A 288,358-nucleotide genomic window follows, 5' to 3' on the forward strand; every position below is an offset into this window, starting at 1 on the left:
ATAGATAGATAGATAGAGAGATAGATAGATAGATAGATAGATGGATAGATAGATAGATAGATAGAAAGATAGATAGATAGAAAGATAGAAAGATAGATAGATGATGTGTTTTGAATGTTTCAGTTGCTCTTTTTCCACACAAGATAAATAGAAAGCCTGAGGGTCCACAGAAGTCCAATCTATTTTCCCTGCTCCTACACACTGACTCATCCATCCACACTCAGCTAACCCTCCTTTATCTTTCTCTGACTCTCTCTCTGTGGTTGATGGCACAGTGGAAGACGGTGACCCCCACAGTCCAACAGAAACCACTCAACCGGAGACCAGGAGACTGTATCTAATCCCAGCATTGGGTTTGTTATAATAATGTAATCTGGGGACATTTTTCACGTGCCTGCTTAATAAATAAAAGCAGGATTCAAATCCAGTCTCCTGAGTGAGAGTCCAGAGTTTGACTCTTTAAATGAAAACGTTGCTGCACGATGCAAAGACCTCTGACAGAGAACCATCGCAGAGATTGAAAAGAACAACTAAAAAAATCACCTATAATAAAACATTAGTGCACTCGGCACTATGGTGGCGGCGGGACAGTGGAGCTTCTCGTCACTTCTGGAATAAGCATTAAAAAAGCTTCTTGTCAGTTCTCTCTCAGGGCAAAGCAAAAATGATGTATAACTAGAGCGCATATCTCGGCCAAGGACCATAAGTCCCCTTATGAAGCCTCATTTAGATTCAGTATAAATATCAGTCCCCTAAACATGCCTAATTATTTCATTAAGGTTGATGAATCATTTTTTGAAAAACAACAATGTAGTTTTCTTGGGGAGGTGATACATTTCCTACCTGTTTTCAGACATGAACATGGAAGCCTGTAAATAATAACAAGATAAAAAATCAAATGGTTTAAAAAAATGTAAATAATAAATACAGGCCATAGCGCGAGAACTCAATGACTCGGATAGGAAACAGTGGGTGTCAATGACAGGGCCTTCATTCAACAAAATACAATAGTTCCTGTTAGTATAGTAGCCCCACTGTCCTGTCCGGTGGCCAAATGGCAGAGTGCAGACTGACCTACAGTATGGCTCCTCTCTCTCTCTCTCTCTTTTGGTAGGGGGGGGGCTGACACACTTATTCACACAGAGCACAAGAGTGTGCTCAGACCATGAGTGAGGAGAAGTATTCATCGAGGGAAAACACTGAATTTGGGAAACCACTTGGCCAAAGTTTGACAGGAGAGGAGAGGGAAAAACGTTCAAACAAGCCCCCCCCCCCTCCCCCCCACACACACAGACATACACATGCTCACACACAGAGATTTGAGGCTGCACCATCCCACCCCATGTCAGTTTCCTGTTAACGGCTACAGCAGTACTGCCTTCGAGCTGTGCAACCCAACCCTATCTTGTGAACTGCAGGCTCAGACACGGCAAAACTTGTGAGTGTGTGTGTCTGTGTGTCTGTTTGCCCCAGGGGGCATGAGGAATGAATTCACTTCGATGGAATGTACAGCTGAGTCTTGGTGTTGTTACATGAAGACACCTACTCTGTCTTTTATTTTTTAAATAAAGCAATATTTCTCCTTCTTTTTTTCTATATCCTCAAAATTCAGCTCGATAGCCCGTCTTCCAGCATATTTGAAAAATAGTAAAGGGGGCACCGGCTGGAGGAGGTGTAGCCTTGCAGCTACTGTCTGATGTAATAGGCAAGACATGACCAAAAACAGGTTGACCACAGCTCACAGGAGCGGAGCTAATATCTGGACCAATCAGCAAGTAGATATAGTCCCACCCAATGTATCATGCTATGAATTCAAGAGTAACATTGTCTCAATTAAGTTTCTATTGATCTCATAATGTTTAGTGATGCTGACTATACGTTGCGGCAGCACCAAGCAATCAACGATCCTGTGCCTTAATTAATGTGGATTAACGGCTTATTTCTCAATCACTGACGAGTTTGCACATGATTGTTACACCAGAGGCTCAGCTAGAAATCGCAGATGAAGAATGTCTCTTGTTTTACATAGAAAACTAAATCTATGACTCAGCAATTACTAAGGACTAATGGGACATTTGTACAGAGTGTGCGGAACATTCTGTTGCCCGCGAGGTGAAGATGCCATTACCAAAATCTACTAAGAGAAGTTAACCAGGAAATCTGAGTGGTCACAAAGGTGGACTCCCATCTCGGAGCCCGTCGGATATTGACGGCTTCCATTTGCTGTACACTGTTCACAGTCTGACTGGTTCCTCCAATCACACGAGTCGAAGACAAAACAACAGCAACATTTTGGCTCATTTCTATTAACAGCTATCTGCATATGAATAAAGATGAACACAAAATCCATGTTGTGTTCCGTCCTCTGTTGCTCTCCACAGACACTCAGGCGACCAAAGGCTGCTCACACTTGATCGGTCAAACTAGAAACTGAAACCAGAAGACTTCCGCACTCGAAATCCTGTCCCTCGTGAACAGATTCTGTGTATTCACATGTTGAGTCTGTTTATTGAGATTCGCCTCAATGCTGCATAGCCCTTGTTGAAACTGATGTGATTGTAAAGAACAATGAGGAGACAAGGCTCCTTTATATTGAACAGCAGTTTCCACAGAACCCAGATGTGACGATAACAGTTTGACGGATGAATTCTTCTTAGGAACCAACAAACGACATGAGAACGCAACCAAACCTCTTGTGTTTGGCAGGTAAAACAAAACTCCTCTGATGCAGATGCAGGCTCAAGCAAACAATTCTGTTTCTCACACTAGAATCAAATGTATTGATATGTTGAATGTCTAGAACTTTAGTGCGTGTGGCAACAAAAGGAAATTCTGAGTGTGAATACAAACCTGACAAATCTCTGCTATTTATTCACTTAAACTGTGATTTGTATCTGCTGTCCTCTCCTCATGCATGTACTGTGCTGTCTCTGCAGCTGTTACATTCTTCAGAGAACATATCCATCCTGTCCTGGCTTGAATTCTGGCTCTATACCGCCCACACTTCTCTGAAAATAGACAAATAACCCGTGGGGAGCTTGACACATTTGGAGCTGTGCACCTTGAGAAACTGAAGAAGAATTGCCTTTATTACGTCAAATACCGACACCGAAACCCGAAGAAAGGATGATTAGACGAAGGCTGAGCTGATGAGACACGCTTGAAGTGAAATGTCAAGACCAAAACAATCCTGATTTTAAGCACGCAGGACTTGGATTTTGTGCGTGCGAGCCTCGAGGCCAGACGCGTGAATCACAAAACATGCTCCAAAAGTCCTGAGTGGAAGAAGCTGTGACAAAACCTTCCTCTGATCCTGTGAATTTGAATTGTTTGTTTGTCTTGGATATGCAAATTTGATATGTATGACAGAGAGTTGTCTTTATGCCAAACTTTCAAACGAGGAAGTCACATTTCACATGAGCAGAGAGCATTTCCTAAATCCAGTAACACCAGATTCCAGAAATTAAATGAACAATTCTCTCACGTTGAAATTCACGATCATTTACGGCCGGTCCACACTCGTGAATAATTTGCAAAAGGAACATTTTAGTACTAAACAGCTAAAAGAGAGATTTTTATAAACATCTTCAAAAGTGCAGATTTTCAGAAACTCTGTTTTCTGTGCACCTGTGTGGTGTTGACCCCTGTTGGTTTGGGATTTAGCAACAACAATGGTGGCTGTATACTGGTTTCTCCACGTTTGGTTAGCACTGCCAGGTCCAATTACAAGCTTGCAACTCAACTCTACATCACTGCACCATATAATTGCCCAAGAGTGAAATTTGGCTTTAGTCTCTGTTATGTAACAGATGTGCACTTCATCGCCACCTACTGGCCCGGCATGCATGTTTGAGCGTTTGTAGTGGTTTTTGTGTTTTGTCTGTTTGGAGATATTTTGTAAAACGTTTTTTTATTGTAAAAAAAAAAAAGATTTCTTCTTATTGAGGCACCATATTCCTGAACCTTGTACTTTTGGCGGTCTTACAATTCGAGCCCAATGTGATGTGGCAGTTGAAGAAAGCTGATCCGTATTAAAGTATTGTGTTACAAACCGAACACAATATTATATAAGATATCATGGGGCATGTTAGTGCTGGTACATGATACCCACAAATCACAGTGTAATTACACACTGTACAGAGGGAGAGATGCGAGGGACAAGTGCAGACAGCACCATTTAAATGCTGGTTTAAGTGTGTTGTTGTCATGGTGACTAAGCTGGTAGCGTACCTCTGAAATTCAGTTTCATGTAAAATGCCGTTGCTTTTGTTCCCGTCTCTTTATCCTTAACCTCCCCTCATCAGTGCGTCGGTCTCTCACTTCATCCTCCGCCTTGTATCCGTCTCACAAAAAAAAAAGCACAGTGAAAAGCAGCCGCTAACCAGCTTCCTCCTCTTTGTGTGTCTCTTTTCATTTCTCTCCCAGCTGTTCCCTCATCCATGTTACCACGTTAGACAGTTTGACAGCAGACATTGTGCCTCGAGATGTAGTGGGGGGGGGGAGGACTTTGTGCCACGGGGGGGTTTACAATCTGTCTTTCCCCACATTTCGGAGGAAAATGTTTCTTTGTTTACCCGGGTGTTGGGAGATGCCGAGGTAAATGGTTTTATGTGATCTGTCTAATCTGAGAGAGAAAGCCTCGGTGGAGGAGAAGCGTGGGAGCTTTGGAGTACTTTGATTTCGATGACCTTCCCTTTTAATGCAGTCTGGCTCTGCTGCAAGTCTACGCAGGTATAAAACACACACAGACAGACAGGAACACACAAACACTCCAGGTGAAAGGATCAGGACTATGTTCTAACAACGTTGAGCTTCTTTTTCTATGATTATTTGCTTGTTATTTCAAATGAATGCTGAATTTTTGCTTAAGCAGTTCAGAGCTATCTTTTTTTCCCCATTGATTTCCATATGAAATTCCATTCTGAAGACCTGCTTTATATATATGTAATCTATCAAAGTGAACATTAAGTCTGCACACAGTTTTGTCAAAGAAGATGTTTCATCCATCCATCCATTATCTGTACCTATTTTCTTTTGGGAGGGTTGAGGGGGGGGCTGACATGGGGTGAGATGTGATGTACACCCTGGACAGGTCATCAGTGTATCACAAGGCCAACTGAGAACCAAACTCCACACAGATAGACCCAGGCCAATCTGGGATTTTAACCGGGAACCCTCTTGTTGTGAGGCCTCAGTGCTTTTCAGTTTTTGTGCGTTTTATTTGGAGCATGTTGTATAATTTGGCCATCATTTCCATCTGAGAAACACAAGGGTGATAACAGGTGGTAGAAGATTTAACCAGATTATCTAAACCACTCTATTAAGAAGTAAAACAAAAGTGAGTTTATGGCAGGTTAGAGTTTAACCAGGAAGTAAATCTGTAACCTGTGATTTTTGCAGTATTAGTAATAATTTTTATTCATTTTTCTTTTTCTTTACCAGATACATGGCTGCATCCAGATGTGTCGAGCGTAGCCGGGCGGCAGGTCCCCATCTTATCCAAAAGCTTCCAAATGTTTGCGCTCGCTGACCCATCAGATACCTTTTTGGCAAATCAGATCAGATAGAAATTATTTTCAAACTGAACAATCCTCTGTTCTTGAGCCAATAACTGATTTTCAAACTAAACAGAAATGACAGAAAACAAACCAACGACTGCCGGGGAACAGTCGGCAGGACGAAACAATAGCATGCATTTAGATATAGTGAGTTGTAAAGAGACCAGAATGTGCCAACATAACAGATAGACTAACCTTTCACAAGAGTTGTTGGATGTGTGGGAAGACGGTGTGAGTTGACTTCTGCGTTATGGCTCATAGAAAGGTCTGATGACTCAGGTAAGCTGGGGGGGGGGGGGGGTAGTGCTTCAGAGACCGATGGAAAACATGAGATAAATTTAAGTATAGGAAACAAATGAACCAGAGAAGAGGCTGAGGAGGGTGAGGAGGAGGGGGGGGGGGGGGGGGCAGCGAGGGGAGCAGAGAGACTGACGGATGAACACAAAACGAGCCTGTGTTTTTTTTTTCTCTTACACAACAACGGACATGAAGGTGCAGACTGATTACATGGCACTATACAAGCCACTGAGGCTGGGCTAATTGTGTAAAGCGTGTGGGTGCATGTGTGTGTGTGTTTGTGTGTGCATGTATGTGTGCAAGTGTGAATGTGTGCGTGTTTGTTAGTGTACTGGGGTCTCTGCAGCCTTTGCGTGTGGGATTTATCTTTGCCCAGCAGGCAGTGTGGTACCATATGGTCCACAGAGCAGATATTCCTAAAACAACACACACACACACACACGCAGACACGACCAGACACAAAGACATGTAGGCTCACACGTTAGGACAGACGTGATGGGAGAGGAAGACGAGGACGAGGACGAGAGAGACAGACATTAGTGAGCAGGACAAACATCCTGGATAGCTGCGATCCACAGATCACACGCCAGATAATAATTATACAACACTGTGCATGTGATGAATTATATGAGCTTTCAAATATGCTAAACGTCTTAAAGGGCTTAAATAACCTGATAGGGGGGAAATGAAAACAAAAGAGGGGACGAGGGAGGTGACAAAACGGTGACAACGCTTCAGCCTTTCTCTCCATTCTCCAGACAGGAAGTTCCAAAAGATGACAAGACGCCCCCTAACTCCCCCATTAAGCAGCAGGCCCTCGGAGGAGGAGGGGGCGGGGGGGGGGGGGGGGGGGGGGGGGGTCCTGATGGCTGGAGGTCCATTAAGCCCCTCAGAGCCCATATGGTCTGGAGGCTTACACACCCGCCGAAGACATGCGAGCCCAGAGGCGGGATGCACGGACAGGAAGAAGAAACAGGGACGGGGAGACCGGGGGGGCATGAACATTCAGAGATGAGCACTCATGTGTGACATGCTCGAAGGAAAGACGTAATTTCCATGAGTTTGGATAACCGTTTATCTGGCTCCAAGGCTAAAGGGTTGTTTTATTTGGTGAGGAAACTTTACAGAATGAGTGACAGGGTGGAATTTGGGTTAGTGTGTGTGTGTGTGTGTGTGTGTGTGTGTGTGTGTGTGTGTGTGTGTGTGTGTTAGTGTGACAGGGTAAATAAATCAAGAGCAGTAATGACTGTGTGTCATATGATCCGCCTGCACGGTGACACTAATGGCATTAGCCTGAATGAGAGACCTGCAGCGTGGCCTCCTCTCGTCCCTCATGACCCAGTGTTGCCTCCCCTCCCTCCCTACCTCCCTCTCTCCCCCTCTTCTCTTCTCCTTCCTCTCATCCGTCAGCTCCACCTCGTCTCCGACACTTTCACCTCTCAAGTACAACTGCGTTCATTTACCCCCCCCCCCCCCCCCCCCCTTGTTTATGGATTGGTTTAAGATTGTTTTGGACAGACTGCTGCTGCAGTTATTAGACCTATACCCACGTTCGTAATCGGATGACATCTCATTACGGACGACAAGTCGAGGCACTCAGTGATAAACAACCCAGATATCAATAAGTATCACCACGATTGGAGGCAACTTACAGGTCCAAAATGAAAGAGGATCAGGGGAGGTGTAATATATTAATGATGACATGTGCCATTTTTGCCATTTCCTCTGCCAAGGAGGTTAGGTTTTTATTGTTTGTTTGTCTGACTGTAAGCAGTGTGTGTGTGTGTGTGTGGGGGGGGGGGGGGGGCATGACCCGAGGAAGAACCCACATTTTGGAACAAATCCAGATGATCAGGCAGATCCAGGAACTATTTTCACTTCCTTTGACATGCGAGATGGGGTGCTAGCAGTGGGGCTATTTCCTTGCACGGCAATTTCTGGAGTGTTATCAACAAGAGCCCGTCTGAGAAATAGCAGATGGATTTATGCCTTTTTGCAGAAATGTTTATGTTTCTAGTCTTTCTGTCACGTTAAGGTAATCGGCTTTTGGAAACAGCATCATTGCAAATTGCACAATCTGGGCAGGTCCAATGAAAGTCCATGAAAATCTTCTAAAGTAAATAGACTGAGAGAAGTAAATAAAGAGAGGAATGGATGGGCCCTGGAGGAGAGAGCGTCAAAGGAGAAGAGTGAAGGGAAAAGGAAAAGAGAAGCACAAGGACCGACACTGAGTCACACAGCAGGACAGGAAGTCTTATATGGAGACACCCTTCCTTCCTGTCAGCACACTGATCACCAACACTAGACACCATTCAGTCGCACATCACATGGCACATGTGACAAGTATTACGGCAGACAGCACCATTCCTTGTACTTTTTGCAGTTTATCTGGAGTGGTGCTCCAGTCTGAGTGTTGCCTGTAGTAACTTATTTTAGTAAGTGTTGAAGACTCCTGCATTTAGCCAAGTATGCACTCTTTCTAAGGCAACTTGGAGTTTTTCCCTCCTCCTGCATTTGATATAAGTCCCTGTGATGATAAGGAAAAATGATGGGTTTTTATTTTTATCTACCCAAGTGGAGTTTTTCTTTTGGTAAGAGCCTACGGGCAGCAGGGTTATAGAAGAAACACTGAAAACTACACTACACTGAAAACGCAGCAGGCAGACAGTGAATTCAAGAACACCCATTTATCAGCAAAATTACTTTGCAGCCGAGCACGGGTCGCCGGCGGCAGAAAGGAGCAGTGAGCTCCAGATTTATATGCGGCTCCCACCTGTTAACATGCTCTTCGGTTATATTATTGTGCCCGTAGCCCCGGCAAACTATTTGCACATGAGCACAAACAGACCGCAGATATGATTTTAACACCTTTCAGAGAAGTGAGCAGGACTGGATGCAATCTTCAGGCAGATACTGGCTGTGGTAGATCACACCACTGAGCGTGTGATCTGTTCGTAATGGAGGACAACACACACACACACACACACACACACACACACACACACGCCTTCCATTACTCAAACACTGTATCCAATCTAGCTTGAGACTTCTGCACTGAGTGACTTGAATTGACCTTGAGACTTATGCCACGTTCACATCATATCTCTCATTTCACGCCACTATCACTCCATCTAAACCTTAGACTTCTTATTATTCCAGTGATCAAAAGATGGCGGCAATGCAATGGTGGGAATCGAGGAACGCAAGAGCAAAAGGAAATGACTGCTGGACTAACGTCGGTTTGAAAACCTTTATAAAAAGAAATCTTACAAATGTTTCAGGAGAAAAAAAACATATTTAGCGTATTTGATGGGCTTCAAGAATCCAAATACATGTTAGCGTGTTAAGTGTGACCATACCACATCCTCCCACAAATTATCATAGTAATCCATCAAGTAGCTATAATAATCCTTCTACTTAACAAACAAATGTCAGGGAAGAATAACTTCCAACATCAACATCAATGAAAATATGTATGAACATTAAAATAATTCAGAGATAGCTAAACATAATTAAGACTTTGTATGTAATATTTTTTGCATATTTACGAGGAGCTGAAGGTGGCATACATCCTCAACCAGGAGAACACTGGGTTCCAGGAGGAGAAGACTAAAAAGAACCATCTCCAAGAAGAGTTGGAGGATCTCAAAGCTTATCATCACATTGTCTGCAAAAGTCACACAACCAACCAGTAGAAGGTTAACACCAAGCTCCAGGAGGAGATGAAGAAGAAGAACGTTCGCCAAAAAGAGCTGGATAAGCTCAAAACTTTTCATCACAAGGTCTGCCAAAGTCATACAACCAACCAGGAGAAGGTTAACACCAAGCTCCAGGAGGAGAAGAAGAAGAAGAACGATTTCCGAGAAGAGCTGGAGAAGCTTCCAAAGATATAAACCTTTTGATTCCAGAACTGGGCTCACTGAGGAAGAGGTTCTCTCCAATGTTCTCCCTGATCCCAACAGGCTTGAAATTGCTTGTGCTCGGCCCCGTGAGTTATACAACGTAGCCCTAGTTTGTGTAGGCGGTAAAAACTACGATAAATGGTGTTCGATGGGCCAGGCATTCACATTCTGCGTTTCAATATATTTGGCCAATCAGATGAAGCCCTGCTACTCTAGATGATAAATTAAAGAAATTCACTTCATTAACAGGTTTTTCTGTCAATTATTTATTGTTAAAGGATAGAGAAAACAGATTATTTGAAAAACAGAGATATGACGGAGCCTCAAATCCCGCTCTGCCTCCTCCACTGTGGAAATTTCAAGGGATCTCGTTTGTCCCGGGTCAGATTCATCATTATGATAAACGTGTGCATGTCTATCTATAGTTTCGAGTCCGATACCATTATTATGAGGACATTTTGGTTGTTCGTCACAAATTCAAAGGACCGTTTGAAGGTTAAGAATTGGTTTTAAGGTTAGGGTTAGATTTAGTTTTAGGTTAAGACCCGAACTAACTCATTTACCTGCTTTGTCCTGTCCGCAAAAACTAAAACCTGAGAACCCGTCCTATGTGGACTTGTGGTGCAGATGCCAATGTTGATACTGGGGAGTAAAAAAATCCAACAACAATATATTGGCAAATATATATATGAACATTAAAATAATTCAGAGATAGCTAAACATAATTAAGACCTTGTATGTAATATTTTTTGTATATTTAAGACTTTTCCAACCAGCAGTGAGTGACGAAAAAGCCCTGGTACAAGTACCTCAAAGTAAAAATGTGGAATATGGCCAAAATGGCCACTAAATGCAAAATAGCAGGCTTCCTGTTGCGTTTTTCCAATTGCACCTAGACTTTTTTTTTTTTTATAATCCTTACAATTCCAATAGGGCCTCCCACTGTCAGTGCTCGGGCCCTAATAACAGGTGGCACAATTTCCACATCATGATGTCATCGTGGAAATATTCTCCAAGCTCCGAGGAAAACAATGTGGAGCAAGGTTTGCAAGGTCATTGATTAAACAGCAAATTTTTAATATACGATAATACATTCATGTTGTTGTTATTAACAAGAGAGACGGTTGTTTCTGCTGGCTGCTTTTGCGTTACTGAACGCCTCATGGCCCCTCCAAGGTTTTTTTGGTGAGTCCCACCGGGCCTGAAAACACGGCTTGTTTTTTGTTTTACAAGCAAAATTCACATTTGGGAAATCAAAAATAATAAATGTTCAAATGTTCATCAATCCAAAGAATTTATTCCTGCAAAGCAACAGCACTGTTAACCGTGGTGTTGCAGGATCCAGAGTGCAGCAATGTGGGTCAGTAGACTGGAGATTCCCAGTGTCACAGGAGACTTCCTCTTCCAAAGCTCCACACAGGATATGAGCAATTTCCTCAGAGCCCAGCGACTCCAAAATTCACAGAGATCTATTCAGTGCGGAGGGTCATATCTAGGGCATCTATAGCATTATTTGAGATAAAACATGCAATATAATGACACTTTCATCTCTCTTGCATTTGGCAACAATGAACGAGTGTATGAACAGGTGAGATTGCGCACGTACGTCCAATCAGCACCAAAATATGATAAATGGTTCCAACGAAAGCGAAAGAAACGTGAGAGTGAATCATGTGGTAATAACCTGGAGTTCTGCGATTAACAAAGATTCAGCAGAAGAGGTATGACTCGTGTCACGCTCACTTCCTGCCGCAGCGTGTTGTTGTGTGAGACAGATACTGTGGCTCTCTGGGTGGAGCTGCTGTGGGATTCCACAGTGTGACCAGTCAGCTGGGCCGTGAACGTTTATCTCTACTCATTTCTTGTCACAACCATATTTGGGAAATGTTTCCTCCGCTAATAGTTGTGTTGAAAGTGAATTAAAAGTCATCAAATTGAAACACTGAATATATTCAGATTAAAAACAATTTTTTCCTAAAGATTCCGAAAGATTACTTTTAAGGAAGAGTTTGTGCACAGTATGCTGATGTTGTTATTTGCATGACTCAAAATGAGAAACAAGTGCGTCACAAATTCTGGTGAAATAATATTTAATCATCTTTTTCTTCAGACTGTAAAGTAGTTTGTTTCACAAAACCGTAAACTGCAGTTTAATCCCCTGAATAAGCTAATTTCTGCGAGGTGAGTTAAATGTCAAATATTATTAAAATACAACCCGCTAGGTCTGAGCTCATTTGTTGGTTTTGGTAATTTAATGATTCTGAGATATTTATGAACATGACATTTTGGCACCATCTGGACAATTCATATTATATGTTTGAGTGAAATGTGGGGGATGTCCTCATTCAAGTTGTTGTCAGACATGAACTGAGAGGCAGCAGGCAGGACGTGACGTATACTGCTGCAGGAATCACATGTTTTTGTTTATAAAACCAGTATTTGCTTTACTTGCCAAAAGCTCTCCAATATCATGGTCTTCCCAAGTTAAGTACTTTTTTATTTATTTCACTTTTAAGTCCATTGGGTGTTAGAAAAGTCATGAACACACCCACTTCCTCGCAGTGAATTCTTCAGCTGTTTTCTCACATGGTCTAACTGGGACATTTTATGGACATTTTATGGGACATGGGAATGGTGGGGGGGGAAAGCAAATAGATGGGGATGAGCAAGTAACACAGTATATCCTCAAAATTTATAATATCTATATCCTATAAATAAGGCAGTATGAACTTGTTCAGGTCTCCTTTTTGTAATCGCTCTCTCCCACGTGCTTCTGGTTCTACTCCCTGGCTGCTCAGGTTATAAAAGATGTTGTGTAAACCTGCCTCAGAGGAGAGTTTTGATGCTGAATCTGGACCCATAACTGGGGGAAGGGAGGAGGTGGATGGAGAGATGAGGAGGAAGAGGAGTTAATAAAAAAATAAATATATAAACCCACATATAGATAGTAGCGTGATGGATATCTAAAAAGCAATGCTCATCCTACCAAGGAAAACAAACACCGTCCACTGAAAAGTCTCACAAAAGACCCAACAATCTAAATAGGCAGGAAGCAATGATGAGAACAGGCAAAAACTGAACTGAGAAGATGAGAGGCAAAATATGATGGAATGAGGGGGAAAAAAAAGAAATTGCAGATGGGGGAGGAAGGTCACAGATGTCACGGCATGTTAGTCAGAATAACGAAGTTGCCGTGGTGACAAGAGGGCTACACTAGGGTGGTGGGAAGAAGTCACATGACCCAGTAATCAAGCCCTGGAGGAGGATGCCACGAACCCTGTTCGCTCAACCACAGATGCACATAATGGGGGGATGGAGAAGGAAAGGAGGCCAGGAGGATGAAACTGTAAGTTGCTATTATGATAAAGTTAGACTCTGATCCAACGAGTACCAGACATTGCCTTAGAAGGTTTTAAAGCATAAAAAGACGGGTAAAGAAAGTTTATATGGGGAGCGGAGGCCGATTTCTTTCACCAGAAGTTATAGCTTCACGCTGTGCTGATGTAAAAACTTCCTGTGCAGCTGAAGTCTCACAAATTCCTGTCAGGAGCCACTTAAACCGGCCTTAAACTTAGCCTACTTTGAATTTAAAGTGCACGACTAAATCAAAGTAAAAATATGCAAATCAGTTCCAATATTTGTGGGTTAAAAGCTACACCAGAATAATTCTGCATACGGATAGGTTGTGTCACTTAGTATGATTTACAACCTAGAACACACCATACTGTACCTTTATGGCAATTTTGGCAATTGATATTTGATAGAATCAGATATTTCCCACTGAGTCTAAAATTATAAATGTACTAGTGAAAACACTTTTCTGAATGTGTGCATGTACAAAAATGAAAACGTGAAATCTATACAAAACGGTATACAGAGAATTGGCAGTGAAGTTTGTTCCTCTTAGTGCCTAGAAAGTAGCTATTCTGAGAGGTGATGTTACAGCTAGCGACACTACACCTACCTCACTGGGTGGGGCTGCTTTCTTGGAACCAGTTCCCACATTTTACTTGCAAGACACTTCTTGAGTTTTTGTGGCATCCTTCTCTACCTTTTGAGAGTCGCAGCAGGGGACTGGAGCCGAGCTGACAAGAGGAAGGGCACATCCAAGTCGCCAGCGTATCGCAAGGAGAGACAACGTTACAAACAACACTATGGACATGTACCGACAATCCCTCATATCTGCTGGTGGTTGGCATCATAAATAGTGCGGTAGACCTTCAAACATAGAGATATCCGTCATCTTGTCCGATGTTCTAAAAAGACTAGTTCCAGTATTAGTAAGTAAAAGCAGACATCTAAAAATGAGCAAGAGCTCCCGTTCCAGTGCTGACTGAGCCCTGAGACGTCCCTGTGGTGTATCTAGTAGCAGTGGTTAAAGGGTGTGGGTATTATTACATTGAAAAAGAAAATCTCTAAGAATTATCACAACCAATAGTTTTAAACTTCTGCGGTTTCACCCAAACATAAAAAAACAAACACAGTAAATAACACAAATAGCACAGTCAGGTCCAAATGATGCTGTTTTCAACATAAATATGACCCACTGCTTCCATACTAAACATCTGATCCAGGGCCTGTGATGCAACAGCAACACAAACAAACTATGAGGAAATATTCAAGGCCTTTCATTTCTTAAAGGTCCTCAGGCAGAGAAGCCGGCCTGTTATTCAAGTGAGAAGCCACACCCAAGCCTCAGGACACTCAAGCTACAGTCGACGAGTGACTGACACAATGCCTGACTCACTCAGGCCAAAGGTAACACTGGGCTATCAGAGAAGTGACTGATAACAACCTATAAACCAGGGAATCTATCCTTAATGCTCAATTATATATTTAATCATAACGACGGAAAGATCAGATTTCAATCCTTTTCAGGGTTACACACAAATCATGACCTGATTTTTCGCCCATTCATAATTAAAACACTGATTGTAAACTCGGCTCAATTACAAATCAGGTCCTTAAGCAATACTTGTCCTCAGTGACACAAGTGAACAAAAGCTATTAATCCACACAGGGGACGCTACGAGTTACTGGTCCTGTCTGACTGGCTTCTCTGGCCTACTTTCCCTTTCAGATCGAGCTCTTGTGAGAACTGAGGAACTGTGCTATGATTATCTAAAGATGGGTATAAAGAGCTGTTTGACTGTGTGCCCGGCGGGATCCATCTTGTGACACAGTGGGGCGGTGTCTGGAGGCCTGTTTAGACAAACCCTGCACTCTTTCTTTTATCTCTCACTCTTCTTCAACCTGTGTGTCTGCTGTAGCGTTCCCCTCTATCGGAGTTGTGATAGGCAAAGACAAAATAAGGAAAAGCATAAAAGGGACATCGGGAAAAGTAATTTCCAATTTCCAGGCTAAAGACATGTCCAGACACTACAGTTGAAGGAATGACAGGAATGACAGGAATTCTGGGGCTTTCCCGTCCAGGCTCAGTGAGCTCCAAGCGAGGAGGCCACTCCCTGATCTACTGCGAGAGCTGAATGAAGGAGCTAATGGATAATCAGGCATGACGCCTCTCACTCTCATCTGGCCTTTGTTGTGTTTACTCAGGCTAAATCCAACTTCTGTGCTTTGGTTGAAGTTTAGCATGAATTGCTATGGACTCGCCTGCTGTCCACACTACTCAAAACATTACTGGCCCTGTTTTAGTTTGAAAACCCCGGGTCAGCGTTTTTAGTCAGGATGGGAATAAACTGAGATGTTTTGAAACGATGAAGTAGAAGTAGGAATCGGTCACGGCGTGGCCTTCACTGATTCGTCAGGCTCCTATCACATGACCTCTTCCAAGGAACAACCAGCATTAGCCTAGGCTACCAGTGTAGAACGAACATGATTAATCAATTACAAGCGTTGCTGACCCCGTTGTCTTTGCTAACAGTTAAATGCACTTACATTCAACGTTTTACAATGATTAACTTCTTACATGTGTAAAAGACTTCCTACATTTCATGCGCTCACGTTTGTAGCCTCGCTCTTCCTGCATCTCAGAACTAAATGCTTCCTGTGTCCACTGCCCAGAGTGTGGTCACATGATATGCCTTTTCAGCAATCTACTGGATAGCACATCTAAAGGTGCAGTACGGTCAAAGAATACGACATTGCCACATGTGTGAGTTGCTATCTGGGTCATGAGGAAAAAGTGACAGCTCTAACGGAGCTCAGTGCCTCTGTGGAGCATCGGGGAGGTGAGCGACGACTCCGCTGCTTGTGTCTGGACAAAGTCTCTGTGTTGGAATGCTGCAGGAATCTCAACTCCAGTGTGTTTAAATATGCACAGTGTACATTCGCAGTGTGTGTCTGTGTGTGTGTGTTCATGTGTGAGTGAAAGAGAGAAAAAACAAAGCTCATTCAGCCTTTGAGGGGGAAAGCAAACAAGGAGCGAACGGGTACTCCTGTGTTGTTATGGTAATTCTGGGCACAAAAGGAAATAACAGTGACACTCAGTGACTAACAATGCTGCCGCATGTAAACCGGCCAAAAGGACAGTCCCATGCATTCCTGGTTAAATTAAGAGTGACAAGTGGCGTAAGATGTCAAAAATAAACACGTGGAGAATTGCTGAATTGACTCCGGAGAGGATCCTGCCTTCCACAGATACAGTACATAAGAGGCACATCTGCCAAGAAAGAAAAGAGGCAAAACCACACTTCTGAACAGAACAGAGACTCAAAAATAGCACGATGACGTTGGGAGAGAAGAGAAGCCTGTAATTCAGCGAGGAGCCTATATAGTGATTAAGTCCCATGTAAAAGAAGAAAAAAATGCAAACACACACCACCCACTCTGTCGCAACACTTCCTGCCAGAGAAACCGACTCCAGTAGCGAAAGAACACACAGATCTTGCATCTGTGCAGCGAGCAGCACATTTAACCCCAATCTTAATCATTAAGAAACCGATATCTAGTTTACTGTCACCAAAGAAATTCAATTATTCATGTGAAAACTGTCAAATCTGCCTCGACAATTCTCGGATCATCTCTGGAAGAAGGAAAAATCGCACTTCCTGTCATGAGCCAGTAAACTGTACGTTTGTGGCGACCGAGAGGGAGATCATCAAACAGACTGACACCCTCCTCTCTTACAGTCACTATTCCAGCCGTGTCTGAACTCACAAAGGTCACGAGGCCACCCTGAGCAGCCATACCACATCCCAACCCCCCTTAACCATGGCAACCACATCACATGACCATCTCCCATGACCAGCAACCAGGGACAGGCTGGGCCATGTGCAGAACCTGAGCAACGCTGACTCCCTCTTGACTGCATCTAAAATAAAAGCGCTTTTAAGAAAATAATAATAATAATAATGACATCAAAACATCTATTGACACTTAATAAATAAGAGACTGCAACCAATTAGACTGACAACCAACCCGCAGTCAACACCGGTGCTGAGCTGTGCACAAAAAAAGGCAGGAAGTGAAACTTTCACCTTCTCACTTTTCGTAAGAGAAAGATAAAAAGAAACAGGAACTCGACGGGCCCCTTTCCCTCCAAAGGGCAAATTCTTCTGCTATCAGATGTTTATACCACAGCAAGAGATTGAAGCCGCGCAGCAACAGAAGATGGGGGGTGTACATTTACAGTATCTGGGGCATAGCTGTAATAAATTCTCCCTCTCATCCACTATCACTTTAACGCTATTATGTTCAGGCAGAGTTCAACTCCAGTTCTGTTTGCGTCTAATTGTACGATCTGAGTTAAGGCTGTCTGTATTAGAGGAGGCACGTTATTGGCTATGGCTTCATATAGATGGTATAGATTTGAAACAGCCACGGCTTGTGTTGGATGTAAAGGAGATCTGACTCCTGCTGTCAACAGTCACACAAACACAACGCACTTCTGAGAGGAACACTGAAACCCAATATTAAGCTGTAAACCTGTCACTACTGCTTTTAGGGAGGTAGATAAATACAAAATATGCACGTGTACTTTCTACACAAACACACACACAGAGAAACTGTACTTAAGCAAAACCAGGGCTTGGCAAAGATTCAATATTATGGTTTATCATATATTACTGCTCACTAGGAACAGTATTGTTATTTTGCAAAAAGATTTATGTATCTAAATTAATGATTTTAATTGTAAAACACAGCTCATTGCAATATATATTAATGTGATTTGGCATTAGCATTACATTCGCTTCATTGTTATGTTTATTAATATCACAATATTGACTTCAACTATTTTGCCCAGCTCTGACATGCACACCTGTTTGATCGCACCTGTTGGATGTAATATTCACACTTCCCCCCCCTTCACACAACCATGTACCCTGGCCTCCCCATGCCCCGCAGTCACATGGTGACCGCAAAGCCAAAGAATACATACGACACCGATGCTTACACTGGCAAACAGGCTCCGACACCGGGGCCAGCACAGGCCCACGTAAGGGGTTCGATCCCGCACCGGACAGTGACAGGAAGACACACGAAGCCCAGACTCGGTAACACAACGCACAAACGGTGCAGCTTGAAGACCAGCACACATCTACTCCAAAAAAAAATTAGACTGGGCTCTTGTGTGAAGCTTGTCTTGTGTTTGTTTACTCTCTTCTCCCCCCTGAAGCCATTCTGTGGTCGTCCAGCCAGCCGGGGGCAAGGTAATCCCCCTAGGTAAACACAGGCAGAAGCAGGGGCCTGCTCAGTCATACCAGCCTCTCCGCATCACACTGCTACACCCACGTCCACCCTCACTGAACCCAGGCTGAAACACTGCTACACCCACACAGTTAAAAAGAGATGTTTCTCCGGAGCAGCACTACATGGCCTTGTCTATTAATGCATGTGAGGACGAGTGAGTGAAGGTGCTGTCATCTTGATCCTATTTGCGCTGGTGGATACCGTTAAGGTTCATCAAAAGGAGATGACAAATCTCATCAGGTAGGATACAATTATCTAAACATGGATTCCTGCTGTAACACAGCGTCTAATATTCCAAAGATAGCCATGCTTATAGTATCAGTGTCGCATTGACTGACAGTTCCTCATCTTTTTTTTCTTCAAACTAGATAAAACCATAAATAAACATTGGTCTGTTTTATTTTGAGTTTGTGATTTTGCACATACACAGCAGCGGTCTAAGCGCTAACCAGATGGAAAGTTTTGAGTTTGAGAAAAATAAACTATGACCAGGCAGCAGTAGAAAATATGATTGTTTTTGGGGAACTGGCAAAATTGCTTTCATGATTTATGCAATACAGCTTCCCTGAGGGCGCCCGGTACATTTTTTCATGGTAAAGCTCAACACACGCATTGAATTTCACTATTGTACTCATATGTCCCACTGACCTGCGGGCTACTACACATCCTCAACAACTCATGTATAATTTTAGGGGTAAGACTGGTTGCAGCAAATTACGCACACAAAAAAACATTTACTTTTTTAAAGTACTGCATTGTTTTGGGGCATTTAAAGTAATCCCGCTATTTGTGTGTATCCAAACATACAAAGCTGGTGTTTTACCAAATGACACACTCTTGTCCAAATTGCCCATGACAACATTGTTTGGGCTCAGCAAACTGGCAATTAGCCATTGTGATAAAAAGCAGAAAACAGGTGGATGTTGACAAAAGAGAGAAAAGACAGCCTGGTTTCTTTAAAAAAAATGCAATTTGTATTAAAATTCTTGTTTTCAAAACAGACAGCCCACTGTTAAAAGGCTGGTCTGAAATTAAACTTACAATCAGGTTAGATTTGTCAACGGTACATCATCACATTTCCTGTTAAAAACAACAAAATAAAGAGAACAAACAGATTTCCTTTGATTGAAGTGGTCTGGCAGCGTCTGATGTTGTCACCACCTCTAGGGGGGTTCCAGTACCTGTTCGTTTCAAGATATAGGTTTGGCCAGACCAAGCAGAAATTGCAAAATGAACACCGCAGACTTCAAAAAGGCAAAACGTAAAAACATACAGAAAACCGCCATTCCATTAACAAAGAGCCTATTGTGTTTTTCTTTTTTCAGCCTCCACCCTTATGAGATTATCCAGAACAGTTCACTAGTTTGTGGGTTGCCACGTTGGAACAGTTCTTTTGGTGAAACATGAAGGTTGGCACTAAATCTGAACAGCTGATTTGTTTTGGAAAGGCACTCGACACGAGGGCGAGCGGGTCGCCATCCCTGTGTCACTTCAGTTAAAAAGGTCCTCTCGCACACTTGAAGAGGAGATGAAGGGAAAAAAGAAGAAAAGTGGCACACATCACGTTTACTCCACCAGCAGATAAATTCGTCCATTTCTTTTGACTTTGGAGAAAAATAGGATTTTAAGCGTTGCGGAGCGTTGCTTCGAAGCGGGTTAGGCAGAGACGTCACCTTTATCTTTAGCATCCCCCGGACTGTGCAGTCTTTTTAACAAAATATACTCTCTCTCTCTTTCTCTCTGTGTCTTCGTCTTATACAGAAATATCCATTTATGAGTCTCTAAGTGTTGCCCTCCATTTCTTTTCCATTGGGGTTTAGTTCCAGTCGGGAGTACAGTTGGGAGCTGGTGAGGGAGGAGGGTGTCACTGCTGAAACTCTGGGTCTGACACTGTGTTGACATCGACGGCGGACACTGATCGTGCAGCAAAAGATACTCCAACCCAGCAGAATTCCTGAAGAGTGGACCCCTCCCTCCCTCCGTCTCAGTTGCTCCCCCTCCCTCCTCCTCGTCCCCCCTGCAGCATTCCTGCCTTCATTTTCCTCCAAGGCCGGGGTGAGACACGAAGAAGAGCTCCACAGTACACACTTGCTGCAACACACTGCCACAAAGAAGAGAGAGGGAGAGAGAGAAACACAAAAAAATCATGAATGAGCTACAGCGACCTCTGAGTAAACATGGAGGAAAAACGTTGGCTAATTCTGGGCTTGGCTCCACCTTAAAAAAAAAAAACTAAGTTGCTGATTTATGACTGTAGGCCGTACAAGAAACACTGGAATCTCCCCCAAATCCTGTCATCCCCATTTCAGTGAGCAACTGTCATATGGTGCACATACTCAACCAGGAAACTTGGTAAACCCAATAAAGTCAAGTCATGGCTCGTCCATCCAGTTCTGCAAAATGACACATGCCCACTCGGGTCTGCTCATCAAAACAACAGACTGCAAGTGTCCTGGCTTTTGGGTGAGCAGGGAGAAATACAGCTCATCAGCCCAAAGTGACCATAGACTAAAAGACTAAAGGGGAAGCATCACCGTTGACCCAGTTGAGCAAACTTCCGGTGTGGTGCTGTTGACTTCCCTGGACTCAATATGGACATGTGCTAATAAAGAAGTTCAATAATAACAACTGTTTATGTGGTGTCACCTAGTAAATCGACATGGCGGTGCACATGCGGGGGTGTCTCTACTTACCATTGCAAACTGAAAAACCGAGCAAAGAATAAAACTGGAAGCCGTCCTCGTTGGTTTTTTCTTAAAGAATGACACAGGACGAGCAGCACTGGTCATCGCCATTCGGAGTGGAGGCATAGTTCATCTGTCGGACAATCTCCGCGAACAGTTCGTCCACGGAGCTTTTGTTTTTGGCTGAAGTTTCTATGAACGGGCAGTTCCACTCGTCCGCCAGCGCCTTCCCCTCGCCGGACGACACCTCCCTCTCCCCCTCCAGGTCCACTTTGTTCCCCACCAGGATCATCGGCACCCGCTCGTACCGCTTCACCCGGATGATCTGGTCCCGCATCGGCTTGATGTCCTGGAAGCTCTGCTGGTTCACCAGGCTGTAGACCAGGATGAAGCCCTGGCCGTTCTTGATGTACAGGTCCCGCATGGAGGCGAACTGCTCGGTCCCCGCCGTGTCCAGGATCTCCAGCACGGACGGGGACGAGTCCACCTCGATCTCCTTCCTGTAGAAGTCCTCTATCGTGGGGTCGTACTTCTCGATGAAGGAGCCCGTCACGAACTGGACGGTCAGCGCGGATTTCCCGACCCCACCGGATCCGAGCACCACTACTTTGTACTCTCTCATGGTTCCCCCCCTCTCCGACCCCAGAGAGCCGCCGACACTCCTGCTTCCTCTCCGCTAGCCGCCCTGCTGGCTTCTCCGCCCGCTCGCCGTCGCGTCTCCGCCGGCAGTTTTCTCCGGGCTCCCGGTCGGTGGGTGCGGGGCGTGGCCGTCAACTACTGCCGCTCGGTGGGTAGATACGGTGTCGGACCCGCGCTCAGCATCTGTATTGTGACATGATGGGCTCCGGACGTCGGACCCAGCCGGTTCTTCAACAAGCTTCCCCCGTTTTCGTTCAAGTAGCCACCGAGAGCCCGTTGCTCTCTTTGGTGGAGTCAAGCCGGGCGGAGCCGAGACGCCCCTTTTCCTGTGTGCGCTTTCAAAATAAAACTTCAATAGCGCTAATACACCTTGAACAGTAACCTAACTGCGCTTTTGACTCGTTTTCAATCAAACACTTACAAAAATACTAATTTTAATGCTGAAATCATGCATAAATATTACATTAATGATACTTTTTAATGTCGCATGTGTTTTATTTTGAAAAGAACCTATTCGAATCCTGTGCACTTCGTGGTAACGACAGGCAACTTGCTACTGAGCTCTTCCTGCCCACAGCACGCAGTCTACGTCCCACGTCACGAGCTCGCTCTCCGGAGTTAAAGGTGCAGTGCGGCTGTTATCGCACAGTCAGCTCCTCAGCTGCCCTCAGAACCCACGCAGTCCCGCCACACCTTAGTTTCGACATCGATGATCCTCGGGCTCACTACAGCTTGAGTCACTCTCACGTAACTTACTGGAAAGGCCTCAGTCTGCTGCAGCCTGTGCCGTCAGCCCATTGCCCAACTCCCCTCAATGCAACCCGGGTCTTCCTTCAACTCCAGTCAACTTTTAGCGGCTTCCTCTCATAAGTTTCCAGTGTTTTCAAAGGATTTCCAAAAAGTCGAGGTGTATTAAAAGTGATAAACCTGTGTATTTCCACCCCCTGGGATTCAACAAACGATGAGTAATCCTCTTTAATTATGATGACACAGGACTTTTACAAAAACATTCGTCACAGATAAAAGACACTCAAGTGGAAATGAGAAAAACAAACATCAAAGAATGAATCAAAGAATAAAAACAGCAGAATCTAAGCTTGACCACCCATTAGAGCAATACAAACTAGAATTAGGTCAAATCTTGGACTGCAGAAAAAATGTATTAAGCTTTGATTCAAAGGAAGCTACATACTTTAGCGTAACGTATTTCCTCCGGGCATTGTGTTCCAGACCCTCGATTTGGACGATTTGGCCCGAACGTCACACAACACACTTGCTCTTTGTAAGAAACGATTTCACAGTTCACTAGAGACTATAAAAATATCACAGAAAGTCATGGTATCTACTACTTCTTCGTCATTGTTTTTATGGAGTTTGGCTAACAACCTTTGGGTGCATTACCGCATTACCCTTCTGAACTGGAGTGAGGAACACTTGTGTGATTATAAGTTACTTCAGAACAAAAACAAACATGGAGGAGGACCAGCGTTGTGTGTCTGTTTTGCTGGGAGAAAAACAAAATCTATGGATCAAATCCTGGGTGTTTTTAGTCACAGCTGTACAACTAAGCAGCGTCCGGTTGATGACGCCTGTGGTCAGCTCGCTCTCACGCGCTCTCAGGGATCTGGGAGGCTCCGTCTTAATCGTAAACCCCAAACACTTGTTTTACATTTATTTGGCCATATAATCGGCACCGAATGACCTCCAGTCCGAACGCCGCCACCATTCTTGGAAGGGGCAAATTGGATCTAAAATCGCCCCAATTATCCTCTGGTGTGAAGCAGCCTTTAGAATTCAGCCGAGAATCTGGAACAGTTAAATGGTCAGGGGATCTCAGAGTGCGAGCAGGGTTGTATGGGGATAAAAGATCTGTGATTTAATGAGGAGTCAATTCTAAAACGTCCTGGAAGCCAGTGTAAAGAGGCTGAAAGAGGAGTGATATGTTCCAACATGTTCACTCTGATTAAAAACCTGGCAGCTCCTGTACTGTCTGAAGCCGTTCTACAGATTTTCTATTCAGGCAAGTAAAAAAAGGCTGTCGCAGTAATCAAGACGTGTTGAAGTAAAAGTATGAAATATAGTTTATAATAAATAGTAATAATAAACATAACCAATATTGACACTTATAAGTTTAATTATAAAGCAGTTACAAAGTGTTTCAAATAAAGGACAAATACATACAATTCGTGATTGACAAAAAGTGAATGTCATTTATAATCAACGACAAAAAATTATATAATTAAAAATCTTACATCAAACACAGCAGATAATAAAATGCAACATCTTTTAAAAGTAATGTCAAAACAAAAGGACAAAAGAAAAATAAGTAAGAGCAAAAAAACAATCAAGAAAAAGCCATTCAGTAAACGTATGTTGTGAGATACACAATATGACACAATATGACACAACAAAGAGGAAGTGACTCACTTCACTGTTCCTGTGAGGCCCGACCGCACATGACACATTATTCACCTTTTGTCGAAACGCACCGAGTGCTTAATTTGTTTTTCTCGATGCGACTCACTATCAGATAAATCTTCATTTCCTTCTTCACTGACTTGTGCCACTGAGCAACCTTCCACCGATTTCTGAACCACGCTCACCAGGAAGTAAAGCTGTTTGTTCTCTCAGCTGTTTCTCAGACTTACTCACAATCTGGAAGTTATGCATGACTCATGACTTGTGTTGAAATCTTTAATCCGTGTGGCAACAGCATGTGATAAGCCTGCAATAAAATTGATTACTGAAGTCATCACATTTCTTTGTTTGTGTGGGTGTGCACGGGTTCACCAGTTTGTCATATTGTGAGCTGTGAAATAACCACTGTTTCCAATCAATGCCCATGGGCAGAGCGCGGTGATGACTAAACCACGGTCGTGACCTCGTCACCTCGAGGGACGGCTGGGAAAACTCTGCCGGATCAATACGGTTTTAATTCATCTACAAATCACCACCAGCGATTCAGCTGATACACTCGTGCAGTGCAATGAATGAAAAAGCAGATCTGTGACTCAGTATCACTCTGATGGTTGAAGATGAAAGGATATGTAATAGTGATGATCCACAAAGACAAGATTTTCATACACCGACACAGAGATGGAGGCACATGTAAATGCAAAACCCTGTGAAAGTACCACCACTTCTTACGTATGAAGAGTGAGAACTATTCATTATAAAGCTAGACGTGCCCTCAGTACAGAACAAACCTCCACCGAGGCCCAACAGTCCCTTTATAAGACAATATGATTCCCTGGGAAATCAGTAAAAATGTCCAAAAACATCATTGTTAAAGAAAAGAATGAAAAGAATCCTGTTTGTGCCCATTTTCCGGATCCGCTCCAACATTCAATGGGCTCTTTCTTGGCCCATGTCCCATCCTTTCACCGCGTTTAGTGGAAAATCTGTTCAGTAGTTTTTGCACAATCCTGCCGACAAACAAACAAACAAACACATTCAACACACTAATTGATAACAGTTCTCTCAACATGCCGGATTTTTATCATCAAGATCCATGGATTTTTATAACCCGGGAAATCAGTGACAATGTAAGAAACAAAAAAAACAATCTTGAAATGTTAAAGAAAAATATTAAACATCCTGGATCTGCCTCCGAATGTTATTAAACAAATAAACAGACAGGGATGAAATCATAACCCCCTTAGCGGAGGTTCTAAAGAAATAGATACAACATCATAGTAAACACATTACTTCAAAGTAACACTTACTTTCTTTTTAAAAGGTACAAACCATTTGAGCTCTAGTTTCACAATAAATTCACTCTTTGATATTGGGTTACAGTTAGTTCATACTCACATTGCTTTGTGGCCTAAGGCAGATATCAGATATCATAGCAGTATTATCCCTCTAGCTGCAGAGTGGCTTTATCCTGCATTAATCTACCTTCAATAATAAATACAAATAATCCCATTTGTATCCCATATTTTGATATAAACGTAAAAACAAGGTTGTGTTTTGTTGGGGTAGAGATATCTAAAATCCGCAACAAACACAAACACACACACACACACACCCACACACGCACACACACACACACACACACACACACACACACACACACACACACACACACACACACACACACATACACACCTTTGAAATCAAAATTCCAGCCCTGGGTGACATTCAGTGAAATATGTGGATTGGCCCATCATGTGGTTGTTCTCTTCCAGAGCCCTGAAGTCAGCCCCTCCTAACATCCCATTAACAAACAACAAGCCACAGCTCTATACAAAGACAATCAGCCCCCCCCCCCCATGGGGGGTGAGGGGTAACATGACCTAAAAGCCTTGTGATGTGGATTGTCACATCTGTGAGAGCGATCACCTCTGATGTAAGGACAAGGCTGTGCTGTCACGGCAGATTTTATTTTCACACACACTCGATAATTAGATAGAAATGGTCATTTAATCAGCCGAATGGTATGTACCCATTTTGCTAAGTTCTAGCTTTTTGTAAACACAGAAAAACGACTTTATATGTAGGACTCACTACTGTAAATCCTAATATATATATATATATATATATATATTAGGATTTATATATATATATATATATATATATATATATATATATATATTAGGATTTACAGGTATATATATATATATATACCCTCATGGACATTGAAATAGCTGATTGGCTCACTTGTTACTGTCCCTCGACTGCAGCTCAGCAACGTGTGAAATCCAAAGATAACTTTCAGACTGTTAACCTTTTCAAATGTTCCTTTGGAAATTGCAAACTGGAATATTTAATGCAACCAGCTGAAGTCTCATGTCATGTTTTCACAAAATGAGGACAAAGGATTTTGGCCTCTCTACTTATTAGGCAGTAGGGAGAGGAAGAATGATCACAGCAACACTGGAAGCTTTGTGGATGAAATCTCTCAATGGACATGTGCGTAAGTCTTTTAGAATTAAACACCTATTTTAAACTTAACCCTACAAATGTCTGAGATAATTGTTCACAACATTTTTCAAAACTTTTCCTACCGGTCCACCAGTAAAATGTTTGAATATGTAGCAAACAGTGAGCCTTCACCTGCAAATAGAGAGGAAGATCTGCATTCATTGGGATGTGTGTTTCTGGCCAATAAGCTAATGCTAGTCGAATCAGCATTTTCCTTTTAGCTCTGTGTTTGGTCTCCATACATCTGAGGGGAACTCTCTGGTTATTTAGTTTCTAAATGATGAGCTACGTTTATCATTTAGAAACTAACTCTGATCTTCTGGGTTATGGTTATCTGATTAGTGACATCTACACACCCACACACACCCACACACACCCAAACACACACAAACACAGACAGACAGACAAGCACACACACACACACAAAGTCATTTGACCCACTGTCGATGTAAAATATTGATTCTGGCAGCCGAGAGCGTTCAATTCTAATCAGTTGTTTCAAATGAAAAGGAAAAAATGTCTCTATTCTGCTTTGTTTGCTTTGACTGAAACTTTTCTCAATCCTCAGATCTCAGCTCTCCTCCTTGTCACAGCTCCTTATAACCTCCACCAAGGGGCCTCGGCTCATTGCACTTCACCTTATTCCACTCCCATCTCATATCGTCCCCAGCACGCTCTAATTGAAATCGCTTGAAATAGCCCGAGGACCGTCCCCGTGTGATCCATTCAGTAACAGCTGAAGATCTTCAACAACACCATCTGATGTACGGCGACGGGTCCTAAACCCTCACTCCCGCCCCGGTGAGAGTGACAGTAGACTAATTAAAACGTCTGAGTGACTTGAGCTAATTAATGAGGCCTCTCCGATGTATTTTCTCCTACTGGGACTCTGAGGCCTTTCACACAACAAGGATCAGGCAGATATTTCAAAGAGGACGGACTCGTGGCCAAATGATATATGTTGTGTTTAAAGCCTCCTGACTTTGACTTAATTGCTCTGTTTTCATAGGTTTTATTTTTAACTCGTCCTCTGTGGCCATGTGAGTGTTTTGACTGATGAATTATTCAGATGGGGGGGTGGGATGCCCATTCATCTTTCCAGTAGCATCAGAAGACCGGGTGGATCAAATAGTTTCCATGGCCTTTCTGTGATTATGATCAACAGCTGCGAAGCAACACTTGTAACAGCTATGTGTTTATTATCAAGTGTTACTCATTACACATAATAACACATTTATATATATATGCTGTGGACAGTAATAACATCTGGATCCCCTCCTGGTTTATCTCTAGCTGATAACCCATCACAGTGCCTCAGGGTCACCTGAGGTGTTCGACATGTTGTTTTGGTTCTGAGGTTGTGTGATGCGTTTTTTAAAGTTAATTCTTGACCATTTAAATGCTACATTTGCAGACATTTTTAACAGCTTGACAGTCAACAAATGTATTTGAAATGTTTCAGAAGTCCGATACAGTAAATGAAACATTAATTTGGTTGGGTATATAGCTCATAAAATATATAATTTCATTCTTAAACATTTTACAAATGAAGTTTGGGCAAATTTGATTATTTTGTGCACACAATTAAACAAAGTTGAGAATTGGAATGTGATGAGTGTCCTGAACCAACACAATAACTAAATATTATCCCTCTTTAGATCCAAAAGGAGACAGAAAAATATCAGAGGAGAGTTGTAGAATAGATTAGTGGTTCCCAAACCGGGGTTGAGAACTTTCAAAATCAAATTTCATCATACAAGGAATTTGCTCTGAGTAAAACACATGAAGAAAGACTCAGATCTGCCTCTCCTTTCTGCAATGAGGCCATTTGTCCAGTAGAGGGCAGCAGACTTGCATGTAATCCATGAGTTGAGCTGTTTTTCTCAGCTCAGGTGGGACTTGACACTGAGGCTGTGAAATGTGCAGCGTGTGTGTCATTTTCCACATGAAGGAGAAATGCACGGAAGCTCACATATGAATTCACCACTAATAGGATTTTTGATTGGGTTTTGATTTGTATCAGAACGTGCTTTGGGGATAAATTTGTATTATAGCGAGCTGCACAACTCGGAATGTGACACAAACGTAACGCACAGAATTAGCAAGAGGAGGATTTGTCTGCTGAGATGACATCGCAGGGGAAAGACAAAAAGCCATTGTGTGCACCAACAAAGCTGGAACAGTGTGGAGACTAACCGATGGAGTCATTGACAGTGACATGCAACTTCTCAACTGAACCAATTAGAAAATGAATTTTAAAAAGAGAGAACAAGAGCACACATGATGTGTAGGACAAGACGGAGAGCAGAACACAGAAGGAAACAGCAAATAGAACGAATCGGGGGGGACGGAGAGAGAGAACAGACACTGGGCCTTTCATCCAGCCCACAATGCCAGCCTTTCATGTGTGGAATTTGGCCGTCATTAATAATACATACAGTCCCATCCAGTTCAATACAGTTGGCTGCTGGGGGGGGGGGGGGGGGGGGGGGGGGGTCAAAGTTGAGGGGTTGAGAGTCACAGCGGCCATCATCATCACAGAGTCTGACATTCTCACTTCCTCACTGAAGCTGACAGCGGGGAGGAAGTTCACCGTGAGGAGAGGAGAGGGGGCTGAAAGCCAGTGTGTTCTTTTCACGACCTGGTGCGCCAAGGTCGCGTCTGGAGGCCGCAGCAGTTTCTCGCGAAGACCTCGGGCAGATGTGAACGCAGTTGTCATGAGCAGACGACATTCTGAGGATGCGTTAACGTGCAGGGCTCGGCGCTGTGGCCACAGGGAGGAAAAGAGAAAACAATGGAGTCCCAGCAGCAACGTAATTACTGATAACGGAACAATTCATCCATTCAAAAAAAGCAATTCTCCTCCACATGCTCACACACACACACACACACACGCACACACACACACACACACACACACACACATAGTGAATAGGGATTGGAATTAGAAAGGCTCAGGGTCCACTTTCATTCAAGACTTCAAATAGACACAATTAAAGGTACAATAGTTAGTTTCGGCTGATAGGAGTTTCCCACTCAAAACGATAAGAAAAGACCTAGTTTGAAAACGTAGTGAAGCAGCGTGGGATCATGGGAGTCGTTGTCTTCACTACTATTTCCAACGAAAATCGACGCGGTGTGACTCAAGAGGCAGAACCTGTTCACGGATGAGTTAATCGTTTTTTACACATTGAAGTAAATGGTGTTTGCCCTGAAACAAAAGGATAAGACACAATAAAAACACAAACACAATAGAAATGAAAAGTCACATGACCCTGAATCAAATTTGGGGATTTCTCTGGGTTTGATCATTGTTGGAATAATTTTGCATTGTATAAGTACACAACTCAACAAAATATATAACATAGATCAAGTTGTTTTAAAGCATTTTAATAAAGAATTGTTACATTATTAATTAAATCATCTCATCTCATATGCAGTCATTCTGAGTTCCTGGTGAGATCGGCAGCAGAGGGACAGTTAGTCCTTGTTCATGGCTAATTTAAAGAAAGGTCACGAAAGAACTTGTTATAAAACTGAAGTGTGCGACCATGTTCTGACACAGTGACCCCCTGTAGTCATGCCATCGCTCTCGGGTTGCTCGGCAACCAGCTGTTTCCTCATGTTTCCATCCCTCTTGCTAATCGTATCTCAATGGGAGTCACTTCAATTATTTCATCTGTAATTAACTTTGTATTTTACGGCCACAAGTTAGCCACCAAATAATTTGACAGTCCTAACGAAAGCACTGTTTTAAAGCTTCTTCAGTGTCTTTTAATCATATCTCATATTGTTCAGTAGCACATAGAGTCTGCTCTGTTGTCATGGGAATGGATCTCTTGATATGACAGGTAAAACACTGTTAAGATTTTTCCCAACTGCACTTTTAGAACTTCGCATCCAAGTAAAAATCTTCCCTAAATCAGTTGGAGCTTGTAAATCAAGTTTTAAAAATACTTTAAAAAAAAACACATTAACAGTCATGAAGTACAGCAACTGGTGCACAGTTGTGTTTCATTTCCCCTCAACTTGTATCCCTTTGAAGATGTTTTATTAAGATTTATTTTGCACATATTATATGTTACATGTGGTACATTCACCTACAAAGCTTTTATAGGTGTTTTTTGTGTGATGAACCAAGGAGGAGCTACTTCAGTTGGAGCTAACAGGGATCAGAATTAAGCATACAGTCTGTGTGTAGGAATATAAGGGAGAGGATAACCGTCGCCATTAGAGCATGTGAGGACTTGAGTGTTTAGAACTGCAGGTGTAGTGTCAGGTGGGGTATGGCCTCTCCTTTGGCTGCTGACATATCACATGTTGACCTACATGTTCATTTCTATAGGAGGATTTATTGCTGTGCAAGTGTTTCTCTGACCTAAATGTTTCGAATGTCGTACACCTGAACCAGTATGCAAGGGTTAAAGGTCAATGACACATTAAAACCAACTGCATTTTCTGGATATATCATTGATCAGATTGTTTGCATAGTTTTTTTTACAGCTAAATGGAATCCAGCCATCATTAATCATGCATTACTTAAATGTTGTAACTGCGGCCTGCAAAGATGTTTTCTATAACGATATGGAAAGAGTAACATGTGATTTATGGAGTTTGGAGAAACATTGATCAAAAGAGATGAGAGGTTAATCACATGGTAAAAAATTTGATTCTTCATATTATCTCAGTTCATAGGAGCACAATTTAAACCTGAATTTCCAAATGAATCCCCTTTTGCACAGCATCTTATGAAAGAAAAGAGAAGGGAAAGAAACAGCCTCCGGTGGTCAGAAACAGAGGCGAGCTATGGAAGACAGGCCAAAATTGACTCTTTGAAGTGCAGCCTCTGTGGCTCGGAGCGCAGCCATCCAGCCCCCCCGCTGGATCAATATTCATTGTTGGGTTCATGTAGCGTGAGATCGGCGATGCTAGAAGCTTCAGGTACCCGTCAGGCCTCCTCCACCCGGACAGGAGGGCTCATTCACGGCCAAGATCAGCTCAGCCAGCCATGCTGATGGCCACTCAATCATGACCACAGTCACTTGGCTAAGTTTAGCAGGGAATCCAGGACAAGTGGATCCGCTTACAGGCGTGCACAGACACACACAGACACAGACACACACACACACACACGCACATACACACACACAGACACACACAGAGGGTTTTTTTTACCAAGAGGGGAATCACAAAGAGAGAAAACAAAGGTGGGTAAAAACAGTTCAAGCATTATCCAGTGACAGTTGTCTGACAGTTTTCTCTCTTAACGGTTACGCTTCACTTCACTCACAATCATTTTCCTCTTTAATGAATCCTCGGCTCTTTTCAAAAAGCGCATCACTTCCACTTTATTTCCACCACATCCCCATTTCACTTCCCTCTGTGAGACAGCCCGGTGAGACGCAACCTCATCCAGAGGGACACACTGCACACCTGCGCCAGGTCAGTGAGTGTGCATGTGTTGAGTGCTGAGTGTGTGTCTGCAAGTGTGTTGCCATTTTTCACGTTGTGCCTCAACCCAGTCCATAAATCACTGGTAGACGTTACGGTGGCCGTTACTCTCTCACACTGGTATCACATACAGTTTACGCAGACATCTATAAACACACACAAACACACACACGCACCTTGACAAACACATACACACTCTGAAGTGCGAGGATTAATAGGGTGAGGCAACCAAGCAGCACGGGATAATAGAATCTGAACAACAAGGCTGAAGGGGGGGGGGGAGAAAAGAGGAAGGGAGGAATATGAAGGGGAGGTTGTCTGGTGGAGGTCAGGAGCAGGATCTATGGACAGGAGGGGAAAGGTGAGAGGTCAAATCGGCGACACAATGTAAGTGTTGGATGTGAAAAAAAAAAACGTAATGTGGTCGGGAGTGATTTTGTGGCTTTTTCTCCTTCCTAGATTTGTGTGTAGGTGGTTGTGCAGCAGCTTCACATGTTTTCTCAGCTGTTTTCTTGACAATGCACTCCACTGCACTCCCGTCTCTTTTGGGATAATAAAGAAGTGTGTGTGCGGTGTGTGATTGGACGTGTGTGTGGGCTTGATTTGTGAACGCTATTATTTGAATGTGTCAGTAGATTTCAAAGATGAACGAAAAAGAAAATGTCTCGTTAGACATAGAAAATAACGTGTCTCAATCATTTTCTTTCTGTACCAGGAGGATGAAAAAGTTTGATCTTAATGAAGACACATTAGGCTCATATTCAGCTTGATCATTTTAAGTTGTATTATCACATGAAAAGGTTTATATGCTCTGTACTGTCCATTGCTGCAGCTCCTCCTTTCAGCCTCTGCCTGAAACACTTGGTTTTACCTCCTGTCTCTCATAGAGGAAGTTATATTGTTGACAAAGCAGCTGTAACTGCGGTGGATCATTAACAGTGAAGTCATAATGTACATAAGCGGAGTAACTGTATGCATGTGCAGGAATCTACCACTACACACACACACACACACACACACACACACACACACACACACACACACACACAAAAGAGGGGGGAAGCGACAAGATAATGCAGACAATGAATTAAAAATAACTTTGAAGGGATTTACTTTGAAGAAGCTAAATGACAAATACAAAAGGCAGAGTTAAATATTAATTTGAACCATGTGCCGGCTTTAAAAGAGATCTGCTATCACTGTTTAAAAAAAAAATCATAATTGCTGCTTCTTTTAATTAGATTGTAAAACAATTTCTTTGTTAACGTTTTTTTTTCCCAGCAGTTGATTCCTCCTTGACGAAGCAAAGCATTTATCATAATATTTTAGACCCTGGAGAATTACCTTTTTCCAACCCATGGTGTAGATACAGGCCATTGACACCAAAAGGCGAGGGTATAATTGTTAGTTTTTGTTGAATGGAATTTATAAAATCTGTTCAATGATCGATCTGAAACTGAGTTAAACTAGGAAATCAGCCACTGGTTAAATGGTGAATCATCTGTATTGCCCCACAAACAATATGATCACAGTTCGATCATTTCAGCCCAATAACATTTGGAAAGAGCACAGGAGCCATTGTAAATAATGATTTCATCTCAACTTATAAAGAGTGAATCCAGCCGGCGGTTCCATTCAAGCCAGACCGAAACGTAACACAAAGTGTGCGGAGATCTCTTAATCCCTTCCAGAAACACAGGTCTGTGTGTGTCCACATGCAGATCGAGACCTGTCTGACACCAAACTAAGAACCACTGAAGAAGAATGTGATGAGCCTAACTCGGTTTCTCAAAGCTTTGCCGCAAAGTCTATCCTCACTCTGTGCAACGCACTGTGAATATGGAGCAATGGATGTAATCTGCTGGCACAAACATTTTGGTCTTAAGAGATTCATCTTGTTCCCTGCAGCACAATGACAGGTTGCCTGCTAATAAAAGCATTGGACTCCTCAGTGGAGTGCACAGCTCATCACCCTTTACTGTAGCCTCACAACAGAGAAGCTGCAGGGGGAGTGTTCGGAACTATCTTCTTAAAACATCTTCTTTTATTAGTCACTGCTGTCTTCACTGCACAGTCTTCCTATTCGGCCCTTTGTATTAATTTAATCTGTTGTTAATGTGCTTCTTGGCTTCATAAATTACCTTTGGCTTTAAATATGTGCAACAATGAAGTCCGGACTTTGAGGGGCTGTATGTGAGAATACAAATGTCGGTTGCTCTTGACATTTTCCGGAACTTTTTCAACCAGAAGCCCAGTGAAAACATCTTGAAAATGTAAAACTGAACTTATGTGAGTATGTAGCGGGACAATGTCTGTATAATTCACAGTGGACGAGGGGGTGTGTTGGGGACGTTTCTAACACAGAATAGACAAAAAAGCTAAATACATGTTATAAACTGAAGAACAGAGCAGCAGGACATATACAGACCCCTGTGAAGTTATTGATGGGATTGTCCTCCCCTATAATAAGTCCTTGTTTGTAACCTTTACTTCACAACACCTCTGCATTTTACTATTTTTACCTGTTTCCACCTTTTTTCCTCCCTCATCCTTCACCCTTAGGATGACATACTGCTCGACCTCCATGTATTGACCTTTTATATTTAGCTCTTCATTTTTTCCTACACAGCCCTTCTGTCTTTTGTCTTTCTGCAGAAGACTTTTCTCTTTCTGGGCCCACAGCACATTCGGTATCGCCCTAGTTCTGCGCCTCTTGTTCTAACACCTCGCCTTATCTCGTCTCCTCCCTATCCTTCCTCACTCCGAGCAGCGGGCCCCCTTTTATTTAACCTCGGCTAGCTTCAGAGCTACACTTCCTGTCTCATAACCGTTATCAGACAGGTCTGAGAAAAAAGCTGATCTGAGAAGCCCCCTTGTCGCACGGCCTTGTGGATCCGTCTCAACACTGCATCCTGTGATAGTTGACAAAGGAGAAACGTCAGCTTTATCTTCTACCGCGTGCATTTACAGCGTATCTCATGAAATCTATAGGATATTAAAACAACTTGAGATTTTGGACGAACCGAGCCAAACCAATTTTAAGGGCCTCAGATAATCCTCCAGGTTAAACCACCTGAAGAGATCCTTGTGACCCTGTTGAGTGAAATCAAAGTGGAACGTCAGCCTGGGAGCCGATCCTTCATGTTGATCTATGGCGGCACCAAGCAGCAGCAGAAAATCAACACAAAGCCGTGAGGGAGTGGCTGCAGAAATATTGATCATAAACTTTATGACACACACACGCACGCTCTCTCTCTCTCTCACTCACCTTATCCCTCTAATCCGTGTATTATATACCAGTCTAATAACACTGTTACTGGCAGCAGTCCAAGCCTGGAGCATAACGTCAAACTTCCTATAGAATTCAAAATAACGTTGTTTGATGTTATGGTTACAGTGTCAGTCATTTAACAGACAACAAACTGTGTCCTTGGCCTTATTTAACTTGTCCATAAAAGTGTTAGACGAGCATTTACGCTGGAGCAGACATGGACGTCTGACAACATGATGGACGTGAAGTGGTTTCACGGTGTCGGAGAAGACGAGCACCAGAGGCGACGCCGAGCGTATCGAGCCGAAGACTCATTTCAAAAAGCTCTCAGTGTCAAAGCGGCGTCACCGCAGGACACCGGTGCTTCTGACGGCACATCATTCATTCTGTGCGGCTGTTAATATAAACATATCTTTTATCTTTTTATCTTCCTGCGGACGGTGGCCACAGAATGGATTGTTCTGTTGTCATGGGTACAACAGATCAAAATGGACAGTCACTGTTTGATCGTTGGATTCAACTTTTTTCTCAGAATATGTTTTTCAGACTCATATTCCTTCATTTTTCTTTACTTGGGTTTTTCCTTTTTCATAGACATTCATTTGTTTTATAAATTTCTGGTTGCTGCTCTGGTGTTCATTAATGTTAAACCTTTTATTTTGTAAGTTTTGTTCTAAAAGGTACTATTACAAAGTCTATACTCGAGTAAAAGTAAAGTCTTACCATACTGTACATATATACCTGATAAGAAAAACATGTATAAAAAGTTAAACTGTACTTAAATATTACTGCACATGTGATTCTGTTTAAAAAGATACAGGACATGATATCTAAATTCCACTGTGCCGATATGACGACTCTTTTTCATCTTGAGAAATTTTGAGAGAAGTATATTGCAGGTTATTAAACAATATTCACGGACAGACTATACAACAACAATTTAAATGGGTTTTAAATGATGAGGTGGATACATGAGCTTTGTGAGCGTATATACAGTGAGATACTAAATCCGGTTTGGATTCCTTTTCAAATCCTCCTGCTGACAGACGGACTCTACCTGACACACGCAAGCACAAACACATACGATTAAAACCTATAGACTCAGATTGTGAACACTAGGGAGACAGGATTGAGACTGATTATGGATAAATAGTTTACAATAAGACGTCTGTCATCCCACCATCACGCACGGGTGGTCAAGTTCAAGAGTATTAATGGATGAAGTTGTATCTGAGCGCACAGTAAATCTCATCTGTGATGTGTACCTGCATAGATACACACATACTCTGGTGAGCAGCTTTGCATTCTGGGCCGGCATCCACAGCCCGAATCAGTTCACAAGTATTTTGCCTGTCAGTGATGCTTGAACTCTCCTTACCTCACCAGCAGAATTTGGTCCGAGTCCAGCTCCTCTCTCACAGGCTTCTAATTAATGGGAAATCTATATTTCCTTAAATTAAAAGTCTTCACACTAACGTTTAATGTACTGTCAGTACAGTCAGTACTGTCGGATATTACCATATATGTGCGATGATGCAGCATGAGCACTCTGGTTCTGGGCTGGGTGGTAGGTTGATGCCTGATCTGAGCGAGTAAACACATGTTAATACACTATCAAAGCATTGCACTGATGCAGCGCCGCAGCCGAGAGACGGGGAACAATAATATTTCCCTCAAATGTTTACTCAACCCCTGGAGATGGAAACTGGTTGCGTGACTTTATCTTGAAGAACTACCGTAAAGGTATCTGGAGGCTCTGCTGAAAGCCTCAGCACTGCAAAAAACAACATGCACATGCACAAGTGTAATTTATTCCGATGTCAGTCTTATGCAATACAGGAGCATTGATGTTCAGGTTAGTGCATGATAACATAATGACACATTGCACGACACAAAAATTGTATAGCAACAATTGTGGAATTTATATACAGTGCATGGGAGTTTATTTTCTCTCATTTTGGTGTCACATGGTGCCGATTGACTCCAGTGGAATTTGAAACCACATCAGTGCCAACTGTTTGTATCAGGGGCTTCTCACCACTGGCATGTTGATTACGTTTGGTTTCTGTGTGGTTCGCGGTACTTTTTGGCTCAGATCGCGTTGCCCCTGTGATAGATGAGCTCCTTCCAGCCCTGACGGTAAATCTCAGAGAACAAAGCTCAGTATTTGAGCCTAGCTGCCCTGATTGTGATTAAACTGCTGGCCCCCTCCCCTCCTCTGAACAGACGCACAAACAAACTTTGTCTTCGTGTCTCGCACTCGACTCTTCCATCTCTTCTCCTCCGAATTCTTATTCAGATACTCCCCTGGTCGAAGGGGAATACAGGGAAGAAAGGCTTTCTCTCTGCATTTAGAACAGAGAGGTGTGAGAGAAAAGAGGTGAAAGGTGGCTGAGGAGTGAGGGAGGAGACGCTGGCAAGCATCCCAACCTTTCTGCAAGTCAAGATTCGACACTGAGGCTCAAAAGCCCTGACGCAGCCTAGAGATATGGCCCTGGCTGAATCCTATCACGTGTACACAGAGCACAGAGGATCTGTATCCCACAAATAGAAACAGAAATACATGTGTATTAACATGCCTGTGTCGCATATGCATGTCCCAGTGGCTGCGTTTGACAACCAGTGACCAACCAACAGAAGCCAAAGCAGTCACCTCGTGGAATAAGGTCTCCTTTGCCTCCGGGCTCTTCAACACACAGATATACACACACACATGTCGAAGCCAGCTCTGCTCTGTGCACGTTCAAGCCAGGAAATCAAAAGCCGTTTGTATTCACAGGCCGTGTTTGGAGGAAGAGGGTCGGCCAGTTTCCTGCGCCCACAACACAGCTCAGCCTAGAGGCCCTGGCAACAGCCTCGCACCCCCTGTCCGCATCAATAAGGCCACGCCATTGTGACGGACACAAAAGCTGTCTTAGGATAAGCCAGAAATAAAAGGTGCCACTTTTTATTCCTCCCTCGTCCCCTCACTTCCTCCTGGCAGTGTTGGAAAAGAAAGTTAACGGTAGCACACACTCAAGAGAGAGAGAGAGAGAGAGAGAGAGAGAGAGAGAGAGAGAAAGAGGAGGAGCCGCAAATTGCCAAATCTCAAATGTTGCCAACAGTGTTCGTTCACTCACAACAGTCCACACAAGTCTTAAAGAGTTACCCAACCTTTTAAAAGAATTATCCTCCTCACATTGTCGGGCATGTTTTTAAATATAAAAAGGATTTATTGACAAAGATACACACGTGGCCCCAGATTTCCTGTACAGGTGTTTCACTTCCTTTCTCGTGACAGTCGATGACCACATTTCAGATTTACAAACGTATTAGTAGAGACGTCAAACATCTATGGAGTCCAGGGTAAAATATATATATTTATATATATATATATATAGAGAGAGAGAAAGCTCCACAGTGATTTCTCCAGAATCACTACAACAGGTACAAAACAACGGTTATCTACCAAAGCCCAAACACAGTGCAGAATTCACTTTGAGGTATCTTATACGAAAAACAATCTTCAATATTGATGGAGTCACATAGCAGGTGAGTGCGTGCGTGTGTGTGTGTGTGTGTGTGTGTGTGTGTGTATTTGTGTTTAATCGAATAATCCCTGTGCCGTAACAAACAGTTCGTTAAAACCTGCCACTGATTGTATTTAACACTGAACTCATGCACTAAAGGTTCTGGGTTTAATGACTTGAACAAAAAAACTGTTGACAACACAAACTCGTCTGGAACGTCACGACATTCTGTACAGTACACTTAAAAAAACAAAAAAACATTCATCATAGTATCATATACACAAAAAATACTGTATGTATTTTCTTTTGTTGTTCTGTAGGGAACATGTTGACAAGGAGGGGGGGGGGGGGGGGGACTGTGGTACTAGAGACAACGGGGACCCTTGACCTCAGAGCTGTCAAAATGAAAAACTGGTCGACCACGTTCCTGGCCGAGTCAGTAATAGATGGAGAACGAAATGAGGAGTGATAGGTCGTCCTCTGAGCAGAGAGTCCCCGGTCATAGTGCATTACAACGTCTGCATGGCACGTCCATGCAGCAATCTCAGCTTCAGTGCATTTACTTTTACAAGCCGTCCAAGGTACACCTCCTTAACCACAAATTACCACTTGCTTAATAGCTATTGATTAAGCATCAGTTCAGTGGCTGGAGAAGGTTCTATCCATTCTCACTTTCTGGACAAATTGATTGCGTGGGGCATTACTGCCTGTATAGGAACCTGTGGCCCCTTCCTGCCCGATCATAATGTTCATTCTGTGAACACAAAGCATCAGAACGAGGAGTAATGGCTCTAACAGCTTGAGTACAATACGTGTACGGGACCACACAGTACTAAAGGTTATCAACACTGACAGGCTGCAAACAAGTGACTGTTATCACAAGGTTAAATTAACTCTTTATCCTACAGTTCTATAAACCATAGGCCGATAAATTCTACAGACAGCCTTCAGTCCGGGACAGTGCAATTATTTATTTAATACTGAGTCCGTCCGGTTCTCTTAAGCTAATAGAGATCCACACCCGGGGCCAGACACTCAGCGGTGCCCAATCACAGCCTCCGATCCCCGTTCTCCACATACTCGGCCAGGCTGTTGAGTGCCGTCTCCTCGCTCTTGGACTGAAGCACAGTGTCCCCCTTCCTCGAGGTCTTCTTTGTGGCCCGCGACAGCTTCCTCCTGAAGGTGTCCCCAGCCAGGAAGTAAAGAATAGGATCCACGCAGCTATTTAAGCTGGCCAGCCCCCGCGTCACCTGGTAGGTGGCGTAGACGCGGTTATTAAAGTCGCACATGTCGGGGCCCTGGAAGTACAGCCTGGCCCTCATGTTGAGGTTCTTCATCACGTGGAAAGGCATGTAGGAGACGGCGAAGACCGCCAGCACGATGATGACCAGGTGGATGGACTTCCGCCGCAGGGGCGCGTTGTTCATGTCGTTGCAGATCAGCGCTTTGACGATCATGCCATAGCAACAAAAGATGATAATGAAAGGGATGCAGAACCCGAACACCGTCAAAGTCATGCTGTAGATGAAATAACCTGGAAGCTCATCCTCGCTGGTGGTGTCATAGCAAGTGGTTGCGTTACGCTTCAAGCCCGTCCTGGAGTAATACAGGATGGGGGAGATGGCAATAATGACCACCACCCACACCAGCATGCTGGTGATAACCGCGCTTTTCTTCTTCAGTCGACCCAGAGACTTGAGCGGGTGCACCACGCCGGTGTACCTGTGGACGCTGATGCAGGTCAGAAACAGAATACTCCCGTAAAGGTTCACGTGGAATATGAAGCGCTGCAGGCGGCACAGGACGTCCCCGAATATCCAGTCCGTCTTGTTGAAATAGTAGAAGATGAGGAAGGGCAGGGAGAGGACGTAGCAGAAGTCAGCCAGGGCCAGGTTGAACATGTAGACCGAGATGCTGCTCCAGGGTCTCATGTGGCACACGAACATCCAGATGGCCAAGCTGTTGCCCACCAGCCCCGTGATGAAGACCATGATGTAAACCGTGGGCAGGTAGTAGAACTGAAAGCCGGTCTTGGTGAGGGAACATCCTCTCGTGTGGTTGTGGAGATCCGTGACATTGAGCAGGGAGGTTAAGTTCAGGTCCGTGGTCATGGTGTCAGGGGCAAAGGCGGGTCTTTGTACTGCAGGGGAAGGACAGATGAGGACACATACATGTTATTATCTTGCATTTTGGTGTTTTCATGTTTAAATCATGAACACAGAATATCAGATCAGATCGGTGTGGCAGCTCGGTTTCGATTTAAATAGCGTTTGCATGCCAGAGCAGTGGTGCGCATGAGGAGGCGGCGTTCACTGCTCCAAAGTTAATGTCGCTTAACGCACAATCCAATTCACACGCAAACACACACACACCCACACGCACGCACACCCACATTTCAACACTCACCGCTGAGACAGATTTTTATTCCACATTCCTGTAGCCTTCACAGTTGGAAAGGATTTCAGTCAGCAGGCGGATGGGGCGTTACGCGCGGCGGTCAGGTGTCTTCATTCACCTCCTCGAACACTGTTGGAAAATTGTTGGTAAGTTGCGATATGTCCTTCGGCTTTTACGCGGACTCTGGAAGGGAGAGGTCTGGCGTCGGCTCGTCACGAGAGAGGCGACGGTTTCCCAGAGCAGCGGCAGCGGAGAGGGACGCAACAGAGACAGCTGCAGGCTCTGGCACGAAAAGCAGGAATTGTGAGCAGGCTGCGTAAAGCGAGAGGAGGCTCGTTGCGTTATGGAGAGGGGAGGTGCGCGCCACACACACATACTGACTCAAACACACACACACACACACACACGCACACTGACTGGGCTGCTTCCTTTTCTCCAAACGCGCTCTTTCTGATCCTCCCTCCTCCCATTGGCGCCTTGACAGATCTGACCTGCCACAGCACGGGAGGGATATGACTGTTGAAATGTGAATAATCGCCTCATTATCAAGAATAAAGATGACTTTAAAAGTTATGTCAGACATGTCTTTATCTATGGCAACATTTAAGATTTAGTTTGTGTAGATTTGTGGTAATATTATGCGTAAAATTTACAGAATTAAATTCATTTTTTTTTGTTTGCGCTTTAATTTGCCACCAAATCACAACACACATTACCTCAAGGCACTTTAAGGGTTGAGACTTGACAATATTATGGAGAGAGACACAACAGCACTGAACGTTGGAGATCCTCCGGACTTTCTCAAGAGTTTCTCCATCCAGCCCCCTGGTAACACTTCCAGTGAGGGGGTGTGTTGAGGACATTTCTGGCACAGGACAGTTGCAAAAAAATGAAAAAAGAGAAAACAGATATCTCAGGATGAAAACTGTGCCATACACGCCAAAGGAGATGTCACGGGAGCTTTTGGTGATAAGGTCTGACAGCGGTGTGAATGTGACGTCAGCAATAACACGTGATCTATGCAGTGGCATTATTATGTTTCATGGAACTTCTGCATGCTGCACCACACATGTTCTGTGTTGTTGAGTCCCAGCAGAGAATCTCCTGCTGAGTCCTGAACCAATTCTGTGGACGTCCTCCGGAGTTCATGTCTGACAACAGCTAATGTGAAGAGAGTGGATAGCATTGCTGCTGCCTTTATTTGGAAATGAGAACTTTTAGGCCCCAGAATACAGCGAGAACTACAGTTTCATATACCTCTGCTAAAGCCCAACAGCCCCCCCGATGAAGCCACATTTAAATTCAACCGATCTGGATTTTTAATATGGATCATCTGGACCAAATTGCTAAAGCTCATGAATCTCATTCCTCTGAACATGCCGGATTTTTGTCATCGAGATCCCTTCTCTTAAAAATCGAAAGTGAGTGAAATGTGCCATTTTCACTCAATGTTAAAGAAAGTGATAATAGAATCCTGGATCCGCCCCCTGCTCCACATCTGCACCAATATAGTATGTTTTTTCCTCTGAACCATACTGCATCCAAGTATTGAGATAATCTGTACTGTAGTTTTTGTGTAATCCTCCAACCTACAAAGTAAAAACAAGGTAAAAACAAGTTTGTGCTTTGCATAAATTGGCTTATCCTAAAAAGCTGAGGCCGACGGCCTGATGTGAGACAGCAGCCAAGGACAAAGGCAGGGACACAAGACACGAGAGAGGATGGTGGAGAATAGTGAAGGGAGCAGGCCGCGGAGTGAGAGAGCCAAAGGTTAAATGAATTATGCTGTGATGCCGAAGAACTTAAAGATGGTGGGAGCGGAGCGAGCCAGAGCTGCAGCAATAATCTAATGGATGTCTTTAATGAGAGAGAGAGTAAATGTCCAACATGAACTTGTACCGTGGTCCATCAGAGGATATTAGTGGATTGAGATTTTTGTCCTTATAAAATGTGACAGGGAAGCAACATAGGAACAACGTATGAAAATATAGTTTATATTTTCCACAAAGTCACATAGTCCCCTCTCTAACTGGGACAGTGTTTAATACAGCTTTGAATTCCAATATACTGTAACTGTTATTTTTAAGAACATTTCTCCTGAGATCAACATGTTGTAAACTCTACAGAACTTCTACCTAAATGAGGATTAGATAAAAAAGATCTGATAAACCCTTTCTGATTAAATACAAATCGGTAAAGAACACAGTGTCTCCTTGACATGGTGATACCGCTAACCAGACGTTTCCAGGAGAAGCCTTCTCTCTCTCCCTGTACCTGGCTGTGTTGTGGGCGTGCCAGACCAGCGGCGAGGCGGTGTCATGTGTCATCGTGATGTCACAAGGGAGCGGCTGGGTCGGCCTGGCTGTTGACACAGTGTATCAGGAGCCTCAGAAGGATTCTTACATCAGCTCCTGGCTCCACCAGCAGAGCTGTTAAGTCTATATCACAAATCCAAGGTCAACTGCAATTGTACCTCCGATAGATGAACGCATCATTTCACCTGATTATAATAGAAATTAATAGTATTACAGTAATGGAAAAATATTAAATTGAAGACATTTTTTCAGCCAACAAGTCCCATAGAAAACTGCACTTTTGCATGTGAATGAGCGATTGACCAAAAATAGTGTTTGAAGCACATTTTGTCACAAATGTGCTTCTCCCACATTCATTTGTACAACAATAACCAAGTTGTGCCGATTGAGAGTCTTGTGCCGACTGAAACCTCTCTAATTTGGCTCCACTTCTCTTTATTAGTGTGATGTTTGGCACGTATAATGTTCAGATGCTGTGCTAAGGATTGACTAGAGGTTTTGGACTACAATACATCACTTCATTTGAGATATTCACTCTTATAGTTGCAAATGAAATCTTTTGTGTTCCATCTATTTACTAACATCTATACGAATACTTACCTCCACCTCTGCCGATATCTCAGAAGTAATACCTTTGTATATTCGTATGGACACTGTAGTTGTAGTTCTGTGTTTATTTTGGGCTTGTCATATTTCAGCAGGGGCCTGGGAAAAGAGCAGCTTCTGAGTTGCTAAAAGGTTTATTTGAGTATCTGAAGGAAATCTGCCTGTGGCAGTTTACTGTTACACTATCAGCTCAAACCATCTAGTACTGAACATCTATCAAAACACAGAGCATGATGGAATAAGTCCCTTGTGGTTTATCCTTTGTCTGCAAACACAGCAAATGTACAGCTGCTGGCATCGCGGCAGACTTCACTCAAAACAAATTTCTGTTTTGTTTGCGGACAATCATTCCTGAAACGGACCTGGAGAACAAGTTCCACTCGTGACATATGAAGCTGCACATTCAGCGCTGTCCTTTGCCAAACTGCAGTCTCTGTTATCTTATAGGGGATGACGTTAAAATGAAAAAGCTAAATAATCAATGTCTCGAGGCAGGGTGAGACAAATGCTACCTGCTCCTCCCGCCATATTTCCTGCCAAGGACCATTTTCTATTTGGCTCGGAACTCCATTTTTGGCCCCAGACTCTGACAGGAATAGAGACATATTGGACACGGCCGAATGTGCACTGCGAGGTTAATTTAAATGTGCTAAGAAGTGACATTAGTAGGGTCAGTGTGCCTCAACCTGTTAAATGGACTTCTGCTGGGTAATCATTTGATTACATTTCTAAAAGACATCATTTAGGGATTTTACCTTTGACTGAAGAAGAAATAATTGTGTTTTAGTACTTTTGCATGGCACCAAAAAAAAACAGCTTGGGTTTTCTAAGTTAGTGCTCCTTCAACCTTTGGGTGCTTTTCACTGCAATGTATTCACTGTGACAGTCCTGTTATCACCTCCGCCAAGGTGCTTATGTTTTCGCTAGTTTTTCTGGCTTTCAGCACAATTACTCAAAAACGACTGCACTGATTTCTATTAAACTTTGTCGAGGTGGTGGTTTATGACCCAAGAAAGAAATCATTGCATTTTGGAGCCGATTCAGATTCTTTTTCATTTTCTTTACCCTAACGAGATCGGACATTAGCCTCAGCAGGGGTATGTGTTCTCTGGGTGACGCACACCTTGTCAACAGTCGAGTAAAAGAATGAGGTCAAAAGAAAAGAGAGACCTTCTGAGTGTAACAAGTAAAACCAACATTCTACTTAAAGCTGAGGCCGCAACCACCAGTGAAAGAAGAAGTTAAATCACAAATAACTAAGACAGCAACAGAAAGAAGCTGAAACCAACATGGTTCCTTAAATTTATATATAGATGGAGCTTTTGGAATGAGAAACATCACAACCTCTCTCTTGATGATGGCAAATGTTGGTAAACTTATGACATAGAGAGTTTGCAGTGTCCTCTACTCGTGCTACTCTTATGTTTTATCATAATTAATTGAAATTCAGTATTTTAATGATTTTAAAAACAAAGACGAATCAGTGTGTTCTTCATTGAAAGGGAAAAACCCCAGCAACGGTGCGGCCATGCTGAACATTATCTATGGATGAAGCTTCTTAGACTTTCATTTACTCCACTCACACTGTCACAGACTTTGGTGAGTCATGGTTCCCCAGTCAGATCCAGTCCATGTCTGCGGAAGCAGCGTGGCCCTGCACATGCTTCCAGGTGTGAAGCTGGATAAGGATAAAGTTTAAATTACCTCCTGCAGCTCCGGCACCGTCACTCAGTGTAGGGCACGGATCACCGCACCTCGAGTCCCCAGCATCCTAACCGCCGCTTCATTCGGTCTCAAGCGTGTAAAGAGCGTGAAGTATGTGGCGGGATGCGTGACATCATTGTCGACACTTTTAAACAGATCATTGCCTGAGAAATACAGCCCAAATACATCAGAACAAAAACACTTTAACAAGCCCACTGGGTGCTGTTGTGATTCAGCTGCATCAGTGAGTTCAGTGCCTTCCCCAGAAGTCTCTAGACTGATTGGACGTAATACCATTTCCCCTCTTGTCCCAGATGGAATCAGAAGGACAGGCATAAAACGCAGAAAGGAAATTCTATTTGTCTCAGGCTCTGACCTGCATTTTATTTACTTCTTGCTTCACTGGCTCCTCTGACAACCCAGTCGCCGTCAGACTGGCGACGGCGAACAGCGTTTCCTGCCTGTGTCATCCTCATTAATCGAGGTTGAATGGAGATGTCTACTGCTATGCTGAGTGATGCAAATTGGACTCTAAGATGCATTAGCATACTTAGACCAGCGTGCCTCTCATTAATTTGATAAATAAGTGGATTTGTGAGAAATGTACTTTCTTCTTTGCTGGTCCAGAGAAATGTTTCCCAGTGGGTCTAGTTTGCGTTTCAGTTTTTTTCTTTAATCTCTTTGGTTTCCTTCTTGTTCAGTTTTTACTCAAAATTTACTTGCACATTTATTGTTTTCTTCATCCTTCATCATGCCCATAGGAAGACCACCTCAGACACACACTCACACACACACACACACACACACACACACACACACACACACACACACACACACACACATACACACACACACAATTCCGTTGAGCATCTCCAGTGCTTCTGATCTCTCTTATCAGCCGTCCTACAGACGAGGCTGCAAAATACTGAATTCTTCATCCGTCTCTCCTTTTCTGTCACTCTGCATCACTCAATTATCTCTCATTTGCAATTTCTCTTTAATTTTTCCCTCGCTCTTCCCTCAATTCATCCTGCAGCTCCACATCCGTTCCTCTCTTCTGGAGGTGATTGACCCACATGGAAGCTCTCAGTAGCTTGTGTTGTCTCCTGCGCTTTCTGTGTTTTCAGCCCAAACACTCGTTACTACTGTGCGAGAGCAAAACATCTAGCGACGTCTGTCCTAGTGTCTCCGATTGGCTGGCCAGCTCTTTGCCTGGGATGACGCTGCATGGCTCACTTGGTACTTGGTATAGAGAGAGAGCCAACACCACAACAAGCAGGCATGTTGATGCAGGAAAGAAAAACACTCCCTTTCAAGATCTGATCAGGTAAGATAAGAACTCTTTTGCTCCAGAGTTACACTGACTATTGTCATAGTATTTAAAAGAAGGGACATTTTTAAAATACAAAGCTTAATGAGGCGTAAGAGATGGTCGTTGCTTCAATAAATAACAATAATATTAAGATAAGTTACAAAAATATTTAAAAGAATGAACTAAAAGCTAGAACGAAGTAGTAATAGATTTTCTTTTGATAAACATGACAAACGAGAAGCAAGTATTGCACATGATATCAATACAATACTGTAGATTATGAAAGTCATATCGTACACGAAAAAAGGAAAGTAATATTGCACATATAGCACATGATAATGAAAAAGTGATATGGAACATGATGTTGAGAAGTTATATTGTACACGTTGAAAGTTAATATCGAATGTGGTATTCATAAACAGAACGATTGTTTTCAGTCTCAGATGTTTTCTGCCGTCCCTCCCGCAGGAAGAACCTGGACCAGGAGTAGTTGTATAAACTGTTGTGTTCAAGTTATAACCATAGTTATAAGAGCAGTGATGAGAGCACCACGAATCATCACCAACAACAACAACAACAACAACAATAATAATAATAATAATAATAATAATAAAAATAAAATAAAAAGATAATAATAATAATAAATCAGGGATCATGTTCATATTATAATATTTATATCTCAAAATGGTGAAATATGATTAAAAAAACACTGTATAAACTTTCAAAAAAACAAGGACAATGTATTTAAACCACATATAAACTCTCTCAACTCACAGTGTGTTTATGATAGATAGGGACCCGTTGAACTACTGTGTAAACATTGAGATAAACAGTTTACTTAAAGCTGCAACACTTAATATTGTTTGCGTCAACAATGGATCACAGCATCACTTATATCTGATAAGAGCCACTGGTACTGACAAACCCACAGAGAATATTCACAGAGATCTGCAGGTCACATCAGGAGCGCTGTGGCTTCTTTGAGCTCATGGTTCTGGTTTCACGGTTCACGGGGACAGGTCTGCTGTTAGTTTTCACGCTCATCGGGGGTGATGCCACCTGCAGTGGGTGAAAAGTTAGCAAAATAAAACTTATTGGAAGTTTTGAATATTGGACTTTAGCCAGATGGTCGCAAAACACTAAATGAATCCTAGTGTTTCTTGCTGAATCTCTTAACAGACGACTGTGTCCTGACTAGGGTTGCAAAATTCCGGGAATATTCAAAGTTGGAAACTTTCCATGGGAATTAACTGGAAATTGTTGGGAACTTTGGGAACTTGACTATATGCTTCTGGATCTATGTCATTCTTAACATAGGTCTTTGAACAGTATTTGCAAATGTACACAGCCTTTCCTTCTACATTGGCTGGGGTAAAATGTTTCAACACATGAGATAGTGCACGTGGCATTGTTCTGTAGAATAAGATGAGAAAAAAGCTTGTAAAAAAACACTAAAGCATTGCCAGAGATATAAATATTTTACAATTGATGGATAAATGAATAAATGAATCAACGTAAAAGGTGACGTCTGTCCTTATTTCTGTGGCCCCACAGGTAATCTTCGGGACAAGCTGTACCTTTCTCCTGTGAAACACATCATCACAGTTGGCTTGAGAAGTTTCCTTCTGACATTCACAGCTCATATAAAGACTCCCCCCCCTTCCTGCTCTCTTGATTGCCCGAGAACCTGAATTCACACTGGATGGACCTTAAAAGAAAGGTCAGTTAAGTCTGGTGCACACTTTAGCTTTCTGTATACAGCTCTCTCTCTCTCTCTCTCTCTCACACACACACACACACACACACACACACACACACACACACACACACACACACAAAGGTCAGCTGCTCCCCAGGGGTCCTCTGACTGCTACTGTGATCAACAGGCTAAACCCTATGACCAGCCCCGTGTGCTGCACCTTCTCTTCTTGTTTTTTCCGCTCCCACCTCTCTGCCTTCCCATCACTCCCTATATCTGCATCTCCTATATCTGATATCTGTCTGTATGATGGCACAGGATCATTTTCTCTTGCTGGTCCAAATCCAACAACAGATTTTTCTATAATCTGATCAATGCAGCTTAATGTCACGGAGGCCTTCCATCGAGCAGAGAAAAGGTCAGTGTGTCCATTCTGTGTAAATACCACATTAACGTAGTTCCCAGACTGTCAGGCCACTTCCTTTTTGTAATTAAGTCAAAGCATTTTTGTAAGCCGACCATTATGTCATGACATTTGTTCCCATGCATGAGAATAAAATAAGCTAAATCTGGCTTCGTTTCTAAGGATTTTTGTGACCAAAGTATGTCACAAAAGGTCACTTCAAGCGGACATCAGGTAAATCATCAAAACAACAAATTCTTAGTTATTTTAAAAGATTTCTCCCAATCAGAAACAACTTTGAAAACATTCTAGACTAGTGTAAAACTTTGAAAATGAAAACACTAACGTAAATACAAATTTACCAATTCATCAAACAACGCTCCAAACCCAACATAAACCAAAAATAATGACTAAATGCATTGGCAGTAGGCAGAGAGACGACAGTTTCTTCAGGAATGGTTCAACTTCACAAAGTGACGCCCAATTATGCAGATTTAGATCTCACTGCAGTGGGAATGAGGAGAAAAGACGGTCACACATGTTTTCGAACTACCTAGATAAGAAAAGGCTTCATAGATAAGTGGTTGTCCTGAGGCCTTTTGTCCATGGGAGGAGAAGCATGTATAAGATATAAGAATGAGATCCTGCCTGGGTGACGTGACCACTGGATTTAAGATGTGCTTTTTCCAACGGCACATAATGACTGACGAGACATATTGAAATTGGAGACACATCTGCCTTATAAAAAGGGGAATTTTTATAATTTCGCAATATTAATAAACCTTGTCTTGAATCCGCCTGAGGGCTCGCGTTTGCCCGACTGAAATGTTTGGAAAGGAACCATCGTTTCAGCTTGTCCGACCCGTTTACCCCGAGGAACAAATGTTTGATCTTAGATGACAAAACAAGCCCATTTATAAAACTCACGCTGCAACAATAAAGCTGCAAAAACCAACTCAAGCTATGTGCACGTGACATAATGTATGTATTAGGAGGCAAGTGGAGTCAAATAACAAGTGTCGGATGAAAGGAATGTGGACGGAGGGATGGAGGCAATTGGCGGGTAGAGGGATAATCTAATGAAGGTGGTTCTCCATCATCTGTTTCCCCGGCAGCTGAAAACAAGGATTGTGATACAGAGATGCTTGCAGCAAAGTGCGGTAAAGAGTCGGGGCTAATGGCGCACATTAGCGTAAAGCTGTTTGTGTGCCAATACAGTGGTGCTAATGCTGGCTTAAAGACACTCAGTGGCCTGGTGAGACATACAGGATGCACATTACAATGCATTTGCTTCCAGCTGAGACCCGCATCAGTTTACATTCCTCCAGAATCGCCGCAGAACGAAAACCAGATTTTAATCAATCATTTCCTGGATGACTTCCACTTTGTTAACCAACACAAATGAGGTTCGAGCCTGTGGAAGTGCTTCCTGGAAAGGAGCTTTCATTTCTGTAGTTGAGATTGTTTGATTGTACAGTTGCTTTCTGGGAAATATCGTGTTCTTCGTGGAAGGCAATAAAAGAGTAAACGATCGGCGTCATCAGAATGTGCATGTGCCTCACAGCGTTAACATTATCGTCCGTGAACCATAATCTGAATCGCTCCGAATGACTAAATCCTTAATGGGATGAAGCGTGGCGATGAAAGACGCCGCTGACAAATGGAAGGATGCGGTGAGAAAGAAAGGCGGGAAAACTGTCAAACTTTTTCCATTAGCGAGCAAGTCAGCGTAAAATTGCTGAACATTCAGAGTGGAAAGCAAGGTTGTGCGTTTTATGGGCAATTTGACAAGGAGAAAAAAAGAATGCATGGCATTTGACACAAAGCACAAAAAGAAAGGGATCCACTGGTGTGTAAACAAACAGTCTGAACATGCTGAGGTGAGTGTTTGTCAAAAGTGTTGAAAGAAGTGAACATGAAGTGGGAGGAGGACAAAACAAAACTTGAGAGTAACTGTCTGACACACGGACTCAAACACACACACATACAAACACACACACACACACACACACACACACACACACACACACATTTAACAGGAAATACAACAGTTTCAAAGATCTGACTCTGTAATGTAATACATTTTTACTTTAGCTTCTCGATCCATTAATTTAGTGCAACTGCGGCGGCCGTGAAGTGCAACGGTAAATCACAGAATACAATATTGAATAAGAAAACAAAAAAACAAATAAGAAACAGTAAACGAGAAAAGGCAACTGACAATCACACAACACAAAAACAGATAATAAAACAGAACATTAAATAAGACAAAGAAGGAAATGCCAAATAGCAAAACACAACAGCAAAGGAAAGCACACAATGGCTAATAACTAAGCAAAATGACAAATAGGAAAACAAAACGTCAACAAGAAGCACAACGGTGAATAAAAGAACACAACAGCTAAAAACAAAACAAAATGACAAATAAGAAAACAAAATGTTGACTTAAAAAACTCAACTGCTTATAAGAAAATACTTATACTTGTTGCTGTGTTCTATAAATTTGCTACTGTGGTTTGCACTTCCTGGCCACCGTATATACAAACACACACACACACACACACACACACACAAACACACACACAACATGTCGCAGCGGCTGCACTCACACTATCTGAAGTTTTAATTAGTAATTGAAAGTGTCTTCCCGCTCACACGGAGACACAAAGCACTTTCGCCAATTCAAACAAGTCCCTGAGAAATGAAAGGAAAACATTACGTGGGGGATCTCTACTCGTCGGGGGGGCCGGTTATCAATATTCTGCACCACGACAGGGGAGGGAGCGAGATGGATGGAGGCAGGAGGGGGGGAGACTTAAAAAGGCACATTAATGGGCAGCACATAGTGAGAAGAGAGATGTGACGACGGGAAGCTCCAGTGACAGAGACAGGGACCAAAGGGTGAATGGATGAAAGAGAGAGGGAGGAGAAAGGAGGGAGGATGGAGTAGGGTGGAGGGAGGAGGGAGGAGGGAGGAGGAGGGACTACAGAGAACAGAACAGAAGCAAAACTGACAGATATGAAAAGAGAAAGGAGGCAACAGTGCGTTACATCTGGGAGAGGAGGCAGCGCCAAGACAGAAACAATATGCCCTTTCTTGTTGTTGGAGGCAAAGAAAGGGACAGGAAGGCAGCAGTGCACCATGGGAGTTCTGAGGCGTTTCACCGGGGATGTAGAGAAGCCGGCTAATAACCAGGTTCAGATCAGAGGAACTTATTCGCTGTCCACGATGAACTTTCGTCCATATCACACTCTTTTGAGGAGTCACGTACAGCAGCAACTTAAAAATCACTCAAATAAAAAACTCAGCAGTATACTATATTTACATTTATATATATATTTATAAAGAGAGAGAGAGGGAGGGAGGGAAAGAGTGAGATTATTCATAAAGACGGACGAGATGTCTCAACTTCCTCCAACTATCCACAAATGAAGCCAATTGTTCTGGAGATGAAGGAGTACCATCTTTCGCATTTAGAGCCGGAGTCTGTGCAGTAGCCACCGGCTGGGGGTCTGTGTCTGTCGATCAGGTTTCTCCCCATTTCTGGCATCAAACAATAACTTATCTTGAACTCAGATCGTAGTGATAAGAACAGTTTTCCCCTGTTTGTGGGCTCTCAGACACGCTGGCGACCTGTCCAGGTTGCAACCCGCCTTTGGCACGATGTCAGCTGGGATTGGCTCCAGTGCCCCGTGCCAACCACAAAGGATAAGCAGAATGGATAATGGATACTGAATAACGCATAATGCTTAATGGATAATGGATAAAGCTTAATGGATAATGGATGATAATGATAATAAGGATAATAAATATACTTATAGATAACTTGTATCAAACTCCATCATCCAATCCAACCTTTAACCTAATTTGTCCAATATGTCTACGCAGGCTAACACAATGTGTTAATATAGTAAATATGATTATTATTAGTTGAAAGTACCACTGAGCTAAAGAAGATCTTCCAGGACCTGTCAGTGCTGCTCGTTAGTCTCGGTAAAGTATGATATGATCCACCAGTGTTTCACTGATGTTTATTGAAAATCATTTCCCACCGCTGGATTGACGTTAGAATGGCAGATGTTTTTTTTTTTGTTCATTGATAAATCGAATTAAGCTACAGCCGCTATTGTGGAACAGCCAGCGTGGAGACGTGATTTGATCTGTGATTTTATACTCATATTACATCGATTACCTGTCTCCTGTCTTCCTCACCTGTTCGCTGCCACTGCTGCTTCTCTATATCAAATTACTTCATTTCCTCCCTTCACTTTCAGGAGATTGACGTCTTTCGTTCCTCCTCTTCCCCATATTCTCCAGTCGTCACCTCCGTCACCTCCGTCAGACCCGTTTAACCAAAGATCAGATATGCCTCTGTTTTAACTTCACCTGCATGGTCTGGTAAGCACCACTTTTCCAGGCCTAATAAGGCGAGAGAGAGAGAGAGAGAGAGAGAGAGAGAGAGGGGGTTTGAAGCACAACCTCACACACGTGGCTTCCCCAGTTTCATCCTCTGGCTTGTTATTATTATTGATTAATTACTATTCTGCATAAAATATTCAGAGATTAGTGTGAATGTGATGGATCTCTGGTGCTAGGTGTATCCAGCAGTGGCTTTGAATAAAAACAGAGCCTCCTGTGATGAAGTGTCTCTCTGAGTTCACGGTACTATCAACGTTTCCTCACACACGGGTTCATGAGAAACCGCCTGCCTCCGTTTTGGCTGCCTCCACGAACACGCTCAGGCTGAAGGTCACATTGAGGAGCCTGGCGAAGAAATTAGAGTTACTGACCCGAGATGGAACGACGAGTCCCGGCTTCCCTTTACCTCCGTTTGACCCGCAGCAGCTTTTCAAACACATCTCGAGTAAATAATGATAGAGCTTCAACCTGACACAGCCTCATTTTGAGACAAAAATGGAGCTCTGTGTCATGTAAGGTCAGGGAAAGCCTCCCCCCCCCAAAAGGCCAAAATAAAAGAAAGGAGCCTGTGGCTGTAAAACGTCCCCTGCACTGTGATTGCTATCTTCTGTATAAATAAGAGAAACATTTCCTGCTTCCTGTTTGGCTCTCAGAGTTGGATGAGATTACTTGTAAATGTACTCAGTCACAGAATTCAAATCAAATGGTCGTTTTTAAAACAACCACGAAAGTTAACAATTTTTTTACTTTCACTTGGTGATAAATGTACGGACACAAAATATTCCTGTTGTGAACGCGTCAGATCAGAGACTCTTCTTCAGATTTTTTATCTGTGAAACAAACAAACTCTTGACGAGAGACGTCTTTATATTGTTTGTTTGCATTTGCATCATGTCATTTACTGCCCTCTTGTGGCTGCACACAGGCTTTTGTCTCTGGAATCGACCATTGACTCTATTTCTGTAAATTCTGTAGATTTGTGTCCTATTGACAAAGGCTGGGACTTATTGTCAATTAGAAAACAAAAAATGTGCCCGTTAGCACAAAATCCTGGGATCCTCGAGGTCTGTGTAGCTAGCTACAGATAGGTGTGCTCGTCAATATTCGTCTAACCCAGTTTCCATGATTCTCAGATCAGTTATGATCATTGACTGTAAATGGTCCTTCATGCATGTACCTGCACGTTAGAGAATCATTTGAACTTTCTTTTCCATGTTTAGTGGTAACAAATAACCAAACTAATTACACTGTGATTCATGTATCACAGTGGAACTTGTTCAAATGTTTGCTCTGTTAATATAATTTGCTCTTTTGCAGAAGTGCAAGAGAACATATTGAGTCAGGAATATGCTGTCGTATTTCCTCGATCAGGTGGTTTCTCTGTATGTGAATTTGATATATTTTTATGTGATCCTCTGTTATGGAAATATTGATTTGTTGCTGCGTTGCTGCTAGCCAAATGCCGCAGAAAGTTAGCGTAGCTCAAACAGCTATTATGTTTGTTTCAGACGTGAACTCCAGCGTCGGCCCTCGTCTCATAGTTTTTTCCGAGTTTATGTTTTCTACGTGTATTAAACGTCTCTTACGGATATGTGTATTCTTTTTATTTCACTTGAGCTTGTTAATAATACGTCTCCACTCCCACTCGCTCGCTTTGAATTGCCTGGACATTTTCCTGCTGCCTCCCCGATGGGCTCATTCTGGACATTTTACAAGGGGTCGGCAGGAAAAAGTTCCGGGAGAATGTCGAGAGCAACTGACTCGGACATTTGCATTCTCACATGCAGCCCGACTCTGGAAAATCTCAGGGAAATGTCCGGACTTCATAACATGTCTGAAAGCAGCTAAAGTCTGAACTCACATTAGAGACAACAGTTGTTGTTTTTTGTCTAATTGTTTAATCTGTACAATTTTTTTTTCTTTTTGAGGGATTTTCAGGAAAGAGGCAGAACCACCACCGGAAAATGGATTTAAAACTAATTTACTGCGGCAGCCATTAGAGATGAGATCAAATAACCGTTGAGATAAAAATACATGAGATGAGATAGTGAGGAGAATTAGGGGAGAGCTGCGGGCCCTATCCACAAAACTCCCTCTCTCAGCAATAGACCATTTCTCACTCTTCCTAAATCACCAAGAATTAATTACAACACCAGTGATGTAGGTGCCAGCAGCTAAATTGCCGATCCGGTGATAGCGTCAGTGTGCGGATAAGGAAAGAGTGAAAAAGAAAGAGAGAGAGAGAGAGAGAGAGAGAGAGAGAGAGAGAGAGAGAGAGAGAGAGAGAGAGAGGGAGCTCTTGAGGAAACACACACTTGCACATTACGCGAGCGGCATACTGATTCACACACAAGACTTTCAAATTGGGTGTCGTCGGACTGGGAAGGGAGATCTCCACCTCTCCTCCCCTCGCCACCTTCTCCAGGCTGGAGGGGCGACACTGTGACGGAGTTGACTTGAACCCGTTTTGGCTCCTCACTCATGTGAATCCTCTTCCTCCGAGCTGTCCACAGAGTCCTGTCACAAAGATGCAGTGTAGCCCACACCACAGCTGTTGAAACACATTTCTCTCTCTCTCTCTCTCTCTCTCTCTCTGTCTTTGTCTTTCTTCCTGTGGGCTCTGGCATCACAGTGGGATCATTGGGAGGCTTCGCAGGCTCTCGGTTTTCGCTCGAGTTCCCCCAACTGCTGTTTCATCCATCCTCAAATAGCGCCGCAGTCCCATGAAGGCAGACCGCCGCCTAATAATCTCACAATAAGGGGCTATCGTACAGTACGTGACGCTCCAACCTTCCCTGACCTCGCGTCCCTTCCCTTTACTCTCGCCTTTGTGTCCGCGACGTGTAACGCCAGGGGACATCCTGTCGACCGAGTGAATGGTGACTGTTCATCGCCGGGTACAGCTGTGCCCTCAGTGCCCTCTTTGTATGAGGCGTGTTCTGTAGGGAAAATGCCATCCGAGTTGTTCTCACCCACCCCCCCCCCCGCTCCGACCTGCTTCTTCTTCTTCCACTATCCAAGAGCTCAGATATTCAGCAAAATGCAGCAGATTCTGTCTGAGTCTGGTCGAGGCCCAAGGTCGAGGTGCGGAGTTGTGACTGCAGCTTGAAGGTTGGCGCTAAAGTATTTGCTGCATCATTAAATTCCCATTTAAACAGGAAAGACAAGTCCTTTTTATATGTCTTCAGTCTTAAAGACACAGGCACTTGCTGACTCTATAGTGCTGGAATAAAGCTTATCTGTAGTCATGATAAAAAAAAACGTTACAGACCAACTCAATCTAGGTCTTATTTAGTCCCAACAGGACTTCAACAAACTGTTTCCTGCACGTTCACAACTTACATGCTGGAGCGGTGGAGATTTTATCTTTAAAAACTGACAATCAGGACAATTGAAAGTAGGAGGTAGATAATAGCAGTAGCTTCTCAACTAAAGATTTCTATTGTGATCAAACTAAAGATAATAGGAGCACATTCTCAGTTCACACCGCTCATCACCGCGCTCATACCATCTCCACAGTGAAGCGTGGCAATGCCAGCATGACTTGTTATGGGGATTGTTTTCTGCCAAAGACAGAGAGGACCTTGAATAACCTGCAGCAGGGAGCACACAACCTTAGACTGGGGAAACGGTGACCCAGAGTGGTGTTTGAACAAGTCTCTCACTGTCCGTCAGTGGACAAACATAAACCCCCATAGAGCCGACCTTTCTTGTGTGAAGCTTGTCGAGAGTAACCTGAGTAGACTCAATGGAAGATTTCAGTTTCTTTGGGTTTTTAATAATTCAACAAAAACTGTAAAAACAAGGTTTCCCTCTATGAGTTCTGATACAGGGATGTGTGACCTTAAGTTAGCAAGTTTTAGAAATAAACTCTGGAAAGTTGAATAAGGACATTTTCAGTTTGCCTTTGCAAGAGATTGTCCAAGTGTGCTGATTTAACAGCGATAGGAATATTAAATAGATAGATAGATAGATAGATAGATAGATAGATAGATAGATAGATAGATAGATAGATTGATAGATAGATAGATAGATAGATAGATAGATAGATAGATAGATAGATAGATAGATAGATAGATAGATAGATAGATAGATAGATAGATTACTTTATTCATCCCCGAAGGGAAATTAAATCGTCATAGCAGCCGGTATATTTGAATACAATAAAATACAATACAATAGAATAAAATAAAATAAAATATTGAGGTAGAAAGAATAAAAAACAGAAGCACAAGATAAATAGGTAGATAAGGTGCAGTGACAAGATGATGGCAATAGTACTGATGATATGATGGTAATGTTATTGTTAGACAGTGATATAATATGATATGATATATAGTAGAGGTATAAATATAAGTATTTGACTATACAATAGATAATATAATATACTATGAGTGTAAGAATATGTAGACAGAGTGTGCAAAAGACAATATTATTGTATAAATGATAAATAATATCAATATGGTTTATATTAACACATATCACATATGATGTGAAGTAAGTGTTCCAGTATATGGAGCGGAGTGTTCAACAGGGTACACAGTGCAAGGAGACAAGTATATTTAGGGTATCACGTCTTTCTAACTCTTCGTCCCTGACATATTTGTTTTCTTAGAATTTCGAGAGTTCCTTAGAGTCTCAGTTCGTGTTATCTTCCTCGGGGGCTGGCAGGAAAGGTTACGTAAACTTCCGAGGCAAATTTGAGTCCTGAAAATGTCTGGAGTTCATTGCAGGTCTCAAAGCAGCTAAGGACCGTTATTTGACTTGCCTGCACCTCCTGTGAAAGTCCCATGGCCGAGATAATGAATAGTGTTTTCAAGTACATCTCTAGTTCACCATGAGGATGTTACCACCACAGCAGAGTTAGCCCGATTCACTGTCTGTCTCAAACAGTGTGTTAAGCTACAGGCCTGCTGTTGTCGGTAGAAGACGGTTGGAGTTAGATTCCGAGATGAACCTCAACAGGTCGGATCGATGCCGTTCCTCTTAAAAGAGCAGATGTGATTAGTGCAACCTGCTGCGACTCTCCCACTCCCTGTTTCCATCGGCACAGGAAAGCACTCCCAGACACTTAATGTAAACAGATACACACACCAACACACTTACTGTAAAACACATACAAACACAGACACAGACACACACACACACACGCGCACACTCCCAGAGAAAATTGGATGTTTGAGCCGTGCTCCAAGCGGCACTCAGTGAAAGTCAAGTGGTGACTCAGCAGACAGATAACAGAGAGAGGGAGACGCAGCAGAGGGGGCTTTAGAGTCAAGGTGGAGAGCTCGGTGCATGGAGACAACGAAACGATTCTTTTAAAGTGAAAGTGTCAAAGAGAAGAAATGACGATGCTCCGAGCCGCCTGTCTTCTTGAACATCGTGCATCAACCCCGGGAATTACCTGCCTGACCCTTTTTGTTTGCACGTTTTTCCCTCATCCGTCGATTCTCTCTGACCTCAGAGCAAACACATCATCGTTCTTGTCCTCTCAGTCCTCAGTGATCTAAAGACTCTTTTCTGCCACCGTCGCCTGCTCTCTCCTCCGTCTACATCACAGCTTCGCCCCGTGTTGTTTTCTCCTGTCTCTTCTCCCTCCCTCTGTTTCTCATTATTGCCTCCATAATGAGGTCAGAGCACAGGGTCAATAAATAAAAAAAAAAGCATTAAATTAAACAGCTTATCCGAGCCCTTAATTCAACACTGTTTGGTCTGTATCTGTAAGGCACAAATAAAATGCGTTTGAATTTGTATTGCTTTTTCCCCCCTATTTTCCTCAGCTCCGAGCTAATTCATTAAATGACTCAAATTAATTGTGCGTTGATGGGCTCTTGCACCAGAGTGCTCAGTGCAACTCCCTCGGTTTGAAGGATGCAATGTTTTTATAGACACAACCCGACCATCCACACGCTCACTTACACGCATGCGGCCATTCCGTGTTGCTTTTCGGAGAGGCTAATTAAAAAACTTGGGGGCAGCGGTAAGTGAGATTCATGACACGTTGCAGACACGAGGTCGTACATCCTACTTTGTGTGTGGGGGGCCGACAGAAGCTGCCATTATTGGATCAGCACTGCTTCATTAAGTCGCCACACGACACAGAAGGTTTCTAACGCCCGTGGATGGCAAGATGGAGGGGGGGGGGGGGGGGGGGGGGGCGAGGGAAGGACAAAAGCTGTGAGGGAGAGAGAAGAAGAAGTGGAGGGAAAGGGATGGTGGAAGGAGGGGAGAGAACCAAAGTGGTTGTACAAGATCGGTAAGAGACTAGAAATTAAGAAACACTCTCAGCTATCTGGGAGTACAGGTTTGGGAATTATTTTTTTTCAGGCAGATCATTTGAGGCGAGGAAACGGTGAACTAGGGGAAATGGCCTGAGGCTTCCTGTTTACACTGCCCTGCTCCACATTTCCACAACAACTCCGGCTGCAAAACAACATCCAAATATTCTGAGATTGAATTCCATGCACCGGTCTGTTCATCCAAACAATCTGTCCGTCTCATTTCCCTTAACAACCTGTCGCCACTACTCCATCGATTAGAGTGGAACGATCGGAAGAATGTAAAAACACCAGGAGCCATCATCTCAGCCTTTTCACAAAACTCTACATACCTCCAACAACCATATATAAGGATACCTACCTACACAACCAGCAGTGCACTGCGGTGAGCTGTAAGCCACTGGCAAACAGAGGGTGCTGGTGCTATCTGGTGGCAGCACTATGCATCACATCCTTCATCAAGCAGCATGGTTTTCATTTACCTTCACTAACTGGGCATCAAAGTGTAAAGTCTCACATAAATATGGCGACGCCTGCGAACTAGTTCTGGCAGACAACTCGAGCTGCGCTGCGCCAATCATATTACATACATCATGTGACATACATCATGTGACATACCTCAATCTCCACAACCATCTATAATACACACCCACCTTATCAGGTGGTCTATTTAACCAGAGAGACATTTCCCATCAAACCCTCTTGCTCGCACTGCTGCTGCAGTATTGCTACCTGTTGCTTCAAACCCTCCACCACCCCAGCATCCACCTGTAGGCTCCAACGGGGGGTTACAAGTATTTGCTCATCACTCCCCTCATTCCTGTGTAATCATATGGGGGAGTGATTAAGTTGGAGCCTAGACGCCAAACACTAAATCTGTTGTAATAAATATATTACATGATCGAACGTGAGTTGTCTGACTGAACGGTGTTTTCAACCATTTTGGCTAAACATGCAGGGAGCTGTGGACCTGCAGCCCTCAGGCTCTCTCCCGGCACATTAACTGAAAACATCTGTAAACCATGTGGTGAGAAAGGACGTGAATGTGGGACGGTTCATTATTATTTATCAAGCTAGAAACGCGGATATGGACCTTGTTTCCTTCACACTGTGCAAATATTAGGTGAGTTAATCCCCCTCACCATTTTTAAAGCTCGTTTCCCAAAGAGCCGATGCACATACTTCTATCTCAATTAAAATCTTTGCTGCTAATTAGAAGCTTCAGTGAGGAGGACAAATTGACACGTCATGCGTAGACATTTCTGAAATGTGGTTTTAATGAACACCAGGCTCGACGTGGAGTCACAGGGTGCACGGGAAACTCTAAAAATATATATCGGTGGCATTGTGGGCTGATGTCTCTCGTTCCCACGTCCCCCTGTCCTCCATCCGCCCTCTCCTCTTCTTCTTGTTGTTTAATGTGCACAAGAGCTTGTATCCCCCGCAGCTGATTGGCTGAGTCCGAGCTGCTGTGTTTGTTTCACCCTGACACTTTTCACCAACACACACAGACGGGTAACGGACTGTGAGGAGATGTGCGCTGAATTTGAAATAATGTGCATTAATTAGAGTGTTCAGCCTTTGACCTCTAATATAAATTACATTTTCAATGTAGCTGCTAAATGGCTTCAAAATGGTTTAAGTAAAAATGACTGTGATGTATTGAACTAATAATTTACTGCGGTTTTCAGATTACCTTTTGGTTCAATTAGTTTTCAGGACCTCGACTTCACAATTCCCAAAAAGAATGTAGTGGCAAATCAAATACATGTACCAAAGTAGGAATTCATTTTATAAATATAATTTTAACAAACATTCATTGAAACATTTGCGGGGTGTAACTAATTCCATTTACTTTGTTACAGTAAAAAAAAAATGTATGTAACTGTACTTTAATTGACTAGATTTCATTTCAGGTGTACTTTCTACTCCACTACAACACACAGCCTTATACTTTCACATTATTACATCACATGTCATTTAGCTGACGCTTTTGTCCAAAGCAACTTACATTTTTAGTACACTCAGCATTCATGAGGGGCCACTTAGGGGTTCAGTATCTTGCCAAGGACACTTCGGCATGCAGATGGGGAAGAGTGGGGTTTGAACCGGCAACCTTCATGTTGGAGAGCGCCCACTCTACCCCCTTGGCCACAAAAAGATAAAATTATCTTTATATAATATTTTAAAGTAATCAAGAGGGGGACACACCACCAATATATAATATATAAAGTACAAGTACTTACTTCAAGCTATTTATTTGATTAAAATATTAGAATACTTCCTCCACCGCATGCATTGAGTTTATGTCATAATAATAATGATAATAATAGCAAGGTCAAACTAAGCGTTACCAAAAAATGATACGCATTATTTTATCAATAACCTATTGCAGCACCTGATAATATGTAATAACACAGAGATTTACACCGAGCTTCTCATTTCACTACTAGTGAAACATTTAGTGTATTTGCCCAAAATGTCAAACTATTCCTTTAATTACACAAACTGACCTTTAGCTACAGATCATTTCAGTAGATTAAATAACCAAACTTCATTTCAGTTAATTTGTAGTTTTTTATTCCATTTTTTTATTCATAACAGCAAGAATCAAGATAGCAATACAGGCCTCGTGAAAACATGTGCCAGGAACCTTCTTCTTCTCTTAATCTATCAAAGTTGGCACACGGCAGGTTCTGCTAATTACATTCATGACTTCAGTTCTTAAACATAGTTGATAAAACCTCAGCAGGTGCCGCTCTCCACCTCTGTCCCACATCTGCTCTCTTCACACACGGTTCATTCTGATGAGATTGTATTTTTATGGCTTTAGACTGTGACAATCAGTGGGTTTCTCTCTCTCTTTCTGCAGCGGGCGAGCGGCACCGCGGACCCGACACATCCTTTCACGGGGCCTGGGACAGTGAAACAAGCAGAAACAAACCGCGGCAGAGGACAGAATACATCATATCGGCACTACAAGCAGAGAAAACAAACAACAAACAGAGAAAAAAATCAAAAGGTTTCAGTTTTACACTATATCGTAAACGTAAGCATGCGTGCTTGTAGAAGATGAGAGAGGACGAGAGATGATCAGGACAGCGTTTCTAACAGGGCCGGGTCTAGACAGGCATGTATGAGGGGGCAGCCACAAATCTTGAGGGGGCATTGTGCCTAACCCTAACCCTAACCCTATTTAGTTTGAGGGGGCACAACATTTATTTGAGGGGGCCAGGCCCCCTCTTGCCCCTGCCTAGACCCGGCCCTGGTTTCTAACCAACGACTTTATGACCAAACCGCTACCAGGTATTTCCTGTCTGAAGATATGCTCTTTTATTAAATTCTGCCTGATGTTGAACCACGTTCCTGTTTGGTCAGTTTCATCTACTAAGCACAGCTTACATGAACAGAAAGAACATACTTAGAACTATGGTGTTTGTGTTGCATGTGTTTGAACTCTCCAAGTGGTGAAACTTGAGCGAGTGTATTCTCAGGAATCTTTTTTTTTCTTCTTTTCTCTAAATAAACCACTATTCTATTTTTGTATTTTTTTTAATATATATATTTTACTCCATTACATTGATAGAATATTGTATACTGTAAATACATCTTTCTTATTCAATATTACTGTGTCATGAGTTTTTTTACTTCTAAAACGGTATATGTAGTTTTTCCTTGAACATGCATTCTTCTCTGAGTAAAGTAAAGAGACAGGACATGTTGTGATTGGTTGGGCCTGGGAGGGCGTGGCCATGACACACAGACCTGTCCACACAGGCAGGTTCGGGGACCAGACAAACCCAGTCAGGCCCTCGCGCTGGAGGGCAGTGGACGCCTCCTCCGGAAGGTTACCTGGCAAACTACAAGCTGCTGACAAAAAAGAAGAGCAACACTTGGCCTTTTTTTTCTGAAACGGGTTTCGGAGCGTGAGAACTCGCTGCCCTTTTTGATGCAAGCAATTTTGTTCAGCCTTTCGTAAGATATTTTTTTTTGTCGTTATCCTAGCAAAATTCCTTGTCGTCATAGACGTCTTCTTTTTTTTTTTATTCAAAATAAGATCTCAATATACATGATTCTCTCTTTTTTGACTATGTACAGAAGTGCAAAAAAGTCAACCTTTTTTTTATCGCCTTTATCGCCTCGAGTTTCCCCCGACCCCGCCCTCGTTGTTTGCAGTTGGCTGAGGAGGAGACGAGCGCTCGGACTCGCTTCACCTGATCCCGCCGGCAACGACGCCCCTGAAAAAGTGATCAAATATGCAGCTTGTTTTCCAACATGGCCCAATTTCCAGGGAGAGTAAAAATATTCAAACAATACTTTACTATTTGAAATGGATACAGTAGAAAATAACATCTTTACTCTAAACATCTAAGAACTAGATTTTTTTTTATAATAGTCTTTTTTTTTATCTTATTATTTGACTACTTACAAACCTTACAATCGTTAAAATATTACTCGGTTATCGGCAGCGGTTGCCACAGTGACAACTCTGCCTCTCTGTTCTATTATTTCATCACCGTTAGATACTCATATAAAACATCTTTGTTCAAAGAGGACAAAAAAAAGACTAGAGAAATGAACAATGTGCATACAGTTCAACAATATGCATAACGTAGAAAATATTGAGTTTACAATCATAATCATACTCAAATTAACACTACATGGAATTTCAGGAAACTGTGCATGAGGGAACACACAAAAACACACTCTTTTTTGTTTTAAATCCTTATTTTCATTATAAGAAAGATAAATATTATAAGCCAAACTGAAAATTTAAACTAAAATCGACATGTCAACAAAACAAAATAAAGTGAAACACTCCTCGTCTAAAGGAGACAAACCTCCAGTAAGGTTAAGAAAACACTAACAAAAAAAAGTGACAATTACATAGTGCTCTGTGTGTGTGTGTGTGTTGGTATGGCGTGGATTAGGCAACTGGATGAGTCAAAATGGCATGTTGCATTGTGCTGACCCGATGGTACATTCTAAGGCTTTGGATGAGTAATACAATCGTTTATATTCTTGCCACATTCCCTGTACTAGCCACCGATTAAATATGCCTGAAGAACACCCAGAACACAACGACAACAGAAAGAAAACTCTTCTAGAGATCTACTCTAAACACCCGACCCTTCTGCGGACTCGCTTATCAGTCCCCCCCCGTGCGTTTTTTTTTTAAAAGTCAGCCCCTCTAAACTCTACCCACAACATCTAACAACAGTGACACAAAAAACTTTGGCTGACTATCTGAAAACAGCTCTCAGGTAACAAATATTCATAAATATGTCAGACTATATACACACACGCTCGCACACACACACACACACACACACAAACACACTCCATTACACCACATACTAACCTCTACCTTTACATCCTGCCTTTAAAATATGCATAACCATTCAAATGAACACAAATCCGGTCATGCAAATCCCATATCCATCGCCAGTTGCACCGTAGATTAGAGTTGTGTGTCTCTCACAGCAGTTTGGATACCGACTGATGGCCATTTTGTTTCAAAGCTATTCGAGTCTTTGGTCTCCCTCAGGACGAGAGCTCTCATACGACTCAATAGACTCAACGAACACAACTGACCTAAACGGCGAAGAATTAAAAATCAAAAAAACCTATTCAGTCCATAGATTTGAGTAAAGCAGACAATCTGGGGGAATCTAATCAGAACTGGGTCTGTTTGGGATCCCAGGTACACACAGGTCACGGCGCCGGACGCTACAAGTTGCCCCGTGAGAGAAACTAGAGAAGGATTTAAAGGGAATTGTTGAGTTTGATACTATGCAACACTGCCTGAATACCATTTGGCGTGTTTTAGGGGATGTGTGGCACTTCACAGGGTTTAAAGACATGTGCTTAAAAGACAGAAAGGTAGGCTACAAAGGTTTGAAAGACACCTCACACACATTCAGTTGCTATTTCGCCTCTGAGTGCACTCATGTAATTTCCCTTATCATTGGTTTTATAACAGAACAAAAATCGTTAATGAAAAAATCAGCGTGCATGCATATTGGATTCAGTAAGATCATTAGTTTCCTTTGAACTGAAATACAAGGTGCACCTCTGTGTAAACAAATGAACACGTTTGAGTCAGAGACCAACAATCGATGAGCTAAACAAACACCACAAGTCATGATTCTTGGTCAATGGACGTACCGATACAACAGTCGATTGTTTTGTTCCTCTCGACTGCTCCGCGCGTTTACCTCATTTCCACATTCAAAGTGTGTCCGGTGAATAAAGGTAAGTGGCCTCGACTGAGCGAAAGGCAGTCTGTAATGCAAATTATGTTCTTTTCTGTTGTTGTCGTGTAATAGTGTGCATGAAATACACAAGAAAACGCTCCTGACAAAACTGTGCCTCCTATGTTAACATGCAGATTTAATCCCAAACCAGTCCGGGGCTCTGGTTCCTCTTCGCTCGATGTTGCAGGCATGAAGGGTGACTGCTCATCTCGGAATCCACGCCAGCACGCTCCCGTTCCATCTGGGGAGACGTTCGCAAGACGCAGAGAATTACAAGTGAATCACAAGGACGGTTTGAAACAAAGAGTTTGTAATTGTCTTGAAATCCGACTGAAAGCTTCAACGAGAGACAGACAAAAACATAAATCCTGGACAATCTGCAAAAAGCCCAAATTACGACGTATTTTTGTATCTGTACTGACAAAATATATGACATGCTATGATATGATTAACGTTAGAAAAATGTCATGGTTTTGTCAAATTACCATGATGGGTGAGGCAAGTCAAACACAATGTGGTTTGAACTCTGCTGCTGCAGTCACATCAGTGACCACAATCTTTTCCTAACTGATGTGACTGCAGCTGAGGAGGTGAAACCAGAAGCACCACAGACATCTGCATCCCCCTCCAACGTGTGTGTGTGTGTGTGTGTGTGTGTGCGTGTGTGTGTGTGTGTGTGCGTGTGTGTGTGTGTGTGTGTGTGTGTTTTCATTCAGTTATGAGCAGTGTGAGTGATTGGTGTTTGCACCGAGGCCACAAAAATCTTGTGTAAAGTGAATTAAATCCAAAGCTCCCACTTTAGATTTGTGGAATACTGAGCCGAGTTGATGTTAATGTCTGATAATAATGACGTAGCATTCAGTTTGTTTATCAATTCGCATATTTTCATCTAAATAAATTGAGGACAATCTAATTTACTAACCTGAGCGTTTTTTAAACTTACTATTTATTTTTGCCATTTTTCAAACATGAACATGAAACTGAATCTCTTCTGTGTAAGGAAGCAGCGAGTTGTGCACACAACCACAAAACATCCACAGTGGCCAAGAGACACTCAGCAAACAGGAAACAAATGAAACTTGCTCAAAGGAAATCATTTAGCATTTTGAGAAATATGCACACTTGCCATCTATGATTTCTTGCAGTTGCTGTGAGGTTATGTCGTACTACCTTTGCAGAGTATGTTGTGTTTTCATCTATACTTGTTTGTTGTTACTGAGTACAATTACGCAACAATGAGTCATGAAATTACCATTAAACATGATGGGAGGATGCAGTATGAGTCATTCAATTGTGGTGAGGATCCAGATCAGGGGACAAATCCTTATAACTTTGTTTATCACAATGTTAAAACATTGCGAGATAGCATTTTTCAGCATTTTGCCGGAATAATAAAAGTATCTTGATGAGAAAAATGTCTATGAGTGTGTGAAACGAGGTGCAGATCCAAATTCACATCTGGATCTAGTATATTTTAATGTGCTTTCATCAGGGGATTGTTGGGCCTTGGCAGAGTTCTGCAGTCTCTGAGTCCCAATCAAGTTGTTTTTATAGTTTGAGTCTTTTATGGATCAAACAGAAACATATAACATGACATTTAGCTTTTCTTTTAGATTGCTAACCAGCTATTGGCTGTAGCTTTTTATTTAACCTACAGAGAGAAACTCATATTTCCCAGACTGTCAAACTATTCCTTCAGTTTCTGCATGTCTTGAACAAGCAGGATAGCAGCGAGGATTTTACTAAAATTGTTAAAATAAATGTTAATGTGTTGCAACCCATTTACGTCACAGTTTCAAATGGTTTCGGTGGGAAATAACAGAATTCATTGGTCCAGATGTGGTATGTGTGAGATGTTGGCGAGTGATGTGATACATACTGTTCTGATTGAGTCTCCTACATCTGGGTCACATACTTGTGACTAGCCAGATGCTCGGCAGATATCATTGAAATCTGATTGAGAGGAAGGAAAAGAGGGGGAGAGAGGGAGAGCGGGAGAGAGGGAGAGAGGGAGAGAGACGGACACATTAGTTGAAATGAGGACAAACGCCACTCCAACCCAAATTGATGATAAAATAAGCATAGTAATTATCCAAATAAACGAATGCTCTGAATAGCCTCTAAAGATCAGAGATGGGAAATGTGCATTCATGCATTTTTCATCAAGAGGCACTTTGAAATCATGTGATAAAAAAATAAAATAATAATAAACTAGCAGACACTGAAAAGTCAGAAGTGAGAGAGAGCAGCGGAGGAGCCAACCTGATTGGCTGTTGCGGTTGCAAAGGGAACACTTGTGGCAGATGTGTTGGCTCCAGACACAGTGGCTTGAGTAGCACCGTGCATCATGGGTACTTGGAGGGAAAGATCACACAGGCAGTTTGAACCAGAGCAGATTTAAAAGCTTATTTTAACTTCAATTATTTAATGTAAACACTTCATTTGCACGTCTGTCTATAGGATGCTAATAAACATGAGAAAACCTACTGAACAAAAAAGTCAAAACCAAAGATTTGAGTTAAGAAAGATGCAAGTGGAGGAAGAAACATGAATATTTAAAAATGCTAACAGTATTTTAGAACAATTCAAGTCAAGTTAACTGGTTGTTTACCTCCATAAAAAAGAAATGATACAAAAATTAAAACAATGACTTCTACCTCCAGCAGTAATGATTCCTCATGTTTATATAGCACATATAACCAGACAGTGTAAGGAGGTGTTGTAGAAATTAACGAGCTGGGGATGAAGCGGGGGTGTTTGGGGATTTTGAACTGCAACTAGCATTTGGTGACAGACACACTGGGGCAGAGCAAAGACAAGTTCATTCCATATCCACAGAGATGACACACGTAAACAACTCCCGAGTGAAATTGCAACTGTCTAAGTTTAAAATCAGACAAAATGGAGAATGTGCTCACATCGTGTGGTGAGTTGAATGACATGTGAGAGACCAAACTGGGCTCAAAGAATGATGGGTAAGGAAAGTTGGCACCTACCAATACTTGTTGCAGGTGTCATGCAAAATATCGAGCCTGCCCATCATGCATTGCAATGGGGAGTGGAGTGAACGGGGGGGGGGGAGAAATCAAGAAAAACCCATTACAAGTGTTATAAAGTCAAACAGTATTGGATTCACACTGTGCTCTGAATACGTTCACTCTTTTTACCCTGATACAACAGTTCAAAGTGATTATGTAACAATATTGATTACTGATAATAACACAGCACGCACACACACTCACACACACACACACACACACACACACACACACACACACACACATTCTGCATGACAAACGGAGAGTATGCATGAAAAGTGAGGAGAGTAATGGTCGTCTGCCCCGTCCAGCCCCAGTTCACTGTTTAACTGCTCCGTTAAATGAGGGACAAATAAAACGTGATCCCATTTTGCCGTTAGCAAGACGGCAGCTGTTTGCGGGGGAGGGGGGGGGTAGATTTGAGTGACCTGCTTTCACAGTCCTCTGGAGTGTGTCGCACTGACCTGACGTGAGGATCTGAGAAACTGTATCGCTCACAGACGGGAATCGATGGCAGGCTATTCTTAGGCTGTCAGATGAGAATATGGGACGCAGTGTAAGACGACTATGCGGTGGCCAGAGGAGAGTGGTTCAATTGAGGCGCGAGTAAATGTATATTTAGGACACGGTTTTCCACTGGGCATGGAGGGGGGGGCACGTTCCTTCAATTTTCAGAAACAGTTCAAGTTTGATTCCCTCAACGAAACACATCTTTCTAAACTGTGTCATCCGTCAAAATTAGGTCAAGAGAAAAGAGGTTAATTCAAATGTTGACTGATTATCTCGTCCACCTTGTTATTCTGACTTTAACTAATAAGCTCTAAAATGGTTTTGCCTGTCAGTCAATAATAATAATAATAATAACAACAATAATAATAATAGTTGATATATGATATATAGTTTATAGATGGGATAATGCAAAAACGAATCAACAAATTGCCACGGAACTTGGTGGACACAGGCAATTTTTTTACATGTTCACCGATTTCTTAAGGAATAATTCATGGATTTACACGTGAAAAAAACTAAATATTGAGGGTTTTTAAATCTACCCTGTATGAGTGTGTAATTTTTGGTTTGATTGGTTGAATTCAAGGAGGCTGTTTATTCTATTTAACATTTTTAGATTTAGCCATTTACTAATACTGCTAGGTAGTCCGCTGTTATTATAGTGGCAGGTACAAAGACTAATTCTACCGCAATGTGTGATACTACAACTATACTACTACAAGTATTATGAAACAAAGTCCTACTAAATACCGATATATGCAGAAAGTAGGAGTTACAGTATCCTAAAAAACTAAAGCCCACACACCCATGCAGAACACACATACAAAGTACAAAATGTAAATTTGTCCATGTTTTCACCAACAATGAAATCGAACAACCATTCAGTCATTTGCAACTGATGCCAAAACATAACGAGAAACTTCATGTGATTTGATTTGACAGTCGTGATGAGATCACTGCAACAAACACAGGGTTATAGAGAAGAGTCTCACCTGATGGTATGAAGGCAGCCTGCTGCTGAAACTGCATGTTGGCCAGGGCCTGTTGGTACTGGAATACGCCAGCATTGAACATCGTGGTGGCACCGTTGGCTTTTTCAAGTGCAGGTCTCTTTGGTAAAGGAGGCAAAACGGGAGGGAGCCCCTGATGAGGGGACAACACCAAAATAAAGGGATGGGAAAGTGACGGAAATCAAACAGATGGTAGCGGTGACATCCAGGACAGAGACAAGAAGAAGAAATTTCATTAGAAGATAAAGTTTCCAGACCGCGATCACACACACACCGGCAGGCAAGCAGTGGACTACACTACCTCTGTTAGAGCAACACACGGTGGTGCTAGCTGTGATCTTTCTAGTGACGACAACAAGGAAACAATCCTCATATGATTTGATATAGTACAGCACAAACTGTAATTACTTTGAACTTGATCTTCCTGTAAAGATAAAACAGCTATAATAAAAAGTGTTGTATTGATTGTTGGACCAACAACAGGAATGATGTAGTTAGAGGAAGCTGCACTGCCAACTCCATGATAACTAACACTATAAGCCAAGTTAAGACTGTTGCGACACCTCCTACACAGTTGAACATGCATATGGGAAGTGACAACATCATGCAAACACTAAATCACCTTGTTAAAATACTACATTTCCATGCTACTAGAAATTGATTAGGAGATTCATCTAAAGGGTGATCAACTGACCATTGACTGTGGAATACAAAGTCATGAAGTCATTTTTTTTTTTTCCAAATAAAAATTCAAATGAATCCATTTGTTTAAGGCTACAATCAGTTCATCACCCCTCAGTGTTTTTCTCAGTTCAGATCTTTAAATATCTACTGTATTAAAAGTACTCAAGTCTATGTACTCAACCACAGCTACATGCCAAGCTAAAAGGTGAATAGTAATAGTCATAGTACCAGGTCAAAAGTTGCGTCGAGGGGTCGCTTCAGTGATTTGACAGCCGACTCATTCTTAATTAGCAGGCAGCGAGCACATGATGGCAATGGGGCCAATGGGGTTCAAGCGCAATAACATAAACCAGCAAGCGGAGGTGCATCATGGGGGCAGCAGTGCAGTGGGGGTCGGTGAAAAAAACAAACAAAAAAACAAACAAACAAATAAAAAAACAAATCATTGGAATGCAATATACAACAATAACAAGACTAGGGCATGCACATTAATGGCTGTAGTGTTACTGAGAAGAATTGTGGCCCTTCACATCATTTACTGTCAGAGGTAAACTGTAACCTTGTGTACAGGAGTGTTTCTGTCCAGAAAGGAGGATTAATCTGATTTCTTGAATTCTGATTGAGGTTAATTGACTATGAATAAAAAATATAAAAACCTGGTCCCTGCCTCAGATACTGGTTGTACTTAGTAGTACTTTCTTATATACTTACAACTGCCGACTATTATCTGAAAGGAAAAGTTTTGCCTCTTCACTGCTTTATGTCATCAATGTCATTGTATTATAGTTTGGGTCAAGGAAGAAACCCTTCAATTCTGATGCAGATCCAAATAAATGTGGTTTCATAAAGGGACTGCTGCAAGTGCCTTTCTTGTTGTCTCCTTTATCAAACTTTACTTTTTGCTGTAAATATGTTATATGTATGTTATTATTTTTACTTTATTTATATTTATATTGTCTTTCATATCCGCTGTTTGTGCACTTGAACAGAATTATATGTTAATACTCAGTGGTATAATTAGGGTTGAGGTTAAAAGAGGTAATTGGTGTGGTATCTAAGATCCTGTTAGCTTTGATTCGAATCAAATCTATTTAATATGTCCTTTTAAATACACTGGGGGAAACAAGTGTTATATTATGTATTTATAGTGCTTTAAACAGCTATTGAAGATAATTTAGTCCATATATTTCCACCACTAATTGTCATTCAAAATGCCATTCAGGCTAATTAAGTCTAAAAGGTTAGAGTATGAGTAATTTGACCTTCTGGAATAATAAAGAGTAAGAATAAGAGTAAAGGTTAACTGAAATCAAGCACACCCTCTTTTCTGGTTTACCTTCTGCATAATATCCTCTACAGTGCAAAACCTTGTTGTGTCCTTTGATAGAACATAATCTGTGCATAGCAGAAACAAGATCAGACTGAATGGTAGTTAATAATTGAACACAGCTACTGGCCGTGAACTGACAGCGAAAATGTACAACTAACAAAGCAGCAAAACAAGGAGTAGCAGGAGGCTCAGTCACACACTGGCATGATCGCTACAGCCTGCTGCTGATAAAGCACACATCCACTCTCAGAGCGTATCGAGTCGGAGCTGCAGAGAGCAGGAACAGCGCAGACAGGAATGTTCACTCGGAGCTTGAGCAGAAGCACATGGTAGAAGATGTTGACTGAAACCCTGCTTGATGTATACACGTGCTCCAACTCACAGAGGTGATACCCAGGCCATGTTTATCGAGCTGACATTAGAGGGGCCTAAGGATTTATTTTAGGACATCACATAAAATCAACACTGGTTCGTCTTCTGACTTTTGGTTTTATTTGATTTGTTTTGAGCAAACACTGCATATGAAGATGGCCGACATGTCGAGCGAAGCCAAAGCGTCTCGGTCGCCCCCTGCTGGCTGACTGCAGTATAGGTCATAAGTCCTGTCTCCGTGTACCAGACTAAAAAGTAAAATTACATAAAAGGTACTTCTTATCACACTGATGTTCGTTCGGGTGCTCAAGTTTATGATGACTTTGGTTTAAATACAGTTTTTTTGATGCTATAAAAAGGAGGTGAGAGGCTGAGATTGATCAAGCGAACGTATCGACAGGACCTTGCTATCCCGGCTCCCCCCCCCGATCGCTATTTCACAGGCTCTAGCTCCAAATGCTGGAGATGGTTTTCATGTGATCTCATCCAGGATATTTTGGCTTTGTTTCTGGATTGTGGCAGGAAGTAGAGATGTGACGTCCATCTTTATATAGAATCTATGGTTCTGACTGGCAATAGTTCCTGTAGCTGCATAGGGCTGAGGATGCTACGGTGCTTCAGATGTTCCTTTGTGTGAGTCCTGCCTCATTGTGTAGTCTGTGGACAGATACGTACCATGGCTGCAGCGGCTGCAGCCTGGTTGACTTGGTGCTGGGCGGCTTTAATCTTGGCCTGCAGGTGAGCTGGAGGGTGGAAGTACTTGCACTTCTCCCTCGTGCAGCGGCCCTTTATGTAGTCCATGCACACAGTGACTGTGTTGTCGTTGGTGTCGATCATAGTGCTGTCTGACGGGTGGGCGAAGCGGCAGTCGTTCTCCCCGCGTGTACAGTTACCCCGCTGATATTCCCGACACACCTGAAGCACAAAACACACAATTCTCACACATTATTTTGTTCATCCATCCATCTTTCTATCATCTGTATCATTGTCCTTTAAGGGTTTTGTGGAGCCTGGAGCCAACCCCAGCTGACATTGGGTGAGAGAGGGTTCACCCTGGACCGGTTGCCAGCATATCACAGGGCTGACATAGACATACAGGCATTCACAATCTTGTTCACACCTACACTGACAATTTGGAGTCAATGTGCATGTCATCTATCTGTGGGAAATGCAGAAAACCCACAGAGACACAGGGAGAATATGCAAACTCCACAGAAAGCAACTGGCTGAACCTGGTTTCGAGCCAATGCGATTTTTGCTGTGGGATGACACTGCACCATGCACCGTGCCACCACTACTGTTTGCATGAAATTGAGAATTTGACCATAAACACAAACACACACACACACTCTCTCTAATGCACACACCAGGCGCGCACACACACATTATGGAGTTACTGTTCACTTTACTGCACATTTGATGAAGTAATCAATCCGTCCAATCATTTCTTGACAATCGCTTTACCAGACAGAGCTAACCAATCTTAATGACAGGTCTGGCCATTACCGTTGATTGATAAGCAGAACAGAATGTAACCAGCGTTTGCAGACACATCAATCACACAAACTTTATCCATTATTCAAATGAGCTGTGTCGCCGTGTTCTTTTTCCGATAAAAGACAGAAGGGGGCAGCACCTGCACGAGCAGTTAGGAAAGTGATTGCCTCAGCCTGAATGTAGTGGCTCAATGAGGCTCATGGGAAATAAGAGGCTGGTTACCATCAAGGGAGGCTGCAGCTGACGTAATCAGTAGCCCACACTGAATTACTCTCTGTCTTTCTCTCTCACACTCACACACATACACACACACGCACACACACACACACACACACACACACACACACACACACACACAAGGTGGGTGCACTTGTAAATTACAAGGCACCATTTTTTCCCCTAGAATTACCTTTTTGTTGCTCTGAAGAGCTGCTCAAAAGCTTGATATCTGTCCTGTCCTGCACCAAATGAAATGGAATTTCATGGCGCTCTGTATCGATCCATCAGTTATTGTGACGGAACAAGCCATTTACCAAATGTCTGTTTACCAGTCTCGCTGTCTGCATGCATAAAGGATTTGATTTGTGTCGGACCGACCGCCAGACAAAAGGCCACCGGTGCAGTTATCTACAAACCACCCCTGCTCCGTCTCCTGTCATGACAGCTCATCATCCACAATCACTGGTCTGTGTGAGCGATGGGCTTGGATTCTCTCTCTCTGTCTGTCTCCTCTTTCCCCCTCGTACGTCTGACGTCCACACACACATTCACATACAGATATACACTTACACTTACACACATGCACACGTTAATTCCCCACTACTGCTCCCATCACCACTGCTGCTCCTCGTCTTATTAAAAAACAAATCAGACTGCCTTGTTGTCAGGCAGAGGTTTGGAGAGGCAGGTGAGGGAGGGAGGAAACAAGGGAGAGAAGTAAAAAACGTAAGAGTGGTCGGTGAATAAACAGTGAGAGAGATGGCGATCAAATAAAGAGAAAACCAAATGGAGGCGATCTGATGTTCTGTGAACAAGGTGTGCTCTAGTGGCTAATCGTGCATTAGAGAGAGCTAACCCTCTGAATGTGCTCGGTTGGACAAACAAATAAAGGGCCTGTTAATCATATTTCCGTCCCCATGGTTACTGTCTCTCGGGGCCATTTACATCACCAGTGTTGCAGGTAGGCAAAGTATGATTTCATGAAATCTAAAAAATGCTGCAGTGTTGCTCCAGGACGGGGAGACTGGAAAAATGTTTCTGAGCAAAACAGTCTGGAGGATTTTCTTCTAAAATAGGAATTTCTCTCCGCCTCATTGAAACAGTGGGTCTGAAACACATCCACTGGCTGGTATGTGTGTCAGTCCACAGAATCTCAGCTATGTTTATTTTGAACTACACACGAGGCACTGAAATATGGCTGGTCCTTTTCTCCGGGATATTTTTAGCAGAACTAGTTCTTGACAAATTAGGCTAAAACTTAAATTCTTCCAATAGAAAGCCTCGCTAGTACACACAAGCTGAGCACAACAAGGCAGAGTTGACCACTTCCTTGAAAAAAAGAGCAGTTTTTGACTCAACTACCAATGATTTATTTTTGGTTACTGAATATTTCAAATCTGTTTTGTGTGTTTACAAGACTTTGATAACTGTCATTACAATTTATTTAGCTGACGCTTTTATCCAAAGCACCTTACAATAAGTGCATTCAACCATGAGGGTACCAACCCAGAACAGCAAAAATCATGTAAGTACATTAGCTTCAGGAAAAAGCCAAACTACAAGTGCGACATATAGCACCATATAAGTGCTACTTGATTTTGACCATCTTCTTAGCAAAGGTTTAGTCAGAATAGATAGATGTGTTTTTATCCTGAGGTGGGAGATGTGTCGACTTTCTGCTGTCCTCATGTCAATGCAGAGCTTGTTCCATCATTATGGAGCCAAGACAGCAAATGGGCAATGTTGGGCGGAGTGGACGGGCTGGGGTGAAGGGTTTAACCATGTCATGGATGTAGACTGGACCTGATCTGCACGGTCCGCAAGTAACAGTGTCTTTAAGCTAATGGGGGCAGCCACTGGTAACCAGTGAAGGGAGCGGTGTAGTGGGAGAGAACTTAGGTAGGTTGAAGAACTTTCAAGCTGCTGCAGTCCAGATGAGCTGCAGTGGTCGGATAGCACTAGCAGGTAGACCAGCCAGGAGTTCTTGCAGTAGTATAGGCTTGAGATGACAAGAGCCTGGACCAGAACCTGCACCGATTGGGTTGTTTCAGCAATGTTGGCAGTAATGGAGAGTTGGTTGTCGAGTGTCATACCCAGGTTTCTTGCGGTCTGGTTGGGGGCTACCACAGAGTTGTCGATGGTGATAGTAAAGTCAAGGGTGGAAGAGCCCTTCCCTGGAAAGAAAAGTAGCTCGGTCTTGTAAAAGTTGATTTTAAGTGGTGTGCGGACATCCACTTAGAGATGTCAGTCTGACAAGCAGAGATGCGTGCTGCTACCTGTGATTCAGACTGGGCAAAAGAGAGAAATAGTTATGTGTCATCTGCGTAGCTGTGGTAGGAAAAGCCATGAGAGTGAATTGCAGAGCTGAGAGAGTAGGTGTAGGGAAGAAAGGAGGGGACCTAGGACAAAACCCTGAGGGACCCAAGTAGTGCAAGGACAAGGTTCTGACACAGATCCCGGTAGGTATGGTCAGGGTTGAGGTAGGATGTGAGCAGGGAGAGTGCAGAGCCTGAGACACACTCAGATCCTGAAGGGAGAAAATAAGGATCTAGTGGTTCATCGTTTCAAATTCAGCAGAAAGGTCCAGAAGGATTAAGACCACAGAGGAGAGAGAGGCTCCTCTAGCAGTATGAAGTTAGATACAGAATTCCATCAATTATTTGTGAGAAAATCCTCTCAGTCCTCGGTCTGCAACAAGACCTGCATGTTCTTCTATTAAAGAAACAATATGGAACAGAAACAAATGAAAAGTCTAAAAATGACTACATCTACGTTATATATTTTATTGAGTTGTGTACTTACATTATCCAAAATGCCAAGAGAGATCCTCAATTTCATTCAAGGTAACAGGACGTTTCATTTTGGCTGCCTTTGATTTCCCCGTCTCTCTTCTAACTTCTGAGGCAAACAAAGTACGATGGAGGAAAAACACACATCGAGCCAGAGAGCAGTTTTGTATAACTCAGTCGTAATGGATCCCGATTATTCATTCCCAGTTACTGTGTAGCTTGAATAAAACTTAAATATTAAACCACCCTGGCCCAATCAGGTAGATTTTCATCGGAAGACAACAAATCCCAGGATCTCAAGCTGCTTCAGGACATCGTCAAACTAGGTATTATGTTGTTGTTTGGATTGAGGGACCCCTATTGGCAGAAGTTGTACATTCAACAACATCTTCTCTGTTCCAAATTTCTACTACTTCTCACCAGTTAGGACTCATCTATCAAGCCAATCACCACTCTTCTCTGTTGTCTTTGTAGGTCGACCAATTGATTTCCTATCGCCTCCTCCTTCTCTTTTTTTCCTGTCACCCTTCCCCTCGCTCTGCATGTCGTCCACTCGTTAATCGAGCCAAGAGACTTCCTCTGCCTCACCTCCTCGCTTACCGACGCTACATCCTAAATGTAACCTCCTATTGTACTTGCACACCTCCTGCTGCCTCCAACGATTTCCCCATTACTCCGCTGCGAGTGTTTCCTGGCCGGGGCTACATCAGGGATGGGATTGACTTACGGTCCAATTAATGATTATCCGAACACAGCACAACACTTACCAGGTTCCATGACTGACTGGTTTTACAGAGGAATTAAAGATTTTTCTGAAAATGAAACACTGGTTCGGCATAACATGAGCTTGTGCGAGACAATATTTTTCTCCTGCGTGTTGATGGATTGCAACATCGACACAGTTCTGTTTGTAGAGATACTCTCATTAGTACCTTTTTCTCTTTGCTCAAGCCTGGGTAATGACTGTATTATGGTAATGGGATATACCGTAGTTACTGTAACAGACTCTTTACCAGACACATAATTAAAGTCTACAAACAGAAGCTGTTGAAGACTTTCCAACCCCTGCCTTAAATATTCAAATAGGCTCAGCCCACATCTCAGAGCCCAATCTGTTTGCATAGATGGGAAAACGATCCTCAGTGGGTGCAGTGTTTACTAGAGTTTTGTTAGTCCGTCTTTTAATCTGTGAAAGATATGAAAGTGACAAAATAATTATGGAAATCCCCTCGTCTGTGTGATCAGTGGTGTTCGTGTGTGTGAATGTGGTCGTATTTTATTCCACTTGAGACCAAGAGTGTAAAATGCTTGCGTCTCTCACCTCCAGTCTGTCTGTTCTCATGAGCTTCTGTGCGGCGGCGGCAGCAGCAACAGGGACGCTGTGGTTGCTGGTGACCAGTACGGGACCACTGGGCATGATGTCGGCGGGTATCAGGCCGGGCGACACAGGGCCCAGGTAGGGGTTAAACGCCGCATTGGCGTTAGTGGCAAGGCCGGGTGTGACTGAAAACATGGGCTGTGGGGACACGGAAAATGAGAGAGTCAGTCGGAGCATAATTGAGCAAAATCATCCCACAAAGTCTATTTATAAAGAGGTGAATAGTTTACTACATATCCTAATAGGTAAAATGACATCCTTGGCAACCATGTGATGGTAGTAGTAAGACATGCATGCCATTATCAAAAGCAAAGGAAAGTATAGGATGTGTGAATGTGGACAGAAAGAATAAAGCAAAAGCAGACAATTACTGAGGGTACATCTGAAGATTATCTTTCTCGTTTGATGGCTGCTTTTCTTTCATTTGCTCCAACTCAAAGAGTATAGGCCTCGGCTCTATGTTTGTTGTTTCCTACTTCACACACTTCATACACCAGAGATCATTAAAGAGTAACAAGGAGGAGGGACCTCCCGCTGAGTGCGCAGGCTGTGCAGGAGGAGAGGTGCTGCACTGTACAGCGACGTATGTGTTGTGTGCTGCGGTTTGAAAGAGTAGAAGCCCGGCCGACAGCTTCCCCTGACAATCTCCTAGAGCAGGGGTTTTCAACTGGTTTTGTCCCAGGGACCACCTTTCTGACTAGAAAGTAATCCACGGCCCACTGATGTGCCTACGCGCGTGCGTGCCCATGTGTGTGTGTGTGCGTGCATGCATGTGGATAGAAGGAAGTTATAACATTTGGTTTTCCATGTTGGTTTTATTTAAAAACCTCAAACAAATCAAGAAAAATCTGTGTAAAAAACGACAAAAACGGTTGATTTTCAGTGCTTAAGAATTGAAAACAAAATTTAAATGCAATTTGTAGTTTTACTGCACCTCAGAACCATATGTACATCAATATATAGCGTTCATGACTTAAATGTACAGTTACAGTAAAAAAAAATTACGAATGCGTCGAGCTTTTCGTAGAGCTGCATGACGTTTGCATCTCTCCCTTGCATGGAGCTGTTGAACTAGTTAAGCTCTGCAAAAACATCTGTGAGGTACGCCAGCAAGCCGGTTTCAAGGTTCCCCTCATTACCTTTATATTATTTTAGACATATTTTTCTTATTTTAGATATTTTTCACGATATTCAAGAGTAATCTGGAAATGTGTTGAAATATCAAAGCGAATTTCGCGGACCCCTGGTTGAAAACCCCTGTCCCAGAGGAAAGACTGTGCTAGGTGACGTAGCACACTGCGAGTTCCCCTGCATGTTCCTGACCCTAGCCCCCCCGCCTGAGGATTGTCTCTTGAGCCCCTGCCAACACGACACAGTGAGTAACAGAACAACAGCTTCTGCATTCCTTCCAAAACTTCACCGCTGATCTGGGATGAGTCAGGAAACCAGGAGTACTGTTGTGGACTTTCTAATTCTTCTGCCTTCTGTAATGTCTGAAGAATTACGTCCTCTCCGGTTCCTCTGTACATGTGCGTCGCTCAAGGCGCTCAGTTCTAGTGTGATGTCATTCAAAGTGCTCGCAGTCACGAGGGTTTAAACAATGCAGTGATCTCATCCTGCATAAAAAAAGTTTGTGACCTTGCTAAAGAACCTTCTCTGTCTCATCACTTCACTTTGAATCGTTTCCAATAATGATATCACAATGCAGATTCATCACGATCCCGACTGATTTAAAACAATTACGTCAAACCGAGCATATTTACACAGTAGGAAGAGGAAAACGTCTCGCCGCATGGCTCCTGTCGGCAATTTGTATCACAGCGGTGATATTATGTTTGTGAAAATCTTTCCCGACAGCCTCTTAGCAACAAAGATTTTTACTTTCTCTGAATCCATATTGGAAAAGTAAATTCCACCAATCTGCACTGCCAATAGACCTCAATAAAAATCAACATTTTCAGAAAACAGATTAAAAGATAATGTTCCTTCCTCAATTTACTGGCTTTGTTAGAAATAAATAGATCGAAAGCAAAATGGCACAAAGAAGAAACCTGAATTTCAGATTGCGACATCAACCACACTGAACACACTCTGGATTTTGTTTTTGTGATGCAACCACATTTCAACACTACAATTGTTCCCAGACGGTGTATAAAAACTAACGACATGTCTGCTCCCCCAATGGTGACGCCAAAACATCTCAAAGTACAAGTTGAATATACTTTGTCATCGAAAGTTTCTATCAATTTTAAGTGTTTTTCTCTTTGGTCATAATTCGTTATTTCATGATATAAAAATGGGCTGAGATGCCGTGGTTGACCGATGAGACTGACTAACTGTGTACAGCCGGGACTCTGATAATTTGGCTCCACACCACTGGGGTTACTGGGCAGGATGGTGTCACTAGAATGCAGCTGCAATTTTCTGTCTAACCCAAACAAGTCCGACCTGAACTCGACAGCCATTCTGTTTTCTGTGACCAAACCCGAGTCCAGTGTTTTTTCCTGATTACAGGTGAGTGCAGCGTACAAAGTAGATAGCCCAGGCAGTGTGACCGAACCTGACCCGATCCTGAACGTCCTCCCAGCCCATTGGGTACCAACTCGGGTCAGGTGTCAAAATATCTTGGCGAAACCTGTATTTTAGGATATTTTGGCATCATTTTTGTACCATGTTATGAAGTTGAGGCGGGTCAACCAAAGTATGACACTGCCACAATGAACCTTCCTTGTGGCTTGGATGGTTTGATTTGAGTTATTTCCCTGTTTAAATGTGAGTGAGCGAGCGAGTGAGAGAGTGAGGACACAGCACTGTAGATAGATATAATTGTATTATGGGCTGTCCGTTGACGTTGACACTGTAATAAAAAGCATCATGAGAACCATCACTCACAGCCAGCTGTAATAGATCCTAATTACTTCACCCTCTGCATGGCCCCAATGCGTGAAATGAAAGCACTCTCCTACGCACTTGGAGGAAGGAGGGGAAGCCAAAAAAAAATAGAAAAGGTGTGAGAGCAGCGAATAAAAATGTGTTAAAGACGCTGAAGCTGAGGGCAGGGAACTAAGCTGCGGACACAGGGGGAGGATGGAGGAAGAAAGTCTGATTCCTGGGAAGCCTGGTCCCAGGTCTTACCCCTTTGTTCCCTCTGCACACAACATGGCCCCGCTTTTCTTGACTTTTCTTTGTAGTGCAGGTTTACAGCCATCCCTCCTCACTGCTGTCGCCCTATCTTTTTCACTTTACCCACCTGTCTCTACTCTGTCCATTTATCTCTTCCTGCTTCACTCAGTCCTCCCTTTCTTCTTCTGCTTTGTCCTTCTCTGTCAGCCTGTCTTCCCTATATCCTCTTCTCCTTAGTTTCTCTTTTCCCACAACATAAACAGAGAGGGAGTGCTTAGCAATCCCAGGGAGATCTATTGCTTCTTTAAACACTTTCTTGTTTTCCTCTGTTCCTCTCAATGGGCATCGCCACACAACCCTTCCTCCCCAGATAAGTGCGGTAAGCCATCAGCTAACTTTGTACATACATGCATGTACAAACATGCCGCATTTTTTAATAGTCTGAGACACATGGTCCACTGCACAAAGAACTCTGGGCCCTAGAGACAGGTCTCATAGAGCTGGATCTCCCCTTGAAGATCCTTTGAGAACACATCACAGCAGTTTCTGATGTAATTTACTGCATGTGCATGTGTGCATGTATACATTTGTATCATGTTCATGATGATAATAATTATATCTCTTTTGATAAATGCATAGCATAATTCATCAATAGTACTGTCCCAGTTTAATATGATGAATTCGAGGTTGACTTCAACTTAGTTACAACCAGATTTTCAGCCGATTTGCCATTCGCCGAAGAGTTCTGCAAGTCGCCGACAAAAGCCCTGTTCGGTGCTCGATTGGCAGTCTCCACTCGCTATGTCAGAACTCTTCAAAGAGGCCATTAGAGAGGCTCAGCAATGCGTCGCAATTTGCCAGACTTCACCACAGGGTGAAGGGTATGGTGAAAGTACACAAGGTGCCCCCTGACTTTTTACACTGCTCATGTGATTGGGAAATCGAGCAAAAACCAGGTGGGTTTGCTTTGCTTTGGCTCGTAAGGGTCAACAGAAACATTTGGCCGGAGCAGCTCTCTATTACTTAGAACTGTGATGTCCACTTGTGCGTTTTACCTCGTCCAGGTTGATGTGTCACTCTGTGAGAGGGAGGGATCATTCGGACTGACTGTACGTTTAGTCAGGTGTTTCCCCCGATGAAAGATCATGTATTATGTGAGGTAAAGCTTCAGGGGCTATTTACTCCTTGTTTGTAGTTGTAGTACAAACTCAATCCACTGACAGGAAAGGTTGTGTTGAAGAAACTACTGATTTCAGGTCAAGAATAAATATCCTGTTGATGCTCATCTATAAAACCAGTTCCTACAAACACAGACACAGGACGTCATCATCTTGGCTAAATTTGACATGGAGAAAATAGTCAGTGAGTCATAACCATAAGCGATCCTGTGATTGGCTCAGTGCTGATCTGGATGACCGCTCTCATGATTAGGTGGTTTGAACTATTGACCTCTCAAACTATTCACTGATATCTGGGAATTCAAGTCCAGAGGGCAAGTGGTTGGACAATTATAACCATAATGAATAATAAACATTAGTATGCACTTAGGCTATAAAAGGAGGCATCCAGAGCTGGAGTAGAAGTCTGAGTCATCTTTAGAGAAGCACAAAATACATATCAAGCTACAAATGAGTCGTCCACATATGAAGAACAGGTCCTGTACATTTATAAAGTCTGTATGTGTATACATTTTGGCATTTTGGAAAATAAGTGTTATATTTGTGTGTATACAGTGAAAAAAGATACATGTTTAGTTGTTTTTTCATTAATTCGAGGTTGGTTTGTATGCATCTGTGTCCCCTCACCACTGGCTGTAGCTGTGTGCCGGGCATCATTGCATTCGCGAGGTGCATCTGCTGGGCCAGCATCGCCATGTTCTTCTGCTGGATGAGGTTGTTCCTTCCATTGATCTCCAGCTGGGTCTTTAGGTGAGGAGGAGGATGGAGGTACTTGCAGTTCTCCCTGGAACAGCGGCCCTGTAGTAGTGACAGAGCAGATAGCAGGGGAAGGAGGAGGAAGAATGAGAGGGAGAAAGAGAAATGGAAGGAAATTAGAATAGCGTTTAACTGTCGCCTAATGTAAAGAAGCAATGAGCCTTGACTCAAGGCGCTGCCCTCCCATTTCCCAGGCACTGACCTAACATCCCTGACATCTGGGCCTGCCCCTGGGTTTGTCACAAAGAAGAACGATCGGTTTTACTTTCTTTTACCCCCTTCGTGACCTGAGCTGCACGCTGGCTACCTTCCTTTTTTTTTTACCATTGAGAGGCAAATTAGTTTCAAGAGCAACAAGAATTATTTGGATATATATTTCTTTCTGCCTCTGCTAACTGAGCAACATAGAAAATGATGCACTGTCCCTATGATGATATGGATACTGCTTATCTTTATACTTTTAAGTGCTCAATATGGCAGCAAATAAGGATTATTTTAAAGGATACATATTTTGCTCATATTCAGGTTAATAATTTTGGTTGGGTTATAACTTGAAACAGTTTACATTCTGTCATGTTCAGAAAACAGATAACTTTCCTCACACTATCCAATGCTGCTGCTCCTCTCTTCATCCTCTGTCTGAAACACTTGGTTTTAGCTCCGTCTCTTTAAATGACCCCCCTTCAAACAAAGTCCAGTCTGCTCTGATTGGCCAGCCAGCCCACTTTGTTGTGATTGGTCAACCGCCTCCAGTGGCGGTAGAAAATGTCGACCGCTGCTCTCGCTTTACCTGGCGTTGTGTTATACAAATATTGTGAATTGTATGCACACAAAAAAAACTATTTAATATTTTCGATGAAAAGGAAAAACTGCAAAAGCAACATACAGAATGTCTCCTTGTTTGACTAATTTTGGTCGTTCCCTCAGTTTAAAATCACATACGGACAAAAAAATGGGATAATCTGGAATAAGATCATTCTTTAATATTCTTGATTAAAAAACTGATTTCGATTATTCATATTTTAATCAAAGAAGTTGCTAGTTACTGTCAGTTGGATTCCTTTATTGTTTCACCATATTGTTCCAACTCTGCAGTGACCTGTCGCTGTTATTACTTTAAAAAAAGGTCTCGCTTTGTTAGCAAAAATTACACCATGAGTAAAAGAGGCTTGAGATCACAAAGGTCAAGAACATTCCTCTTTATATAACAATTGTTAAGTAAAAGTAAAGACGCTGAAATTAGAATGAAAGAGGAGGGTGAAAAAAGGTGAGAGATGAGAAACACTCCGCTTTTCATCTACTACCTCAACTGCTGCCGCTGCACTCTCACTCAAAAGAGGAAAGGATTTCTGAAATTTCCGTTTGTGAAGATCCTCCCTCACCTCCGTCCCTCCACCTCAAAAGATGTCTCACTTGACGCCGGATGTTTAACAAGCCCCGCTGAATCACTATTGATCTCCCTCAATTGAGACGAATGAGTCAATATTTGTCAATATGCTACTGTACATCATTTCAGAGGAGAACCAGCTGGAGAGAACTGATGGGGGATCGATACGTGATTGGGGACCAGTGTGACAATAAACATAGACACCGTTGCAGCACTCTATCTAATATTGGGCTCGTGTCTATAGACAGTGAGCTGTGTGTCTGGCTGCTCGCCGCTGTGCTTGATTATATTCATCCGGCAGCCGGCAGCCCAAGGGGAGAAGGAGGGAATGTAATTTACACTCTCATAATGCTTGCTCCACTGAACACTCCCCCAGATAGGTGTAATATCTCAGATATCTCCTCCTCCAATTTCTTTTTAAGTCCCCCTTTCTCATTCCCTTCCTTACACCTCAATCCCACATACATCCCGAGCCCCATGCTGATATTTGCTCCGCTTATCATGAATACAGAGCAGCGCGGATGCAGTGGTGCTGCTGTGGATCGGTGCATGTGAACATGTTCATGTATATGCGCAGGAAAACAGAAGTAATACTCTCTCGCTCCGCCTTTGTCTGTTTTGTTCTTTCCTCTCCTCTCGCCTCAATCTCACCCCCCCCCCCATCAAATGCATCCCATTACTGCTACTTCCAGAAGGACGGGAAGTCCAACGCTGCGACAACTCCACAGTGCCACCTCCCATGGGGAATTAAAGGTTGGCTGTCATGCTCCTGCTTATCTCAGTGAGATTACCTGCTGCCCTCTGCGGCCCACTATGACACATGCTTTCACAACCCCCTTTGTTCGTCCCACCTCTCCTCCCTCTCCTGCTGCCTTCCCCTAGTCTCGCTCCATCCCTCCATCCCTCCCTTTTATGTCCCAGTGCGGCCTGTTCTGCCTAGCGACAGCAGGAGAGCTACTTTGCTTTGGAGAGCAGCAGAATGTCAAGAGTTCCGCCAGCATTGTCATTGGCTGGGGGCCGACTGGAACGGTATTCCCAGTCTGCCGATTGGCCCAGAGGCAAACATTAACAATGCTGCAATGGTCCGGCTTGTTCCTGTGTGGCTGTGACTATTGATCAGCACTAATTGGTTAATGTCTTTTGATTTTCAGGGCACATTCCCTCCGGGTGACTAGACTTGGTCATGTCAACTCCAGCTGTGTGTGTGTGTGTGTGTGTGTGTGTGTGTGTGTGTGTGTGTGTGTGTGTGTGTGTGTGTCTGTGTCTGTTTGTGTGTGTGTGTGTGCGTGCGTGTGTGTGTGTGTGTTTGTGTCTGTCTATAAATGTGAATTGAATGCATTTATAGTTATGTAGAAAAAAAACTAAACACTTTTCTACATTGATTGGATTGAGTGGCCTGTGTTAAATAGATTTTAAACACTTTTTCAATTATGTTAAGCTGTAAGCTAATATTAATACAATTAATATTAATACAAATTATAATTCCAGGCTGAAAATTCATATATTAATATAATATATATATTTGTTACTATTTGTAAATTTTGAATAAAGTTGAAAACACGAGACATAACTAATTTGTTATTTTATGACATTTTAGGAAACAAGATTTAGAAGTCAGCCAGCTTCTTTCTATCAAATGTGGGATATAGAAACAAATTGAATGTCTCAGAATATTCTCAAGTATAGATATGTATATATTTAAAACTTTTCTTGTAAAAGCAGGATGAGCATCATAAAGTGTGTTTAATTAGCAGGAGCAAGCAGCAGTTCAGTAGCTGAGTCAGCTGAGAAATAACGTTCTCACTCCGAAGTCGACTTTCAACAAAGCTGGAGGGAAGTGAAAGAAGACTTGGATGAAAGTTAAGACAACATTATGACGGATCAAAAAAGGATTTGTCTGGTTGTGTTTTTCCTCAGAGGGTTTTGTTCCCTCTAATCTCCTGAAGGCCAAGGTCACAGGCTTTAATGTGATTATCTGCTGCTCGATCACTTGTAGTTGGAGAATAACATAATATGAACGGTTGCTGCAGGATCACTCATAAAGCACCGTAATCTGATCTGGATGAAGTCCATTATCCTTATTGTGTTTTTGAAAGAAGTATTTTATATTCTTCTTTAGAGACAACGCCGCCGTGAAAACACTATTATGGGTTACGCATCACAATTAAGATAAAGGTGAGATCATAATTACTATGCTTGTACGAATAACAATTTACGTGTTTGAATTTGATCAGCCGCAGACAGAGGTCAGCACCCTGACACGTACGCCCCTCTGTTCCCACTGATAGCCTCATTATCTGTTGCTGTGTGTTGTCTGAACAATTCAATGCAGCGTGAGCCCGTCCCCGTCGATCATCGCCTGCCTGCGATGCTAATGTCCTGGCTTCTCTCCTGCTTCTTTTCACCGCTATTTCCCCCCCGCTGTCTAAACAATGTCAGAACAGGTTAATGGCAAGCACGTCTGAGCCAAAGCAGCTCTCCCTCTGGCCAAAGTGTGTGACTACCAGACTCAAGTCGACTCCGTTCCGCCCTCACCTGTCTCCCTGTCCGCCGCTGAGACGCTGATATGCTAACAGACTACTTGCATCTCAAGCATTTCTCGATTGCTCTATCTTCCTCCCGGTCTCCCCCCCCCTCCTGCCTCTCAGGTGGTTGTCTGGACTCCTCTGTCGCACTAAGCCTTCGCACCAAACAAATTGTATTCCTTCTCCGCTCAAAGCTGCACCTCTCTTTACCATCTCATGGGGGGGGGGGTTTGGTAAACAGCCGAACCCGTCTCATAACCAAATATAGATTCTGAAACTTGAACCAATTTGCTTTTTGCCAAGGTCTGCCTGAGCCAAAGCACAGTTTCACTTTCTTTTAATTGGCGAGGCATTAAAGGAAAGTGAAGCAGCTGTCACAGTCTCACTCTTAAGTGTATCTGAGTGCATGTACATGTAGGTGCAGGGGAGTGAAGCATTCGGCTCCTATAAATCACCTTGGCCTCATTACACCAGATATCTTTCAGCCATATTTCAGCTCTGGGATTCTCACATTCACATGCACAAATGTATACACAAGTATTCATGCGCACGCACGCTGACACACACACACACACACACACTCACACACACACACACACACACACACACACACACACACACACACACACACTCACAGTTGGGTCTCCATGACTGCAGAGGGCATTGCACTGACAGCTTCATTTCCTGGAGATTGATGTCCACCATATATTACTAAACATGTGTTCACCCTGAAACGTAACGATTTACATTATTGGAACTTGCTTTTCGTCCCCATAAGGAAGACGAGTCCCCATAATGTGACAGACGCAGGTCCCCACAACAGGAGGGATACCTGAACAACACACACACCCACACACACACAGATTCACTGTTATCCCTTTTAGAATAATATAATGTACTACCTTACTGATGCTTGTTAATCAGCACAGTGTGAGGAACAGAACACATGTGTTTCCCCTGTCACCTACACATGCATGCATGAGCCCACGCTCACATACCATATAGGCAACATATGCCTGTTCTAACCTTGAGTTACTTCAATTACCACTGCGGCACTTTTACTGCAGTTTCAGGTATCACACGAGTGGCTGGTTCTGACCTCAGCAACAACATGGTTTTTTAATCAGCATCACATAATCCTCAGTGACAAGGTTACGTAAACGAGGCCATCCGCAAAAACAACAGTGGGTAAGAGCAGCAGGCACCAGGGAGGTTTTTAACCCTTCGATACAACACCTTCTGGATACAAGATATTTTTTAAAGCTGTTATAATGAAAACGTCTTTATATCATCAATGATAGTGGTGAAGAAGTGAGTGCAATGTGTATAGGGGGTCACTTAAACCAATATTTTTCCTTCCCTGTTGTTCACAGTTTGGTGCATTTCAACATCGTTCAAGCTTGTAAAGCTCAAGCACACCTCCTGTTGCTGCTGCAATGAAGATTTGCAAAGTCCCAATCAGGGAAAGTATGACATCCTAATGACCATGACATCGCTCACTACTTTGTGCGTGAGGGAATGTGTGCTTTGAGAAGATGTAATCCAAACCTCACACTTATGTGTAGCCTGTAGAGTGGGTCTGTGGAAACCTGGACAATAAACGCAGTGGCAAAATTCCTCACACAGACTAGCAACAGATACAAAAAGAAGAGAGACAGTCAGAGAGAGAGAGAGAGAGAGAGAGAGAGGGAGAGAGAGAGAGACAGATGTGGGGAGTACTTTTCCAGTTAATATTAATCAAAGCAGTCTGCAGCAGTGATTGCACCGGGGTCTTTTCTGACAGATATCATCCTCCGACCACCAGACCCTTTTGCACGTTCACTCCTGTAATCACCTATAGATTCTAAATGATCTTTTAATCCACCCGTCCAGAACGACTCATTCCAACTTAACCACACATGATCCAACACCCTCTGATCTCTGCCACGTTCTCTCTCTCTCTTTCTCTCTCTGTGCTCTCTCTGTGCTCTCACTGTGTCTTGAGCTTCCCTCAGACTGTGGCTGCTGCTACTGCTGCTGCTGCACAGTGAACACCGTGACCAGTGTGACAACTGTGGAGCTCAAAGTCTGGACAGCCACCGACCTAAACCCCTGTGCATTATCAATTCTCTCCCAATGGCACCGCCTCTCCCTCCTGCTCCCAAAGACAACAATCAATCAAGACAGCGCCGTCTGGATGGGGGCCGTGATAAGAATACTGGCACACACATAAACACACACAAACACACACACCCACACAAACACACACACACAGGGGTATGTTCTTTATTGGCCAAAGGATCCTGTTGGCAAGCAAACGACAGAAAAATTATGACATCAGACACAGCACAAAGAACGGCCTGTCTGAGGTCTGTGAGTGCTGCCAGACTGGCCAATAATACAGATGCACACACACACACACACACACACATTTTCAGAATACGTCACCAAGTGTGGACAGCTATTTTTAGTCATTTTGAAAAATAAATAAATAAATAATCAAAATGTTTAGTCTCACCTCATATTGTCTGCAAAAATAAATGCGTAATTTACTTTCTGTTATGAAAACAGAATGAGGCAGAGCTTCATGCAGAGACAAGTTAACGACGTAGACTTTTAGACATCTTACTTTGATTATTATTATTAGAATAATCCGAGTTGTGTTGCACTCTATCAGCACTGTTGTGGCCAAGAGACACTCACGAAACTAGAAAAAACCATTCACGCATGTAACTGAAAGCTATATACTGCAGTGGTGGGGAAACTATCAAGGGTGATTTCAATCTTTTTTCATATCATTTTTATGCCTACACTAAATTACTGAACACATTCACACTAACTTCTCTAATGCTATAGCTGGAACTACTTGTCTTAAGTCAGGGGTCTGATGTCAGATGGTATTGATGATGATCATGATGCAAGTACATACTGTTTGTTATTAGCCAAATTCAAACAGGTTTTGCATCGCCACATGCATGGTTTGCAGTGATTTCATGCACCTGATGTTTAAAAGAGAAGCCAAATCCATGTTCTGCTTTGCAACAGTGCTTTGAGACAAACTTACCATTTGGAACAATTTGACTTTGTCCTGATCTGATTAGATTTTTTCTTGCAGGCCGTATGTGACTCAGAGGGCAGACATTCCCTATCCCCATACACAGTGTATGCAGTTCATATTGGTGGCTCTTAATGCAGTTGGCTAAAACACTGCTTTTCATGCTTTATTGTGGGTGCAAGTCACTTAAACTCATAAGGATCAAAACCACATCCTCAGAAATATCAAGGGGTCTTCAAACGCTTTAGCTCCTTAATCCAGATTTTGGACTTCAGATTCTTGAGCTGAACTTCTTAAAGCATAGAGTCTTTGGCAGTTGAACTTCAGTGAGAAGAATAAGGAGAGAACCAGAGTCCTCCCAACTTCCAAGCACTCCTCTGACATTCAGTGTTTTTGGGGAAAAATACACTTTCCCATTGTTTGTTTTGAGCCTTTAAGTGTTTACTGGAGTTGTACTTCAAGATTCAGTTCAGCACCTGAGCAGTGAACCCAAGACTTTAAAATGTGCTGATCCTTTAAAACCATGAGCTGGTTCACCAGACACACATGAGCTTAATTTCTTAGGAGCTTTACTCTTTTCTTTGGACATCACTCTTTAATTTAGTGAGCCTCACAATGCTCAAAAGCTTCTTGATAGTTACCATGAGCCATGTGGTCAGGGCCATTTGAGCAGTGTGTCTCGGACCATTTACTTCAGACAGTAAACATGGAATCAGTTGCCCTCACAGATTGACCACCTCGAAAAAAAATTCTAAACCAACATTCACTTACAAGCTTCTTCACTTTGACTGTTAGCCCTCACCAAGTTCACTGAGAAACATCAACCCGTAGAACTTCTAACAAGCCTCGTAATATGCTGAGCTATGTAAGCTTCAATCCCTAGCTTCTAAAGAGATAAACGCAGGTCATTATACAGAGAAACCCCCCGCCCGGCTAAATATCCGCTGCCACATCAAGAAAATTTGGCTTTTGCATGAATATTATACAATCATATGCATGCACACATCCAAATTAATGCAACAAATATGGCACAAAACACTCCAGCTACGTGCTGCATGGTAGGAACGAGACCTGATAACCTGCTAACAAATATCCTGTGTTCTTATCTTCCCTCGCTCTGTCCTACTGTGTTCCACTGCTAATAATAGATGTCTATTTAAATCTAATTATCTCTTCCCAATCATTTATCAAATCTGGAACCACCCTAGTGCATTAGTATAATAGCCTGGATCAGTTAATGACCTTAAAATCTCATTTAACTGGGCAGAGGGATAACTCTTTGAGACAATGACAAATATAGATACGTGGACAGAGGAATCACAGAGAATGACAAGAGGGAGGTGACACAGCTCGGCTATAGTAGAATATTTAACTGCGATAAAACAGAGTGTACAGAACAACTCTCAACTGCTGCAAAAAGCAAAGCTCCTCCACGTCACAGATGATGCAGAAGCCCCAGAAAGCTTTTAGCCGTAGTGCTCAATTAGCCAAAACACCATTTACAGCCCCCAAAAGCACTACTTAGCCTGGCAGTGTGTTAGCATGCTTTGGGTGGGTGCGAGTACCAAAATCGTTAGCGCAGGAAGCTAATGATGGGGCAAAATCATTAGGCCATCATGGGTAATGAGAGCACTGTGCCAGTGTCTCGCTGAGCGGTTTCTTGTTTGTTATCCACTATTAGACTGAATACGGCTGAAACGTCCGACTCAACTGGTCCATGTTGAACTGACGTTTGATTCATGTTTACTCTCGACTGTCAATGTTTTTCATAATCAGCGATGTGGGGGGAAATAAAAGAGGTTGCTCATCTAGCAGCTGGTTATTGTCATTACATAGTGCAAACTGTTAAAAAGATTGCCTCCTTTGTAATTATATAAAACAGCAGCCTCTCCGGCTACAACTAATTTTTCATTTTTGATTAATCCATAAAATGTTCCCTCACTTTCTCATTAATCGTTTAGTCTATTACATGTTCGAAATAATGAAACATGGTGTGCAGCAGTTGAGTACTTAACAATGGCTGATAAGCAAAGGCCAGGTTTCAGGATTGACATCTGAGAGGCCAAAATGGTATCAAAGGATATTCTTAATCCCAGTCGAATCCTATCTGACGCCCCGCTTCGGTTTAAAGTGGACATAAAGGAAACCAAAAACCAGTTGGAGAGCCCCGTGGCTGATTTCACAATGGGACATCCCTGAGCCCTTGGCAGTACAACTGAGCCGCACAATGTGGGTCTGTGCGTCATGTGATGATCAGACCCTCGTTGTGTTGGACAAATTGTGATCAGACATTAGATGCTGCTGCTGCTTTGAGAATGGACACATTGCGAGTCTTATACCTGACAGTCCCCAGTCACATTTAGGAAATAAAACTGGCGGTGAAGGGAGTAAAGGGATTAAATGTAAAGTCAGCAGCAGAGCTTCCCTTTTAAACTACGTTCGCTATGCTGCTCCCTCTGACCCCACAGCAGGGACCGGTTTATTGCCAGTAAAGTTGAAATGAAAAGTATATAGTGTGCTTCACTCTCTGGAGGGAGCAGGGTAGGTGGCAAGTGTTGTCCTGACTCCTGTGGGAGCTTCCTCGTAGAATCGTGCAAGGCAAAATCTCTAATTAGTTTTGTTCTCATTAGGTCTACAACACTATCTCCCCTCAGACACACAAACGCACACGTTCGCCAACACACACGCATGCATAGTGATGGAGAGAGAGAGAGAGTGAGAGAGAGAGAGAGAGAGAGAGGAGAGGGAGGCCCCTGAGATGTAGCCCTTCTTCTCTGCTTGTCTTTCAATTAACCCCCTTCATCCATCCTGTATCTGTTCATCTCGCTGCCTTCATCCCTCCAATTACACAAGTGCTCCCCGTTCAAAATCTCTAAAGTGTAGTCCTCTTCGGTGCCACCTCCTGTTCACCGTTCCGAGGAGACAGGCGGGAAACAGGGCCATTAAAACAGCCTTAATAACAGCCTGGTGAAGAGGCTTCAGCAGTTTTTTGGCCTTTTATGTCTCACACTCTTTCTGCAAATATATGGTCAACATGGCTGCTGGAAATACCCCCTCCCCCCCTCATTTAAAAAAACAAACATCTTAACCGCCCTCTGTTTTTCACGTCTGGATATTCCCCATATCATCACACTCTCCTTAGATTGCTTCACTGCCATTGTCATTAAGTGCTCGTGAGGAGTTTTGAAAATTGTTTGCTTGGATCTTGATTTGAGTTCGGAGACCAGAGAAGAGTGAGACAACAAAAAAAAATTATGGAAAAAGAGAACATGAAAAAGACAAAAAATATCACTGACAAACTCTGGCAGCTGCCTTTGGTTTTTGCCGTAATCACTAGTAGTGAAAATAAAAATGCTCCAAAGTGTCCAAAAGCTGCTGACATTTTCATTTTAGATCTGACTAGGGATTTGAGAATATTCATATATCTTTACTTGCACTGCTGAGGAAGTGAATTGGGATCAGATGCAGTACAGTCAGAGAGCTGGAATGTTCTATTCTATTCTACCTCTGATGATAAGTCACGGGGGACGTGGCAGATAACCACCAGACCACGCCCTGAAGCTTCCAGCCAGCAAACAGAGAAAAACTGAGAGAACGTTGTCAGATGTGAGTAGAGACATCACTGGTTTCAAGCACATCAGGTACACATCTACGCTAACACACACACACACACACACACACACACACACATTATCCTCCAACAAAGGTTGTCACTGTACTGGCATCAGAAGCTTGTGTCATTGCCTCGAGGTTAAAGCAGATAAGAGAGGATTAGCATGCATTACTCTATAAAGTGATGATACCCACATCAAGCGCACTCACACATACACAGGTTTGTGTAGCCATCCTTATAGGGACTTTACACTCTATCCCTAACCTTAACACAAGCACAATTCACAACCTACCTCTAAACCTAACTAGGACCTCAGAGCCTCACTAGGACCTATTGGCTCTGAGGGTCTCTGTGTATGTGGAATGTGCTTAAGAGGTAGAAAACAAACACAACTGATGCACAGAAATACCAAAGGTTTGCTTCTGCACACACATGCCTTAACAATCAAAGGGAGTTGATGGTAATACAGAGCAACATCATGTAATCCTTTGTACCACAAACAACCGCTGAGCTGAAAAAAATCCTCCAACTGACTCACAACTTCTGACAGTGACAGACAAGAAACAGATGATGTTTTCTTGCTGAAGTTACCCATTGTTTGCGTAACACAAAAGCAGTGTTTGTTACACATTTTCAAATAGCATAACTTTTTTCTTTCAGGGCCTTGGCTTCACTACTGTCGAAGATCATTGTGCTTTGTTCCAAGGAAGACACACAAGAGCAAATGTAGGAGGTACGAGGAGAAGAGAAACAGACTTAGACAAAGAGTCATTTGTAGGTTAAGGATATATTTTGTAAGTGCAATACATCATCCCATAGAAAAGCATGACTCAGTTTGTCTTAATTCTCTCTCTCTCACACACACACACACGAACACACACACCCCCCTCATGTAGTTGCCTTTCGGCTGCACACTCATCCACATCGGTCCACATTGATCAAAGTCAGCTCACACCATTTCTGCAAAAAGCAGGGGACTAGCGGGCATCCCCTCCTGTAAGCCTCTCTCACAATGGTCTCGCCCGTTGTCAGAGATGCCATTGAAGAGAACTGAGGCCAACATCTCATTGAAAAGACAGAAGTCAGCGGGAAGAGGCCTGAGACTGAATGGAAGCTACACGGCAGCTTGAATTACTTGCGTTGCCTGAACGCTGAGGGTTTGACTTTAACCCCCATGTCATGTCTATCACACATTTTTTTAGATATGTGGTCCAACCTGGGCTTCAGATATCAGCGGGGAGGCTGGGGCGAGAGACAGCGTGCTGCAGGCAGACCCAACACAACACAGCTGCTCTATCTCTCTCTCTCTGATGACCGAGCCCGATACCGCTGTAATCCAGTTAAAGCCTTTTGAAGAATCGCAATGTCCGACAGCCAGCCCTGCGACATGCGCCGTAACAATACAGGGATATTACACACATTCTTCAATTGTGCGCGCAGCCGAACACGCGACTGACACGGCTCAGTTCAATCCCACGCTCTCCTCTCCTCTTGTTACTTTCCCCCCATCCGTGCGCCATCTATCTGCTGTTCATTTTTCTCCATCTGTCCATCACTGTCCATGTAACACCATTTGATGTCTATGCACCCATCCATCATTCTTACACTCGGTTTCACTCTATTTCATTGCGGCACAGCTGCCTCTTCTCTCCGGGTATAATCCGCCTGTTGACACCCCCCTCCTGCCTGTCTGCCTGTCTGTCTCTCTGCAGGGAACCCATTCTGTGCCTCATATTTAATGTCATGATGATGCAATTACACATGCAGGCCTTTCCGCAGCAGAATTGGCTTCTTGGGTCATTTCACAGCTGTTTTCCTGTTCGGTTGCATGCTTGCTTGGGCTCAGGGTGGGAAGGAAAAGACAAGTGGCATTAACAGGTTGCTGTAAGAGTCAGCCTCAATGCTGATGTATTAACTTTTGTGGGGAAAAAAGGGGGGAAAGAGAAACCCCACACCGAGAGCAGCATAAAGCATCCGCTCCATAATGGTTATGAAGGATCAATACTCCTCGGAGACAAAGTGCTGCTAAACAGTGTGGTTTCTGTTAATTAGCACTGCTGTAATGATCTCTCTCTCTCCCTTCACCCCCCCCCCCCCCACGCCGTTGCTTTCTGCACTCCTTTCCCAGTCTCGCACTTTATTGCTCCCCTCCATTACAACCCTTCCTTTCTTTGGCTTCATCACTTGTTCATTCCTCTGTCTCGAGTCTGTTGATTCTGTCCTCCCGACCAATGTTCCCCTCAGCAGAGAAAACAAAGCGAGTTCTTTTCATAAGCGTGATAAATATCCCACTCCTGTGTTTGTGGCTGATAGCTCTCAAGGATGAGATTTAATGAACCTCTCATCCAACTCTGATTATTTTCTAATTAAAGGAGTGAGTGATGGGGGCAACGACTGAATTCATGAATGCAATGGGGGGGGGGGGGGGGGGCAACAAATGACGGAGGCAGAGACAGGGATCACATCATATCTAGCCTTGTTTACTGCTTTCCCTCAGGAATGGAGCCTGTCTGGCAGAAAGAGATGTTGGCAACACTGTGCTCCACCATGACAAGCAAGTCATAGGATGGTAGTCAGGATGGTTGGGAAGAACACAGTGTGACAGAGTCTGATAAGTTTAAGAAGGTTTAATATTGATCTTTTGTCATGAACCTAACCTACCCCGGAGGAGGTTAGCGAATCAGTATAAAGACCCTTTTCAAATGGTCCAAAAACCCATTAACTTCTTGCTTTCCTCTGAAATGGGAATGGATACGACTGACATTCACTCGTGGGTTAAATAACGGCAGTGATAGAGACATGACAGGTGAAGAGGTTAATTTCTTCTATATTTTCGCAGTCGAGATGCTGACACTGCTCCTTTTCCAATACGGCTTTATCTCACACAGTGAACCTCCAGCTTCGTTGGAAAACCCTGCATTAGACCCGAATGGGTTGGTTTTCAACCAAGATAACCAAAATGTCTGTTTCGTAGGATTCCACTGAGAAGTTTCGTCACTGGATCAAACCCTGCAAACACACTGACCACTGTATCACCATGCTAGCCCATACGCTCCAATCCAAAACTCGTGACAATTCTACTCATTGTTTCCATTTTGATCTTCAAAATTCTATCCTATTCTAGAATTTCTAGAAATTTCTCTTCCATTATGTCAAGATTTAAGAACGATCAGCATCTATGACAACTAACGGATTCATAATCAATTCAAAGCGTCCAATAGCACAGAACTAAGAGACTTGATTAGCATCACACTTCCTGCCTGTTCCATCATTTACCAGACAGCAAAGCCCCTCTAGCGTGATTATCTGCCTGTGGTGAATGCTCATAATTTAAGCTAATTCTTTGGGCTCTACTGAGCTGATATCAGCGTGTGTCACGTTTTTTTGTGTGTTTGTGGGTTGTCTGTGTGTCTGTGGGGTGTGTGTGTGTGTGTGTGAGGGGGGATGACTCCTGTAGAGAGTAAGCTATTGTGTGCTGTGTGTATTCGGGGTCGAAAGTGAAGTATTACACTTCAGAAGTGCAACTACAGAGCACCCGGACTCCCGAGATCGGATGGTAGAGCAGAGGGTCAATGACGAGACAGGAAAATAGATGGACGGAAGGCGAGACAGGGATAGACAGACTCACGCCGCTGCCAAACGACAAAAGTGAGAGAACAAGTTGCTAGACGAGCTGCTGTCCTGGAGTGAGTTAATGCTCCGATCCTCCCACTCTCCATCTCCTTCCACCAGCGTGCACCTTACTTGTCCGCCGACTGATTTAAATGTTTGTTTTACTGCATCACTCTGAAAGAATAACAAACGTTGTGCTTTAAAAGCAGTCGGAGGATGCTGAGGTAAAATAAGTGAGGGGGAAGAGGAGGAAGAGGAGGAGGAGAGTACTCGGTGTACTTGGAGAAAGACAGGGAGTTAGTTTATCGAGGTGGGGAAGGGGGCGAGACAGACTAACGGGAAAGGATCAGGCCATAACTGATTAGCTATTCTGTTCACAACAGCAGGAGCAATGGGACATCACGACTCAGCACAACCGAGACGCTGCTATTACTTTCATGCTGCCTAAATGACCAAATCCCGACAGCTAGAAACAAAAACACACGCTGAGGAACACGTACAAACGGCTAGAGCTGCCTTAATCACACGTAAAGAGAAAGTAAATGTAGTGTGAGGTAACATTAGGCCTAACAGTAAAAGAGTGAAGGACGCTAAAAGGTGAACGAGACCACTACGTGTGGTGGGAGGCTATTCTTGAATGCCCTTGTATGTATTTTGACTCTGATGTTGCTGTGTCATGTCTCCATGCTGATGCAGCGTTTTTAAAGATTGATGTGAGAGCATGTGTGTGTGTGTGTGTGTGTGTGTTTGGGTAAGTGTTTGTGTGTCCGTGCTGAGGCAGCGTATCCAAAGACGGATGTAGAAATGGTGGCCTCTCTAAGGACAGAGAGACATTTAGAGGAGATGTTTCAGGGGAGGACTCGCTCATGAATAGAGTCAGACAAAGTTAATAGCTGCTGGCTGTGTGCTCACAGTTTACTTCTTAGCAGCGTGCTAATAAAAGCCTTTTTTCATAATGTCCTACTGAGCTGTGTGGGGAATCAGATATGGTAGACCGACCGTACTCTTTTTGGTTTGGGCCCAAAAATATATACTCTATAAATGGATGCAGAACATGACATGATAACAGATTGAAGGAGTACACCCATTTGGTAGCATTCATATTTTTGACAATGTCTTACAGCAAGGAGGCCAAAAAGAGCTTAGACGATACTACAGAAAATAAATCCACACACATGCACTCATTTATAGGCACGGTAATAAAGACTGTGTGAGCTAATTTGGAAAGAGCTTGAACTTATGATGACATTTCATCTAAGTCCCACACTTGACACCTGTCTGGGTCTTTTGTCAACCCTAAGCCAGTGTTGTTCACACCCAAAATCCAAGCTTTCTGAAAACCATCCCCAATGGTGATTCATTTTAAAACGCTGGTTGAACAATAATGTGGAAGGAGCAACTGAGCTTTTGGAAAACAATGAGGTTTACACTGCTCAGACACAACAACCAAAACCCTTAGGTTCAATTTTCTGTCCGAACTTGTCCAAGCCAGAGAGAACTAACTGACTTACAGTGGCCACAGGCACATTATGTCTTCAGGTTGTCTTTCCATCCATTCTATTCCATATTTCAAGAAGGCCCAGGTGGAATTTCTTGATTTGGTACAAACATTCAATTAGAATCAAAGATGCCCTTTTGAATGTGATGTCAGTCATTTCATATTTGGCAAAAATATTAACTTGGAATTGGATTTGATAGCTATAGGTCAAAGGTTTATTTATGTTTTTCTTGAACTTTATATCTTAAGAATATATTTGAATCTGGAAAAAAAGAAGTTGAGATATGTTGATGGTAACTTCACTGGTTGGCAGTGAAATAGAACCGTAGTGTTGTGATTCTCAATTGAGTCTGAAGTCAACCCAACCTCAATGTTTTCCCCAAACAAGTAGATATTCTATCCAATGTGACCGACCCTGAATGCAATTTCAAAACATTTTTCTCCAGACTCGATCCATTTGGTCCCGATGGGTCCCGACAGCCTCAGATTGGATATCCTCACTCTACTGTGGATGCAATTGTTTTCGATGTGCATTCTCTGTTCCAACCAAAGTAATGACCCACAGTGAAGTGAGGAGCATCCACCATGGAAGTACGATTCCTCTCTTCCTTATGGTTGGCCACAGTTAAAGAACCACAAGGCCTGAGAAAACGTAAAGTCTCCCCAAAATATGATGAAAAACAATAAAGAAAAGACTCAAATAAAGAAAAGATAAAAAACCCACAGTGTGTGAAATTGAAATGAAAGTGTCTGGCATGTCTGGGAAAGACAGGGAAAAAAAAGAAGAACATAGAATCCAGGAGGAGGGGTGAGGATGTGGCATGGGTTGAGCAGAGGCAGAATAACAGAGGTAATGAGAGTAGAGGATGAGAGCGGGGAGCATGACAGCAGAATACAGATACAGAGCAGATTAACACTGTTGGAGTACGTTTCCTTTTCAAAGAGTTCTTATCCAAACACACTGCACCCCGATTTGCACACACGCATGCACACACACAAACACACACACACAGCTCTTCCTGTGTTTACTAGTGGGCTCTCATCTCTACACATATATACCTTACCCAATCTCCCGTTATGTGTTCTCTCTGCCTTCCTCTCTCAAACACAATCCTCTTACACTCGCTCCTTCACACTTTTCTTTGTCTTTCCAAGGACTCCGAAGTAAATGCTGTAGCCTATATGTAGGTCATCCTACATTTCCAGTGTTGCTCGGCTCCTGTTTACGTGGCTGTGTGTGTACAAGGTGAGGTTTGAGTCGTACTGTCTAAAATACAGGCTTTAATAAATGATCACTCAGACAGGAGGAGAGAGCCCCAGTTATAACTCACCTATAGTGACCAGTGGTAAACACAAACATATATTACAAACATATTTTTAACCAAATTGATTCAAACAATGCAATGATTCATCACATGCCGTGTATTCAAGTACATTGGTGCTGTTATTTAAGAGGGTCCGCTATTCACTACACAAAAGTAGTTGTTATTTCATGTTTTAATAATGCAAATCTTAGATTAATCATTCAGGCCCCTTAAAATATTAAGAAAGAAAAAGTACAAATGCTGTGTACTTCTCTAATGATGTTCAATCTGGTTATCGAGTCACAGATTGTATTTTGTGTAAACACACTTCGGTATTTGTGTTTGAAATCTTTAAAATGTATGTGCTTTTGGGCATCTGAAGAACTTCTTCTGTTCTTTCATCTTAAAACACATCCCCAAAATAGTGGTGCTGGCTCCAATTCATAAAAAGCACTGTACATTATTTCAAGGGATAATGAAGGACTAATACACAAGGTGCATTACCTTAATGACACTAAGCTAAGGCTACAAGTGGAATTGCTATTCACATTAAATGTCTTAGCTTGACCACTAGTTAAATTAAAACTTTCTAATTACTCCAATGGGCAGTTGAACAGTTAACAAATACAGGTATAATACATGTACAATAATTGTTTTTATAAAAATAAGGGAAACATTTAGTCACACTGACAAACTGTTGAGTGTGTGTCACTTGTTCCAGCTGCTCACTTCAACACTACAAGCGACAACACTAATTCAGTATAAACCCCTTAGTGGAAGACAGATTGCTGTGGTGACCCACTACATTTACTCACCTGCCCTCCAATAATGTGACAGTTTTATAAATATTGATAAGCTGCCACTGGCTCCTACTTTACAGCATAGAGCAAAAGAAAAGGAGAAGATACGTGTTAAATTAGAATGAGATAAAACAAATCTTCCCAGCTTGTCATACTGACGCCACAGCTCCTATACATCTATCAAATCTACTTCAGCATCACTAAATACAAACTGTTTAACAATGAAGTCACCTTTCATGATTGATGATGTAAAATATGTTGTGAAGCAGTTACAGAGTCAAGAAGGTCAACTTTTATGTCCTTGTAGTTCATTCTACAAAAATATCTAAGTTGGAGGAAACAAACCTGAATTTAAGTTTTGTTTGTTTTCTGCGTGGCCTCAACAAGATGTTTTCATCTCATAATGTCGTATTTTCACATTATTATGAAAAGCGTTATAATAGGAATAAATTCTTGTAAACTTACAATAAACTATTTATCTTGTAACAAGAACTGTTTCTAGAATTTATCAAGAAAAGACTAAGTACTAACATTATAATAATAATAATAATAAATGGTATGCTGTTATAGGGGATATTGATCGTTTTATTGTAATTCTGACATGTGGGGCACAGAACCTCCGTATATTCAATGTGGGAACTGATTGTTGTGATAACTGACTCTGTCTGTGCCAGAACGTGTTCTAGACTTAAGTACGTGCAATTGAAAATTAGTAACTAATTAGTAATTAGTAACTAGCCTAAGCAGACAAATAGAATGTCAAGGTGGAAATCTATATATAAACTTTAATGTAACCGTGTCACAGAGCACAAACATAAAGTCATCACTACTTCTTGGACACTACAAAATTGCTAAGTCCTCCGTTGGCTCCGCATGTTAACACCAAATATCAATCGTATATATATATAAGCGAAACATAAATGTCAACAACCACAACTCCAAACTTAAATCTCCTCCTATCTATTCCTGATATTATATATTCACCATAGAATTAAGTCATAAATGAATGAGAAACAATCTTTACACTCTGTACAAATATGGTAGCTTACGATTTTCACCAGCTCATAATGCCCACCAAAAATCTTAAACACGCAGCCTCTACAGGCTGGAAATATGGCTGTGAAAATTATATTCCTTTCATAGAAATCAGTGGCTTTGTTACTGTCAATGTAGGACAAAGTCCCTGTGGCTTTTTGTCTCACTGCCACTTGTTTCCCATCGAGAACCAATGGTGAGTTTGTTGTATATAAATACTTCCAAGATTTGCATCTCTCATTTGCATTTGTATCTTTCTTTGGCCCATGTGCCATCTGCACACATGGAAGTAGATTCACTACACACCAGCCACCAGGTAACGATTGAGACACTTGGGCTCCACTTATTGAAAAGCTGTCATGTCATCAATCTTCATTTACAGTATAAAGTACGAGCTGATGCAACATTATTTGGTTGTGGTGAATGACAAAAAGGTACAGGTCAGAAGTCAAACTCATGCAAATAACATGAGGGGAAAATCTGCATTGAGTTTTGTGCAAACCTTTGAGTATGTTTAAAAGGGTTTGTGAGAAAATGACTGGTCGTTTTAAGCATTTCAAACAACCAACCTAATTTAGCTAATTTTATACTATTATTACAACTCAGCCATTTGAATTCCATCAAAGTAAATTGTGCAATGATCATAGTGAATGAGCAAATAGACAATATGTCAAATACTTTCCAAATCTGTTCAGTCTATCTTTCCTGTGCTCTCACATCTTTGCAAAGGTTGCTCGTCCCTGTTGCTGTTGTGTTGCCACGCTGAGGGGGTCAATTCCTCTGTAATATCAGCCAATCCCGCAGGCTGCCTCTGACTCATTTCCTGTCTGCCTTTATCACTCCATCCTCTGACGCGCCACCCATCAAATGGAACTTTCCTCTACATTCAACCCTGACGAATGCCCTTTGTTTTAGATAACACTGAATAACTGAGTGAAGTTCATGAGAGAGGGATAAATAAAGACACACAGACAACAACTGTTAAGAAATCTCAAGGCTGTGGTATAAGGATAAAGAACAAAGCATTTATTAAATCTGAGAAATACTCTTTGATTATAAAGGGAGAGCTACCAATATATGTCTTTCTATCCCTCCTTCCACGAGCCCTCCTTTTCCTTTTGCAGTCTGCATTTCAAAAGGAATGCAGGGTAGGAGGTATGACAAATTGTCCAGGAGTGTGAAGCCACGTGTACCAAAATTCATCCTTTTGCTCCTTTTGTTTTTTCTCTCCACATCCTCCCGCGTATCCCCCCCATCCCCTTGCCCCTCTCTCCATGCCTGGCTGTGTGTTATGAATTCATCTGCAGATACAGCAGATCTATCATTCTGTCACGGAGGCAGGGAAGGGAGGTAGACTGTGGAATGCCCTGGCACTGGGAAGCAGGGAAGGGCTCTAAGCAGGCTGCTACGCTTCTTCGCACATTCCCTGCTGCGCCCTCTCCGGCTCAGTCTGCCTGTCTGTTTTCATGATCCACGAGATGCCCCAGCAGTCCCCCTTATCCATTCCTGCCTTACCTGTGCCAGCCAAACCCACCCCGGCCATCCGGACCGAGCAGCCCATAACAGCAATAACACAGTGCCCCGGCTTAACAAGCAATCCTCCCCTATATAAACCAAGGTGTGGCCAGGCCTGGCTTGGAAGATTTCCAGCTCTGGTCTCCAGTTACACTGGATAACACCCTGCTTGCCAATCAGATATGAGACAAATTACAGGACGGGTGCACAGCACGGTAGACAGAGGTGTCAGATCCAGAACTACTGGGCCCACTTGAGCCAAAATACACAGATCGACGTAACAGATCACATTATCCAGCACATTCACAGCATGTGGAATATTAAGGCAGTATTCTGAAATATGGTGAGGTTTGTGCCACGTGTGCATAAGTTATGCCTCTGACTTATATTCTGCATGTCAGATACTTGTCTTATACAAAGTACTATATTACAGAGGAACAGTGATTACGATCGGCTCTCAGCGATGACCTTTTGCACACTCTAACTGTGGCTGGTAAATAATTAAAAGTGGGTACTTGTATTAATTGTGCTACTTGTCACATTTTATTATATTTTCTTTGCTGTCTCATCTCTTCCAGCTAAAGTCACTTTTTCTCCTAGACATTATCTCTATTTTCTAGGGGACACAATTTGCGAAAGAAATGTACTTCAAAGTTTGTTGACTTGTTTTCACATGAAACATAGTAGGGAATTTGTATCTGCATAACATTCATGGCTTCATTTTAACCCATAATGTCCAGGTTAGAAGAAGGGGCTTTGGTTACCGTTTATATTGAAAAAAATGTTGACTTGAAATTTGGATATCTCATCTATTACAACATTTACAGGGACTCATCCCAAGGGGGACAAACCACAACGATTTTGGTTATAACCAGACTCCGCCCGGTGTCACCATGAGGTTCATGTTTGTGGTTTTTAGATGTGATTCATGATCACTTTGCACTAAGCATCAGCATCAGTTGACAATTTGAATCTGTCACTTACTTTAAGATAAAATACCTGCAAACTACTGACATTAAAATCAATCTCAGTTCTACTTTGTGTTAAATATGCATGCTAACACAGGTAAACATCTGACAAATCAACACAAGAAGACACGTGACGTAAGACGCACACACTGATCTCCAGTGTCAAACTCCTGTGCTCATTCAACACTGCACTTCCCATTGACTTCTTGGCTGTACGCTGCTCTTCCTGGACTGGCAAAAACAAAGTGAATATGATCCAAGCAATCGGGTTCCATTTAAAAACGTAATGGGCTAAGCATCAAAAACGAATTAATATAAGCAGAACATTTGTGGAGAATACCATTGATGCATATTTTGACAAAATGTATTCCTGAAATAAAAATCACTTTGAATTACTGTTGTTGTTTTGATCAAAACAAAAAATTGGCTCCACAGACTCTCAAATGTGCTTTTAAGCATCAGTTAAACAGTTTTTGCCTCAATGAATATGCAGTGGTATTTAATGAATCCCTTAATACAATATATTCATGCTCTCTCACAACTTCCTGGCAGAGTCCATTCTACTTTCCTCCCTTCTCTCCACCGTTTTCATTTTATTCTCTCCTACCCTCGTCTCCGTGAGAGAGTGAGGAGCTGCATAGTGGGAGTGTGTTGTCACAGTGCCAGGGCGAAAATAGACAGTAAATTACAGAGCCTTCTGAGAACACCCCACTGTGCTGCACGACCTCGAAATAACACACAGACAAATCACTCGCAGACTCACATACAAACATGAAATGCACAGTGTGCTGTCCTTCTTCTATATTTCCCATTCAGCCTGTTGGAGGCAGTGGGCCAACAGACGATCCCATGCTGAAGTTGTGCTCTAGTGGAGGAAACTCTGAGTCTGATTCCCAGATGTTAATGTGATTATGGCGCGCGCGCACACACACACACACACACACACACACACACACACACACACACACACACACACACACACACACACACACACACGCACGCACACACACTCACAGTCTAAAGTATTATTACAGATATGTTTTATCCTCTTGCGTGGCAAAGCTGTGTCACTCAGTAGTAAAAATCCCTGCTTGCAACCATAAAGCACCTCTTGTCTGAAAAGTGTCCCTCGTTGTCCCATGTGTTGCAGGATTTTCCAAATATTTTCCGCATCAGTGCCTGAATCTAGCATCAACAATCCTGGAAGCTTGAAAAAAAAAAAAAAAACTAAACGAGAAGACAGGGCAGTGATGAATGTTAATCACAGGTGTTTGTCACACTCACCTTGAGTGAGTCAAAACAGGCAATGACTCTGCCGTTTTCCACTTGACAGCTCTTGGCAGGGTGAGCGAACTTGCACTCGCTGTCTGGCCGCGAACACGTCCCTCTCTGAAATTCCCGACAGACCTCCAACGTCAGCCACTTCGTGTCTCGCATCGGCGCCATGTTCACCGCCATTTTGAACCGGGCCGAAGGGGTCGATAAAGTGGAGCAGATATCCAGCGAGTGCAATTACAAGTCTGTGTGTTTCTACCGGGACAACAGAGAAGTCTGACGAAGTAAATGACATGGGGGGAATCCAGTTTTAAGAGGTTTTTGTCCTGGCGGTCTGGTTCTAAGGTGAAGCCTGTGAGGCCTGAGACTCGCCTACAACCTGCAGCCGATCCCAAGAGTCTGTTTGCGGCTGTAAAAGGAATCCTTCACCGCCTGTCACCCGGGGCCCGGGCTGGTGACGGCCACAGACGTTCGCTTGGCAATCTGTCTCTCTCGTTCTCTCTCTCCCGCGCACACCAGTTCTCGCGCCTCGCTCCACGGCCGAGCTGTCAGATGAGATGAATGGCAAAACGCATTATCGATTGAGTTGGCCCATGATGAAAAGATGCAGGGCTGGAGGAAAGAGGGAAGGAGGACAGAGAGGAAACGATAGGCAAGGACGAGGCGGAGTAGGCTGCAGTGGAGGGGACAGCGAAGGGGACAATCTCCTTCTCCTCACAGGTAGACGATAAAAGCTGTCTTCACTATCGGAGTCTGTCTGCGGCGGTGGGAGTGGTTGACTTCCTCTGAAGCAGGCTGACTGACATGGATGGAGAAAAGGCGGAGGTCGGGCGGGCAGCAGGAGATGGAGGGAAGGATGGAGGTGTGGAGGCTCAGTGGAAGGGCTCGGCAGTCCTGGGGCTCCTGGTGTGGCCGGCAACTCCGGCGGACATGGCCAGGCACAGAGGTGGCTTCAGCGGAGCCAAACAGCCCCAGGGGTCAGCAAAAGAAGGCACTTCTCTCTGCGGAGGAGGAGGAAATGGTGTGAGTGGGGGGTTTAACACGTGCACATAAACTCACACGACACGGGCACACACACACACACACACACACAGCTCCATTCACACACGTTTCACCATTCATTCCTTCACTCACTCTCTCTCACACACTAGCACTCATGGAGGCTGCCAGGCTCTCAGGTGGAAAATCAAATCAAACACCATATCGCTAACAGTAAAGCCCACGCATTGAAGCGCAGACCATTTATTTCACAGGAAGACAGTAAAGAAAAGAGGGAGACAGAGAGATCAAGAGACGGATGAAAAGAAAAAGTAAATGGAAGAACTGAATGTTCACGTGTTTCCAAAATAAATGACCCAGAGTTGATGGTGATTCTAATCATTTTAACAACTCATACACAAGTAGTTTTTATGCAAAAAATATTAATGAAGAATGAAATAATTGTGCCAAGATCAGTGTCTTGAACATAAAATACATGTAAGAAAAACAAAAATGAAAAAAATAAATGTGTCTCTATTGCATAAAATGATAAACAGCTGCAATGAATCCTCTCCTTATTAAACTTACAATATGTGACTTGCCTGCAACAGTCTCTCAATCCGAATAACTACAAAACCTAGTTTGATGACGTTGTGAAGCAGAGTGGGATCGTGGGAGTTTAGCACTATTGCTACCTGACATGACTCAGGCGCATCTCATGCTCATGGATTAGATAATGTATTAAAGTTTCATGAGTTTATAAAAAGACTGGGAGGGAATAGCTGATCGGCTCACTTACTGGCAGTGGTATTTTCCTAACGTACAAAATACTTTATTTTCCTCTAAGGTTGAAGCAGAGACAGGCAGAGCCACCTAAAGCAGATATGACACAATTAGAAGGCAGCTTAAATGTAAGGTCAGTGTTACATTGAATAAAATGTGGATTTCCCTGGATTTTAACCACATTTGGAAACATTTTAAACAAGTCAACTAAATGCTGTTTTGAGATATTTTACTGAGGAATTGCTTCTTATTATATCCAAGGAAACGTCAGGGCCTGTTGGGAAAGAGAGCATCGTAAACATGCAATAACTAATGAGCGAATGTGAATTTAAGTAGTAATTAGTGAGTCATCAATTTCTCAATCCCTGGTGAGATCAAAGTCACAATAAATGAAAAACAAAGAAAGAATGTGAACAAATCTTCTCGCTGGTTTTGTTCCTGCATGCTCCTTAGATCCAGTTGTCCACAAACTCTCTGACCTCCCTGGTCACAACCGGATGTTAAAAAGAACAAACCGCCTTTCCACAGAACTCCTCCAGCTGCAGTGCTTACAGTAAGTGCCCTCGAAAGCTGCATCCCCCATGTGGTTACATCACTTCCAGGTCCCCCACACTCTGACTGAAGTGAAGTTTCTGTGAGCTGTTACACGTCACTGATATGATATGATAACCCCTCTTTGGATTTTACTGCCTCATATTATTTTGATATGAATATTGTTAATTTTAGACTTTTTCGTACTATTGTGTAAAAGCAGTTGCTTGAAAAATGGATCAATGGACCTCAAGTATACATTTATTGACTGTATGCAAAGAGGAACGACTTAGTAGACGGGACATGGACAAAGAAGTCAAAGGTTACTAGCATATAATTAAATCCATTTTTCTCAAAAGTGGTTTCTGTCATTTTAAGTAGTTCTTATCATGCTGGTCAACTGGTCTTTTTTTAGTTTTAGTGTGTTATTATAATATATATTTAATGCTATAAAAACAGGCCGAGAAGTCATGATTGACCACTGAGAGTGACTAACGATCTGTCGAGCTCATATATGTATCAGCGGGACTTTGATACTGCAGCTCCAAACCACAATGACCACTGGGAATCAAATGGTGACCAAACTGCAAGATGGTGGAAGGAGTATCAGGGATATGTTGGCTTCATTTCACGGGAAGGAGTGGAGACGTGTCATCCATTTTTATATACCCTCTATGCTCTCACCCTACTATTATTAGCCTATAGCTAAGTTAAGCTAAGTAACTACATGGAGCCACTAATTCAGGCCTTTTCTCTTGAGACCCTCACAGCCCATTCTGGGATTTGAAGGTAATGGTGAAGTGAAACTAAAGCTGAAACAGTGAATACCACAGATATTTGTATATGCGTCAAGGAACTCCTTTTTCCTGATATGAATTTACTAATAGACTCCTGCAAGAAAACTGGTGGCTCAACCGAGTTTAAAAAAGGAAACAAGTGAAGAAGGGAAGAATTAAAAATACTCCCTTGGTCAAACATTCATTGCTTATGTGTCATTCCCTGGTCTCCAATTTGGGGCAGTCACTGGTTCCAACTAGTTTTCAGCCTTTGAATGGAGTGTGTCTGTGTGTGTGTGTGTGTGTGTGTGTGTGCGTGTGTGTGTGTGTGTGTGTGTGTGTGTGTGCTTACAAGAGCAAGGAACCAGGGCAGCCCACTTTACTGGCAAGGAGACTGTGGTGAGGGAGAGAGCACAGCCAGGTTTACCATTACCAGTGTATTAAATATGGACGGCAGAAGACATCGCTTATTCTTACCCACTTCCTGAACTCTCCTATAACTATGAAGTATAGTATATAGACGCATACAATATAATTCTGATCATTTATGAGTTCCTTGCTTTTTTAATGCACTTTGTTACTTGTATTGAAAAGTGCTATACAATTAAAATTTGTACAATTATTATCATCGAAGAAAGCTAAATTTATTTAATTTATACAAAAGCTATAGTACAAAAGGTTATTATAGTGTTTCTCAACTTGGGTATTTTTGGTTACAATGTTTAGCCCTTCTGTTACGGGTCATACTAAAGAACCAGGTGTGCTTAAGCTTTGTTTTGTTATCTGTCTTGTGAGTTTGACACAGAACAAATATGTTTCTGTTTCAATTAGGGACCCACCAATCCAATCCACTTGATCAGTATCAGGGCCAACACTGATGTTCACTGATCCCCTGATTAAGTGGATTGGGTATTGGCCCGACGTGATCTGCAAATAAACAGGGTTACTTTGTCATTGTCATTATAAAAGTCAATATCTCCACTATCAGTTCCAATCATTAATTCACAGCAGACTGTGGAGACTTCGTAGTGCCACAGAAGTCAGTAGTCTTGTGTTGCCTTCCATTACAAAATAATCTCAACGTCTTCAACATGGTGTGTTACACAGATTTTAGAGCTCTCACAGTAGAATCCAGGAGCACTGAACTGTGGCATGTTTCTGTTACAGGGTTTTCTGCATGTTTTTTAATAAATTATTAAATCAAATCAAACAGTTACTTGACTTAACATAAGCATGTTAGAGTGTATAATGCATCAGAAATGTGTATGTGTCACTGTTGTTTCTAAGCGACCAAACAGTTCCTTTTCCTATTAAGATGATATTATTGTGATTTTACACACAGCAATTGGAGGAGGTATGCACTTCTGGAGCTTCTGTGGGAGTCAAGCACCTATGGGGGCACAGCTCTAAGCTAAGAACTAAGAACATGTGATTGATAGGTTCCAACTACAGCCTTCTTAATCCTGGCAGGGTACTACAGTAGTTTTGCCCCTGAGTTTGCTCAAGTTTTCCAACAAACCTTGCTGTTAGCTAATAACAAACGATAATGGGTTGGGTTGCTCTCAGTCAACAGGGGCCCAATCAGTCTTTGACAGCTCAAACAGTGCACTAACAGAGGCCCTAATCCTTGCTTACCCTGTATTTGAAAGTCGTTTGTTCTATATATAGATGCTAAGCACCAACATTTGGGAAATGTAATGTAACCAGGTCCAGGAAGGTAAAGAGTTGTGCTAGTTGGAGCTTAAATCCCAAAGAATACAACAATGCAAACTACATTCATTTCATATTGGAACCACTAGAACTAAAATTGGCAAATACGAAGAATTTTGGAGACTATTTGGAGTCAGGCATTCTTGGATGACAGAGAGAACCGTGCCGCTCCAGAACAGAGTAAATACTTAGTGGCTGAACAACATGCCCAACTACAATCAAACAGAATTATTCGAAAAAGATTGGCTGCCCTGCTCATTTCAAATTAGATCAGGGCCTAAATCTTTAATATAACTTAATAAAACAGTTCTGTAGTCTTTCTAGGATGGCTCAAGGTAGGAGTACCCCATATCGCCTTGTAAGAAATGGCCGAGTTGAAAGGATGAACCAGATCCAGTTAAATATACTCCATGCCCTCAAGTTAAATAAATTGAATGGGTGGCCTTGGAAACCTGGTCTGTTCCTTTGTAGCCCATGTATGGATAAAACCCTACACTCCCAGTGGATGTTGCATTAGGGTTTGTGCAGGAAAAGCCAAATTGGGGTTTGGTAAGCTGGGTCCATGATCATTATCAAAAATTGTCCAATGCTTATGGTTTAACTCATTTTTGAAATGACACGAACAGCTGAATAAACAAAAAAACCCATTGAACAAAAAGGAGAAACTGCCTTAAACTTTGCCCAGATAGGAGATCTGGGCAAAGGGGTTGAGAAGCCGCCCTACAGGCAAGTGAGCATAATCATAAGGAAAATGTCTGAGCTGCACTATGCTCCTGGCCTCAACTTGTCCTCCTGAGAAGAGGATGCAATCTGGAAGTACTATAAGCACACTATAGAATGTAATTGTGTACTCAGATCAAACCCCCAGTGAATTTTTAAAGAAAGTCAAAGTCTGTAAATAGCTGTAATTTTTGCTGGGATTTTCTTAAGGAATATGAAATGAGTCGGAAATGTTTACCAATTGCATGATGTGTCACAAAAGCCGGACAGCTTTCTAATTCTCCTGATGTCTCAGAAAATTACAAAATGAGGACAAACTTAGTGTTAGACAATAAGGCTTTTTGTACATTTACAGATACAGAGCAAACAGAAGGAGAGGGCTCAGAAAAAAATCATCAAACCAGTAGGACTATCTGGTAGCCTTAAAAGCGCCAACATTAGCTGCCTTACCAATTCAATTAGTCAGTTTCCAAGTTACCTCGACAGTCCAGCCAATACTTATGCAAGTGTTTGTGTTAATTGCACACAGTAGGGCCCCAAAAGACATGGACCCTGAAAACCCCCAGGTTGTAATCAGTAAAAAGGCAACAGGTATGTGGTGCAAGTGTCCTAAAGAAAAGAGAGGGGGATATTACAGAGAGGGCCGAGTGTGGAGTGGTGAGGAACCATCCAGAACTTTTAGGCGACCCCCACTAAACCCACAGACCAGACGAATCAGCCACCACAGGAACCTGAAAGGCAGCGGCCTGGTTGGCGTGAATACTTGTCATTACCATCCAGAAAAAAATGGCTGTTGTTGCCTTTTCTCCAGCAGATGTGGAGCATTGCAGAGAAAGGGCTGTGGCAACCGCAGTGCAAGAGGAGCTAGAAGCTATTGGCGTGGCAATGGAGGCCACAGAGGACAATAGATGTGCCGATGGTTTCACTCACTGAGTTACAGAATCTTGTTTTAGCTTGGTAGACATTGTAAGACTATTAGATATTGCAGTTGTCTGTTACTGCTTGAGATTTTCTGATAATAACCTTTTAAATCATACTTGTAGTCCTGGTTTTAACTCTACTTTGCTCAACCCTGATTTTAATAACTTGTTTTTTCCCTACACAGTGCATGCGTGGACAGCCTATCAAGTTATGCTCTATATGTTCTTATTCAACATATAAATTATGGTAATTTAAGAGGAAAATACTATTCAAAAATGATGGCCTGCTCAAAACATAAATATAAAAAGGATTTAAGGCAACGTTGTGCCAGTTTTCTCAAAGGAGTTATGATATTTGTGGAATTTCAAATAGCACTTGTGTAAGAACCCTGTGGAAACAGCAAATACAGAAGGAGCAGCCATAGCTTTAGTAACAAATTAAATAGATTTAGTGCCCCTACATGTGTTATTAGCCCCAGTTCACCAGCAAATTTGTTTAACTCATGCCAAAATTAATATCAAAGAAGTACAACACATTTGAACACTGAGAGTGAGTGAGGCTCATTAGAGCGTGCTCGCGTCAACAGAGGATTAAAAGTAAGGGGCAGAAAAAGTGAGAAATGACTCTGGCATCGAGGTAATTTATAAATAAAGGAGTCATCAATAAGTATCTTAGCATATGTGAATAATGCATGTGGCCATTTCCCGTAGCCTGAGGCAGGAGGTATTATTACACCATCAGATCAACCAAGGTAATAAATTGGAGTGGAGAGGGGGTGTAGGTAAGGCTGGGGAGATTATGCACCCTCAATCCTATCATGCCTCAATTCCCCCAACACACAAATACAGTATACACACACACTAACAGACATGTAGACTTGAATATATGCAGAGAGAGTAACCTTTTGGTTAGACATTCGGCCTCATCCATGACCAACTTCAGCTGACATATGGTCTGAACAGAGTACAGTGTAATGCCAAGTGTCACTGGGTTAATGTATATCCTTGTTTAAAGAATCGGCTAATCTGGTGCTAGTGTGTCATATAAAATGTCTCTTGTTTAGACGAAATCTAAATTATTGCGTGACATGACACTATCCAGGAAAACAGCTTTTAATTTACTTACTTTTCAGACCTAATGAAACACAAACTTAATTTTCACATCTATACTTATTATCCTTTATAGGGTTGTGGAGTAGGTTGAAGCTAATCCCAGCTGACCTTGGGTGAGATGGGGGGGGGGAATACACCCTGAAGAGGTAGCCAGGGAATAACAAGGCCAGCACACAGAAACAACCTTTCAGGCTCTCAATCACAACGACCGACAATTTAGACTCCAATTACCCATTCTCCAATCTGGTGTTTTCGGACTGTGAAAGCCCACAAAAAAAACCAAACACGTTCACTCCACACATTTACTATCGTTACACTGTGCAGCCCCTAATTTTTGATATGTCAGTGGCTTTGGGAGACTGTACTTGGGCATGTTGGTGCTTTTAGCTAATTGCTAACGTCAACGTGTTAACTTGCTGACATGCTCGGGTGCAATTTTCACCATGTTGGTTGAGTTTGACGGTCATTCGTTTTGAACTTATTCATTCATAGAATCTGGCAGAATTTAATTCACCATGTGCATGACATGAATGTCTGAACCAAGTTTCATTGCAATCCACCAAATACGCTATATGTAAAGTCAGGTGATCAGCAAAGTCAACAGCTTCCCAGCTCTGTCTATATAGCGATATGAATGAATGTATAAATATCATAGGAATCCATTAAACTATTGTTTGTATAGTCCCGAACAAAGTGGAGGCTAACTAATAGACCAACATTGGGCATCTGTAGAATGGATAATGAATCCGTTTGCAAAACCAACTCAGCATAAGGCTTTGCATCTTGATATATTAACATACAGTGTTCAGAGGAAGCCACGTAGAGTGGTACGAGTTAACACAAGCCACATTCATCCCTGCATCTGAGAGCAATGCGCAGGGAGGAATAGAAAGAATGAGTAGGGGCCAGAGATATGAAACATTCATTCACCTTGAATGACTTCCAGAGAGGGGAACAAATGAGGGAAGGTGAAGAGGAGAAAGAAATAAAACAGGCTCCTGAATGTTTGATTTCCTATGGCTGACCTTTGAAACACAATAGACAAGAGAAGCAAAAAGCAATGGTCATAACCTTCAGTAAAGTAAGAGGAAACAATTTGCTTCAGCACAAAATTCCCCAGGAGAGCCGCAGTGTAAACTCTGAACAGTTAAAGTATTGTCTGAGTTGCTGTCTAGCAATCTAAAGGTCTTGTTTGTTCAGGTCGGCAACATGACGAATCAGGCATTGCTTGAATGATAAAAATTCTGTCTGGGACTCAGAATCAGGTTTTCACACTTTCAACCTGGAACCTACATTTGATTAGCGACCCAGACGTTGTTGTAGTTTACTTAAAATCCAATTATGCACCAGGTTTGCACAGCTGATGAGAAGTCAGTGGTGGAGAGGCACAGATAAAGGGAGGGGAAATTCAGTAATGCGAAAGGTTAAAGGGCACCGACTGCAGCAAGGAGCAGATGCTGGAAGCTTCATATTACACCGCATCGCCGGCTGACCGGGATATCATCCATATACGACCTGTGCTGCCCTTTCTACTGACGGGAGCAGCGGGGAGGAGGGGGTGGTTGTGCAAGGCCGAGGCCGACGGGTGGGGTGATAGACAAATAGAGTGAAGGAGATCAGAGGTGGTGACAGGGGGAAGGACGGACGCTGGAGGAGGAGTGATGGAAGGCAAACAGGAGCATTAGTACCAAGTTGGTTAGAGAGGGGTTGGCGTCTGTTAGTGAAAGTGGGAAACAAGGTGATTACAGCCAGGGAGGTATAAAAGAGGACGGATCAGAGGGAGAAGCAGATTTTTGTTCCATTTCAAAGCACCGCAGGCGCTCCACTGCGATACCATCTTGACATTTCTCATCCCTCTTCATTTATCTCTCTCTGATCCCCACCTGTTCTCCTGCTCTGGTTCTATTCTCTCTGCGTATGCTTGAGTGTTTTCCACTTATTCTCTCCCCAAATCCTCCTTTCTTCTAAGAAAACTGCTCGCCTTCTGCTAGCTTGCCCTCCGAGTATCATGTGACATAAACAACTCTGTGAACGTGGCTCATCTTTTAATAGTAGCTGTCCTCGTTTTTCTTTTTTCCGCCCACTGTCTCAGCCCCCTCTATCGCTCCTTCTCGCCGTCTCTCCTCTTGTTCCTTGTCCGCACTACACCTTATGCTGCAGTAGCACAGTAACGTGCTGCAAGGTCATCCTCACCACAGCTACGACAGAAACCATGTTTAAAGCAGGGGTGAAGTAGATGATAGTGTCAGGTGGAGACTGATATCATGCAGAATGAACATTGATGTAGGTTTATCCAGTGCCATCTTTCATGTTCATACTGTTAGTGCTAATGACTGTGGGATTAATGTAGATATGACCTAAAATGAAGAGGAAATACCAGAATCTACCAGAAACTGTCTTGCACCAGTCTGGTTCTCATTTGACTAGTAGTGCCCCGACCCAGAAGCCTCCCTACAAATAAAAGTCTTACATTATCAAAAAGGGTTTTTACCTTATTTGATAAAATGATAAATCTCCAATGTAATGCTATCAGGTTCCACAGTATATACTCATTTTCTGTCATTTAGAACGGGGACAGACGATGGGATACAGATACCAAGGGAATGACGGCTGACTAACTGAGGAAGCAAGACTTTCATTGACAATAAATGCAGCAACAAAACAAAAGGTTTGCTGCTGATTTTCAAACATAAAGATATAAAACTTAGCTCTGTTGGTGTATTTTGCTCTTTCAGCAGACAACAGGGATCACTATTGAATACTTTATTATACATAACACAATATTCTATTTTCTGACTATTTAGGCTGCTGCTGCGGTATTGATGTATATCAAGTTACTGTGAAGCTAACATAAGCTTTTTCTCTGCTGCAATGTAGATTTTACATAGAGATGGGTGATACATCTTCACGTCCTCCCACTATCCAGAACTGAAGCCAAAGTGTCCCGGATACAAACGCGGCCATCTTGCACATTTGGAGCCAGGGTCTGCACAGCAGCGATTGGGGGATTTTAGTTTAGTATCAAAAAACTACCGTAACAAAACTTAATCTCAAAGAACTTCCTAAAAAGACAGAAACCATCATTCAGAAAGATGTATTTGACATGCACTTTGACTAGTTTGGTCCATGTCCCTTCTACTAACCTGGAGGAGTTGGTTTTGTGACATATGCTGCAACCATCTTTCAGGGCAATTGACACAATTCTGAGGAGCCATATATATGTATATATATATATATACATATATATAAAAAAACAGTGAAAAACAGTGCTTTTTCTTTGAAAAATAAGGACATTTCTAAGTGACCCCAAACTTTTGAACGGTAGTGTATATATACACTACCGTTCAAAAGTTTGGGGTCACTTAGAAATGTCCTTATTTTTCAAAGAAAAGCACTGTTTTTTTCAATGAAGATAACATTAAATTAATCAGAAATACACTGTTTACATTGTTAATGTGGTAAATTACTATTCTAGGTGGAAACATCTGGTTTTAATGAAATATCTACATAGGTATATAGAGGCCCATTTCCAGCAACCATCACTCCAGTGATCTAATGTTACATTGTGTTTGCTAATCGCCTTAGAAGACTAATGGATGATTAGAAAACCCTTGAAAACCCTTGTGCAATTATGTTAGCACAGCTGAAAACTGTTTAGCTGGTGAGAGGAGCTATACAACTGGCCGTCCTTTGAGCTAGCTGAGTATCTGGAGCATCACATTTGTGTGTTCCATTATTCTCTCAAAATGGCCAGAAAAATATAACTTTCATGTGAAACTCGCCAGTCTATTCTTGTTCTTAGAAATGAAGGCTATTCAATGCGAGAAATTGCGAAGAAACTGAACATTTACAACAAAGGTGTGAACTACTCCATTCAGAGAACAGCACAAACGGGCTCTAACCAGAGTAGAAAGAGAAGTGGGAGGCCCTGGTGCACAACTCAGCAAGAAGACAAGTACAGTGCTGTGAAAAAGTATTTGCCCACCTTCCAGATTTTTTATTTTTTGGTATATTTGTCACACTTAAATGATTCAGATCATCAAACAAATTTTAATATTACACAAAGATAACCCAAGTAAATACAAAATGCAGTTTTTAAATCATGATTTCACTTATTAAGGGAAACAAGCTATCCAAACCTACCTGGTCATTTGTGAAAAAGTAATTGCCCCATAAACCTAATAACTGGTTGTGCCACCTTTGGCGGCAACAACTGCAATCAAGCATTTGCGATAACTGGCAATAAGTCTTTCACATCGCTGTGGAGTAATTTTGGCCCACTCTTCTTTGCAGAATAGTTTTAATTCAGCCAAATTGTAGAGTTTTTTAGTATAAACGGCTTGTTTAAGGTCATGCCACAGCATCTCAATCGGATTTAAGTCCGGACCTTGACTAGGCCATTCCAAAACCTACCTGCTGGTATGTTTCGGATTATTGTCCTGCTGCATAACCCAAGTGTGCTTAAGCCTGAGGTCACAAACTGATGGCCGGACATTGTCCTTCAGGATTTTCAGGTAGAGAGCAGAATTCATGGTTCCATCAATTGTGGCAAGTCGTCCAGGTCTGAAGCTGCAAAGCAGCCCCAGACCATCACACTACCATCACCATGTTTCACTGTTGTTATGATGTTGTTTTTAATGAAATGCTGTGTTAGTTTTATGACCAGATGTGACGCGGCGCACATCTTCCAAAAGTTCATCTTTTGTTTCGTCAGTCCACAGAATATTTGTCTAAAAGTCTTGGGCATCATCAAGATGTTTTTTGCCAAATGTGAGACGAGCCTTTTGTGTTCTTTTTGGTCAGCAGTTGCTTTCGACTTGAAACTCTCCCATGGATGCCATTTTTTCCCAGTGTCTTTCTTATTGTTGAATCATGAAAACTGACTTTTACTTAGGCAAGTGAGGACTGCAGTTCCTTAGATGTTGTTCTTGGGTCTTTTATGACCTGCTGGATGAGTCGTCGATGTGCTATTGGAGTAATTTTGGAAGGCCAGCCACTCCTGGGAAGGTTCACCACTTCTCCAAGTCTTCTCCATTTGTGGATAATGGCTCTCACCGTGGTTCACTGAAGTCCCAAAACCTTAGAAATGGCTTTGAAACCCTTTCCAGACTGATACATGTCAATTACTTTTTTTCTCATCTGTTCTTGAATTTCTTTAGATTGCGGCATGATGTGTTGCTTTTTGAGATCTTTTAGCCTACTTCACTTTGTCAGACAGGTTCTATTTAAGTGATTTCTTTATTCAACAGGTCTGGCAGTAATCGGGCCTGGGTGTGGCTAGTGAAATTGAATTCAGCTTGCCAAAACATTTTGTTAATCACAATTCATTCATGATTTATCATGGGGGGCAATTACTTTTTCACATAGGGTCAGGTAGGTTTGGATAGCTTTTTTCCCTTAATAAATGAAATCCTCATTTAAAAACTGCATTTTATGTTTACTTGGGTTATCTTTGTCTAATATAAAAATTGGTTTAATGATCTGAAACATTTAAGTGTGACAAATATGCAGCAACATAAGAAACAAGGAAGGGGGCAAATACTTTTTCACAGCACTGTATATTAGAGTCTTTAGTTTGAGAAATAGACGCCTCAAAGGTCCTCAACTGGCAGCTTCTTTAAATGGTAGCCGCAAAACGCCAGTGTCAACGTCTACAGTGAAGAGGCGGCTCCGGGATGCTGGCCTTCTAGGCAGAGTGGCAAAGAAAAAGCCATATCTGAGACTGGCCAATAAAAAGAAAAGATTGATATGGGCAAAAGAACACAGACATTGGACAGAGGAAGATTGGAAAAAAGTGTTATGGACAGACGATTCAAAGTTTGAGGTGTTTGGATCAAACAGAAGAATATTTGTGAGACGCAGAACAGGTGAAAAGATGCTGGAAGAGTCCTGACGCCGTCTGTCCAGCATGGTGGAGGTCATTTGATGGTCTGGGGCTGCTTTGGTGCTGGTAAACTGGGAGATTTGTACAAGGTAAAAGGGATTTTAAATAAGGAAGGCTATCACTCCATTTTGCAACGCCATGCCATACCTTGTGGACAGCGCTTGATTGGAACCAATTTCCTCCTACAACAGGACAATGACCCAACGCACACCTCCGCATGATGCAAGAACTATTCAGTGAAGAAGCAGGCAGCTGGTAAGCTGTCTGTAATGGAGTGGCAAGTGCAGTCACCAGATCTCAACCCCATTGAGCTGTTGTGGGAGCAGCTTGACCGATTGGTACGCAAGAAGAGCCCATCAAGCCAATCCAACTTGTGGGAGGGGCTTCAGGATGCGTGGTGTGAAATTTCTACAGATTAATTCAACAAATTTACAGCTAGAAGGCCAAAGGTCTGCAATGATGTGATTGCTGCAAATGGAGCATTCTTTGACGAAAGCAAAGTTTGAAGAACCAAATTAATATTTCAAATAGAATCATTATTTCTCACCTTGTCAATGTCTTGACTATATTTTCTATTCATTTTGCAACTCATGTGATAAATAAAAGTGTGAGTTTTCATGCAAAACACGAAGTTGTCTGGGTGACCCTAAACTTTTGAACGGTAGTGTATATATATATACTATATAGTGTATGACTGCCATGGCGATATTTATTATTGCGTGCCATTCAGGTCATATTAACGTACAACTCCGGCATAAATGTTGAATAAACATGCAAAATTATTTGTGACGTAGAAGTATGATTCTTGTGCTACCTTGGGGCATGTGGCTTGCTGACATAATTAATACTATAACAATAAAGCCATATTCAAGATTTACATAGTACCCTCATTAATGACGGAGACATGGCTCATTAAGTCACATGACGGTGAATAATGGATGGTACTGTAGTGAAATATAATGCGTTTTAGTCGCCATAAATCTATGTATAACTGTGTAACAATAAAAACGTTCACTTTTTCTCTGCCAGCTTAAACTGCCTGGGAATCACTGACTGAAGGACACCTCCATGGCATTAATGAGCTCATACACCTTGCCGAGGGGACATCAGCATTAATAAGGCTCATGCATGAAGCCCGCTGAAGAAATGCTTGGTCCCTGCCTATGCAGGCTTGAGATTTGATCCGGCGGTCTTCGGCTGACTGCCGGTCATTCTGAAATGATACTCCTTTGAGATGCAGTTTCAACGGATTGTACCATCAGGGTAATATTAGACTTCATTCCGTTCCCCAGCTTGTGACACACACACACACAGACACACACACACACACACACACACACACACACACGCACTTAAGCATTGACCACAAACCATGAGACAACAGATCTGCATCATCTACAGAGGATACACAGCTACAGAGATATGAATGGAAGGTCAGCCGGTGCATTGATATTCAGGACGCAGGCACATGAGTAATATGTACGCATATGCACAACATCAACTATCTCCCTCGTGTGCTCGCAGGAGCCCACATTAACACACACTATCCACGACTCCCTCCTTCGGCTGTAAGACAAACAGAGGGGAGGGGAGACGGCGAGGGCAGTCAAGTGGCACGTGTGCAAGCTGTCGTCTGCACAGTGATATCAGTGTAAGTGTTTAAACAGCCTGACTTGCATAGAGATAGGGGGGGTGGCAGTTATAGCACAAACCTACGTGAATAGGGGTGTGAGATAATACGTTTTTAACAACATAGTTACCCGTACTGTGCACGTGCGCCAACATTTTGTTTGTCTCTACAGCTACTTTTATGTTCACTGCAGCGTGGCTGGCTGTGGTGGTGCCGGTGTGGTGTAATGCAGTGGCGGAGACGGGGGTGTCATTGAGTTCATGGACATAAACCAACCCACTGCCAGACCAGTCTGCTCCTCTCAGGAATAGCAATGGAGGTGGTGCGTGTATGAGAATGTGTGTGGTGTGGGTGTGTATGAGAATGTGTGTGGTGTGTTTGTGTATGAGAATGTGTGTGGTGTGTTTGTGTGCGGATGGGACGGAAGATCGAAAAAAAAGGCTGGAAAACAGCAAAGATGAGAGGGAGAGTGAGTGGCACAGACAGACAGGGTAAGACATAAACAGTGAGTAATAGAAAGGAGAGGTCCGAGGGATGTAGATGTATGGAATGGGTTGTACGGAGGCAAGTGGAAAAAATAGTCCCCTGTGTAATTACCACCACTGCATGTGGCATTTCGAGCAGAGGGATCCTTATCAGTCATAACAATTGGCAAACACACACCCACACACATATACACAGTGTGCAAAGTCGTTCTACTTTTGTGTCTCTTGCTCTCACACACAGACAGTGGTGTAGACAATCTTAAAAAAACAAGAGAGGGGAACTGCAGACTTACAGACAGGTAGGCTGAGGAGAGGAACAGGTGTCATGGCCTCAGATAGACAGACGGGAGATATTCAGCGTATAATGAGATGGGAGCAGAGTGGGAGAGGGAGAGGTTTCACAGATACCATAACTACAGGGAAGATAAGAATAATTTATGGGAAACTTTGGCAGTGGAAAATCCTCAACAGGAGAAAAAGCGCGACCATCGCTGGATTGAAGCTTAAAAGCTCAATAGCCAAATTAGTGAATAGATAAAGATGATGCGGTCTTTTGTGGATTTTTTTTCCCGGTCCGCAGTCTGGTATTTTTGATCAAATCAAGAAATGCCAAAGGAATGGATGCTCCCTCAGAAAGGAAATCATTTATTTTCCAAATCGGAACCACACACTCACACTTATCGAAACGCAGGATCCCCGAGTTGACGTCAGAGCAACGTTTGCGCAAACAATGGGATAATCTGTACTCTTCAGATGTCTATGACTCGTGATTCAGTTTGACACCTTAATCTGTGGAAAACAGAGAGGGCGCCTCCGTGCAGCCAACTGTATTTACTACAGATTACATCTTCCCTTAGTGTCCATTATTCAAGTGACAGCTTTGCACACTGCAGGAAAAAACAGCAATCATACACCAGTGACTGACTCACTGTGATTTTTGCCACTCGCCAAATGGCCTCGTAGGACCCCCCCCCCCCCCAAACCATTTGTCGGAGTGACCATCTATCTGCAAGTTCTATGAGCTGTGGTGAGTTTCTGAAGGCTTGGGACTCGAAAGTCCGTTCCACTCACAGTCTGCCGCCGCCACCTTGATCGGAGCTCACCCGATTTTTGTTTTTTATCTTGATAATTGAATCATGTAAATCCGGGTAAGGGTGCGCTCATGTCATCAGGCACACACACACACACACACAGAAATTGTCTCACACAAACACTGTCGCTCATCTGTATTCGACATGCTGGCCTGTGGCTGCTGAGGAGAGCAGGGAGATGACATCACTTCTAAAGGACAGATTAGTTGAGGGATGAAACGCGAAGGTGGGGGTGGAACCGAACAAGAGCCCAAATTCAGAAAAAACTATTAAATTCCTAGGTTTTTTTTTCTCCTCGTAAAATTAACAGTCGTTTGCAGGTAGCCGAGTATTCCCTCCCACTCACTCCGTTAGAGTCTTTTGCTTCTCTCACATAGCCAGAGTCGTGTGTGCTGAGAAATTAAGTATGTATCTGAGTGCCTCTGTGCGCTCGCTGTTCTATACTCTAATGACCTTGTAGATCTGCCTGCTCTGATCTGCAGAGAAGATTTTTTTTTTTTTTTTTTTTTTTTGCATCAACCCACTGAGAGTCAGACACCGAGAGAGAAACACGGAGTGAGCCATAAAGAGGCAGAGAGCTGCAGGGAGAGAGAGACAAAGACAGAGAGGGTAGAGGAAGTAAAACAGAGAAGAAGAGAGGAAGACGTGGTTGAGATCGGTGGGTGAGAAGAGGGCGTGTACCCAAAATAACAGAAAATAAAGATAGACGCATTGTTACAGCATCTGCTCGGAGTTTGGTAAATAATAAAAATCACGTGAGAATTCAAACATGATCATCGATATTGTTCAAAATAAACAGGTAAATACAATTCAGGGTTTCCTCTGTGATACGTATGATAGTAGGTGGGGCCCTATCAGTATTCAGGCAACATGGCGTCCTCCATTCAAAATGACTTTTCTTTCAGTTTTCTGTCTCACTCCGTGTTACAATTACAATCAGGTTTTTTTAACCCTGCAAAGGAACCAACATAAAGTTGTCTCTGTCCCCTGTTTAATGACACACACACGTTTCAGCTTACAGCCCTTCACAAATCCATCATGTACAGCTGTTGTTCAGAGCCAATCACCAGCCAACATCACTCTCATCCAGCATATAACAGCATATTTTTTACTATATAATATAAAGCAACTTTATCCAAATTATTTTCTTTTCGTATGTTTTCTTTACACATTTCATGTTTCGTGCTGGGTTGTGTGTTGGTGGCGCAGACAGCTTGAATGAAGTGGGAAGTCAATTTTGTCCTGAGGGCGACAGAAGTGTAAACACCAGTGGTAGCGTCATTATACAGGAGGAGTGTGCGGCTGTTCATGTGTGTGAGTAGGTGTGTGTGTGTGTGTGTTTTCATTCATTCATCCATAGACACGAGTGCATATTTAGCTTTAGTGTTAACAGTAGGAGCCACACAACAGGGATTTCACTGAAGTCAAAGAGAGAGAGACAGAGTGTACTCTGCCAAAGGAGGGTATGTGTGTCAGTGTGTGTGTGTCTGTGTGCAGGAGTGTGTGTGCATCTGTGTGTGCGTGTGCGTGTGTGTGTGAACTATTCTGCGGAACATTAAACACTAGTGTTCCCATTCTTAGGTCTGTACAGCTCTTTTCCACATTAAAACTGTCCCGCCTCAAACTACCGAACATTAACAATCAAGCACGGTGACCATCTGAATATGTACACACACTCACACACAAGCACACACACACACACACACACTTTACTTACAAACAGACAGTTACGCCAACATGCATCCTCACAATATCAAGATGGTGAATAGAAAATTCCAAATGCGAGGACAAAACAACAACAAAAAAAGAATCAGTGATAACTCAGTGTGTCTTTAGTCCAAACACACACACTCACACACACACACACACACACACACACACAGTAAACAGACTTACTGTATCTCTGCGAGGACTCATCTGACTGCTGCTGAGGGGAGAACGGAAAGTGAAAACCTCATGCTTGCTTCACGGCACTCCTCTCTTTCACTCCCTTCATCACTGCCCCCTCCTCCCTCCTTTTTTCCTTTGCTTTCTCCCTCCCCTGCCTCGTTTCCTTCCTCCTCCTTCTCCTCCTCTTCCTCTTCCTCCTCCCTCTCTTCCTCCTTCCCTCCCCAGCGTCTCGCTCCTTCTCTCTCTCTCCCTCCTTCCCACTTGGCAGAGCCCTGACTGTATTCAGATACACCAGCCTCCATATAAGGCAGCACAGCTAAACATGTCACACATAATTTATCCACAGCAGGCTGCGAGTTCACCTTTCACAGCTCACGCTTGGATCGTATGCAAAAGAGGGAGGAGAGGGCAACGCAGGGGAACTAAACTCAGACAAACTTCTACTGTCAACTGCCACGTTCCCACAATTTCACACTCGGCGAGAGTGTGTGCGCACCTGCGTGCACGTGTGTATGTTAACAAATGCCGACAATCAGACCGTGAACAATGCTCCTGGAGACCAAAAAATGCAATTCACCTGCACGGTTCCAACAACACCCTCCTCTCCTCCTCCCAGTCCCTCCACCATCTGTATCTGCAGGCAGTAAATCTCATACAGATGCTGTTTACGGGACCTGTCCACCTGCACCGCCCCCCCTGTTCTCTTTACCTCTTTTCTGCTCACTTTATACACGCTGCTACCTCTACAGAGCAAGACTGACAAGAGCAGACAGAAGGATAAAGCAAGGGAAATTTAAAGAAGGGTAAAACAGAAACACAGATCCAAAGGAAGGGAGGTAAACCATTTGGTTTGGGATTGAAGCAGGGAAGAGCAGCGAGCTGGAGTGCAAGAAGGGAAAGATAAAAATAATAGGTTGTCTAATAAGACGCCGTCCAGAGAGGTGTCTGGTTGCAGCAGTAAGAATCTGCACAATTCCCTGTCATCATGTGAGAGGTTCTGTTTAATCAAAGACACGCCTGCTGACCTCTCTGCTGCCTCTTCTGTTTCCCTTGTTGGAGTTGCTTTTTTTTTTCAATTTCCAACTTTTATCTTGCACTTGAAATGAGAAAAATCACAGAAAGGCAGCATGCAGATAGCAGCGGTGTGGTGGTGAAGCCAAAGCAAAAGGAATCATCAGAGAGTAGCAGTGCTAGCCGATAGCTTCCTCCTCCCTCCTCCACAGCTTCAGTCCACTCACAGGACAGCAAGAGTCACAGCTCTGTTGCCATGGTGTCTAACTCCATCAAACACTACGTCAGGTGCATGTGTGTCTATAGGAGCATGTGTGAGTGCATGGTGGGGGCGTTGTGGGTTTGTGGAGGTGTGTGTGTGTGTCGGGTGGGTGTTACCAAGTGACTCAGAGCCACATCACCGACCCGGCCGCAATATATCAGGGTGCTCTGAATTTATTGCTGCGTGTGTGTGTGTGTGTGCGTGTGTGTGTGTGTGTGTGTGTGTGTGTGTGTGTGTGTGTGTTGTGTGTGTGGGGAGTAGGGGAACAAGTTGATTGAGCTGCAGCCTGCTCTCAAAAGCACCTATGATGGATCTCTGTGCTAATGTTTAGCTCCAGCTTCTATAAATATTTATCACTTCATTCATGGAGGCAAAGCAACACACTACCATAATATGGACTTTAGATTTTTCGCAGGTCACTGATCTGTGCCCAAAAAAGGTTCTGCAGCCGTCTTCCTGAGTTACGCTGAGGTGGGAAAAGGATGCGGTGACTCCGGGTGTGCAGACCTTGTATTGTTATTGTATAGAGCACATTTGGAGTCTGGAAAAACAAAAGCCTGCACAGTGTGCCAGAGTTACCGACTGGAAATATGTTTCAGCTGCCGCATTTAGAGCATCAATGTCAGATCCAGATTTAGAATCTTCCTCATGGACACTTGAGTAAGTCCAACATTTGCCAAAATAGTGAAACCACATGGTAAGAATACTGACTTTCAAAATTGTACCTTGGCCACTTGGGGGCAGAGGGAACATGCAGGAAGCAACATTGTTTTATCACCCTCTAAAGTTGTTGTCCCAGTTTCTTATTTGCAGGTAACGACCGACATTATCATTCATTTGGAGCCCTGCCTCTTGTGACTTGGCAAAAAGAAGTCCATTACTCCCTCGCCTTTTACCTCTAGTTTGGTCTCCACCAACCCCAGGATAGAACTTCTGGTTCTTAAGCTGCTAAATCCTCCACAATGCTCACCAGCTCGTCACTTGATGTGTTTGTCTGCCTTTGTTGAAGGATGGGAAGGGCGCAGTTGGTTTTCATGATTTTTCACATATAAACTGTGAAGGCGGGAGTCAACAGGCAAGACACCAAGTTTTGACAACTTTTAAATGAACATTAAGTTTTGAATAGCAATCTGATGTGAAGTCTGAACCACAACAAGGCCGTTGTGGGTCAGACATCTCCTGGTTCAGCAAAGCTCAAGGACCAATTCAAGAAATATATGAGTTTGGTTTGACTCTGGTATTTCTCTGTCTGCGGGGGATTGCCTGTCTCTGCATTAAACTGAATAATGTTGCAGTATTTTAGCCGTCAAATCCGACGTCATGGCAAGTAACTAAAATGCGATAAAAAATACCTTATCTAATTGCAGTTATTGCTTGAGTCTTAATCCAAGTCATCAGTGCTCAAGTCCAAAAAGTACAGAAAATCCGGACTCAAGTCTGGGATTCGGACTTGACTCTCACTAAAGTCTGACTATGTTAATTATTGTACATTTATTTGTATTTACTGTGGAACAATTTATTGTATTCAAGAGTTCTAAATTTACATAATCTGAATCTGCAAATTACTTATTTTTAACTGAAAAAGTGAAGTACAAGTAGTGCTACAAGTACTAAAATAACATGATCAATACTTAAGTACTGCAGAATTTTACTTAAGATCTGTACTGCAATTTCAGATAATTTAATGCAAGCTAAGGTTCCTGTTCACTGCTCTGCTGATGTCAGTGAAAGCAGAAAGGAAGGAAAAGGACTTTTAAGGCACGGATTACCAACACACCCATCATCGCTCTCATTCTGATCGAACAACCCAAGGTCACAGATCCAGGATCATGTGTCCCTTGTGCCCCAGATCATTAAAGACGGGAATTGCGAAAAGAAATTAGAAGAAAAGAAAAAGACTCAGGAGCAGTTGGACAAGCAGATCTGGATCCATAAATCATCTGTGATCCTAGCTGTTAAGCAAAGGCAACGCTGGACAGAGAGCAGAGGAATATATTGGAAAACGTCTAGGATCTTACCCAATTGAAAATCCTGCAGGGTGACCCTGCTGTAAGTCTGAGAGGATTTCAACACTTCATCACAGACCTCTGCTCTATTGTGGAGTCTCTCAGGTCAAATCATTAAACCAATAATCTTCAAACAACATCGTTTTTTTAGGTCTGTTCAATCTGTACGACCTTGCAGAGCCTCTTCGCCTTTCTCTTCAGTCTGAACACTTCTCTGTTCGGGCACCGACATATTCAGGGGCCCCCGGGATGTGACCTCCTTGGAAAATGTTTGAATCTGTCAATTCAGGCCTCTATAACAGACCAGTGGTGGAATAAATGAATAACCATTGTTGAAAAAACCTTCCCTATTGAAAAACTTCTGTTCTGCAGAGCCCTGCTGGATCTAATCTTGTGATCTCTTTGTGCCAACATTAAAAACCATCCACTTACAGTATCTCTCTGCTTCATCTCGAGCTCACTGAAACACACACACACACACTCTCGAGAACACAGTATGTACTCAGAAGACCACATCCAGTGAACACAGTATTATCAGGCAGCTTTGAGTCTCCTGAACACCAACACAGGGTTATTACAGAGAGGAGGATATAGATGCTGCTGTCACATCGGCGTCTGACGGATCAGGTGACGATACACATAGCGGCTAATGGTGAGTTAATCAAAGCAGCCATAATGAAAAAAGAGGAGACTCTCCATTCAAAATGTTGACAGGTGGAATTCTGAAGGGAGAGAACAGATGTCTACTAAAAGGAGACAAACTGAATATTCAAAAGAGTTTGTTTTTTTCTCTGTCTGATCTGCATTATGGCTTTCTTTTGCATTTTCATTTCCCCACGCCATGAAAGCTCTTTTTATCCCCTGTTACAGCATATACAACTATCCACGTCAACATTATACACACTGTCAAGAGATGGAAGGCTACAAGTACAACAGGCTGACAGCTGCTTAGAGACGTTCGTGTGATGAGGGCTGATGTGAATAGGGTTACCTTGAGCTGTGTTTCATTTAAAGGGATTTTTAGATAATACAACTTGTGTTTTCCTGTCTTCTTCAGCAATCAGCTTGTACATCTGACATTTATATCACGTCTTTTAGGAATTAGGAGCAAGTTTAGAAATCACAAGCTTTATTTCACAACCTGTTTCTCACCCTGAGCCTTAATGTTGACCTCCTGCTTTATTTCCACATGACAAAGTGTTGAAACATGTTTTCAGAACACGGGACTAGACATTTCTCAAATGAGTCCTGAGGAAATAAAGAGTGTCTTCCCTATAAGTCAACCACAGTTGTGTGTCTGGGTTTTTTCTGGCGCAACGCATATGATCACAAGCCTCAATGACTGTTAAACCACAAAATGACCCATAATAGTGGAGCCATGCTTTTACCCTTCTATCAAGTTGAGCTACTGTCATGTCACATACAAATAGTAACCTCAAAAACAACCTTTGTTTTCCTCATAATTGTTGTGTTATGGAGCCAGTTACTGAATATTTAATTTCCATAAAAATAAAAAAAATCAGTGTTTGCACTTATAAAGGTCTAACTTAAAATGGTCTGATTGGTTTAATTGGTTTTTCATTGGGCTTACATTTGAATTGCCATAATTAGTATTGCCTTTGTGGTACATGTCACTTAAAATTCACTGGATTTGACGCAATTAAATATTAAATCAAAATTCCACATAATGTGTAATTCCTGACTTTTGAGGATTTTTGTAACTACTCAAAACAATCATACTGTAAACATGCTGGACTGTAGCCACTGCACATGAAAAGGTCTAAACAGAATGACAGAGTGAACTGGAGAAGTTATCCCTTCAAATGCAAAAAAGCAGAAGGAGAAAATAACAAGTGACACAGATATTCCACAGATGCATATGAGCTATTTCAAATCTCCTCTCTAAGATATATCCTCAATTTGGAAAAACCTTAAACAATATTTCCTAGAAAGAAAAAAACAACAACACATCATCGTTCACTATAGCAACAGGCAGGGAAGTTGTCGGAATTACAACGTGTCAAATATTAATGACACCCTGTCGTTTGTACAGAGCAGAACTCCCCCCGCTCCTCTCAAGAGACAGAAAGACAGAAAGACAGATCGTCTCGTAAAGCCAGGAGCCGTCCACTCGGTCAGAGAAACGCCGTCTTACCTGCCTGGTTGTCTGTGTGTGTCTCTGTGTGTGTGTGTGTGTGTGCTCACACACAGTCCCCACGAGCAGGAACTGATGAATCTACACGACTTCAGCCCTGCAGCGTGCAGTGCATTATGGGGTTTCAGTCTCTCTCTCGTCCTCTCTCCCTCATTCCCTCCCCTCTCTTTCTCTCTACTATGTCTCTCCCCCCTCTCTCTCTCTCTTCCTCCTTCTGTTGGCACAGTGTTGGAGGGGGATGTCCTCGCGCCCTGTCTGGAGAGAGGAGGGTGAACTCACACACATTCTGTCCACACACACACACACACACACACACACACACACACACACACACACACACTCACTCACTGCAGAAGTGAGCCTCATGATGACGACTGCCGCCACTCTGGTTGCCCCTAGCAACAGCCTCTCTCTCTCTCTCTCTCTCTCTCTCTCTCTCTCTCTCTCTCTCTCTCTCTCTCTCTCTCTCTCTCTCTCTCTCTCTCTCTCTCTCTCTCTCTCTCTCTCTCTCTCTCTCTCTCTCTCTCTCTCTCTCTCTCTCTCTCTCTCAGTGTGATCTGTTTAAATAGTGAAATGAGTGGTACAAAACAAAATGTTTCACAAACCAATGTGCTCATATTTCTTCTCTTTGACATTTACATTAAGCCCGAGCTAAAAGACTAACACTGAGATACACTGAGGGGAGACTGATGTGATCACGTGATTGATAACTGTTGCCTCTGCCTTCTGAGATAAAGGATGTCGGGGGTGTCGTTAACAGGAATAGAGACGGACACAGACACTGAGTGTGTGTACACAGCTATGTGCCAGTGGGTGTGGGTGTGTATGTGTATTTGGAGGTTCCTGGAAACAGGCTGTAGTTCCTGTTTGTGGTTTCTTTCCTTTCCTCCCGTGCTATTGCCAGTGCATGGGGGTCTGCAGCCGCTTGATAACACACATTCCAGTCACAATACCAACAAGGGGAAGTACAGCTGGACTGACCAATTGAGTCTCGTGAGTGTGCATGGAAGGCGTGCTCGGATAGACTAACCAGGGCACTCGGCGGGCTAATTATTCGAATTTGCACGACTATTCACCTTCCTGGAGGTCACATGATATTCTGAACGATAATTGGAGCTCAATGGGTCATCAAGACAGGGAGGGCGAAGAAGAGAGGGAAAGAGAGGGATGAGCACTGTTGTGAAGGAGGGAGACGGAGGGGGAGGCCGCAAAGGATACGAGCCCTCCTCTCCACCGTCTCCCATGGTGACAGAGTGGGTGGATGGCTGTGGCCGTCCTTCAGGCCCAGTACATCACAGCTCACAGCTGAGTCCTGCACCCTGCACAGGCCACCTCTGACACTCCAAAACATGTCCATGTTCAGTCATCACGATCGAGGCAAGTGATGCCGCTTGAGCATGAACTAACCTGGGTGGTCAGACCAGTTAAGAAGGAAAACAAAACTACATTTCCTGCAGATTGTTCTCAGTCTTCCAGTAGCCATGGGAACAGGTAGGAACCAGGATTCACCGAGCAATGATTGTTGAAATTCTTGCTAGGATGATTTAATCATCTCGGCTTGAGGAGAGAAAGGTATAGACATAGTGGGAGGCAACAGGTGGTAGTGAGTGCGAATGTGCCAGGATACGTGCGCTTGTTTGTCTATATGTAGGCCCACAATTCGTACAAGCTCTACTTTCCTCTTAGTAAGTTGAAGCTAGTCCTCCGGGCGGTCAGGAGGAGAGAGGAAAACTGCATTAAATCAAGAAAAAGTGGCTTTTCCGAACCATATTGTGCCTTCTGAAAGAAACATATATCTGAATGAGACGGCAAAATCACAGACCGCTCATGAGGCCGGACTAATGAAGGGTCCTCGAGTGTGAGGGACACTGAATAACCTGCTCTGATTTTAAAGTCAAAGGGATTTGTCTGCTCTTTGGGACTAATGGCACCAGCAGGTGTCCACAGGCTCCCTGTGCCACATCTATTCATTAAAGACATTAACACTAACCACTTGTGCGTGCGCACACACACACACACACACACGCACACACACACTCTCACACACACACACACACACACGCAGCTCACTGGTCATTGGAACTATTCATTAACAATGTCGCAGCTCCCCTTAAGCGCGATGGCCATTGATTAGGCTCATGCATAAAGATGGTGGTGGTACTGCTGGTGTAATTATTATACCCTCAGACTCTTACTCACGGAGTCTTACAAATTTTTTTTTTTACAGCACGCCTGAGCTGTAAGCATTGTGCCTCTTTCTGATTCTGCGTATTGATTGTGATCCTATGCATTATTTGTGAGTGAATGCTGCCTAACCAGAGAGAAACTCTTGAATCATACTGGCATCATAGCAGGAAAAACAAAGCTCCGGGGCTGAACACGCAGGTTGACTCCATGCAGGGGAGCAGAGAGTTTGCAGGAGCTTAAATAACGATAAATATCGATTAAATGTAATAAAACAAATGGTACGGTTTTCTGTTTTCTAAAATGTTTATTATAAGATCACAATTTATTGTTGAGTCACTGGGTGTTGTTTTCAAAGACACACAAGCTACAACATAAGTTATATCACTATACAGACCTTGAGGTTGTTATTGCACCTGGGAAATAACAACCTGTGTGGTTTCAATATGATGATGATGAGGATGGATATGTTCAAGACAATTTCTTCCTACCACATCCTGCATCTTAAGTCTCAGTACAACACAACCAGTAGCCTTCGGCACAACAGGCTGAGCTTGCGAAGGTCAGCGCATCTCCAGGGTCAAAGTTCAAATTTGAACTATGGGCTCAGTATCTGAATAAAGCAGCACATCACTATGCCTGGGAAGAAAAGAAAAGAGAAGTGAAACGCACCACATCCAAAGTAATGAAGGGAGCCCACACAAAGTCAGCTTTAGGATGTTTGTTGCAAAAAAATGTTTGTTGATATGTTTGTTATCTGTGATCTTCTCTCAGATAAGGGAATGTAGCTGTAGCTGAGCTGTGCCTCGCAGTATCAGAGATGATTTTATCTGGGAGAGATAACCAGTCATTGCATTCACTGGTGCACCCCCTCATACTGTATTTAACATAGCAAGGAAGGTATGTGGTTGCAGCAATTTATCTGTATTTTCTTTAGTAGATAGATTTTTAGCTTTAACAGTAGGTGTCACAAATTAAATAGGCTTCAGTGTGATATTGCATGAAAATGAAAGCAATATAAAAACAGGGGGAATATTCTGTGCAGGGGAAGTCATTAGTGTCCCGTTCATGATCACATCACATATGCAGATGGACATCCTGAAAAGTCTAAAAGGTCCAATTGAACTATTTCCAATTATGTCCATTCGCTGGATGCAGAAATATTTCTAAGGGCTCTGTTTGTTGATGCCAGCGCCGTAGACCACTGAGCACGGAAACAGAGCTGCATTTCAAAATGCAATTTGAAGAGATTCATCCTGGGTGTAGTCTGAACTGCCGTATTAGAAGCTTGAGTTCCACTTTCTTCTGGCAGGTCGAACGGGCTTTTCAAATGGTGCGTCTGATACCAAAATAATATTTACCCATTTATTTTGAAACACATTTCCTCACGTCTGTGTGAGGGACAGACTGGGGACTGAGGGCTTCGTTGTCCCTTTTATGATCAGACCGTCCCCAAAGAGAGACACTCACACCAAACAGAATGGTCAAGCTTCACAGTTTTGAATAGTTTCTAATATTCCTTCACAGGCCCCTCGGTATCAACGATAAAGGCCTTATTTTTATTTCTTGGGAATATTGGCCTGCTATATGTGCAATGCTGCTGAGATGCTTTTTCATTATTTGTTAATAACTCTGTATATGCGTCATCTGGTTTAGGAGCCTTAATAACCCTACATTTTCTGTATGAAATGGTCTTTTTATGACTGTAGCATGGATGACGTGCTCTATCTATGCCCTAGCAGCTGAGAGTAACATTAGTCATGGTAAAATGAAATAAAGCATCATATAGTATGTTACCTCTACACTTCAAAAGTTAACAAAAAGCAATGGTTTTGCTTAATCTATGCAACTAACAAAAATGTGATTACATTTCAAGGAGATCCCTGATGAATAGTGTCCGCTAGCTTCCTGCTAAAGCTGGAGACTAAAAGAGAATGTGAAAATGTCAAGTTTAGCTTGTATTGATCAGGGAAGTTATGGCAACTCTCAAGAGTTTTGTCAGATCATAACACACTGATCAACCAACAGCAAGCCAGCGAACCGGCTCAGATAAACAACACATACGAGAACATGTTCCTTCACAATCCTTTGATGTAGAAAATGGGATAAAAAAAACTTTAAATCACTAAAACCCTTTTGATTTTGGGCTAAATCGAGAGATATTTGAGTGGGATGAAAAATATTTAAAGTCTCTGTAGAGGTGCATGCAACAAGCGTGCATACACAGGAATTCCCAATGTGATGGCAGTTTGATACCTTCTATAATAAATCATGAAACAACATATGTCTGCATAAAAGCCATTCAGACATGCCAGCTTATGACGTGTGACTTTGAGGCCATTAGGACAACAGACAAGTGGCATTGGAATTCTTAGAACTGAAAATTTTAATTTAATAATTTTACTTTAGAGTAGGAATTCAAACTTTATTTCCACAACTGATGTGTTATTAAACACAAAATCCCTTACCTCCTTCATCGTTTGGGAGCAGAGCTGGTTCTTTGGTAGGTGACAGATGTTCACGAGGCAGGAGCAGGGTCATATGGTTTAGCAAGGTTAGCATGCACTGACTAAATGTGGGTTAAAATAGGAGGAAGAGGGTATAAACTACACCTCCTCCATGTTAGCAGATGGGACATGGGCCAAACAAAAGAGTCACAGTACACACGTTTTTTTTGTTTTTCTCAAAGTTGGTTTCTGCTTGACATTAGTTTGTATCACACTGATGTTTGTCCAAGGGTTAATTTTTCCATTAAGTTTGGTTTTAATTAGTTAATCGAGCACTTGTATCACTGGGACCTCTGGACCACGCCAACAACTGCACAAGATGGCAGCGTTTACATCCAGGGTATTTGGCTGCATGTCTGGAGAGCGGGAGGAAGTGGAGACGCGTCTCCCATCTTTAAACACATTCTACAACAGAGGCACTCAGAATATTAACTTTTTGACAAAAGCAAGGAGAAAAATAGTTGTAAGTGAAACAAATAATATTCATGATTTAATTTATTATTAAAATGCTATCCAATATTTTTTCTCTGTCAGTCACTGGCTCATACAATAACCCTCACAATCGCCCCCTCCCAAACCCGTGAGTGCATTCTAAATGCGTTGTCACTTTTAACCTTGAGAGGCCATTGCTGGAAAATTATGCGGCGCTATTTGGCCCCAGCTTTTGTCTAAAGTGAATTACAATAAGTGCATTAAAATTCCTCAGAAACGAGAGCTGGATATCATCAACATTTGGAACGGCGTTTATCTTCATCTTGAAGTGTTCTGTGCTGCACCACTAACGATTAAATGCTTTTATTTATTTGTTTTGTGTGTCGAAGGAATGAAACGTAATTAAGCCCCAGCGTGGCATGTCAAGATGTTGGCTGCATGTAAACAGTTTATAAATTATGCAGCCCAAAAAGTTTCAGCATTCAGGATATACGTTGTACGATTTAACCCTCATTTGTTCCATTGAAAAGCTTTTCAATCAAATCTTTTTCTGCTCTGTTTAATCGTCCTCTGACTTTCGGCTTGACAGCCAGTTTCCACAGATGGATGTCACTCCATTGTTGGGACAGGGATGTGATTGATTGAAGTGTTGACCGGAAGAAAATTCCTTGTTAACGCCACTCAGAGACGATGGTGCAATATTGCTGCAACCTTTTCTGTTTGTGTCATGCCGGGGGAATGGAACATATACAGAATACGTTACAGCTAAACCAGTGCAACGTATTGACAAGTTCTGAAGCTACACAGTCGATTAGCCAACAATGCTGGGAAAAGAGGCCGTACATCAAACGTGGATGTGAGGAATACTGGGGGGAAATTATTACAGGGGTCAGACTCTCAGAATTCCCAGATGAAATATGTTGCTGTGGGGTTCGGTCCAAATATCTGACCCTCCCTGGGGAAGAATCACTGTACTGGAAGAAAAAAGCGCGCACAGACACACACAAACACACACACACACACACACACACACACACACACACACACACACACACACACAAATGCAGTTTGAAGCCAACAGAGATTCATATGCATGCACATGAAACATGGCGGGAGTGTCTCAAATCTCGGCACATTGCCCTGAGTAAGTTAGCGCCTGTAAATATTCATAAGGCCCGTCTATAAACTCATTGCAACTATGGCACAGAGACGTGTCAATGTGTGATGGAGGGGAAAAGATATGGGGAGATAATGAACATTAGACAGTGTTAGAGAGATCCAGAGCAGAGGCTGAAATGGAGAAACAGAAGGTCAGAGCATAAAGGGAGGAAAGACAAACATTGATGAAGGTTCTCAGGGCGTCAACAGGAGTTGTGTACATGGGCAACGGGACTTGCTTGACGTTCCTTGCTTTCGCTGTGAATACTGACCCCTCTTCCACGAACCTCAGGATCTCAATGAGAAGATGTGGTAAAAGTTCCTCTCGTGTCTGGTCAGCCTTTGTTTTGAGAAATTTGTCCGCGGCACTTTGTGGTTGAGTTGTTTCTGAGCCATATTCCAACCAAGGTGCATGTAATTCCAATGTAGAGACCGGAATGAATACTTTTGTGAATGACATGAATGACATTGATAGATTTGTAGACGGGCGTGTGTCTGATGCAAGCGCATTGTCAATTATTGTATTATTATTATAATCTCTAACTTTCTGATTGAAGTGCACGGGAAAAAAGTCAGCTTGACATATGAATGGAGCAAGTGATTGAACCTGTTCACTCTGTGGATTCCGTTGCCTCCACAATATCATTATGGAATCATCCCCAGCACGATGAATGTCCTCATCATTGAGCAGCAACCCTGTGAGCCACTTGTGCTTTTTACTATCCTGTGTCAACTTTCTGCAATTGATCAGGAAGCCAGAAATATATCCCAAATAGTTTAAAACCAAAGCTAAAAGACTGATGCATGGTTTGTTTGATCTGGACTGAGACCACATCTCTTGGTTGGGCTATTTTGTGACTGTTGGTCCGGACTGTGATCTAAGGCACCTTTCAAATCTGTTATTTTGCGTCCAAAGTTATGTGACAAATATCTCACAAAGATCCCCATCTGTTATTGGTAATTGCACAACTTTCAACTGCATAAACACAACTCAGCTCTGGAGATTGAGGATTAGCTTTATTAATTGAATTAGTAAAGCTAATCCTCATGCTGGCGCTAAAGGGGATCCTTGTAAATAAAGAAATAGAAAGAAGAAGATGCATGAAAACTGTCGGGGGGAGATGACGCAACATTTACCGGGTTCCCTGACTTTCTGTGCCAACAGGTTTGAATTTAAAGTCCATGTTGTGATAATATGTTGAAAGAGACTCAGAGTATCCGTGACCCGTGTTCACACTTTTCACTGCCTCAGAAACTTGGCCGGGAATATCAAACTGCTCCTCTAGTGTCTGTTTGAAACCCTCAGAAAAATCACCTGCAGCAGCCCTCAGGCAATATGAAACTGACATTTTCTGTTTGATTAGAGGAACAAATGCCTCATGAAATGATATTGCAAATGGTGAATGAGAGTCCTCAACGCACACACACGTACATATTCATAAGGCGCTGCTATTCATCAAATGAGGTGCTTGGTATTTAATGATTTAGTACACGTCTTCATTTATTATTTCACAGTTCAAAGTCAGAATCTCTTTCCCTAGAGGCACACACTCCTCCTCAGCTTAAAGAAGCGGAGTTCGGAGAGCCGATCCACCCAGAGGGCACGCTGCAGGGAGATCCTGGTGGGCAGAGCAGATGATGTCCACTCTGTGCACCATTCACACCGAAATCCTCTGCTTGTCTTCCGTGTGTGTTCTTGTCCAGTGGTAATAAACTTATACCTTCAGCTAAGCCTTCGGAAAGAAAGATATCGTTCCTGTAAGAAAACAAGATGCTGACGCTCGTAGAACCCGTCCTGCTGACAGTGTGGTGCAGCTTGTTTTAGGCGAGGATGATTCTCATTTTCCGTCTGTATTGATCCGAAGCAATATACATGTTGGACACTGTGGCTGCTACTCAATACACAGATCTCCTCTCAGCTCGGAGATATCCCTTACATTGACCGGAGCAAATGTAAAAGATGGAGCGTGAAGCACGTCTCCCCAAAAAACAATGTCCTCAGCAGTCTTTGCTGATTTAAATCTTTCTACTAAGATTTAGTTAAATTGTCATACAATTGAATTTTCTTACCCAAGCTAGACCCACAGGATCAACCCCTCTGCTTCTGTATCAGTTTAAACGTTGTCCCTCTTAAAAGCATAATAATGGTGACATCTATCTCTCCTGTAGCTAAAAATATGTCTGTCTCTAGGAGGCGCTGACCAGCTTAATGGACTAATTAACTCAAATCCCAGGAGCTCTGTAACAGCCGAGTGATATAAAAAAAGCCCCTCGCACAACACTTTGCATTAGAGCTCGATGACTTAGTATTTTTGTCGGTGGACAGTATAGTTTTCATGAATGTCCCTTTACGATACACGGACGCCGTGCAAATCTCCGTCACACACGTGCCCCCCCGACGCAAAGATTTCTTCATATTTCACGCCCTTTTCCCCTTCTTTCCTTTTGAGACAGTAATCCCCAGCTGCAGCACTAATAGCATTAGAGGAGCATATCCAATCCCCTTACTCCCCCCCCCCCCGGTAGGGAGCAGCGAGCTCAGACCTACGCTGAGACAGAGACCCTCTGGGGGGGGGGGGGGGGGGGACTACGCTACCCATGCTGCCTCAGGAAATCCAGGCACATTACTCAGCTCGTTACTGATTAACCGAAACTGAAACAAAGAATAAATAGAGGAATAGATTGTCAATATTATCACAGAGACACTGAGAGTCTTAATTCTTGTTTCTGGAAGGCAACAAAAGATGGATTTGAACATTTGAACGGAGCAGCTCTAAACCATGTCTGTTTTGGATGAGTAAAACCCATAAAACAATTTTACAGCTTCTTTAAATTTCTCAGGCAAACATATGCAGAACAGCTGCAGCTCTTGCTTGCAGCAGAGTTTAATTAAATTTCTTTTTTCTTTTTAAGAAATAGCCAATGTTTTAGCATCTCTGTGCAAATGAGTGGTTACAATTAAGTGCAAATTGCATTGTTTAACATTGTCCTTCTAAATGAAACTGATATTGCTTCTCAGCTGAAGAGTCTCTCCAACATGTGTATGAATTCTTTCAGTGTGGATGTCTTCACACGTGGAAATATAACAGGCATATATCTAAGCTATAACAGAAATTTGGATTCTATATTTTGTCTGTTAAATTGGTAAATGGCCTCTCAGGTGAAATCCTATAACAAATCAGGGGTTTCTTACATCTAGAGCTTGACCAAAACAGAACATGAATGAACTTGGCCAAGTAAATAAGGAAGAAAGACATAGAGCTGTCTCTCATGTGGAGAGATGGGCCAAAGTTGTCGACTCGTAAATTAACTGCCTGGAAAACAGGTAGGTTAATACTGGAATTAATCACATTACAGTTTTAATACATTAGAAATGATGTAAAGTCAATAAAAGGCAGAATCAAATTCAATACATATTTGAAAATGATGTCATAAGAAATACACATGGCACAAAATACAGCACATAAAAACGATCTGTCTGTGGATCTCTATGTGTCAGAAGAGGAGCAGTTTTTACATCTGAACAAGAGCAAGAGCATCTGCAACCATGGTGTCAGCAAATAATGGAATGACACTGAGGGAGATCCAGACTGCAACCTCAGAGGACGGTGACCACTCATCATATTAACTCTGCAGGCATCACTATTACAGAAAAGGGTTGAATCAGATGACCATGACACAGATCTAAAAGGGGCTATTTGAAAGAAAGAGACGAGGGAGTGAAGGAGCTGGTGTGTGGAGGTGAAGGTCCGTATATGCCTATTGAAATTGCAGAGAAGGACACAGAACATTTCCACTTTGCGGTAGCTGAGGATATACACATCGGCTGTATATACAAATGGACGGCAATTCTCCATTTTCACCCCTGATCCAAGAATAAAGCTAAAATATCCAAGGTACAAAAACCATAGTCTAGCGCATTTGGAAACAATGTCTTTGGAGTAGCGAACTTTAGAGATGTTCCACTTATACAGGCACCTTATAAAAACCTGAGTCAGTCTTAGCTGTCAATCATGAAATGTAACCCTTCATACTAGCAGCAAATAACTAATCAAAAGCAAAGGCATCGTACAAATGAACATACATTGAACATACATCAGTCTTTGAGAAAAAACTATTTAACATGTACCTTGTAGTTTGAACCATGTCCCATCCACTAACATGGGGGAGGATTTATAACAAGATGCTTGGCCTTCACTTTTGGGGAGATGTCATGTCGTCCATCCAGATGTACAGTCCACAGCAAAGTCAGTTTGATGTGTTGTAAGAATAATGAAGCTGAAGTGAAATCCTTGACACCCTTGTGTTTGTGGATGAGGCTGGTTTCAGTCCGGCCAAATGCAGGAGACGAGGCCAAAACGTCACGCGCCACTTAGCCATGCTGGATTTGCAAGGGGAAAAACTGCAGGGGCCATATCTGTGCTGCAGTATCTGAGGATGGTGTGAGTATGCACAGATTCCAGCATTGGCCCCCACATCATCCAGAGACTCCTGACGTTCTTGGAACGCTCTGTAGAGATCCTATTCCTGAGAATGAGAGAGGCTCAGCGGGGCGCGACGTGCCAAATTCTGTAATTGTCTGGGATAATGTGAGCTTCCACCAAGCAAATGTCATCAAGGAATGGGTTGCTGTCCACAGAGGGATGCTGACGAGGTTCCTTCCACCATGTGCTCCGCTCCTGAAGCCAAATCAGGACTTATTTTTCCATACGGAGAAGGAAGGTGAACTATTGGTCTGTTGAATCTGTCTGCTCTCTGCACTTGATGCTGCTTGTGATGACATGACAGCAGAACATTGCAGTGGATGCTGCATGCGAGAAGAGGTTCCCCATGTTGTTTTGAAAAGGTAAACATCGGAAGTGATGTTGATTAAAATCTGAGGCCGGACAGACCAGCAGGAGCTTTTGCTGAGCTACTGTCTTAAGAGTTAAAGTGTGAAACCGGGTGTGAAGGTGTGGGGGGGGTGGTGGGGGGGGGGGGGGGAGACATGCAGCAAATTAGGACAGGTTCGAACCAGTTTAAGATTAAGATACATTTATTTGTCCCAAACACATGCACAGGCACACTCATGCAATTGTAGGGAAATGTAACCTCTGCTTTTAACCCATCTGGTGCAGGACACACAGAGCAGTGAGCGACCATGTACGGCATCCGGGGAGCAGATGTTGGGGGAGTAAGGTGCCTTGCTCAGGGGCACTAGACAGGGTAGGGAGAATCCTCTTGGATTTTTGGACAGATCAATCCAGGTTCATCTTGTTGTTGTTTCTCCGTGGAGTCGAACCAGAGACCTTTTCTGCCACTAGTCCACCACCTCTCCAGAGGCTTGTGCTACAGGAGGACTCAAGCCTCTAAACAAACAGCAGCACATTATTTAACATGTTTTGTGTGGATTGTATTTTTGTATTCATTTTTTGTGTTCACTGGGGTGTGAAACAGTTACTTTACATAAATAGCGTAAAAACAAAAAGAAAATGCTCATAGACATGTGAGCACAATGAGGATTGTGAAAAATCCTGCTCTGCTGAAACCTGCATCTTAGTATTCAGCTGGATACACAAACATAATATTCTGGTACCGTATCGGCATGAATGACAATTCAGAATAAGCCTATAAATGTGGATATAAGGAACAATTCCAGGGTCCAGTGGCATCGTGAATCACATCTAAATGTTTGATCCCCATTGGCTACACAATATATGCCGAAATATCTTTTCATTTTGAAGGCGTTGGCTTTGATGACTTAGCTCTTATATAACTTTATTTTGAAGCATGTATTGGATGTGCTGTGTGAGTTAGGACCTTCTGCAGGTGAGCTATGGAGCTACGGTGAGTTATGTGCTATGGGCTGTACCATATAACCTGTTATGATGAATTCACCTGAGGATTTTGAGAATGTTTCTAGAAACCATGATGTGATGTTTCAGACTGGAATACAACAGGATTCTGGTGTGTTCAGAACTGGCTGCATGGCCCCTGAATTATTCATTTACACTCAGAGCGGACTGGTATTTGTTGTTTGTTTTTGCAAAAGCAATTTATGTACATGTCAATTTGTATGTACGTGTAGGTATGAACTGTATGTTTTTATGCATGTACTGCATGTGTCTCTACTTATGTGTGGCTATGCACATTTTCCATGTTTTTGAAATGTTTTCTTGATTCTTGTTGTCCTGGGTTTGTACCCTCGGGGTTGAATGCACTTATTGTAAGTCACTAGATAGATAGATAGATAGATAGATAGATAGATAGATAGATAGATAGATAGATAGATAGATAGATAGATAGATAGATAGATAGATAGATAGATAGATAGATAGATAGATAGATAGATGGATGGATGTATAGTTGATTATAAGGATTTTAAGGGTATGTTGCAGTTGGTCCATTATAAACACACTGAAAACAAACCTTGTTTCCAAACACAGCCTTGTAAGGCAGAACAACACAGATCCAACCAGAGAAGGACTTTTCTCCCTCCCTCCCTCCCTCTTTCCCTTCCTCCCTCCCTCCCTCCCTCCCTCCCTACCTCCCTCCCAGCCGCCGTTGACCAGCCCGCCAACCACTCGTCTCCCTGACTCGGGCTCCCTCCTTCAACCACGACCCATTGCTCACAGTGAGTCACTGACTTGAAAAACAGGCTGCCGTCTGCCACAGCACCAGCTTAGAAGCAATCACTCCACTATGCATAGTCAATATTGTGTTGTGTTTTTTTTCTCCATCTATTTCTTTTTCTGAGGGAGACACAGAAAATGATGTCGACATGAAGGAAAGGGAGAAAGCTACAAAGGAATGAAAGGGAAAAGAGAAAAGCCGGCAGTTGTGTGTCAGGCCTCGGAATGAGCTGTAACCTAATGAGTGTAGATGAAAGCTGACTGTCTGAGCTAACTCAATTCTTTGCTCTGCTAGTCACAGTTCTTAGCTTAATGATGTTTGCTCCAGTCGACCGATGCCACAGCGCTGGATTGCCTCTTTGTGGTCATGTGCTTTCCTGTGTAGAAAGTTGAACTCGGCTCAAGCCGCACACACACAGCATTTCGTCAGCCGCCCTGTAGCAGCACACATCCGTTCCAGACGTGTTTACAGTGTCTAAACCATCGGCATGCCTTTCGACCCCTGCTCGTATAAACACAGAAGGTGGCTGACCATGTGCGCACTTGTGTGTTTACATGGAACAGATAAAGAAATATGGCCAAAGCAGGAGGTGGTTAAATACAGAAGAGGAATAAGAACGGCACCAGAGCGAGGATGTTCCAGGGAGGTCTCGGAGTCGGAGATTTCGAGGGCCAAGGTGAGGACTCTCGCTCAGAAACGCTGTTAAGCTGTTTGAGGAGTTGAGCGGGCGAATGAGAACGCTTAAGAGCTGGAGCGCTGCCAAAGAAATGCGGAGAAAAATGGAGGAAAGAGAGAAAACGGGGGCATTAGAATGAAAGAACAGAATGGAATCCATAAAAAGAAACCCATAGAGGAGAGTTTTAAGTTCACAGAAATATCAAACCTCTAGCTTCATGAAATATAAGAAACTGGATTGGAAAATCTTCCTTGCTCTACTGCACCATTACAACCAATCCTCATCCTCACTGCACAGCATTCATCCTCCTTGTCAGATGCTACCCATCACCATCCCATCTGTGTCACACATCCCCGTCCTTCACTGGGGTTCTCTGAACCATTTTGAACATGACGATCCAAAAGGAATAGTTTTGCATTTACTCAAGCATTTATTTTCTCTCATAAATTCATAGCAACTGAGTAAAGATTTTTGCCGGAAGAAATGTGACCCATGTATATGTATATATATATATACATATATATATATATTTATAGAAGAGAGAGGAGTTAATGTGGGAGACAGAAAGGAGATGGAGAATAATCCCTGTGGTGCCATCAGGGTGTTGATGGACAACAGCTAATTTGACAGCAAGTGATAAAGACGGAGGTTTGAAGTAACAACACAGACAACCAGCACCTGTATGAGGTCGTTCTTGTTCAGGCTAATGTTGCGCGCTAACAAGATCATAGTGAGCACTGATCTGAGGCTGATGGGAATCTCTATAGTTTACAGCAAATTCTTAATTTTTCCAGATGGAGGTAAAACAGAAAGTCGAAGAATAAGTTGTTACAACAGATCCTGAGAGGGACTTTACAGCAGTGGAGATATTCAGTTTGGACAGTGGACTGTAAATAAAGATGGACGTTGCCGTTTCCTCCCACTGTCAAGAAATTTAGAAAATAATATTCAGACGCATACATCACGAGCCAGAGTCCTGCCTCACTTGTCAGTCATGATGTTTAACCTCATTTTCATATAATCAAATAAATGATTAGCGTAGACAACACACAGAATCATGAGAACTTTTTTCCTTTTGGCCATGTCTCATCCATTAACATGGAGGTGGAATTTTGACCTGCATTGCAGATGTTCCAAACGCTTTGGCTTCTCTTTCGGGGAGCTGTAATGAAGTCCTCTTAAAAACAGTCTGTGGTCTGTGAGCCGTCATTGCATTGGCTTCCAGCTATATCCACAAATGTAGCTAAAAAAGTGAAAATATGATCATTTAAAGTCGAGGTATGAAGTCGGGAGATTTTTATGACAAGAAGGCGGCACTTTGAATCACAAAGGAAACGAGAAAGTGCTACACGAGTAGATAGTTGTGACTCTATGAGGCTTCATTTTAGATTTATCTCCATCTGAGCAAAAATCCAATTTAGTTCCCCCCCCGACCGTATCCCCATGCCGGCTCCCACAGCTCAACGTAACTCAAGGACAGTGAGTCAGCCAGGCAATATGAGCCTAATCTAATCCACGGTGCTGAAATCTGAGCGGCCACGAGACAAGCAAAGAGCCGTGGTGTCACAGGGCGAGACCTCCGCCCCGTCTACCTGCTGAGAGGCGGTGAGAGAGGCAACAGGAGTGGAAACAGAAGATATGGAGACACTCGTTCTGACACTGACGTTTTTTTTTTCCCCCGTCTGCTGCTGTGTGCAGCCGAGCACGAAGTGGAGACATTAGTATCGCGTCACTCCTATTGGCCACAGGGCGAAAAAGTGAGGGGAGCGCGACTAACTGCTGAGGGAACACAGAGACGGTAAAGATGGAGGGATCAGAATCTTCATGAGGGTGTGAATCGTGGATCGGGTCTTTGGAGGGCAATAGCGTCCCCCACATACACAAACATAAGCTGCTTTCAGACGTGCACTGGACTCCTGACGTCCTCTCGACATTTTTGGGAGGGGCTGTACATGTGAACGCATAAAGAGAGCATCCAGACTTTCAGCAAACTTTCTCTTACTTTTTCCCTGGTAAACATTTAGTGGAAGGTCCTGAGGGGTCGATGTCCTCCACAAGATTTACCAGGAGCGAGTGGGGTGATGATGGCGATTCTAACACGCGACATAAAAAAAACGTAATCAAATCAAATGTCTCCGGGTGAAAAGTGGGAGCAATCCACATAAAAGACACCTACCAGATTTCAAGAGAGAGTTTCAGCGATGAGGGCCGAACCAGAGTTCAGAATCAGAATCAGAATTATTTTTATTGCCATGTATATTTGCACATACAGGAAATGGCCTTGGTGTGGTTGGTGCACTGTACATAAAACAACAATATAAAAACAACAATATAGAACAACAATATATACATTAATAGAGTTATGGGCACGTGCGGTTCTAAGGTGCAGAGATTGGTGATATAGCCAATAATATATAGTTATAAATTATGTGCGGGGGGGGGGTCAGCAGAGTCAGTGAGCCCCACTGCCATAGGGAAAAAACTGTTCAGGTGGCGCGAGGTTTTAGTCCTTATAGCCCGGAACCTTTTACCAGATGGGAGTCTCTGGAACAGGTTGTGACTGGGATGGGAAGGATCAGCAATGATCTTGCCTGCTCTCTTAATGGTCCTGGAGTGGAACAGGTCTAGGAGAGCCAGTAGGCCGCAGCCGATGACCTTCTCAGCTGACCGAATGATCCGCTGCAGTCTGCCCTTGTCCTTGGCAGTGGAGGCAGCTCTATGTGCTGATAACAAAAAATACGTGATCTCTATGTCTCCCTTCCCCGGAACACTTTGGATATATCTATATATTTTACAGATGTTTCCATAAGAGGGAATATACAAGGATGAGGTGCAAACATTTCAAATCTGAGTGTGGCAGCGACTCCCTTCTTGTGAGCACCTCCAAACATGGTTTCTCTCTATTTCCTCTCTTTATTTTCTTAAACCCAAACTGAGACTCAGACAAATTCCTGCGGGTCTGTTATTTAGGAGAACTGTTTGACCGCTTCGACAATGGCTGGCAGAGCGAGTCCTGCCGTTTGCTGCCAACACATACAAGCCAGGAAGTCAAAAGACCCCACAGAGGATATTCACCACCACTTCTCCCACCGCCGGGACCTCATATAGAGAGGGGACCTGTATTTAGAATCCGAGCAGTCAGTGGTTGGTTTTAGTTCATAATCTTACTGTTCATCTGGCCAAATTCACAGTGAAATAAATCCAGATTATGTCACCGCTCAGTGCGTGGCTTTCTTCCAAGCGTCCATCACAAGCTCTCTGTTCTCGAGCGTGGAGACAGATTTCAGAGACGTCCTTCCTCGCCGCTACGAGATTCCCCCGACAGCCCGTGACACCAATTAGCAGGCTGTGGTTATGACAAGCCATCGGTCCAAACACTGCAACTGACTAAATAAAACTCTCTCGAGGTGTTTCTTTGTGTATGATAACATGAAGCGAGGGAACAAAACCAAAACCAGTCGAGAGGACGGCGAGGGAGATGGGGGGAAGATTCCCCTGACATGAAGGGGAAATGAGTTGAAGCTGAACTGGAGTGAGGAAAGGCTGATGTCAGTGGTGGAAAGGGAAGTTCTCTGTCGTCAGCCCACACTCGGCTGTCGGCTGACAAAGCTGCCAACTCAGATCTCACAGAAAAGGAGCGACAAGCGCACACGTAGGGTCTCCTCTCCCTCGCTCGCTGATCAGAGAATATCCAGCATCCTGAGATCCACACGGAGGCTTAACAGACGCCAACTGTCTCTACTTACGATGTTAAACCATTACAATGTGTTTTACATAATATAACACGTACGAATCCCAGGTTTCCCCCTGAAGCAGCAGCAGCAGCAGCATGATGTCATCGAGTCGAGACACAGAACAGGAGGGTCATTATTTTCTGTGCGGTGCCGTAATGTTCACATCTGTAAAACCTGGTGATGCCAGAAGTTAAACAAGAGAAGGCTTTGAATAGCCCCCGGGGTGTGTGTGTGTGTATGTGTGTATGTTTGTGTGTAAGCTGCAAGTACACAAGTGTGTGTGTGTGTGCGTGTGTGCGTGTGTGTGCGCGTGTGTTGAGCGTGTGTTCATATACTTGCAAAACAATTTCTCCGCAGACAACCTATAAGTGCCACCTGCCGACATGAATGATTGCGATTTTCGTGAACTCAGGGACATGACAGGCAAATCACACACAGATGCTGCTGTTCGGAGTGCCCCCCCCCCCCGTGTCACAGCAGCTGCCAGTTTAACGCGCGAAAACAAGTTTCATCGCTTGTGAGGCAGAGATCTACAAAGGCTCACTCAACTACCGTTTAGGAGAATTAAAAGCAAACAGCTGCTTATTGCGATATTAAAACGGACGCATACACGAGCACCATGTTCAAATCTGCTGTGGGCCAAAAGCACAGCATTAGAGCAGAGATTGTTTTGTTGGAGCTTCGTGATGGAAACTATGTGGATACAGCCACAGCTCGACATTAGCTCTGCTTGACTGGCTCTGAGAGAGCTGAAGACTGGAGTGAAACGATGGCCAGGTGAGATAGACGCCCCGGCAGAGGCCGCAGGAAGCCCGAGCTCGGCAACGTGTCCGGTGACTAGAGTAGCGATTAGCTGACGGTTAGCTGACCTGACGTTGTTTTTGAATTTATACGTCCCAGAAGACAGAGGAGGCAATCAGATCAGTAACGCTGAGAAAGCATGACGCGGCATACACCACCCGCATGTGTAAAACAAGCCTCCGGAGCTGCCGCGACTAAAAATGAAATAGAAGCCGAGCAGGAGAACAGAATAGGACAGAAACAAATCAGAAAGAAACTTGTTTAATCAGAGGAGGGGGGGGAGGTGCAGGTCCCAGACCTCCTACAAGAGGTCACATCGTAGAACATGGTGCTCCTGACATTCCATCCAAACGACCCCTGACAGGACTCAGTGTGGACACCTCGTCAGTTTTCAGGTTTTAACCTTTTAAAAGCTGCAATAGAAATAATCCGTCACTGCCTATGTGCTGGTATTTCAGTTCAGTGTGATAAGTCTGCTCAACCGCTTCAAATAAAAGTACATGTCAGTCAATAGACCATAATAAATTATAAATTAATCAATTGTACTCTTAATAAATGTAAATACATTTTAGCTATATAAACATATTGATGCTAAAAATGATAAATCTAATCAAATATACTTTATTTGGCCAAATCAGCAGAGCAGTAAATTGTACAACAAACAAAAACAACAACAACAAAAAAAGTACACAAGGACATACAATTTTAGACCCTGAATAATAATGCAGAATAAAAGGGAGTTGAATATTGCACCTGCCCGAAAAAACCCTTAAAATTGTAAAACACTAAAAAGGATATAACTCAAATATAGAGAAAATATTTGCTGGGGCTTAATGATATGGCCAAAAATCTGGTTTTTCACTCACTGTCATTGTTCATGTTCATCGTTCACGGACTCCAGCTTCACTTCCTGCCACAGTTCAGTCAGCTGCAGCTCGTCACCATCACTCACTCAGTCCATATAGACCTGCTCACACACACTTCCTGTCACATGGGCTATGTGCTCCATGTCGTGCTGCGTTGAATTGTCTCACTGCCTTTTTCTGCTCTTTGCTTGTTTTGAGATTTTATGATTTTCTTGCCTGTAACCTTTGCTTATCTACCTGCATTAAAACTCACATTATTGATTTAAATGAATAAGTGACAGTTGAGGTTTTAAACTCTTCTTTAGGAGCAGAGACTGACATCTGATAGTTGTGTTAAACCTCCTCACTACAATGCAAAAGCAAAAAGAGTGAATGCTCTATTGTGTGTTTTTTAATATATATAGATCATGCAGACAAGAATCTATGTTTTCAGAGTTTGTGTATTTTACCTACACGTGACAAACTGAACAGAGCTGCAGTTTTCACATTCAGTATGACAGGAAGGAAGGAGGGAAAACAGAATGAAGTGACTAATGTAGAAGATTTCAGAATTCTTCATTCACTTTCATAATGACGTGACTTACAAATAATATGAGCCGCTGTAACTTACATTACATCTGAATCAGGGTTTGAGGGGAAAAAGAGAAATATCCTTAAAGTGTCACTTTAGCCTGGGAATTACTTCCTCCATTAGGGTTGAGTTTTATTTCCTCTCTGCTGCAGTCGCTGGGGAATCGGAAGGGAGATTTAATTTGACAGAATCCCTGACACAGATAAAACAGCATGAGCCTAACTGCTTCTCCCACTGAAGTAAAAACTGTAAATTGGCTGCCCAAAGAAAGGCTGGAGCTTTATATTTCCACAGTTAATGATCATGTTTCACAGAGAAGGACTCTACACACGAAATGAGAAAACGAGGACTCTTAAGGACATTTTTTTTTTAAATGTTGGCATAACCACAGCCACATAAGAAAGTGGCTGAAAAAGGGGTGCAACTCTCGACCCCGCCCTCGTCTGACTGTGCTGCTGCATGCACACACGGATCAATTATTGAAGCATCCATATGAGACGAGGCTGGGATTTGATGATCGGAGGAAAAATAAAGGAGACGAGGGCTGAAAAAATGAATAGGAGAGATGGTTGAAATGATGATGATGATGATGAAGGAAGGCCCCGGGGGAGACTCTGAGGGGAGAGGTCATGTAGAGAGCGTTAGAGAAAGCACAGGCCAGATGACTCAACTTATTCCACTCTTAGATAGAAACTCACACAAGTCAAGATGCTGCGTCTCCCTCAAAGGTCTGAATTTCACCGCCTCTTTCTCTTATGATAGAAACTGAGAAGCCCAAAAGTCCCTGTGCTACATCAGGTCCAATTAGGAGACTGTCAGATGTGAATCATGTTGATAACTCGCGCAGAGCTGTAGTGATGAAGCCGTAAGTGTGTCACCTTGCAGAAGTGGGACAGTGTGAGCTACAGGGGCTGATGGGAAAATTAACTTGGGCCCTAATGGAACACACACTCCCTCACGCACATTAACAGAGAAAACAATCTGATTTGATATGCAGAATAGATGTTGTGATCTGACGCTGTTTCCTTTTGATCAGTTGTGTGTTTGTCTTCGTTTTTGTGTCGACACAGTGGGAACATTTCTACATTGTGAGGACATTTGTTTCTGGTCCCCGTGACATTCAAAGGCCGTTTAAGGGTCGAGACTTAATGTTAAAGATAAATGTCGAGGTCATACATTTAGCTGTGATCTTCATGCGGAGGTTGAGAGGATCATTCTGTCGGAAGATGGTCGAGTGGGAGGAATGAGCATGAGTCCAACTGGGAGATTCAGTGGCTCAGGAGCTGCATGTATGTCACAGCGCCTTCATTAGGTCGGAGGTTCGATACCTGGCCTCTGTGTGTCTGACACCAGAACCCAAACTGACTCAGAAGGGTTCTGTGTGACCTGCAGTGTAAGATGTGGTCGGTGAGACTAGATAAGCAAGATGCAGTCCATTTACTGCTTCACGCAGATATGGCAGCATGTCCACACGCCATCGTCAAGTTATGAATGCACAGGGACCTTTGCACAGATCCACCCTCACCAGTCCATCACATGGTACATCATCCACATCCTGTCCTCAGTCCATTTTTATCTCCTTTTTAATTGTTTTCTACTTTGTCGCTGCCTAATTCTAACAATGGAACTTCCCAACATCTTAATGGACTCAAGCATAACGGTCCTAGACATCTATAGGTGCATTAGGCCAATGATGCCCTCTACTGGATTAACCCTGTACCACATTATGTCTGCTATATGGCCTGACCTAATGTTACACATAAATATAATATGTTACTGATTTATATAATTTTATACAACTTGTACTTTATACACGATGTGCTTCAGCTGGAAAACAGGTTTTTATTTTCAAAAGGGTTCAGCTCATTTCATATTATATGGTTAACAATGCAAGTGAATGGAGGCACATGCACACACACACACTGCTGTGTTTCATACCCACAGTTGTCTCATGGCTGTATCTGTCACGGTGGTTACTGCAGTTTTTAGGAGTAAGGGCACAAGAGGTAAATGAATAAACACTGAGGTGCTTCTTTTTTCATGCCTCTCTTTCCAAACTTTTTGTTTTGTATTTTAATTACGGTAAATTAATGACATTCTTCAGAATTACTCGACCCCTCATACTTCTGTACACAAATGAATCCACCTAATGAAACGACTTGCCTGAAACAGAGATGTGAAGAACCAGGCTGTGTTAGATGGGTCCTCACACAGATTGTTTCACATGATCATCAATACATTCTTGTCAGCTCTAAGGAGTATGAGGAGAAACAAACTATATTTGATGACTGGGAATATGAAAGACCTGAACCTTGAGTGTTTTTGCATCTTCAACCACAATGATAACTAAACACTCATCACTGAAAGTGTCTCTTGATCATTTTCAATAGTAAAAATATGACGATAAAACGATACTCTGTTTGCTGGAATCTGCCACTGGAGGGCACTCACACTATATATAATGTCAACATCATAGTATTATGTTAAAAGTTATAAAGAGCTCATCAGATTATGGAATTACATCATTTGTTCTGATCATCTCAGTCATCGCCCTCTCTTCCTGTCTGGAGGAGACAATGACATTTAAAGGTAAAGTACATTGAGAGTGATGAGCATCAGATATATCAGCCATGAAGGTAAATATTAAAGAGGAAATCAAAATTTTTGCTTTAATGATTTAATTTATAAGACACAATCTTGTGTTATACACTTGTGTCCTTAAGATACATTTTTCCAGCACCTCTCAGAAGTGTTATCCTGCCTGTCCTAACACCAGGAACCCTGCTGCACGACTCCATTGAAGACACAGCCAAGAGCGCACTGCCTGACGCTCTGAGAATGTCCTCTTGTTGACATTGGACGGACATTTGTTTTTGTGTAACCTGTAGCAAGGCCATTTAAACTTAATTTAGAGATGATCACACATCCTTTATAATTTGAACAAACACAGGAAACTATAACGTAAGCCAACACAAGGTCGATATTTAAATAAATAAAAGTCATTGCTCCACCTTTCCCCCCCACCCACACACACTAAAACAAAGTCCAACACTACTAAAGTGCAGGAATGCTGAAAGATTACTCTTGATCCCGCAGTAATGTAAACAAACAAACCCCTGTCAGTCCAGGCCGGGTTTCTTCAGGACATACCCAGTCTACCTAGTCTCTCTGCAGGGCGAGGTAAAAAAGAGAAGAAGAAGAAGAAGAAGAAGAAGAAACACAGACTCTGTCTCACATGTCTCTCAGCAGCAGGTCATGTGCTTTCTAAGGATTGGCCAACGTTGTAAGCTTTGTTGCCAAAATATACTGTAGGCGCCCTGATAGAATCAACAACATCCCGATCAGAGTGTGTTGTGCCACCGCAGGACGGGCGTGGCACACAGCGGACTGATCTGGTGTTGTCCAGTTATCTGCTTATTTTCCAAAGCAAAAAGGGATTACAGTCGTATTGACATTACTTTCACGTAGATAAAGTTTATTAAATTACAAACAGGAACACCTAAAAGCTTCTCTTTACAGAGAGAGTTGAACTCAATGTTAAACTCAGAAGGGTTCAAATGGCTTATAGGTAATCATTCTCATTGGATATATCCTGACAGTATGTATTATTTCTTTTCTATTTGTATTTTGCATGTTTACCTGATCATGACTTTTTCCAATGTCTATAATCAATCTCCCCGTAGAGGAACTAGTTAAGGATTATCTTAACTTATCTTAAATTAAAGCGGCCTATTACTTGTCGACACATTTCCAGGTAAATCTGATATATTAGGTTTATAAGCCAGTTTAGATCTGTAACTGGTGCAATATCTCATGAAGAAAAAGTTGCGCTTGCCCCGACTCGTTACTTCATGTTTCGTTTCCTCTCAAACCCCAATGACTAATTTCCATTTATTCTCTTCACAGGTAAATTATTTATTATCACTGTAATTTGCACATCAACACACGTAAGCCCTAGTGTTTCTCTGTGGAGATACATATTGTTATATATTATTTCAATTATTTTATATGCCACATCCAAACCTTCCTGGAAATAAGCCGACTCAGTACATTTGAATGATATCACGGAACCTTTGAATACTTATATATACAAATTAAGCTTGTTGTTTTAAGCAAAGCAGCTATAGTCGATCACCTCATACTTCATATGTCACACTGCAGCAAAGAACCTGTTTTGGATTCTTTCTTAGAGATTTTAGGAGAAGTTTGTCGACGGTAACAATGTAATTCCCCAATGACTGTACATCTACAGCCTTAATTAACATTTAATAGTAAAACACAGTAATGTTCTGTTAAATCAGATACATTCTTTTTATACAGAAAAAACTCCCAAAACCTCTAAGTCTCTCACAATATCCAGAATTTCTTCTTCACAGCCAAAGTAACTTTTTTTTTAGCAGATCTTTAATAACTGATTGGCACTTTATACTTTAGATAGTTGCTTTGAAAATGTTAGTTGGATAAACTATACAAAATTTAATAACAGTAGTGAAAGTACTATTATAATTTGTTTGTCAATATGGTATTTGGTTGAAATTTTTTCACTTAAGACCAACTGGTATTTTTTTTTTTTTTATACTTTAGTTTTTATTGAGTTTTTAGCACATCTCAACTACACATAGTAAGATCAACTTGCAGATGTTAATTCAGTGCAGATAAAACAAACATACAGTAATGAACAAACAATTATAACAAAAACAAACAAAAACGGAGCCTGTGGGAAAACTTGGTGTAGATAACAAGATGAAATACATACCTATGTAAAGATTAAGCGCAGCTCAAGTAGCTGCCTTACACTTGAATGCAAACAGACTGTGAGCCAGTGTCCTTATAGTTCGTCTAAGTAAAGTATCCACTTCTGCCATCTCTTAGCATACAAATCTAACCTCAAACGTATCACACAAGTCCCCAACTGGTATTTAATGCACTAGTTAAATGTTCTTTATAATCTCATCACAACTGATTAGGGTCTAAGTGCCTCAGAAGTTTTTGTACTTTTTCTGTCATTTGTAAAATAGGATTTTCCAGAAAATGTCTTAAAAACTACATGCAAGAAACGGGACCTGTAATATAAAACAATGATGTGTATACTCTGTGTACGTTTTACATGTAAATCTCGGCCAAAACTAACTAATAAACAAATAAAACATTTAACCACAACTGTCAAAATAATGTAATGGGGTAAAGAGTCAAATGTTTCTGACCTGACAAACACACAGTGATTACAGTGACTTCTTACTCAGAGATGAGGTTTTTATATATGCAAAAAAATACATGCAGAAGAAGAACCTCATTTATATTCAACATGTGAATACAAAGAAACAAATAGAAGAGGAAATGTAGGTTGCAGATAAGATCTTAGATAAACAAGTCAATGATTTGAATGAAGATAATCAAACCATAAAGCCATTTGAGATATTGAATGTGAAACCATCACAGAATGTGTTGACCAAAATAAAAAAAGGGGAAGTTTCAAAAAGGTGAGTAAATTACTCGGAAAGAGTTTTTTTTAATAAACCCTTAAATTCAGAGAAGTAGTCAGTCTTAAAGTAAATGGGGACTGTGCTGGTCTCAGGACGGAGGAGAGATATCGAAAGGAAACATTCAACTTCTGTGGGGCTTTATTTTTTTTAAAGTTTTGTTTGTTTTTGCCTTAGGTTAACAATTTTTTCTTCAGCTCGGCTTGTTGGAGATTGTAAGTACAACTACAGAATAAAAATGGAAAAAGGGAATTAAAATGTTCTGATTAATCACAAATCTGACATTTGAAACACTTTTATAGTTGCACATAAAGCAAACATAGTGTAAACTGTAGTTAGTGAAGCCGGAGCCTGTAGCTATTCTGTTTAGTAACGGAAGGTAATGTTCTTGATGAAGGGGACTTTTCCAGTCTGAAAAAAAGCAACATTTCCCTCATGGTAACATAAGACTCAACAGAGACCTTTATTTAACCAGCAACAGTACTGGAGAGGTTGTTGAAAGGCCAGTACAGGAATATGTTGTAAATGTACTGTAAATGCAAATGACAGACATAATGCATGACTACGTCAACCATAAGTTACTGCTGCTGGCTCTCCCAGTGTCGTGCTGTGTTGAGGTACCATCAGCATTCACTGTTTACTGTTTCCACTGACGGATAGTGGCTGCACCTGCTCATGGTCTCACTCTCCATTCACACCATCTGCAACAACAACAACCACACCATGGTAAGTCTCATTCTAAAACCTCCAATACAAATGTTCACTGTTGTTAACTGAACCTCAAGCTATTTTCTGCCAAATCTCTTATTTTTTTTTTTTTAAATCAATCCTTAAAGTCTTTATTTTCCCACTTTCACCTTCTGTTATTGTCTCCGTTTGGGCCCTTTTCTCCAGGTTCTGAACTGCAGCCTGATAGATGACGTGCTGGAGAAGTATTATTTGTCCCCTTTCTATGCCATTGAGTTCTGCATCGGTTTTCCCGGCAACCTCTTGGTCGTGCTGGGCTATGTGTTCTGCCTGCCCGTCTGGCAGAGCTGCAACATCTACCTCTTCAACCTGGCAGTGTCCGACCTCATTTTCCTCTGCACGCTGCCACGCCTCTCCTACCTCTATGCAAACGACCAAACGACAACCAGTCCGTTCGCCTGCGTCATCAACCGCTACGTCCTGCACGTCAACCTCTACTCCTCCATCCTCTTCATGGTGTGGCTCAGCATGGACCGCTTCCTGCTCATCAAGCATCCGACGAGGGACCACTACCTGCTGAGGCCCCGGACGGCCCTGCTGGTGACGGGGCTGAGCTGGCTGGCCGTCAATGTGGAGGTGGCTCCGATGATAGCGCTGATGGTTCAGGACCTGCGGAGTGAAAACTTGAGTCGCTGCATGGATTTTGCCAGCCTGAAAGGAGACGTGGACCTGCTTGGATACAGCCTGGGGCTCACCTTGACCGGTTACCTCCTTCCCCTGCTGGCACTGTGCGGTTTCTCCTACCAAATCGCACGTCTGCTCCATGCCCAAGAAAGGGCTCTGCAGCACAGGGCCACACCGTACAAGCGGACTCTCAGGGTCGTTGCCTCAGCGGCGGCCATGTTTCTGGTTCTCTACACTCCGTACCACGTGCTGAGAAACATTACGATAGCGTCCCGGAAGCCCTGGGCCGGGGGGGAGCTCTGCACGCGGATGTACGTGCAAGGCCTGTACATCGTGACCCGACCGCTGGCCTTCATGCACAGCGTCATCAACCCCGTCTTCTACTTCCTCATGGGTGACAAGTTCAGGCAGCTTCTGTTTGCCAAGCTCAGGAAGCTGCTCATAAAGACAACAGGGCCAACACAACCAGCCTGACAAGGTCCCTGCGTGAAAAGGTATCGCACGTCCACACATGTGAAACAGCTCCATCTTACATTTCATATTTTATTAAAAATGTCGCTTATAGGCTTTACTTTGTTTCATTTTGTATTATTGTAAATGTTTTCATAGATAGACAAATCTATCAAAATATTGTCAAACTGTGTTATTATTGTTGATATTGAGAGACTGTTAGGGGAGAGCGGGGTAATGTGGGACATCGGGTGATGTGAAACACCTCCTGTATCTAGGCAACGGAACACATTTGTGGTCATGTGACTATTATGTTTTCAAGCCCCTCCCATTCCCCCCTTGCCATGAAGGAGAAGTTGGTGCTGGTGCTGTGGAAAGTATGTTTTTTCACAAAAATGTGTTTTTTCCATGTAAAAGTAAATTTTCTTGCTTTGAACTTAATCAACTGTTGTGTCAAAACAAATTGATTCAGGTGGAAAAACTTATATCGTACATGTTGATGAACTTCCAACATATAAAACCATGTGATTGATGCTAGCTGAAGATTAGCCTGAATTGATAAGAGACGTTGTTTTTCTAAAATTGGGGCTTCGGGGTAAAATGGGACAGTGTCTCACTTTACCCCACCATGAAGCACAAGTTAAGTTTAGTCTTAAACATATTTTAATGTTATATTACATTATATATGTTTTATTTTTAATGTCATAAACATTTTAGAAAAGCCATCATGCCAAGAAACTACACCAGGAAGACAACCTGGGGCCAAACACCCCTCGCAGAGATGGAGAGTGCAGCCGCTGAGGTCATGCAAGGAAAGAAGTCCTTAAGAAAAGCTGGAAGGGATAGAAATATTGATAAGACAACCCTCAAAAGATTCATAAAGAAAAAAGAGAAAGGGAAAGTAAAATCAGTAGCCTGGGGTGCAGTAGCTGAGGTAAAGAGAATATTCACAGATAAGATGGAGGAGGAGCCAAACACTTGAAACAGCTAGCTGACCAGTTCCATGGCCTTGCTCCAGTTAAGTGCCGTGAACTGGCATTTGAATACGCAGAGAAAAACAATATCCCTCTCCCTGCCAATTGGACAGAGAAACAATGTGCAGGTAAGCTAGGGAGTGCAAGAGATCACATGAATCATCATAATCATAAATGTGCTTAATTGACCAATCCCCATGATTCTGTTACTAGTCCAATATTAGTGGTTGTCAATCTAGCTGTCGGGATTTTAAATATGGTAGTTTTAAAGTGGAAAAAGTAAGTGGACCACTTTACCCCGTAGTTGGTGTAAAGTGGGACACAAGACCACTTTTTTAAAAACAATCATATTTTCACTGCCCTTTGTCCTGAAGACTTCTGATCATTTCCATTGATAAAAAACATCCTGAATTAATGGGAAATGTGTAAATTTTACTGATGTATCAGTTTAGCTCGCCTAGAGGGGAGCAAATGTAAAAAATGTCCCACATTACCCGCTCTCCCCTACTGTTTTAATATTAAAGCTCAGTTTATATCTGCTTCTGTACTTATATTAGTTCTGAATGGAATAAAATATACCTTTACTCGTAACTGGCTCTTTCTCATTTTACACAAAATTTTAAAGTGTGTAATTTTCTGCCTACACATAAAACACATTTTATGTTTCAACGGTGGCTAAATCAGTAGCTTCCTCTGAAGAAAGTATTTGTGTGACACGTTGTGAGTTCTGTATACATTTATTATACATCTTTTCCACACAGAAATTTCTATTTATAATATTCTTTAAACGCTGCTTTTATTCATTTTCATGATATATTTGGAATGTTTTTACTTTTTTTTGTGTAAAACACATTGTAACCTATTAATGGGGGCTTTGTATGAATAAAGAAATTATTGTTTTTATTAAAAAGTTTATACATTTTTAATTATTCTGTCGTCTTGTCTGTTTAAACCTAGTGATATTTTCTAACAGTTCTCATATAAATATATATGTGTCTAAAGATGGAATGATTTTAAGGTTTTAGCTCTATCTTCATACTTGACCTTCATTGACCTCTGATTGTTAAACTCAAACCCTGAATCCTCATTAAAAGCATTTAACTTCACACGATCGGCCAGGATCAGGCGCCTCAGTCTTAACCACGATCACACCAAGCCTGAGCTGTCATCTCATTTACACTGGCGTCTCTCCGGGGACGAACAAAGGGTCAAGAAAGAATGAAATATTAGCTGTGCAGGTTTCGTGTTTCGCAAAGAAAGCCAGAGAGGGAGCCGGTGAGAGGAAGCAGCAGGAAAGTACACGTGAATACAAACACCAAACCTGAAGCTCTGTATTAAATAGAATGTGATAGCCTGATGCAATAACCCTTTTGAAAGATTATCCAGTGTCAGAGTTCGGACAATGGGGGCTGGGGGAAATTGCATCACGGGGCACATGCTCTTTGTACAGCTTTTCTTTGTGAGGTTAAATGTGTGGTTTCTTAAAGTGCTTATCTCAAGAGATTATAATGACTTAACGCAATAAAAACAATGCCCTGATGAGCCAATTGGCTTCAGATTCATATAGAGAATTTGACCTTTGAAAATTAAGATGAATCATCCTATTTGTGTGTTTGTGTGTGTGTGTGTGTGTGTGTGTGTGTGTGTGTGTGTGTGTGTGTGTGTGTGTTTGTGTGTGTGAGTGTGTGCCTACTCACATCCTCGTTTTTGAACACTGCAACCACTTGTCGACATTCTAAACTGTACTTATGTAATCTGCGCAAAACAGCTAGACATTATTCACAGTTTAAATCATCTGCCGTAATCCTTTTCACGTTACTGCTGTTAGCCGCCTGCCTGTCTGCACACTGGGCCAGTGTACAGTGGGACCACATGAGTGTTCCACTCCACAGCCGGGAGCTGTGGCTTGTTTTGTTTTATGCCTCCTGACGAACGAGGTTGACCTTTACTGAATAATGCTCTCGTGCAAATGGATTGTTCACACTCGTGCGTCAGCCTCTCTACCTCTCCGACCTCTTGGGTACAATGTGTGTGTGGGTGGTGGATTGGTGGACATATTCGCAGTATGGTTGCGGATCATCTGTTCTCTCTGCCTCAGCTACATGAAGCCTCACATATCACCGTGTAGCGCCGAGCGGATTTGATTTTGTCCGGAGTTAGAATATTCTCCTGTTCACTTTCCCTGTGTCAATTCACAAACATGATCGCAAAGTTTTAACACCCCTCTGCTTTTTCAATATGGGCACCATTCCCTGTTAGGTTGAGTTGAAGTGTGTGCATCCTCATTTGCCAGTTCAAATAGCTCTTTGAAAAACTATTTTTCACTGAAGCGCAATGAATCCTGGGATAGGTTCGGATGCCTCCCCTGAGTCGAGACAGTTATTGTCGATCACATCACTTCTTCTTCTGCTTCCAGCCCTTGTGATTGTCTGCACCTGTCCGAACGTGCTTCCTGCCTCCCTTGTGTACTTAGTCTCTCTGTTTCCATTTGTCTTCATCTGTGTTTTCTTGCGGTCTGATTGTAAGCCAGTAAATTGTATTTGATTAGATCAGTTGTCCTTGTTTTCTGTGTATGTCTGCATGTGGATCGAGTTTCAAAACAAAGGTTTCTTGAACTTTCAAACCGGTGGGAAAAAAACGAAGGAAACTTGAAATAAATCATGAAATAAGTAATACTCCAAATTTGCTCTTGATTACATTTTTGGCATTATAGCCCCCGTGTCTTTCTCTTCCTTACGCGGGACTTGATCGCACACAAAATACAACTCATTGATGGTAAAAGGTCAAGTCAATTTATTGTCAGATGACATCAAAATGCAAATGCAAATCAAACTCTCTACAAGAAGGAATCCAACACACACATAGCAAGAGTAATATTTACAACTGAAAACGAAGCAGTGCTTAATGAAAAGAGCCACGTTTCTCAGCAGTGCTTTGACTTGTTTGAAAAGTTACATACTTTAAGAGGTTGTTTTAATCTCTTTTTTCTAAATGAGTCACTGGAACGAAAATGACAGAGGGAAAACATCGAAATAAAGACGAGCCTAAAAGCTGAGTCAAGAAAATCCTTTCTGTTTCATACCAACTGTAACTAAGCTCATTTCAACCTTTACCTCCCTGTTATCTTTCTGATAGCCAGAAGACACAAGGTGAGTTCTCCCACAGACATAAAGATAAACAGGGGGAGACAAGTTTATGGTTTCAAGTCATTTTTGGACTTTAGGGGCTAAAGGTTGAATGACAAACTGCAGTGAGATCAGTCATACGCATGTAATAAATGTGCTAGGCATTTACTTAATCTTCTTACTACACACAGTTTCATGTCATCATTTCCTCATGAAGCAAGAACTTGGTCTTACAACCTCCTCTAACAGGAGCCAAGGCGAAATTCTAGCTTATTTATTACTCAACCAATTCCCATGAAATTTTGATGAAGTGAGGCACGACCATGAGCCGAGGAAACACCCAACAAATCCTGGGGTGGATCTGGATGAGGGGGCAGATCCAGGCATGGTTCAATTTCATTTTCAATAATTTCTCACAATGATTCATGGGCTTGACGGCCTTGAGGCAGGAGTTCTATTCTAGTTTGTTTGTTTGCATGTTAGTTAGAAACACAACACACAAAAGTAACAGTGATAAGCATGAAACGTGTTGGAAGGATTCTCTTTCTCTTTAACAGAGTGCAACACTGTCTCTTTTCCATTCATCAAATGTATATGCATGATGTGAGGACTGCTGAGAGGTCGCTATAGCATCTGCTCTACTTGTATCTAACTGACATAAATAGCAATACTCTGTGTGGAATGTGGCTTATCACATTTATTTGGGTGTAGCCCTCATGCTACAATGCAAACAGGCAGAAACATGTATTTATTTTGTTACTTTGTTGCATGTGGGTGTAAATGACACTAGATGCAGTTATACCATTGAATTGCACCATAGTTACTATACCAGCATAAGTGAGCTGTAATTTGTTTAGTTGCTCAAACTACTCAGGTTTAGTTCTGTCCTTGTTTTTGCTCTTTTTCAGAAAACAGCGCTCGCCAAATTTTTTAAATCAACGTCAGTGACCTTCACACGTGAGACATGATTTTGCAAAAACATCCACACGTTCTCAGGTTTCAGTGTCAGCTTGCGCTCAGTGATGAATGTGAACTTTGGCCGAGGCGACTGTATTTTTCTGCTGATGTAACGATCCTGTTCTGCTTTGCCAAGATTTTTCCTGGATTCTGCAAACCTCTAATGGGAAAGCAATTTGTGTAATGACTGGTATGCATGACTAATATGATCTTGAGGCAGTGGACAGGTAGCAGGTCCTGCAGGGGGATGGAGGAATGAGCCAGGGCCAGTTAGTCAGCTAAAAATAGATTAATGACCAAACCAATAACAACTTTAGCGATGTTGCAGGTTTTGACTTCTTTTCCCTTCACATTTCTCGGGGTAATTTGATGATTGTTGTGCATGTGTGTGTACAAGTGATGATTACCTCCGCCTAAGAGAATGAATCTGTTTGTTTTTGAGGATTACACCGAAGCTACAAGGCTGATTAGCATGAGACTCAGTAGAAAGCTGCAGTCGGTCGGAAAAGAACCCAATAAAGGTTCATGTGGATTCTCTGCAAATGAGGCTGAGGGGTTCCCTCTATAGTGCCATTCTAATTTCATATGTATTGCTTTTTACTCAAACTAGTATATGTGAAATACTTTCAAATATTATTTCAAATTCTCATTTCCTGACCTGCTATTTTATGAATTAGTGGGCCAATAAATGAAGTTAACATATTTCTAAGTATATTTACAGAAATATAGCCTGACCAACAAATAAGAATTAAACAATAAAAAGTTAAACACCAGAAGGAGAACAAATTGCACCTCAACAAACATTGGTGCGTTGAGGCGATAAGTCAGGAGTTTTTACAAGTTCTCCTTGAGCCACTTGATATAGTTGTCTGTCATGCGGCGTCCAATCAGGAAGTCGGTCGGCCACACGGTGAACATCAGCGCTCCGTGAAATCCCGTGTCATAGTGTTCATGTGACACCTCGACACCAGCAGCCCGGAGCCGCGTGGCATACATGATGCCGTCATCTCGGAGCACGTCATACTCACAGGTCATGATGAGGGCCTTGGGCAGGGAGCGTAAGGCCGTGTCTGGAACCAGCAGCGGTGACGCCCTCGGGTCGGCCAATGATCGCGACGGTCCGACTGCCTCCCCTCCGACTCCCTGCACCACAGCGGGCGCACTGTAGTTGTATTCTCTGTGGTACGTTTCAGGAAGGAAGGCGCTCCAGTCGACAAACTTCAGCAGGCTGGAGGACTCGGGGCTGTTGTGGGTGTTCGCCATCATGGCTCTGAAAAGAGCCTTGTCGCTGGTGAAGTACTCGCTCCAGAACCGCACCATGAGGGTCCGGGGTAGAATGGGCATGTCCTGGTTCTGCTGATATGAAGGAGTGTTGAGGTCCAGCGCCTGCAGCACTGGGTAGATGAGCGCCTGGGCCTTCAGCTGGATCTGTTGTCCAGGCTCTTTCAGTAACTGTGAAGTGAGATGGAGAGAATAAAATCAAGTAAAATCCTAAAGGAAAACAGTCTATTTCTCCATCAGATGAAATATGAGCTGATGTTTTTTCTAAGTCAACAGCAAGTGATCAAATGTACCAGTCATGGCTGTCAACTTAGAACCTTCTCAATTTGTCTTTGTCTCCATAGAGCTGCCAAGAATTACAATGATGTACGGTAACTGTCTGCATGAGGACAAATGGGCTAGAACGCGCTTTGCTCATTGATGCAGTGAGATAAGAGGACTCTTCCATTTCTTTAACATTGTGAGGGAAGGCCTTTTTCTAATTGTTTTTGATTTCTCAGAAAATAATTCAAGAATCTTAAAAAAAAATCTAGCATTTTCAGGGGACTGATATTTATGAATGTTTGCAATTTGATGCTGCTCAGAATATAAATCCGGATCTAGGGAATTTAAATGTAAATAAGATGACTATTGAACCTTAGTTAATATATATATATATGTGTCTATACTTCCTATACCTGGGAACATGAAACATGAAAGTTTCTGGTAAACCCTAGTTTTACAGTTTTCCCATGATTATTCTTTATATTTGCTGTGGTGCAGTAAAAAGAGGACTTCATCCTCGCCATGACTTGGCCAGCATGGGCCCCTGGTGCCGGGCCAACATCATGATCACACATGGGCATGAGGAGAAAAGTCGTGGGGAGTCCTGTAAAGCCGTTCTTGGCTCTATAGGCCGACGTCACAGTTGCTGTGAGGAAGAATTGGAAATGGCGGGAGATTGCTGTCTGTGTAGTGCCAGTTCTCCTAGCAACGAATCCGCCCATGCTGCATGGCTCAGCGTTTACATACAGATGCAAAATCATTTTGATGTAGCGTTTTCAACTCACCCTTCATGGCCTTTAATCGTGCATACAACAAGACATAGTCTCATCTGTTCTTAAGACTCTGTAAAGCTGTGCTGAAGCTCGCAGGTAGCATCAGAAAATTCATCCACAACCTAAACTTTGGTCAATATTAGAAAATGAAATTCCAAAGAGATTATCTTGGGAGAGTTGCACTTCCTGCTATGCTGCGGCTCACAGTCTCCAACCTCACGTTATCTCCTCAGCTACCTGTTGCCTGTGGCACTGCGGAAAATGTGGTTGTTCTTTCTCTTTTGACCTAAAACCTTGTGAGTGTTTGTTTACTGTGGATTTGACACCTGCTACTGCTGCTCAGCTGCAACCAGTTCTCTCTCCTTCGACTGTTAACATGGATTTGTGAGGGATTTGCTCTAATTGAATACCGCTACATAGCTGAGATCCATCGCACAGCTATACATGTCAGAGCACATCAATGTTGGCTGATCTCAGGTACTCAACAGGCGTTCTTGTGGTTCAGTAATATTTTCCATAAACCGGGTTATTAATCTTGTCTCATGTCATCTCATCACAGAGGGTTTTTATTTCCTTGCTGACAAAAAAATAGCTTCAGAACCTGTTGAGAGACGGCAGCGGCCAGGTTCCCTCCAGCACTATCCCCAGACACAGCCGTGCGTCCTGGGTCCACAGAGTACTGGGCCAGCACCCCCTTCTGGAGGAAGTGTTTGACCACACGGTAAACGTCCTCGTACGGGACGGGGAAGTGGTGAGCGGGGGCAAGGCGGTACCTTTAAAAAAAGAAAAGGTACAGGATTAAAGCTGGAACATAAATAAATGAGAGGACAGGACGAGACAGAAAACTGTTTGAGCTTGGAAAAAAGTAAACATGTTGATAATGTCAAGAGATGACGTAGCGGGATGGAAAAAAGGACAAACCAAAGGAGGGTTTTTTATTATCAGCTTAAGACTAAAATTGGTTTGAAACAGAGGTACAAACAGTACTCAGATGTCTCGTTGAATCTGATCATGTTTGGGAGAAGGAGAATGAAGTCTGTGAAAAAGAAAAGCTGCTGCTGCTGAAGCAAACCAGGCAGGAAAATGTAAAATCACACTGTTTTAGTAAAAGCTGAGATTTATTAAGAAAATTGCAAGAAATTGACAGCTAATACTCATGAACAAAATAATGGTCTTTCAGTTTGTGTTTGTTTTAATTTTCAATGATTCTTCCAGGGAATACGTAATGGATCCTGATGAAAAGGCACATATACTTGAGGACATACAGGTCTTTGCAATTTTTGTGCACTACCATTGTGGTTCATTTTTAAATGTATCTGAAGTTTTACTATTAAAAAGAAAAGTCCAAAAGAGTGAGACCATCTTGGGAAAGCGGTAAAAGGTTTCAGTTGCATGACCGCAGTGTTTTGTAATATCCTAGGAACCCAACAACAGACAAGTATAAACACCCAAGTCATTTCAAATAAATTCCTCTAAACTTGCTCACTTAAAATCTGTCGCAACAGCTTAAGGGCAAAATAAGGTCCATTACATTCATTCACTTAAAGAGTTTTCTCTTTTTGCACTGACCCGTGCCCTGCTGGTGTCATCTCTATAGATGGTTCAGTCTGTGAGCTAAAATGTTACACATGGCTGACCCTGAGACCGTGAAGTGCTGGAATTACCCACTGAACCTTTAACAAATTGCACACAGGAATTTGGATGGAGGCAGATAAGGAAATGTGCTCCCACAGCCCGTACACACACCGATCCAGTCCGGCTGGCACTGTCAAATACGGTGCATCAACAAACACAATTCACACATAAGAAAAAGAACGTGTGACTTAGTGACTGAGTCACCTCACTTGTTGACTGATAAAACCATGAGTGGTGAACGAGGGGATAGAGAGAGTATCGGCAGGACAAAGTTACAGTGCAGAGGATTTAGAGGAGGAGTTAGAAGTGGATGTGCCAAAGACCAACAGTGAGTTCAGCAATGAAAACCTGTTTCTACTGCATCCTCACTTCCATCTGTTCTGTAAAGGACAGGCTCATGAAAAAAATGAAATATGTGCGAGGAAAAGTGCTAAGGAAAAATGCCATTTTTATTCATCAGTTACAAAAATGAAATGACTTTGGTGGCTTAGTAATGTAAATGTTCCTCTGCCAAATTTGTTTTTGTTTTAACATTGTTCGTGGAAGGGTTTTGTTTCTCTTACTCTGCAGCTTTCCCACAGAATTCATTAAATCTATGGTGGTGGCGCGGGGGGGGGGGGGGGGGGGGGATGTAGGTACAGAGAAGTAGCAGGTGGAGAGAATAAAGAGTGAAAGAAAAGTTGCAGGTACATGCACAAATGCAGCTGAATCTACGGAGTCCGGCTGCCTGCGTGGATGGTAACAACTTTATGGTCCCAAATGCAAATGGCAAAGCAAAAAGCATAGCACACAGCTATACAATGTAGAAATGAGCAGAGTACAATATTTTGGTTCACTATCAGACTGTGGCGAGACAAATCAGAATAAAGTGTGCCACCACAGCCGAGATAATTAATGGGAAACACCGCTTTGATGGTGAGATGGGGCAGCACCCTGCAAGTTTGTCTCTTAGTTAGCGGTTAGTGGAGGGAGGATACGGAGTCAGAGAAGAAGTCATTAAGGATAAGATCCATCACTTTGTTAACATAGAGATAGAATGTTCTTCAACATTTCTGTTGATTTCTCTGAGAACAATTTGTGGCTTTTAATGGGAACACACAATTAAGGGGACTGGCATTTATGAGTGTGAGCAGTTTGATGCAAATCCAAATAAAAATCCAGATCAAGTGAATTTGCATTGGACTGTTGGGCCTTGTCAGAGGTCTGTGCTCTCTGAGTGTCATTATAATTGGAGATTGATGCAGGGGGAAGTTGTTGCTGTGTTAATGACTCAGCAGTATTTGCACCGTATCATCTGCATAAAGCTGACTATAGAATAATACTTACTCCACAGAAAGAACAACTGCATCGAGCTCAGTGACTAATTTTCTGGCCAGGAGATCGTATGGACTCATTCCTGGAAAGACAAGAGAAGACAGACAGATCAGAACGGAGATTCCAAAGCACCTCAGACATCCACAGAAACTGACTTCCATCACCTTACATGAGAGCAACACTGCAGATTAACATGTCTAGCAGCCTGTCTTGGCAAGAGCCACGTTTCTGTAATAGCTGCAGCCAGTCAACAGATTGCGAGAGCAGCATGCATGTGTCAAACTGCATGCAATGTCTTTAGGTTTTGGACTGGCAGGGGTAAACACCCTCTGAGGTCGCCCGCCGCTCCAGCAGCCGGCACGTTATTTCCTCCAGGAAAACCCGAGAAAGCTTTTTTGCGTTTGACAGTTTGTTCATTATTTATGTAGCTGTCACCACAGCTGTCATCGGGCGCCTGTACAGTCATTTATAACATCAATCAAACGGTGAATGCTGACTCTGAGTAATGGTGTTATTACCGCGCGATGAAGACATCACAAGAACATGGGTATTGCCCACTCATCCGTCTCTGACGCAGTCTTTAGTCAGAGAGTCCTAATTATTCGGGATGAACGAGACAACAGGCCGAACCCATCAACTTACGGGAGCTGCCGAGGCACCATCCTCCCCCGTGCAGGTATATGATGGCTCTCCGGAGCTCTTCGCCATCGCCCTGTTGCCTCGGCTGGTAGATCACCACCTCCACTCCGTCGAAGTTCTCCTCCGTCACCTTGACGTGCTCGTCGGACACGGGCACCACCCTTTCGGCCAGAGTAATGATGTACATTACCCCCATGTAGTCCTTCAGCCCCAGTAGTTCACTGAGGTCCGCCTGGAGAGAGAAGCATATTACATAATTTACCCTGTGTAGTAAAGTTACTGTAAATCAGTTAATTCTACGAAAGCGACCACCCTGACTAAAGCTCATAATATCCTAAACAGAAAGGCCTAAGATGCTGAACTATGTGGCCACGTCACAGTGCGAGCGAGGGAGAGGCTACAGTCATGTGAATGTGGTCTGGTAACACGTCAGCAGCCCCCTGGAGTTATTCGTCTTTAGACGTCTTTGATGAGTTCAAAAATAAATGAGGCTATAAAAGCTTCACCCCTGGTGCATCGTGTCGGATGAGGCAAGCAGTCTGTGGCTGGCATGAGGGGGATCAGCTGATGCACTTCTGCTGTGGCCACATATCAGAGAGTCATCCACTCCAAAGTATCAGGCTTTCATATCATGAAAGGAGGAAAGAAAACTACTGAGGCATTCTCCTACTTTCTGCCTAAAATAATTAAAATGATAATTTACTGAAGTAATAATAGAAGGAGCCTCACAGAACAGATTACACTGCTAAACTAAAACTTATTGTAAAAGTACTGGAACATACGTCGATTCGGCCACAGCACTACAACCATCTACCTAACATTGCATAAGTCTCAATGGTGCTGCCAAAACAGCTCTGAACCGTTGAGGCATGGACTCCACAAGACCTCTGAAGGTGCCCTGTGGTATCAGGCACCGGGTCTCTCGCATCAGATCCTTTAAGTCCTGTAAATTGCAGGTGGGACCTCAGTGGATCAGACTTGTTTTTTTTCCAGCACATGCAAGCACGCAAGGTTTTCCCAGAAGCAGAGCATCACGCTGCCTCCGCACTCTGCATGTGCTCTCCCTGTAGTGCGACCTGCTGCTGCAGCCTCTCGACCCACTCATTCACATGATGTTAAAGAAAATGAGACTCTTTTCACCAGGCCATCTTCTCTGATTGCTCTGTGGCTCAGTTTCTGAGAATAATGCATGCTGGAGGTGCATTCTGCTGTGGACGGGGGTCAGCAAAGGGCAGGCTGACTCGCTTTGTGGCCATGCAGCCCCTTATGCACTAGGACGTGTGTTTCTATCATAGCCAGGATTAAGGTTTTCAGCCATTTGTGCTGTTTTCTCCTTCTCTGGCCCACTGCATACTGGGAACACCCCACAACACCTGCAGCTCTTGGAGATGATCTGTTTAGCTCTTGTCAAACTTGCTCTAATCTCATGCAAACCCCTTTTTTCATGTTGCAAAATTAAATCAACCTCAAGAAGTGACATTGCGTCTAATCAGTGTAACTGTCACTTGTGATTAGTGTCTACATTCTCCCAGTCTAAAATTGAATCAAAGCACCCTGACCACGAGAGGATGCCTGGTTATGGCTAAAGTAAAAGGTTTGATTCAGAGACAAGTTAGACGTTAGAAAATACACAATAAAGATAATTTGAATATTTTAAGAATAAAATGTCCATGCTAAAAGTCTTTCAAACTAACCCAATATCCCTGCAGCAAGAAATAACAAAGCCCTGTTGTGTCAGAGGCAGTCAATTTTTTCCAAAGAATCTGAAATAGTTCTTCATTTATAACTGTGATCTAATAACTTATATTGTGTGACCTTCCTAGTCGTGGAATTGATTAAATAATACTTTTTAGCAGTGACAAAGACGTATGAGAATAAACCCACCGTTTATTTTACCAACCATGTAAGCACTTAAAGCAAACACATCACAATAAGCTCCGTGCACCGCATGCGTCTAACACTCATCAACAGTTTCCTTAATAGGGTCTATTATTAGAACAGGTGAGCAGGACTATACAACACATGGATTAGCATCTGATATAATCTGGGGTAACCAGTGTGTACAGCATATCTACATCAGCAAAACACAGTAAACGTTTAACTAGGCACCTTATACTCACTCTGAGAACAGACAACAGCAACAATCTTCAGTATTACTGTATTAATTAGAAGTTTAAATTATCAAAATTTGTATAAAAGTGAATAAATAAATACAGCCAGGGTAGACTGGTAGATTAAAGACTATTTCATCCTATAGGGATTCATTTCCAAAGTGGCTGTCAGAGCCACGCAGACCTAATGTCCAGCCAAGAGGTGCCAGAATCCATTTGTATTCATCATTCTTACCAGGTGGCTGAGACTTCTGAAGAAGCAGTTGGTCAGCATGAGTTTCCATTTCTCCTCTATCTCCTCGGGAATGGGCTCATAAATATAATAAGCTGTGAGCGAGCAGAGGGCGACGAATAGAATTATGCTTCCCAACCTCATTTTACAACGTGCGTCCCCGGCAACTGTCTGACTGCAGGCTGCGAAACACCAACGGGCTGTGAGCTGCAGCCTGTTCTCAAGTCGCTCCGGCGCGCGACGGAAAGCTTTTTACGCACGGAATTCAATGTTGACTCCGCACCAGATAAATACGACAGCACGTGCCCGGTTGTCATTTGATGGTTATGTCGGCGTGCATGCTCCTGGCTTTCCTTTGCTGCTCGTGCGCGTGCCGCGATGCGTGTCCGTGTCTCGTGCAGCTGTGGAAGTCATGGCCAGTGTCGGTGATATGGAGGCTGGAGAGCGCGCGCACGCCCCGCTGCGCTCAGGAGGCAGAACCGTCCCACCTTGGCCCGCGCCGCAAATTCCTCAGGTGCTTCTGAAACGTCCGCAGCTTGAACAGGATGCGCGTGGGAAATCTGTGCCGAGATGCAGCCGGTGCAGTAATGTTAACTTTGCACACGTTAAGAACTACATGAGAAATATTACACCACTGGGGGTTTCTCCATATACTCCAGATTATTTCAGTTTGTGCGCAATAATGTCAGCTGTGTGTAAAGGATCATTCTCCAGTGTTTTCTGCTCTAGGAACCTCCTCAACGCAGCAAAACAAAGTGTATGTAGTGCAAGTTAACCGCAGTTGTCAGGCAGCCAGAGCTAATAATATGATTGGGTGCCAGAGCCAGATGAGTGTCGTTTCTTGGCAGCCCCGACTGTCGACGCAATATGACTCTCTCAGGCACTCAGGCTTTGAAAGGGTCCTGCACAGAGGGATTGATTTAGCTCTACAGGAGTTGCGTTGTGGTGGGAAGCAGTCAGGCTGGTCCACACAGGCGTGAGAATCTCATTATGTCGAGCATTAATAGCCTCAAAGTCTCCCAGGGCAAATGTAAGACCGGCAATTACTGAAGCATCACATATGAAGGTAATTAAACCCAGAGCTGCCAACTCTCACGCTTCCGCCGTGTGACACACGCTTTTGCATGTTTTCACACGCACTCACGCCACACATCCAATTTCTCACGCCAAAAAAAACCTGGATCTTTGAAGTGAAGCGCATGACTAAATCTATTTTAACTTGTTGACGAGACGAGACGAAAATGTTGGTGGTTGACTAAGTCACGATCATTTTTTAAAACATCATCGTATCAGGCCGTCATGAAGTACCAGGAGCGGGCGAGTGTGTGTGTGTGTGTGTGTGCCCCAGATAGCGCACCGGTCCCGAGGCTCCGCCCCCCGCCCCGCGCACTCGCTCAGAGACACAAGACCAGAGCTCCTTCACGTGAAGGAGCTGGTCACTGACTCACCGGCTGCTCAGTGGAAACAGTGAAAACACAGAGTTTCTCTGGTCTCAGCTGATCAGAGCTCAGCGTCTTGATCAGAGCAGAAGCTGCAGTTGGTTTCTACCGAGCTGCAGTTTCTGTGTCCGCCTCCAGCCTGACCTGCTCTCACTTTTCGTTTAAATATTTCGCCAACTAAAATATATATTTTTAAGCTATTAGGCTGCAGCTATATGTTTTTATTTATTTAAAAATAGGGTACTTCTTATTTCATACATTTTCCACAAATACGGGGAGGACTCAAATAACCCTACAAAGGTCTGTGTTTAATTTATTTCAAAGTAGGCTGACACTTGCCTGTGTATTTTCTTCTCTTCATAAGCGTTTGGTTTTTCCTTTGTTGTAACAGGTAAAAATATCAATCAAATGTCAACAGTTTTCTTTATTGTTGTTCGATAATTTCATAAATGCAACAAACCATAGTTTAGTATAGTATAACTTTATATAAAACTTTATTAGCTTTGTTATCAAATATGTTTTGCGGCTCCAGACAAATTTTATATTGGGGAAGAGGGTCCATTGTGTTGCTTAAAAAGGCTACTTTATTTGTTGCACTTTTTTGTCTGATGGAAAGTGTGGTGGGAGGCGAACATAAATCATTAACTGCTCTTAAGAATACAATTATTTAAAATATAGGTTAGGTTTCAGTTCAGAATTAGTTGAAAACCATTGTAATCAAAATGTCAATCAACCTACCTTGGTCAAATCTTAAACAAAGGTCTATTAATTAGGCTATATTGTGGTCATTGAGGCACAACAATAGTTTTCTGGTTGAATGTTCAGCTCAAGGCTAGAAGGCCCTACAAGTCATGATCAGAGGAACATGAATCAGAAGAAGTTCAGGTATTGCACATCTTTAGCATACCACCCAAAAATCCACTAGAATGCAGGAAACAACATCTACTTAAACCAACATTTCCTGGGGGTGGACCTTCAGCTATGTCTTTGCGTCACAGAATGTAACCAATGTTGTCCATCTCCAGTCGGCCGCTCCTATCAACGACTTCGGGCCCCAAAGGCCACCAGAATGCAGCGAACAACATGGATACAACGCCAAATTCCAACAATTCCCTGATATTTGAGCCACCAACGTGTGTGGCTGTGTGCGCGGCAAAATGTTGGTCACCCCCGACAAAATCTCACTCCAAGATTTTTTGAAAAGTTGGCAGCTCTGTTAAACCAATGTTATAACAAAGTCAAAACTCAAGCAGTATTTTCATCTGGCAGGTTGATGGAGATATCAGTGCATTCACATGGTTTTGCTGTGGTCAGGGGTGGACTGGCCATCTGGCATACCGGGCATCGTCCCGGTGGGCCGTTGACCCAATGTGGGCCGGTCTGGTCCGCTATGTTTTTGTTTTTGTTTTTTTTTCTCTTCTTCCTCTCTAAATTCCCTCCAATTGGGCCGGCCAATTGGCTACAGAGGGCTAGCAGTGTGTTGCCAGCATCGACACATATTATTGGTCTATTGTTTGTCATTGTCAATCAATCATGGGCTGACAGGCTCAGAGAGCCCTGACAGTGCTGTCAATCACCACACAAACCAGGGTGGGGCGGGACCTCACGGCATTGGCGGGGGGAGTCGCGGGTCGGGCTGCTGCTGAGACAGAAACTTAAAATGGATAATAAGAATAGAAAACGCCCGGGTGGCGCTGAGAAGCATCGGGAAAAAAAGCTGAAGTCTCTGGAGGTGGAGGCTGCTAAATGTGCCAAACTGACGGACCTATTTGGTGCCGGGTTCACCAGCCCAGCAGCAGCAGGTGCGCCGGGAGACGAGCGAGGAGGACTCGACAATGATGAGCGAGTGGAGGCAGACATGGTAAGTAACGCTGGCCTGGGGCTGGCTAGGCTACATTTTTGAGACATGTCCAAAACAAAGTAGAATATTTTTTGATTTTGTTTTAATATGCCGAATTGTGATATTATGGGTTATTATTGTTCAGATGATTTAGCTAAGCTAGCTAAGAGCTGCTAACATCATTTACTGTTGCCATAGCAACAGTAAACTTTCTTAGCCGTATTGAAAACAGAATACAAGTAAACCTATATGGAATAATTAGTTTAATTTGAAAAATGTGCCAGTTATTATCACACATTGTCATTGTTAATCATTTATAATCATTATGGATGTAGTAATTCATGATTTGTCATTTTAATAATTCTTTTCGGAAGTTTTATTGTGCTTTTGTGTTTATCCTTAATGGTGTGATCATGTACACTAAATGATAAATTATTCTCCATTACAGGTTGTAGTGATATATTTGAGGAGTCGTTCTCCCTCTGTTTTATATGTGGACATTTGGGACCACTGTTAGAATTTGGTAAGTTTATCATGTATTTTTTAATGTATAAATTCATACTTCATAATTATAATAATTTTCAAAAGGTTTTAAAAGAAACACACATCCAAAAAGTTCTCAACTCTAGGTGCAGGACAGAGGAAAACATTTTCTTTATTTTTCAGACATTATAATGTATCCATGTCCTTCTCAGGTTGACCACTTGACATGTGAGAGCCTGAGGAGTTGTTCCCCCTCTGTCCATGTTCGAGGACTTGCTCTCTGTCTGCCTCCACTCTCTGCCTTCACTGTTCCATGTCTGTTGAGTCTCCTCTAGTCTGGTGAGTTTATCATTTTTTATGAAATCATACTTAATTTGTGATGATTAGAGACATTATAATGTATCCATGTCCTTCTCAGGTTGACCACTTGACATGTGAGAGCCTGAGGAGTTGTTTTCCAGACACAGGTAGAGCTAACAGGGGCGTCACCCTGGGCCTGCCCTTTTGGACTGGGCTTCAGCTGCAGATCTAAAGGCTGCTTCCAGGGGCATGGGGCCCTCAGCCTTTGTTTTTCTTTGATTCTGCACCTTACAACATACATCACACCTTATTTTCACACATCCAAACACTGTTAACACCACTGACGCGTAACATATTTTACACATCCCACTAATTAGTTAGAGCTATCTTGATTTGGAGTTAAATAAATTTACTTTTGGCTTGAGAGGTTTGTGTGTGGCCTCCCTTCTTGTTGCCATCTTTGAGCTAGGTGGTAACAGTAGTATGCATGAGAGAAGACGCAGCGAGATTTGTGGACTTCTATGTGGTGTCCGTTGATAATGTAGTGGGCTGGTCTGGACAGACAATGCCAGGGCTGAATTTTTGTCCCAGTCCACCCCTGGACTTAAGGTATCTTTAAATGGAGCCTAATATTCTGATTATAAAAGAGCAAGTACAATTTTAAATGCTATAACACCTCAGTTACAATAAACAGGCCATAAAACATTGAAACAGATCCATTAGCTGCAGAGGGAAACGTCCTTCTTCTGATTAAACACCTAAATATTCATCTGTTTCTAAAAAAATTATATTTGGGCATTTGTTCCCCCAATGAAAATTCCTTCCTGAACTGTAATTGAGATTTAACTCTACATCTTTGTCTCATTTAGTGTTTGTGCATCCATAAATATTCAAATTAATCAACATTCCTCCTATTTAAAGATGAATTGGTTTCTCTGCAGAGAGTTTGTTTTTTAGTACACACTGGAACTGAAGAGTACTGGATAATAAGTACTGGATGGTAACGCCAGAAAATAGATCCGTCTTCTGGGAGCTGATCAAACACGTGACAAAGGGATGAGATACAGATGAGAGATGAGATCGCCATTAAAGAAGACGAGTGGATGACATGTTCATCACTTCTGATGGCGACATGCAGCTGCTGTTCTGATTACATGTGTCAGCCCGTGTAAACACCAGACTGTATTAATCACCCCCCACGTAAAGAGTTGATCCTCAATCTTCAATCAGAATAGAAGAAACACTGTACTTGTAACTGTTGTTGTTTTCAGCTCAGTGTTGGTATAGTTTGTCACATTTTACATTTCATCCCAGTAAAAACATGTCACTTCAGAATTTGGTGCAGATCCAATTAAAAGTCTAAAGAATCTAAATGTGGTTTCAATGTTTTTGGAAAACCAAACATGTTCTTTAACTGTTAGGTTTGGGTTTATGGACTCTACTGGTGGCCATTCTAGTTAGGGCCCGAGCACTGATCAGAGGTCAGGTGAGACCCTATTGAAATTGTAAGGATTATTATTATTATTATTATTCAGGCAAATGAATTGGCTTTTTGAGGGCTTTAACACGCTCAAATTCTTACCAAAATTTGCAGAAAGTTAGAAAGTGGTGTAAATTTAGGAATTCTGGAGGATTTTATAATGGGCGTTGCAAAATGTCTCAATGGTTCCCCCCCGAGACCCCCGGAACGTGTTCACATTGACACATCTTCACAAAAATCAATACACAGGTTCATCATGACCAGAAAAACTAAAAAGTCTTTAGGTGCAATTGGGAAAACGACTTAATCGTTAAATCAACAATTTGAAAATAAAATCAATAATTACAACAAATATATATGATTTAATGAAAATAAAATGTATTTATAGTTAGACCACCATATCCATACTGTAATATAATTTACATAATTAATTTACAAATTGATTATATAAATTAAATCATTTTACATTGACTTCAGTGCCATGAACACGTCTTCTGATCTGATATTGACCTCAACCATAAATTAATTGAAATAAATGTATATATATACACTAAATATATAAATGATAATGACGTGTGTGTGTGTGTTTGTGCGTGCGCGTGTGTGTGTGTGTGCGTGTGCATGTGTGTGTGTGCGTGTCAGATGGGCGTGGTCAGTGTGATGGGTGGGCCCTCAGATGAGATGATAGTATTATTATTGTATTGTTGTCATAATTAATAAATAGATTTGACCAAATGTAATAAAGTTAAGACACATTGTTTGTCTTCTGTTGCTGTGTTGTGTTTGTATGAATAGTAGCAAACTAAATGAATCACACTGATTTGTTTCACTCCAACACTGTGTTAATTGATCAATGAATCCTGTATGTATATTCAGAAAGACAGAGGCAGATGTTACTGTACTAGTCATATTTATTCAAAAAGTTCAACATATTTACAACACATCATTAGATTATTTCAAATATATAGAAAGGGGGACAGGGGAGGGGTTTGTTTTAAGAGTAGGAAAAGGGTGAGGGCGGGGGCTTCTCCACCTCTTCTCTCTCCTCCAGCTCAGCTCAGCCTCCTCCTTTCTGCAGCTCAGTCCCATAGTTGGTGTTGTCTCCTGCTGCAGTTCCGTCTCCTTTAGGCCTTGAAGCGAGCACCTTCTCGTTCTCCATCTCCTTTTTGACCTCCACCTCACTGCTCCTTGTTGTCGCAGGCTCCTGGTGCCAACTTGCTTCCATCATCTCATTCTTGGCCTGACAAACAGTCAGCTCAGCAAGGCAGTCAAGATATGCCCTGAGGCGAGCACGCCGTTTCTTCACCTCCTTCTTTATGACACAGTCTTTGTCTTTCAGCTGAAGGTGCAGTTGATCAACCTGCTCCTTCAAGGCCTGGATCTCCTTCTCTTTCTCCTTCTCTTTCTCTTTCTCCTTCTCTTTCTCTTTCTCCTTCTCCTTCTCCTTCTCCTTCTCCTCCTCCTCCTGGGGTGGCTCCTGGAGCAGACTTGCTTCCATCATCTTATTCTTGGCCTGAGAGACAGTCAGCTCAGCAAGGCAGTCAAGGTAGGCCCTGAGGCGAGCGCGCCGTTTCTTCACCTCCTTCTTTATGACACAATCTTTTTCTTTCAGCTGGTTTTCCTGCTGCTCCACCTTCTCCTTCAAGGCCTGGGTCTCCTTCTCCTTCTCCTTCTCCTGCTCCTTCTCTTTCTCTTTCTCCTGCTCCTTCTCCTTCTCTTTCTCTTTCTCCTGCTCCTGCTCCTTCTCCTTCTCCTTCTCCTTCTCCTCCTCCTTCTCCAAAACCATCTTTATGACATCACTGTCTTGAAGCTGGTTTTTCAGCTGCCACACCTCCTCCTTAAGAGCCAGAATCCTCCTGTAGGCTGTGAGGAGTTCGGCATTGAGGGCCGTCACAACGTCTGGTTTCTGCATGGTTCACCACAGAGAGTAGATCGATCTTTTGAAGAAGCTGTTGGATGAGTTGATGCACTATTTTCCTTTCTTGTCTGGAACTTGAAGTCAAAAGGCTTTATGTCTGCAGGTGACAGGATGAAATAGTGTGTAAGATTTAGGGTGAATTTGATTCATCAAACATTCAATATAAAACAAATGACACAGATAGAGAGACACAGAGAGAAGGAGAGAGAGGGAGAGAGACAGACTGGCTGGTTTAAGCGTGAGAGAGAGAGAGAGAGAGAGAGAGAGAGAGAGAGAGAGAGAGAGAGAGAGAGAGAGAGAGAGAGAGAGAGAGAGAGAGAGAGAGACTCCCCTCCTGCTATGTGTGTGTATCTGGTTGCCATGGAAACTCAACTGAATGCACCTGTTCTCTCCTCACTGGGACAAGAGAGAAATCTAAACTCTGAGTGCACCACTCAAACAACTATAATTCACAAACTATAAGTCCTATCGGTGAAATAAAGACATCGTGAGAATTCCAAGACTTTACCGGACACACCGATATATTTGAAATTTGTGAGAGTAAAAAAATGGGACCGTGGGAGCAAGTTATGCGAGGTGATGCAGAAAAGTTTTCTCTGAAATAACATTAGACCCAATGGAGAGGGATTGTTTTTTTCCTTAAAAGAGCTACACACCTCATGTCATGTGCTCCTAGCATTAACTTACGCTCCCGTCAACTTGTCCTTCAACACATTCAAACTACACATTAACCAAAAAATAACCAGTAAATGTTTTTTTTTAAAATCAATCACCATGGCACCCAGCCCCTTTGATTTGAATTTGAATCTGAATTGGATTGGCAGTTTTTTTTTTTTTTTACTTTATCTTAAATACTAAAGTTAAACACCAAGGTTAATCTTCCCAATGTTACAAAAACACATCGTTTGGTAGAATAAGCTGTGAAATGTGGAAATGTCCTGGTGCTACAGGTGTTTTGTCCACAATGCCTCGCTCTGCCTGGCCTCGGCAAGCTAACGCTACTTAGCATCACGTTAACACATATCACCCATTAAGATAAGCAGCAGAAAACACAAAAGAAGCCAGCAACAATATTTTCACATTTGTCATAAAAGCAACAGCAAACAGCACATTATCAACATGTAACAGCAGCAGCTTCATATTACACAGTGGTTTCATTTCAAACTTGAATAATGAGCCTGCATTGTATTGGTTAGCATGCTGGGTAAATACAGAGAGAGAGAGTGAGACATGACTTACCTCAGTCAAGGTCAGAGTGCAACAGCAACTGTCTTAAACTTGAACAGTATTTAAAGCAATCAACAGCCAATCAGAGGTCTCCAATCCAAATAACAACTTTGATGCTGTTCATCAAAGCATCAAAGGAGGTATTGGGAGAGTGTCCCTGTCAATCAAAATAATATTTCAAATCTTAGCATCTGGTTGTTATGGTGATAAAACAACCTACTGATGATGAAGTTTTGCGATCATTTATTTCGATAAATAAAAACAGGACGTTTCATTTCGGTGGATTTTTAATTGCGTCATTCTTACAGAATCTGATCTTTAATTTTGTAATGGCTCCTGTCTTATCACCTTCTTGTCTTAGTATTAATATATTTATATATATATACAGGGGTGGACTGGCCATCTGGCATACCGGGCATCGTCCCGGTGGGCTGTTGACCCAATGTGGGCCGGTCTGGTCCTTCATGTTTCTTTTTTTTTTTTTTTTTCTTCTCTTCTTCCTCTCTAAATTCCCTCCAATTGGGCCGGCCAATTGGCTACAGAGGGCTAGCAGTGTGTTGCCAGCATCGACACATATTATTGGTCTATTGTTTGTCATTGTAAATCAATCATGGGATGACAGGCTCAGAGAGCCCTGACAGTGCTGTCAATCACAACACAAACCAGGGTGGGGCGGGACCTCATGGCATTGGCCGCGGGGAGGAGTCGCGGGACGGGCTGCTGCTGAGACAGAAACTTAAAATGGATAATAAGAGTATAAAATGCCCGGGTGGCGCTGAGAAGCATCGGGAAAAAAAGCCTAAGTCTCTGGAGGTGGAGGCTGCTAAATGTGCCAAACTGACGGACCTGTTTGGTGCCGGGTTCACCAGCCCAGCAGCAGCAGGTGCGCCGGGAGACGAGCGAGGAGGACTCGACAATGATGAGCGAGTGGAGGCAGACATGGTAAGTAACGTTGGCCTGGCGCTGGCTAGGCTACATTTTTGAGACATGTCCAAAACAAAGTAGAAAACGTTTTTGATTTTGTTTTAATATGCTGATTTGTGATATTATGGGTTATTATTGTTCAGATGATTTAGCTAAGCTAGCTAAGAGCTGCTAACGTCGTTTACTGTTGCCATAGCAACAGTAAACTTTCTGAGCTGTAAATAGAGATGCAGAATCAAGCTAATTCTTTTCAGAAGTTTTATTGTGCTTATGTGTTTATCCTTAATGGTGTGATCATGTACACTAAATTATCAATTATTCTCCATTACAGGTTGTAGTGATATATTTGAGGAGTCGTTCTAACAGTCGACCACTGTTAGAATTTGGTAAGTTTATCATGTATTTTTTAATGTATAAATTCATACTTCATTATTATAATAATTTTCAAAGGTTTTAAAAGAAACACACATCCAAAAAGTTCTCAACTCTAGGTGCAGGACAGAGGAAAACATTTTCTTTATTTTTCAGACATTATAATGTATCCATGTCCTTCTCAGGTTGACCACTTGACATGTGAGAGCCTGAGGAGTTGTTCCCCCTCTGTCCATGTTCGAGGACTTGCTCTCTGTCTGCCTCCACTCTCTGCCTTCACTGTACCAAAGTTTGTCTGTTGAGTCTCCTCTAGTCTGGTGAGTTTATCATTTTTTATGTTTTATGAAATCATACTTAATTTGTGATGATTAGAGACATTATAATGTATCCATGTCCTTCTCAGGTTGACCACTTGACATGTGAGAGCCTGAGGAGTTGTTTTCCAGACACAGGTAGAGCTGGCAGGGGCGTCACCCTGGGCCTGCCCTTTTGGGCTGGGCTTCAGCTGCAGATCTAAAGGCTGCTTCCAGGGGCATGGGGCCCTCAGCCTTTGTTTTTCTTTGCTTCTGCACCTTACAACATACATCACACCTTATTTTCACACATCCAAACACTGTTAACACCACTGACGCGTAACTTATTTTACACAACTTTTTGTTGCCATCTTTGAGCTAGGTGGTAACAGTAGTATGCATGAGAGAAGACGCCGCGAGATTTGTGGACTTCTATGTGGTGTCCGTTGATAATGTAGTGGGCTGGTCTGGACAGACAATGCCAGAGCTGAATTTTTGTCCCAGTCCACCCCTGGCTGTGGTACTGTTTCCCATAGAGCCAAACAAGAAGAAAGGAATAAGAAGTATAAAGTTGCACTTAAGTAAAACAGCTTAAACGAAAGACAGGTTGAAATCTAAAATCTATCCTCATGCTTATAGTCAGAAAATAAAGAAAGGCAGAGACTTAAACTTAAAGCTTTGGTCAAGGTTCGGGCTCTCACTCTATCTGCTTTGAAAGCAAGTAGTGGAATATCATGGATTTTCACACGGCAATAGCTCTCTGCTGCCGTCATCCAGAAAGAAAGGAAAACCACATGCCCTCCATGTGACTTTCTGTGAACCTCTGTGCTTCAAACTTTCTTCTCTGTCAGGCTGGAACTTGTAATTGGCTGGTGTCTCCCTCCACCAGGCATCCCACTCCATGCAGGGGGATGTCATCCGCAGGATCCAGGGTGTGTTGGAGGCTCGGTGAAAGCCTCTGTGAGTCTGATCACTGCTGAGCAGTAGAATACTTAATCTCCTCTCTGAATACAGAATCACACTTCAGACGCTCTGGGATCCTCTCTGGAATTCCCCTCCCTCCTGTTTTCGCCTCCAACCACCGGCCTCCACTCCGCTTCTGAGGTAGACCACCTCAGTCGGTTAGTGAATCTTTCATGGAGCTCCCCTTCACTCGCAGCGTCTCCGAAGTGGGGACGATGGGTGTCGGAGGGTGCGTGGGTGGGGGATGTTGTCTTCATCTACGTAAGAACCATGCTGTGCAGCGCCATGCCACGTGGCTGCCCAGCACCCTGCTGTGTGTGGGGGTAGCTCAAGCAGATGTGAAAAATGTCTCCAAAGACTCCAGCGAGGAGTTTGAGCACCAAAGTGTGAACGTGTGAATGTGTTTCGTGCAACGTGCCGGTATGTGCATGTGTGTGTTAGCCCGAGTGAGCCCACAAACTTGCATGCAAATGTGCGATTGTGCAGCCAGGCCACGTTTCTTTCAGTGGTGCGTGCACATTCTTGGGATTAATACGTCAGCACAGGCATATCAGATTGGTATCATCAAGGAACAGTCCAGCCCTTCACTGTCAATGCTGTGTTGGGAGATGGAACTTTATGATGCTGAGGGGTTCACGCTGAGGCAAAGTGGATGGGCTGCATGACAAGAGGCAACTGAAGGCGCTCGACTCTGAGTTCAAGCTGAGATGAGAGAAGGATATTTTTAAGATTAAATAATCAAGGGGCAGGTTTCGGCGCATTGCAAACTTCAACCTAACAATGTTAGACATGAGTTTAACATAAATAGTTTATCAATAAATTATGCATGCATGTGCGAACTGCTGATGAACTTGACAATTGCAAAAATATAGGCTTCCTATGCAGGCAGAAGTCTTTCTATCTTTCTCCTATGTTATTGAATTCAAGCTGTGAACACATTTCATCCCTGACTTGAGTGAACAGAGGAAAACCCACGTGGATTCATGTGCATTTTGTGTGCAGCTTTCCATATATTTCATATTTTAATCTTTTGAGTTAACCCCGAAAGATTCAATCCACACATGGAAATATACTGACACATTAACAAGAAGCCTTCAGTTCCCCTGATCCTCACGAGTCATTTCAAGAGAACATGTCCTTCCTTCACGGTCTCCCTGATGTGATTTCAAACGTCATGTCCACTTTCCTGAGAGAAAACAGGCAGGACCCAAGAATATGTATGAGTTCCTTCAGTTTGCTGGTTCAGAATCATCTCATGCATTTAGTCCGAGTCAATCAGGGTTTAGAATCCTTTATCTCTATATATGTATTATGTCCAAAATAGTATATACAGCAAAGATAAACAAAAAAATATCGTTTACACAAACCTCAGTGAACAGCTCATTGTCCGTTAACCATCAAATTTACTATTAATTGAATGAACGCTATGTAGTGAGTGGATAATTGACATGTAGGCGTTGACCTTGACAATATAAAAACACACAGGAAAGATCAACGCTGGACAGATCGTTTTCTTTTAGATCCAGAGGATTTACAAACACGACACTATAACAAAAGGAAGCGTTGGATATGTGGCGCAGTGAGTATCTACTGTGCAAGTGTGAGCAACACATTGGAGAGGTCTGCAGGATTTGATCCATCTGTGCATGTTTAATATGGTGACATGCAGAGCTGTCGTACAGCACGTAGAGGAGGACCAGATACAAACATGCACATACACTATGTATGAAAATGAGATTTTTCCCACCAGAGGATTAATAGCAACGAGCTAAGCACAGCCAGCAGCCAGCATAGATTATAGGAGGCTCTTGTTGCACCTCATTGCTCATGTGGGAACTGTAATCACAATATGAAATCTAATATTTTTGAGGACACAGTTGGACCCAGAAAACACCAGATCCATTCATTTATTAACGTTGTTGGATTTTTGTTTTAAAGCAAACACTGACATGCTCTGTGTTTGCCTCTCTGTAATATCCCCATATAGAAGTAACTGTTCAGCTTCATGAAATTAATGTAGTTTCCTGTAAAAACTATTCATCCTTCTACGAAACCCAGGAGATTTAAGTTGACATTTCAGAGCACAAAACAGAAAATCCTGCTAAAATTAAGTTTACAATTCGGTACAGAATTGATGCCCTTGTACTGGCAACCAGTAAAATGTATTTTTTATACAGATGTAATTCAATTCTTTAGTAATTAAACAATAATTTTGCTTGGAAATGCATTCAAATAAGAGTGAGTATTACATTCATATGAATTCTATCACTGTTCGGGTGGATCCATCAAGAGATGATAAAAGCAGAACAAGAAATGAGTGGAGTCAGATACATGCAGGTTTTAGAAACTTTCCTGAATATCGGTTACAGTGTCATTGCAAGGTTAAATGGAAAATGTTACTTTCCCATGTCGTCTCTTCGGCTAAAAAACATAACAACATATCTATCTACTTGCCGAGCAATGTATTTGTTTGAGATAATCCTCCGTGGTTGAACAGGGTGAACCGACTGGCTCTGGTTTCAAGCTGTGGGCCAGAAACCGAGCCACATCCTGCCCATGAGTAATTTTGAGCCTGGCCAGATGCCCGGTGTCACTGGACCAACCTCCTGTCACTCGTCAAACCAAAACACTGCAGTGGTGCATCTCTACACACATGTTCTCACGCCTGTGCTTGTTTTATACTATTTTAGTTATTTTGTTCTGCACCGATTGTTGGACTAACTAAAAAAATATTTTAATTGGTATTACAAAAATCTATTAAGTTTGTTCAAGTTAACAAGTTATTTTAACACAAGTTCTCCCTTTAATTTGAAAAACCTAAATATTTACAATATGAATAATTGATTAAATGTCAAATTAATGATCAAATTGATGACAAAATACTATAAATTACATTTTGTGGGTTTGAGTTTGAAACAGCGACCATCATCTGTTATTAAAAAACATTGTGTAACATCTCAATTGTGTTTTTATCTACATTCCCTTACGAAGCCTTTACACACAAATAACAACTTTCATCAGTACATTTGACCAGTGAGGTTGTATTTTGCTGTATTGTGTTATAATGTATTACGGGTGTTTTTAAAGCACTGGTTCCCCAAACTGTTTGATTGGATGATTTGTGAACAAGTATGACAGAAACCTGTTCATCCCTGTGAAATCATTTCTGACCATCCTCACACATTACAGCTGTCTGGCACCATTAGCAGAATAGAACCTGTCTCAATCCACACGTACTCCGTTCTTCTCTTCCCAGTGCCCAAGGTCAGGTTGTAGATAACAGGCCGACCAGCAGTACATGGTAGTGTCTACGCTGAGGGACTTTCTAATTCAAATGCCCCAGACACAGAGGCACAGACTCCAACTCTATTCTTTATTACATCAGTAGCAAGGCGTAAAGGACACAATGTTAGTTAGGTATGCATGCTTAAGACTTAACCGTCCAATGGGAAGCGAACACAGAGTGTGCTGTTGGAATGGGTGATGCCAGGTGACGGAGATAAATTGGGATGCTGAAGAAGACATCACCAGACTTGGGGCTGACAATTGCTCGTGTTGCTATTGTTTCATCCCAGGTCTCTGATGTACATCAAGCTTTCAATGAACCCTTCTGCTGCCTGAGTTCTTCTTTCACCCGCTTCCGGAAAACTTCCATCACAATCCCCGAAGCTCCCTGTTTCACCTTTAGGGCCAATCATTTTCATTCTGCACCCTGCACACCTGGAAGATAAGCAATTTATCCTTTGGGCTTGTATTCCAATAGAAATTAACCTGCCGGCATGTTTGTTTAATTTACTTGACGGTGTTTGGCAAATGAGTGGAACGAGATATTTAATCAGCGATTGACCTTTTAAGTTAATGCTGCGATGTTATTTACATGGACAGCACATTCTATCGAAGGTAATGAGCTGCCAGGCTGATGCTGCTTTTTCAGATAAGAGACATGTTGTGGCTTCAAACCCAAACTAAACATTTTTTTTTCCCAAAACAAAGTTGAAGAAGCCTTAGAAGATAATGAGTTTGAACTCATTGTGTTATAGAAATCTCATGACAACAGCGCTGGACGATACGGACAAAAATGATATCAAGATAAACATTTTCTTATATTAGTCGATATTGATAATAATTATACGACTTGTTTTTGCTCTTGAGGGAAGGTTGTGGTTTCACACAGTATAATTTACAAAGCTGCAGTGGGAAGCATCTTCCTTCATTACAATTAAACATGGGAACTGTATTACAAACCATCCTAGGTCTAAACATCCAATGGGTATTAATCCATGGCTGAAAACATTCCTCAACACATGCACTACTTGTTTGAGTTATGCTTCTTTCAAAAAAACAGAGACTAGCAATTTTAGCAAAAATTAAAACCCTCTAAGTAAAAACTAATTCATGAACGTGACCCATACTTTGAAAAAGATTTGGGGCTTCAGGAGAAATAAATGTATTTGGCCAACACTGGAGAATCTCAAGTACTGGGGGACAAACCTCTTTGGTTCTGGTCTGGTCAAGGGGTTTTCTGTAAGCAACCATTGGGTGAAATGAGAAACTATTTTCCGACACTCAGTTACATAACTGAGTGGAAAGCTTTATAGAAAATGGCCCAAAAGGCTTAAATAATTAATTTGCATGCATGCTTGAACAGGTTAGATCATGTCAAATAATGAAGATTAATGTTCTAGGGTATTTAAGCTTTGGACTCGAAAATACTTGGCAGAGTAGTTTGCCATTTTCATTTCTCTTTATTTGACCTGCAGCTTTCTCACCTGCTGAGTCATTAACACAAACATGAAGACTGGAAGATTACAGAGCTGCACTTTTACTTCCATGCAGTTTGGACTTTTAACTGTCAACGTACTTTTCATCTCTACTGTAAACTCTCGACCTTGAATCCGATCCCCCTCCTTCACTACATCTTCCCTACGTGACCGGTAACCGAAGCAGGATCTGGAGGTTTATTATTTCCACACTGTGCCTCATGATCATGGGACTGGGTGTAGGAAACTGGAGTGGATAAGCTCTTTATCAGTAGTCACCTATGTAACACTATCATAAGGAATGTTGGCCTCTCACCCGATTCCATGCTACATTATCACCAGACACAAGGATACAAGCGGGTATCTGCATCTGCGGTTACACATGGACTATTCAATCTTGGTAATTCATGATTGAAAACGAACAAAAACCCTAAAACCATCAGTTTCGATGAATTTATGAGTCCGTTTCTGTATTTGACTCGTGCTTCAACTTTCACCAACGTAAGAAGGTTTGGTGATGTTTGGACCACTGTACTTACAGTAAGTACAAGCAGCGGTTTCAGCTAAACGTTAAAGTAAGCAGGTTAATATCATCACAATGAACTATGTTAGTTTATCTGCAGCGGATTGTGTGACATAATTACACAAAAGCTGCAGAGACGGGTCAGTCCAGACCACAAAACCTCATGGTGGAGCTAGAGGGAAATTCTGCAGCTCAGCAAATAGAGGGGGCTGAATTGGGTCTGGGAGGCAGAATGACCGGCGCTGTCATCTGTACAGACACATCGCTAACGTGGCTAAAACACCAAATACATTTAAATCTATTAAATCTTCATCTTGCAGGATTACACAAAAACTACAACAGCAGTTTTCTTGAAACTTAGTGGATGGATAGAGGCCAGGAAAGAACCCATCAACTTTTGGAGCACATTGCATTTTCCTTTATTTTCTCCAATATCAATGAACAGGGGAAAATTCATGAGGGTCAGATAATGAATGAAGATTTATTTGGGGAGATGATCTTTATTCTGTTTCTTATAGTTTTTATAAGAACCTTTGAAATGTTTGCACCACTTGTCTCATTTTCATTAGTTGTATATTGATAGTTGCCCCTGATGGTAAAGTTAGTTGTTCGACATTTTGAGAAAAGTAAACTACTATAACATTCTAATCTTTGTGATTCTTTCAACTACATCAGAGAATGATTATTTTGTCTGTGAATAATGTTAGCTGTAAAATGTCTGTGTGCATGATATTTAAGTTTCGGACTTAAATACATGCTTATGCAACATGGTCATATAATCAGCTTCAGCAGAGGAATGCACTGTTCTTGCTCCTTTAATGATTTAAAACAAACTTATGTCATTTATCAACATTCTCAAAAGAACAAATTGAGCTCTGTGCTTAAAAGGTGTCATAACCAAGAAGGATCAAATCATTACAGCAGAAATATACAGTATAGTTAACACGTATTACATTGGATCAGTCAAACTGCAGTTTTTGAACTTCACTCTCCAGCAGATGGTGCTATAACCTAGATACTGGAAATCTTTATTACATTTCAATTCACAACCTATTGTGGTTGTCAGGTCAAAAGCCTGCAGTTGTTCAAGGTTTGCTCCTATTTAGGAGCTCAGAGAACAAATCATCAAATAGACAAAGAGGTTTCAGAGGGGGAATTATAAGAGTGTAAAATGATTTTAAAAATGCCCTGAGCATTAAAACCACAGACCATCATAAACAGTAGCAGTAAACAGCATGTGGACTGATTTTCTATGGTTTCAACTGTAGCTTTATCTGATTCTGAAGATAAGTAGTTGGCATCGTCTGTATTTGTCATGTCCACTTTTGTCATATTGTCTTATTATTATTATTTAATGATTTAACTCGTCATGTTTGAATGGAATAGGCCAGAAACTATGTACACAACCTTCAGGCTTCACACTGGTTGATATGATCAAACACACATACCCCTTTGTCCTCGCTCGGTCATACAGATGCATGCTGGGCAGACAAGGCCCCCCAGTGGCTGAACAAGTAATACGATGACATCACTTTATACTAGATTACTTTAAACCACCAATATCTAACTTCACTGATTATTTAACCCCTAATATTTTGGAATAATTGAAAGAGTCACAAGTTAATGAAAGGGAAGAAATATCAAAAATGTCATACACCATGTGATTAATGATTGTACTAATTGTTATTAGTAATAGTTATTAGAAATTCTAGGAACATTTCTGCATTAGTTAATATACAGAGAGCGCAGAGGTTGACTGACAGAACGAGCAGTGTACACACACAGTGACTCATCAGTGAATCCGTGACCTGTGTGGACTGACAGTGACTCACCCGGACTCAGACTTCCTGGTCTGCAGCCTCTCTGTGACCTCTGAAGGTCACACAGGTTGCAGCATGTGTTGCTTTGCTGACCCCTTGAGGTAAAAGGTCAAAAACGGTTCAACATGCCCCACACACTGTGGCTTGTTACTGGATCTCAGTCATTGTGCTACCAACACATGTGGAATGTTCAAATTAGGAAATTACAAACTGAATTTATTGTGTAAATATAATTGAATTAACAAGTTTCTACAAAGTGAACTGAATTGTTTTTCCAGAAATGGCAATCAGAAGATATATTTAAAAAAAGAAAAACAATAGTAGTATTCAGTGATATTTGATTGATTTTGAATTTAAGTTAAATTAATGCAACATAAATAAACATAGCCGAAGTGAAAGAGGCAATGGTTCCAAATAAGTCATAAAAACATAGACTTACTGTGTTTAATGGAGAAAGTGTGCCGGAAACATGCTGACACACAGGCAGGTCACCATTAATGACTTTACCACACAATGTAATACATAGTTTCCCCCCTGCGGGACTTCTGAGTCACTTTTAACTTTTCAGTTTAATGTTGCTTCATGTCCAGTAGCTGAACTCTCACAGTCTGGTTCTGTCTGAGCGGAGCAGATGGAAAAAACAGAGTCAGGACACTGGAGACTTAATCAGATCAGACAACATGACTTTAGGTAACATGTCTTTAGCTTCTCAATGCTCCTGCTGTAGTAAAGTTATTTTCATTTTCTTTTAATAAGACATTTTACAGATTTGACCAAATAAGTGAAAGCACAGTGCTGTTTATTCCAACTCTATTTTTTTCATTCAGTATTTCCTGCCTGAAAAATGTACCACAGGAAAACCTCAGGGTCACAAAGGGCTTGTTTAAACAATAACTGAGGAAATGAAGATAAATTTAAAAAAAGTCTTGTTAAAGGTCAAGATCCTCAATATTTCTAAATAAAACGTAATGCAACTTACATGCAGATTTGACCGAGAAAACTGAGAACTGTGATGTGAACAGAGGATGATGTGTTCAAACTTCTACAACTTGTCTGTCTTTCTTTAATTGCATCCATTAAATAAGGCTATATATTAATATCAGCAGATAAAGCCACGATTGGTTAATAACATGATTTCCTCCTTGTCATATGTGGGAAAATGGAAGTTTGCCTTTTCTGATTATTATGTCAACCCAACAGACCGATATCGTTTTAATGTTCAGTATGACATAAGGTCACAGAGGAATACAGTCGGACTCACCTCTTCCCACTCCAGAGTTTCTGGATGGGTGATAGTAAGACTTGTAAAGTCCTCACAGTGACAGACAACCTGGCGCGGCGCTGAGAACACAGGGAAGCTAAAACTCCCTCTGGGTCTGAATGAGATCACTGAGCAATATGTTTGATTTCGAATGACTTTTTGGCAACATCCAAGACGTTGTGACATTTAATGAACTGCAGAAAGTTGATTTAAAGGGTCAGTGAGTAGGAATCAGTGACATCTAGTGGTGAGGTTGCATGTTGCAGATGAAGGTGTTTAGTTTGTCCAGTTTGGGCTACTGTGAAACATGGCAGCCTCCGTAGAGAGGTCCCACTCCTGATGTAAATAAAAGTGTTTAAATATATAAAGGCCCATTCTATGATAAAGAAAAAACTTATATGAAACACACTAGTGAAAACATCACTAGGATCGTTTAATTTAAAAAGTCTGCCAATAGATCCCGTTCACCTAAATCTTACACACTGGTCCTTTAAGTTACACGTCCCTCACAAAGCAATTTTTGTAGTGTACTTCTGTAATTTTAGATCAATCATTATTGACCTATATATATTTTGTCAGGTGAATTAATCACAGTACTGTGGGACTGTGAAAGCTTTTAATTATTTAATCTATTTTATTTTTTTATAGAAAGATCTGGCAGTAGCATTTCCGGGAACGATGGGAGATCTATCTAGGTCATTCAAGACATTTATCACAAATCACCTGAATGAAAACAACCCACAATATTATATTTGCTCGATAAACATGAGTCATTTCGCCCGGAGCCGTGGAGGGGAGGAGTGGATGTGTACACTAATGTGCACGCACCACGCCCACAGATGCTGCCTACTATTCTGGCCAACTCTAAATCATCCTGCTCAGTTGTGAGGAGAACTGCAGTAACTAATCTGTGTATTCTCTGCTCTGTTCATTTAATACTATCACTGACTTATGGAAGGTTAATGCAATAAAAGTGTGTCACTCATCTTTGCATTTGAATCTTTTCTGCATCTATTGTTTTGTTATTTCTATTGTATTGTTGACAATTGCTCATGTATTTGACATTTTATTTCATCATCTATTCCTGTTTCATCTGGTTGTTTGCAAGCAGGGACTCAGGGAAACAGCAGGATGGCTGCATTACTCTTGTAAACGTGTGCATTTCAGACTAGTAACCAGTGGAATCTGAGGGAATCCGAGCACCGGTAACAGACGGACAAAAAAATAAATACTGGTGATTACAAAATGACTAAAGTTACTCATAGTACTTGAGTATTTAGACAGAAAAATACCACCTGAATACAAGGATGCAAAACAAACAACTTAAACAGAAGATTCTGACTGTCTTCAAACAATCGCTGACAAACAGTGAAATCAATTTATTTTAGTATATTGTATAGAGAGAGGAAAGAGAGAGGAATATTTAGATTACCTGATCAAATTGATGCAACGTCTAGAGAAGAACACATCTCCAAACTGGATAAGCACTGGGTGCTGGACAGAAGAGTTGAAAACCAGAAGACGGGAAATGTCTGCCTGAGTCTCCTACAAATTTTGATTACCTTCCCGGTAACGTTTCAGGCACAGGTCCATTCAGAGACTGAAGACATTTACTGTCTTCTGGCAAATGAATGCAAAAGCATATAATAATAAAACACATCCTACTATACATAAAAAAGACCACCACCAAATTCTATTCATTAAACACATCCTCATGATAAGTGTGCATGTGTTTTTCAGTTTAGTTATATGTTTATTGTTTTCATTTATATAAAACAATGTACATTTTGGACGCAAGACAAATTCCTGATGAGCATTCTGATGATAAAGTGTAATTTGTTATCGTAACGTAACACAACGTACCACATGGTGACATAACGTATCATAAACAAAAGTATTGTGTCATAACATATGGTTGCATAATGCATCATATCATCTTGTACCTTAACATACAGTATCACAGTCTCATAGCACATTGCATCGTACATATCCTGTCGTGTTGTGTGGTCTGATCTTATCTCATGTGACCACTCTTCCAAACACAATTCTGTCTTTCCTTTGAAGAAGTGCAGTTGCTTTGACTCGCTGCATCACTTCACAAACATCATGTTTGCATGTGCTCTTCAAACTGGACTGGATTTCATTCCTGGAATCTGTCCTATGTTTAGTGCAGTGAGTCAAGCTGCAGACATCAGTCACATAACTAAGTGTCAATAAAGCCCACAATTAATGCTGCTCTCTGGAAGTGCACATCTTACTTTACATTCTAATTGCAATAAAACAATCACAGCAATAGAAGTGTTACCAATCATGTTGAACTTAATATGAGCCCCATCACACTCTATTAGTTATTTACTTTTAATTTCAGAGCTATTTCCTTAGATCCTTATAAGTTGTTTTAAAATTCTTACACAGATCAGTCATGGACTCAATTTTATAAGTGAGAAAGTGCTCTCACTCTCTGGTCTTCATTAATGACATTCGGCTCCAGTGAATGAACTCACATGTGTGTTCAGTTTCTTTTTATGTGTGTGCAGATGACAGAATGATAATAAACAGAGAGCAGAACATACAGGACTACCAGCGGGACCTTTGTATCCTCTAACAGCTCCAGTCCACTGCACTGTTTTTATTAGAGCCGTTGGGGCCTGAAGGACCATTAGATAAATAAAGTGGGTCAAAGAAAAGTAGCAGGGGACGTTTGGGTTTTCACCGGCCTGAGACACTCGGCCTGTGTTCTGATTTATGAATGTTATCTTGATTTTTTCTCAATGTTCAATCAGTGTGGTGCATGGCTTTCGCCTCTGGGAGATACAGCAGCTGAAAAGCTCAGCGGTTGGTCTGGTGCTTCTGTACGTCAGAATCACTCAGGCCGGTAACGTGCACCAGTGCGTCGTGCAACAGAAGTTTGCTACAAATTATTGATTATTTGTCAAAGCTAGGGTTGGTAAGCCTGGAAAAGAGGGCGACATCATGCAACCAATACATCCCAGCTCCTCCCATAGACCCTCAAAGCCACGCCCCTCAAAACACAAGGAAGCTCCCTGGCTGACAACGCCGATAGAAGTCGACTTTTTCGTGACTCGCTCGCTAACTTCTTATTAACACCTCTGCTTCGGCAAGGGATACAGACACCGGCTCTTTTTGCCAATTTTATTTAATGATTACTAGTGGGACATGAAGAGGATTTCAACAAGTAAGTTAAAGTGTTTCCAATAACAAATTACCGATACCTTTACGGTAATATAATTCTAGATTATGCTATTGGTAGACATTGTTATACCAGTGTTATGAGAATGTAGTAATAAAGCCAAACGTACATTTCAAAATGCTGTTTTAGATTTGCAACCTTTTTATATTACTTATGATTATACTGGCACACAACACTAACACGTCCAGCTTCCCCCTTCTTGGTCAAGAATTAGATGATCTAGAATGCAACACTGCGTTAGAGTGTTCGATCTGCCATTTGGGGGGGGGGGGGGGGCGGGGGCAAAGGATGGGACTCCAAAAAATGTTTGCGGACCCTCATGAAAAGTTTAGGGGTGGAAACGTGATCTCTGCAATCAGAGGGATGAACAAAGCAGTAAACACATGAGTTTACAAGAATCTCAAGTGACACTCCTGGCATGTTTATTCAGGATGAGGTCAAATACGTTCACATGCACTAACATGCCTGTGCACAAACCAAACAGGCCTTGTTTATCAACAACAACATTAAAACTCAGGCGGTTCATGCGGCAGATATTAAGGAGGGATGCTTGAAAAACGACAGGGTGAAAAAAGGGATGTAAATAATATATTACCACATGAGCAGCTCCTGGAGTTTGATAATTGCGCTCCCCAGTTAGGTTCCAGTATGTTTTGCTCAGCATGGCCCATAAAGAGCAGAGGTATGCACAGAACAGGGGGTGTATTGCTCCAAAAAACATAAGTGTCCACATGTTGTTCACATCTGTTATAAAGTGCTGCATGTTTGTCCAGAACTCACATACACAATACATCAGATTTATATGATGTGATGTGTTTCCACAACAAATAAATCACTGGAAATATGCAGTTTATATTATATAGAATAATGACTTAACAAACCCTAAACACTCTATAATGATAATATTAGAACTTACCATGACATCTATAACATTACACATCTAACATTTAGAAGCAGACTTTAAGTACTAAACACATTGATAGTTAAGCACCACATACCAGACAAACTGGGTTGTTTGTCACTGCAAGTGCCATTTAAAGCAAATACATGCAAAACTACAGAACAGCCTTCTCTGTTCATGAACACCAGCTTTACTTCCTCCCATTGTTCAGTTTCAAACCACTTCTATCACCAAATCTGCACCACATACCAGTCACCAGGTATATATTTGTGTGTATATATCTGCACCTGTTCCCACACAAACATCCTAACACTCTGTACTTCATGTCTAGCTGTACAGCATTCATTCCTTGTGAAACCCTGTGTAGGACCATAACCTGTTTGTCTTTTTGAAACAGCCTAAGTTCTTTAGATTTTATACCTTTGCCTGCTTTTGACTTTTTGCCTGTGGATTCTCTGAAACCTTTGATTCCCCGACTGCTTCCCGTATGAACTCTGCCTGCATTGAAATTTACACTGTTCATTTGAACTTTTGTCTGATTCTTATGCGAAAAAAGACTTGGTTCAGTCATTACAAAATGTTTATTACAAATTCAGAACATATTTGATGTTGACAATGAAAAACCATCTCTTAAAACTATGTATTTCTCCTTCATTTACTCCACATTTTCCAGTGAGAGGTTATTTTTCAGAGGTCTGCTCAGTGTGGCTTCTACGTTACATTGCTCATTTCAATCAATGTAGAAAAACAGATGCAACAAATATGAATGATAGATACACATATGAACACAGGGGCAGATAGTCGTCTCCAGACTCAGAGTTATGAGGGTCAGGAGATATTAAAAATCATGAGTAAAGTTCGGACAAGGAGTCTCTACAGAGAGCAACTACCTTCACACACACACACACACACACACACACACACACACACACACACACACACACACACACACACACCACAGACTCTTTTTAACAGGGGCCTGAGGTCTGACGAACAAAAAACGAATGACATCTACAACTGAAGCCAGCGACTGATTCAAATTGAGTCAAACAGAGTTTTGCCAAATCTCTATAAAACATGACGAGAGGAAACTGAGAGGAAATAAATTACTTTTATTGTTCTCGCTCCAGTTTCTTCTAACCTCTCTTCTTGTGTATATTCACGAGGCCAAACTCCAACCATCTGGTTTAACTTTTTGTTTTGTTTTGGACTTGAAGAATAAAAATGATCACTGGGCCTAAACCACTCAGCTCACAGTCATTATAAGAGCATGCTGATCTCAGAGATGTTAAATACAAAGATCAATCATAAACTCATCATCAGGCCGCACGGTAAAGATCTGCAACATTTGCTTGCTTTAATGAGCCTCCTCTTAAACTATCTTCACTATCACCACATGCTCACTGACATGGACGACAATGACTCATCTGTACATGACGAATTCATCCAAGCAGCCAACTGCCTATCGAGGTCCAAAAAACCTTTCTGGGTGAAATTATCACCAAATTCCAAACTGTAACTCAGAGCAGACACCACTTAGCTGGACAAAAACCAAAGTGTACTCAAACACTGCTGAGCCGTGGCCACAGATACATGATTTGTGAGTCCATGTTGACAAAATAAGACTATAAATTAACAATTATTAAAAATAAAAAATGTAGTAGAAACCATCAGTAATCATGCAGTGATGTGTTTATTAAAGATATACTACACACATGACGGTTCTTTCCAATACATTAACGCTGGTTTTCATATCACATTTATGACCAATTTAATACAAAAATCAACATCTAAGGTTTGAACCTGGCTCATAACGCCACCTAGTGTTGTCTTGAAACGTGCATGGCCAATGATTTGATATATTACATTTATATATAATTGTAAAAGTTAACACCCTCTAAGAACTCCTACGTGGGGGCAGCTCCCTCACCACCCATAACCACGTGTGAATGGGGATACTGAAACTAAGCCCATAAACCACCAAGTCATATACAGCGGTTCAGACGCCTTCGGACCATCACACCCCACAGACATGGTGTCTTTAGCCCCGGCTGTCTCAGACCAGTCGAATGTTCCAGTGACTCTCGGGGCGACCGTGGTTTATGGCGGTCAGGAAGGTCCGGAGCCGAGAAGCCTCTACTTCGTACGACATTTCTGTGACTAGTGTGCTTGTGCTACTGGAGTCTTTTCTCATATATAGACAACCTAGATAACTTTCATTGGTATGTCGTGTGTGTGTGTGTGTGTGTGTGTGTGTGTGTGTGTGTATAGGAATAGGAATCTGTTAGCTGTGACAGACTGTGAATGTCAGCGGAGGCCATGTTTCTCACAGCTCGGTCCGGGAGGTATCACAGCACGTTCATGCCCAAACACCATTGATACCAGTGTTGGTATTCAGCGAGGCGAGAAGTCGATAAATGTCTAGTGAAATTGTAATGTGGTTTCCTTAAGGCATAACCTTTGATTCAAATATAAGCAATTCTGTGGCACCGCAATTTAAATTCAAAACACAGAACTGGAACATTGCGGCAACTCCCAGATCGACTGACACAGATTTTGACAAACATAAAAGGAAAGTGGGCTCCTATGAATCTATATTATTACTGCAATATAATGTATATATTGTGTATATATATATATATATATATATATATATATATATATATATATATATATATATATATATATATATATACATATACAGATATATATATATACAGAGGAGCTGTACTTAAATCTTAAGTATAACTTTTAGGGGCATGAGGTGTCTTTCTACATTTGTTGTAGTAGTGACACCCTGACAGAAAAAACAAGTGAGGGTTTAAATAGACTCACTCACATTCTAACAGAATACCTCGTCCACAAAAACCATCCCACATGCTTCTGGTTATGGCATCTGAAGCTGACAGAGAGCAGGAGCCTCAGCTCTCTGACAGGAAGGTGTTGCAGTTTAGTTGCAACTGGGAAACACAGATAAATCATGTTGTTCATATATTGAAGCAATTCGACTAAAACTGAAAGCAATTATAAATCGTTTAACTTTTCACAATGCTGCGTCAATCGCTGTAAAATCTGTTTCTTATTTGTTATTTGATCTATGAATGGAATGACAAATGAGAAATCGCAAAACTAAAGCTAAAACAATGAATTTTGTTTGTCAAGAAGTTATTTGTCACGTATGTTTTTCAAATTGTTCCTCATTAAAGAATGACTCCTTATTTGTTTTCTTTGCTTTAAACTGCTGTTGAGAAAGCGCTCATCATGCCTGGTATATCAGCAAAAAGTGCATTAACAATGTTGTGTGAGACGTTTCACAAAACCTTGCAAATAGGGCAAAATAAAATTAAAAAACACCCACTGTGTCTTTGACTGAGCCAGATATACTCTGAACTGCCACATCCTGACCCTTAAGGGTCAAAGGTCATCAGGCTCTTGACAGACAGCTGTTGACATGTGTGACTGACGTCAAATGGTTCAGACGTGTTGAGAGACCTGGGCTCCTTCTCATCAGCATTGTAGAGAGTCTATGAAACCTGATTCAGGAGTGAAGTCTAGGAATAAGAAATACTCTAAAACGCATCGCACGTAAACTCAGGCACACAACTACTACAACTACACCACACATCTATTTACTTACCAACACAAACACTTGCAGTAGGGTCCTTTAAATTAATCAAGAGTCATTACCTCACATGAGCATCTGCATCTATGTGAATCATTCGTGAAACATACGGTACAACCATGAAACTGGTCCATAAAGCTCAGGTTACCTTGAGCAGTTTGTGAGGAGAGTTGGAAAGACAATAAAAAATAAGTTAAAACTGAAAACAGATAAGTGAAAAAAAAAACACATGCCATTGATAAAGTACTCAGATTTCTCTCTAGTCTTAGTGAGAGTGGAGCATTAAACTGAATAATTCAATGAATAAAGAAGACAACACATCAACTGAGTCACTTTGCTGCAAAACTCTTGAAATCATTCAAACAGAAATTTGCTCATAGGAATCAAAACTGTTCTTCTTGTAAACTGACGCTGCAGTTTAGACAGAAAAATGCAAATAAACCTAGTTTAAAAAAAATCTAAATTTGGACAATGTATTGGATGAATAGCCCCCGAGCCGATGCACGTCTGGAATGAATGTCTGAACAGTTGCATCGACCTTCAAAGTAAAGAAAAAAATATGTCTCGGCTTTCTCACACCAACCAAATGTTGGCTTACACAACAATAAATCCTCTCCGTCTCCCGTCATGGGCTGTTTATCTGTGTACAAATAAGTCACTTTCATGCTTATTCTCCTCCGTCCAAACTGTTAGAGATACCGTCTGTTTGTTTACCGCTCTGCACGGCTGGAGTCACCGTACCTGCAAACAGATGTTCAGACGTGGGAGCTTCAATGACAACGCAGTTTAGATTGTTCCACCACAGCTCGCTGACATGCACAGGAATTCATTACAGATATGTGTCTAAACTAAGACTGAAAAAAGGCTTGTATTCAAATGTGTTGAATTTCCTCCACACGTGAGGAAAAAAACCACGTTGAGGATGTTGAAGGAGTGTTTCATGTAAGGCGATACATTTTCCAATGCGCACTATTCCCGTCATTCACCTCCCACAGAGGTGGGCCCCCGCTCATAATGGAGCAGTGAGTGTGAGGAGCCGAGGCCAATGCTGTATGTGTCTACAAATTCCTCAGAGCCTCCCAACTAGCTGTGACTTTTAACAGCCCGGCCGTCCCTCAGTGGTGCTCTCTGAACCCTCGGTGTACAGTGAAGATGAGAGAAATATTAGTTTAGCATTTCCCGCTATCAGTGAGGGGATGAACTTGTATATGCAAACACAACAGGATTTCCCTGAGTCGAGAATCAAAGTTGTGAAAAATCCTCCAGAAAAGCCCGTAATGCAGCTGCCTTTGTAGTGCTCCATCATCTGGAGTGAATCACAGCTAAAGGGGAACAGTTTCCGAGGCCAGAAAAAGGACGGAACTTTGAGATGAGCGGAAACAAATATTATTGTATCAGTCACATACAAATGAAAACACACACACACACAACCTGCTGCAAGCTTTGCTCTTCCCATCACCCCCTCTTCTCACCGCTCTAAGCCTCTTATCAATGCAATTTGCCATCTCTTAGGCGCGAGGCTTAATTCTTCAGTTGCGATGATGATTTGGATCAAGACGCAATTACCTCCACTGTGTGTCTTCCCAGAAGAAAAATTCTGCACCGTTGCCAGATTTAATCCACTTTGATTGGGGTTTAGAAATGGGCATGAGATCCTGCATAATTGAATTAAGTCTTGTTTGTATCAAGATTACGTTGTAAGAGGTGAGAGAAGAGCCTCCCTAGCACCGCGGGCCATGGAAGTTGGTGAGTAAATCACGTATGTGGCTTTCAACAGGCCTGGGAGACGCCTCTGAACATATACAGGAGGATTAATAGTCCTTCCTCAGTGACAGAGAAGAGAAGAGAAGAGAAGATGAGAGAGGAGAAGGGATATGTGTTGCTCTCCACATGTGTCGGTGTGTTGTCCAGATGTGCAGTAAACAACACTGATGACACATGCGATGGAACATGCCAACCTCACCTATGACCTGAAGTGTGTGATCAAAGAGACTCCGATAAACTTTCACTCCATCCAGACAAGTTGTCCTATAACACACTTGTAATGATGGTATACCTTGTTATGGCATGAGAGATATATGCCTTGTCATGACTAGTGTTCCTAAAGGCAGGGGACATTATACAAAACAGTCCCCTCTGCAAATGTGACTACTGTGTGCGCATGTTTGTGCGTCAGGGTTTTTGTGTGCTCCCTGTGGATGGAGGATGTGGGGAACTGCAGCTCTGGGACAGGAAGCACACCGGTAGTATCTGGGAGGCCAGAGCACACATGGAACTATTTAAAGAGCTGCAGTGGTTTGATGTACACTTTTCTTAAACACTGTTTACAAGCGAACGACAGGTAACTGCTGACGGTGGCCGTCACAATGAGTCACCCGTCAAAAACAGGACACGCTAACTTAAAGCTGGAATTCTGTCCATTTTTCCATCTGGTGACAGGAGCTGGGAGATGCTACTCTAGATAATAGAGTTAATATCGTTCAGCTCCTGTCACCAGATGGAAAAATTGTCAAAATGCCAATTGTAGATAATAGAGTTTGGGATTTTTGGCCAACGCCATCTTGTTTGTTTATACTCAATCTATGATATTGATTTCACAGAGCTCCATGTAGACATTTAAAACGCAACTCTGAGAATCAAATATTGTTTAGTTATTCTAGACATTAAAAAAAGTTGCTTACACAAAGAGTTGCTTACACAAAAGAGAAGACAACTGATTCGGTCATGTACTGCAGAATGTGAACGGTGCTGACAATGCCTTTTAACATGCAGATTGCTGGGCACACAGGGACTCCAGGAATTCAACAATCTGACAAAAGAATTGTACTTTGGAAAAGGCAAAGAAATTGCCCCCAAAATGTGTGGTACGATAGTTGGTTTGTGGCAAAACACACGAATAAAAACAAAGCCTTCAGATGACGAAGAAAGTCAAAAGCTCATCTGTAAAACATTTGTCCTCAGTCAATGGGACACAAGGAGATTCATCAAGAGTTTGTAGCTCGGGGCAGTTGTGACACGATGCCAAACTTTAATCACGTACTATTTACAACTATAAAAAAAAAACTGCCAAGATCAAGCGAAAATCATGAAGTTATTTGGAAGACGTATCTAAACACTCGCATTCACATCTGTACAAAACAATTTGTGACCTAGTAAATCACTCAGATATTATTGTCTTGGCAGATTAAGAATTCCACTTTAGCCCCCAGTAATCCAAGTCGAGGAAGGTTTTTGTGTGTTTGTTGGCATTAAACAGTCGATCAGAATCTGGGTATTTTCAGCAGACCTCTTTCGGGAGTATTTCACAGTTGCTCCAGGATTACATTTCAGCAGATTACAGTGGAGGGGGGGGCCGAGGAGACCAAAGTGTGCGCTAGGCTGCAGGCGCTCACACAGACATGACTCCAGTCCCTCTGCGCCTCGGACACAGTGGACTCATCTGAGGAATCGCACTGAACCTTTTACTCTTTCATCTGGATTGTTACATTCCTGCAACGGTTCAGTCTTCTACAGCTGTGCGGTGAGGGAACATCTATTATTTAATGCACAATCTTAAACCGCAGTTTTGAATTTATTACAGTTATTACAGTTTTATAAAGGTCTTTATTTATCATGTTTAGTTGCATGTAATAATTTCTATTTTAACTTTTCCTGATAATTGCACGACTGTTTTTTCTCCTTATAAATAAATAATGAATAATAAACTTATAAATAGAGTGAAATACACTTGTACAGGAAAGACTGTATTAAAGTGATGATTTTTATGTTTGGTTAAGAGAAATGTGGGTCTAGCATTACTTATCTTACGTATCTTGTTTTTTGTTCATAATTTTTCATTAATTTCATCTATCCATCTATCTATCTTTCTCTCTATCTATCTTTCTTTCTATCTATCTATCTTTCTCTCTCTCTCTATCTATCTCTCTATCTCTCTCAATCTATCTAACTATCTATCCATCTATTTATCTATCTAACTTTCTCTCTCTCTCTATCTTTCTTTCTATCTATCTTTCTCTCTCTCTATCTATCCATCTCTCTATCTATCTATCTCTGTATCTCTCTCAATCTATCTATCTATCTATCTATCGATATATTAATCTATCTATCTATCTTTCTTTCTTTCACTCTCTCTCTATCTATATCTCTCTATCTATCTATCTTTCTTTCTCTCTCCCTATATCTATCTTTCTCTCTATCTATCTATTTTATCTATTTATCTATCTATCTTTCTCTCTCTATCTATCCATCTCTCTCGATCTATCTATCTATCTTTCTCCCTATCTTTACATCTATCTTTCTCTCTCTATCTATCCATCTATCTATCTTTCTATCTCTCGATCTATCTATCTATCCATCCATCTATCCATCTCTATATCTACTCATATTTTTATTCATCTATCTATCTATCTATCTATCTTTTCTTTGTAATGTCAACATGCTCTTCCTCTCTCTCCAGGTGGGTTTCATTAATGGTTCAGGATAAAGTTTAGTCCCCCTCCTTCTTTTGCGCGAGCAGCTGGAGCCTCATCTCCGTGCACAATGGGCGCGTGTGCCTGTGGAGCATCGTACGTGCCGAGGCGGCTGCTGACGGCTCTGTTGCTCTTGGCTGCCGTGCTGCCGACGGGCGGTGACTGCCCCAAATCATGCGCCTGTCACGTCCCGACAGAGCTGCACTGCACCTTCAGATACCTGACCGCAGTACCTGACCACATCCAGCCAGCTGTGGAAAGAATTAACCTCGGGTGAGCCCTCACTTTCCATCCAGGTTTTTTCTTTTCTCAGAGACCTGGAGGGGGAATACTGTTATTGATTGATTGAAACCACAGACTGAATAAGCAGAACTAACATTTTAAGAGAGAAACACATGTTGGCGACCACCTTTGCTGAGTTTACACTGCACCATGACAACACTGAAACATATTGGAGGCGATTGTTGTCCATTGAACATTACAGTGGTTGTGTAACTTTATACCTTAAACTGTGGGAAATTAGGAAGCTAAAGGTGAGAAGGAGATTAACCTAGAGTCCAAGGTCGTGGTTTTGTGTATAATGTCTTATTGGCATGGTTTACTCTTTCATTTACTCGAACTGAACCATGTTATTGGTATCACCTGTGTTTTTCATGATGTTATCATTTAAAATGGCTGCCATGAAATACAGCACAGGAGGTGGAAAGCCAATTTTGGTGAGATCCCATCTTCGGGACTTTGTGTGTGAAAATACAGTCTCTGTCTGATTCGCTTCCATCGTCAGTCATGTAGTACCAGTTTAAACCTTTACAGTTGTTACATGAACAACAATGACCCTGTGGGATTCCTAATTTAGTTTCACTCAGATTAAACCCAGTGAGAAGTCTAATCAGCCCTAAAAAACAAAAACATCTGAAAGGTGCAGGGCCTTAGTTGGATGTTGCTAAAAATCTGTTGTGCTTTCTGTTACTTCTTGTGAGCGAATATGTTTTACTACTTTCCACCACATCTTGTGTCAATTTCTCAGGGGCATGATGAAGTAAATATCAGGTTTTATTGACTGTGACAAATAACAAATCTATAACGCCTTTTTTTGTTTACCACATTGTTACACCGGAAAACTTAATTCAAGTGTGTTACAAACTGAAGAATTTTTGTTGGTACAACTTTTTATTTTCTAGATGGATTGTAGTAATCCTAGAAATTGAAGACATCTGTGTGGGTGTGCAGCATTTTAAATGAGACTATTTTCATTCTTTTGGACTTTCATAAACAACATGTGGTACATTTAAAATGCTGAAGACTCTGTTTCTTCTCCCTGCCTTCAGGTACAATAGTCTGACTGTCTTAAGAGAACACGAGCTTTCGGGACTTGAGAATTTAGAGCTGCTGATGCTACACAGCAACACTATTGAGAGTATTGAAGACAGAGCCTTCCAAGACCTCAAGTCCTTACAGGTAAGTCCTGAACTGATTACAGACGTCAACACTGTTTTGAAAAACCTCTCCAACTTCTCAATCTTTTTCACAGGTCCTCAAGATGTCATACAATAAAGTAAAAAGACTCAACAAAGAGACATTTAAAGGCTTGGAGAGTCTGCAGAGAGTTCACATGGACCACAATCACATTGAGTTCATCCATCCAGAGGCTTTCTATGGCATAATTAACCTGCAGTTGGTCCATCTGGAGAGTAACCACCTCCAGCAGCTCCACCCAGACACATTCATCACATTGAGACACAGCCAGGTCTTCAAGGTGTCCTCAGTGAAAAACATCCACCTGTCGGACAACCTCCTCACCACGCTGCCTGCAGATATTTTTGCAGGCTGCAGCCAGCTAGAGAACGTTTTCCTCCATGGTAACCCCTGGACATGTGACTGCCGTATGAAGTGGTTCCCAGTGTGGACACAGAGGAACACAGGTCAGTGGTTTCTGTTTGGCTTTGAAACAGTCTGAAAGCATTTATAGAGGTGTAAGGTTGTAATGCTTACGAGGGAAGAGGACCTCTCCTTTCTTAAAAGGGACTCTGTCCTAAAATAACACTCTTAAAACTGTGTGAACCCACATTTACTAGTAGCTTTAACAAGACATGTTAATAAGACACATCTGGTGAAGTTGCCAAGTAGCCTAAATCCTTCAAAGGATTATTCTACCAAGACTTTTTAAGTGATGTTTTCTCTTATGGGACATTTCCAAAGGAAAATGGATATTATTGCAGAAACATTATTAGAGTCACAGACCATATATTTTTATCACAGGCGCTACAGAAAACACTAAAGGAACAGAGGAACAAGAGTTATTCCTTTTAGTCATGACTTGGCTTATCGATAAATATACAATCTTGTATGATGATGGTGATTCAAGTTTGACTGATCGGTTTTCTCTGCCTAATGTTGAAAAGTGTTCTTGTCTTACATGCAACCAACTAAATGCTACACCACTTGTTTTAAATGTTTCCAGGTGTACTGAAATGCAAGCGGGACCGGAGAAATTCAAGAGGACAGCCATGTCCTGTTTGTGAAAATCCTTCCCCTTACCAGAACAGACCTCTATCCCTTCTCCCCAATGATGCCTTTACTTGTACAAAACCTTGGATCCAACCGGAGCTGAAGCAGAAAAACATCAGCCTGGATGAGGGGGACTTTACTCCAGTTTCCTCCAAGGATTTCATTGCCCCATTAGGCTCCATCCAAATGAACCTGACGGACCAGTTTCACAGCGATGCCAGTTTATCCTGCACTGTCCAGAGGCCGTCTGCTTTTGAGAATTTAACACAAACCCTGAAGGAAGAGGAGGGAAATAATGTCACTGTGATTACCACTGGCATAACTGCCTATTTGGTGTGTAACATTGACTATGAACACATCCAACAGCTGTGGCAGATCCTGGCCTCCTACAGTGACTCTCCCATGAGGTTAGAGAGAGGTTTAATGCTGGCCAGAAGCCCAGAAATGGTGTACAGATACAGTCAGTTACAACCAAAAGAGGAAGAGGAAAGAATTCACACGAACATTGAGGCTGACATTAAAGCCTCCCCTGCATGGCTGATGCAGGGAGAGGTGAGCCTCCAGCTTGACCGCACTACTACCACTTTCTCCACATTGCACATTAAGTACCAGTCTGTGGTCAACCTACGAGTGGAAAACACATCACCTAAGAAGGACCGCTACACCTGGGCCATGATTAAGAGAGATAATCAAACCAAGACTGAGCACACTGTACTTACAGGTGGGAGTTATAGATGATTTGTTAGTAACTAATCTGATCTGTATGACTGAACATGCCCCCCAAGTAAAGACAGGAAACATTGTAGGAGTTTGAAAATTCTAAAGAAAAATATATTTTTGTATATGAAAGCAATAATTAATGTAATCAAATATTTATTTTATTTTCTAACATAGGTGGTATGGCACAATTGAGCTGTCAAATCCAAGGTGAGCCAAAACCTTTGTTGGAGTGGATATTACCTGATGGAAGTAAAGTCAGAGCCCCTTACTCCAGTGAGGACATGAGGATCGTAATCACTGCTGAAGGGAAGCTCACTCTACAGGCTGCAGATGCCTCAGATACAGGCCTCTACCAATGCATTGTCACAAACTACCTGGATGCGGATATCCTCGTGTTTCGGGTAACAGTTCTGACAGCTGATGTGGAAGAAACTGAGGTCAACGGTGTCCAACTCTCACGGCCACTGGGTGAAAATCTGGAGTTTGACTGTAGCTCCTCTGGGAGCCCTGAGGGCTCGGTACAGTGGATCCTCCCTGATCACTCAGTGCTGGACACGTCTCAAGGGACTAGAAAGGTGTATAAGAATGGAACACTGCTGATTCAGGGCCTCACAGTGAGGGACAGAGGGTTCTATAGATGTTTGGTTGCCAATCACCTGGGAGTGGACCTGCTAGTGTCTCAGGTGACAGTGACTGAGAAAACACCTGAAAAGGTGATAGTTTTAGATAGAGAGGGATCAGGGATAGAACTGTCCTTCAAGGTGGATCCTAACTTTACAGAAAAGACAGTCAGCCTTAACGAGATCCCTTCTACCAGTCCCGGGGATAGAAATAGTCAGGAATCCAAGACCATCACCTCAGATCGACCTTACCCAAGACAAGGGTCCCAGGGTAGAGGAGGCACTGGGGGTAGACTGGGACAGAGAAGGAGGAGGCCAGTCAGCTCCAGACGCACCTGGAGTAGAAAGGTCTTTGATAAAGCTTCCAGGATAGTAAACCCAGAGAAATTTGCTGAATTAATGAAGAAGGCTCAAGATGGATCAAGAAAAAGGAGTGGCACAGAAAAAGAGAGGTTGAAATATGAGGACCCACAACCTGGTTCTTCTGGTGATGGTGAACTTGGCTCTAGTGTGGGTCAAAACGAAGACGATCTTATTGTTGTACCATGGACAATTAAACCTACGATAGATAATCCACAAGATTTTCGAATATTCGGGCAAGATAGTCAGACTGAGGCAACAAAAGTAACACAGGTAGGTCAGGATCATATTTTAGCCACAACAGGGTCTCATCAAACTGTTTTTACGGAAACCACAGTCAGGGATCGCTTTGATAGAAGCACAGTAACAGAAAATACACATTCATATATGCAGTCAGACTCTACACTGATCCAGTCCACATTTACTGATTATCCAAGTTTTGTTGACAAGACCGAGTTTTATACCCTGGAAAGAACCAGCAAGCTGCCCTCAAACATGCACCCAGTCACTATCCAACTAACAGTGACCGACACCTCACAAGAAACTCAGCTCCAGTTCTCAGGAGAACACTTCACAGAGCCAGACACATCAACAGAAGCAGCACTTCCAATTACCACTGACCCTAACATAACTCTAATGAGGGATGGCCCAGGAACAGTGGGGTTAGTCATCCACACAGACCCGGAAAGCCAGACCACATTCACAGCTGTTACCACCACGGAGAGACAGAAGGATGAGATCACCTTCCATACCACACAAACAATCAAATCCCCAAACCTGCCAGCAGGATCGACCATCATCTCCCGTCAGCAGATCCACATCATCCCAAACAAGAACAGCAGAGGTGGGGGCCGCAGGAGGACTTACCAAGGCCGCAGGAGGATTATAAAACCTAACAAGATCACTGACATACAGTCCTTCATTAGTAAACTTAAACAGCCTTCAGTCAAGATTGAAGGGAACGCTTCGGTGCCATATCGAATTGAACTAACTACAGGTAAGCAACATTGTTTGGTATTATTTTGTAGCAGATTCTTGAGTTTTATGCAGATTGCTGAATAAATGCCTCATTAGCTCATATTTTATCTTACTGATCCCACTTTCTTTTTGTCTTTATTTCTTTCCCCAGCCCGTAACAGTGATGAAGACAAAAAGGGGACAGTAGCCACCAATGTGCATGTGGTCACACCAACAGCTTCCTCAAGTTCATCTTTACGCAGCACAGAAAGAACTACCACTACGCAGTATACGGCAGAGGATTATGTTGGGAATGGTTACACATCTGCACCGAAGAGGCCATTAATCACCCAAAAGCCCTCAACTACAGCACAAAGTACAACAGTGACCTTAACAACAACCCCTGCTGCTATTCCTACCACCACTGCAAACTCACTGGCTGAACCTGAGACTCTATCGCCATCGAGAAGCAAAGAGAGCAGAGAGAGCTCATTAGACGATGACTATGGAGATTCATCCTCCGATTTTGAGTTCACAACACTAAGACCCAGCTTTCAACATATAACAACGACCACTTCATCCTATTACTCCAGGTCCACCACTACTGCTGAAACGCCACCAGAATCACAGACTCTACCCTCCCCACCTACTGTCAAGCCAGCTTCAAATAAAACTCCTGATGAATCCTTATCATCTGGGTCTGGTGGACTCCCTAATAAACGGGTTGGAATTAGACAGAGGCCTGGTGGGACGAGAGGACGGCAGGGCGGGAGAAGGAGGCCATTTGGGGGCAGGAGACCCTTCAAGAAACCTGGAGTAAATAAAGCACCTTCTACCACAACTAAAGGTCCAACTACAGAAACAACATCTTTGGAAACTACAATAGAGACAACCCCACCTCCTCAACAAACAGTTTCACTCTTTAAGCCCCTGAACACACCATCGCAGAAAGAGGACAGCACAACAGGAGCTGTTTCTGCTGAACAAATGTCAAAGGAGACTAACTTGTTTGAGGACTTTGAGTCTAGCAGTTTACCTACCTATACAACAAAGACACCTTTCAGGACTTCAACAAATAACCCTACCACCACATCGATACCAGCTAGCACAAAAGCTTCCTACACAACAGTTCAGGCTAGAGACCACAGCAACATCAGACCATCAACGGAGTGGAACAAGGGTCAAAACACCCACAGGCCACCAATGAGGGGAATCAAACCTACTGTGCAAAGCAGTGCTACCAGGGGCAGTGCAGATAAGGAACTTACCTATGACACAGTGACCATCCTTACAGCAAGGTTACGGCAAGGTTATATCAACACCCCTGCACCATACAACAACCTAGGCACACACAATGCCATTTCTAGTGTTTACAATCAGGACACTGACAATGAAGCCACAAGTACCTATATTGCTGGTTTTGAACCCACTACAAAGGTCATGGCAAGCAAGCCGAAGATAGTTGGCGGAAATGCAGCCAGTTTTACCATTTTGTCCAACTCAGATGCTTTCCTGCCGTGTGAGGCTGTTGGAAACCCCCAGCCTGATATTACCTGGAAACGCTTTTCCTCAACCACAGGTATTAAATTAAAAGCTGTTTCTATGTATATCTATGTAGGATATCAAGGTTATTTTAGCTATTAAAATGAGAGTCAATGGGGCAACTATGACTGGAAAGGGGTTCCTAAATAATGTATTTTATTGTGAGGACTTTATATAGTATTTTATAAATATAGTAACAACAAAAATTTGTGTGACCAAAATATATTATTTTCAATGTGTTTTACATTATTGTTTTTTGAAGAAATTGTCTTTCTGTGTCTTTCAGGAAACAGTTTTACCATTAAGGGTATAATGGACAAGTTTGAAGTTATGAGTAATGGGACACTGTTAATCCAGAACGCCGGCATTAAGGATCGTGGCCAATATCTCTGTCTAGCTGAGAATGATCATGGATCAGATAAACTTCTTGTCACCCTCTCTGTGGTGGCCTACCCATCACGCATACTGGAGCCAAAAATGCGTGAGATGAAATCTCATGCAGGAAACACTGTAGAGATGAACTGTAAAGCAGAGGGTCGACCCTCTCCCATGATATCCTGGATCCTGGCTAACCGGACCCAAGTCAAAGGTCAAAACACAGAGCGGGAAAGGGTATCGGTATCTGCTGAGGGAACCCTGGTCATTAAGCATGTGTCTGTTTATGACAGAGGTCTTTACAAATGCATTGCGAGTAATCCAGCTGGAGCTGATACTGCTACAGTCCGCCTGCAGGTTGTGGCAGCTCCACCAGGAATCACAGAGGACAAACGACAGCAGCTCAAAGCTAGTGTAAACCACAATTTATGGCTACCCTGCACTGGTAAAGGCAGTCCTAAACCTGCTATTCACTGGGTCCTTCATGATGGGGCAATGGTACAATCGAACAGACCTACCAAAGACAAAAGGATATCAGTGTATGAGAATGGAACACTCCACATTAAGGATGTGATCTCAGCAGACAGTGGGAAATATGAATGCATTGCTACCAGCTCTACTGGCTCAGAGCGACGGGTGGTGACTCTGGCAGTCGAGAAGCAAGAGTCTACCCCTAAAATAGTGGACACATCACAGCGCATGACAGAGTTATTCTTTGGGGATCAGTTAAGACTGAACTGTTCAGCAACAGGAGACCCTAAACCTAAGATCATGTGGAGGTTACCCTCTAAAGCTGTGGTGGACCAGTGGCACAGGTAAACATGCTTTGCCAAGGAAAACATTAGAGGTCTGATAAATAGTTCAAGTCAAATTTTGGTCACACGGAAATAGAAGACGATGAGGCTATAATTTACAAATGCAATGTGATAGCCCTAAAAGCATGATGTATTAAAACAACAAAGGCCTTTATACATCTGATTATCATTATTTTATTGATATATAAATATGTATTATATACATTTGTTCTAAGTAATACATTCCTGCTAAAACTGTTTATTTTCAATACAATTTTTTTTACATGAGTAACCTCATCGGTTTCTTTCTTTCATGCCTTTTTACAACCCTAAATATTAATGGACTGAATCATGTTTTTTAAGACTGGCTTTAATCAGTGTGCCACTCTGATTAAGTCACTCTAATTTTCTCTCTCTTGTTTCAACAGGATGGGCAGCAGAATCCAGGTCCTGGATAATGGTACTCTTATTATTAACATAGTGAGTGATAAAGATGCTGGAGACTATATCTGTGTGGCCCAAAGCAAGATTGGTGATGATCTCCAAATCATGAGGGTCAGTGTGTCAATGAAGCCAGCCAAGATAGAGCCTAATCCCTATGGCAAGAAACAGGTACCCTATGGTAATGATTTGAAGGTTGACTGTAAAGCCTCAGGAGCACCAAAACCCGAGATCTCCTGGGGTCTACCAGATGGTACCGTGGTCAACAGCGCTCTGCAGGCTGACGCAAGCAGTGGTGGGGGACGAGCAAGGCGCTACACTCTGTTTGACAACGGAACTCTTTTACTAAACCAGGTATGCAATTGCATTTACCATAAACACCCACAAACGATATCAAAAACATAATAAAAACATTTACATCATTGTCTTGTTTCTCCAGGTTGGTATGTCAGAGGAAGGAGACTACACCTGCTTTGCTCAGAACCAAGTGGGCAAGGATGAGATGCATGTACATATAACTGTGGTCACTGCTGCGCCCAGAATACGACCAGCGAGCCAGATCTATGCCAGGGTGATGCCAGGAGGGGACATCCGCTTTGACTGCGAAGCACTTGGTGAACCCAAACCAAAGATTTTGTGGATGCTGCCAAACAATGATGTAATTGCAGCATCAAATGAACGCTACCTAATGCATGTCAATGGTTCTCTGGATATCAGGGACGTGCATCTTATCGATGCTGGGGAGTATGTTTGCATGGCTCGCAACCCTGCTGGAGACAATAGAAAAGTCTATAAGCTTGACATAGATGGGAATCCACCAGTGATCAATGGCTACCACAAGAACAGGACTGTGGTCAAAGATGTAGCTGCTAAATACTCCAGGAAATTTATAGACTGTAAGGCTGAAGGCAATCCCACTCCTACCATTACTTGGATTATGCCTGATAACATCTTTCTTAAAGCACCATACTTTGGCAGCAGGATTAATATCCACTATAATGGGACATTGGAGATTCGTAACGTGCGGCCAACTGATACAGCAGAGTTCATATGCATGGCAAGGAATGATGGGGGAGAGGCGGTAATGGTGGTGCAGCTGGTGGTGACCAGAATGCTCAGAAGGCCAATCTTTAGGAATCCCTACAATGAACGTATTGTGTCTCGGATTGGGAAAACCACAGTTCTGAACTGCGCTGCTGATGGACAGCCAGTGCCAGAGATCGTCTGGACTTTGCCAAATGGAATACGATTCACTGGTGAACCTGATGGTGGGTCTGGCCACCACCTAGGCAACGATGGGACCTTGGTCATTAACAACACACGCAAAGAAGATACTGGGAAGTACCGCTGTGGGGCAAAGAATTTCATGGGCTACATAGAGAAGCTTATAATTTTGGATGTTGGCCAGAAGCCTTACATCCTGACCAGGCCTAGAGGTATCATACGCAGTGTGTCTGGGGAACCTCTATTCCTTCACTGTCTATCTGATGGGAGTCCAAGTCCAAGGATCCACTGGACCATTCCAGATGGTCACACTCTTACTCGGCCTCAAATCCTTGGGCGTTACCAGTTGTTAGAGAATGGTACTTTAATTGTGCATGATACTACTCTCCATGATCGAGGGAACTACATCTGCAGAGCTCAGAATGATGGTGGGGAGGCTGTGCTCACTGTACCTGTTGTTATTATTGCTTACCCACCACGGATCACATCAGGGCCTCCTCCAAATGTAAGGGCAGTAACTGGGAGACCTATCCAGCTCAACTGTGCTGCCAATGGAATCCCCAAGCCAGAGATAACCTGGGAGCTGCCCGATCGTTCAGTTCTGTCTACGGCCCAACAGGGTCGGCCTTTGGGTAGTGAGCTGCTCCATCCTCAGGGAACACTCATCATCCAGAGACCCACAGTCTCAGACTCGGGCACATACAAGTGCCTGGCCAAGAACCACCTGGGCACAGACTCAAAGGTCACATATGTACATGTTTTGTGAGAAAACAATTTGAGACAAAACAGTAGAGTGGTACATCTGAGTGTAAATAATAACAGACAGAGAAATTTGCGTTGGCAATGTACAGTAGAATTCTTTCTCACTTATGGATTTGTGAGGATGATAGTTTGTGGAATATTATTTAAAAATGAGATAGATATTGATAAAAGAGAACAAAGAGAGAAAAGAAGCAGACGTTTTAAGACATTTAACTGTAACCCCCAGCCTGGGATTAGAAAGTTGTTATTTCAACTTTGGACCAGTGGGCCTGGAAAAGTATGGTGTTCTCAATTGGAGTGCTTCTCTTGAGAGGAAAAGTGCATACAGTCAAATGATTTCTTTACTTTACAGGAGGATACAATTATAACGTATACAAGGGGGATGAATTGTGTAGCAGATTGCAATAAAGAAAGAACACTCCTAAGATGTTTGTACTACCCTTCAGACACATGTTGTTGCAGTCATGACATGTTGCTTTATGTTTAACAGCAAATAAAAAGACAAAAGACACATAGTAATTAATTGAATGTTACAGTGGAAGAAGATGGTACTTTTTTTATTTTACAAAAATATATACAGTATGTCGCTTGTTTTACACTGGATAGATATCTGCATTATATTACAACCAGAATGACATTATGATTTTCGTAATTTGATAGAGTTTGAAGCAGTTTCCTTTATTTCTATTCACAGCACAAACAATACTAAACACACATCATTCTATTGTGTTGTACACAATATTTTATATAATGTTATACATTATGCTAATCTGTAATAATACAGTATATACATCTATTTGTAGTATCTACTTTATTAAAGTGTGGGCGAATGAATGATAATGAAATTAAAAACATGATCCATGCGTTTTAAATGATCTGATTTTATTTGATATACCAATGTATTTTTCTTCAGTGATATTATAAACTATAAAACTAACTCTTTTGTAATACAGGTCGCCACACATGTTCAGTTATACTTCATGATACAGCAGGAGGTTCCTGTGGCTGCAGAAAAAATCGTCCAGACACATGCAGTTTTAACTTTCCAGCTGTGAAAATAGTTTCTTGCCCAGCTCTCCAGTGTGCAGCACCCACGGGGGAGCCTTTGGATTTTTGCATGTGATTAGGCTCAAATTGAACTGAGAGTTAATGGAGGATAAAGAGAAACAGAGACACATATTGTTCAAAACACAAATTGACTTGCAATTGATTCAATGTAATAAATTCTTATTTCTAGTTTTATTTAAAGAAAAAATGAACATGCTACAGTGTTATTACCAATAGTCCATTAGTGTCATTGAGAGATGTGGGAGTGTTTCACAATGTACTGATGTTAATCTTTAACCCCACTTCTTTAGGTGTATTTACATGTCCTTAAGGGCAACAACTGGAAACAATTTCTCTGTAAATTGCTCCAATTTTAAATTGCCTATAATGATGCCAGTTAAAAAAATGAATTTTTCCAAAGTCTCATTATAATGCTGTGGCATGCGACTAGCACGATTACTACACTAACCGAAACAACAGTGCATAACATAATTTATTCCCATGTCGTGGAGATATAGCTAATATCCGAAATAATATACAGTGTATGTATTGCGTATTTAATTCACATGAATGTTGTATTTGTTTTGTCCTCATCCTAAAATATCACTGATAAAGAGTTATCACTTCTCCCTTCAGTCTCTTTCTGGTGTGGACGTTTGAAAGACAGTAGTGTTAAACAGGGACATGGTTCATTTAAAGCCACTTCCGTAACAACTACATTTGAATGGAGACCAAAAAAAGGGGGTCATTGTTTTTTCAAGTATACAGCCAGTCGACAGCAGAATGATAAAACCCAGGCAGCCAATTGTCTTCTAAAAACTTTGGGCGACTGGCTCCATGATTTAAGGGAAAAGTGCTTTCATATGTGAACCAGGTGACAATCAAATGCGAATGGAGGTAGTCTGGCCCCTCAGTGTGAAAGACGGTTCATCATTCACCTCATGTGGCCTCTGTGGATGGAGAAGAGTTTATTTGTTCAGTCCACTTACCTTCCAGTGAATTGGATATTTATGAGGATTTCAAACATGTGATTTTCCCATTTGCTCTTTTCCTCATGGGTGTTTAAAGGAAAACGGTGGAAGTTTGGCGTGTATGAAATATGGTTTTATAAGACGCTACTGAAAGGAGCAGTGTGTGTTTCTGTGCCTGTTTGAATTCCACTTTTACCATGTTACATTAGCTCAGAACCCAGTTGGTGAGACTTACCAACGTGAAGAGTAGCGCCGCCTCCAGCATTTCATGAGAACCAGATAAACACAGGCTGTTTTTACAATACATGAGGTGGGTAAAATATCGCCACTCCTTGGCCAACGTGAAGACTGTGGAAAAACAGAGCAAATCTGCACAGAGTCAAATTACATCTTACTGGGAATATTGTCCATTGCCCCGAAGTTACAGAAAAACCCACCTCCTCCAACAGATTCGCGTCAGACACAAGATATATTTCCTGGAAGAAGTGTTGTTGATTTTTCACAACTATTTGCTTCTTCAGTTTTAACTGGATTCAGCTGCCAGCTTGCTAACGCTTGATATTACATCACTACATCACTGCAGAGGTCTCCAAACCCAGCCCAGACTGCAGGGGATGTTTAACAATAGATGCTTTGTTCAGTCATCAGAAATCCCTTCCTTTGTATTCTCATATGTTTCCATCTGTCAGAGGGAATGCTGATCTCTTCTCCAGATCTGTTCAGTCACTCAATGCAACTTAAAGATTTTATCTGGAGTTTATTATTTCTGTCTAGCACATAATGTGTCTAGTGACCCAGGACTTTTATCCTACTCACTTTATAAAGTTAGTGTGTAATAAACCCTGACAGACGTTTGAAGCCAATAATGATGGAGTGCGAAAAATCTGATAATATATGGTGATATGATAGAACATTTATTTTATAAACATGTACATGTAGAAAAAGTCTTAATAGCAATCCCATAAAGATTTGTTTTTCAGATTTTGAGGTGGACAATCAATTTGTCAGTACTCTCAAGAGACACAATCTCTAAATTACCAATAAATAAGCTAATTCTTGTAACTTATCAGGCTGATGTAGGCTGTTATTTCAGCCTGGCCAAAAAACGAATCTCAAAGCAGAGTGAAATTTACTTACATTCTCCTGGTGTCTTGAAACATGTCTCTATTCGTATGCTAATGTTGCTTTCTATTGGATCATCATGTGTAAAAGAGTAATTAGATGCAAGTGTCCAGGGAGTAATCATGTACAATATTAGGGCAAAACTGAAAGGGATATTGTTTTTTATTGATTCTGCTTGTTCTTTTCTGCCGATAATATCAAAAGGTTGAATCAGACATTTATGTGCAAAGTAGAAAAGTAAATCACATTAAATGTGTCATCTACCATTTAAGAATTCGTACTACTACTTTTGAAAGTGGATGAATAGTTCTGTGTGTGGGCAATGCCTGGGGTGAGTAAAGACAAAGGAAGCTGAGTGCTTGGTGAGAAAAAGTGGAAAGAAGGATAAAGTCTAGTGTGGAAACAAGGGAACGGTGAGACATATTTCTGGTCTGTGGTATGAATTCCATACTTTAACTAGAGTGCTAGCAGACTGAACATGGAACAGGAGATGAGATCTCAGGAGAGGGCGGCTGGGAGCGGACCAGCAGCAGCCTCAGACAGTGCTCCTCTGTTAGCTCACAGAGAGTCTGTCTTATTTCTTTGAAGCTGCAAACTGGGCAGCGAGTTAAGTCCCCTGCAGAACGAAGAGGATTACTCGCATCCTCTCTGCTGGAATCCATACGTGAGAAAAACCCTTTCAAAGTATTTTCATTGCCCGCAGATTTATGATTGCGTTTGCTCATACAGTAGATCATCTCTATGTACCTGTGGGGGCGCTGGGATTTTCACACCAGGTTTACAGAATCCTCACCTCCACCCTCCAGCAACAAGTAAGACAGATCCATCTTTTGCACCTCCCTTCCAGGTAGGATCTGTCCTGGCGTGATGGTGGTTCACAGCCGTCCTCAAACCCTTTCTTCTAAGGCCTATTTTTGATCGTCTACCAGTTTTACCAAGAGCTCATGTGTTGGCTAACAAAGGAAGGTATGCAGGTATCAGATGTCGCCTCTGTCCCACTATGATATTTAAAATAACTGTTGAGTTCCATTGTAACTCTACATAAGCTCTTGCTTTGCCTCGGATTTTGTCTGCAGGTGTTAAGAATGAGCCATAAGCACCATAAGCCAGGTATGAGACCCCGGCACAAGGGCAAAAGTGCAACCATAAATCAACTTACTTTCCCGTTAATCATCTAAAGATTTCAATCAGTAAACATCTTGACCATTAAATGGAAATGGGCCCTAATAAATTAAAAACATGGTGCACAGAGTTTATGTATATTATAAGAGTAATGGGGGGGCAGTGGAAGTTCTTTTTTGGCCTTTCTCCGTTCTGATTAGGTGCAGATGTGGTCCTTTATTCTCCAGAGTGGACTGGTGGAGCCAGCAGCTCTGTAGCTAACTAACAGTCTCACACACACACATACACACAAAAACGCTAAAAACATCAAAGTACCTGTAATTATTGAGTCCCAACGGGAGCAGGGGGACAGTTCTTTCAAATAAGCCAGCTCACCCAATTAGGGAGCATAAACAAACTGGCCCTGCTACTTTACAGGGGAGGCTGATGCATGACAGGTTTAGTAGTTAGAGGAAACTTTCTAGATTCAGTGATGAAGTGATAAACTAAGTAAGTAGAAACTTCAGGGCAAAGACTCGTCTGCTAGCCAGACCCTTGAAAGGGCTTTGGCATTATTAGCAGAGACATGTGGTGTCAGGAGTGATCATAGGTGGGGACATAAATGTACACTTCCCACAAAGATGAAAAAATCTTTAATTCGACAAGTTGGCAGTGCAATCGGGCAGAGGCAAAAAGGCAAGGTCAAACAAGTAATGGAACACACTAAATACATATGTGAATCTAATCAACTACAGAAATGAGATTGGTGAGTACAAAATAAAGCTAATCCAAAAACAATGCAAGGAAAACAACAAGATCAGAGTGCATAAACAAAACATCAGATCCAACAAAAGAACGTTGAAAGTCCATAAGTCCCTTCAAAGGTTCCAGAGAGGGGCAGAATCACGTAGAAATGTAGAACCTCCCTTTACTCATCCTCCAGTAGTTTTACTTACAGTAGCAGTTTAGTTATAGCGTTCCCATCTATAGTATTGGTCATGGCTTTAATTTTATCGTGGCCTGCAAACATTAAGGTCTTCACAGAGATGAGGGAACTTTCATATTTGATACAACGTTCTGTGTCCTCTATAAGTTGCCTGTTGCTCCCATATTCTTTGAAAAGTCATTTTTTCCAATACATGAAGACAAAGCTGTTGACAAGTTCTTGGCTTGTTGTGAAAGATTGCCATGTGTTCGCAAATAGCCTTTCCCTACTCAGACGTGTCTGTGGTAAGCATTTCCTCCGTGATTCCGGAAATAACATTAAATTAGAATGCCAATGTGCAATTTAGATGCATTGTAAGCTGAGGAATAAACTAAACTCAAAAAAATAAAAAGACAACAGAAGCAGAAAGTGAAAACAAGTAAACAGATAGATGTTATCAACAGTTCCAATCATTAAATGTAATTCTGGGATCCTAAATATGTTTTGGACAAATGGAAGTTCAACAAACAGATCTATATATCGTGCTATACTGGAAGTTATATAATTTTAGCCGAGACCAATTTGGCCACCTGCTGCGGCATGTCTGAAACAAACATCTTTACGGCACCTAGCAACCTGAGACACCATGATGACATGCAGGGAAACAGACTGTCATTATAGCCCTGAGCTCAACGGCTACTAATGAAGTCATGTTTCCTACTTGGATCATAAACATTGTGGTGGAACTTCCCTGAAGCAGCTTTGTATCACATCATTTTATTGCTTATTGGTTTGTATCCAGAGTTGAAAGCAGACAGGGAATCTGCTGGGATGGTTTTATTGCAAACAACTCGATGGAACACAGGGGAGGCGTTTTCACCATGTTATCTCTATCGGCCTTGAAATTTCTTGGTTTGTGTTTTATAGATTTTATTCATGTTAAAAAAAGTTAATTTCAACAAGAACAAACTCCAGGTTTAAACCACTTCCACCTTATTTTGTTCACATTCGTTCATGAACTTGTCCTTTTGGATCGTGTAATGTCCACTGAAACTGAAGGTGACTCTCTGCCCTGTCCCATCTACTACCCTCTGTTTGCAGACAGGTCTGTGGTGAGCAAGCAGAGACGCTCTGTCAAATATGCCTGGTATCCCAGAGTGGCCAGCCTCACAAAGGAAGCTGTTGTCCCTTTTTTTTTCAATTCTCAAGCCACAGCTCTGCATCCTGCTTTCTCAGAGGTGGTTCGAGGGAGTATCAGACGAGCACCATGGATGAGAATCTTAAGGAGGGATGTGATCGACATTGTGCCAGGAGCATTTGAAAAGTGTCCCAGCTTTGGTTTTATTGCAGAATTGAGGGTTTTTCCATCTCCAGACTTGTGTCTGTTCCTTACCACTGTGTGTAGGGGGTCTTAAATACAGGTGAAACTATTGTAAGGTGTGAATATAACACACAACACCTCGGCTAATTTTCACCTGAGGTTCATGACCCATCGGCCAGTATAATATCAAACCAATACTAATGATCGTCTTCACAGTTGTAACTCGTTTTTGTTTGATCTAGATGCTTGTTAATATTATGCTACTACTTAAATTGTACAACTTTAATTACACAAATGTGAAATTTTAAGTGTAATCATGGTGATTAGGCATGTAATAACAAGTTTGTTAATGATGTGTATATCAGTTAAGAAGCAGTCGCCATAGGCACTGTGGGCAAAGTTTGAATTAGATTCCTTTCACACATATAATTGCATATGTTAGACATGCAACACCACACTTTATTTGAATTAGTATCAGGGTGAACAAATCAGTTGTGGAGCCAGGTGCTGTCAAGTAGGTCTGTGACTGATGCGTATGCCAGACCTTAGAGATGAGTGATGATTTGTAGCAAGACCAAAACAAAAGCAGTTGCTAGGATAACATCTCAGTGAGCATCACACTGGAGCCGAGCTTGGAATCAACAACATTCACCAGCAGAAACTGAAGCCCCGGAGCCACTTGGAGCCACTGATATTTGTGTGTGTGTATTGTAAACACTTGTAATTATATCTTTGTGAGGACATATTAGGTTGTCATTTTTAAAAGGCCTGTTTGAGGGTTAACACTTTATTTTAGGGTCAGATATAGGTCCAGGTAAACTTTGGGATTATGCGTTTAGTTATGATCACTGAATGGATTTAAAGATGGACGATATGTCAGCTCCCTGAAAGTGATGCTAAAGCAACTTGATCACCCCCCCTGTTTACAGTCTTCCACATACTAAAGCGTTTCTCCACACAAAACACAAACAGCAATGTTTTTCTTGGTGTTTTAGATCCAGACAAACTTTTGGCTAATCTCTATTTACAGCTGTGAATGCAAAGAAATTCTAACCAGTGGTCAAACCAGAATGGGAAAGCTTGTGGTAATTGGTATGGAAGATATTTTGCCTTAATTTCTGGACAATAGAGATACATGGTCCCTCTTTATATACAGACTATCGTTGTAGTGGTTAAGGTTGTAGTATAAGGGGCTCAGAAATGTGCAATGTCAATGATTGTCTTCACTAAAACAGGAAAAACAGAATTAGTGTGTGTGTGTGTTTGTGTGTGTGGAGTCTTGATGTCAACACACCCGTACCACACATGAGGCTCATGAGAAATCAAGAAATGCACTACTCAGCAGTTAAAGCTCCTAAATAAATAAAACTAGCAGCTCCAGTGGAACACGTAGACCATTTCAGTAAACTTATTTTTTTGCAATCACAAAGAGTGTAGTGATGGTGTTTGACAGGCAATGTGGTTTCATCCTCAATAAACGGTAGCAACAGTGTAGCTAACAGTGTTATTTTTAGTCCCACCCATGTCCCTCTTCACCTCCACGGGAGCTGCTTCACATTTGTCAGTTTGGATAACCGTATGGACGGCAGAACCGCGGCAGTAGCTGAAGAAACCTTACACTGTCATAACAAAGTGTGGCCCACACATTTCAACCCTGTGAGGAGAAACTGAAGTGAAGCCAAAGGAAACGAGAAAGACAGTCACAAACAAACACGCGACAAAGACCACCCTCAATGTTTTCTCTCTCTTTCTCTATGTGGTGAGAATTTCCTTTCTTGTGTCGTTTTACCTGTCGCGGTGACGAGATGATCGACCGTCGACTGTTTGCAGAGGTCAGAGGTCACGGTTTGGCCTCACCCTGCCCTCGGATCACGCAGGCTCTCCACACCACAGCTGTTACAGCCCTGTGTCTGTTATTAGCTTGATGTTTGCCCCTCAAACACCGAGAGTTTCTTTTCATCACCTTTTCCTTAACCTCAGTCTCCCTCATGTCGTAAAAGAGCCTCTCCAAAGGTTATGTAAAAACAGTCTATTTCTGCCCGGAGGCCTTTCACCATGTGCAGAGACAGGGGGCGCATTGAAACAATAATTCACGCCAGGAATTCGACTCCACAATACGACCCTCTGGTGCTCCTGATGAGCCGTGTGTGCAGAGAGGAGATCCCCCCCCCACACACACACTCTCTCCAGCGTTATTAACAACACAAGGTGATGGAACAGTTTTTATCTTTACTCTGTTGGCAAGACAGTGGCGATGTATCCGTAGACCTGTGGTCTGGGGAGAGAGTGGTGAGCTAAAGGTAAAGGGCTGCGTGAAAGAAAGACTGTGCCTTTACAGAATGGTATTGTGTGTGTGTGTTTGTGTGTGTGTGTACATGCGTTTTGGATTGGGGGGGCGGGGGGGGGTTAAGAGGCTCAGAGGGGTTTAAATGAAATTTCAGTCAAGTCTTGCGTCACACTCTTTTTATTTCCTCTCCTCATTCCCTTCTTCCTGTCTGTCTGAGAGGAAGCTGACATGGGTTACTGTGTAGGTGAAATGTGTCTCGTGCTGCTTTGGTCTCTGTGTTGGAATTAATCTGACAAAGAACCTGGTACTTGAGTTTATTTTGGAGTTTGATTACCAAAACAAAAGCAGAGCACATCATTTCAAAAGCTGATCGACCTTTTGACCCAATCGTGTCACATCAAAGAATTGAAGCAAAAGAAAAGGAAGCAAATTAGAAAAAAAATGAAATGGTGACTCACACATAGACTTAACTGAGAAGCAGCAAGTGTGGCTGTGTGTAGCTGCTGAGCTCTCTCCAGGAGAACGCATGTTTGATGCCCTTATCAGACCCAGATGTGCATCATAGATCACAGCTTTGGGGGAAATTATTGCCTGCAAAAATGGAGGGTGTAGAAACTGTCCTCCTGTGCAGTCAATGTTTGTACTTCTATCTTAGTGAGGTCACCTATTGACAAAATACATTTCCTAGCCCCTTACCCTAATCTCACCCATCCAAACTAAATGCCTAATCCTAAAACCATTGAAAAAGTGAGGACCGGTCAAAAAGGCCTCCCTTTCCGAAAATGTCCTCAATCTGTAGGGTCTATGCATATAATTGTCCTCACAAAGATATAAGGTCATGAACACACAGACGCATAATTCATGCCTGACCTTTAACTCACTCCAATTCAGCACTAACTTTAATTGTGTTTTGCTTGATTGGGACCGGTCTTGAAAATAGAGAACACACACACACACACACACACACACACACACACACACACACACACACCCCCACACACACACACACCCCCACACCCCCACACACACACACACACACACACACACACACACACACACACACACACACACACACACACACACACACACACACACACACACACACACACACACACACACACACACACACACACACACACACACACACACACACACACACACATTGAGATGAGCATTTATTTAGGAAATGAATGCTGCTGACTGTACCGATCTTGCCCCAGACACGGGAAGTTGCAGCATTGCCATGCTTACTGCTGGCACTCCACGGAACCAGGGGCAGAAGGCCATCAGGGTCACGTGATCAGGAGAGAAGTACAAACCATGTGCAGAAGTGTACAGGGGTGTTTATCAATGAGGTTTATTGTTATAAAAAGCTTTAGTAATGACTATGGTACAGTCATACTTGTGAAACTGCATGTTTTATGGAAAAGAGTAAATTATTAGATGTACGTTATTTATTACACGTACAGTCTTTTGCACTTCCTCTGCCTTAATAGAAATTAGTGTATTTATCTTTTAAAACAAAGTTAGATGCATTTAATTACATTAGCAGTTCAGTAAAAAAAACTATGTTGGCATGAGGGTTAGAACATTAACATTAAATGCACAACAAAATGCCTCTAAAAAGGGCTTTTAATCTTACTTTGTGCTAATGTGTCTTCCTATGATATTATTTATACTTTAGAGTTTATTTATGCTCTAGCATTTAGAGGCCACATGTATTAATATCATCATCATCATCATTACTATAACTGTGTTACACTACAACCTTCATACTGGAGAATTATTTCAATGCAATGAAATCTTGATAAATATCACTTTTGCAGTTGTTGTTTTTCTGCCATTGTGTTTCACTTGAAGAACTAAAGTCTGGGCTGTCTGTCTGCTGGACATTATGACAGACAGGTTTTAATTGAAAGAAGTTTCCTCACGGTCTGTCTCCAACAGAGGGAGGCTGGAGAGTGAGGGCAGATTTAAGTGGTTTGCTTTACAACCTGGACGGTGACTTGTTGACCCCGCTGTGACAGGTTATAGATAGAATGACCCTGGGAGGAGACTGAGTTCAAAATCTGAATGGGTCTTTGAGGACTGGAAAAAAAAAGTTTTATATCGGTGAAGAATCTGCCAAAAACCATTTCATATTTTTCCATTGCGGAACAGCAGGTATTAGTACCATCTGCTTCCAAGATGTTTGTTTTTGATGGACCTGCGTTATATTGCATAAAAAGTCTAACCATGTTACCTTATTTACGGTGTTTGGTTTTATGAATAGTTATACATGCACCAATGAAATGTGAAATGTGTGTTAAAGTCATGAATACTTCAACAGATTGTCCTGGACATACTTCAGGATAGGCTGCATATCAGTAACACGCAGGATATAGAAAATGCAATACAACACAGTGCAATTTGGTTTTGGGCAAATAAAGAAGACCAATAAAAGGAGAAGCAGTCAAGCACTGAAAACAACAAATAAAAAAATAATACAACAGAAAAGAGCAGCTCAATTGCGCTAAGCTAAAAGAACAATACTTCACATAACAGAAAGGCATTCAAGAAATCTTAAGACTAAGAGGATGCATCCAGCTACTCACAATGTGACCTTATGCCCTGGATAACTCTTACTTGGTAACATACCTCATCAATGTTAATTTAGTAAAAAAAAACAGTGGTGGCCAGAAGTGAAAGATGAAAAGAAGGGGAAGCACATTGGTTTGTATCATATAATGAAAAAACCATGAAGAGTGTCATATTTTTTGATTCTTAGCACCTTAATCTGAACAACTTGTCAATACTTGTGACTTAACTATAAATACACAGCCACAATACACAACAATAGCTCAGGAGAAGATGACGACTACTGAATGTTTTATTTGATTGATACTGTGGTTGTGTGTCTGTGCCTGTTGGCTGTTGCCTGTTTGCTTGGGTTTAATTTATTTATCATCGGCTCCAATTAAATTCCCAGGAACTGAAGTGAAAACTCCATGTCTATTCAAATAGATGTAGACATGTCGCCAGCTGCTGCTCCACATGACAGGAAACAGAAAGGAGAAGGAAAGAGAAAGTCTTTGTGCTACTTTTACATCACAAACCCTCACACACACACAAAGACAAATGGTCAGTATCAGACCACATTGGTACAGAATATAGAAGCAGAAGGGACTAAACGGCTCCACGTCAACTGAACTGGGACTTTGATTCTGCTTCATCAGCTAAATTAAAAGGTCAGTTACTAAATGTTACTTATATTTATTATAATAAAACAGGCTGAGTGTGCAGAGTGTGTTGAGTTTACAGATTCTGTAACTTTGGTTTATTCTTATTGCAAATTTTGCTTTTCAGCTATAAATACGACAATAGATACTTTATTAAACTTTCACATATCAGTTTTATTTCCAATAGGTTTCGGTCCATCGCTAGTGAACTGTTGCCTGTTTAACACAGTGTTGACATTTTCAATTGGACACTCGCTCACTGGATGTGTCTTGGGTAACAGTGTGATGCTTCAATTCATTCATAAAAGCTGACATGGGGCTCGGAGTAATTTGTCAATAAAGGTAAATTAAAAACCCACCTATTTGTTTTCAATTACTCTGTAGCTTTATTATTTGTATTACTCCTAATTTGTATCTATCTTATCTTATTTTCTAAGCTTTTAGTGATGATCATATTTAATTATCGTATTATCTTTTATCCTCTCTTTAATTATTTATTGCTATGTTATGCGTTAGTCCCTTACTGTTGGAGTAAATATTTATTTATTTGTAACATGCGCCTATGTTTGGTCAATCATCTGTAAAGCACTTTGATTTGAATTGTATTTGTTTAAAAGTTTGACTGAATTATCGATTGGTTGAATATAAGGTGACCATGCAAATGCAGAAGAAAATAATAAGGTTAAAAAAAAGCAATCAATAAAAAAGTATGTCAAAGTTTGTTTACCAAAATCAGGACTTGAGCAGAATTTTCTTTTTTTATGGTAGTAAATAATGCCCTCAGGGACCAAGGTTTCCTTATCAAGAATCCAGAGAAGACTTTTAGAGATCACTCTAAAGTTGTGGAAACAAAAGTCCACCACAATCGAAATTATGAGGAAAAGGAAATCATAGACGAAAGAGGAACCGCTCATAAACCTTTTCTTTTGCAACAAGCTCATAGTTCTGTTATGTATATTTAGCGGGTGGATTACATTCCACCCACTCATCATAACAATGATCCGGAACATCAGTCACCTAACATCGGACCAAGTGAGATTCATTCAAGCTGCTGAAGACCAGACCAAGAGCAGAGAGACACCTCAAGAAACCAGAGCCCAGCGAGGAGTGTCACCAGAGTGGATATAGATACAGAGTGTCTGACTTCTGGAAGTGATCGAATGAAAAAAAAATTCTTACCAAATGATAAATATGTTGATTTTGGGCAGTATGTCCAGAAGTTGTACGTAAGCAACTGCACTTGGACAACTTCTGAAGATGCCATTAATGGATGAGGGAGAATCTTCACAGAAAATTTGAGAACTAAAGGTCCCATACTTTAGAATTTGAGATCTCCACATTTTATTTTTTGTCTTTATTATACAGGCACTACTCTAGTTATTATAAAGCAGGTCTGGGTGAGATATAAATACTTTGAAAGTATCAAAAGACACAGTCCATTTAAGAATGAATGCAGCCTCCATTCAGAAACTTTGCGTTAAAATGATCTGATTTCTAATTTTGTGATGTCTCTTCTGATTGGCACAAGAGATGTGCGATGCCATTCTTACATCTAGTGCGATGTAGTGCATTGTTTTTTGTGTGTTTATCAGAACTTTAAGTGTAGTACAGGACTTTTGAAAGACTATTTTTCCCCCTTAAGTTAATATTGTCACACACCTTCTGAGATTAAAGGTGAAACTTGAAGGTTTACACAATTAACAGAGCCCGAAGAACAAAAACCTGTCACCTTAAATTGTGTCAAACCTAAATTCTATTGATAAAATATAATGTGAACATCTTTCTCTTTTCAGACAACAATCATGGAGACAAACACAACTTTCCCCCAGTTCTCCGGCAATCACAGCTTCACCAATATCACTTGTTCACGTAACAACGTGTTGAAGACTGTTGTCTTTCCTGTTCTCTACTCCGTCCTCTTCCTGCTGGGACTCACACTGAACAGCGTGGCGGTGTGGGTGTTCTTTCGTATCCCCTCCCGCTCTCACTTCATCATATACCTGAAGAATATTGTGGTTGCGGACGTCATCATGACCTTCACGTTCCCTTTCAAGGTTTGGTTACACCAGTATCACTTACTTATAATGCACACTTAATTAAGGGTTAATCTGGTTAGTATCTCTAATAGATTAGTTATAGAACTTATACAGCCATGTTTGGTTGCTAGGCGATGGAAACAAATTATATTTCTGATGAATCATTAATCAAGGTTATTCCAAGAATCCATTAATAGACAGAAATAAACAGAAAAAAATATGAAGTCAGAATTAATTAGACATCATCGGTACTTAGCAAGTTATTTGCATACGTACATGGTAGTAAATCAATCAGAGTGATTGTACAATAATCCATCAGTAGTTAATGAATACTACATGTTAATGGGTAGTGTCCTGTTTGAGGATAAAGATGTTTCACAACCTGGCAACCCAAACATTATTCTCATTATTCGCTGGAGTTGATCAGCAAAGAATCAATGAATTATCTAAAACCCAAATTTGGCCGAGGATATAAGTACAACAGTTATCATACAAATCAAAGATGTGATTTGAATGGGATTTGTGTTTCCCCAGGTGTTATCAGACTCAAACATGGCGTCCATTGGCCTGCGTGTGTTTGTGTGCCGCGTTTCCTCAGTGCTCTTCTACCTCACCATGTACATCAGCATCCTGTTCTTCGGCCTCATCAGCATCGATCGCTGCAGGAAGACCCTCAAGCCCTTCAGGGGCACTAACGCGTCCCGGTTGGCTCGTCGGAAGCTGCTCTCGGGATTCATCTGGACCTGTCTGCTCGTCCTCTGTCTGCCCAATGTGATCCTGACGTGCAAAACCCCCACTGCTCAACACTTCAAGTGTAGCGACCTGAAGACGGAGGCCGGGCTTCTCTGGCATGTGGTGGTTAATCATGTCTGTCAAGTTATTTTCTGGGGCAACCTGGTGACGGTGATAGTCTGCTACACCCTGATAACCAAAGAGCTGTACAGGTCCTACTCCCGCAGTAAGTCCCACAGCCCTGGAGGGGCTGCATGTCGAGCACAAAGCCAGACAACAACCCGCACGTCCCAGCCGCCCATAAGGAAAATCAATGCAAACGTGTTTCTGGTCCTGGCAGTGTTCTTCCTGTGCTTTGTGCCGTTTCACTTCGCCCGTGTGCCGTACACCATGAGCCAGACGCGAGGGGTTCTCTTCGACTGTCAGCTCAAGCTCTTCTTCTTTCAGCTGAAAGAGAGTACGCTGTTCCTCTCATCCCTGAACTCCCTGCTAGACCCGCTCATCTACTTCTTCCTCTGCCAGTCCTTCAGAACCACACTGTTCAAGACCCTGCGGCTCCCTCCTGGTTCCTGCAGCTGGCTGACAGGGAGGGGCTCGGACGGGGACACGGGCAGCACCCCTCTGAGAGACTCCTCCGTGGGGACATGAAGTCCCTGCACAGCACAAAGACACTTGTATCGTGGTAGTGAGGTGTTGCTATTTCATAACGATGAGAAATTACCTTTTTGACTACATTTCATAGTTTGTCCCTAACAACTGAAAACAAATCATTAAATCACCATTATATCAATATCTATCATAGTTATTACACTGTAATTAACACTTATCAACAGCTTTTGTGTTGTGTGCCCAAGTTTTTTGTAACATTGGGAGTTTCAAGATATATATTTTTACTTTCATTTCTGTTTTCATCGAAGGATTATTCGGGTGAAGTTGAAAACAAATATTTTGAGAATAGATCCGACGTGATCATTAAATCACCATTATATCAATATCTATCATAGTTATTACACTGTAATTAACACTTATCAACAGCTTTTGTGTTGTGTGCCCAAGTTTTTTGTAACATTGAGAGTTTCAAGATATATATTTTTACTTTCATTTCTGTTTTCATCGAAGGATTATTCAGGTGAAGTTGAAAACAAATATTTTGAGAATAAAGTTGTAATTGTGTTTTTATATAATGAGAATAAAGAAGAACATTTTTTGGGTAAAGAATGACAAAACATTTCCTCCTCCGCAAAAGAGACAACTTCCTCAAAGTCTTCAGAAGAGACACACTTGCACACTTTTCCTTATATTAATGATAATGTGTTGTTAATACGACAACAGATTAAGTATTTTTTAATTTGTGAAACTAAGACTAAAGCATAACTTCACAAGATGCTTCACTTTCTTCATTTTAACGAAGACAAGAGGCAGAGTTTTAGATCTTCCCCCCCAAAAATTATATTTACAGCTTCTAATCGTGAAATATCAACTTACAAACTGAAAATAAAATGTCAAGGTCAATCCCCCTATTCCTCTTTCACAGTCTGCCTGTACACTAAACGTCTAGTCTTACATGTAAACTCCTGTCAACTCACTTTTATGTGCATGAAAGTTGTTCACATTATCAGTGAGTGATTGTTTTGGATATTAAGTCACATAAGTAACTGTGTCAAAATGAAAGAAGCATTTAGGTTTAAAGCATATGGAGTTAATGGCCAGAGGAGACCTATAGGGAAAAAAATCCACCTTGATTTGTTATTCAAAGTCAGAAATGGTTTCACTCTAGTTTAAAAACACATGGCTCACCGCGGTGAAGGGAATTTGAATGGTTTTACCCAACAGCAACACAATGTCATAGATTTGAATCTGTTGGGTGGACGAGTTGACACATTAGTTATTTCTCCTGTGAAGGTGGAGTTAAAGAGATCATCATCCTCGGTGAGTGGCATGATACTTTTTCTCACAACTCTATGGAAAAAAGGTTCTTCAGATTACTATGGCAAGTCATGCAGGGAGTCGAACTAAAATATTTGGTTAGTTATTGAGAAAGCATGCAAAGACTGAGCATATACAATTTCAATACTGCCTCATCATGGCCTATACGTTTGTTTAAGATCAGTCACTAAACTTCCTCATGATGTAGTGGACACAAATAAGTTGTGATCAATGTGTAGAGAAGGAGAGGATAGCTTAAGATTAATCAAACATAGAAAACAGTTGAAGTAAGAGTAAAATCTTAATTTAATAAAGTTAACAGTGCCAAGTATATACAGACACATATATATATGTATTTTTTTCCCACAGAAGCATTTTTCTTACTTGCTAAGATTCAGATTAATTTGGATCAAACTAATTTGTTTCTTAGGGCATTTACTGTGAAATGGTTGTGCTCAAAGTATAGTTTTTGTAAAATAGTCATTGTATCAAAAGTCGTTTGGCTCTACTACACCAAGGTCTTCACTAGATAATAACATTTAAACGGTTATATGAATCTTACTGCAAAAATTATTGCAAATTGTAAAATAAAATATATGGGTATTTACCGTTAATTTAATATAAAGCCAATTGAACTGCACACATGTACACTGAATATATAAATTTCTCCATACACTGATAAAGTGTTGACATTAACCAACACAATCCATTGTTTTAGTTTTTTCTGCTCACTGTGGTAGAAACTAATCCAACAATTGCATAACTTCCCCGGTTCTGTGTCAAAAGTGGAAGTGTCAAGTTCAGCAACCAAAGTGCATTCAAATGCTCTGGTTGAGCAATGTAAACATAATTATAGTAGCAAATATCGTCTAAGTTAATGTCAGATGCAAATCAGGTCCAACAGGGCCAGCTGGAATTCTGTAGAGCAGTTCTCAGTTCATAAAGACAACAAAGCACAGAGCAATTCATGTAAAACTACGCCCCCTATTGGCTTCAGACATTAACCATTCATCTCCGAAACCTTTCCTCACATGGCTAAATGTTGCTCCAATACATAAATGCATGCCAGTGCATCTTTGTAGCAGTTCAATTTAATTTAACTTTAACAAAATTAGCTGTGTGTCAGAAATTCTCTTTCTTCTTCCTTGTCTTCGATGGTAAATCGTCCTTTCACCTGATACTGTTTGAAGATGAGTGACACAGGGTTAGATAATGTGTAATCAAACATATTCTGCATGTGAATATGGCCAAGCTATCCTCTGGCATTCAAAATATGAGCCCAGATGCTAATTCGTTTTCAGCCGAGGGACTCCGAGATTGTAAAATATGTATTTTACAACTAACAACTATTAGTGACTAATTTTCTGTCTTCATTTTTGTAAGTAAAATGAAAAATCCAACCAACTGATGACCGACCAGTTCAGGATTAGGATCTTGAGTCCTGCAGACTAAAAAAGATTCAGTCTTGATTTGATAGCTGCCTCTTTTTTTTTTTCTTTCAGATTTTATGATGGTTGCCAACAACACATCAGACCTCTCCTCGAAGTGTGTCGCTTCCGCAGGTACCATACATGTGGCTGTCTCATACCTCTATATCTTCGAGTTCCCCATTGCATTATTTCTCAACGGAGTATCAGCATGGCTTTCTTTGCACATCCGCTCCACGTCAACTTTAATCGTGTATGTAAAAAACCAGGTGGCCGCCAACCTGCTCATGACTCTGATGCTGCCGCCCATGGCAGCGACCCTGCTCCCTGGAGCCGCCGTCGAGCTGAGGGCGTTCGCCTGCCGTTATTCTAACGTAGTCTTCTACGGCTCCCTGTATGCGAGTATCAGTCTAACTGGTCTGATCAGCCTGGACCGATTCTTCAAAATCGTGAGACCATTCGGAAAAGTGCTGGGACAGAATGTGACGTTCAGTCTGGTGATGTCCACTCTGGTTTGGGCGGTGCTATTGGGCAGCACGGTCATCCCGACCATCATCCTAACCGACAGGAGCCCTGGTAATTACTCAGGAGATTTCTGCTTGTCCCTGAAAAGTCCAGCTGGTCAGAAACTGCAGGCCTTTGTGGTTTTATTCATGGAGATTCTTTTCTGGTTCGTCAGCGTATTGATCGTATTTTGCTACATCTGCATCACCGTGAAGGTCGTGCAGTCCTTCAGGAACTCCGGGAGCAAAAACAGCCGAGGGACGAAGAAAACCAAACTGCGCGTCTTCTTGGTCATCCTGGTGTTTTTTGTGTGTTTTATGCCCCTCCACATATTGCGCATTCCTTTTACCCTATATGAATTTTCTGACGATAAAGACTGCGCGGATATATGGTTGGTGGCTGCTCATAACATAACCCTGTGGATGTCGTCCACAAACATTTGTCTGGACCCTCTTCTCTACAGCTACCTGTCTAAAGAGTACAGAGACAAACTGGTCAGCATTCTGAAAGCTGGAGGGATCCTTGTTGGGTTGTCTTCAGGTGAGAATGAGGAGGTTTCCTTAGACAAAAAAAAAGTCAGAGATTGATCTTAAAATGAAAGGTAATAAGTTAGAAAAGATAAACACGATATTCCTAGTTAGAAATGATGTTGTTGTGATCTCTCAGTGAATTTCTTATCTTTAGATGTTTTATTGTAACCTTATGTTGCCCTCTAGTGACCTAAGATTAGCTTATATTAAGACTGAATATCCACTATATCAATAAAACCAAAGGTCAAAGAATAAATAAATGATATATATGAGGAAGTACAGGAATAGTAATCTCTCTATCAAATATTCATGCTGAAGTGTAATTTTGAAAATCTCTATGAATAAACGTGAGTTTGAAGTTTCCACATTTGTTTTGTTTTTTTGTGTCTGATTCTATTGTTGTATAACTAAGCCTTGTCTCACATGAGTTTGGTAAAAGAAAAATTAAATGAACAGTGTACTTAAAATATATAAGGTTTATATATTTTTTTAATTGTATTGATTTAGATCAAGTATCACTTAAGAGTCCATATTTTTCAGAACTAAAGAACAATATACAGTATACATTGTGTTAGTAATAGTTTTGATACACTATTTCAATGACTCAGTTAAATAGTAACAAGACATTTCCACTAAATTCTTGTAAATCCTGTATCCAAATATAATATTATCCCTGGAAAAAAAGCATTAACCAACACTGTATTTCTCTTGTCTAAATACACTTTTATATTCAGGTTTTCATTACCTCTTTAAATGATTTGATTCTTCTGTAATTGCTGTCTTAGAAACCAACTTGGTATGTCCAACAATGTTCTTCTAAGTTCCAATTTAATTAATGCATCACAATAATCTAGACTGCCCTGCAGGTTTTTAAACTATTATTAACATATGCAAAATAGTTGTAACACCATCCGCAGAATGAGCAGCTGCTGAGCCTGTCCTCTATAAGGAGACCCTACGCTCCACTGAGGCCTGTTGGACTGTTCGGTTGACTCTGACAACTGAGTCCACCTTTTGGTCAGAGGGTGTCACTGCATCAGTTGCTGCACACTCTTGCAATCAGAGCTATAGTGATGTTTAATGTGTTACCTGAGGAAGCATTCGTTTCCCTGAATCCAACGCTGAGCTCTACGAGGTGTCTACAGTCTGAGCGGAGCAGTGTATGACGTCTGACATGATTTTGGATAAAGACCAGTGTGTTTTCCCTTTTTTTGCATATGTCCTGATAAATTGCTCTTCTCACTGAGCTGAACCGTTGATTTGTTTGCTAGGAAAATCCACTGTGTCTCTTAAACACCTGCCTGGTCAGTATCCTTGTCAGACACGCAGGTCCGTGTCGCAACTTTGTTTTTGAGAAGAGTGAATTGAGTCGTCATTGGTAAGTTATTATCAAAATGTTTACTGATCTCGTCATCAGGGCAGAACCTAGTGTTTGAATCTTACATTATTGCGTCTTCTGAAAAAAATCCTTTTCACCATGTTGCTGTGCAAGGATAGTATTGTTATGTATCGTTACACGTAAAAAGATTATTCTAAATTAATCCATGAATATGCATTGATGTTGTATTTTTTCTTTATCAATAAAACCAGCTGATTCCTGTTAACTATGCTTTTGAATTGAATTGAAAAGAAATGTGTGAGCTTTATTTTGTGCAAAATAGGGGCATCACAGTTATTGGCATTGTTTATTAAACCTTTGCTTGAAAAATACATTTATTTACAACTATATCTAGAAAGAAACACCAGGACCAACACTCTGCTCCCTTTGATTCCTTTGGATTAATGGATGGATCTGACATTTGACGGTAACCATCAGAATCGATTTGCTTCTATATAAGTGAAATAAATAAATTAATAAAGACAGACGAATATTTTGTTGTTGAATAATGTTTTTGTAACAATGAGATCCCTGCTAAAATACTTAACTGTCCACATAATACTTTAAAGTCTCATAGTTTAAATGTGAGTTCTGTGTGTTTTCAATTCTTTCCTTTTTCCTGCAGGTGCAGTGATGGCGTTTAATCAGACGCTGCTTTATGATTCCTTGTGCGACGATTTCACCTACAACCCAACCGTCGTTCCCGCTCTCTACTTTTCGATGTTCCCCATAGCTCTGCTGCTGAACGGTGTAGCAGCCTGGGTGTCCCTGCACCTCAAGTCCACCACCACCTTTGTGGTGTACCTGAAAAACCTAGTCGCTGCCGACCTTATCATGACACTGATCATCCCGTGGATTGCTGCGGCTGACTTGCCTCATCTGTCAAAATTCTTATTTGTACCGTCATGCCGTTACTACATCTCCATCTTCTACAGCACAGAGTACACGTGTATCGCTTTGTTGGGCTTAATCGGTCTGGACCGTTTCTTCAAGATCATGACACCTCAAAACAAGTTAGCTCAGAATCTGACCCTGAGCAAAGTGATATCGGGCTCAGTGTGGTTAATAATGTTCGGAGGCACAGCTTTACCAACTATCATTTTGAGCAACAAATCAGTGGCCAACTTGACAGAGATCACCAATTGCCTTACGTTGAAAGGACCGGCTGGAGTTGAACTCCATAAGAAGATTACGATCTACCTGAATGTTTTCTTTTGGCTCGTCAGTGTCGTCATTGCGGTTTGTTACATTTGCATCGCACACAAAGTCATCCAGTCTTTTAAAACCTCCGGGAGTAACAACAACCAGGGAAAGCAAAAGATCAAACTTCGAGTTTTTGTGGTCGTCTTTGTCTTTTTTTTGTCGTTCGCGCCGTACCACATTTTCAGGATCCCTTACACTTTTCAACAAGTCCACCAGCATTCGTCCAAAACCACCTGCGCTTACTTAAAGAGCAAGTTCGCCAAAGAATTCACGCTCTGGCTCGCCAACACGAACATCTGCATGGACCCACTTATCTACGTCTTTCTGTGTCGAGAGTTCAAGGACAAGCTGATGTCTATGATGAAGAATGTTGCCACCTCATTTAAAGTAGCTTCAGCAGGCAAAGCAGAGGCTACGTCGCTTTAGATTCTGAGAGACATCCTGAAAGTGGTATGGAACCGGACTGAACTCAGGAGGCAATGCATATTTTGTAGACTCAGTTTATTGCTTCAGATATTATTCAACATGTTTGCTGTTTACTTACTATTTACCGACTTCATTATCACTATTTGAATTCATATTAAAGTTTGCTGTCATGTTTTACGTCTTGTGAATCTTGAAAGCTTGAAAACCATATAACGGAAATAAAATGAGGACGAGTGACATAAACATTATAGGCTGACAATATTATTGTGTGTTCGTGTCAACATAGCACAGCTTTACAGTGGCTGTGAAGATTCAATATTGAATGTGATTTCTAGGAGATAAGAAATGAGGCTGCCATGCAAAACAAGTATGTATCGTTTTGTGTATCTCACACTGAACTCCTATGTGGTTTGTGGTGACTGCCGAATGGGTCATGTCTTTAATGCAGCTCTGCAGATTTGTAATCTGTATTTCTGCTCCTTGTGGCATGTCAGTGTTTACTGGAAGGAATAAAAAGATGTGTGCAACTAGTACCACTTCCCTTTTACTGTAGTGATATATTGTGTTGATAATGCCTTTTATATGTTATTAGCAATTCACAATTTAAGTTATGGTGTAAGTCTTCTCACTGTGGTAAACAAACACGAAAATAAACAAAGGCATTCGCCAGCCGGGGGACTTTTTCCTATTACGGACCATTGCAATTTTCATAACATCCACTTGAGAGCCAAACTAAATTAGTGAACATTCAGCAGATATCTGATTGTGATTGAATATAAAAAATAAGTATAAACAATATAGACAGTGCAAACAAAGTCCAAACAGTCATAAAGTAATAGTGTCTGAAAAGGAAAATCCAGAAGCAAACGCTTGTATATTCCCGCCTACAATCTTTTCAAATGAAGCTACTGTTAGGCGTGTTCGTTTATCCTAAATATGAGAAGATGAGCCAAACTCGGTTTGTTCAATCAAGTATTTATTTAGAAAGCAATGAAAGGTAACAATCAGCAAAGCAATGGGCATCCAACAAGTCGCATCAGAACACAAGACCCATCAGAACGCATCAAACAGCCGGCGCCTGTCTATTTTATAACAGTAGATCTTGGTTCTTCCTCCTCGAAAGTGCGCAGGCGTAGCCCCTCCTTCTTGGCTTTGAAATAAGGAAGTGACAAGTCTCAAAATGTTCATCTCTTGACCAGCCTTGACACAGCTGATGGCATGTGGGCCAACGGTGTTGACAATTGGAGAGAAGATTATTGTGTTCTTGCTATATCAAAACAATGCTCTGTTTGTACAGACATTCAAAACAATTTAACCAAAACAACGAAACAGCATTGTGACGCAGACACATTCTAATTTTCAAGATTAAACACTTGGAAGGAAAGGGTTATTATTAATCATTTGCGTGAAGGCCTTATCTGGCTCAAACTACTTCTATCTTTATTCATTTAGAGTTGAGTTAGACACAGACTATAGCTAAAATATTGAAATCCTAACACTACCCTCCAGTATTAGAAAAGGAAAAATCCTACTAACCTTTCTAATGTGATGGCTTTAACTGCTTAACATTTGATGTCAGATGGAAGTGTTGATGATGATGATGATGACACTATAAAACCTCAACTTGACTCAAAAAGGTTTTGGTGGAATAAGAAGTTTTGTGTTGTTTCATAACAGGACATTTCTTGTCTTTTAGCATTTCTTCAAAATCTTGTGCCATAGGCTAATATGCTCTGTGACGGTTCTTCGAGACAAACTAACTCTTTGGAACAAACCGGACAGTGTCTGGTTCAAGCAGCTCCAACGCAGCATCATTGGAACCCAAACTCTGTTGTAGAGCATTAACTTAATCCATGAACATTTGTCCTTATAGCTCATCCAGTCTAGCTTCATGTTTCCAGCTATGATGATCATATTTGGCCTTTGTCATCACTGTGACCGTGTTCCAACAGCACTGTACTTTCTTTTATCTACACAAACAAACATCTATTGGTTTGTCTATTACGTTTGGAAATAGACTGACTTTTTATTGAGATTTCTTGCCATGATGCCTGTCAGTGTTGACACATATAAAAATGTTTACTGAGATCATGACCTGACAAGCTTAAAGCCAGTGGGACCACTTTGTACTTCATTTGATTGCAAAATATAATTGCTGTCATAATATTGTTTTTGTATATCTGAATTATGTATCGACTTGTGGGCCGGATCAACTGTCTCATAGGTCTTTATAGGAATATAGATATATTTTCAAACCAATAAACAGACCATCTGGTATAAACTGTGATGTAAATTAAAGTAAAATAAGGTTAAAAAATGTACAGACCATTTGGATCCTGCTTAATTAACAGTAAAACATGTTCTTATTAAATAATAACAACAATAGCATTAGTAGTTTCGGGGACTTGTAGTAAACACATGTCATCTCTCAACTATTTTTTTCCCCATCTGTCATTATCCTTGGCCCAGATATCACACAGGAAATCGTGTTGTCTTGTTCTCAGAGAGCACTATTTTTATCATGAGAGCACAAACGGGAATAAAACCGGATGAAAAAAATGTGTTGTGTTCCTATGTGTTCAAACTGTACATAAGAATAATGTGTGGGGGGGGACTCTTGAACAAAGTTGCTTCCACAGTTAAAACCCATCTCATGAGAAGCAGCACAGCACATGGCACCCGTTATATGTCTTTCTCAACCACTGAAACCACAGCTGAGCTTCATGAGACACGGTGGACATATAAAAGTGGTAAATAAGCAGCAGGCGATGGAGGGAGGAGCTGTGGGGGCGCAGAAGGTCTCGAGATGTGGGGCAGAGAAATGAGTCCATGACTTTCGTGTGCGCCTGTCAACAGCAATTGAGAAGTGACGCAGGCCACAGCGGAGACAGGCGCACTGGCACGGAGCAGAACAAGCTTCTCACCAGACAATTGCAACAGGAAGCGAGGAAGGAAAGGGCTCTTTCACCCCGGAGGAAGACTGGCAAACTCTTTGGGATTGTGACAAGACAGCCTCACAGTAGCTCCAGAGACCAGCCATTGTAAGAGCATCAAACACACACACATGCATAAAGCGGGCAGGGGAGAGAGACATGCTGGGAGACACAGAGAGACGGAAACCTCTTAAGTTGAGAGTTAGTGTTTCTTGGTTGATTAAAGAACTGAAACAACATAGGAGGCTTTTTTAATTTGGGCTTTTCTTTAGTTTCACCTGCTTCCTGCTGGTTCAAAAGGGGAAATTGGTTAATTCACTTCTTCCCTTTTTTTGGAAATAGTGTAATTTTTTTTCTATTGCTTTAGTCATTTTTCTTCACATGCCCCACAGGCACAGACAATAAGGATACAACAAGGAGGTAAGACTCAATTATTGGCTTCTTCTGGATAAAATACTGGGCACAAAGGATAGGATTTGTGTAACAATGTTTGTAACGGAGCTAATTAACATCCCTATGCAGAGTAAAACAGACAAAGGTCTGAGAGTACTGTATGTTCTAGTTGCCAGGGCACCTGCTCATTGGCTCAGGGTAATTCTAAGCTGTTAAGGCTTTCAGTGTAAAGACAGCACACCAGACAGATGTACTGTCAGACAGGAGGAGAATTCTTAATGAACAAATCCAGCAGGTATTGAATTCTGACAGTTGAACTAAAGTGACAGTCTTCCCACTGTGAACTGGGTTTGAGAGTCAATTCTGAAATGACCTTAACATGTTCTGAAATGAAGCGTTTACAGCATGTCAAGAGTTTGTATGATTTACATTTTTTGTAGTTGTTAGATAGAGATACATGATCATTCAGACATAATTGTTAATGTTGTTTGATTGTAAGCACGATTACGCAAAAAAACATTAAATGAATTACAATGAAACTTAGTGGATGTTGGTCAGAGAAGAACCTACTAAATGTTGGTGCAGCGGATGTGAGATTTGTTATCTTTCATTAACATTTTCGTTGACTTGTCTTAGGGAATTGGAATCTGTACGTGTGTGCAAATTGGTTCAGATGTTAATTTAAAAAAAACTGAATCTAGTGGATTTACATGTGGTGTCAAAGGGGTGAAGGCTCTTTTCTGCCGCTGTATCATAACATACGGGGTGAGAAACCTGAAAGTAACACCAATGTGTAACTGATAAACATGATGTGGCCTTTGCCGTAAGGAGTTTAAAAATATAATGGGACTGTTGCCTTGGCAGATGTTTGCACTCAGAGTGCAATTCTTGTTCTATAAATAAGTGAAAAAAACTTCCTTGGAAAACTTACTCATGACTCGGCTACACTCTTTTTGAGGAATTTCTTGGCGATCCAGTAAATGTTAACGGCAGACACAGTGTCCTGATCTATAAATGTGTAAACTATGTTCTAAGATCAGCACAGGATGAGTGTTTCTTCTTTTCATAATTCATACACGTTTTATAGATTTTTTTAGGACGCCTGTCTAATCTCTTCTGTCTGTCTTATCCTTCCAGAGCTCCAACAAGGATTGCAAGATGAACAGCACCCTGTCGAACACCTCCGTCAAATGTGTCCGAGACACCAGCGTAACAGCAGTGGTTTTCCCCTGTCTGTACAGCGTCCTCTTCATAGTTGCTCTGATACTGAACTCCCTGGCTGCATGGATCTTCTTCAGCATCCCCAGCACCTCAACATTTGTGGTCTTTCTAAAAAATGTGGTAAGACGTGACGGCTTCTAGAAATCTAGCTGTTCTTCTAAAGTGAGACAAAATAATAAAAATAAACTTGTCATCCTTTACCAACAGGTGGCAGCTGACTTGCTGATGACTTTGACCATCCCTCTGAGAGTGTTAAGTGACGCGGGCGTGGGCTCCTGGCGTCTGCGCGCCTTCCACTGCCGATACTCTGCGGTTCTCTTCTACATCACCATGTACATCAGCATCCTCCTGCTGGGTCTGATCAGCCTGGACCGCTACCTGAAAATAGTCCGGCCCTTCGGGAAATGTGCTCTGCAGCGGGTCCGAGTCGGTCAGGGGCTGAGTGCTGCCGTCTGGGTGGTGATGTTAGCTTTGGCACTGCCCAACGTTATTCTCAGTGACAAACCACCACGGGTCTCTGGAGGCAAACTGAAGTGCACATCCATGAAGAGCGAAGCAGGGCTGATGTGGCATGAAGGATTCAACTACTTCTGTCAGGTAATTGCAAAGAGCTAATAATCTTTGTTATTCTTAACCGTTTCCAGACTAGGCAAAGTTATGCTATAAAGTAATATCTAAAATTCTACTGTACAGACATGAGAGTGGTCTCAATCTTCTCATCTAACTCCCATCAAGAAAGTGAACAAGCAAATTATGAAAATGTTTGACGATTGCACAAATGGTCACAAATTAACAGTCAATTATCAACTACACAACTTTTAAAATGTTAATACTACAACTGACCTTCAAATTGCTGAAGTACAAGAGATGAAAATTAGCTGTGAGAAAAGCCATGAGAAGTCTCTGCCTTGCCTGAAGTTTGTTTGTTGTATATTTGCAGGTGGTTTTTTGGGGAACTCTGGCCTTGATGGTGTTCTGCTACACATTCATCAGCAAGAAGGTTTACGAGTCATACAAAGCCTCAAAGAGCAGATGTCAGGCTGCCCGACGCAGAACCAAAGCAAAAGTCTTTGTGGTGGTGGCGGTGTTCTTCATCTGCTTCGCTCCCTTCCACTTCGCCCGAGTTCCCTACACCCTGACCCAAACCCGCGACTTGGTGAGCCACTGCCAGGCTCTCTACATTGCCAAGGAAACCACCTTGTGGCTGTCGGCCACGAATGTATTTCTGGATCCGCTTATTTATGTGTTCCTGTGCAAGGTATTTAGGAAAAGACTGACCGCTACGCTCTGTCTGAAGCCGTTCAACAAAGGTGCCACGGAATCTACAACAGCAACATCAACTCAGATGGAAATGTCCCAGCTGGGCAACACTAACAAAGTGTCAAGTAATGGGACGTCACAGTAAAACAATGGACAGTGGACAATGGAACACAACTGTTATGGTCTCGGCAAGATGGGCCATGTGTTACTTTACTTGTAAATAGGAATTTATCTTGAAAAAAAAGGTTGTATAAATTTAACGCAATGTGACCAAAAACTGTTAAATTTAGAAACTGTGGGAAGTCGGGCAATCAATGATGAAGTTTCTTTCCAGTAATGGCTGTTTGGAATACGGTGCTAACCAAGCACATTTGCCACTTGTTTGCTAAGTCATTTCCTTAATTGTGCTTATTGTCATTTTCCACTTCCTACTCTCTAATCTTGCTAAAACTGCACTTTCCCCTCACAGAACTTTGGCCAAAGGGTGAACATGTTGACAGCTCATATTCTCCAATAATTAAACAGCAAGCAAACTGTGACCAGGGACTGAATGATAACAAGAGGAGCAGAAAATACGGCAATAGATGCATGCTTAGAGCTGTAGGTTTACCTTCTGTTCAATAAATACATATATAATTATATTAATAATAAAATAATATGTTTCATACTACAATAACATGGTGTCCAGTCTTTATAGTGATAATCTCAATACTGATTATAACAGAGTAACAGGTCAAAGCGAAGAATAGGCCAAATGTTGTAAGAGTAGGCTACAACAAATACAGCCACAATTACAATATGCACATGTTGTTTGAAATTAGATCAAGAGAGTAAAGGTTTCTCAAACTTGAGATTGCTCACAAACAGGATGTGAAATTTTATTTTGTGTGGTGGGAAAATGATAGTATGCATACCAAAGTTTTAAATTTAGAGCTATTTGTAGTGACTTCCCTTTTATGATTCACTCACCAGATAACTATGCTTACAATCTTATTTGAGCAGATGAGCAACAGGAACTCTAGTTATCGCTCTGCAACGCCAGGACAAAAAGAGCCCATACACCAAAATAACTAGTACATAGATTAAATCTTTTGACGAAATTGCCGTTGTGTCTGATTAATTTCTGAATTAAATTAGACGATGGAAAATATATAGAACTGGAATAAATTGACTTTTCCCAACGCGGCGACACCTGAAGATGGGTTTCACGCCATTCACAGACTGGTTCTGCAGGATTAATGTCACCTCCCACCCGATTTACAATCATGTCTGCATGTGGCTCTGATTAATGTAATAATGAAATATGGTCTCCCTCCAACCCACCCACTGTCAGCTACAACAGAGGCTGATGTTTGGGCAGGAAATTAATGAGCTACAGAGCAGTCGGAGCGGAGGCTGCAGCCAGGGGAGGGACCGTTCGTCACCCTCAGATTAAATCCCCTGACAGATGACCCTGTAGTATCGAATTATGAGAAAATTCTAAATGACATTCATGGAAATTAAATAAACCGAGGAGATAGCGTTGCTTAGCAGTATGCATGGACACAGGTAGGCGACAGAACAGAGGCAGATTAATAGGGTGCAGGTAGAAGGTAGGGGCTGACAGTCTCACGTTGGATGCGTGTGGAGGACTTGATGAAACACAGTGGTACAGCTTACGTGTCAGAGAAGCCTGTCAAGTCTACATGTCAGTGATGCCAATCAGCAGAGGTTTATGAACTGTTTTATGCCGAGACGCCGCAGAGAGGTGGCTTTTGGGCGGCTTATTAGAGCTGTAGACTTAAGCTGTAGGACAAAAGAGCCAGTTTGACACATAGTTTACATTTTCAATTTTTCACTGAGTGAAACTAGTACAAGCATGAGGCGGTTTGTACGCCTCCACCAACCAATCACCTCGCAGCTTACATTCATATCTGTCCATACCCACGCTATATATGCAATGATGACCTTTAATTTAATAAAATATGTAAGGTTATTTTTTTATATTTTCTTCTTATATTCCCTGCAAGGGCAACTGCAACACCAAACCCTAACAGGCTGTAATACAAAAGTAAAGCCTTGAAGGTAAGTTTAGTAATAATTGTTGGAGAATGGCAAGTATTGTTATATAGAAAATGTTCAATGTCCTGAACACATAGATGAGAAGGGACAGTGACAAAACAAGTATTAAAGTAGTAAAAAAAAAATCTTGCAATTGGCAATGGTTGTGATTCAGGGATGAATTCTGTGCAAGATTTGAACATTTCTAGAGTTTAAAATGATTGGTAGTGTGAATGTTATGAGGATGAGGCATTTCTGTGGGCGTCGATCTTTTCAAAGTGAAAATAAAGTTGCGAGTAAAAACCTAATGCTGTAAAAGAACCACTGTCATGCAACAGTAACGTCCAAGTCATTTAAATTACTTAAATGTCAACACCTCTAAGATTCTAATTCAGGTTATTTATCCTATTTAACCCCGAGAAATAGAGCGTAACAGTGACTGCCCACTTTTGGAACAGCTCCGGTTTCACCAGCAATTTCACAGGCCGACCAGCCACAGGATGAAAGAATTACTAAATGGAAAAAGACAAAGGTACAAGACTGAGGCTATAATTACAAGAGAGTGAAGGAACAACTCATCCAATAAACCAATGTGAACAATCCATTTCCCATGTCTTCCAGTGGCTCCTTCTTGAATTAAGCCTTGTTGTGGGGATTTCCTACCTGTTATTCCATCACAGCCAGCAAGTTTTTCGCGGTTGCAGACTAACTAACATCTATTGGCTCCACCAATCAGACACGTCGCTAGTACACCTGAGGATTGTGGGTAGTGTAGTATTTGGCGTTGACACCGCCAATAGAACAAGTTTGTCTGAAAACGTAGTTGATATAATGTGGACTTCAACAGGAGAATGAAACATAGTTTAATAATATCGTAGCGTAGATGCTTACAACAATATGGCTGATAATTAAAATGTCTATTCAGAAGTTGAATGGGATTTTTTTTATTTACGGAACCAAACTGCCTGAACAAGTCAAGTATGAACGCATCCCGCCAAACCGGAATAACTCGCGTTGAACTTAAACGTCCCATTCTGCCGGCATCACCTGAACGCAGCACCGTGCCACGTGACACCGATACCGGGTCACATGATCGACTCTCTTCCCCTGAACAACTTATTTTTCCTCCACTGCTCCCAAACACAGGAACATGGCGGACATCGAGGAGCGGCGGAGTCTGCTAGGTGGGGAGGGGGATGACGGCTCTCCCTCCGGCGGGCCGGCGGACCGGGCCCCCGGCAGACCGATGCCCGCGATCTGTGACCCCGCTCACCTCCTGCACCGGGTGGTCGTCCTGGGGTTCATGTGCTTCCTGGGATTCGGTGAGAGCAGATTACAGCCCTGACTTCCTCTCAGCTCCTCCGTTATCTGGGGCAGGTTTAATTCAATAAGTTACAAACGGCCTCAAAGAAATGTTGTGGTGCCCCCCCCCCCCCCCATGTCACGCTACAGACATGTTGTTGTTATGACTGTTGTTGTGTTGCAGGAAGCTACTTCTGTTATGACAACCCTGCTGCTCTTCAAACTCAAGTCCTTCAGGTAATTCAACCTTTTAAGGACATGACCATCAATATAAAAACTCATAGTAATGCCTGGCCGACACAAAGTGACCAGTTCTTTTATTTCACACGAAAGACCGATCAGACGAGGGCTGGGCTATAAACAATAATAATCAAACTGTTATTTCCCCCATTAGTAATATAAGAAAAGTTCAGTTTATATCGACACATTTCAGGTGTGATAGATAGTTGGTTTTAATGTTCCATAATATATTTTTTTAAACGTTTGTCATTCTCTACCCTTACAGAAGAAATACCAAAACCTTGAGTCTTCGAAATCCAAAGAAAACTCAAATTACCCACTGATGTATAAAACTTTATCTTTTTGTCTTCTTTAAATCAAAGCTCAAAATGTACTTACATTTTTTTATTTGTGAAGCACTTTGTAACAGTGCTTCATAAAACAGAAACTGCTATTACTACTGTTAATATTATTATTGTTGTTGTTATTAGTATTGTTGATATCGCCCAGCCCTAGATTAGACATCTGTATTCAGGAAAGTATCATTACAATTTGTCTCTTAAACCAACCAGTACAGCCATGTCCCACACCCGACTCGAGGACTTCAGTCCAACAGACTATAACCTGAGTTTCACATCAACATTTTACTGGTGAAAACCGCTGAGGTCATCATTGACACTCTGACATGTTTCCTCCCTGACTGATCCAGGATCTGAATCTGAACACTGCAGAGTTCATGCAGCTGTACGCCTGGTACTCCTGGCCCAATGTGATCCTCTGCTTCTTCGGGGGCTTCCTGCTGGACAGGGTCTTCGGCATTAGGTACAAACAGCTGTTGCATCTGTGTTGCGCTCAGGAGGTGTGACCACCAGAAGTGAAAGTGAAAGGATGGAGTATTTTTTTAACTTCTTTGTTTTGTGTTCTACAGACTGGGAACCATCATCTTTTCCCTCTTTGTCTGTGTTGGACAGGTACTTTTACTCTGAGATCTAAAGATAAAACATAAAATAACCAATATTTATTAATTTAAAATGATCTAATTTTGTAGGGATGAAAGCAAACATGAATTGAATGACATGTTATTGTTTTCTTTTCCCACTTCTACAAAGGTCATATTTGCTACTGGAGCTTTGCTGAACCGCTACTGGTTGATGGAATGTGGACGTTTTGTATTTGGGTAAAAAAATATTTATAAAATATATAATTATTGTCTTGCCGCACATTCTTTCACAATCTCCCAAACACTCACTAGTGAACCTGACCCTGCACTGACGGTTTAAATCTGAGCCCAGTGTGTTTCTACTTAGTCACGTACTTTCAACGCTGTAAGTCTGAGGCTCATGTTGCACTTGGGTTCTCACGTAACTAACACTGCTCTCCCTCCCTGCTTTTCTTCTGCTGGGTAGTATCGGAGGAGAGTCCTTGGCTGTGGCCCAGAACACTTACGCAGTCAACTGGTTCAAAGGGAAGGAGCTTAACCTGGTGTTCGGCCTTCAGCTAAGCATGGCTCGACTGGTAAGGACGCTGCCAATGGAACGTGCTTTCCAACATACAGCCCATGTTATTGATACAGTGAACTTTAAGTCCATTCACTTCCCTCTCCACTCGTCTCAAGGGCAGCACAGTGAACATGAACATCATGGGCTGGGTGTACAGCAGAGTCGCAGACCTTGTGGGCTCTCCTGGATACACCGCACTGGGGGGTTCACTCATGATAGGTAAATATTAGCATGCTCTAGCTGGGACTGTGGGAGTGTTGAACACCGAGAATCGGCTTTTGCTCTGTCTGTGCTGAAGATATTAGATCCTGTCTCTGTTACTAATGATCTCAGATTACACAGTAAACAGAGGCAAAGAGAATGAAGAAGTAAAAGTGCTGCTGCCTGCTACAGATGAGTCACAGGCGTTAGGAGAAGTGTCAATTCTCATAATTTTCTTCATCTGCTTCTGAACTGATCTAAACGTGCTTCTACCATGTATTCTGGGGTTTTCATTTATGATCTCTCTCCACATCTTCTGTAAATTTAAGTGTATCTAATCAGAATTCATTTGAACTACAGAAACCGATGGCAGTCATCATGTAGCCCAGTTTGAATTCTGAATAACCTTATAATAATAATAATACATTTTATTTGGAGGCGCCTTTCAAGTCACCTTTACAAAACAATAGTACAGGATAAAAGATAAAAACATTAAAGATTAAAAACAACATTAAATCAGAACATCAACATAGAAACAAGTGAAGTGCACAGGGTCCAGTTATAAAGAGTATGCCAGTTTGAACATGTGAGTTTTGAGTTGAGACTTGAATGATGTGATGTTATATTGTTATCACCAATATAAGACTGAAAGCTACATTTCCTTGTCTCCTCCATTTGTATTTATGTCTGATTCTGTCTTTAGCTGGTGTAACCTGCCTGTTTTCACTGGGCTGTGCCCTGGTGTTGGGGTTCCTCGACAGAAGAGCAGAGAGGATACTCAACAAGGAACAAGGCAAAGCAGGTAATGTATTCTTTGAATGTCTTCTCTTTTTTTTTTTTTTTTAAACTTCTTTAACTCAACCTTTTTAAAACCTAGAACATCTTTGTGAGACCAGCCACTGTTCGTCGTTTACAGTTGTTGAAGTCAAATAACAGCCTCAAACTAATCTGTGTGTCTTGATCATCAGGTGAGGTGATCCAGCTGACAGACGTGAAAGATTTCCCCTTCCCCCTGTGGCTCATCTTCCTCATCTGTGTGTGCTACTACGTCGCTATTTTCCCCTTTATTGGACTTGGACAGTGAGTACTGGATCGGTGCCATATCTCTAACACAGATATTAGTCACCACGCCCATGTTTTTTCCAAATCATATCTAAACAATTGAATTTTCCTGATCACGAGCTAGTTCATTCAAAAGAGAACAGGATAAATGGAATTGAACCTGAGCTAAATATCGAGTGTCTGAATGCCTATGTCAATATATTTCATTTGAACTTTTAAATGAATTTGAAAATAGTTTCTTGAATTACGGTTAAACCTTTTCATTCGTTGAGAAGAGATTGAGGAAGGAGACATCTTTTGCCTTGACATCAAAAATATTGTGCTGCTATTACGGTCCTTATTTAAATTTGGTTTCTTTCTCTCTTTCTTTCTCTCTCTCTCTCTCTCTCTCTCTCTCTCTCTCTCTCTCTCTCTCTCTCTCTCTCTCTCTCTCTCTCTCTCTCTCTCGTTCAAATTCACTCCCACTCCAGTGAACCGCCATGTCTCCTTCTTTTTCCCCTTAAATATGTAAAGTGTCCTTGGGTCTCTTGAAAGGCGCTATAAGTTATTTTTGTAATAATCTATTATTATTATATAATTTATCCAAAGCGACTTACAATTAGTGCATTCAACATCTATGAGGGGCCCTTTTAGGGGTTCAGTATCTTGCCCAGGGACACTTCGGCATGCAGATGGGGAAGATTCTCATGATTATCAGCTCCCAAACAAGTTGGTAGTGTTGATAGATTGTGTGAAATGAAATAAATAGGGAACCACTGTGTGAATAGATTAATGATAAGGTCTACGGAAAGATTTAACAGTGCAACCTCTCGATGCTGCGATGTCGTCAGCCCACAAAGAGAGTGACAGGGGAAGTCACACATGGAAAGAGGTTTGACAAATGCGTTTTCAGTGAAAGGAACCAATTGAAATTATCACAGCCTGTATTTCCTGCACTGAAAGGCACTGAATCACTTAGCAACTGACATGTTTTCCTTCCACAGAGGGTCAGTGCTTACAGAGCAAATAGTTGTTATGCAAATGTGGCAGAAAACTAAGCATGTGACACAGAGCGAGCGAGAGATAGAGAGAGAGAGCTGCTGGTGCACTAGTTTGGTTTCTGTTCCCTTTGAGGTCACATCAACATAAAGTCTTAACATCCCACTGCACCGTGAGCCCACCATCTCATTTGCTTTGTTTACAGGGTGTTCTTCATTGAAAAATTCAACTTCTCCCCGGCTGAAGCCAGAGCTGTCAACAGGTAAATCAGATCAGGTGTAATAGGCCCCAGAGACCTTCAGCCACTAACACTATTATAGTCTGCTCCTGCTGACGTATTCTGAATTTCCTCTGTGGGGTACACTTGGATACTTCCCGTGGAGCAGATTACATTATCCAGTGCAACATTAGAATTTGCGAGCTGAGAAATCTCCAAGCACCTGAAGCTGGGAACAAAATATAAGGAATGACTCGTCATCATGTTTGAAAAGACAGATTTTTGCAAAGGGGGTTGTTTCCAGGCTACTGTCATTAGACTCCAACTTACAGAATCACACGCCGATTGTCATGGAGTCTAGTTCCAAAGATCAATCGTCAGTGTGACAGTGTGAGCTCAGTCTCTCAAGGAGCTCTCTGTGTGTGTATATACACGTCTTCAGCATCAGTGCAGTGGATGTTCTGTTCATTACTCCCTTCATTCCATTCTCTGTCTCTCTCAGTATTGTGTACATCATCTCAGCCCCCGCATCTCCGATTCTGGGCTTCATGGTGGATAGGACGGGGAGGAATGTGATTTGGGTGATCACTGCCGTGGCCGCCACACTCGCCGCTCACATGATGCTGGCCTTCACCTTCTGGAACCCATGGATCGCCATGGTAATGCCCCTGGAACTTAAACATTAATTTAGTTAATTCATGAACGATGGTAAGATGGATTTAAGAAATGAATTGTGATGTTAGGAATTACTAGTAGGTACTGAGATTCGGGGTATGTAAGGTTTATTGTGTACAAGGTAGAACGAGGAATCACAGTCATTGAGGATAGTTCAAGGTCCTTTAGGCTCCGTGTTTATTCAAAATTATTGCAGAATATTTGGCCTTGTGGTTAGAAATGCTTTAATTTTGGTCCTCTACAGAAACCTTAGTGTAACCTTCAGCCTTAGTTGGTAGTGACAGTAGAAGGTTAGACATGTAGACATTTTAAAAAAAGATTATTTTTTTGCTGCAAGCCCCTGAAGACTAAACTAACATTAGTGTTTCTCCAAAGCATTTAAATAAACTAAATAAACTACAGTCAACCATTTATCTATGATTTATTAACAGTTAAAAGTTTGGTAAATCCGCTTCCTCTGAACTCTGTGTGTGGATTTATCAGATATTTTGGCTTAAGCTAAATCCTGATTAGTGCACAGAAGTATGTGTCATAACCTTTTTTTTTTCCTGATTAAACTCTGCCCACGTCAAACCAGTGACAGGAAATCTCCCATGTTGAATAACCAATCAATAGCACGACATCATCATCTATTTCTTAAAGCGTTTTCTCATACAGTATATCAAGTTGTGTTACAGCTCATCAAGGGATTCTGTGCAGAGTCATGTAAAGTAATGTTCGAACATGTGTTTGCTTCCCTGTGTTCCAGTCCCTGCTGGGTGTCTCCTACTCCTTACTGGCCTGTGCACTGTGGCCCATGGTGGCTTTTGTGGTGCCCGAGCATCAGCTGGGGACGGCCTATGGCTTGTATGTACCCTCGTTGACTCCCATAGCACATTGCTGATGTTGTTTATTCTTTAATCGACACTGGTTTGTCTTGGTTCTTTCTCTGTGAACCAGTATGCAGTCGATCCAGAACCTAGGCCTCGCGCTCATCGCCATGGCAGCAGGAGCCATCCTGGACAACAAAGGCTACCTGGTTTTGGAAGTGTTTTTCTGCGCCTGTATTTGCCGTAAGTATTTTCCTCTGGCTTTGTGTGTGCTTGTGAGAGAATAGTCTTTCAAACTCCTGTGAGACACTTGACCTTGACATTGTGAGTGATTCTACACATTGTTTTTCTGGCTCTCTTTCTTGCAGTGGCCCTGATGGCGAGCGTTATGCTGTACTTTGTGGATTATCAAAGAGGTAAGAGAAAAGACACTTTCACGTTTTTTCACACTTCCCTCAGTCCTTTGTCATATTCTCTCAGATTTGAATCACCTCAGTCTACCCCTGTTCTTTATTTTCTCATGATGCATCCTTCCCTTTCCTTTGTCACTGTTAAACAAACACCACTTCCCTTTTCTTTTCTGCAGGAGGAGGTTTGAACCAATCGGCTGCAGCCCGGGCCAAACTCCAGAAAGAGGCCACTTCAGACGCAGAGTGAGTAACTTTGACCCTTCACCTTCCGCCACTGCTTTTCCAGCCACTTACCCAACAATAAGACAAGCATCTCAGAAACATAACGAACCACCCACTCATGTAATCATGTGCCACCGGCATATTTTGGTCAGGAACTCTGTAGGAGCTCCTGTGCTGATTCACTGAACACGTCCTCAGCTGAACCTGCTGCAGTTCAATTTAGAAACTGGTATATACATATAGATATTTGTTCTATTCCGGGCTAGTCTGAGTTTACAGTGATAGGAAATAAATTATTTCAGATTTTACTTAATGTCTTTCGGTGTTTTCATCAAACTGTGTTTTTATGGATTTGCTCTTTGGTCCCATCATCTAAACCTCCTTCCAAACACATGACTCACACGCAGCATCATGTGACTGTGTCGACAACTCTTAGTTTTAATAGTTAACAAGGTTAAGAAGTTTTAAAGGTTTACTACATTAAGGTGATGTGTCAAGTTATCACTGATATGTTGGTAGATGTGAGTTTTTATTTAGTTTGTATTAAAGTGCTACTGGAAAAAGAGCTTAATTTTGTGACTTGAAACTTTCTGTGGTGCGTTCGTGGCCCAGCACTTATACAGACCCTATTCATGAACAGCAGAGAAACAAGACTTACTGTACCGCGATGTACAGGAAATGGCTGCTGTGTTTGCTAACCCGGTGGGCACATTTATGTAGGTCACAGCTTTCACATTCATGTTTACTTTAAGGGCAGGTTTCCTCTCAACAATTGACTACCTGTGGTCGGCTTTAAGTCTGTAGGAAAAACTGTATAAACAAACCATACCTCTGTTTCTGTCTCTCTGTGTTTCTACTCTTTAATACAATGTACCTTATATTAGATCTGACTGACTAGTATTTTACGCTCTGTGCTGTCATTGATATTTTGCAGATGATGATGATGATGATGAGGGGAACACACATGGTCCTGGGCTTTGGAGCAAGCGAATGCACTGTCCACCCCAGAGCTGTCAATCATCTGCCACGGGGGCAGGGCTGAGCTTCTGACTCCGCCCAGCGCTGTCATCTGTGGCTCTTCCCACCAGAACTGACTGTCTGACCCTGGCTATTACATAATCGTGTATTAATAGCTGATATCATACAGATAAGGACAAATTGCAAATCTTCCTTTGGGTCGCCGTCGCTCCTCTCACCTTTTTGTCTACCTCTCACTGTCCACTGACTCCTGGGTGTGTGTGTTAAGATTCTTGGAATGTTTTTTTTAAAACATTTAAATTGATCAGACTCATGTCCTGTGGAAGGAGATCGATATCACAGAATAATAGCGCCTGATTTTATCATATGCTAATGCCACTCATAATATAGGGTTCCTAAGTATTTTATATGTATATATGTATCATGTTTTTTTTTTAAATAATGTTTTTTTATAGTTCTTTTTAAAAGTGGTTTTGAGCAGAGCCCTGTTACTTGCCTTATTACAGATACTTAATTTATGTGTATATCATCTGTCAGCGTTAACAGTAACCCAAACAAAGTTTTTCTTACTGGACCCTAAGTTCCTATTTGGTTTTAATCATATGCGTCATTGACTTTTTATGGTGGATAATCTCGAAAAGAGCTTAAATCTTTCGTCTTTACACCTCTTTTTATTTCCTAATTCTTTAATCTGCTCTGTTCTGGTTTTAGAAATTCGTAAACGTTTTTATTTTATGCCGTATGATCAAGTGGAACACTACTCTAATGATGAGAAAGATGAGATCAAAAAAGACATACTTTTCAATGCAACTCCTCGTGTAAAGATATGCACAACTTAAACAGTTTTATTAATGCGATCTGATAAAGTAACAGCTGGGCGTAGACTAATGGTTTGTAGAATATGTTCTGCTCATTTATCAAGCTCGGGTAATTCATTTTGTCGTAAGCACTGTCCCAAAGTTTTTGCTTGCTTCATCCGAACAGTGCATCTAAGCCCTCTGCTGAAATGTCACAGTGTCAGTGTGTGGTAGAATGACATTTGTCTGCATGTGTCGTCATCAGACTGTGGATGATTAACATTCACTACCTCAGTCAGGCAAATGAGTCCCATTCTAATTCTGAACTAATCAGTCAACACATTAGAACCGACGCTCAGTAGCAAAGAATTCAAATGTGTTTGCACGTGAAATGACAACTGTGTCACAGACAAAACCATCTTGATCTTTTCACCAGTATCTCATTTGCACTATGGTGTTATAGAAATTGAGTCTTTGTTTATTGGAGAAAATAAGTGTTACCTGTTGCTGATCTACGTACAAGAGGTTATATGAGAGATTAAAGAAGATATATTGTACAATCAAAGAAGGGCTATGACTTAAAATAAGTATTTTTTTTTGTATGAAAACAAATCCCATTTGATAAAGCATCATTGTTGAACAACTGCATTTGATTAAAAACACATTTTGAAAGAAATTTTTGTTTTTGTACAACTTTGTCTTTGTGCTACTTCTTTTTTTTTAACCTCACCATATACTGTAATAACTTGTGTCCTCACCCTTTAGCAGCAGCCAGTTGGTGATTAATGCTTTCTGCAGTATTTACATAATTGTTCTCCTGTTTGGCGCGGAGATGATAAAGATGGCCACGTTATTATTGCTGCAGGATTAGAAGACGGCCCAGTAAGCTGACAGAGGGGGGGCTGGCTAGATTAGCACCCATGTCTGCTTTTGGCCTACGCAACCGCTACCTGTCCAGACTGGGAGCTCAGGTATGCACGCATTGACACACACACATACACACACACACACTTAGTACACAATTCAAACACAAATCCATTTATTATGTACTTCAGCCCCTAATCTTGACACTGGCAATACATTTGTTTTTTCCTAAGCAGACACGGAGGACTGGTTCTGCTGCAGCACCACAAATTAAACACAAGTGACTCTAAAACTGAGTTCTCCTTTTCCTCTTTAGTCAAACTTGTATTTTGTCCTTTGCCTCACAGCTCCCAGATCCCCGCTCCATCCATCTGTCTTCACTGGCCCACAGGAGTGTTCTGAAATGATGCCCTTCATTCATCTGCCTGCTTCCCCTGCACTGTAGCTCTGCAGCTCCAGACAAGTGTGCACTGAAAAAAAGAGGATGCCTACAAAATGTCCTTTTTGATGTTGTGTTTTTTGCTTTAATTATTATCTCCACAGAGATTCTTGAACCAATCTGGAGTCTATTTCACTCAGCAGTTTGTTTTTTGAGCCAAGGAAATTGTCATAAAAGGATGCTGCTGCTTTATGGTTCCATGGTTGCTGGGTTTTAGGGTCTGTTTTAGAGACTCTTCAAACGACAGAGGGCAGTAATTCCCACAAATACTTTAATATCACTCCTGGCTAAAGTATCCCTGCTTTTAAATAACAACATTTAGCAATCTCAGCATTTACTGATATGTCCCTAGGTGTGCTGTTCTTCCAGGTTTTATAGGATACATTAATTTAGTAGAATAGATTAAAGTGTACAAAAAAAAGGATGCCTCACAAGTCAGGGACTTCTGTCACCTGTTGAATGTTTCCAGATACATATTTGTATACTTAACATAATAAATTGAGTTATTAAACACAGCTTAGACGGTGTTGGCATTGTCCTTATTGTTATTATTAGTATCAATGTCCAGTACTTATGATAAAAGTCACTGTTTGGCCTGAGTTCCTGTGATGGATGCTGTCTACCCTCCGGACCTGTTTCTGCTGCCCACATCCACCACACACAGACCGGGCTGCACCCTCGTCTTCCTCCGGCGCAGCCAGGCCCGCAGCTTCTGCCGGCGCCGGTACGAGCCCCAGAAGTAGAGGAGGGGGTTTGCGCAGCAGTTGAAGCTGACCACCGGTTTCCAGACCTTATAGGAGATCATGACCACGTTCAGCAGCTGGCAGTCCGCGGGCATGTACACCCTCACGAACAGGTACACGGTGCGCGCAACGTGGTATGGCACAAAGCACAACACAAACACGAGCAGCACGAGCAGGACGGTGGACAGGGACTTGTTGCGCATGAGAGCCGTCCTGGTGTTGGAGATGGTGCCAGCGGCCCTGCTGTAAAGCACCTTCATCATCGAGCAGTAACAGGTGACGACGACGATGAACGGGACGAGAAACCCCACTATGGCTAAGAACAGCCCATAGGGGAAGTACACGCCAAAGTTTCCCGGGTTGGTCATTTCAAAGCACACGGTCATGTTGTTGATCACGCCCGTGTGAGCAAAGACCAGCGTGGGTAAGATCTCCGCCGTGGCCAGGACCCAAACCCCACCCGAAGCGAAGAGGGCGAGCCGCCTGGTCCTGAGGCGCACGGCGGCCATGGGGAAGCACACGCCGAGGAACCGGTGCACGCTGACGCAGGTGAGGAACATCATGCTGCAGTGGAGGTTGACCAGAAAGAAGAAGCGCACGGACTTGCAGAGGACGTCGCCGAAGGGCCACAGGTCCCCGCGGGCGTTGCTGATGATGAGCGGGGGCAAGGAGAGCACGTAGAGGAGGTCCGCCACCGCCAGGTTGGTCATGTAGATGACCGTGCTGCTCCAGCAACGCGTCCGGCAACAAACGCACCACAGCAGGGCGCCGTTCAGAGTCAGACCCAGCACGAACACCAGGCTGTAGGAGACGGGCAGAAGGAACCTCTTGTAGTAGCTGTTCACTGGACAGATGTGGAAGTCCTCCATTCAGAAGGTCAACTTGGGTTACTTTTGGAGAACCGGTCCAAACCTTGGTCCCCTGATAAATGGATACGTTCTCCTGCCCCTCACCTATTACTACAGTGTGTGACGTGTGCAAATACTAAATGCAGGTGTTTGTTCAACTTGTGAGTCCCCCCCCCCCACCCTCTTGTTCCCAGCACACACCTGTCTAATCTAAAACCATTACGGCGCCATATCTGGGCCATGAGCAAATAGATTGGCACACAGTGGAGCTGTTGAAAAAGCCTGACATAATAGGCTGAGATACTGTAGCATGCGATTGCGCTTCCCCCCAAAGAGACGTAATTAATGCTGCTATTGCCAAGTTAAATGACACGCCGCACACGCGCGCAGGCACACGCGCGGCATCCCATTGGCTGCTCTCTCCCTCCCTCTCTCCCTCTCTCTCTCTCTCTCTCTCCCTCCCTCCCTCTCTCCGGCTGCTCCCGACCCGGTGCGCTCACTTCATCTCTGTCTGACCGCGGAGAGGGAGCTCGTCATGCTGAGGAACGGCGCGCACAGGTTAGTGTCACCTCCGCGGACTCATGCCAGTCACGCGTGTGCATGCTTAGGTGCGTTCCCTCAAGGATGCGAGGGGAGCTCGTGCGTGAGCTGCACTTCGACATGCACCGATGAGTGATGAAATCCTGCAGAACGTCACTCTCTGCTGCAGCAGGAGGAGGAGAGAGTACAGGCTGTTCGCACACTCTGGAGATTAAAGCAGATCTCATGTTTTGGAGAGTTTTCGTGTTTGTGTGTGTGTGTGTGTGTCTTAACTTGAGCGGTGTCCTTCCAGAAGCATGCACCAGGGAGAGGAGGCGAGGCTGCGCAGCGGGAGTCTGGCTCGGGAGAGGAAGCACCTTGCTCTGCGCATCAATAACCAGGTGAGAGGCTTCCACCAGACAGCACAATAGACAAGTCCATTAGGTCATGAGTGTGCACTGGATTCTGTAGAGTCTCATCTCTGGGGGGAAATGCTGCGAGAAGATGACGGTATCCACTCAGATCCATTCTCAGCAATGATGTAATTCACTTTCTGATCTTTTTTTGGAGCAGGAAGTTGAGGCTCACACAGTGAGCGCTCGCACAGGAGGGAAAAAAAATCATCGTACTCCAAGACAATATATCTTTTAATAATAACGTTATTTATATAGAACCTTTCAACCCATCTGTTACAGAGTGTTTCACCTAGAGGAGCGATTATAACAAGATCACAGAACCTCGAAGACGAGATGCAAATTAATACGATGTCATTCCAAATCAAAGACAGCAAATGCTTTGACACAAAATCTAAATTCAAAAGGCAGCACATGAAATCATAAAGGATCGTTTAAATCTAACGGCAATAGAAGAAAATTTAAATCGTGTTTTAAATGTGTTCCTGAGTGGACTCCAGCAGACAATCAGCACCATGGACAGTGACACCTACTGTGTTAAACTTTATATTATTATAATTCTTCTCATAATTATTTTGTTTGCTTCTCTTCGCGGTGTAACGGTGAACTCTGGCTCCATCCTTCACCCATTCAAAATGGCACAATTTGCTGAATTCAATTTTGTTTGGGAAATTGCTTTTTAATGTTGGCTCGGGGACCCTTCAAGATATTTTTTGTGATGGCAGCAGCCGAAAAGGTTTCATTAATACCCCACATTGTACCTCCTGTTATAAATTACTTCATTTCCAGCAAGGAATGGTCAAGGCCCGACTGAACTGTGCGGCTGACGCAGGGGCTGCGCCCCCCCCCCCCCCCCCCCTCACATCCTCCACCTCCTCAAGTTGAGACCAGAGCTCATGTAGAGGGACAATGAATAAACTTTGAAGACAGCGACTGTTGTTATTGACTTTTTATAGTGTAAATCACTTTTTACTTATCTTTAACAGAAGTGTGAGCTGTTTCCTTCATGTGCTCGAGTTCACCTGGTTGTATTGAGCCTCTGAATATTTAATGCCAGTGATGTAGTGTTGCGCATTTTCGGCAGCGGGGGATATTGAGCACACGGTTCTCTGAGAGCACTGCTCCATCACAGCGTTACACTCTGCAATACAGTACATTGTAATGATGCAGCCCCCTCCAACACACAATCACACTTACCCTGCTGTATTGCATGTTCTCACAAACTTCCTCATTCTGATTTCAGTCTCCTCCCTCCCCCAGCCACACTGTACCAACCGATAGCTGAATTTTATTGTCACTTTCCAGCAATGAAATTTCCAAATTGATTAACCCGCCGAGCCAGAGGAGCTCTGTGTAAGTCTGGTGAGGAAAAGACACGAAGAAGCTTTATGAAGGACTAACCGGTAATTGGTGTGTGAAATATGAGGGGAGATAGAAAATGCAAGGGTATTGGTTATGGAGGCTGCTGCACTTGCTGTGTCTGTGGGAGTGATTCAGATTCATTGCCGAGGCATCAACCCCCTGAGAAGCACATTAATCTATCCAACTATTACCCTGTAATCAATGGGACAGCGCAATTTTTATGGCCACAGAGAGCTTATTTAAACAGCAGGCCGACGGGGAGGGAGGGGGGGTCACCTTTAATGGGATTAAGCATGAAATATACAGCACAGGTGACATTGTTGACACAGCACATGCGGCTGGAATCTTAAAATCATCCATCAATATCATGCAGGAGGCCCCTTATTGCTCCTAATTAAACGCACATCTTCTTAATTAACGCGTGTTTGTGCTTCAACGGGAGCAGAACTCCAGCATCTGACATGTTACAGTGGAGCATCCGCACAGATTGTGTGGGAGTCAGGCGTAGATGCAGCGTTGTCTGATATATAGAAGGATGTGCATATGGTGGGAGTGTGGTGGTGCCAGGCACGGGGTGTCATATTTCAGAAGTGCATTATCGTCTCTCTCGCCCCCAGTTGGGACGGAGCTCTGCTGAGTGCTGTTTGCGCTAGCTCACTCAAACGCTCTGCGATTGAGTCATAATAACCTTCTCCTGGGGGGGGGGGGGGGGGGGTGGGCCTGCACGCTGACAGATATCTGTCTCTGGGGCCGCCGCGGCCATGTGACGCAGAAATACATCCTCTGTGTTTGCATCTGTGCTCATGGTTCACATCATCAAATCTTCTTTTTTCAAATGAATTGTAATGTAAGATAACGTTTACAAAATGCACACAATCATAGATTTACACACACACACACACACACACACACACACACACACACACACACACACACACACACACACACTTGCAGCCTCACATACAGTACTAACTCTCCTGTGAGTTTTATAGTCATCACCATTCATTCCCATTACCATGTCTTGGAACGCTGGTTTGGTCCAAATGAATGAGTCTAGTCTTTGATCACTGAGAGAAACCCCCTCGCCCATGTTGGGCACGTGTGTGTGTGTGTGTGTGTGTGTGTTGGGGTGGGGGGTGGGGGGTGAGTGAGTGTGAACATACTCTTGCTCCTTTCCTCACCATATGTTAACCAGAGCAGCTCTCTACTGCTTAATAGGAGCAGGGGGACTAGTCCCAAGTGCTCCATTTTGCTTTCTGATAGACCGTATGATCATTATCTCGCTCTCACACCTCCCTCATCTGTGGTTGTCACACCTCTCCCACCTCTCCCACTTCTCCGGATGTCTTCGTCTCCTTTGCCATTTTAGAATTACGTTGTGCCCTCCTCTTCCTCCTGATGGATTACCTCCCTAGTCCCCTATTGCCGATTTCCCTACCTCTCCTAAGGTTCAACGCACTCTTGGCTACATGTACCACATTGTATGTCGTCTGTATGAATTAGTGCTGCTGTGATTAATCAGTTATTACTATTTTTACGGAAAATGTATTTACTCTTAATACTAAATAATAATTTGGGGAAATAAACTTAATCAAGCAGAAATTCCAGGCATGTGTTTGCCTCAGCTTCTTTTCTTTGTTTTTATATCATCATCTACACAATGGAGGTATGTTTTGTGTGTTAAGTGGATGTTTGTTGGTTGGTTTCAAGGCAAGATTTCACACAAACAAAAGAACACATTTCCTTGTATGATGGATTGGGCATTGGTCAAAGAAGAATCTATAAAATTGTGTCCAAATCCAGATAAAGGCACAGACCCAGGAATTCTTATCACCTTTGTTAGCATTGTCGTTATTTCCGAAGTGAAAAATTCAGAAGAATCGTGATATTTAGGAGCATAAACATTTTGATTCGGATTAGAATAAAAATCCCGATTTGGGTGGAGGCTGAGTTCCATATTAGTTGTTATTTAAATATGTTTTGACTAAAGATACAAACATTTTTACAAAATAAATCCCTAGTAAATTGTTTTTTAATATAATATAGTAATATAACGTTTTAATCATACCTTTAAACTCTGTGTATGGCTCTAAGATAAATGGTTCTGTCTATATTTGATAACCTGCTGAATTATAGATATGAAATTAGCCTCACGTCCGTATGTGTGCACGATGTAAGCCTCGTTGGTGGTGCTGCTCTAACCAGAAGGTTGGCGTTTGGATCCCAGTCTCCCCCACCTGCATCAGTGTCCTCGGGCAAGATACTGAACCCCAAATTGCCCCTTACAGAAAAGAAGGGCTGCCCATTGATGCGCTGCGTGAATGTGTGTGAATGGGTGAATGGCAAAACAATTTTTATCGCAGAAAAGGTCGATATAAATTCAGACTATTTAGACTGTTAATTGTATGAATGTGTGGATCTCTGAACACTGTTATCTGTTCAGAATGAAACTGCGCTCTCAGTCACTGCAAGTTGATCATTTTGACTCTTTTTTCAATTTTACATATTTAAATGCCTTTTTTCCTCTCGTGCTTTGGTTACCATCACTTCTCCCCAAATGTTCGAGCTAAATTAGGCTGCGTAATAGCATTTAAAAGAATCATGTAATCACATGAACACATCAGTACCTTCAGCTCTCAGCGGGCTCTTTTCTTCTGTACTCTGGGACTCCGGCGAAGGAGTAAATGTTGACTTCCATATTACTCCTTGCACGCGCCACGCATGTAAATTGATTTCCGATGTCACGATTAACAAGCATCTCCACTGGTACATCCCTTCTCCTGATTGGACATTTCCCCAGGCTGATCGGCAAACGGGGCTGCAGCTAAACAGCCAATAGTCAGATGCAGCCCTTCAATGCACATACTTAATCAAATCCTCTGAGATTAGAATGACGTGCGTGTGTGTGTGTGTGTGTGTGTGTGTGTGTGTACATTTTTCTCCATCTTGAGACAATCTCCACTATAAACACTGACCTTTTCAGGACCAGCAGACCTCATTGGGACCAAAGACCAGTCCTAATGAGGCCAAACGTCACTTCTTAGGTCCTGGTTGTGGTTCGGTTGTCCGCAATGAAATGTTGTTGATGTAGAGTCCTAACAAGGAGGGCTGTACAAACGTATGAGTGTGTGTTAACATGTGGTTGTGTCTGTCGGTCTGTGTGTGGGCAGGCATGTTTGTTCTTAGTGCATTCAGTTGTGTGTGTCTGTTTTCATATGTGCTTCTCTGTGTTGGTGTCGGTAAGAGTCCACACTACAGGCTGAAGGTTGAAGTGAACCGTCTCTCTCACACAGGAGGGAAATAGCTTTAGTCTTTGTCTGTGTGTGTGTGTGTGTGTGTGTGTGTGTGTGTGTGCGTGCACGTGTGTGTGTGTGTGTGTGTGTGTGTGTGTGTGTATTGGGGTGGACATTCGGCTACGTCTGCCATCAGTCTCTGTGATAGAACAAGGTCTCTTAGAAATTAGGATTTTAATACCTCATCAATTAGGGAAGCCCACTTTCTGTTTCTCTCATTTTCCTTCCTCTTTTTCTCTCATTTTTCAATGCCATAATTCTTATTACTGTCCACCCTCAAATCCCTTTGCATCACACTTTATTGATTGGCCCTGTTTTCATATTGAAAATAATGCAATTAGGCTGCTTTCACACACAGCAGAAGAGGTTTTTGTCAACATGCCCTTTTTTTTTTGCAATCATGTATTCAGCCATTGATTCAATAGGTTCTCATGTAACCCAGAGTAACCCTCCACGTTATGTGTTCCTCCTGTGGTCAGCTGCAGTTGTATGCCACCTTGGTAGTTCTATTACTCTCATAAAACTTGAGTGCATTTGATTCGGTTCAGAGAGCCATGACATTACACTTGGCTGTAAACACAAAAAAGATAGTAGCAGTAAAAGTGACCAGCACTAGGTGCCGTGAGTCAGGGAGGTGCTACGATCTTAAAATCTTAAAACTTAAGTGAATGGTTATATTTCCAAAATAAAACTTATACTGTGATTTTTATATTTATAGTGGTAATGCGTTTCATGTTCGACAACTGATTATTATGTCATTAAAATGTATCACTACTTAAAATAAAATAATGCCTGGTGAAACCACTGGCATAAGAAAACAAGGAGGACCCTAAAAATAGTCCAATCGGTTTCATTATCATGACGTAACACTCAGGTTCTTAACATTGAACAGATGTCTCCACTTCCTCGGACAGAAATGAAGCCCAAATCCGATATTTGTGTTTCCGATGTATTTCCAAAAAACATTAACTCTCATTCGTCAAGGATTCCCTTTTTGGTCCCAGTATCATGACGGAGTCAGGAATTAATAGTATTAACACTTGTTGATACAATTACATTTAAACCCTTATTTGTCTTTTTCCTGGCATCCTGATTCATTAATCTGTCCTGGCTTCGCTAAGAGGAACAGCGAGAACATTGAGAACTGTCCAATTAATGCAGCTTTACAGCTCAGTGAACGCTCTGTGCAGCCAAACACACAATATAAGCTCATAGATTCACGCACGTTCACAGGAAATGTGATTATGATTTTTGATAATTATTTCTGAGGGTACAACCAAATGTCACAGTTAAATACTGTGAACTATCAGTGCTAACTGAAAAGGTTTACAAGCTCATAGTTTACAAAATGTTTGTCAGTGTGTGTGTGTGTAGATGTTTGAACTGAGGGTTTTTTAATGGACTGGAGCGGTTGCCATGTCAACAAACATTTCCCCACTTTGATCATGGGCACATTCTCATCCAAACAGAAGAATGGTGAAAAATATAAACTTTTATTTTTAATTTTCCTTAAAGGTTGTGTGTATTATTTAGTGTCATCTAGTGGTGAGGTTGCATGTTGCAGCTGAATCCCCCCCCCCCCCCCCCCCCCTCACCCTCTCCTTCCAAACATGAAAGAGAACCTGTGGTAGACTTCAATAGCCATAAAAGCTCAAAAGGTGTTTAGTTTGTCCAGTCTGGAAAACATGGCGGCCTCCCTAAAGATGACCCGCTCCCGATATAAATATAAAGTATTTATACATAAAGGATCTATTCAAATTAGATAAAACAACAATTCGTATAATTGACATGATTACACACTACTGAAAACGTCACTATGATTATTTTATATACACATTTGGCAGATAAGAGTGCTCAGACCAGTGAAGGGGATAAATAGCAACGTTTTGAGCCATAAAACAAAGACAATGAGCTGAAAAGAACCAACATGCTCCATCAAGCTGAGAGGAAGAGCAGTTGATAACTCGTTGGGTTCATCGCTGCAAAGGTCACCTTCCTCATTACGTGTACTGAGGTCATTAGCTTCCACATCACACTGAGCTGTGAGCAGGATGTATGTATACTTGCCTCCGTGGTGCAGTCACAAGCACACGGACGCACACATGAACAAACACTTACAGCGTGCACCCTGTCGACTAACAGGGAGATGGGTGAATGTTATGGAGTAGAGCTGCTTTGCTGCCTTGGGAGCTCATCCATCTGCTTCCATTGAGCTTGATGGCTTTGGCCCCAGAGCTGCCTAAAAGAAGGGCCTCACCCCCCCCCCCCCCCCCCCCCCCCGGCCTGCAGCCGCTCTCGGGCTGTTTGGCACCTGCTGAGCACTCGCACATGCCGTTCACACATCAGTGAGGCCAAACCAGTTGTTTTTCTTTCCCTGCTTCTCAGTTGTTGATGATTGTTCATTTGAATGCACCTAAACATGCTGCCGCTCATAGGTTAATAAGCAGATAACAAACAAATGATAAAAAGAGCAGTTACGGCTCAGTTATGCAGCATTGCCAGACAGACAGCGTGCGTGGGCGGAGGAGCAGTTACACAAAATGCTGCAGATTTATTATCATGTGGATTGTCTGGAAGCACAGACCCTTTTGTATCTAAAAACCATATTGGTACTGTTCCCCGCCACAGGATGAAGTCAGGAGGTGCCATCGCTACTGCAACCACAGCGGAGGGCCGGCGCCTCCCAAGGTGGAGAGGTAAGCCACTGCACCGTAGCAGTCCCGACGTTCCAGATTTAAATACATTCATCTGTAACACAACCCGGTATGAAGTGTGTGTGTCTTTCTGTCGTGTGTGTGACGTCACAGAAGCCGTCCGTGCAGGAGCGAGGAGGAGGATGACAACAGCCCACATCGCCGGGAGCGGCGACAGCGCCTGGAGAGCAAGGCTATCGTGTGAGTGTCACCTGCGGCTTATGTCTTTAAGTCTTGTTTATTTTCCATTGTTTAATTTTCTGATTCTCAGGAATATGACCTTAAAAGTGCATTTTATTTGTTGCGGGTGAGGTGATCGATTCCCGCACGGCTTCAATTCAATCTCACCTCTGATTGGATTTTGGAGGCAGGGTCAAAGTGCACTTCTGAGGGCACAAACTGCCGTCTGATACCATTTTACTTAAACACGGAGCCGCGGTTTTATAGGTGTAACGAGGGAGGACAGCTCTCGCCTCGGGCTCCGACTCCCTTGAAAGTTGAGCACAGAGAAGAGAAAGCCAATGTTTATGTGTGGTGGTAACGTGATTGTGCGGTGGGAAGGTGAGACGGATAGGAAGAAATGTCAGGGTGGACTCGCAGAAGAGGCAGAGAGGCGCAGGAACGGAGAGATGGAAGAAGCAAAGAGAGAATAGAAGCGGGGAAAATGGGGATGGAGGAAGGAAGGGGGGGGAAAGGGTATTGGTTTTGGAGCGAGGAGTTATGGCTTAATTCAATTTGTTCCATTTGGCTCAGCTGCCTCTCTGCTCCGCTGGAGGTGAATGTGTTTCTCCATCGGGTAATTGATCCCACACTCCTTCCTGGACCCGGGCTCCGGGGTGACTACAGGGATGAAAGAAGGTGGAGAGTGAGAGACAGAGAAGAGTCTGTGCAGGTTAAAATCAGGGGTGAGATGTCGAGAAAATGTCTGAGAAAGGTTTAACTGGAAAGATAAAATGGAAAAGTTCACTCAAAAATATGTCATATTTCTATTATGTAAACCAAAAGATAGATATTGGAAAGTAAATTCTCATTTGAATGTTTACTTAGGATAGAATACTTATGTCTATATTATATTTTCTGAATTAACCCAAAGTTGAATGCAAAATTTAAACCTGTCCGTGTTCCTATAAATCATAGTTATCGGTGTCACCTTACCATTAGAGGTGCTTGAAGCCAATTTTAAGGTTGTTGATTGGACATTTGTCATAGAAATGCACCTTGGGAAATGCATCCGCGCCAGCCGAGAATGTTGTGTTGTTATATGGTGTTTGTTTGTTGGCAGGGTTTCCCAACATGGTTGCTGATTTATTTGAGAATAGTTAATGGAACTTAATAAAAAAAAAGAAAATGTTTAAGTGACTGTTATTTAAGAATGGCTGCAATTTGGTGCAGATCCAGGGAAAAAACCTACATGTAGTGAATTTAAATGTGGTTTCATTAGAGGACTGTTGGACCTTGGCGGAGGTATGAACTTTACTGAGAGCCATTCTAGAGGACTTTTGTTCCTATCGTTTTTTTATATAAGTTTTCTGCTCATTTAAGCTTCAGAAATGCTCCATCAACCAGTCGCAGCCTGGTTAATGAAGTCTTTTACGAGATGTAGGTGTCACTGTGCATTTTATCTCCTGTCTCCAGGATCCAGCGTGCCTGGCGTGCAAAAATGTCCTGCGCAGGAAGTCGTCAGGGGCAAGACGAGGACCTTACGAGCCCTCGTCAGGATGAGACTCCAGAGAGCCAGCAGGACCCGGTGATGACCGCCGACGTGTCTACGGTAAGACGGCATTTAAAGAGTTAAACAGACGGCCGCGTGGTGCGACATGAGACTGAGGCAGGTGGCGAGACAGATCTCGACGTGTTGAAGTTATCTGCTGTCTCCTGTGAGTTGCCAGCCGTGATCTGTTGTGTTTGCACAGAGCCCAAAAAAAGAATGGGTGAGAGGACGCATGGATGGATAGAGTAATAAAGAGGAGAGCAGAGGAGGGAGGGAGGGAGGGAGGGAGGGGTGTTTACCTCCAGTGTCATCTGGGGGACCGCGGGGGTCGCGCTGGTGGAGGTGGTGGGGATGCCAGCTGGCGCCGTGCCCGGATCTGTAATTAGCCATTAATTAGGTAAATTTTCAAAGCCGGTTGATTGATTAATGAAGTGCCTCTGCCCTTGTCCTCCCTCCTCTCATCCCGCCCACCCCCTCCCCTCTCCCGGGGGAGCGCAGGGGAGAATTAAACAGTGCTCACAGGGCATGTCAGCCAGACAAAAAGCCAAAGAGAGGAGAAAACAAACGGCTGTATGAGCAGCAGATAAACAGTGAGAGGAGAGGGACAGAGAGAGAATGTGTCGGGGGCGGGGGCAGGGAGGGGGGGGGGGTGCAGAGATGTAAAAAACACGCCTGTAGACCTCCTCAAGTTCCAAGTGACAGACAAAACACAAACTCTCACACTCTCCTCTGCCCAGTTCCTGAGTCTGTGGCCTCAGTCTGCACAGCCCTGCCCACGCTCTCTGCAGAGCCAGCGCTGAAAAGCATGATGTCATGTCTGCATTTGTGTATGTGTGTGTCTGTGTGTGTGTGTGTGTGTGTGTGTGTGTGTGTGTGGAATTTTCCTCCTCTCTTTAAGAGTCTTTTTAAGAAGTGCTGGAGGAAAGCAAGATTTCTTTAGCAAACAGATGGGCTGGCGTCCTGGTGAGCGACTGTGAGCGCCGTGCTGCGTGTGTGCACTTTGTTTTTAGGTTGTTTGTTCTGCTTGAAGGAGTTTGTTGTTCATTAGCACAGCAGCGAATGTCTTCCTAATTAGAAAGTTGGTGTAACTTAAAAATCAAGATGACAAAGATCCCCCATCCCCCCACCCCCAGCCCCAGCCCCAGCACACCCTACAAACACAAACCCCCTCACCCGTGTCTCTTGTCTCTTGTCTCTTACTTTTTTCGTTTTCAATGTTGCGTTTATGGGAAATAAAAAATTTGCAATCTTTATATAATGTGAGGGATTAAGGCAATTATTTTCATCCCATGTTATCCGTCCATCTCAGTGGTTGCATGATCAACACCTTTGGCTGAAGGTGTACATATATGGACATTCATAAATAAATAATGCTAATTATTGAGTATAACTACTTTACTTGCGTATTTGCACTTAATGCTACATTCAATTCATATTCCATGACATTTCATGGGGAAATGTTGTACATCTGTTACTTTACAGAACAAGGTTTTATTTGCAAAACGAATTATCAACGTTTAAAATTGATATAGATTAAACATATATGGTAGGACCAACAGTATAGCATTAGTATTGGTGTTGGTATATATCATCTCCTCATCTCCACCTTAACCAGCTTTACACTAATATGCTTCTTACACATCAAATGCATCGTTACTAATAATGCCTTCATATTTGCATAGATGATTTATTTTACATTCATTTCTGTACACCTAATTACACTTGTGCACTTTTCTACATTTTAGATGCATCACTTATAGATGAAGTATTTTTTCAACTGCAGTATTGCAACTTTTGCCTCAGGAAAAGTTCTGAATTCCTCCCCCCCGCCGAGGATCAACACACAGGGGCAGCGGTGGAGAAAGTAAAAGAGCAGCACTTATCCGACCCTCATCCGAGCAGCAGAGAGTCTGTGTCTAACTGTGTGAACGGGTGTTTCCGTAAAGCCGAGGTTCCCTCTCAGTGAAACCACCCTGAATAAATAAAGAATAAGTAATGTTAACATGCAGTTTCCCTCTCATCATCTCCTTCTTCTCCGCCCACTGTGTTAGTTCTGGAGACGGCGCTTCTCTCCATGCTCGCCGCTGTTTTATGGCACCGACTTACAGTATGAAGTCGGGGAACAAAAGTCTCTTGTGTGCAGTAAACGCCACATGATTACATAATAGCCCGCGGCATGATTGGCTGCTGTCTCGGAAGATGCAAGATAGGCATTTACTCCAGCCACTTTTAGTTAGCTATATAAATCCCCCCCCTAACCCTGAGATGGGTTTACTCTACGCTGTTTAATTGTCGGCCTGTGTACCCTCCACTACACAGGTAACACAATGTTCATCCCTTATCCTCTCCTCGCCTTGCAGCCGCATCAGAAAAGTTCATAAATACAGTAAGAGATACATTGTAATTCTGAATACTTGTGGACTCACTAACCCTCTGTATTGAATATGGAAAGTCTGTCAAATAGTCAATCTACCACTGGTCAGAAGTGGACACATTTCTCTGATGATCGAACGCTCAAATTTTTATCCTCCAATCCATCTTTTATTCAGTCGCTGTTATCTTTAGAGAGAAATGATGGACAGACGCTGCTGTTTTTTCCTCTCACACTCCCCTCCATCACTTTTCCACCTCTGCCCTGCACAAAAAAATAAAAATAAAAAGGATCACGCCGTCTGTCTCTCTCTCGGTCTCATTGTCCGTCCTCATTTGCACTGTATCACTCCTCTGTGACTGCTCTCTGAAGGACAGACATTCATCAGTGTAAGGCCAGGGTGCCACATTATGTGTGTGTGTGTGTGTGTTCATGTGAGCTCATGTGAAGGACCTTGCTACACCCTGTGTTTGTGTGTGTGTGTGTTGGGCGGGGGGGGTGTTCATCCATATTTCATAGAACTCTGATATTGAACACTATACGCGCACACACACAGGAGTAGATAAGACACTGCAGCACACACCGAGGTTTTTTCTCCCTCGTCTTCTCTCACACAGAAAAAACCTCCTCGATCAACTCTCTCTCACTCTCATAACACCTCCCAGAATTCAACCCTGCGCGTATCAAAGTCAGCTTGTGTCCTCAGTCTGTCTGTGCGCATCTTCTCTGGATCGCACGCCCAGAAATGGCCGGTTCTAGCTCGCCGTAACCCTAGAACCTGAATGCATTATTTATACACCGGGGGGGCCAAGCCCTCCATGTCCTGCATTGGTCATTCCTGGCCACGCTGATAGTAAATCAATAGGTCTGACTGTTCTGACACCGCCGCCTCGTGTTGACTGACCTGCTGGGATTGTTGTATGGATGACTCTGTAAGAGGGCGGGAGTGAGGCTGTGGAGTGAAACCATGGCCAGTGTGCGAGAACTCATAAGCTGCAATGTCTCAGCGTACCCAAGACGTAATCAATAACCGTATTAAAATCCCCCGCAGGTTGATTTTTGATATGAAACAGTGACGTTCTCACTCAAAGGAATAGCTTCGAAATTTGGTAAATGAGCTTATTTGATTTCCTGCCAAGAGAGAGGGGAGAAGATTGATACAGCCGTCACATCTGTCTGTTCAATGTCAGTCTACGCACCCAGGAGATGCTCAGCTTAGCTTCGCACAGGAAAAGGCAGCGGGGAGACCGCTCACCTGGCTCTGTCCATAGGTAACACAATCCTTTAAAAGTCACAAACTAAAACATTATAGGTTTTGCTGTTTAGATATGAGGGGGATGATTCCCTGACCAGGCGCAGTGACCTCCTGGAGCCTCTGCCCTGAACCGGCCCTCCACACAGTATTCTGGGATGAATTCTGGAAAATGTCCAAAAATACTGCGTCCGGACATTTTCTGGCAGCAGTTACACATTTGAAGAATGCAAAAAGACGGAGAAAGAATTTTTTTTATTACATCTCATTGACACTAGCGTTGGGCCTCATCACTGAAAGCTCACGAATCTCGTTGTATTTCTGTCAGGCCTGGACTGAAATGAGGACTCAGATGCAGAGGATTACACGTACCAGCACACTTTATTGAATTCTGATCCTCCATGAAGAGTGACAAACAATCGGGCTATGAAAAAAAACTCACTTAATATATACAAAACACTCACTAGAAAAAGAAAGAGGTATAAAACATAAATCGCTCCCGAAGGAGGAAAACCAAACTACTATGAAACGGTACAAAAGAAAAGGCTCACCTAAACAGGAGGCTCATCAAACTAACTAAAACTCTCTAAACATAAATCGCTCCAAAAGGGAGGAAGAAGAACAGATTACAAACAACACAAAACAAAGCTAAACTAGAAAACTTTAACAAACGAAAAATCACTCTCAAGGAGGAAACAGAAAACAACTTACGTGGCGTAGCAAAACTCTTTGGCTGAAGGGTGAAGGGAACAGGTGGAAACATCTGGAATCAGTGACACATGAGGAAGGGCAAGTGACCTGAAACGAGAGGAGAGTTAGGATTTCAAAATAAAACAGGAAGTTACGAGACAGAAACCCCAAGACAAGACAACCCTCAACGCGGTGTGACAATTTCCAAGTTGTTGAATCTTTGTCGTCTTCTTCTATGTGTACGACTTTTTCATCCCGAGATATTTCTTCCAGTTTTGTGTCTGTCGCTAGTGGAAATGTCATCAATGCGCCCACTTGCTCAACCATGTGAGCTCGTTTCCCTCTCACTCGGGAAGGCAGAAGAAGTGCAGAGCAGCTGACTCACACATTTGAGTCCTCACACGCAAACCCTCTGGAAAATGTCCTGGCGAAAAAAAGCAGTTCCCCTTTACTTCCATTGTTTCACCAAACCATCTCCTGGTTGTAGCTTGTAGAAATGTTCTGATCCAATTCAACTTAAAATACTGGCATTCATCAAAATGCTTATAACATGTTCTGGGCAAAAAAACCCTTAAGGCTGTACTCATTGTACTGCAAGTCCATACTCCTCCCTTCAGGCTAAACTTAACATTCTGTATTTCCACGTATCCGGGTGAAAGATCCTCGACTAACTGAGTGGCTGCAGTTTTGAATACAGATACAGTCTTTGATACAGAAGAGCCCAGGTCCAAAAGATGAAGAGCCGCAAGCTGTTATGGACACAAGGTTGGTTTTTAATGGTGCTTACACTAAATTAGTATGAATGTAGTTTGCTGCATTTAGCTCTTAGTTTCACTGGTTTATACCGTGATGTGAATGTGTGTTTGAATGTGTAGATGTGAGCATCGGTACGTGCTGACTTTGTAGCTCGAGTGGATCCCTGTGATTCACAGCTGAGTGTGGCCCTCCGGGACGGTTTGCTGAGTTTCATTCGGAGACACAAACCAGCGATCAAAGCTGAAGTGTTGGAGACGAGAACGATGATGAAACGCCTCGGTGCCGAGCCTGTCATTACAGCATAACTAATACTGCGGCTGCCGGGCTGCCTGATCACAAATGAAATGATTTCGGTGATGGATAGTTAAGAGGAACGCTGTCAGGTGGAGACGGAGAGAAGCAAAAGGTAAAAGGGGAGTTGAATGTGGATTTAGATTAAAAACACGTCACGTCATTCCACACACCTGGGGTTTGCTTATTACAAAGTTTGTGCGTCTGTTGTTGTGTTTGTTTGCCTTCAGTGTTTGTGGACATTGATCTTGTCCTATCGCCGTGGTGTGTTTGCGCATCCCCCCCCCCCCCCCCTCCCATCCCCCTCCTCTTCCAGCGCCCAGGAGGAGGGAAAGTGTTAGTGTAAGCATTCCTGCAGCCTGCGTGGGAGATCATTCTCTCATCTCTCACCGCCAAGAATCTCACAAAGCCAAGTGACGGCTTCATCCACGCTTCCACCTCAACCCCCCCCCCCCCCCCCCTTAATCCCCTTTTCCCAGCCTCACTCCATGTCATCCCTCGCTTTCCCTCCCACCGCCTCCTGATGCACACAGGCACACACCCGCATCCACCGACCACAAACACACACCAGTCTCCCCGACCTCCGCAGACAGATGCTAACATATTACTGGCTTTATTGGTGACAGTTGGTGTCTCATTTGAAATGAATTTATATACCTCTGCCCGGGAGTTGACATCGATCGGGCTTAGCTCATTTGATAGCCACCACATTTGCCTATCAGCTTATTTACAATCAAAACAAGCCCGGGCTCAGCGGGCTTCCTGGGAGACAGTAACTCTCGGGTTTGTATCCGTTAGAGAAGAAAACGTGATGGCCGCTGCAAAATAGAAACTCTGGAGGAGTACACACAAACACCCTCATACATACACACTGTACACACGCCCAACATGTATAAACACACATTTACAGCACTGCACAATATCCTAAGAGTAGCCAAATAAATGTTTCTGTTCACGTGAACTATTGATTCTTGTATCTGTGTAATAAATTAATCCCATGTGTTTATTTGTGTATTGTTGTCATATTATCTTTGTTTTTTCCTGCAAACTCAGCTCTTTTATGTTTTTCCTTTTGTTTTGGTAAATTCACAATAATGCAAATGCAAGCAAATGAATTCAAATAGACTTATCTCATACTCTCATATTTACCAATTAACTGAACGGCAATTGTCCAATCATAGCTTAGCAACTGTAACTAGGCATGCAAGCCTGACTCCTCCACATGTTGCAGTAATATTAATTATATATGATAGGACCTTTAGATTCCTCTAGGGCCTTTTCTGCTATAAATACTGACCGGGTGAGGACCAGTTGACCTCATGGGGACCGAAGCTTTGTCCTAATGAGGTAAAGCGTAATTTGTGAGGTCCTGGTTGGGGTTAAGGGTAAGATGTGAAATGTGGATAGGTAAAGGGTAGGGTTATCCATTAATTGGTCATGGTTAATGGTTCGGGTTAGAGAAACAGGTTTTGGTGAGGCTGTCCACAATTAACAAAATGATAGCCAGACTCAGACATAATTCATAATGGCTTTTATTTGAGAATTATTCAGCATTTCAGAATCTACATAGAAAGACTGTCAAACCCTCCCTATCAGCCCACAAGCCCCATGCCCAGAATGTGATGCTCCAAAATGGCCATTGATTTTTGCGAAAGCCCATTGGGAACAAATCTTGAAGATTTATCATGGCTGTGTGGGAGAGAGGGAAAACGAGAGGGAGTGGAAAGTTGATTTCTCCAGGAGCCGGAGAGACAGCGACGAATGGCTCAGGAGCTGAAAAGAAGAGCTGAGTGAATAGAGAGAAGATGTGGTGGATTTTGGAGATTATGAGGATAATAACTCTGCATTAGGGCCACTGTGACCTCACTTCGGTGCAGGTGCGAGAGCGAGCAGACCCACGCAGGCGGAGGTATGTTTGTCCAAATGGCTCATTTCTTCTTCGCCCCAACTGTCCATCTGTTACTTGTGGAACCTACAAAGATAAACACACATACATTAGATCATGTACACAAATGTAAACACACAAACAGTCTTCGTGCCAAATTAAAAGCATCATATCACCCCGGAAAAACAAAAAAGAAAAAGAAATGAGAAATCAATGAAAGCCGTTAGACAAATGGAAAAGAAGTGACACGGGAAGAAGAGCAGAGAGTAAGATGAATCTTGATCAGGACCCAGGGGGGGGGGACAGAAGGAATATGGAGCGGAGAGGGAAAGCTGCTTTTTCAGTTCATCTTAGTTTTCATTTACTGTTGTTTTCGGTCTTAGACCACAGGACCCTGAGTCTCTTCATTGGATATTTGCAGCAGGCCGCGTGTGATGAGAGCGTTTACAGCTGGTGTGTGGGGATTTGATTTGAAGCCGCGGCTCCCTGCAAACCCCCCCCCCCGAGCTTCTAATTGGTTATTTATCTGGAAAAACATGCCATTTAGCCGACATAACTTAAGCTAAACAAGCATACAGCCGCGTGCAGACATGGATGTGACACGCAGAAACACATACGCCGACTATAACCAAACATAAATCTGCTGGAAGCGTCTCCCAACCAGCTGCAACAGTAATAACAATCTGGTACCTCAGGCTACAGGCTCTGCTGTTCTAATATCTCCTCTAGTTCTCTCTCTCTCTCCCTGCTCTGCGGCCCACAGTTATCCTCCCATCTTCCTTTCTTCTACGTTCTCTTTCAGTCTCCCGCTTTCTTACCCCCACCACCCCCCGGCCCCACCACCACTTACTCCCATCCTCTTACACATAGAGGGCTTGTCCCCCTCTTTAGCCAATCTCATACACAGATGGGCTCAGTCCTCATGGCCAGTGAGGCCGCCATAATGAGGTCCCTGGAGGAGAGAGGAGTAAGAGGGGAGGGAGGAGAGGAGTGGGTTGATCTCCTCTCTCGACCCGCCTCAGATATAGAGGAAAAAAAAAACCTCTGGAACATTTCACCCCCCCTTCTCGCTATCACTACTGGCCCTCTTCCTCCCTCTCTCCAACCTCTCCTCCTCACCCTCCTCCGTTCATCAGCCATCTACCATTACTGTCCATTAACCAGATCAGAGGCATTATAATCCTCCTCTGACAGCAGCCCCACTGAGTGTACAGAGCGCCCGGTGGTTTGCAGGAGACAGGAACTGGGAGCTACCCTCAGAGAGGAGAGGGAGTTCGAGGAGTAAAAATCTAAAGCATGCGTGTGCGAGAGGAGGCTGGGGGCGGCGGTGGACGGTGAGAGAAAATGAAGTCCAGGCTGTTAAATTGCATGTTTTATATCGTATCCAGTGCACTGGGGTCCATGAGGTATTCACTTCTTCGCTTCTCATCTGATCATGGGCACCTTTGCTTGTCAGTTAACCACAACCCTTAGAGAGGAAGCCTGATAAAAGGTTCTGCAAAAGACACTTTCTCCTAAAGCCCTTGCAGATAAATGGAAATGCAAAAAAATGGTTTATCCCTTTCCCATTGCTTGTTAGCATGTTTACCCGGGTGTTACATTTATATCACTGTCGATCGGAGCTGGAGCCAATACAAATCTTTGTCTACTGCAGAATCATTTGACCCCGCAGTGAATGCAGATTGTATCTATTCCCAATGCAGCCAAAAGCCAGAGGAAATTGGCAATCAGAGGTTTGGAAAAGGGGCTTATTCTGGAGGCAAATTTCCACATGACTTACATTAAGTAAGACGCAATTTAGCGTTCAAGTATCGGAGAAGAAAGTGAATAAACATCAAGCAGTGATGATCTAGTGCTGCTTTTATTTAATTAGAAAAAGATGAATTACTTGGGTACGATATCGACGCAGGGAGGAGAACCTGATGAGTTGGCTGCTTCATGATGAACTTTGTAGCGTTCGTCGAATAACTTAAAGAACTGCTGATTTGACGAAGGTCCTGTTTGTCCAAGCTGTGCACATTTGTATTATTCATGGTCTTCGACAGGACTTGGGACGCCTGTTTCCCCGATTGTAGCTTCAAGTGGCCATAATGTTTCTTTTTAAAGACATGATTACAAGCAATGGCTCGAGACAGGATGGAGAGAGGAGGAATTTGTTCTTCCTTTACTGCTGCTTCAGGATGTGACGTCCTCCAGAACATTCAGACATACAGATTGGCTGGATGTGTACATGTTGAAAGCATGACCTGGTATGTGCAGTGTGTGGAAGTTGATGTAAGTTTGATTGTTCTCCTTCAATGAAAATCTGTCATGTGTCTTTCAGCCTCAGTAAAGACCCCACAGAGTAATTGTGTTTCAACAATAAGCAGAGAAAAGTCCTGAGCCGATCAGTGACTGTTAAATGAGAGCCAGCTCCCTCACATCGTAAAGTCCAGGCGGTGTCAGCGAGCCGCTGTGAGTCTCATTATCCCGCGCACTGTACGGTAAGCAAAACCACTCATCACCGCTCTAACAGTCTATTGACAGTTTAAGCATCAGAGAGACAAAAGGAACAATTAATGAAATGTTTTCTGGCCATGAAAGGATAAGTTGTTTTTTGTCGTGGCGGTCACCCCCGCAGGGACACGTTCAATTTCCCCTTTAGATCTTGAATGTGATTATTCCTGAATAAGCTTGTCAATTAACATTTCAATGCGGTGGCGTGTCAGTCAGCTGCAGGATTCCGTGCTGGAGCAAACCCACTGATCTTTTATTTCGTGCTCGGCGGGCTACGGCTTTGTCTTGTTCTATTTTCAAAAAGGATTTGGTGAGTTTTCTGTGGTTATTGTCAAAGTCATCAGTGGAATTAGGCAAAGTCGTGCATGGGTTTATTTGTGCCTTTTAAAAGTTAAATAGTTCGGCACTGAGTTGTTGATATTATCGCCTCGTGAGTTTGCTTGTAGGCTGCAGGGCTCAGTCGATTCTCAGTCGATGTTTTCCACACTGATATCTCACATTGAATGCTGACCTTGTGAGATTTGGGCCGGCTCGTGCAAAGCTTCAACCACTCGTGCACATTTTAATGCGCCCGTGTTGCTGCTGTATTGGAGTATGAATGTGTACGACTGGGTGCATGTGTTAACTGTGCCGGTGGAGGCAGCGGAGAGATGTCCTGTGGGTGGATTTCTCGCGGGCGCATTTGATCTCTGTCTGCCCTCTCTCGTGTCTGTTTGATCTATGAGTCACAGATAAAGGGAGGAGGTGTTGTCCTCCAGTTTGAGGCGCATAATGAGAATCCATTCCTCACAGCGTCACAAAAAGAGACACCACAACATTGCAACACATTAAAGGGTCTGAAATCTGGCACGTGTGTGTGTGTGTGTGTGTTCTGAGGTGTGCGTCCCTCTGACATGTGCGCCCACGCATTGTACAGAGCACCTGTAGCTGCCCCCCCCCGGTTAATTCAAACACCTCCTCGTAATTCTTCTATCCATCACCATGGTAACAGTGAACTTGCTCAGGATGTCCTTCTTCACTCAAACGACGTCCTGCTCCCCTCCCTCCTGTCAATCACACTCCTGAGCATATTGTTAAAATTCAGCCGGAAAGGTGAGAACCGTCGGTGTCGGCTTTTCAAGTTGTGTAACCTTCAGTGTGCACCGGTTTTTCCAAAGCTCTACAAAGTGATTTTTGTAGAAATTTGTAGATGGTTGATATCCCTGTTGTTTTGGGTTCTTGGACCAAGTGATCTTTGATGGTTTTTCTAGAATATAGTATCCATTTCCTTCCATGTGTAATAGTATTAGCTCAGTGATGGCGAAACAGGAAACATGTTACTTTTCTGCTGTAGCTCTTCAAACATAATGTTGTGTGCCTGTGGGTGTGTCAGAGAGAGAGAGAGAGAGAGAGAGAGAGAGAGAGAGAGAGAGAGAGAGAGAGAGAGAGAGAGAGAGAGAGAGAGAGAGAGAGAGTTTTACAATAGCGTTTACGGTTAAACATTTAGTTTGAAGAATGAAATCATACACCAGCTCCCAGTGTTCCTCCTCCCGCTCTCGTTTAGCGGATACCATTTCCTGCCACAGAGTGAAGAGAGGAGACAGCTGAGTGAGTGTTAAACTCAAAATACCACAACAGTGATGGGAGTGGCGGAAAGAGGAGAAGCACTGAAAGAAGAGAGACCAAAGCAGTTGCTCTAACTCCCATGTCTGTCTGACAGGACGGACGTTTCAAGGGTTAAATGTGGTCAATAGTCTGGACACAACGATCTGGAGTGATCTCCGCACTGAAGCCGTTTTCAGATATTACCTCATGGTAAATTTGGAGAATTCGCTGCAGAGTTAACCTGTAGACTGCCTTTCGATTAGAACACAGCGGGAGGTTTTCTACACACACTCGTTCACAACAGCATCAAATCCTCCCACTTTATTTAGTCAAGAGATGGTTCAGCAAACCGAGGCAGGAAGTGACTTATCAACTCTGCTGAGTCGATCACATGATCATGTTTTCAGCAGCCTCACGCCATCGTCAGCTCTTATCACCACAAACTCTCTTGACGTCTTCATCACTGTCTTCTACGTTAGAAGCGTCATCACAATTTTGGAGTCTTAATTGACATTTTTCCCATTTTCTTTTTATTAAGAAGCCAGTTATAATGTACATGTATAATCAGACTATAAAAAGTCTGGTATAAAAACTTTAGTATCTCAATATCGCTCTCAGATTATTGACATTAAATCACTCTTTAGAACCATTCTTCTTCAATTTATTGTGCAGCTGAAAATGAAATATATACTAACTTGCTTAAAACCTTAGTAAGTTCTACTTTTTGTATTTTCTCTTTCATTCTGATGTGATATTCATTTGTGTTATTTCAAATGTTTTTTTTCATTACATTACATTACATTACATTTCATTTAGCTGACGCTTTTATCCAAAGCGACTTACAATAAGTGCATTCAAACCCGAGGGTACATACCAAGGACGACAAGAATCAAGAAAGTACAATTTCTTCAAAATAAAGCAAAACTACAAAGTGCTATAAGTAAGTGCCATTTAAGTGCTACTAAAGTGTTAGTTTCAAAAGTTGTTGGTGTGTTTTTTTTTTGTTTTTTTTTTTATTCAAGGTAAAGTCGGAAGAGGTGTGTTTTTAGTTTTTGGAGGAAGATGTGTAAACTTTCTGATGTCCGGATGTCAATGGGGAGCTCATTCCACCATTTGGACCAAATGGAATTTGACCCTGAACCATTCAGAAAAATAAAAGGGTTGCAGCTATCTACAGAATCCACCTGCTACCTGGAAAGCCATATTGATTTTTTTCTACCATTGTTCAATATGCTGTTGTTCCATATGCTTGTTTTTAAGCAGGTTGGTCTTTAAATGTCAGAAAAGAATGTGACTGCCCCATCGCCGGTCCTCCGAGCTCAAGGTGACGTCTGCAAAATATAAACACATTAATCTAAATTGCACTTCTCAAACAGAGGAGACGCGCAAATCCTCACCTTTGAGAAACTCAAACCAGCTGATATTAAGCTAAATGTTACCTGACAAATTACTCAGACATCAAAAAATTTTACAAATAATAATAAATTGTAAAAATAATATAATGATATATGATAGCAACTAATAGGTTCGCTAAATTGTGGTCCGTGTGTCTTCAAACCCTGTCAGCCTCTCTCCTCATTCACACTGTGAGTGGTCACTTTTCTCAGCCTCTAATACCTTGAGATCTAAAGCTGAACTTTACGGTCTGTATTATAGGCCTGTGAGACGGAGCATGAAGGAGACAGAATATCAGGTTTACTACCTTTTTTGCAGGTATGTATGTATTATGTGTCTTTTATGATACATTGGAGAAATGAGGAGGATGAATCTATAAAACGGTAATGTGGAGCTTTGGTAAGAAAATACGACTCCACAATTCCACTGCTACCAATTTGTGGCCACATGGAAGCTTTGGAGTGAGAGTATGTTGCCCAGATGAAATGCTGTGGCCCTGTAGCACCATAACAGCAAAGCAGCTAATTACTAACCCCCACGGCTTTGGGATCCACGTTTCCCTCTGAAGTTAAATTTACTCAGCACTGAAGACGGTTAATTGACTTTTCGATATAAAAAAAATGCTCTTTTTTTTCTCCTTTAATTGGTGCAGTGCTGGTGAAAATGGCTGCACATGTGAGGGAAGTCCATTTAAATTACAAGACGGCAGGGGAAGAACTACCGGGCTTCAGTACTCGGCTTTAACCATCTCACATTGTTCAATCTCTGCATCTTTTAACATCTCGTCCTCTCACTTTCACACACACACACACACAGACACACACACTCAGAGACACAGAGACACACACACACTGTTGTCACTCCTAATTGGCCTGTCTGTCACCCCAAAAATACTTTCTCCCCTTGGTGTGTGAGGCTTATAAATATGTATTCTTTTAGCCTCAAGATTTTTTCCTGGTGCTTGTTTGGCGTACATAAAATCACAGAAAGTGTAAATGCAAAATGTGATATTATTATTTTTTGAAAAGATACAGTATCTGCACTTAAAATGTTGCTGATAAATTTAAGCCGCAAGAGTGTGTAGATGCTAAATGAAAGCACTTGACATAGACACATTATAGGCTGTTCATTTAAGATATTTCTGCAACACAGTCCATAGGCATAATATGGGGAGGAGCTTTATTTGAACCGTTGCTCTAGAGGTGGTCGCTCGCTCCACTGCCTCTTGAAGTTTAACGTTTGGAAAAAAATCACAATTCTCCCATGCACATATCACATCCTGCACCACACTCAGTACTATGGCTGCTTGCAGTATAGTCCTGGTGTCATATTTACAGTAGAGACGTGAGAGTGGTATCAAACTTCTCATCTAACTCCGGACGTCAGAATGATTGAAGTTAAGCCTGTGTAGCCAAATATGCTATTGATCGGTATCTGCGATAATTCTGCAGCCTGTTGGACGGTTCTTGTCTGTGCCGGCGACAGGAGGGCTGGTGGCTGTAGTAGCACGTGCGGTGGCTCTGTAATGGTTATATTTAGCTCCTTCTCTCCCAGACGGCCCTCCGAGCAAACACTCGCCTGGCACATCGGCCTATTCTGGTGTGGAAACTGGGAACATTTACTGCCATTCTGGCCCAGACAAAGCTAGAGCCTTGATACTAACGGGCTGCATCGACAAATACAAATGTTTTTGCATTGTCGCTTTTATTTTACCCCGACCTCGCAGTAACAAAGACAGACTTTCCCTCAGATTCCTCTCCCTCACTTCCTGTGTGTTTCCTCTTCACCTGTATTGTCTTTCATTCTCTCCCAGATCTCATTTCCCTCTGTAATCTGTCTGGCAGAATGAGAGTTAGAAAGAGGGTTTGCATTTTCTTTTTTTTTTTCTTTCTTTCATTTGTGGCAGTGTGTGATGTTCCTTGTGATCCCTCCGATTGTTTGAAGCTGCATTACATCAGACTCTCCATCCTGCCTCCAAAGCCCGTCTGTCATTGTGCAGCGTGCGTGTGGGGAGCAACACGCTTGAGCTGAGGCATTGATTTTTTTCCCCATATATCCTGTATAAACATGAGAAACGCACACATGCAGTTCCAGAATGCGTGTGTGAAAACTTGGATTTAGAAAACTTACATATTCTCACAGGAGCAGATGAAACACGTTGTATGCATGAGCACACGGCTGCTGCACACTTGCATACTCACAGGTGTGTGCAGTGCTCAACATTACATCAGTGTATCCTGCTGCTGCTGCTGAAACACTGGGGCTTTCTCCTCTGCATTATAGATGAGGACGCTGTGAACAGCTTGTTTGCTTTCTAAATTAAGTTTTTCTCCCCTCTCTCCTTTCTTTCAGCCCTTGGTCTCCCGGTCACTGAGAGTTGTTGCATGGAGGCTCTTTACACCCCGAGACGAGCCTAAGCCTGTGCATGTCAGGGTGCATTGGTGTTTGTCTCTCATGTTTACACATGTGTCCGCAAGTGTGAGGAGGCTTTCTGCTGCTGTTTGGTGGGAGAGGCTCTCATCTTTAATGCATACTGCCCCGTGGAAGCAACACCCTCTAAGCTAGTGGCTTTCCTGCTGGTTAGCCTCCAGCGGATTACACTAAAGTCACTAAAAGCACACACACACACACACACACACACACACACATACACACACATACACACACACAACATTCCTATGTTAAAATTCTGCACAGCAACCCTGAATACTTAGAGTAATGTGAAGTGCATAAAGATGCAGTAGAGGCAACTGAAGTCAATGGACACATTGAAGACACAATTGTCTTTCAAGCAACACTGGTTGTTCTTATGCCTTAAAGTCATGTTGATGGTACACAAACTTATAATAGGTGGAATGGCATGTCTGTTATTGCCACAGCGCCCCCTAGTCGCCTGGAGCTGCACCATGTAACTTTGGTGAACTGTGTTGAAACGTTAGGAACTGCTTACCTCCACAACAAAGACTAGAGCTCTAGCTAGCAGCTATATAAACAACTAGCTCGCCATTGTCATCATGGCAGAGCAACCGAAGAAGCTGAGGAGGACATCGACAGAGGAAACAAAGAAGTCACGAAACAAAAAAACGAGCAATAGTGAAAATCTGATCATATTTCACTTATTGGTGAGAGCTAACTGAGGCTAGAAGATACACGACAGATGCCAAACTGGCATTGTTGTTATTGAACAAGCAAGTCATAGCTTAACGTTGAATTCATTTCCAGAAGGTTTACTTGGTAAGTTAGCCAAACAATTCAATTTGATTTGATACCTGTTAGAAAATAGATTTTCTACATTGGCTACCAGCTTACTGTGTTAGCTAGTGTCCATCCAATTCAACCTCTTTGTTGTCAAGATAAAAGGATGATGGGAAAGTGGTTAACACAGATTGATGGATTTTCTATTTGTATTTGTCAATAACAATGATCAGGAAAATTGTGCATCCTTCCTCTGAGGCTCCTGATTTGGTTTATTTCTGGACTGAATATTCTGACGTGACAAGATCATACATGCAACAATCTGCAGGGCCGTTCACTGACATTGACTCACAGTAAATCAAGGGTTATAAGTCTGGACTGTTTTGCTGTGCAAGGTCTGCAATAGTTTGCTCTGGGATTTTTTTTCCTGAACTCTTTTGGTCAAACGAACTTTGCTGAGTGGATAGATTATCTTATCTCAGCTCAGTTTGTGGATTCGATCAAGTAGTGGCTCCAGTCTGGCTTAATTGAATTCCGAACTAAACCGTCATTCGAATGATATCTACACTGCAAATGTCAGTGAGAAACATGCGCGTCTACCAAGGAGATACATGCAGGATAATGGAAACAGTTTACAGTGATCATAGGTACAGATACCAACTGTTTATATGGATCAACAACCTTGGAGCAGGATCATTGCTTCTAGTAATGAAATAATACAATTAAATTGTTGATTTGGATTCTTTTCCAGGAGTCACATTGGACCAGCATGATCTGGAACTGTGCTCTGACTTGCCTGATTAATAAGTCGATATAACTATGCGAAACAAGCACACACTTATACACACACACACACACACACACCAGAAAGAAGTGCTCCCTGCAGATCATCATATCGCTTATTGAGGAATACACAATACACTTAATGATATATACATAAATTAGATTACATCAACTCTGCATGTTATTAGAAAAGAGCAGAGGAGCAAAATCACTTTGGTGATTGATGAGGAGAAATTAAATATTTGGTCTCGACAGGAACAGCAGCTGTTTGTCAATGCATTGTAACATATAGAATTCTGCAAGCGTTCCATTATACTTCCTCTTCTTTAACTTGTTTCCCATGTGTTCTGCTACATCGTATCACGACCATCTCTGTCTGCTCTCTCAACATATCTGAAAATCTGAAAATAGCGAAGTTGTATGCATTAATATAATTAATATATAAAACCCAATTAAATGGTGCATGAGGAAAAATAGCAGGTTTGAATAATCATCCCTATCTCGTGATGAATGTAACCAGACAGCCGTGGTCATTATGAGTGGTTTCCTCTGTAGTAAATTAGCTGTCTTATCTGATCTCTTATATAGACTGTGGTCATGAGTATGGGTGGATTGTTTCCATCTATCAGCCTCTCTGTCTCCTGCCTCTGGTCTGTGTCTGCTTCTGTTATTCTGCCCTGATCGCACTGAAGTCCAGGTGGGCAACAGCTTAACCTTCAGCCGGGCTTGGACACCGCTGTCCTCTCCATTCCTCTCCGGCTTAATTTCCTCTGCTCAGACTTGGACAGACCCGTTGGCGGCCATTGATTCACAGAGAGACAAAGAGGGGTGGCCTACGGAGGAGTTGCTGCACCGTTTGCTGGTGCAGAGCACGCTCACACACACACACACACATGGTGTATCGGCTTCGATTTTCCAATGAAGACTTGTTGATCAGATACTCTACATGCACTCCACATACACATCCAAACAAACAAATGAGAGCATTGCCTGTCTGCTCGACTGGATGCCAGTGATTGTCCTGCGAATGCCTCTGGGCCTGTCTCTATGTGCTTAGGGTGATCTCTAACCTTGACAGCTCACATGCTCACCCTACAAAAACACACACACACACACACACACATACACACACACACACACACACACACACTGTGGCATAACATGGTCTGTTGATCCAGAAAAAAGTATTATGGTGTGTGATGTCTTTCTCTTGCAGGATTCTTTCCCTATTCCCGTGTCACAGAGCCCGACTACCCTGAATGTCAAGAAGAAACGACTTATCAGTCTCCCATCTATCTCTTAGTCTCGCCCTCATTCCCTTGTTCAGCCGCGCGTCACTGTGGCCCCCCAGAGGGGCGGTTAGCCAGAGGTCAGACCTCCATCCTCTCCCACTCTTTTTCTGTCCCACTTTCTGGCCTCCCCTGTCTAGTGGGACAGTGGGGCGCTGACTGACATTTATCTTCATGGGTGCAGAGTCTGCTTTCAGACTGGGAAATGGCCTTTTTGTCAGTGTGAATGTGAGGTGTGTGGGTGTGAGTGTGGAAATGAAGATTTACTCTTTTGGCACTGAAAAGAATGTTTCTTTTCAGCGCCTTGGTCACTAATGGTGAAGCCACAGTGTGTAAAATGTTAAAGAGAAAGTATCAGTAGATGAAACTCTGCAGAGAAAATCCAATTTCCTTTTTTCTAAGTCTGAAGTCTCAACCAGACAAGGTTTTAAAAGGTCTGTGATGTTGAAAAGGCAGAAATCTCAAATGTGGAAACCTAATCAACACTGAGGACTTTTAAAATATGCACGCACACTGGCACACACACACACACACCCACAAACACACAAAAATCTCAAGGTCATGGATGTCATTTTTAATTAATTGAACTGACCCTTCTGTAGTTACTCCACCAGGAACAAAGCTAATTCAAGTCATGCTGCTTGTTATATTATTATGGAGTAAAATCGTTGTCAAACCTGAAACCTGTCACAGATAATTATAACACGTTTTAGATTTAAGATAAAGAAGCAAGTTGCGTCTTATTCCCAAACGAATATTCTCCAGGTCAAGTTTTGAGATTAGGGAAAAGCTGTAATGCCATCATTCATATAGAAGTTTTGGGGCTGCCCATCGATTTGGCTTGAAGATAAGAGTAAAGGTTATTTTTGACCATGGAAATAGTTTGACCAAAACAATCCCTTTTTTTCTGAGCTTAACTGTCCAACCAACACTTAAAATTCCAAGGACACTTAACTCACAAATATATGACCAAAATAACCCAAACAATGAATGATAACTGACTTAAATTATTAATTGACTTAGATTGACTAAAACTGTGGCCACCTAATTGCTAAATGCTAATTGGGTTAATTAACTAATTATTTCCCCTCTTCTCTGAGCCTGAGAGGGAAACAAGAGCACGAGAGCAGGAGACTGTGTCAGCATTAAAACAAAACTAATTAACTTTAATTACCATTGTCCAAAGTGTCAGCTTCTTTAAAGATTCTTAAATTCAAACACGTCTGATATCGAGGAGATTCTCTCCACATGCGATTTAATCACTTGTCAGCTGTAGCAGTGACGAGGATCTGTCAGACGTGTGTTTTGATTTATTTGACCCAAGGCCCTCTGAGACTGGAAGAAACCATAATAAACTTAACTATACACTGGCCTTTATGTGGGATTATATTTGTGTTACTGTAGAAATTACTGTCGTGTGTGTCTGAAAGTATATTCTGTAATGTGCGGCAGGGCTTTCTCGTGCTGTGATGACACAATGATCCCTCATGTTCTCAAAGGTTAACCCCAGCACTGATCTCAGACCAGCAGATGGTAACAACCTACCATCTTCATCACATTTAGTGCAACACACACGCTTACAGATGCAAACACATCACGTTATCCTCCCCGCTTTTTCTCCGGGGTTGTATTACGAGCAGATTAAGATTCTGTGCCCAGCTCTGCACTCATTGCTTTTATCAGTGGACTTTTATCCTCCTCTCCTCCTCCTCCCCCTCCTCCTCCTCCTCCTCCCCCGCTTTCCGCAACCTCCGCCCTCCGACCTCCACCCGGACAGCAGTCAGATAGCACAGGCTGCCCCTGGGCCCTGCACGCTGCCGGGGTGGCCAGCTGCTCACTCCAGCTCCCCCACATCACCACAAACAACGCCACCACATCCACCTGTGTCATCAGATACGCCATTTTATCGTCGGGGATGAGTTACGTGGTCCGGCAGCGCAGGACATAAGCTACAGCGTGTCCTCGTGTGCGCTCTTGTCCTTGTGTGCAGGCAGGTGTGAACGTTCAGGTGATGAGTTAAAGGGAGGAGGAGAGCAATATTGTCGAGGCTTTGTGTACGACGGAGAACGAGTCAGGACGGGTTTATCCGCGAGCGCTTCTCTGCAGACAGCTCATGTCTGAGGGGCATTTAATTAGATCGGGCCAATTTTCTCACTTGCCCTCCACACCACCCTCCAACTTTTTCTTTCCTTTGCCATCTCGCCATCTCTCCATCTCTTATCTCTGTGGCAGTCGTTCACCATATGATGCATGCACACACACACATCATTCTTTGAGGGGTGACCCCCTCTGCGTGGTTAGGCTGAGTGCGGCTGAAGCACAGCATGGACATGCACACACACTCTCATGTGCCTGTAAGGTGTAAATATGGTAGCTTCATAAAAGTGGCCGATTTAAAGGCTTGCAGGCCGGTTAGAGAGGGTTATGTTAAACAGGTCACGTCAACAAGGACGCGTGCGTGCGTGCGTGTGTCCGTGTGTGTGTGTGTGTGAATATCTGCTGACATAGGCTCTGTGCCCTCTAGCAGTTCTCTTTGCTTACCCAACTCTTATTAAAGCAGTAAATATGGCCAGAACATAAATTTGACGTCATGATTTAATTCCTCTCTCTCCCTCTCTCTCTCTCTCTCTCTCTCTCTCTCTCTCTCTCTCTCTCTCTGTCTCTCTCTCCCTCTCTCTCTCGGCCCTCAGTTGGTGTCAGTGTGTGTATCGACACTCATTAATATGGCATTAATGTTGCCTTCTAATTACAAGAAGCCAAGAATTGCTGCCGGGCAAAGTTTGATGCCTTCCATTCCAGGGCGCTCTTTGCTCTTTTGAAATATGCCCACCTTTCCGTTCCTCATCAATCTCCTTTAGAGGCGGTGATATATCGGAGCGTGTGTGATTTTTTTATGAGGATGTGTAATTGGAGTTTTATGTAGATGTTCTTGGGCTGTTAAAGAGCCAAACACGCTCCAGGTGTTACCGTGCCCTCTTCTCCCATCTTAGAGATGCTTTGAAAGGCCGCGCCGCGATGTGATACGGCGCCGTGCACACTCAGAAGTGTCCCTGCAGAAGGGATCCACCGCATAATCAAGAAGACGGCCCTGGATTTGTTGGCTCCCATGCAAAAGATGAGAGCACAGCCTATTAAAAACTGGCAGATTTGTTGTAAAGATAATTCATTTCCTCTTTAAGTTGGAGTTTGGCGCGCAAGTGCTTCAAGTTAAAACCCAGGTCACGTGATCACCTCCTTATGACATGTTTATGGCTCTTGAGGAAAATTGTAAATTTATGTAGACAGTGAATTTTTATTTCGGGCCTCATGCATAAAACATTGGGATCATCCTACGTGGCTTTGAAAAAAAACAGCTGTGTATGAAATGTAAAAAAAACAGGTTATGTAACTTCCAGTAAAATCGAAAGAAAGACATAAATTATAACCTTACATGCATGAATTTATGTGCAAAAGAAAGAAAGAAAAAGCCATATGTGTTCAAGGTGAGTTACTTAAGTTGGCCACACAGAGAAAGTGATCAATTATGCCATCAAATTGCATAATTGAAATGTAGGAAGCCCGTGAGGATTTGAACCATTGACTGTTTATTAAGATGGAGAACATGACTGTTGAAATGAAGCCAAGTGTCTTGATCGCAGTGCAGGTCATAAATCCTGCCTCCTCCATGTTGGTGGATTGGAGCAAATTGCACGTCAAATAGATTTTTCTCGAATATGGTTTCTGTAATTTATAGCTCGTTCTTATTCAACTGGGTGGAATAGCTGAGACTGACCCAGTATTGGTCAAGCGTGTGTGTCAGGAGGAGGCTACTACACAGACTCTGTCTCCAAGATGGCAGCGTTTTTAATCGGGATATTTGGCTTAATCTCTGGATAGTGGGAGGAAGAGGAGTTGTGTCGTCCATCTTGATTTAAAGTCTATGGTTTTAACACATATCTCTGACTAAAAACCACCATTTTGGTCTGATCACTTTCTTTTTAACAATCTGTCTCACAAATTTGTTGAACTAGCTCTTTAATTATTTTGTATTCAAACTATGTGTATAAAATAACATTGAAATGTGCTCTCATACCTTTTGTGCCAAAGTCATCAGCAGTAAAATGTAGCCGTGTTTCGTAGTGACCGTTATATTGTTGGTATGAAATTAAATCAATAAAAACGATTCCAATTTTATTTTAACTTTAATTTAAATAACGAACAGCCTATTTACCGCAACGTTAAATCCGCTCTTCTATTATAAGCTCAGGAAACCTCATGAATATGAAACACATACCCAAATACCATTTATTTAGCATATGCAAATATTACAGGCAATAGGCACAATATTGAATATGACGTAAATAACCACTGAACAGCTGTAATGAGCCGGTGTTAATGTCGAGTTAGTGAAACAAATCCTTTCTTGGAATAAATTCTCCCGATGGCCCAGAGAGGAGCCACTTTGTTCCTGACAAGTATTTACTCCAACATTTACGAGCCCATTAGAATTATATCAAGCCATGGAAGCGACGAGAACAACATCGTTCTCTTAATTTAACCGGCATTATGGCACTTTTATTAGTGGTAATGGTGCAGGAGACAGGGAGGAGATGAGCCCGGGGAAGGGGAAGTGTGAGGTGGAATTGGCCGGGAGAAAATGGAAGGAGGTGGATGGGAGTGAAAGAGATTGTACTGAGATTCGAAGGAGGGTTTAGAATCGGCTTTAATGTCATTAACTGATCTCGCTGTATGATCATCCTAAATACTACGTCCAACATCAGACTGCACTTGTGATTGTGGGTGAATTCGATCATGTGGAACCTGAGCACAGCCTCCTCTTCTGTCTCTATATATTGTCAATATGAACTTGCATAAGGTGCACACAGGTCTCTCTCAAATCCACACACGCAGACGCACAGAGAACGAGTTCCCTGCTGTGAAGGAGGTTTCTCTGACTCGTGCAGGATCCATTTGGGGCACTGCGGAGGAGAACGGGATGAAGTGAGATAAAGGAAGGAACACTTTGCCTCCTCTCGAGCTCGGCGCCTTCTTTTCGCTTCAGTGTGAGAACGGGGGGGGGGGGGGGGGGGGGAGACGGTGAACATGGGCAATCGTGAGAGTGTGAATGGATGAGAAGGAAAAAGCTGAATACCTCAAGGCTTCAGACGGGAACATGGTTTTCATCACCCAGCTGATGGAAAGACCA

General features: G+C 42.3%; 13 protein-coding genes across 19 annotated transcripts in view; 8 read left to right on the forward strand and 5 right to left on the reverse strand.

Annotated features, from left to right (window-relative positions):
* Positions 1–19,360: 19,360 nt before the first annotated feature.
* On the reverse strand, positions 19,361–21,981 carry LOC128440210 (ras-related protein Rap-2b). The gene is made up of 2 exons (XM_053422851.1): positions 21,103–21,981; positions 19,361–20,510 (listed from the first exon to the last, which is right to left on the reverse strand). The coding sequence occupies exon 1, from the start codon at positions 21,713–21,715 to the stop codon at positions 21,164–21,166; it is 552 nt and encodes a 183-aa protein (XP_053278826.1). The 5' UTR covers positions 21,716–21,981; the 3' UTR covers positions 19,361–20,510; positions 21,103–21,163.
* Positions 21,982–38,559: 16,578 nt separating this feature from the next.
* Positions 38,560–41,606, reverse strand: p2ry1 (purinergic receptor P2Y1). The gene is made up of 2 exons (XM_053422645.1): positions 41,296–41,606; positions 38,560–41,029 (listed from the first exon to the last, which is right to left on the reverse strand). The coding sequence occupies exon 2, from the start codon at positions 40,998–41,000 to the stop codon at positions 39,939–39,941; it is 1,062 nt and encodes a 353-aa protein (XP_053278620.1). The 5' UTR covers positions 41,001–41,029; positions 41,296–41,606; the 3' UTR covers positions 38,560–39,938.
* A 20,980-nt stretch (positions 41,607–62,586) lies between these two features.
* LOC128440200 (muscleblind-like protein 1) lies at positions 62,587–130,878 on the reverse strand. Of its 3 annotated transcripts, none has more exons than XM_053422838.1 (11): positions 130,676–130,878; positions 106,740–107,731; positions 84,036–84,206; positions 79,051–79,245; positions 73,900–74,139; positions 71,751–71,804; positions 70,821–70,971; positions 69,277–69,312; positions 68,543–68,634; positions 68,160–68,233; positions 62,587–66,521 (listed from the first exon to the last, which is right to left on the reverse strand). In XM_053422838.1, exons 2-10 carry the CDS (start codon positions 106,911–106,913, stop codon positions 68,177–68,179), a joined length of 1,170 nt encoding a protein of 389 aa, XP_053278813.1. In that variant the 5' UTR covers positions 106,914–107,731; positions 130,676–130,878; the 3' UTR covers positions 62,587–66,521; positions 68,160–68,176. The 3 variants fall into 3 exon arrangements, with proteins under 3 accessions (XP_053278813.1, XP_053278812.1, XP_053278814.1); XM_053422837.1 differs by lacking the exon at positions 130,676–130,878 and adding an exon at positions 125,248–125,479; XM_053422839.1 differs by lacking the exons at positions 71,751–71,804; positions 130,676–130,878 and adding an exon at positions 125,248–125,479.
* A 22,526-nt stretch (positions 130,879–153,404) lies between these two features.
* On the forward strand, positions 153,405–159,420 carry LOC128440175 (succinate receptor 1). Of its 3 annotated transcripts, none has more exons than XM_053422809.1 (3): positions 153,405–153,784; positions 156,357–156,422; positions 156,591–159,420. In XM_053422809.1, the coding sequence occupies exons 2-3, from the start codon at positions 156,372–156,374 to the stop codon at positions 157,539–157,541; spliced, it is 1,002 nt and encodes a 333-aa protein (XP_053278784.1). In that variant the 5' UTR covers positions 153,405–153,784; positions 156,357–156,371; the 3' UTR covers positions 157,542–159,420. The 3 variants fall into 3 exon arrangements, with proteins under 3 accessions (XP_053278784.1, XP_053278783.1, XP_053278782.1); XM_053422808.1 differs by having other exon boundaries at positions 153,407–153,814; XM_053422807.1 differs by lacking the exon at positions 153,405–153,784 and adding an exon at positions 155,276–155,911.
* A 1,840-nt stretch (positions 159,421–161,260) lies between these two features.
* aadac (arylacetamide deacetylase) lies at positions 161,261–171,230 on the reverse strand. Its single transcript, XM_053422697.1, has 5 exons — positions 170,826–171,230; positions 168,483–168,711; positions 167,853–167,922; positions 165,493–165,664; positions 161,261–164,025 (listed from the first exon to the last, which is right to left on the reverse strand). Exons 1-5 carry the CDS (start codon positions 170,964–170,966, stop codon positions 163,408–163,410), a joined length of 1,230 nt encoding a protein of 409 aa, XP_053278672.1. The 5' UTR covers positions 170,967–171,230; the 3' UTR covers positions 161,261–163,407.
* A 30,317-nt stretch (positions 171,231–201,547) lies between these two features.
* On the forward strand, positions 201,548–214,107 carry igsf10 (immunoglobulin superfamily, member 10). Its single transcript, XM_053421973.1, has 10 exons — positions 201,548–201,679; positions 202,616–202,901; positions 203,957–204,086; positions 204,160–204,550; positions 205,090–205,857; positions 206,031–207,833; positions 207,966–209,372; positions 209,622–210,525; positions 210,933–211,299; positions 211,385–214,107. The coding sequence occupies exons 2-10, from the start codon at positions 202,699–202,701 to the stop codon at positions 212,933–212,935; spliced, it is 7,524 nt and encodes a 2,507-aa protein (XP_053277948.1). The 5' UTR covers positions 201,548–201,679; positions 202,616–202,698; the 3' UTR covers positions 212,936–214,107.
* A 10,686-nt stretch (positions 214,108–224,793) lies between these two features.
* On the forward strand, positions 224,794–228,642 carry p2ry12 (purinergic receptor P2Y12). The gene is made up of 3 exons (XM_053422835.1): positions 224,794–224,932; positions 226,717–226,977; positions 227,494–228,642. Exons 2-3 carry the CDS (start codon positions 226,726–226,728, stop codon positions 228,337–228,339), a joined length of 1,098 nt encoding a protein of 365 aa, XP_053278810.1. The 5' UTR covers positions 224,794–224,932; positions 226,717–226,725; the 3' UTR covers positions 228,340–228,642.
* Positions 228,643–231,127: 2,485 nt separating this feature from the next.
* On the forward strand, positions 231,128–232,135 carry LOC128439691 (P2Y purinoceptor 13-like). The gene has a single exon (XM_053422082.1). The coding sequence runs from the start codon at positions 231,128–231,130 to the stop codon at positions 232,133–232,135; it is 1,008 nt and encodes a 335-aa protein (XP_053278057.1).
* Positions 232,136–233,366: 1,231 nt separating this feature from the next.
* LOC128440712 (P2Y purinoceptor 13) lies at positions 233,367–235,237 on the forward strand. The gene is made up of 3 exons (XM_053423518.1): positions 233,367–233,456; positions 233,812–233,883; positions 234,082–235,237. Exons 2-3 carry the CDS (start codon positions 233,865–233,867, stop codon positions 235,083–235,085), a joined length of 1,023 nt encoding a protein of 340 aa, XP_053279493.1. The 5' UTR covers positions 233,367–233,456; positions 233,812–233,864; the 3' UTR covers positions 235,086–235,237.
* Positions 235,238–237,725: 2,488 nt separating this feature from the next.
* On the forward strand, positions 237,726–241,992 carry LOC128440629 (P2Y purinoceptor 13). 2 transcript variants are annotated; one of them, XM_053423399.1, is made up of 4 exons: positions 237,726–238,126; positions 239,551–239,752; positions 239,840–240,229; positions 240,573–241,992. In XM_053423399.1, exons 1-4 carry the CDS (start codon positions 237,915–237,917, stop codon positions 241,035–241,037), a joined length of 1,269 nt encoding a protein of 422 aa, XP_053279374.1. In that variant the 5' UTR covers positions 237,726–237,914; the 3' UTR covers positions 241,038–241,992. The 2 variants fall into 2 exon arrangements, with proteins under 2 accessions (XP_053279374.1, XP_053279376.1); XM_053423401.1 differs by lacking the exon at positions 237,726–238,126 and adding an exon at positions 238,133–238,438.
* A 2,090-nt stretch (positions 241,993–244,082) lies between these two features.
* mfsd1 (major facilitator superfamily domain containing 1) lies at positions 244,083–253,587 on the forward strand. 2 transcript variants are annotated; one of them, XM_053423339.1, is made up of 17 exons: positions 244,083–244,254; positions 244,419–244,471; positions 245,163–245,275; positions 245,382–245,424; positions 245,563–245,630; positions 245,860–245,968; positions 246,069–246,171; positions 246,857–246,955; positions 247,122–247,233; positions 248,399–248,455; positions 248,913–249,069; positions 249,834–249,931; positions 250,025–250,137; positions 250,263–250,310; positions 250,481–250,547; positions 253,167–253,272; positions 253,513–253,587. In XM_053423339.1, the coding sequence occupies exons 1-17, from the start codon at positions 244,083–244,085 to the stop codon at positions 253,570–253,572; spliced, it is 1,578 nt and encodes a 525-aa protein (XP_053279314.1). In that variant the 3' UTR covers positions 253,573–253,587. The 2 variants fall into 2 exon arrangements, with proteins under 2 accessions (XP_053279314.1, XP_053279313.1); XM_053423338.1 differs by lacking the exons at positions 253,167–253,272; positions 253,513–253,587 and adding an exon at positions 251,461–251,479.
* Positions 253,588–254,223: 636 nt separating this feature from the next.
* Positions 254,224–255,216, reverse strand: LOC128440587 (P2Y purinoceptor 3-like). The gene has a single exon (XM_053423340.1). The coding sequence runs from the start codon at positions 255,214–255,216 to the stop codon at positions 254,224–254,226; it is 993 nt and encodes a 330-aa protein (XP_053279315.1).
* A 514-nt stretch (positions 255,217–255,730) lies between these two features.
* schip1 (schwannomin interacting protein 1) overlaps positions 255,731–288,358 on the forward strand; it is a 210,585-nt gene continuing 177,957 nt past the window's right edge. The window contains exons 1-5 of the mRNA XM_053422868.1: positions 255,731–255,753; positions 256,028–256,115; positions 263,411–263,478; positions 263,590–263,676; positions 265,111–265,246. Of these exons, the coding sequence (XP_053278843.1) occupies positions 255,731–255,753; positions 256,028–256,115; positions 263,411–263,478; positions 263,590–263,676; positions 265,111–265,246 (402 nt within the window). The remainder of the gene's footprint in view (positions 255,754–256,027; positions 256,116–263,410; positions 263,479–263,589; positions 263,677–265,110; positions 265,247–288,358) is intronic.

Source organism: Pleuronectes platessa, chromosome 5, assembly GCF_947347685.1.
Source record: "Pleuronectes platessa chromosome 5, fPlePla1.1, whole genome shotgun sequence".
NCBI classification, from domain to species: Eukaryota; Metazoa; Chordata; class Actinopteri; order Pleuronectiformes; family Pleuronectidae; genus Pleuronectes; species Pleuronectes platessa.

What these genes read in the sequence shown, in the direction of transcription:
- LOC128440210 (XM_053422851.1), bottom strand. Translation starts at nt 21,715, where the DNA reads ATGAGAGAGTACAAAGTAGTGGTGCTCGGATCCGGTGGGGTCGGGAAA.
- p2ry1 (XM_053422645.1), bottom strand. Translation starts at nt 41,000, where the DNA reads ATGACCACGGACCTGAACTTAACCTCCCTGCTCAATGTCACGGATCTC.
- LOC128440200 (XM_053422838.1), bottom strand. Translation starts at nt 106,913, where the DNA reads ATGGCGGTGAACATGGCGCCGATGCGAGACACGAAGTGGCTGACGTTG. An exon ending in CTGCAGCCGCTGCAGCCATG is followed by an intron (nt 71,805 to 73,899) that starts GTACGTATCTGT and finishes CTGCTAATTAAG; the next exon opens with AATGAGTCGGCTGTCAAATC. An exon ending in GGCTGCCTTCATACCATCAG is followed by an intron (nt 69,313 to 70,820) that starts GTGAGACTCTTC and finishes CATGATGGGCAG; the next exon opens with GCTCGATATTTTGCATGACA.
- LOC128440175 (XM_053422809.1), top strand. Translation starts at nt 156,372, where the DNA reads ATGGTCTCACTCTCCATTCACACCATCTGCAACAACAACAACCACACC. An exon ending in ACAACAACAACCACACCATG is followed by an intron (nt 156,423 to 156,590) that starts GTAAGTCTCATT and finishes CCTTTTCTCCAG; the next exon opens with GTTCTGAACTGCAGCCTGAT.
- aadac (XM_053422697.1), bottom strand. Translation starts at nt 170,966, where the DNA reads ATGAGGTTGGGAAGCATAATTCTATTCGTCGCCCTCTGCTCGCTCACA. An exon ending in TCAGAAGTCTCAGCCACCTG is followed by an intron (nt 168,712 to 170,825) that starts GTAAGAATGATG and finishes TTCTCTCTCCAG; the next exon opens with GCGGACCTCAGTGAACTACT. An exon ending in GCAGTTGTTCTTTCTGTGGA is followed by an intron (nt 165,665 to 167,852) that starts GTAAGTATTATT and finishes CTTTTTTTAAAG; the next exon opens with GTACCGCCTTGCCCCCGCTC.
- igsf10 (XM_053421973.1), top strand. Translation starts at nt 202,699, where the DNA reads ATGGGCGCGTGTGCCTGTGGAGCATCGTACGTGCCGAGGCGGCTGCTG. An exon ending in TGAGCACACTGTACTTACAG is followed by an intron (nt 205,858 to 206,030) that starts GTGGGAGTTATA and finishes TTTCTAACATAG; the next exon opens with GTGGTATGGCACAATTGAGC. An exon ending in ACGCTTTTCCTCAACCACAG is followed by an intron (nt 209,373 to 209,621) that starts GTATTAAATTAA and finishes TGTGTCTTTCAG; the next exon opens with GAAACAGTTTTACCATTAAG.
- p2ry12 (XM_053422835.1), top strand. Translation starts at nt 226,726, where the DNA reads ATGGAGACAAACACAACTTTCCCCCAGTTCTCCGGCAATCACAGCTTC. An exon ending in CCTTCACGTTCCCTTTCAAG is followed by an intron (nt 226,978 to 227,493) that starts GTTTGGTTACAC and finishes GTGTTTCCCCAG; the next exon opens with GTGTTATCAGACTCAAACAT.
- LOC128439691 (XM_053422082.1), top strand. Translation starts at nt 231,128, where the DNA reads ATGGTTGCCAACAACACATCAGACCTCTCCTCGAAGTGTGTCGCTTCC.
- LOC128440629 (XM_053423399.1), top strand. Translation starts at nt 237,915, where the DNA reads ATGACTTTCGTGTGCGCCTGTCAACAGCAATTGAGAAGTGACGCAGGC. An exon ending in AGCTCCAGAGACCAGCCATT is followed by an intron (nt 238,127 to 239,550) that starts GTAAGAGCATCA and finishes ATCCTTCCAGAG; the next exon opens with CTCCAACAAGGATTGCAAGA. An exon ending in TGGTCTTTCTAAAAAATGTG is followed by an intron (nt 239,753 to 239,839) that starts GTAAGACGTGAC and finishes CTTTACCAACAG; the next exon opens with GTGGCAGCTGACTTGCTGAT.
- mfsd1 (XM_053423339.1), top strand. Translation starts at nt 244,083, where the DNA reads ATGGCGGACATCGAGGAGCGGCGGAGTCTGCTAGGTGGGGAGGGGGAT. An exon ending in CATGTGCTTCCTGGGATTCG is followed by an intron (nt 244,255 to 244,418) that starts GTGAGAGCAGAT and finishes GTTGTGTTGCAG; the next exon opens with GAAGCTACTTCTGTTATGAC. An exon ending in TTCAAACTCAAGTCCTTCAG is followed by an intron (nt 244,472 to 245,162) that starts GTAATTCAACCT and finishes TGACTGATCCAG; the next exon opens with GATCTGAATCTGAACACTGC.
- LOC128440587 (XM_053423340.1), bottom strand. Translation starts at nt 255,216, where the DNA reads ATGGAGGACTTCCACATCTGTCCAGTGAACAGCTACTACAAGAGGTTC.